Genomic DNA, 280,458 nt, shown 5'->3' with positions numbered 1-280,458 from the left:
GGCATCAAGCTATGACTATAATTGTATTACACGTATAGGTGCTATCTCGAGGGGGTCTCTTTAAGTTGAAAAGCCTAGGATCATTCAAACCTTTAATTCGGCCTTGAATACGAGGCAAACTTTCTGGAATATCACAGAATAGTTTAGAATGAAAAAAAAACAACACCTACCAAATAACTGATTAAAAATCTAGAACCATAAATTAAAGAACATCTTCAGATAAGAAAAGCTGAATGTAATCTAGATAAAATGATAAAAAGTCAAGTATAAGCGGAATTTGAAATGACTTTTTCGGTTATTTTAGTGTATTTCAGTGTTGCATTAAAACTGAATTTTTCACAGTTCAATTCCCTACCCCATATTTTGCGTTATTGAAATACTTTTGTTAAATTATAATTTTGAAGCAATTTTACAATAAGTATGATAGTGTTTCTTGACATGGTCTGTAATAATATTGACAATAATTTGTATTCTTGATTTAGCATTGTGTTAGATATGATTTAATCATTTGTAATTATTTATTCATCATTTTTAATTTAATTCATTTTTTTTTGCATTAGCGTGTACAGAATTATTATTTGACTTTTTATATTATTATTTTAATAAGCTCACAAGCGCTTATAAAATCTTTCCCGCCCGGTTCCTGTGTATCGGAAGTAAGTCTGTAGGCTTATAATGCTAAAAATCGGGTTTATGTATCTGCAGTGGTTAGTGGCCAGATAGTCCGATGTGTAACTTTATTATGTTTAACATAAAAAAAAAACATACATATTGCTGTAGTATCAACATCAAACAATTGGTTCACTGTTTAATACTTAAAATAGTTCCGGTAGAATGTTATAAGATAGTTCAAAAATTTATAGTTGTTAAATTGTGATTCAAAATAGCTTGAAAAATCATATATATTCTAGAAAAAGACCGCAAAACTTGGAAAAAAGTGTTACAAGAAATCTTGTAAAGATAAAATACACGTTTATAACTTTTTAAAAAAAATATTTTATTAGCTATACTTAGGGCATGCGTTCTTCGTTAGGCTTAACTGTTAAAATTGCAGAGTTTACAAACATTTAGAATTTTCGAAAAATATATCCCGATAATAAGGGCTCATGCAAAGAACAAAGTGTGAGGCATGTATGCAAAGTCCTGTATGAGAGAAAGAAAAATATTATTGTATTTACTAGCTTAAGAATTTTCCTTCACTTTTACACGGGTATTTAAATAACTTCTAGATTGGTAAATAAAATGTTCTAAAAATAACAGCTTCTCGTAAAAATCAAGACATTAAAGACTTAATTACAGGTTGAAATTAAGCCACTTTTTGGATATTTTTTATCAAACGAATTTGAAAAAGTTACTTTCTGAACATGAGATTCAGTTACTACATAAAAATTATGTCGTTAAAGTGTTCAATTTTTTTACATAATTACCATCATATATGAGTGGTTAACCTATTTTTGACTTTGCTCTTACAGTGTAATATTTTTCAATGTTTTTTTTTATATAAACATGCAATTTTGTGGTAATTTTAAGATGTCATAAAATAAAACAAGTCGTAAGTAGACTCATATCTATAAGGTTAATCACTTCAATTATGTTTGTAATTTACTTTTAAAATGATACATTTCTTTAAGTAATACAATTGTTGTAAAAGGTATGAATTAAAAATGCTCTTAGAAAACGCATTTAGGTTTAGTTCACGTAAAATCTCGTAGATTAGTTTGGTTTGTTTTAAATTTCGCGCAAAGCTACACGAGGACTACCTGCGCTAGCCGTCCCTAATTTTGCAGTGCAATACTAGAGGGAAACTAGCTAGTCATCACCACCCACCACCAACTCTTGGGCTACTTTTTACCAACGAATAGTGGGATTGATTGTCACATTATAACGCCCCCACATCTGAAAGGGCGAGCATGTTTGGTGCGACGGGGCTTCGAATCCGCGACCCTCGGATTATGTCGAATGCATTAACCACCTGGCCATGGTGAGCCAATCTCATAGATGAAAGCCAGGCTGAAATTTTTAATTTGTCGTCAATTGCATTGATCTGTTCATTTAAAAAGATTTCTGTATGTGTGTGTGTTTTCTAACATCCAAGCTGCATCGGACTATCTGTTCAGTTTACCAAGGAAAATTGAACCCCTGATTTTAACGTTGTAAATCCGTTGACTTACAGCTATCCCAGCGGGAGACAAGAGTACTGCACTTTACTTATTATCATTACTGGGATAAATGACTCTCTGTCAAGACTAACTTGTCAACTATACTTTTGTTATTTTTATATAATCAATTTGTTTGTTTGTTTCAAAATTTCTCACAAAGCTACACGAGTGCTATCTAAGATAGCCATCCATTATTTAGCAGTGTAAGACTAGAGAGAAGGCAACTAGTCATCACCACCCATCGCCAACTCTTGAGCTACTCTTTTACCAACAAATAGTGGGATTGGCCGTATCATTATACACCCATATGGCTAAAAGGGCGAGCATGTTTGATGTGATGGGGATTCGAAATCGCCACCCTCTGATTACGAGTCAAGCACTCTAACCACCTGGCCATGCTGGACCTATATAATCACTTTGACTTACACTTCTCGTACAATCGCCGTGATGAAATAATAATCAGTGATGTCGAGAAAACCCACTTGTAGAGAAATATATATGTAAAAACGGCTCGTTTGGGTTTATAATTTTTTTTACGTAGAGAAGTAAACAAAATTTCGACCTTCTTCGATCATTGTCAGGTTCACAAGGGGGTTGTGTAAGCCACTCATTGCATTGTGGTCAGCTTCCGGTCAGTTATCTCTCTCTTTCTTTGTGACCTTACGATGACCGAAGAAGGTCGAAACGTTGTTCACTCCTCTACGTAAAAAAATTTATCAACCCAAACGAGCCGTTTTTACATATATATTTCTCTACAAGTGGGTTTTCTCGACATCACTGATTATTATTTCATCACAGCGATTGTACGAGAAGTGTAAGTCTTTGTGTTTTCTTTGTGTTTTTTGTACTTACCTGTTACCATTATGTCTAAACTATATAATCACTTTGTTCCTGTTTCCTGACTGTTGGATATCCCTTTATCTTGTGGCTGTTCACTTCCACCATGGTTACTTTCTGTTCGAAAGAAGGTTATTTAGGTGAAAGCTAGGTCAAATACTCTTTCTTTTCAAATATTCCGCCATCATTTTTTCGATTTTGCATCAATAAAATATAAGAAATGCCACTTAGAACTTTATTTTTAGAGACAGCTTTTTGATATTTTATTTCATTTATATGTGCTGTACTCATTGTGAAGATCATTCATGTAACATTCAGTGTTAGCTAAGGAGGTAGACAATATTTATTATTGGCTAATTAAATTGTAACCCTGACGACACGGTGGCTACTTATACCCGACTGTGTATATTGCCCGCAGGTAAAAAGACATTTCATTGTGGTAGTTTGCACTTTGCAAACGTGGTAGAAATATGACTAAAACTTGTTTTAAAAAGAAAATTTCCCGAGTCTGTTTGTTTGTTTTTTGAATTTCGCACAAAGCTACTCGAGGGGTATCTGTGCTAGCTGTCCCTAATTTTGCAGTGTGAGACTAGAGGGAAGGCAGCTAGTCATCACCACCCACCGCCAGCTCTTGGGCTACTCTTTTACCAACGAATAGTGGGATTGACCGTAACATTATAACGCCCCCACGGCTGAAAGGGCGAGCATGTTTGGCGCGACGGGAATGCGAACCCGCGACCCTCAGATTACGAGTCGCACGCCTTAACACGCGTGGCCATGCCGGGCCCTTCCCGAGTCAAAAACGAAAATTAGATAATCGTGGGTGTAATTAAAAAAGAAAAAAGCATTATTAAAAACAAACAAACAAAAGTAGACAACCCGCAAAACCTTTATTAGACAGAAGAAAGCATTCTGTCAGATGCAGTGTACGGCCTTTTATTTATAGCTAAACCTGAAAAGGACGTATTATGAATCAGTGTGTAAAATGATGCACATATATAGATATACGGTATATATATATATATACATGAATATAAAATATTGTCTGTTAATAAAATGTAAGATAACCGTATATATATATATATATATATTTCTTATCAATTTTCAGTTTGAGTAATACCTAAAAACTCCCGTCTGTGATAGAAAGACAACCACGTGCTGGCACCAACGATCCTGGCCTAGACAGACTCGTGGGAAGACGAATTGTTGAAATTGCATATTTCATTACAGAAATGATGTTATCACATTATTCGTTCAGTTACAAAAAAAAACACAGAAAAAAAACAGTACTTTTTACTTCATCGTGAGTTTCATCCAGGACAGAAAAGTATCTCAGTATTCAAATGCGTATGTGGTGAGAATGTAACAATTCAAAGAGACAATGCAAAGGATATCACGTTGTCAATGTTTGGGGTTTCGCTGCCAGAAGCGCTAGACATTCACATCTGGAAGAAGTGTGAAGAAAAAGTCGGTAAGTTGAATATTCAGCATGTGAAAGCGTGCATATGTTTCACTGTAATTTAATACAAATGTACCTCAGTTCCAGTTATATGTTAGGATATTAATTAGTATAGGTATAAAGGTGTTCCTTTATCATGGTTTATACCAAATTAATTATACTAATTAATAACCTAACATCGAATTGCAACGCCCCCTACAATCTCGTCTCTAAGACATCTGCCCTGCAACGGTCAGTTGCAAACTCTTTGTTAACCTGAAGATGACCTATTAAGGTCGAAGCGTTGTTTCTGCTTTGATAGTAAAAGTGTTTATACCTGTACCAGCCGTCCTGAGATACATTTTTACTTTAAGCGGGTTTCTCGTCATCAGGAATTTAATAAAGTGTCACACCATAGAAATTATATTTCAATATTTATAGCTTTATTTATCCATAAGCCAAAGAGTGTAATTTCTATGCTGATTTAGTGAAGTTGGTTGAAGCCTTAATAAATTACCAGGCATCTGATAAGGTCCATTTAATCCAACCAGTTATATGTAGCAGCAGAAAATTAAAGAAATAACTAAAAATGTAGAAAACTAGAAAGAAAATGACCTATCGATAATAGCAAAAGCCCAGACAATTAAACAGTTAATCTACCCTAAATTAATATGTTTAGGTAGAACATTACCTCCTACCGATGTGTAATGTAAAATTAGAAAAACTTTTTATTTATTTGTATATATTAAAAATTTAGTGAATAATTTAATACAGTTAGGACAGAGAACTAACTGACATTCATTCAAATAAATTTCGAAAATATCTTAACTTTTCAAAAATCGAACCAAGCTATGATATTCATACTCGTCATTTATTGTAATTAAGTACCTAAAACTGAGAAAAATATTTGTAACGATCAAATAACAAAAATATATCTAAAGTAAATCTGAGGATTACCAGATCAACAAATAAAAGAGAAGAATGTTATCTAGCGACATAAACTGGATCATCCCATCCTGAAAGCTGTGTTAAGCTACAATATAATGACACACAGGCTTCAAATTAAAGTAGAATGGAAACAGCGAAAGCTGTGAAACTTGATAACCTCAGAGCTAGTTGGACATTAAGTTTGTTTTTTATCTTATTGCTTCATCACACAATTAATTGAAGTCTCAGTAAGCGGAGTAACGTTTCATAATTAAATCCTAACTAGTAATGTAACATGATAACTGTGCAATTAGGGACTTAAAATAACATTTGAGTTTAAAAAGATATCTAAGTGTTTATTAATTTTTTTTATTAAATATATGACCATATGACATGGTAATTACTCAGGCGTTAAAAAGTGATTAAATTATCAGATCTGATCGATACTGTGCATGTAAACACGCCAAATTGATCTTTTAACACGTTCAAAGCCACATCTTGTAAAATACATAATAAGATAGTATCTCAGACTGCTGATATATTTGGGAACATTCTCAGTATGTTTATTGAAGTTGATGGTCAGAAGCCTGTAAAGTGGAATATATAGTGAATAGATCAGTTATATTTTTGGCATGTAATGTGAAAATAGAATGAATGGATCAGTGATATTTTGGTATGTAACATTAATATATAGTGAATGGATCAGTAATATCTTGATGTATAACATGTATTTAGAGTGAATGCGTGATACTTCATGTATAACAATTAATTATAATTGACCAATAATATTTTGAAGTATTATTTGTAATTAAAATGAATCAATAATATGTAGGCGTTTAACTCATACTTTGTTTGAATTGCTAGCTCAAAAAGACTGGACGATGTTTTTGGGTTGACATTAACGATGAACTGAAATTATTTTAAATTTAGTTAATAATTTTGCTCACATTCGTTTGTTCAAAAGAAAAAAATATAAAATATTTAAATTATAGCCCCCCAGTGGCTCAGCGGTATGTCTGCGGACTTACACGCTAAAATCCGGGTTTCGATACCCGTGGTGGGCAGAGCACAGATAGCCCATTGTGTAGCTTTGTGCTAAATTCAAAAAACAACAACAATTTAAATTATACGTTAATTATCTAGCAGGCGTCCAAAATATACTAAACAGATAAAGTTAACATCCTATTTCATTTAAAAGAAAACGTATTTCAATCGTATCTTTATCTGCATACTGGTGTGTGTTGGTTTGAAGAGCTGCACGAGGGCTATCTACGCTAGGCGTCCCTAATTTAACAGTGTAAGACTAGAGGGAAGGCAGCTGGTCATCACCACCAACTCTTGGGTTACTCTTTAACCAACAAATAGTAGGATTGACCGCCACATTATAACGCCCCCATGGCTGAAAGGGCAAGCATGTTTGGTGTGATGGGGACTCGAACCCGCGATTTTCGAATTACGAGTCTAGCGCCCTACATGCCCCCTGTATCTCAGCGATCAGGCTCAGGATTTATGACGTTAAAATTCAGCTTTCGATACCGGTGGTTGAAGAGCGTAGATAGCTCATTGTGTAGCTTTGCGCTTTACAAAAAACAAATCCAATCATTACTACGTATTACTTTATCATATAATAATTCTTTATTTGGGATATTCATATTTTTGCAGACATAATTTAGGTATCAAACTTTCATATATAATAAAAGAAAAATATTTTTCTTGATGACGAGGAATCCGTTTAAAGTAAATAATAGAGATGGCTGATATGGGTATCAAAAACTTTTATTTAAATCACAACATATTTTAAGGTACGTACTAACAATAAATAATCTTAAGATTTGTATAAACCGTAATTATTTTTAAAGTAAATACAAACAGTAAGTTATATTAAGATTCATGTAAATTGTAACTGTTTTAAAGTAAGTAGCGACAATAAGTAATCGTAAGATTCATACAAACTTTAACTTTTTAAAGATACATATAAACAATAAACAAACTTGAGCTTCTTATAAACCGTAACTGACATTAAGTTACAAGCCTACCAATATTACCAGCTTCGGGAGAAACCAGCTCAAACTTGAGACTGTCATAATTTCATAATTTTTCCCCAACATTATGGAGTTCTGTTGTATACAATATAGACACTATCTATCTACAGTTTTTTATTAAATTGTATTTGTTTGTTTTCAATTGTGTAAAGCTGCACGAAGGCTTTATGCGCTAATAAACTTTAAATCGAAATGTATATTCTATATCGTCGACGCCGGTAAAGTAATTACATACCTATCGATATTGGAGGTTCGTATTCTAATTACTCATACTTAAAGAACAAATGATGTTTTAACCACACAACAAACAAAAATAACATGAGAAAATTTAGGCTAAAATAAACCACTTTTGGGGCCAGGTTAATTGTTAGTCTTATGTGAAGACGTCCGCTACCTTTACCCCTGAAAAATACAGATCTACCTGTCGAAAGCAATAATGTTTCATTTTCCATATGTCATATGGTTTACTAAACTTTTATTATCCTGTTTGTAACTATAGCGAGAAGATCTAGTCAATACATTACATATTTCGTATCGATTTTCTCATTTCGCAACAATTTGTTGAATGAAACTGAGAATTATTAATCCAGAGAATCATCTAACTTATACCAGAAGTTTATCACGCTAGACAAAACAAGTCATTCAACAATGACTTACAATACATATATCCTAAATACCACCAATAAAGCTAATAAATAAATATCTTTCTTCACTACTCTAGTAACGATTCATCATCACTTGATTCCTCCTACCCTCACCTGGTGGCGTTGCCGTAAGGATAAAACTCATAACGTTACATATGAGGTTTCGTTACCCGCAGATAGCTCATTTTATAGTTTTTCCTTAACAAACAAGCAGCTCTTCCATACTTTGCGTGTCCTACATCAAATAAAGAAATGAGATAACAGCTTCCCATCTTGACGATCATAAATATAAGTATTATAAGTCGTAGCATATATCTGATATGTGTCATTTAAAAGGAGCTTTGTTCCAATGAGACTATCTGCGTAATATACAGAAAAATACTTTTAAAAACTGCAGACTTCCCAACAGTCTCATTCCTTGCTTCTCTTAACTGTGGGGAGGAGAGAGGGGTAGTAATTGAATTAATGGGAGGCATTAGCTTGGGAGTTGGTTCAACGAAACTTCACCCGCTAATCGATACAATAAAAATATTTTAATTTTAAAATAATTTAATTTTTGAATCTCCCTACCGTTGGCAGTTAAGTGAAGTAATCGCAGGTTTTTCATTGGCTCTTCTTACATTTTTGTTAGATTATAAAACGTTTTGACAGCGATGTGCTCATTGTCAAGTACAAAAGCTGAGTAATCAAGATGCCATACAAATAAAAATTTAAGAAATTAAAGGTACTTAAAAGCTGTGATTTTTTTCAAACATATTTTATTTATTTAGACACTAAATCTAAGAATAGTCTGTTTCTTTTCTCAGAGTATTCAACTAGTAAGCTAAAACAATATGTTACAAACCTATAATTGTTTGTTTGTTTGGAAATTTCGCACAAAGCTACTCGAGGGCTATCTGTGCTAGCCGTCCCTAATTTAGCAGTGTAAGACTAGAGGGAAGGCAGCTAGTCATCACCACCCACCGCCAACTCTTAGGCTACTCTTTACCAACGAAACAGCGGTAAATTTTTGGATTTATCAACGCTAAAATCAGAGATTCGATTCTCCTCAGTGGACACAGCAGGTAATCTGATGTGGCTTTGCCCTAAGAAAAACACACACATGTGAATAAATCAAAACTTAAAAAGTAAAAATACAACTATAACTTCTTTTAGAAATAAATAAATCGAATACCTCAACAAATCTATTTTCCTTGTATCACGGTTTAAAACTGCCTGACGAAGGGAAAGGTTTCTACCCGAAACCTTACAAATTAATATACTTTGAACCCCTTTTGACATACCCACCGTTTTGGTTTATTTCGAATTTCGTGTAAAACTGCATGAGGGCTATCTGCGTAAGCCGTCCCTAATTTAGTAGTGTAAAACTAGAGGGAAGACAGCTAGTCATCACTATCCACTGCTATCTATTGGGCTGTATTTTTACTAACAAGTAGTGGGATTGGCCGTCACACTATCTAATCCCCATAGTTGAAATGGCGAGCATGTGTTGTGTGATGGGGATTAGAACCTGCAACATTTAGATTACGAGACTAGTGTCCTAACTGTATGACCATAACGGGCTCCATGCCCTTGGTATAAGTATATGTGAATTCTAAAGAATGGTGTGCATCCATTCATTTGTCAACAGGGATTAATGAAACATTGCAATAATGTTGAAATTTACATTCTGTGATGTTTTGGAAGATATATCCTGATAAAATGAAAGAATGACAAAATATTCTCTGTTCCTAATACTTTTGCAAATAAAGAAGGAATACCATGTCAATAACAAAGCAAATTTTATTAATTGTCTACCCAAAACCTTTTACAAGATATTCATTTATTTTTGGTTACAATTTCATTAAAATCCTTTTGTAAAAAAATCGATGTGTTCAAAGGAAAGAATGTGAAAATGAAAGAGGTTACGAAACTTATAACGAACAACATTGGTTATTTATTTAAAATGAAACACGCAAATGTTTTGGAGTTCTACAGATTCCTTATTTTAGTATTTTGAGCAAAATGTACAAAAAAATTAATAATCTTCTTTCCTCTTCAGAGAGAATGTTGAAACTTTGCAGTGTCAAAGAAGTAACTATTCTTACCGATAAAATAAATGATGAAATCAACCAAATAAAGCAACACTTCATCAACACCAACAAATATCATTCAAAACACTGTTGAAAAAATTATGCACAAGCACTTAGACCACCATACAGTTAAAAGAAACAATAATTACAATTACCTATAAAACTTTATACTGTTGTAAACCTTATATTCTTATAAGAAACCACAACACTACATTAAACACTAAATTCATTCAAAAACCAGGTACAAAACTAAAATTCCTACTGTGTAAAAACTACACTGACAAACATAACACCATCGTTATTTATGAAATGGAATGCAACAGCTACCACGACTTCTACATCGGAAAGGACCCGGCATGGCCAGGTGTTTAAGGCCCTCGACTCGTAATCTGAGGGTCGCGAGTTCGAATCCTCGTCACCCCAAACATGCTCGCCCTTTCAGTCATGGGGCGCTATAATGTGACGGTCAATCCCACTATTCGTTGGTAAAAGAGCATCCCAAGAATTGGCAGTGGGCGGTGATGACTAGCTGCCTTCCCTCTAGACTTACACTGCAAAATTAGGGACGGCTAGTGCAGATAATCCTCGTGTAGCTTTGCGCGAAATTCAAAACAAACCAAAGCAAAAACGTCGGAAAAACAAGAAGTAAAATATAAACAAGATTCAAAGAACAAAAAGAAACACCTTCGTACATTTTTTATTACTGCAATCAAATAAGTACAACATAATCATAGTAAACACCAACATGCTAAGGAGGAAAACAAATAAAAACAAAAGTAAAATAGAAGAAGCCTTACTTATACAAGAGCTCATATTAAAATTAAACCAGAATAAAGGAATATCTATACACTTATATTAATAAATAAATTAACAGATAAGTGCATCGCCCTCTACAATCTCGTACCCGTTTATATTTTCGCTTCGAAGACTTGTACCCTGCAACGGTCAGTGGCAAACTCACTTTATTACTCTCAAGAAGTTCGAAACTTTGTTCTCATTTTACTTTAACTAAAAATGTCCTAACAGCACTATCCGTTTTTTATAATACATTCAAACCAATATAATAATAACAATGTGCGCGAATCGGCTTTGAAAACTTGGTTTCCTGTTTACGTTAAGATGTTGTTGTTTGTTTGTTTTTTGCAAAATTCGAAGTAATCACAACGCGCTAAGAATTAGCGAAAACGTTTGTTCCAACAGCAGAATGTGTAATTTATTGACTTATATATGTGTGCTCTTATGTTCACGACAATACATTTTCAATGTAAAAATACTGTATTTTTATCTTGTAAAACTATTATTATGAGGTTTGATTCCCATACAATAAACACTACAATTCTTTGAATACTGGTAATCGTATTAGGGTGTTTATAAAATCCTACTTCCCTTTTCAGCACTTGTTTGTCAAACAATAAAAACTCTGGTTTCAGTGTCACCTATCACACTTGTTTTGTTTCACAAGCCTTATAAAATCCTTTTAAACGTAGTCTTTGGAAAACATTTTTACCTTGCTGCTAAAGTGTTGTTCGGAAGTTCCTTTACAGTAGTGTAATACCTCAAGTTGTTATTGACTCTTCCTTGAAGTATGTAAGCGTGATTTATAATATATACACAGAATCTTTGTTCAGTAAGATCGGATATATAGTTGTTGACCTAAGTTTAGCGTAGCTGTTTCTCTGTTTTAACATACCATGAACTGCTTCTGGAATGTACGAAACACATCACACTCCCACTGAATCACAGACTATATTGTAACATACATGTATTTTTTCTAGTAATCTCATTTGTTGTGAGCTCTTCTTTCTTGAAGGTGAAACACCTTGTTACTGACTTGAAGTAATTAACCATCATTTATAATTTATACACAGAATCATTGTTCAGTATATATATGTTGATCTAATTTCAGTGTAGTTGTTTCTGTATGTTAGTATATAATGTACTGCTCATGAAATTTATGAAACAAATCACAGAATATATATATATACACACGCAATGCAAATATACACACACAGAATATATGTATATAATTTATATGCAATGTGCTTTCCTCTTTAAGAAATGGATAAAGAATCAATTAATAAAAAATTGGACAAACTGAAAAATCTCTTTCAGAGGAAGAGATTCAGTTTCTTTTAAATATTTTTTTTATGACAGAAGAAGAAGAAACAGTTAATTCAGAGGAATCTCATCTTGAAGTACCTGATGCTTTAGTTTCAATGCTTCTGACTGAATGTCATTATAAACAGAAATAGCCAAGAAATATTGAACCAACTCTTCTTGACTCTTGCGTATAAACACATCAAAATGTTGCTGATGAAACTATTTTCAACGATGATCTGGACTCCCTAAATGAAATCGATTTTGTCCCATACTTTTGGGAGCAAACCTATTTTTGTATAATTTGCCTTTACTCCAATAAAGTGAAAATTTTGGACATTGTATAAACGTTACTATCTCCAGAAATGTCCTGATTTATGCAACATCACTCTTCTTCTACTCTTTCGCACGAGATCTTCGACAAACTTAGTTATTCAGAAGCCATTTCTCAGCTTTGGCATTTGTCTGATAAACAAGTAAACCATATACACCTTCCGTAACCATCAGACTGAACGCATCTATTGGCCTAAGGGATTGTTGTCGAAAGGCATTCTTGGCCTGCCAATGAAAGGAAGCTTTCATTGGCGATCTGTTCTATCTACTTTGTGCCAAGCACTAGTTGGATGTGCGGCATCAACACTTTTGTTGTCAGTATTGTCACTTTGACCAGGAGATTCCACTTGACTTTGATCATTTCACATAGTGGATTTATTATAGTCAGGGTTAGATACACGTAACTATCTGTATCAGAAAAAGAACTAAATGGCTCATCAATATCTGAACCTTGTTCAGATGATAATCCATAAAACGATTCAGATATAAATGAGATTCTTCGTGTATTCAATTAGATGTTGCAATATACAAAGAAAAGAACAATGAGTTAGTGAAAATACAAAATATATGATGAATTTTAGCGTAACCTGCTGGAGGGCCACGGTATAAATATGTATACTGATAATCTAGGATAATCAAATATTATTATACAAGACCACGATAGAAAATTAGGTAAGCCTAATTACTTTACAATGATGATGGCACAGCTATAATAACAAATAAAAAATAAAATAAAAATAATAATTTGCCAAAAAGTAATTATGTTCACGAAACTCCTTGGGCATTACAAAACAAATTAATAGTCCACCAGTTTTGAGAGTACAGTTGCAGTGGAGAAAAAAAAAATACAGTCGTTTTTGGAGACATCAAATGCTATGACGTACACCGAGTTAAGGAAATCATGTAGTTATATATAAGAATGAATAATAATAATTGACTAAAATAAGCTATCACAACTATACATCACTATCGATCCGCAACTACCTATTGCAATGATGTTAAAATGCAGTGAAATACTAACACCAGTGTTCTGTGAAATATGGTGAAGCTATAATACATTCTATCAGTAACAGAATTATAGCACAATTATATGTTCATACTTTCTGCTATAGTGAAATGATGTATAATATAGTATTTTAATACAATGAAATAGAAGAGAACAAAGAAACACTACCTCATTACTTCCAAATCATCTTATTATCAGTTCCCTAATAGCTAATGTAAATCACTGATCCCCTTAGTGGCAGAGTTGTATGCATGCGAATTTATCTCAACTTTCGTCAAATTCCCTTTAGCCCTGTATAGCCAGGTGGCTAAAGCACTCGACTCGAAATTTGAGCGTCGCGGGTTCGAATTCTCGTTACACCAAACATGTTCCCCCTTTCAGTCGTGGGGGCGTTATAATGTGACGATCAACCCCACTATTCGTTGATAAAAGAGTAAGTAGCAGAAGAGTTGGCGGTGGGTGGTGATGACTAACTGCCTTCCTCTAGTCATACACTGCAAAATTATGGACGACGAGCGCAGATAGCCCTCTTACAGCTTTGCGCGAAATTCAAAATAAACCAAACTAAGTAAATTCTGTTTAATCTTCAGGCTTACAGAATTTTAGTTTAACAACCGAAATTGTAGTTTTTCAAGAAATGTTATGCTTTTACACAAACAATATGTATTTATTATTATACCAATTAATCTCTCTTAGTTTTTATACATTTTTTTCAAAAATAAACCTCAAAATTACCATAACCTGATGTAGAAGGTAAAGTAAGTTTTACTAAAATGTTAGCACTTTTGTTTTCGTAAAAGAATAATTAATATTTATAAACAAGGAAGACATAAAAAATGGGACAGAAATCTATAAACAGCACATTTATTGTATTTCTTCTGAAGAACTAGTCAAATGTTAAAACCAAATATTAAACAAACAGCGACAAATCATTGTTAAATCAGGGATATCAGAACAAATACATTTTTGTTGTCAAAACGTTGCAGTTGTTACCGTTATATTGTTATATACATCAAATAATTACTTCACTGTCTTAACCCTAAAATATAAGCTGGCTTTGATAATATTCCTTCACCTGTTTTGTTCAATATAGTTCCTTTACTGTGTATTGTAATGAGAGATAACTGGCTAAATATGTCTTATAGAATTTGCATCTCTTCATGACTACTTCTTATTAAGACAAACTGTTTTCAATGATTGTTTTGCGGTTCTTTCTGTTCGACAAAACGGGTTATTAGAGACGAATTCTTGTTAAAAAATGACAATTATGGTATGTAGTGCAAGAGGTATGATAAAATATATACTACGTATTAGAAGAAATGTCTTTCCCCTTAGTAGTACATAGAAATAAGTCTGAAGGCCTATAGCACTAAATAGGGAGCATTGACACCTCCAATGAGCATGGCATAGATATCTTATTGTATAACTTTGTGCTTAACTACAAGTTTTTAATCTTATATTTATTGATAATAAAAGTAAAATCTAATTGGAAAAGGAAATCTTGTATAGTACTTTACTAATGAATAAACAAATGTTTTAATAAAAAAGATTGGCATTGTAGTATCAAATACATTAAGTAACAAACACGAGTTGGTCCGTGATGACGAGAAAACCCCCTTGTAGAGAAAATTATATATGTATAAAACAGCTGGTATTAGTAGCGAAAGCACTACGTAAAGGAGTAAATAACTTTTCAACCTTCTTCGGTGATCGTCAGGTTCACAAAGAAAGAAAGAGGTAACTAACCGGAAGTTGACCACATGTTTGAAAGGGGTTGAATAACTGAGTGTCGGAATGTAGAGGACAGTGTTAGATGTTTGAATATATTTATAAATATAGGAATAAAGGTGTTCCAATACATTTTGGGCTTGAGTTGTTGTATAAGTAAGACTTCTCTAATTTTACGTTTGTTTATTTACTTATTATTTGGATGTTTTCTATGGTTATGTTGTGTTTATTTACTTATTATTTGGATGTTTTCTATGGTTATGTTGTGTTTATTTACTTATTATTTGGATGTTTTCTATGGTTATGTTGTGTTTATTTGACTTGCAGTGTTTAAAAACGTGTGAAGATGACTTTTTGTGTTCAGTGAATCTGGTTTCCATTTTTCTACTTGTTTCTCCAATATAGAAGTCGTGGCAGTTATCACATTGTATTTCATAAATAATGTTGGTGTGGTGTTTGTCAGTGTAGTTCTTACATAGTATAGACCTTAGTTTTGTGCCTGGTTTTTGAATAAATTTGGTATTAACAAGAATGTCATATTTTGTTACTAGTTTTTGCCAAATGTTAGTTATTTTTCTGCCGATGTCGGGAATATATGATATGCAGCAGTATATGGTTTCGTGATTTTTTAATTCGTAGGATATATTTACTTTTGTTAGTTGATTTTGCTTTTTGTCTAGGTGTGTGCGTATAATGTTTTCTACGGTTTGTGGAGGAAATTTATTGATGTTGATGAAGTATTGTTTTATTTAGTCTAATTCGTCGTTAGTTTTATCTGGTGAGCATAGTTTTATGGCTTTGTTTATTTGGTTTCTTAGTAAGTTGAGTTTTTGTTTTGTTTTATGTGCTGAGTCCCAAGGAATGTATAGTCCAGTATGGGTGATTTTTCGGTGAATTTCTGTTTTAAATAATATATCGGTTCTTGTAATTTTGAGGTTAAGAAATTATATTTGATTGCTTTCTTCATGTTCACATGTGAAGTTAATGTTGGGATGTATAGAGTTGATGTGATTGAAAAAATGATATGTGTGTTCTGTAGATGTGAATCCCGCAATCGTGTCGTCTACATATCTGTACTAGTATAGTGGTAGATGTAATTATGTTTCAACTTGTGTAATAAAAATATTGGCTAGAACTGGTGATACTGTATTGTCCATGTGTAAGCCATTTGTTTGTATATAGTTGTGGTTGTTGAACATGAAGTTTGTCTTCATCGTGGTGAATTCTATGAGGGTTGCTAACTGGTTGCTGGATTGGTGATACTGGATTGTCCATGTGAAAGCCATTTGTTTGTATATAGTTGTGGTTGTTGAACATGAAGTTTATCTTCATCGTGGTGAATTCTATGAGGGTTGCTAATTGGTTGCTGGGAATGTCTATAGTTGGGTTAGGGTCTCGGATATAGAGCTTTAAGGCTATCTTGCAGGCTTCAGTGTTGCTACTTTTGTAAAGAGGAATATGACATAGAAACTGACCATTAATGCTTTATAATTAAGTTGATTAAGGTTAGATTTGAAGTTAAAAGAGCCTTTTCATGAATGAGTTGGTTGATGTCACATATTTGGAGAGTTCTCATGCTATGTATTTACCAAGATTGTAAGTAAACGATTCATATGTAGTTTTGTTTGTTTTTTGAATTTCGCACAAAGCTACTCGAAGGCTATCTGTGCTAGCCGTCCCTCATTTAGCAGTGTAAGACTAGACGGAAGACAGCTAGTCATCACCACCCACCGCCAACTCTTTTACCAACGAGTAGTGAGATTTACCGTCACGTTATAACGCCCCCACGGCTGAAAGGGCGAACATGCTTGACGCGAACCCGCGACCCTCAGATTACGAGTCGCACGCCTTAACACGCTTGGCCATGCCGGGCCCTCATAGGTAGTCATTATTGGTCATAGTGGACAATCTGGCTTATGAGGTTTAGGGATGCCGCATATTTGTGGTGTTCATGAGTGGCTCTTGCGTAGGTAGGAATAAAGTATTTTTGAAATTATGTTAGCTTTTTTCATTTTTAGTAGTATTTTGTGTAGTTGCATTTCGTTTGTCTTTGTTGATTTGTGTGTATTGGTTTAAATTTGTTTGTGTCCGATAAAATGTTCTTCCTTTTTTGGATGTATTAATTCGTATTCATTATGACTGTAACGTTTTCTTTATCTACTTTTAGAATTTTAATGTGTTTTTTTTTTGTTTTAGGTTTTTAATGGAATTAATCTCTTCTTGTGAGGTTGTTTTTTTAGTTTTCTGTTTTGTGAAATTATGTTGATGGTTTTGTGAGAAAATTCTCTGAGAAAATCGTTTAAGATGTTTTTAAGTGTTTCTGGAAAATATAAATTCTTAATTTTCCTCGGATATTTGGCTGTTTGTTAGATCTCAATAGAATTGTCGAAATTGTCTTCTTTCTGTTGGTTGTTTTCAGTTGTTTTTGTTTTCTGTGGAAAGTATCACAAGTCTTCTGGCTATGTGTTTTAAACATGCTTTAATTTCTAAGGTTGGGATGTACCTTGGTGCTATTGGGAAGTTGTGTCCTTTGCTAAGTATATGTATCTCGTCTGTGTTTAATTGTCGGTCGGATCCGTTAATTATGAGGTTAGTCAATGGTTTGTCATGTTGGTGTTTTTTCTGTTGTTTGCATCTTAGTTTCTCTAATTTTTTGTTGTAGCAGATCTTTTTGTTTCTGTCATTCCTAGTGTTGATTTTGTTTATGTTTCGTTGTACAAGTCTGTAAATCTCCGATTTAATACAACATGCCAGTTGATGGTCTAGGTTCATTTTATGTTTATGTTCAACATGGCTTTAAGTAGTTTTTTTTTCTGTAAATGTTGGATAATGTTTGTGCGTTTATTAAAATTTTGATAGTTTTACCTTTACAAAGTTAGGGATTAGTTGTTCCTTTCTACATTGTTGAATGAAATAGATGTCATTCCCTCTGGTGATATCAACAACCAACAGAAAGATAACAGTCTTAGTAAATACATAGCATGGGAACTCTCCAAATATATAACATCGGCCAGCTCATTCATCAAAAGACTCTTTTAATTTCAAGTCCAATCTTAATCAACTTAATCATAAAACCTTAATGGCCAGTTTCAAAGTAATACCCCTCTTTACAGAAGTATCAACCACTTAAGCCTGTAAAATAGCTTTAGAACTATATCCGAGACCCTAACCCATCAATAAGACATTCACAGCAACCCTCATAGAATTAACCACGATAAAGGACAAACTTCATGTTCAACAACCACAACTATATACAAACAAATGGCCTGAGCTTGGGCAATCCAATATCACCAGTTCTAGCCAATATTTTTATGACACAAGTTGAAACACAAGCAATTAACACAGCATTACATCCGCTACTACACTGGTAGAGATACGTAGACGACACGATTACGGGATTCACATCTACGAAACACACTTCATTTTTCAATCACATTAACTCTATACATCCCTACATTAACCTCACATGTGAACAGGAAGAAAGCAATCATATCATTTCTTAACCTTAAAATGACAAGAACCGATACACAATTTAAAACAGTGATCCACCGAAAAATCACCCATACTGGACTGTACATTCCTTGGGACTCAGCACATGACACAAAACAAAAACTCAACATACCAAGAAACCAATTAAACACAGCCATAAAACTATGCTCACCAGATAAAATTAACGACGAATTAGACAAAATAAAACAATACTTCATCAACATCAACAAGTTTCCTCCACAAAGTGTAGAAAACATTATACGCACACATCTAGACAAAAAGCAAAATCAACTAAAAGTAAACATACCCCACGATTTAAAAAAATCACAAAACCATATACTGCTGCATATAGTATACTTCTAACATCAGCAGAAAAATAACCAACATTTGGCAAAAACTAGTAACAAAATATGACATTCAATTTATTCAAAAACCAGGCACAAAACTAAGGTCTATACTATGTAAGAACTACACTGACAAACACCACACCAACATTATTTATGAAATACAATGTGATAACTGCCACGACTTCTATACTGGAGAAACAAGTAGAAAAATGGAAGCCAGATTCACTGAACACAAAAAGTCATCTTCAAACGTTTTTAAACACTGCAAATCAAATAAACACAACATAATCCTAGAAAACATCCAAATACTAAATAAAGAAACAAAAATAAACAAACGCAAAATTAAAGAAGCCTTAATCATACAACTCAAGCCCAAAATAAACCAATACAAAGGAACACCTTTGTACTATACTATATTAATAAATATAATCAAACATCTAAGCACGCCCTCTACACTTAATTCCACAACCGCCTTCAAACGTGTGGTCAACTATTGGTCAATTACCTTTCTTTTTCTTTGTGAACCCGACAATCACCGAAGAAAGTCGAAACTTTGTTCGCTCCTCTACATAGTGTTTTCTCTACCAATACCAGCCGTTTTTACATATATAAACACGAGTTAAATCTTGTTTAAAGCATGAGATCATACTTAATAACAAAAATAACTGAAAAAATGCAGTAAATGTTCCAGCAGTTTATTATATCGTCCAAGTTTCTAGGTTTTCCCAGTATTCAATAAGCACAACCATATCAAAGTACTAAATAAATATATTGGATGACAAGCACTCGTAATTAATCAAAAAATTATGTTAATTCATCCAAATTGTAACTTATTAAAAGTGAATATTCATGATTCATAATTTAAACAAAATTTTCCTTAATAAAATCCAACATTATATAATCTACTTGAATTGGTAAATTACCGAGATGAAATGTTAAACAAAGAGAGATTAAAACCATTAAAAATGAGTTTAAAGTATTATGGTGGTATTATCTCTCTATTATTTCAGTTTTCTGAAATTCCACTGGAAAAACAATTATTTTATAGGATATCTCAGCATATTGCATCTAACAACTATAGGAAGTACCTATGAAAAAAAGGGTGATAAACAATGCATCAAAAATCACCTTCAGCAATTTAAACCATACAACGTTCCTGTCAAATAAATCTAATGTAAATTTATGTCGCATACCACATTTCAATGCAAGTCACCCTTAATGTTGTTAAAACAAATATAAGTTTACAGCAAGATATACAAAGTTTTAGTTCCATTTAGAAACTTTTACTGCCACCAGTTACACAGTACTCTTGTTGCCTTAGTTGAATTTCTAAACACTCTCCTATCAATCTTAAAGGATAATCTATGTAACGTGAAGAGACACGAAATATTGTTGGTCAGCTACAGTTAGTATACTATGAATCTCAGCAGCTGCGACTGTGATTAATGCTTATTAATAGAGAAGTTAAATATATCTGGATTTATAGATTTCGAACTTTACAAACCGTTTGACTTCAGCGGATTAGCTTTGGTTGTTAGTGTTTCTATGAAAACATTGTATACGTTAAGCTGAAAAAGCTCACGTCTGCTCATCGAAGAGGTAGCCAGTTCTTTGTTACATGAATCGTACTTATATCAACTCGAAATGAATTCGTACATCGTGAACTGTCAATAAATTACACTATTCCAGACCATATAAAAGACTCAATATTGATTACAAGTTCCAGAACTTTTGTAAATAAATCATTATTCGTAATAACCGTTTTTCTAAATTGTATTATTGTTTGCACATTAATATACATTTGTATGAAGGAATAATTTTGTGTATATCAATCTTGTTGGCAAATATCACAAATTTGATACATATATCATCATTTAATTAACTTCTAAATTAAATCAAACTCAGGTTCAAGTTACTTCAAGTCATAATATGTAACGTCTCGTCGGAGATAAATTATAATACGGTGAAAAACCATACCTCAATGCTAACTCTTTTCAACATAGTTAAGACACTGCACGTCGTACCGCAACAATTACCTCAGACTAACTTTGATCAGTATGAACATTTAGACAGAACCCTTATGACGGGCTCTTGGTTGTCGTTTATTTAGATTTCGCGTAAAGCTAGACGAAGCGTATCTGCACTAGCCGTCCCTAATTTAACAGCATAGACAAGAATGAAAACAGCTAGTCATCACTACCTACCGCCAACGTCTGGGCTACACTTTTAACGACGATTATCCATTACATAACAACCCCACGGCTGAAAGGGCGAGCTTGTTCGGTTTTATTTGAATTCCCCACAAAGCTACACGAGGGCTATCTGCGCTAGCCGTCCCTAATTTAGCAGTATAAGACTTGAGGGAAGACAGCTCGTCATCACCATCGACCGCAAACTCTTGTACCAACGTATAGTGGGATTGACCGTTACATAATAACACCCACACAGCTGAAAGGGGCGAGCATGTTTGGTGTGACGGGTGTTTTTGGGGCAATGGGGATTCTAATCTGTGATACCGAGATTACGAGTCGAGCACCCTCTCCAATACGGTTTTACCAGGCCCCATGCCTTTGGTACAAGTATATGGGAATTCTAAAGAATGTGTATTTTCTCCCTGTTCACAACTGTGTGAGCTAGGGTTCAGTGAAACACTATTATAGTGCTGAAACTTGCATAAAATAGAAAGAAGGGCAACATATTATCTGTACCAAATACTTTGGAACTGGTGCGCGAGCGTGTGCATAACAGAAAAAAAAAAAAAAAAAAAAACCTCTCAAACATAGTAAATATTTATTGTTTAGCCAGAAATTAAAGAAATTCAGTTTTTAGGTACATTTTCAGAAAACTCGTTTACAAAAAAATCATTGTGTTCGACGAAACAATGTTTACTTTTAATGGTATAACAATTATATTTATCAATTATTGTGGTACGATATTTTGTAAAAAAAATTCGAAATCGTTTTATATAATTTTTCTTTAGCATTATTTTTGGTAACCGTTTGACTTGTTCTGAATATATTTAAAAATAATTGAATTGTATGCTGTCAGTTTGTTGTTAGAATTTATTGCCAACAAGTCACTGCTGCAGCACAACTGTAGAAACAAGTTTGTCACTATCAAATGTCTCCCACTGGTACAGCAGCAAAGCTACGTATTTACAATGCTAAAATCAGATGTTCGATTCTCCTCGGTGGATTCAGCAGATAGACCGATGTGGTTTTGCAATAAGAAAACACACACCTCATGCAGAAGGATCCAAACCGACTCACAATTAAAGACCTGACACTTTCAGTGCAAATTTAAGTTTTAAATATTCATAATTAAATAAGCTAATGACAAATTCTTAAAGTTTACTGAAAAAAATATTTGAAATAACGAACATAAAATTTCCATTTTTATATGCTTACAATTCAAGAATAAAATAGACACTACCATTGTAATACTAAAATGATAATTGTACTATAAAAAATGCAAGTCGCTAATATTTAAAGTTCAGTGAATCAATTAGTGTTAGATAAGTAATTAAGATAAGGGAAAAGGCAAAGAAATATAAACAATGTATATAACTTCAGTACTAAATGAATGTAGTATTGTTTGCAACCTTGGATTTGACATTTTTATACCTAAATACAAGTTCCACAACAGCATTTTCTGTTAAAGCTTTGTGGGCAGGTTATGAAGTGTAGTAAAGTGTTTGTCTGAGAAGTAGTGGATAATTATTTTCTCTACTTATTACTGAGATAAGGTATTGCAATGGGCAAAATATTTTAATTTATGTAGTTTTATAAAGAAAGTTGTCCATAGTATATTTCATTAACATTACAAAGATGTCAATAGGCCAGAAAATAACTTTTCTCAGCCTGACCTCAGTTGGCAGAATGTGTTCCAATAACAATTACGAAAATTAGTTTTCAAACTGTGTTTAGCAAATTAGACAACCCATCAGATACTCTACAAAGAAATAAGATTGTACCTATATAATTGTTTCACTGGATTTGATTACAATGGCAATGTTTTTTTGAAATGAGTTATGTAACAGCTTTTGGAAACTGCACACCACTCTGTACATGTTTTAAGGTTTTATTGTGGAACCCTTTGTTTGATCTGTAGGCCTGAAAGGAAATGTCATGTAAAACGCATTATACTTAATTGTTTAAAGTGGAATACAAATAAAGTTGCATCTTCCAAAGTATGTGGCATCAGTCTGTTCAACCCTGTATTCTAGAAGGAATGTTTAATATTAAGTAACAGCATCTCCCCAAAATGGTGTACACTTTTAGTAAAATATACAAGTCTGTGGAATTACAAAAATATTTTTACTAGCTATATATCTGGGAAATGACAGTCAGTCTGACTCAGACAAGTCATAATGGATGGTGATATTTACCTGAAGAATAAAAACACTTGTTTTCTGTAGATTTCACAATTTACTTTACCTCTGCAATATTCCAAATGCACATTTAACACTATTTTTGACTATTTTCTCTCGATTAAAATGAACTGTAGTGAGATCACCAACGTGAGGTAACAATGAAAATTGATGACAAATTCACATGTTGAATGGCACTCTGTAATGAACCACACACTCTTACCTACATACAGACATATGGAAATAAGCTTATTGCTGTACCAAACCTGCAAATTTTGAGCAGCTGGAAGGAACATCTGTAAAATCATTGGTGCATGAATATTTTTTTTTTTTTATTAAGTATTCTTACAAAATAGTTAAATGTATCTGTGGCCCAATTTTATAGCTAAATATGCTATAGTAAAACTACATGTTAAACTCTTAACATGTAACAGTACTAAACCAAATTTCCCAATATTTTCACAAGTTAAATTTAAATTACAGCCATAGAAAAGTTAACAGATATTTTGTTAAACAAGTATTCAAACACTAATGTTTGAAGCATTATGTTCTGAGTAAATACCAGTTACTGATTACTCGGACAACTTTGTTGAATAAACAGTTTTACAAACATTGAAACTTAGATTAATTTAACTTGCTTTATACCAAAATTTACTCACAGATTAGTTGGGATTCATCTTCATTGATCAAAACATTCATCAATAATGAAATAAAGTTTAAGTACTCCATTAATAAACCTTTAAAGGTTTGATATACAAGAGTAATAACAATTTTACAGATAAGTAAATTCCAGATTATGTTAACCTTTAGTAATTAAATATACTTTAATATTGCTGGTTCAAAAGATACAAACACCTGTACACCTGAAATATTTGATGCAATGTGGCCTAGAATAAAAATAAATTGCCAAAACTACTGATAAAAATTAAACCTGAAAATACTATTTTCAAAGAAGCTTCTAAATTAACTGAACATTTATCATTATTTTCTACAAGTTAAATAGAAGAATGTCTGCATTGAAGGCATATATCTTTATACAACAAAACCTCATGATTACTTTAGGTAGCTGCTGTCATTACTGTATCAAAATAGCTATGTTCAAGATCTTGTAGAAAATGGACAACACTAACTAGAAAAATATATTAAGAATGAACTTTGGAAATGTAATAACTTTAAAAAAAAATTCTGCTAAAAGTTAATACAGCTGCTGGTAAACAGGGAAATGTTAATTGAATACAGTTCATATTAACTCTTAGCAGTAACAGAAAACAATGAGCACAAAGGCAGATTTTTAAGACTTCTGTTGAAATGTATTTAATCAGCTGCTAAGACAAAACACTGTTCGATTTTTTTTTATGGAGGTAACTAGTTATTGCAAGAGCTCCTCCCTGGACAAACCTAACAAAATTGTCTCCAACAAGAGGTCCCATGGCAAAAATTCCTGGGTAGCTAACAGTCTCATGTGTGTATGGATAAATTTCAATTTGGTTTGTCTTACAGTTAACTGGTTCATTTGATAAAACTCCCATACTTTTACCAGAATTTGGCATAAAAGACAAGTCAGGATGCATTCCAACTAGAACCAAAACATATGCTGCATGCAATACACACTTATTACCACAGTTTATAGATTCAAGAACTACTTCATGACTTGGAAGGATAGATGTAATTTTGTGAGCTGGATAAGGCTTGTAACCCCTATAACTTTTTGAATGATCTGCCATCATTTGATTCACTTTATGATATTCAGGGTACATGTTCGGAGGGAGTTTGTTGAATACAAGCTCAGGATCGCCCACATCTCTACGGAAAACATGAACAACAGAAATACCATGAAAACGAGCTGCTATAATAGCATCAGCTGCACTCAGACCAGCACCAACAATCAGTAAAGTTCCAGATTCAGGTGTTAATTGGCCATTCAGCAGAAGTCTTTCCAAGTCAGATAGAAAGTGGAGAACAAATGGCTGATCCTCTCCTGGCACATCAATGGTGTTTGGTTGATCTGAATTACCTGTTGCTAATACAACATGTGGTGTGACAAAAGAGAAATCTGTATTTTTCACTTCCCCAGTATCTTGGCACTGTTCAACACTTTGACCTTTTACTTTCCATAATGGATACAGGTGACAAATTCTTGGGTTTGGTTTATCTACATCACAGTTGATTTCAACCAGATGCACAGATGTTACTGTTGTTTGATTAACAAAAAATTTTCTAAGGCCCATAATATCCACATAATCTTCATAATAGCAAGCTACGTTTTCAACATTAACTCTCTTCTGTCGTATTCCAGGAAGACAGGTTCTCCCTCTAATTAAGAAACAAACATAGAAGTAAATACAATCTTATGCTGTATAATATTAAATAAATTTCAAACACTGAAAATGAATTAACTGCTTTGAGGTGCACTTAAGGTACCTTTAATTATTTTGATTTTATTTTCAACTCGTATGATTTGTTAAAACTTATCTGGAGATGAAATATTCTGCACATATATAAGCCATTGCACATTTCTTCAATACTCTGGTAACAGCAGTAGTCTTAGGATTTATAATATTAAAAATGAAATTTTGATACATGTGGTTGGCAAGGAACGGATAACCCACTGTGTAACTTTGTAATCAACGAGAACAAAATTTTTAATATCATAATAAAATTCTTTGTGTAATTGGAGTAATTATGAGAAATCAGGATTCAAACTAAATTGGACTTAAGTAGTTTTAAAGAGTGCAGAGTTATGTTCCAAGCAAAAAAAACTTGTTTTGATACTTGAATGTAAAACAAACATGTAGTTTGAAATTTGCATGTTAAACCTATGCTATGTGAAGTTTATTAGGAACATGATTAAAATGACTATATTGCTATACATGAACAAAGAAACAAATATTTATGTAGTTATTAATGGACATATTCACCTGTGTTGTAATGAATTCCAGTCTCTGAAAGGTAGGTTTGGTAGTTCCATCCACGATCCAAGACTGATAGTCAACGTTCCTCCTTCCATTTTCTTTTAGTATTAAAGATAAACATTTAACCACCATTGCAAATAACTTAGCTATATCAAAACTCTTCAGTGTTCACAATATTCATAAAGATCTGTATTTTTGATGAAAGAAAAACAAAACCATGCAAGTTTATGGAAATATGCTAACCAGATACACTTCAAGGATATTTCCTTCATTTAGACTTACCTGTAACTTAAAGCTTACTTAAAATAAGTAGCATACAAGATCAAGGGGAAAAAGTTTATTTAATGTATTATGGCATCTGCTGAATACTAAGCCAGTGGTATAGCTACCAACACCTGATACACTCGAAAGGCTACATTATTTTCACAGTATTATATATCACTACTTATTATGACCTCCCCAGATACTGCTTTATCATTTATATAGGTATTACATACTAGTGAAAGAAGGCGTGATCCAGTCCGTTTAGGTTTCCACAATTATAATTCGTTTTTACTTACCTAAGAAGTTCATTTAGTGCATAATATATTAATCAATGGAAAGTAATTATAAGTAAGAAAAAAAAAAAACATTTCTTTACAATCCCCACCAAAAACAAAGGATACAGAACTCACCACCAGTAATGGAAACAAGTTACTCTCACTGTGAAAGAAAATTAGCAAACCATCATACACTGACCTCGCTGAATGTGGTTTGAATGATGTGAAAAGATTGATCATCAGAGGATGTGCATCTTGTTCAAAACTATTTCATGTTTGTTAATTGTTTTTGTTTAATGACATTTCAAAAGCAATGAAGTCAACCTGAAATTAGTCTGAATCACCTTGAGTCATCAATGAGTTGAATAAAACTATTAATACTTAAATAAAATTCTAAGTAAACAACTAAATTATGCAGATGTAGTTTTGAATGTTCTGAATGGAGAATTTTGAATGACAGATCTGCATTTTAAGATACTGTAATTGTTAAAACAGGTTGGAAATAAAACAGGTCAGTGTAATGGTGAAGGCATTCTAATAGTCATCCATGTTCAAGCTACACTTCAAACTTAAATGAAGTTTATGTCTATTTTGATTTGCATTATTTCTAGTACCAATTAGTAAGGATTGCTTTTATCATAAAAAAATCTTTTTGCAGTTTAGGCCAGATTGTAGCTTTCACTAGGAGATACATGGTATCATCCTGCACCATTAAACTTGTGTAAAATGAACTGAATATTTCAAATCAAATTACCTCAATTTTTGATAAAAGATCTTGGGAAGTACACAGAAATTATGTGATCAGTCTTGTCCTGACTTATCTATTTTGTCTTACATAAATCTCTACTGAGCAGCTTAGAGACAGACGTAAAATTGAATTTATGGGTAATTAAAATGTACTCAAACAGAATGAAATAAAGAATTTAGCTTTCCCATGAGTAAAAAAACTATTTCTGAAGTGTTTTAAGAAAAACTTTTAATGTGAGATGTTAAAACTGACATAAGTGGTAATTTTTTTCATTTTACATGACAATTTACAACAATAATCAAAAGTTCACTGCAAAATGATTTTAAAACATTCATGGCTGTGATATCAAATAAATAGATCACTTTATTGTAGATAGTTATCTTTTGGATTAAGGTTGCCAAAGTTAAACTCTTCATAAACCCTGTGACTGATTGGATTAGAGTGTCTTAAGTATGTATTTAGGCATAAACAAACAGAATCCCCCCCCATGAAGATCAAATTACTCAAAACTGACATACTAGACAGAATTATGCCAGTGATAATTTTATGTGGAAAGATTTGTAACAATAAGACAGTATACAGAGAATAAAAGTAATTTCATGGCATTACTTTGTGATGTTGTACAATCTAGTCCTCACTGAACATTTATCTAATGTCAATCAATGCTGTATAAAACTTCACTGAATATTCAAAATGAACTTTTCTTAATGCACAAAACATATTTCAACAAAATTGTGCAGGATTACAACACAGCTATATATCACTTGTAGATAATGTACAAATAAATCAACAAAGAACAGTTGTCGATTTGTCTTAATTTTGTGGAGTTTGGGAAAAAGAACACATTTGTAAGGAAGGAATTTATGTGCTTTGTAGAAGCTATGAAAAGTAAGGGAAAGACAACAGTAAGGATTCTGCTGGACAATCCAGAGAAGCTGGGAGTGAATGCTGACAAGATTCAGTGTCAAGGTAATGTAAAAATATGAAACACTCCTGGAATTACAGTGTTTAGGCAAGAGTATGACAACACCATGTTCCCAATACAAATTATATGCAGTGTAAAGCCCATCAACTGAATCAACTGATTCATTATTCTAATTTGCCATGCATTTGATTATTTAATGTTTTTTCAGATGAGTTAGCAATGGTGATGTGTAAAACAAACTCAATGTTAAACAAAATAGAATAGAAAATTATCCACTCTATGTTCAAGAATGCATTTTCCAATAATTATTAATTTTAGGGAAGTTTAAAAGACAATGAAGATAACAAGGCCCACTAGTGTCTTTGCTATCTTGAGTGTTGAATACTAATTATAATTTTTGTTGCTAAACATTCTTAGCTGAACAGTTTTTACAATTCATAATTTCTTACAGGTGATAAATGAATATAAAATAGTTGGCCAGTGGTTGCATAAAGAATGCAATGAACCAGATGTTTGGAACATTAAGTAATAGCAGCTGAAACAGCTGTACAGAATGAAATATTACCATGTGTGCCTCAACACGAATCTTAATTTTGACTAATCACTGAAGCCAACGACTTATATTAAACATTGTTATGCACAGTCAGTACTAAATTCTGTACTGCACCCAATTTAAATCATTTTGAGTTAAACATTTCTTGTATTTGTAAGTCCACCTAAGGTTATGACATTGTAAATACTGACCAGCATCAGGTTTTGGGAGATTTCTTAAAATGTTCTTGTACTTAAAGAAAGCTTGGATGTCCAGTCTTAAATACTTAAGTAAATTTGTATCTTAATGTAACAAACATTCTAAGGCTAATGGGCTTGTTATTTCAAAAGGTGTATCATTAGGCATCTGCAACCTACAAACTGGAGGAAAGGATAAGAGTCGACAACAACGACAAACAAAACATCAATTGTTGAAATTGTAGCTTCATTCAATTCTAATTAGACAAATTTGAAACTGCTTTGTTCTATATCAGTAACCTGTTATAATACAGGTGTCCACAGAAAGAACAATATTTATTTGAAAAGTATTTATACAATCAAATGATTGTAGTTGTTAGCAAGTATATACCAACTGCCATTTCATTATATAAACTACTTTGTAGTTCTACATAAAACTACACCATTATGAAAGTGCTAAGTTACCCATTATACATGGACACTATAAAAAGAAATTAAGATGAATGCAGGATGTAAGAATTTTTTTTTTTCTTCAGGTGCAGTATGTCCAAATATTTGTTGTATAAAACAGTGTTATAACAAATGTACAAAGCATTGAAATTTCTTAGTTGCTGAAATTATATTGGTGAATCATGGCTATTCTAATGAGGACAATTCTTTTGATAAATCAATTAGAAATACCTTTTGTTTAGTACAATTTTAATTTTGTTAAGAAAACACCATAATTCTATGACATTGCATGATAAACTTTCAATAATTTAAAAAGCTTTACTATTTTCCAAAACTTTAGAAATAGTTAAAAAGGTAGTTACGCCTTTAATAAAATAATAATAAACAAAGTTCTTAGTCTGTAGCAAACTGATACCATTTCCTCCAAAATGAAATCTGTTACTTTAACAGGAGAAGTTGGAGCATGTAAAAAAAACACTTCAAGCACACATTTCATTTTTAGATTTAATTATTTTTCCAAACTTAACCTGACAGGGTGTGTTCGTTGTCCCAAAACATTTACATTTTTCAGAATAGCCTGAACCTTTTTACAATGTAAAACGTAAACAAATTATTTATGCAATTTTTGAAGATGCTGATGCTTTGAAACAGATTTTAATGCGCTGTTTCTTGACAATGTAAATAAAACAATTTTTGATGAATAAAGAAACATGTTAAATGTTGCTTAGAAGTGACATGTGAGCCTCTGTCTTCAAGTAGAAGAAATACAGAAGAATTGTAGCAGAAATTAAATGTGTGTAGTTTAACTACACAATTTTCATCTGTATTGAGTAGTTTTGGGCTAAAACTACTATTAACTCTTGGAAAATGTATGATATACTAATGTATTTATCAAATTTTCACATATGAGGGAGTTTATGGTGTTATTATAAAACTCACAATAAAACAAAGGCAGCTACTGTCATTCTCTAATATGTTACGCCTTCTACAATCTAATACCTAAAATAGTTTACCTGCCATGCTCCACCAGGTGGCCCTTTCCCCAACACCACATGATCAATCTGACGACTGGGTTGATGATGCCACCTTAATACAGAGGGTTGCTCTACACCAAGGTCTGCATTAGGATGGCTGAGAGCATCAAAGAGAAGAGACACAGGATTGTGGGATCGGCCTTCTAATCCTTCACTCAGCCATTGCAAGTCCTACATAAAACAAATAAACAGATGTAGAAAACCAACTTTGGAACAAATTATGTAAAGGCTTCAACAACAATTATTACAATATTCAAAGATATTGTATTGTTAACACATGTTCTTCATTCCTCGTAACATAAGGGAACAGCTTAAATATAGACAAGAATTTCCTAATTATTCAGAAACAGTATCTGTGTAGCAAATGTTTTAATATTTTCCAAGTGTAAATAAAATAATTTTTGGATATTTACCTTGATACTGAAATAAAATTAATTACTTAACTAACAAATACATTTTAATTTGTTACACTTTCCAATTACACACAATCACAGAGAAAAGAACAATGAGCAGTTTAATTAATATTTCATTTTTAATTGTTCTATTGAAAAAGATGAATTAAAGTAGACATTCAGGTTTGTAATAAAACGATATATTTAAAAGCATGCCAAAATTAATTTCAAACTTGGGCAAAAGTGTCTGGTGTTCTTTTCTTTGGTATTTTTATGTTGCCATCTTTAGTTTCTGTTACACCTTTAACACGTGCATTTCGAAATCCGTTACAGCACCTTTCCAAATATATTTTAATCTTTCTTCAACATGCTACTATGGACACTGCAACTAACTGTGGCTTCCTTTCTAATATGGCAGCCTTCAAGTCAATCTATAGTGTCTCCATGAAACTCAAACCTGTAGACAGATGGTAAAATCAAACTAATCTTTTTCTTCCAAGAAATCCTTATGTAGACTTCCCATAATGACTAGAATCAGTATTCTTTCCAATCAGCTTTCTAGTACAGGGCAACAATTTAAACTACAAAATTTCTTAACATTTTATAACATTCAATGACTTCTACAATACAAAAACCATCAAATCCTTAGAAAGGAAAACAAGTTCATACCATCACACACCTCACCATGTTTATCAACACAAACTTCTTTAAAATTATTCTACTTTTCCAAATATATATTATTGCTTCCATGGTGAAATTATAATTTGGATTTGTCTGTTCAAAAGATTTGATTGAAGAAATGGGTCTTCTTTAAGTATTCAGTGAAAAACTATCAATTTCTTTTGTGTAGTTCTTAAGTTTCATTCTGGTTCTCTCCCATGCAAGTTCATCTTTGAATTGTTTACCTTAATTTTTGACCACCTTCAGAATTCTAGTGTTGAGTGTCTTCCAATAATCCAAGAACTTTATTAGTTGCTTGAATAAATTCTTTCACTGCTGGCGTAAACCTTGCTTTGTTTCCAATATGTAAAGCTATTCTCAGTAATTAGAGCTTGTCAATAACCCATAGTGATTTTTGATAAAATCTTTCCAAATTTTTATCCGTTGCGTTATTGCCACTAACATTGTAGTTGTACTCTTTGGTATTAGCCACTGATGTAATTTCCTTGACTACTCAAATGATCAGTTGTACATGCTTTTATCTTTTATACACATGTAATAATTTATTTTACTGCAACACTGAATTAATAGTTTGACTTAAATTGCATGACTGACTACTCAAAGAGAGTACAGTTGCAATAACTGAAATTATCAAGAATTATATTGCAATAACAGTAGAAAACAAAAATTGTCACATCAGTTAGATTCTACAGTAATTGAGCTGGTTTGTGTGGAGTTTGATAAATAACTTAAAGCTCTGGATACAATTGTGATAACTAATAGTAACAAACATTTGTATAGACATTTGATCTTGGTTGGTTGATTTGGTGTTTTATGGCACAAAGCAACTAGGCTATTTGTACTAAACATCTAGTAAAATGTTAAAGTAAATTCAGAAAAATAAATTTAAAACAAATAGTATAAAACCAATGTTTACATCTACTCTGCAGCATTAAGAAAAAATGTCAGTAATACAAGTTGTAGAGGACTTGCAGAAGCATAACTAATTACCATAACTCACCAGGTATGTACAAACACCACCGTAAATCACCTGAAGTTGGCCTTTCCAGTCCTGGTTTTGAGTTTTGATGTTATGGCCATTTCCTAACTTCAAATCAAACTAGGTGGACTGTGATGCTTGAAAGGGAATCACATTAAAAAGATAAAATTTATAAATTAAAAAACTTAAATGGCATTAAGAATTTATGTTGCTCACTCCAAGTCTATTGGCAGGTGGCCTGGAGCTGAGCCATGAATACAGGACTATAGTCCATGTATGGAATAGGCACAGCAGTAATAGAGCCAGGGCAGACAGATTTAGCTTTTGTATCAACAAGCTCCTTCCTGCAAATACCAATGTGGCCCGGTATCCAGAAAAACTGGTTACAAATAGATGTTAAAGAGAAATGGGCCAGTCAGTTTTGAATATCTGCAAGAACAGGATGTGAACTAACATGAAGCTATTTCAGGACCAATAGAGAACTAAGCAAGTTACTATAAATAGCACAGTTTGAGTACTGCTTAGTTTGTATGTGATCCAGGGCAAGAAATGGCATACATTTTAGCAATAAACACAGAAGATGTAGAGGGGGATTCTATGCTCAATCACCGAATCACAACAAACAATGGCAGAGCCCACACAATCACTTGATTTCAAATCATCTGTATAAATAGGAATAGAAGGATGGTTCAAAAGATGTTCAGCAAATGACAGACAGTATTTCCAATTGGGAGTGTGCTTTTCTCAACTGACTTAAAGATAGATCACATGGGGGAACTAATGAGCAATGATGGGATGGGCTGAGCAGTGGATACAGCAATGTTATCCAAAGACAGACCCACTTTATCCAACAGCACCTGCATAAGAAGGCCAAAAGGAGCAATGGTAGTTTGTCTGTTCTGAAAAAGTACAGCCCACTGAGGAAAGAAAACACAACCCCAGGTGTGATGCTTTGGTTAGGAAGTTTTTTAGCATATAGTAAAGACAGTTGCAAATGGCAGAGGTGCAAAAGAGATTAATGAGACCATGTATAAGCTCTGAACTGGGAAAGTGCAGAAAGCCCCACTGCAGAGCCGAAATTCTTGATGATGAATGGGGTCCAGCATCTTTAAGGCCAAGGTTCTGACAGCCATAGACCAGTGATCCATAGCTGAGTTTTGATCGAGTAAGAGCACAATATATCTTAAGCATAGAACATTGATCTGCTCCTCAAGTGGTGGAAGAGAGGACCTGGAGAATTTTCAGTGCTCTTGTACATTTGACCCCTAGCTGCTTGATGTGTGGTGTAAAGGTCAGATTATGGTCAAAGATAAGCCCCAAGAACTTTGTTTCATGGACTACAGGTGGCACAACTTTGTCAATACAGAGTTCAGGATCAGGGTGAATACCCTGTTGGTAGACAAAGTGCATTCAAACAGTTTTAGAGAGAAGTTAAAATCATTTGCTGTTGTCCACTTCAACAAATGATTGAGGGCAGTCTGTAGTTGCTATTCAATATACCTCATGTTCGAGGACTGACATAAGATGTGAAAGTCATTGACAAAGAGCACATTTGCAACAGTGAGAGGGTGTTGTTCAGTGATGGCATTAATTTTTTTATACAGAAAAGTGTAACACTCAAAACACTACCCTGAGAGACTGCAAGTTCCTGTAGAAAAGAATGGGAAAGTGAAACAAACTTAGAACCTCCTGCTCATTAAAAAAAAAAAAAAAATTGGCAAATGGCCACGTAAGCCACATATATGGAGGTCTTATAAAATGCCATACTTCCATTTTGTATCATAAGCCTTCTCAATGTCAAAGAATGCTGATGCAAGGCGTTATCTAAGAAAGGCTTCTCTGACTGACGTTAAGTCGAATCAGATGATCCAAGGTGAGGTGCTGTTGTCAGAACCCACACTGGGTGGGCGAGATGAGGTTGTGTAATTCGAGGAACCAAAGAAAATGAGCATTAACTATCCTCTCCAAGGTCTTACAGAGACAGCTTGTCAAAGCAATTGTATGGTCATTTGAAGGAATCGTGGGATCCTTCCCAGGTTTACAGAAAGAACAAGACAATAGTCTGGCACCCAGCATCAGGAAAATATTCTCCTACCAGATCTGGTTAAAAACAATCAAGAATAGCAAGAAAAGCAGGAGATATATGGCACAGCATTTGATAGTGTGCATCATCAGGTTCAACTTATGTATTGCCCGACTGATGAAGGGCCAGTTTGAGTTCCACCAGTGTAAAGGGACAATTATAGTCATGGAGACAATCAGCTTGAATGGAAAAAGGTGATTGCTCTGCCCAAGTCTTGATGGCTAAGAAGGTGCAGTAAGAAGCAGAAGTGCTAGATACCTGGCAAAAGCTTTCACCAAGAGTATTGGCAATACTCCCGGTATTAGCTACTCAATGGCCACCAGAGAGCAAGATCGAGATGGACAGAATTATAGTGCCCACTGACCTATCAAATTTTGTCCCATATGACTTTGGAACTGGCGGTAGAAGATATGCTGGTTGTGTACTTAATCCAAGATTCATTCTGACTAACATCTCACCCACCAAGCATGTGCATGGGCCTCCTGGAAAGCAATGGGGTGGGAGTGTGGGATATCTATGGAAGGCATCTCAGGCCTGTTTCTGAGCCTTCCGTGCCATGTGGCAGGCAGGATTCCATCATGGACAATGATATCATGGAAAACATGTTGAGGTTTTAGGAATACATTGAGCAGCTGCTTGTATAATACAGTCAGTTACTGCTGCCACATAGTCATCTATTGATGGCTTACACAATGGCAGAATCAATTCTGTGAGAGCAGTGAAAGAGGGCCAGTTTGCTTGATCCAGCTTCCACCAGGGCACGTGAGTCAGGTGCCATTGTCACAGCCAGTCTCTCTCAAAATTATAGGGAAAGGGTCACTGCCTCATGAATTATTGTCAACCCTCTAAGAAAAATGGGAAAATAGTGAAGGGGATCAAATTGAGAGATAAACAGCAGTAAAGGACTGACTAGGTGTGTGAAAATATGTAGAAGAACCAGTACTAAAAAGAGAAAGGTTGTGATCAGAGCATACTCTATGGAGCAACCCCTCATATCAATATCAGCACTTCCCCAGAGTGGATGGTGGCCATTAAAGTCCCCCAGGATTAAAAATGGAGACAGCAACTGTTCAATGAGAGCATCAAGATCTGATTGATCATAAGTCTCTCCAGGTGACAGGTAGTGAGAACAAACAGTGATGGTGTGACCCAAGGAAACACGGATGACTACTGCCTCCAAGGGTGTGTCGAGCAGCAAAGACAGGGTAAGCACATGCTGATCAACCAACAGTGCAACCCCACCATGCAATGATCCATCACATAGCCTGTCATTTCTGTACAAAGAAAACTGCCAAAAAGTGACTGCATCAGCAGGATTCTGAAATGTTTCCTGTGAGGAAAGATACAGGATGGTAGGAAGCAATCAGTGTTTTAATGTCATCCACATTAGAATGTAAACCTCAATAGTTCCATTGTATCAAGATGGTCATTTTTATTTATGTGTAGGTGAATTGGGTGGAGAACCCTTCTGTTTACGACCACGTCTTTTATCTTTACTGTCATTATTCAAGGAAGGTCGATTGGACAGAACTTTGTTGTTCAAAGAGGATTCCAGTGACTGAGGATGTGAACAATCCTTTCGCATCTTGGGGGTGGGAGAAGATGTATACAAGGGAATGCCCATACCTGGAACCAAAGGAAGTGGATCTTGGGATTTGTTGGAATGTATGTAAGGGACAGAAATGGATGATGAAGTTTATTCATAACCTTTTATGACCATGGAAATCAAAAGACTTCATTTGTTTTGAGAACAATTCTCTTGGAGGCACAGAGAGATCTGTCTACACTCCCACAATAGTTGTGGAAGGAAGTGCAGCAGCATATGTCCAAGATGTAGTGGTAGACAGCAACTTTCAAGCCTCAGGATGAATAATGTTATGAACCATTTTCAAATACTGCACATCTTTTTATTCCAACCATTTAGGGCAAGAACAAAATTAGGATGGGTGAGAGCCATTGCAATTGATGCAATGAGGGTCCATTTCACGCTTGTAGACATCATGGTCCTTGCCACTGCAAGGAGCACATGTCAAGGAACCATGACATGATGTCTTCAAGTGACTAAACCACTGACACTGGATACATCAGAGAGGGTTTGGAATGTATGGCCATACTCTGCAATTAAAATAACCTGCCTTGATGGTGGCAGGCAGATGTGGTGATGTAAATGTCAGAATGAGGATACTGGTCAGCATCATAATTCCATCTTTGCAATTGGAGATGCGCCTCACTGCAGAAACTCCTTTGGTAGAGAAACCAGCAAGAATCTCTGACTCGGGGATGTTCAAGTCCTTCTCAACAATAACTTATTGTGATGAATTCAAAGTAACATGAGATGTAACCTTAATATTTATATCCCCAATCGCCTTTCAATGCAAGAGGAGTTCACTGTGTTGAGATGTGGATGTTCACCACCAATGTCACCAGAGAGGAGCTTCTTTACCAAATTTAGAGAGCCAGCACGTCCCTCTAGTCCCTTCTGAATGAAAAAGAGAGACATTTGCCCTAAAGGTTTGTCTAAAAGAGAATGCAATACAAGAAAATGAGGTACAAAAGGTGTTACAGACATTGAAGATTGATGTTTAGAATCTTCAAGATGTGGTCGTTTACCTATTGAGTGTTTTTTCACTATTTAACATTTTTAATTGGAGTATCCATGATAAACAAAGGAAAATTTCAGTGCCCACTGACCCCACCTACCATGGAACCCTACAGGGAAACACTACAATGTCAAACAAGGACAATGCCGAGATTTTGCGAGCACTATAACTAAACACCAGAGTCAGATACAATGTCCACAACACCTGATGAGAATATCCAACACTGGTACTTGGTTGACCCTAACCCCAGTGGACCAGCCAACTGACCCAAGAGGGACCACCCCAAGGTTGGCCATCTACAGGAATTTAATGCCAAAGTGGAGTGTTAGGGTTGGACCCTTTAACCACCAAGATCCTCTGCTCCCCTTCACAAGTTGTTATGCACAACAAGCATGTGGGTGGATATCTAGATTCCAGAGGAGGTGAACTGAAAGAACAGAACCTCCTCTCGAAGGTCCCCTCACCACGTACAGGAATCCACACCGAGGGGGACATCTGATCTAACATTTCTTTGAAACAATTGGACTGTTCTGTTTGTTTTTTCTTTTATTGTTGAGATATATCAAAAATGTCACAGGTACCTGCTATAAAGAATCCAACCCACATGTAAAACCTGAGAGTGGCAAGCCAGCAAGATCGACAGTGGTAAATAGCAGTAGAATTAGGCCACAAAGTTGTAATAGCCCATACAACTTCCCCAACCAAACAGGAAGTCAAAGCATTCCTGGGTTTAGCAGGATACTATAGGTAGTTCATCCCAAACTATACTAAAGTCACTACATCACTAACAGACCTGACCATAAAAGGCCAACCCAACAATGAGAAATGGAAACCACAGCAAATGGCATTCCATAAATTGAAAAAACCATTAGGAAGGTCAGCATTTCTTGGAATACCAGACTTCCAAAAACTTCATTGTTCAGGCCAGCTCTCAAGAAGATAGAACTGGAGCAGTAGATATATTTTTGCAAAAACATTTAAACTAACTGTTTCCAGTAATGTTTTAGTGACAAGTTGCATAACGGTGAAAAGAACACTGGTTGAATGAGTAGCTAGTTGGTCAAGATATGTGCCAGAACTGCTACTATGAAAAGAAATTCATAATCCAAATAGACAATCAACCTCTTGCATAATTCAGGGGTGAAAAAAAAAATCAACACTGCAAGGATTGTGAGGATTGTGTACTTCCAGAAATACATGCATTAAAGCCATCAAAAGGATTGAAAATGTTTATGCAGACTTCAAGTAGATTTTTCACATGAACAAAAACATTGTTTGTATACAGTATAAAAAAGCATAAGTATATAGGAAGGTGGGCTTATTTTGGGATATACACGACTGTTTGATTAATTACCAACAAGTCAGACACCTACTGTAATAAATTTGACCCACACAAAATCTAAATGACAATGAACATTGTATTATGTACTTAGTGTGGAAATTAAAGTATTCATTTTATCTTTCACTGATGATTTCATGAAAGTTTCTGGAAGAAGGGTAAATGACAGATGCAACATATATTAGTTTGTTTTTCAATTTCACATAATGCTATGCAAGGGCTATCTAATTTTGCAATATAAGACTAGAGAGAAGGCAGCTAGTCATTGCTACCCATTGCCAATTCTTTTACCTTTAAATAGTTGAATCAACTGTCACATTTTAATGCTCCCACAACAGGAAGGGAAGATATTTTAGTGTTGGGAATTAAAACAAAACTCAGATTACAAGTTGAGCACCTTAACCACCTGGCCATGCCTATAAAACCCTGTAAGTATACACTTAGGACATTCTATAGACTACACAAACTATACAATGAACAGAACAACTTTTAATTACATGAACATTGCCTAGCACCTTCAACTTACCAGTCTGAATCATGCTGATACTTAATTCAAACACATTTTGATTACAAGTACTTGTGTAACTCATCTTGGTTTTTGTGTAGAATAGACTTAAACACTAAACTGGCTACATTTCATGAAGACACACATAATAAATTAATTATAGTCAATGTTTCTTCTCCAATATGGGATCAGTTCAAAATGTTTGAATTGTTTTTAAAAGACTATCTGGATCACATTTAAGTATACCTCAACTAGGAAGTTACTACCCATTTTAAATGTTTACTTCTGATGAAAACTGCCTAAACTGTTTAAAAGAAAAATATTAGTTTATAACAAGTCAGGAGAAACAAGAACATTGACTTTAAATAAGATTTGTTAAAGAGGAAGATTTGAAAAGTCTTTTGATGCTGAAATTACGCTTAATGTTGATTTTAATAAAAGCTACTCAACAGTAAACGTTTACCCTCAAATAAGGAATAAAGTTATAAACACTGGTTTTCTGAAATAACTAAAATGTATCAACTTCACAAATAAATGTAATGATATTAATTTAAAGTCAAGATTACCAGCTTTTTTCAGTTTCTTAAATCTGAAGACGCATGATTAAAATCCACAACTTATACATGTGGGTGTGATAAACAAGCGAGAAAACTTTCTAAAACAAAAATTTACAGTAATAACTAGATACATCATAAAATTATATACCAAATCTACAATGGGAACTTTCTGTAAACCTTCCAAACGATAATGTAAGAAGTCAACAGGATGGCCTGATGCTGAGTAGAAAGGCACATTTCCAGCCAAAAAATATGATAAAGTGATAGCTGATGGTCCATTGCCTGAAATAAAAATAATCATAACCTTGAAACAGAAGTATTGTGTGTTTCACATCTATACATATACAAATACTGAACGTTTCTTGTGAATAATCTAGCACAAAGAAGAAACTAGTTTTTACTTTGGAACAAATTTAGCAACTAGCAAAGCTACTGAAACTCTTAGGGTTACACAGTCTTTGTAAGTTAAGAATTATACCATATAACAAGTTATGCCAGCAAAGTAACCTGCTGGTTAAAAGTTTGGAATAACAATCAACTGATAGTTTAGAACATTTATTTTCTGGTTCTATATTTGTGTGTGACATCACAATTCATTGAAACCCAGAGTTCACCAAATCAGTTTAGTACACAAAACATGAGAATTTCATTGAAATGACATTCACAGTCATTTACAGTATATCAATTACTGTGGTGTTAATCACCTTATTCTGGTGAAACATGTGTCACTAGATCAACATAAGACTGATACAAACTGGACAATTATTTCTGTCAGCCCTACAGTGATTCAGACAAAAAAATATTACACCTCAACAACATACTTTGTGGTATGCTGCCATTGAAGAGACCTCTTGCTCAGTACTAGAGTTTAAGTTGGCTAGGAAAATACCATAGAAAACCTTGTGTAAAAGGTTGTTTTTTGTAATAGACAATATAAGGAATTACTATATGAACACAATGTATTTATGTAAAGTGTGAGCTTACTGATACAAACTCTGAAATATCACAAATGACAAAATAATAGGTTTGAACAAATCTTTCTTTAGAGACACTACATGGGTTTCTGAAAAGATTATCATTTCTATCACACCCAAATACAGATGTACAGAATTTAAATTGGTAACTAAGGCAACAAGTGAAAGGCTTCATCATGTGATGTATGACATAACTCCATGGTAATGTCACACAAGCTAATTTTCATTATAAGGAATGTTGAAAAAACTTAAGTTGAACAGGGATCTGCTCATCTGATATCCTCACAAAAAATATTTTACATTTAGAGAAACGATCTCACGTGCAAGTCAAAAAAATATGGAATAAAATATTTTTATAATCCCTGTCTACAAAACCTGTTTAGATGTGTTCAATGAACTTGATTACAAATGTAATAATCAACTTGTGCCTACAGATGTGACAGGCATGTGTTGGATGACTAGCAAAGACATACCACCATAGTGCTTCCCTAATGGTGGAGAGTTGACACTTATTGATTTGCACTATAGACATGTTGGAATCCTAGATTCCAATACAGGGTGCAGAAAGCTTGTGGTACATTATAAAAATTTGCATATAGATGGCAGCACAAAACAGGAAGAGCTAATATTGTGAATGGAGGGAGGTACATATCAGAATTATCCATTTTACATACTTGGGAAATATAACAAGAACATTGGGTTGCTGAACCCTAGCTAAACTTAAATCTGCTGTGATTTGTTCTTCACTTCATAAATGCAACTATCCATTATTTATTAAGGAACATTATAAATATATGTTTAAAATAAGTCAACCATATATTTCCAAGTTATAAAATCACATCCAATAATAATCTCTTACACTGCTGTAAAATTCAATACTACCCTCCATACCTAAGTAAGTTTGATGTTTCACACTTAGTGTGAATCTATAATTAGATCACAACTCAGTATTTGAAAATACATGTTTAACTAGTTAAAAAATAAAAGTACTGGTATGTCTTTAAGAAGTAGCAATGTTGATGGTTAATGGTAAATTGATTTATACTGAATTCTATTAGTAAAAACCTAAGGACATATATCATGCCACCAGTTTCATTTTTCACTATCACTAGCATATATACTGCCCTACATCTACTGTAAATAGACAGCCTTCAGAAAACTGTTAAAGAAATAAGAATAAATCAAACTCAATTATAGACCAAACTGCTTTATGAAAAGTTTCATTTATATCTGGACCTAGTAGATCAAATGATATAGTGAAGGAATTTTATTACAATTCAGACTTCGAAATACAGTAAAAGTACTGGTCCACCAAATTTATGATTTCACAACTTGAAAGTGCATACAAGCTACAAATAAAGACTAAAACATATGATTAATGTAAAAACTTGTTTCACCAGTTAAAAAAAAAAAAAAAAACTTCAAAGTGCAGTAGCTCCTATAAAACAGACTAACTGTAATACAAGGGAAAAGTTTTATCACAGTAAAAAATAATTATTGTGAGTATATATAAAAAATTAACTTTTAAAGTAACAAAAGTAACTTTATACAACAAACAAAAACTGAATAGAAATATTTAAATGTCTGTCAATAAATTGGAAAACAAATTAATAATTAGAACCAGTTGATTAACCAACTGAATATCCTCACTATGTTGATATTTTTATCTATTCCGATAATGTCACAAGATTCATTCAGTTTGAATTTACATTATTTCCAAATCCATACACAGTTAAAAGTACAAAAGTAATCTTAACATAAAAATTGATATCAATAAGAATTATATTGAGCATTAAAACAATAATATTAATGAAACTGAAAATAAAATAACCGTGTCATTCCTCGGATTCACCTACCAATTATAACAACATCTTTATAAGTAGCCATTTTTTCTCTCTAATTCTGAATATGGTGTTACTCAATAAACCTGTAATAAATAACATGACTTCTTAGTACCATACATGTAGATGAGATCTGTATACTTCCAAGACATTATGAAGTGTTAAAACAAACAAGTTCCAAAATTACATGACTGATTCATAAATATGTGCATAAGAAATACACTGCATTACAACTTATTACTAATATCTTCTAAATACTGTTAAGTGAGACATTCAATATCTACTTACTTCCTTATACTCACCAATATCAACAAACATATCTCCTCATTGTTTTCACAATGTGAAAATTCAGCATTTCCTTTTGTTTGAATTATTACAGTCAGTGATTTGCAAAGACAGCAATTTTTCTACTGCTCACAGTAGAATTGATATATGTCTGTGGACTAGCATAGCTAGAAGGAGGGTTTCAATAACTGCAGTGAGCAAAGCACAAATGGCCCATTGTGTGGTTTTGTGCTAAACTTCAAACAGTATTTATTATTTTGTCATGTATGCAATAGAGACTATAGTTGTTATTCCCATTTTATTAACAGTCCCAGTACCTAAATATAAGCCAGTGTTCAGAGTTTTTGATTTTTTGTGTAAAGAATAATATTTTTAATTAGTGACTAAGTCCTTATTATCATCTAAAGAAACAGCTACGATCCATAAAACAACTTTGTTCCTGAAGAAGAAAGGTGGTCCATCTTTCAAAAGCTCTTGGGCTTTCAACTTCTTGAACCCACGTTTTTCTAACATCATAAACATAAAACAACTGTCTTTGGCTTTTAATTTCAAATCTGCTCTTGCTGTTATCTTCTTCAGAAGTAGCTACTATGTTACTGACTTTGAGCAATATCAAATGTTACCGTTTTGTTTCTTTTCTTGTAAAACAGAAACGTTTTTCATGTGACAACAGGTTAATATATTACAGTAGTTTTGACTTTGCTGTTCTGTTTTTCAGAAATGTCATTGTCATACAACAGTGTTCACAAGCGTCACTGTCCTATTGCGTTTTAGCTGGAACAAAGTTCACAAAATGTTATCTTTTTTTTCATGTCGCTTTGCGAAATCCAGAAAAATAAGGCATCTGCCAACGGTAGTAACATTCTACGATGTTTAAATAAATGAACATTACTAAACGTTATATTTTGTGCATAGCAAACAAAAGCTGTGTCCCAGTTAAACGATACTTTACATCATACCGTTGTGTAAATATTACATACTTTATTTCTGCTTAACTGAATATTTATTGTTATATTTTAAATAGGTAACGAGGTAGATCTAACCCTTTAAAGTTTATTTACCGAGATCCTGATGATTGTTCGAAAGCAACGAAAATATTCAAGAATTAATATAAATATACGTACTTTTATACACAAAAGATTTGATAGAGGTATACAGAATTAAAAGACCGGAGTTGTAAAATTAAGTGTTATATTCAGTATAAACCTAACATTGTCATACAATTTAGAAGGTAATACATCCGGTCATAGTGTCAAGATTGTTACCGACAACCAGTAACAGCTTATAGATGGGCTTAATAAGAAAACAAAATGAAAAAAATAATTAACAATATTATCAACAGTCCTCTATAGAAACAGCAATGTTTTCATACTCTTCTCTAACAGTATTAATTATTACTTTTTCAGTCAAAAATTTATGACTTAGCACGTTACCTTTTGTCTGTTACAATATCTGAAAAATTAATTTGTGCAAGTTACTTAGTTATTCCAACCCACTTACTAAATTAAACATTTCTACCCACTTGATACGAGGCAGTAAGTTAAAACCCCTGATATCTCTTACCCCACTATCGGAATAAACGTGGACGAATCCAATTCAGTACCTCTCCTTCGCCACAAATGAAATGCTGAGCTTTCGTCGAGGAGCAAATACCAATATCGTTTCGTGAAGTTACGTCATTCTAGCGTGAACAATTTATTTCACGTGATTAAATTGGAAATTCGCTCCGCCCATTGAAAATACGATCCAATAGTAACTACAAATTAAAACTTAAAACTTACCATACTTGGTTTAATTTTTTTTGCACAATATTTAAAATAGCAGTAATCAAACACCACTTCTTGCAATTATTTAAACGTTTGATTGAACATTACTACCTAGTTATAAGTCTAAAACAAATTGGCATTTATCAATATATATAATAATAAAAGCGCAAATTGTAATATATATGTAAATAAATAAAGACAAATACAAGATAAATGTCGTCAAGGCGTTTATGAGCTTTATAACAACTACATCACTCTTATTTATCTTATCAACAATAATTAATTGTCAAACCATGACTCAGCATTTAACATTAAACATAGCATAAGAAAAGGAGCTAATGATATTTTTATGAGCCCCATTTCCATTGGTAACTAAAAATATTCTGTTCTTTTTACATTTATTATTTTTATTTTCTCTTTCTTTTTATTTAACTTTTTACTTTTTATATAAAGTACTACATTAATTAGACCAACGTGGAGGGCTATGCATTTGAGCCCAAAGCTATGCAATGGGTCATCTGTCCTGGGTATCAAAACTTTATTTTCGTTGTTAGAAGCCCGTGGACATTCCGCTGACACTTTAAAGGTACAAATTGTTTTTGTTGTTGTTGTTTTTTTATCAAGCACTATGTTAATTAGATTGCTAAAGATGATTAGTTTATATTGTTATTAATTATTTCCTGCAAAAACCAGCGACGGAATTTATCCAGTTTTAGCAACTATTTTCTTACGTATATTATGTTTACAAGGTGATGGCCTTGAACTTCAAAAAATTGTTATATTTTTGGATGATGCTAAATGCAACCGACATTTCTCCGCTTACGTGTTTAACGCAATGACCAGTGTGTACATCTTCTAGACACAGCGGTGAAACTCAGTGTAACTTTAGCTATCTTTGTGCACGTGATCTCTTTTTCACCATAATAAATCGTGAACAAATTCTTTATAGGGTCTAATTGACACTGAATGTCAGAAAAGGTCACGCATTGGCAACCTCTCCATTACTTAAGTTACTCGTTACTGAAATAATAACTGATTTTTTTGGTGGAAATGCGTTGGGTTTTATTGGGAGTGATAATGTTACGGTTAATTTTCACAAATAAATGCAGTGAGTTCATCTTGCTACTTTCTTTCTGTTATACACCTACATTTGTATTACATTTATCCATTTCAAAGACAAAGTAATTTTCAGTTTCAAAACTCAAAACGATGTGTTAAATTTTACTTTCCTCTGATTAACTTCCAACGCCAATTTCAGAAATCAGGTCATTAAATGGCTTTCTTATAAGATTACTTGTGTTTATATCTGGCTAATAATGCGGGTGTACAATGAAATTATATGAAATTTACAAACAATTAATAACGTAATTTCCAGTCGTATAGTTAAAAGTTTGGTTTGTTTTGAATTTCGCGTGAAGATACACAAAGGTTATCTACACTAGCCGTCCCTAATTTAGCACTGTAAAACTAGAGGGAAGGCAGCTCGTCATCACCACCCACCGTCAACTCTTGGTATACTCTTTTACCAACGAATAGTAGGATTGACCGTAACATTATAATGCCCCACGACTGAAAGGGCGAGCATGTTTGGTGCAACGGGGATTCGAACTCGCAACTCTCACATTACAATTTAAGTGCTTTAACCATTTGGCCATCCCAGGTTGTAGTTAAAAGAATGAAGAAATAATTACAATAATTATTTTGCAGGATAAGACAAGAGAGAAAAATAGAGTTTATGTTTTTAAGCAATTACTACTTCAAATATTTTACAAGGCGGTGCCACCAGAGATTTCTGTAAATCTTCATTTTGATAAAGTATGTTTATGTTTAAGAGGTCAAAAGCCAATGTCACTTTCTTCACTGGTAATAAAAAACGTGGGTTAAATAACCTCTATCCAACGTTGATGTCAGTAATGAGAGTTACTTTGATAAAAATAAAATAGAATAATGACATGGGGCTCAGATTAAATTAAGAATTTGGAAAAATGATGAAACAGGTGGGGAAGAGAGCAAGCTAAAAAGATATACCATTAAATGAAGACCATAAAGAAATAATAGGAAAAATGGAAGAAGAAAAAAATAGGAAAAATGTGCAGAAAATTAAAAGAAGACTGAACACATTTGTTTTTATGTCAAAGCTATTGAAGTTATCTGCTACCATCCCTAATTGTTAACTGTTAACTACAGGGAATGTAATCGACTAAGAGCACCTACTACCAATTCTTGGGCTACTCTTTACTTACAAATAATGGGATCTACCATAAATTATAACACCCCCTAGCTGTAAGTGCATGTCCTACGCCGTCTTTCCATCCCACGACCCACAGATTACGAGTTGAGTGCTTCGTCAGATAAAGAAGGAAATTATACAATAATTAAATGCAATCAAGAAGCAAGAAACAGGAATTCGAGAGATGAAATAAGAAACACAATATTTAAAGATGACTTGAATAGTGACCAAGTGTTTGACATTACGTTTTGACTTTCTTGAGCATTAAAGGAAAACAACGTATTAAATCAACAGGAATTTTGATAATGGGCCTGGCATGGTAAGGTAGTTTACTAGTATTACTCGACTCGTAATCTGAGGATCGCGAGTTCGAATCCCTATTGCCCCAAACATGCTCGCCCTGTGAGGGTTGGGTGCTTTATAATGTAACGGTCAATCCCACTATTCGTTGGTAAAAGAGTAGCCGAAGAGTTGGCGGTGGGTGGTGATTACCAGCTGCCTTTCCTCTAGTCTTACACTGATAAATTGGGGACGGCTAGCGCAGATAGTATTCGTTTAGCTTTGCGCGAAATTCAAAAACAAACAACCAAAACTTTTGTTAATCTATCAAGCTGTTAGTTAGTAAGTTAATAAGTCTGATAGTATTTTTTAGCTTGTGCCGAAGATACGAGAGAAAAACTTAGCATATGACCGTTAAGTTTTATTTGAGATAGGTCTACCGCTTAGTTTTCGTTAGTTCGTGAAATTGGGCAAGCTATAGAACTCTCAGATGAAGAAATGAAACGCTTTCTCTTTGCATTATTTTTGCAGAATAATTAAAGACAACCCACTCATTAATAGAAATCCTTGCTACAATGTTACATTACAGAGTAGCAGGAACTAGCAATATACTTCTGAATTCGTGACGAGCATTTTCACTAATGGTCTTACTCTTGTAAATACCTGATTTACAAACGTTTTTTGTATCACTTTGAAAATAAAGCTTATGCCATAAATCTGCTTATCTGTCTTCGTATGAAACGGTCCCCCGCTGATACAACGGTAACTTTTCGGATTTATAAATCTAAAATGAGGGGTTCGATTCCCCTCGGTGGATTCAGCAGATAGCCCAATGTGGTTTTGTTATAAGAAAATACACGCATGAAATGCTTTTGCCCTTGTTGTCGGGATGTTTAATAAATTTAAACAAAACAGAATGCTGTTAAGTAACGCCTTCTTTCTTCTTTTAATACTAAAACAAAGGTAACTGTTGTTTTATATCAGTGGTTCTTAACCTGGGTTAAATCGAACCCCAGAGGTTCGATGAGTCAGTCTCAGGATTTTCGGCGGAGGTCAAGACACACACACTGTGTGTGTGTCCGTTACGTTCACCCCACTCGTATTATTCGTGACGTCATGCTCCACTTGGCCGTCGTTGGCTGCGACTGATCACGTCACATCACTTGGCCTTAATATCTGTGCTGCAGGGAACTTCATGCGCTTAGCAGTTGACTTGTGACTGTAGTAATCGTGCATCATTTGTAATTTTTTTCCTTATCTTTCAATCCCTTCACTCTAACTATGTCGAGCAAAAACAGAAAGTGGTCGGACGAATACGTACAATATGGATTTACGTGTATAACGGAACATGATTGGAGTCAGCGTCCTCAATGCATGATTTGCAATGCCAAGTTGAGCAATTCTAGTCTAGCACCGACTAAACTAAGATAACACTCCCTAAAGCTGCATGGATATGCGAAATATAAGAACACAACGCTTGCTGAATTCAAGGTAAATAGAGCCAGGTTTGATGAAAAGGCTACTTTGCTTGTTCTCGGTTTTGTACCCATCGACGAACCGATCCTCACAGCATCGTACGAAGCTGCGTACTTCATCGCAAAGTAAAACCAGCTGCATTGAAGATGGCGAATATCATGCTGGGAAAAGTTGCTGAAAATAAGTTATCCCAAACTCCTCTTTCAAATCACACCATCAGCAGCAGAATAGATGACATGAGGGATGACATCTTGGTTCAAGTAGTTGCAGATATGATTTTAAGCCCAGCAAAATTCAGCCTTCAACTCGACGAGACAACCGACGTTTCAATCTAAGCCAGCTTGTTGTATTCGTGCGCTATGTGAAGAACGACGAGATAAAAGAAGATTTTTTATTTTGTAAGCCTCTTACAACAACAACTAAGACAGCCGACGTGAAGAAACTTGTAAATGACTTCTTCAGATACAACGATCTTTTATGGGATATGGTTTCTGCAGTTTGTTCGACGGAGCTCCAGTCATGCTGGGACGAAACTCTGGTTTTGATGCGCTTGTGAAAGCCGATGCACCACACAACATTGTAACGCACTGTGTTCTGCACAGACATGCATTGGCAACAAAACCCTTGCCTTCAAAACTGGCAAAAATATTAAAAATTGTAGTGGAATGTGTGAACTTTGTGCAAAATAGTGCCCTGAAGCACTGCATTTTCAAATAGCTGTGTAATGAAATGGGCTCTGAATTCGAGGTACTTCTGTACCATTCTAACGTTTGGTGGTTATCCCGGGGAAAGGTACTGAATTGTGTTTTTGCAATGCGTGTGGAATTAGCCCTGTTTTTGCGAGAGCACCAACATTGTCATGCAGATTGCTTCGAAAAATCTGAGTTCATTCTCATTTTGGCGTACATGGCTGATATCTTCAATGCTCTCAATCAACAGATGCAGGGCAGTGGAGTCAACATCATCGAAGCGGAAGAAAACCTGAAGGCTTTTCTAAAAAAAGTTACCGTTATGGAATTGACGAACAGAGAATGATAACTTCGCAAACCTTCCCCTGCTGGACGATAAGTAGTTACAAAGATGTGGCTGAAATCGGAGACATTTCTGTACCCGGGGAACTGAAGCAAGCAATTGCCATGCACTTAGATGAGTTTGCAAACTCGCTCAATGGATACTTCCCCACAAGAGAGTCATATCCAGCATGGGTGAGACAGCCGTTCACGTTTAGTGTTGCGATAGCAGATGTCAATGATGAATACCTCGACGAAATCGTTGAACTTCATCAGAGCCAGGTTCAAGAAAACTTTTCAGAACAACAACGCTCTCAAAGTATTTGGTGTCATCAAATCGTAGCGCACCCTTTTATTGCTAAGAAAGCCCTTGAAATACTCATACCGTTTGTTACAACGTATTTTTGCGAGCAATCCTTTTCGAGGATGGTAGACATAAAAACGAAGAACAGGAACAGACTTTGTTGCGAAAATGATATGAGAGTGGCACTTGCCAAGGTGAAGCCGGGCATTTCTGAACATGTCTCTGAAAGGCAACAGCAAAAGTCACATTGATTTGCAGTAAATATTTATTGAGTCATATTTTTGTGTGAAATTTATGTTTTGTTGGTTTTGTTCTTTGAACACAGTGATATTGTGTGCAACTGATGCATGGTTCATTTTGTGCACTAACAAAATATCTACTTATGTTTTAAATTTGAAAAAATCATATTTTATTTATTTTTCCAATTACGAAGGGCTCCGTGAATGCAAGTACGAAACTTCCGGGGTTCAGTACCTCCAACAAGGTTAAGAACCATTGTTTTATATAAACAAATAAATGTGTGTGTGTGTATCGTACTTATCACTTAAAACAAGAGAGAATCCTCAATAGCCGCGACACTTGAAATTCTTTTAGTTATGATTAAAGCAAATTAATCTACGATACCTTTTTATACACCCTTTTTATTAGTTATATTTCTGTGCACCAGCATGAGGGTGGGGGGTATACCCGATTTGACGTTTTATTATTATTATTATTCAGGATCTCTGCCAGCTTAGCCTCAAATTGAAATTTTGTAATGCAAGATTACAGTGAACTAATGTGTGAAACATTGTGCATGGTCAAATACATCACTCGAAACAGTTCTACCTCCTGAGTTCAAAACTATAATTGTATCTCAAACCCATCAAGAAACAACGGAACTATGAGCTAAAAGTTTGTACTTGAAAACTCAGAGCCATTCTACGAGCCGCTATGTTGCGGCTAAGTATTATTATCATAAATTATGTTGTAATTAAAAGGTTATCTCAAAGACATCAGACCTTTTTAACAGTACATTCCTGATATAATGATCACAAATATATGAAATAATTTTAAACAAGTTCTTTCTATGCATAGCAGAGGTTCCATTTCATGAAAGTCTTAAAGGTCAGTTTTAAATTATATTGACTATTTTATGTTTCGTTTTTTTCTCTTTGCGAAACTTATTGTAAAGAAGTGGACAAAAATTTGGTGAAATAATCCATTTTCTTTTTATAACAAATTTGGTAATTCGGCAGTAGTCAGTAGACTTAACTGCAGTATTAACTGTATTTTTAATTACACAGTTTATTATAATTAATACATCATTACGGATACTGAACGAGCAGATTATGGGCTCACAAATATTTTTTGCAAATATTTTACAAATAGTTTAGACAAACTGTTCAACAAACCGGATGGGGTTACTTTATTAGTAATTGTAGGGTTGAATGGACTGACTGTACACATTCTGTTGGTTGTTTATCAACAACGTACAGTACGGTGTAAAATTGTCAGGACAATTTGAAAAATTAGATTTCAGGCTACTTTCAACGAACAATGAAAGGTAAATCACATGTGAAACGTCAAAAGTGTATTAATTTTTATATTTAGGATACAAGAAACTCGGTGAAAGTGATTGAGTTCAGCAAACAGTTAATATTTTGCGTGTCCTTCCTGCTGCTTTAATAACTGCAAGTAGATTTTCAGGCGTTGTTAAAACATATTTAATCAAAGTGTCCTTTGGAATTTCACTCCAAATACTTCTAATACGTTCCGATAAAGTTCCTTTGGAATAAACGTTTGATTTGTCAAGTTTTTGATCTATCAAATCCCAGATCTGCTCAGTTGGGTTGATATCGGGACTCTGTGGGGCCACTGCACCATTCTTTCTCAGCTAAGTGTTTAGAGTAATTATCTTCTTGATAGTGGAATCCTTTACGAATAATATGCAAATCACTGGGTACACTATAACGGATCAGTATCTTACGGTACTGACCCTGATCCATTATTTCATGAATTTTTGCCAAAATGTCCTGTCGCCTCAGGAGCAGAACACCATACTGGCTTCCCTATACTTCATGGTTGGTGCTGTGCATTGAAGAAAATATCTTTCACCTTTCTTTTGCCAGATGCACAACCTACGCTTGGAACTAAATATTTTCAAATTTGGACTCATCTGTCAATAATACATTTTTTTCAATGAACAACAGTTCAGTTTTATATTTTTAAACAAATTTCAGTCTCTTGGCAATAGTTGAAGATCGAAGTGTAAATTTTTAACTGCTCCATGACCACATATTCTATTATCGTTGAGTATTCTTGATACTGCAGATCTGGATACTTTTTTGTCATTTGATACATGGTTGTTTATCTTACGCTTGAGATCAGTACCAGTCTTCCTTCTGTTATGAAGGCTACATAAACTAAAATACTTAACACCAGTATCATTGAGTTTAGGTGTTCTGCCTCTTCTTTTCCTATTTTCAAATCTACCTGTCTTGGTCTAACAGTCCAGGGTGTACTTGACGGTGTTTGGTGACCATTTCTAGTCTGAAGCAATTAGTTGGAGATTCCAACCAGCATTGGCCCGGCATGGCCAAGCGTGTCAAGGCGTGCGACTCGTAATCTGAGGGTCGCGGGTTCGTATCCCCGTCGCGCCAAACGTGCTCGCCCTTTCAGCCATGAGAGCGTTATAATGTGACGGTCAATCCCACTATTCGTTGGTAAAAGAGTAGTCCAAGAGTTGGCGGTGGGTGGTGATGACAACTGCCTTCCCTCTAGTCTTACACTGCTAAATTAGGGACGGCTAGCACAGATAGCCCTCGAGTAGCTTTGTGCGAAATTCAAAAAAACAAACAAACAAACCAGCATCATGTAAAGCGTTTATGTGGACTACTTGCTATATTGACAACTCTCTATGCTTTGCAGGCTGTGGCATCACAAAAAAACGTAATATATAATGTAAACATTATTTTCTATCAAGGTTTAGTTGTAGAGTGCTATTAAATTGATTTCTTTTGGCATATACTGGTCACATATACTAACTCCTTACTAGCTTTTTTTATATAGTTAACACACTGCATGTGGTGCCATTACATTTATTTTAGACCCTAAATTTGGTCAGTATATTCATTCAATCATAACCCTTATCATATGCATATGCTCTTGGTACAAGTACATAGTAATTATAAAGAATGATAAGTGTTCTCACCTTGATTTATTCAGTTGTCAACAAGGATCATTGAAGTATTGTCGTAGTGTTAAAATTTACATTCTGTAATGGCATTGAAATGTTATCCCAGTAAAATGGAAAGAATGACAAAATATACCCTTGTCTGAACACTTTTGCACAACATTGTAGTCGTAGTAATTTTAGCCTGATCTCTGAAATTAAACATTCATATGCTCGCTGGCTGATAAGCACCACTAACGGGTTTATTTTCATAATTACTTCAAAGCAGAAGAGACCAAATATAAGTCTGGTGGTGGTGCGTGCTTTAGCCAGTACCACTACCCATTTGTCAGAAAACACCTTGCTCTTCTCAAAAAAATAAGTGGAATTTGAAATATGCTAGCATAATGTCTTTATAAATTCATGTGAAGGACTAATGCCAGTTCCCACTGTTATGAAACTTAGGCATTCGATGATCAGTCTTGCGACTGGAAATTAAATTCTTGGTAACTTAGTCTATAAATTTATAGTGAAGTGAATCTCAGGATCCAAAACAACCCAGATTACTGATGTACCATGAATAGAACTCAGATGAGAATAACACGCTTTGATGTCTCAGTTCATGTAAAAAATCATTGAACAAGTGGAAGCCTGTCAATCACAGAAAGTTGTTGCAAATTGACTCCAAGTGTCTCAACATGTCTTTAACAGAACACGATATAGTTATCCAAATAATGGTATGGTTATTAAAACATCTAGACAAAGCAGACCATCATCCACAACACACAAGAATTACCATTCTCTATTGTTTATGGTTCAAAGAATACAAACTGTCAGATTCAATCAGATGATAACAACAATTATATGCCCTGTCAGTGTATAAGTATTTCAAAATAAATATTACAAGGCTGATCAGGTACCAAATAAAATGGATTTCACTCACAGCAAGGTGTGAAACAATTTACCTACACTATTTGGTTAGAATGTGTAACTATCAATTCATTTTCGTACAGGAAGGGTTGCATATGATAGTTGCGAAAGAATGATGTGAATATGGATAAGCATTAATTATCTTACCTGTCTTTACACCCTTCAGAATGGTATAACTACTACCACATCCTGTAACCCTTAGTGTTATGATATCCTAATACATGATAACATACACTCTATCATGTTGAACTGTCGACATATTCCTTGGAAAAAAATAAGTTGACCAAATATGTAAGAAAAAACAACAATTTTGGTCATATCAATCTAGACACTAAAATGCCCTGTTATTGGGAGATATCACATTTGGCCACTTCAGTTCAAACACAAAAGATGCCCTGATATTGGGTAGTACATTATATACGGTGAAGTCAATCCATACATTAAAATGTTTTGTTATTAGGAAGCACAAAATATTCGGTCAAGTGACTCCAGACACCTAAAATGTCGTGGTGTTGGGAAACACATCATATTCAGCCAAGTTGATCCATACACAAAAGATGCCCTGGTATTAAAAGAAAAGTTGAGTACACCTTGTAATATTATAAACTCTGATTTTAAACATTCTACTTCGTGTTATGATTCCCTTGCTATTTATTGTGACCCTGCTAAGTAGTCATAAGCTTTAAACATGTAAAGCTGAATGATCTATTGTTTGCATTTCATGTCCTATGACTGACCACCAGATCCTCTATTTACATAGAAATTATCTGAGTGCAGTAATTTATTTTACAACAGAGGTTTTATCTGAAAAAGATACGAATGTATATTGTCTTTTAATTGTTGGGAGCAATGTTTGACATAGAGTCTGTAGACTCAAAAAGTAGGGATGGCCATAATACGCAGTAGGCACAGCACAAATATGTACATTAAAAATCGATAACGGTATAATGTTTTGCTTTAAAAGATTACTGTTACTCCCTTTCATGTGTTTCTTAACAAGCCAAAGAAAACAAGACAAGAATCTATCGCATAACAAACCAGAAAATGACCAACCTACTAAACCTTTCACCTTGTCTCAATCGAGACAACTCTCCAACTACTTTATCACTAACGTCAGTTTAAACTTAAAACTACTTTATGTGGTTCTGGGCAGTGCAGGATGTAATCATTTAGTCGTAATAACTAGTATTAACAATAAACAAAATCGTAATACTTGTGTAAACAATGTGATATTACCCCTTGACATTAGTTTTCTTTCAGAAATTTGTTGTTCCTTTGAAACGCTTAAGTACACGGTGAAAGAGGAATTACCTGCTAGTAACATGTGAGCATTAGATGACTACAACATGTAGAATACTCAATGCTTTGTACACAATACAATCAGTGAATTTCGGGAGTCCACCTCTATATTATGCATGAAGTGAAGAAGTAAAGATAAAAATAAAACAAGATATGTGCACATAATATTAAATTTTGTTACACACATTCACTACGGGGAAAAGACCGTCGCAAAACAAGTAATAAAAACATTTAAATGTAAAACGTTGTAGGGAAGACAATGAATACAAATAAGAATATACGGATGATACAACTATACATATATCATCCTTACGTGACTTCAATCTTAAAATTTAATGTTATACTGTAAAGTACATACTTTGCTTTAATATTACTATGGGTAGAAGTTATGTGTTCCTGACTATTGGTATGTAGTGTGTTTATCATAATATCGAGGTCATTTCATGGTTGACATAAATATAGCGTAACTAAGACCCTAGGCGTTACGTATGAGGAAAACGAAATTGAGTCAAATATGTCTGGATTAATAAAAACTCTCTACGAGGCTGGTCGAAGTGGGATTAACTGATCATTATAACACCATCACGACTGAAAGGTCTAGTATATTTGGTATCACGAGGATTGCGAGTCGAGCGCCCTCACCAAATAATTCTTATTTCCTATATCAAAAACACAAGGAATCTCAACATTAAATTATTGATATCATATTTTTGTATTTTTTTGTGACTTATATGTTGTTAGGATTCCAGTATCAGCAAAATCATGAACCAATCTGATGCATAACTAGTCTAGAAAAATGCTTTAAAATCCAATTGGCCATCAACAATATTGAAGTTAAGATAGTTAAGCAAATCTCCGGATTTCAAAATATAAATAAATATTTGATCCATAACTCTTGCAAAATATCTAAACTCAGAACTTCTGGAAGGTTCGTTTACTGACCTAGCAGGTCTGTCAAATTTTATTTTATTAACAGAAATTGACAGCGCCTTACCAAAGTCCAAGTACTTTCTTATTGAATATCTCACTCCTTGCGCCCCTGGTGTTTGAAACAATGATTTGGTATCGCGCGCAACTGTTTTGTGTTGTTTGCATTCAATAGTGTGTAATTAGATAAAATTATTTTTATTTCATCTAATCACACAAACATCTGTGCTAATTTCATATAATTCATGGCAACAAAATTGCCAAGAAATACTCGACATGTAAATGTTATTTTATATTGTTCAAAATTTATATAACGTATACAGACTTTATATAAATTCAGCCTTGGTCATAGTGATCCTGTTTGACTAGTAAAGGAAAGTGACCTCTAGATGTCGTTAGTCCAACTTTCCCTTGAACATACAGTGGTCATTTTGCAATTTTGTGTATGATTGGTTAAAGTCAGAGAAGCATAATTTCTTTGTTCTGCAACTGGTTATTTGTGTTATTGAACCTTTGTACTTGTCCTGGCCGTCACACAATTTTTATTCGTACATAAAAGCTCAGATTATACACTGTTGACAAAATATTTATTAAAATAAACATTATTGTTTGAAGTTCAGCTATACTGGTGTGTACATTTTTCTTCTTTCTTGTACTGGACTACTAACCCCCTTTATTCGTACTTATATTAATGTCCAATACGGGTCAATTCATACACTGAAGCGATTCAGTCTTCATTTCTCAAATATAAATTACTCTATTTCAGCTAGATCTTAATGTTCCGCTGGTCATTGCAAAAGTGATTTTTTGTATCAGAATACTTCCACATCAGTTCTGCACATTTTCTGATACTGCGTTCTCTGTTCGTCTATCTGTTGTGTTAACCTTGGGTTGCCTTTCTTATCTTTACCATGGCAGTTATCAATGAGTGACGAAACGAGCAGTTGCTGTTTAAAGTACCTTTTGCTTAGATGCGTTACTTAAGAGTGTTTTTGGTGTTATAATATTGCATGTGCACTTGATGTAAAATGATTTAATGAGCTAGAACTAGCAAACACTTATCGTCTGTGCATAAAAACACTCTCCCCTTTCTCTGCATGTGACTTTATTTCAAAAAAACTTCTACATTCGAATAGTCACCAGAAAGACATAAACTGGATGGTGATACTTATAGTAGTTAAAACTATACAGTACGCTGTCAGTCAGAGACGAGTAGTCATTTGATATACACCATGGGCAAGCAAGAAAAACTGGTTTAATAGTACAGTAGGCTGAATGCTCACAGAGACGCCCTGATTTCAAGAACGGCATATAGAAAATTACAAGAGAAAAAAAAAGACACCAGATTTACCAAGGACTCTAGGTGAGTGGCCCACAGTCCTTCGGATAGAAAGTTTCAGAATGACGAAATGAATCACGTGACCTAGATATTTTTCTCTTACTATCTGCTATATTGGACAGCAGCAAACGTATATTCAATGTAATGAAGAAGAGAAAAACAACTTGAAAATGCCTTTTAATTGTTGCACTTTTGGCTGCACCAATGGACAAGGTCCAGAATCAGGTATATTTTTTTCTATAATATTGAAACCACTCTGTACAAAATAAAAATCATTGTATCGTTAATTTCTACATTAGGTAAATATGAAACAATCTAATTATTAACTTCAAACATAAATCAAGCACATGGTTATTTCTAAGTTAAAAAAAATGCATTAGAAGCCATCGATTGTGAATGAGGTCATTATTCAACAATACGAGACATAACACATTATTATGTAATGAAAGTAATAAGTAAGTAGATAAACTGTGTTGTGCTAACCGTTAGAAATAAGTCAAGTTACCTTTCCTCTCAAACACGCAAGTTTTCAAGACCGTTTAGAATAGATTTAAAAATCTTACCAAATTCTCTTCTTTCGAAACCAATGAAACCGAGGCATTCGAGACAGCTCACACTACTCGAAAAGAGCTCTCTTACCCAGGACGTAGAGACACAGATGTAAGAATATAAATACTTTTAAAAATTGACAATATTAAATACTGATTAATATAACAAAGCAATATCTCGCTACAACCAAAGCTGTTTTTTTAATACAGTATTATTCAGTAGATGGCAGCACAATGGTGATTTAACAATAAAACTAGAAATTAAGAGACAGTTCAAAACTTTCGATATCAGACGATTTTAGAGAGTAACAAAGAAAGAAATATGAAAAGTTTTTTACATAGGTGCATCAAATCTCATAATTTGTGTATTTATTTGTTGTAACAGCAAATCAGATATTCACGATAGAAGGAGTTGCAACCAGAACATTTGTTTAAATATTCTTTAGAAACCATTTAATAAAAATACATTTCGTTATTGTTTCTCAAACTATATTGTTATAACATATTCTTAATATATTAAGTTATATGTTTGATTGATAGAGTGCGCATGATGCAATATATAGAAAGTTGGTGATGGTTAAAACTCTTGTGTAATCTAGAAAGTTCATGTAATATGTTTCTTTAAATTGGTTGTTGTTAAGCTCAATGGAACATCTGTGTTCTGCACACCAGGAGTACCAAATCCGATATTTAGCGTAGTAAACTTACAGAATTACCACTGAGCCAGTGGAGGAAGGGAGAGGACATAATATGTCAAAACAGGAGTAATGTGTTTTGACTTGTTTGGAATTTTGCGCAAAGTTACACGACGGTTATTTGCACTAGCCGTCCCTAATTTAGCAGTAAAAGACAAGAGGGAAGACAACTAGTTATCACCATCATCCGTCAATTATTTTCAAGTCGTTTTGAAAATGTGATAATTTACTTGGATTAGTTTGCTTAATGTGTGCAATCACATACCATGTTGTTGATTTTAAGCTGAATTTGTATTTGTTTGCCACTTGGAAAAAATATGAATACTATGTGTATTTAGAAAGCACTCGACGACATGTGTCCAAATATTATCTCAAATCCTAATTTTAACACTGGCTTTCGTAAATGTCTGAACGTTTCATGATTTTAGGCACACATTCTCATACAAAGTGTTGTGCAGCTGCTGTAGTTTTTTAGATCTTCCTATTCCAAATATCTGCAATAATGGAGCGTAAAAAAAGAAACTAAAGAAAAACACAAACTAGTTACACAAGTTAATATTTAGTCGGTATTCCCTTGAATTTCAGCACTGCTTCCCATCCACGTGTCATGCTTTCAGTGATTGGTGATGATGAGAAACCCACTTGAAGTAAAAATGTATCTCAGGACTGGTATGGGTATTAACACTTTTACTAATAAAGAAGAGAACAAAGTTTCAACTTTCTTAGATCATTTGCTTGTTAACCCATATCAGCCATCCTGAGATAGATGTATTCAGTGAGTTTGTACAAATATACCTGAGTGACTGACTTCCATTCTTCTTTGGGTACTTCAAAAAGATCATCTTCCGTGTTTGGCTTGTGATCTTTCGTTAATCGGTTTAACTGAGCCCATAAATTGACATCAGGTGACTGACCTGGCCATTCCACAACGTCAATTCTCTTATTTCTAAGATATATTTTAACGACTTCACAACACATGTGCAGATTAAAGCATGAAAATAGTGTTTAAATTTCATCCGATATATTTAAGTTATGTTGACTTCAGAAAAATCTAACAAGTTACGAAATTACAAATTATATAGACTTTCATGTGCATATATACAGTAGTAAGTTTTAAATAGCTCAACTTTATGGGTATATACTTGAATAATTACAAACAAATGAGATGTGTCACTTTGTATTACTATTTCATTAGTCTGGCGTTGCCTAATCTGCATATCATAATATATGTCCAATATTTGCTCTATATACCTGTGCCTCTTACTCTATTTTGCACATATCCAAGTTTTTATGACCAGTACATTTTTCCATCATGGACACTTTTATCCAATACATAATGGTTCTTTTTTCGATGTGTGTAAATTTACAACAATGTTTACCAACACTTATAACAGGAAATCAAAAGATTAAATCATAAATGCAGTTTTTCCTCAATACCTAAAATAATTTCTTCTTTCATATTAAAAGATGTCAAACTGTCATGTGGTTTTGTGTTTGTGAAATGCCTTTCAAAAAAAAAAAAAAAAAGACTCGCATATACACCTGGAAACTAGATGGAAACATCCACACTAGTTCGATGTCGCCATTATGTCCACGGCAATGTTGCCCACTGTAACTTAATATATTATAGAAAAGTAATTAACACACTCCACCTTCAACTCTTAGTTATGGAATGTGTAACAGTTAGTGGCACGACACTGTGTTCCCTCCGTTCTTCCGGATCTTGATCTTCACGGACAATTGTCACTCACAGACATTTTACATTGTCTGCCAGTTCGAAATTCAAAACAAAGCAATGGCGGTCACATGCGCACATGTCCCTTCATGATAAAAAATAGTAACTGACCAGTTTACTGTTATTCATATCTATGGGCTTAATTTTAGTCCTAAAACAAGTGAACTTACGGATTTTGGCGTCTACGATTAGAACTATATTGTATTATTTTAAAAATCCTGTGTTTATAAAAAATGTTGTTGTAATGAAAATATTTATGCAATTGCAACTTTTTTTGCAAATCTCTTCGAGTATTTTATTAATTATAAATAATGATTCTAATGAGACTTAAAGAAACTTACTAAAACTACCTACACTACAAATACATTTGTCTCCAGCGTTTTACAGATGTAATGCAATCATTTTAAAGTGTTTGTAAGTTGGCGTGTTTTTGTTTGTTTTTCGAATTTCGTGCAAAGCTACACAAGAACTATCTGCGCTAGCCGTCCCTAATTTAGCAGTGTAAGACTAGAGGGAAGGCAGCTAGTCAGCATAACCCATAGCCAACTCTTGGGCTACTCTTTTACTAACGAATAGTGGGATTGACCGTCACATTATAACGCCCCCACGTCTGAAAGGACAAGCATGTTTGGTGTGAAAGGGATTCGAACCTGCGACCCTCAGATTGACGTGGAAATGATAATGGTTGGTTGGTTGATTAGGTGTTTTATGTCACGGTAAAAAGTTAAAATTAAAGTAAATTTAGTAAAATTCATAAAAGAACATTGAGGTAAAACAAAACAAAATTTAAAACAAATAACATAAATCCAATGTTTAATCTAGTCTACAATGTTAAGAAAAAACTTCAGTAATACAGGTTGTAGAGGACTTTATGTAAAATAATTGTAATTATCATAACTCACCAGGAAGACTAATATGTAAGTTTTAAAACCACTGTTTGTCACCTGAAGTTGTTGCCCTTTCCAGTCCTGCTTTCAAGTTATTTGACATAACAGCTATTTTCTAATTTCAAATCGAACTAGATGTACCTTGATTCTTAAAAGAGAATCACATTAAAAAGGTCTAATATATAAATTAAAAAACTTAAATAGCATTAAAAATATTAATGGCCTTTAAAACACAAAAAAACATTTCCAAGGTGGACAGTGTCATCATTGCTAATAACACTGTCTAACGTTACGGATAAACTTTTGAACAGAACATGTTTAAAGTGATGCCGCTTCTGAGAGTCATAATGACAGCAACACAGTAAAATCAGGTTTATTATGACCTGAGTGTTACGCAGACTACACACTGGTGCATCAGTTCCAAATAAAAGAAAACTATGAGTTACAAAACTGTGACCAATGCGTAGTCTAGTTAGAACAACTTCCTCTTTCCCATCCCTTCGGAAACAAAACGACCAAAGTCAATATAGGGTTTTATTTGAAAAAGTTTATTTTCGCGTTCCCCGCTCCAAGTTGACTGTCATCTGGCACGAAGCCGAGCTTTAAATACAGAACCATAGTCCACGTATGGAACAGGCACAGCAGTGACAGTGCCAGAGCAAATAGATTTAGCTGCGTTGTCGGTGAGCTCGTTCCTGTAAATACCAATGTGGCCTGGTATCCAGAGAAACTGGATAGAAGCAGATGTTAAAGAGAAATGGGCCAGTCGGTTTTGAATATCGGAAAGAACAGAGTGTAAACTAACGTAAAACTATTCCAGAACCAGTAGAGAACTAAGCGAGTCAGTATAAATAGTGCAGTTTGAGTACTGCTTAGCTTCTATGTGATCCAGGGCAAGAAATGGCATACACTTCAGCAATGAACACAGAAGCTGTAGAGGGGATTCTATGCGCAATCACCGAATCACAACAAACCATGGCAGAGCCCACACAGTCACTTGATTTCAAATCATCTGTATAAATAGGAATAGAAGGATGGTTCGAAAGGTGTTCAGCAAATGACAGACAGTATTTCCAATCGGGAGTGTCTGCTTTTCTCAGGTGACTTAAAGATAGGTCACATTTTGGGACTAATGAGCAATGATGGGATGGGATGACCAGTGGATACAGCAATGTTATCCAAAGACAGACCCCTTTTATCCAACAGCACCTGGATAAGAAGGCCAGAAGGAGCAATGGCAGTTCGTCTGTTCTGAAAAAGTACGGCCCACTGAGGAAGGAAAACACAACCCCAGGTGTGATGCTTTGGTAAGGAAAGAAGTTTCGAAGCATATAGCAAAGAGAGTTGCAAACAGCAAAGGTGCAAAGGAGGTTCATGAGACTACGTATAAGCTCTGAACTGGGAAAGTGCAGAAAGCCCCAGTGCAGAGCCAATGTTCTTCATGATGAATGGGGTCCAGCATCTTTAAGGCCGAGGTTCTGGCAGAGCCATAGACCAGTGATCCATAGTCGAGTTTCGATCGGATAAGAGCACGATATATGTTTAGCACAGAACATCGATTCGCTCCCCAAGTGGTGGAAGAGAGGACACGGAGGATGTTCAGTGCTCTTGTACATTTTATCCGTAGCTGCTTGATGTGTGGTATAAAGGTCAGCTTACAGTCAAAAATAATCCCAAAGAACTTTGTCTCAGGGAACACAGGCAGCACAACTTCACCGATACGGAGTTCAGGATCAGAATGAATACCTCGTTGGCGGCAAAAGTGCATGCAAACGGTTTTAGAGAGAAAGAAGTTAAACCCGTTTGCTGTGGTCCACTTCAGCAAACGATTGAGGTCAGTCTGTAGCTGCCGCTCAATAGATCTCATGTTCGACAACTGACATAAGATATGAAAGTTGTCGACATAGAACCCATTTGCAACAGTAAGAGGGAGTTGTTCAGTGGTGACATTAATCTTTATACTGAAAAGTGTGACACTAAAAACACAGCCCTGAGGAACTCCAAGTTCCTGTAGAAAAGAACTGGGAAGTGTCGAACCCACAGAAACTTGGAATCTTCTGTCCATTAAAATTTTTTTAATAAAAATGGGCAAATGGCCACGTAATCCATATATATGGAGGTCTCGCAACATGTCATACCTCCATGTTGTATCATAAGCTTTCTCAATGTCAAAGAATATTGATACAAGATGTTGTCGTTTGAGAAAGACTTCTCTGATTGACGTTGCAAGTAGAATCAGGTGGTCCACGGTGGAGCACTGTCTTTGGAACCCACACTGGGTGGGCAAGTGGAGATTGTGTGATTCGAGGAACCAAAGAAGACGAGCATTAACCATTCTCTCCAAGGTCTTACAGAGACAGCTCTTCAAAGCAATTGGACAGTAGTTTGAAGGAATTTTGGGATCCTTCCCAGACTTAGAGAAAGGTAGGACAGTAGCCCAGAACCAGGCATCAGGAAAATATTCTCCTGCCAGATTCGATTAAAAACAATCAGAAGAATAGCAAGAGAAGCATGAGATAGGTGGCACAGCATTTCATAGCGTACATCATCAGGTCCAACCGATGTACTGCCAGACCGATGAAGGGCCAGTTTGAGTTCCGCCAGTGTAAAGGGAACATTATGGTCATAGAGACAATCAGCTCGAAAGGAAAGGTGTGATCGCTCTGCCAGAGTCTTAATGGCTAAGAAGGTGGAGGAAGAAACAGAAGTGCTAGATACCCAGCAAAAGCTTTCACCTAGAGTATCGGCGATGCTCCGGGTATCAGGTACTTCCTGGCCATCAAAGAGCAAGATCGACAGGGGACAGAATTATATTGCCTACTGACCTTTTGAATCTTGTTCCATATGACTTTGGAACTGGTGGTTGAAGATATGCTGGTTGTAAACTTAATGACAACTCTTAATTACCACGGTTTTTGGTACATGTTGATGTTGTAGAATCGAAGGATTTTACCAACGAGTTTGACATCATTTGGTAGCCTCTCGTCATAATTTTATTTGTATTTATGCATACGTATTCTCGTCCTTTTATATAACGTTGAATATTTTGTTTATTTTTTATGCTTTCAGATGGACACGAGTAGAGCACTGAATCTTGGAGCTGGGTGAGTGAAGTTCGAATTGTACGACACCAAATTATTCACTTTAAACACAAATGCTCTATAAGAATGACATTTAATTATTCCCTTAGCGTGTATGGTAGGTGGTACAGGGTGCTGCTTACTGGCTAACTGCTGTCTGGTTGATAAATCAAAATTAGAGACGACTGCAGATAGTCTCAGTGCCTTTACCATAAATACAAATAATTTATGCATTCTGAAAATAAATTCTAGGAATCTATTCTTAGTCTGTGTGGTTTACTGATTAGGTTAAAGATGTCAGTGAATCCTGTGTTTGCCAAGATCAAGGTGTGATGTGATTTGAATACTATACATGTGAATAATGCCATATTTCTTCATCTGTATCTAAAATGCTACTATTAAAATTCGTTTGAAGTTTCGTATTGAGTATTCCGGTTCACTAATAAATTGTATTACAGTTCATAAATAAAAAATCATTTTTTTACTATATTTCTTTAAGTCATTTCTTTCAATGTTGGTTTCTGTTATCAAGGATTATGTTATTTTTAACTTTTGATACTGAATTTGAAATTTCTTTGTTAGTATCATAATATGACACTCACAAATCACACATTTCGGCAGAAGCCATTAAAACATTTTTCAGGAGTTGTTATCTTGTTGGCGACTAAAGTATTCCTAAAGATACGTTCATATCTTGGAGGTAGATATTATTGATAACTCAATAAGCTCAACCACACAGCTGAAAACATATATACTCCATGAATCGCTGAAAGTATCTCCGTTGCTATTGGTCTTTTTTCTTTTTTTTTTAGGAAGCCTATGACTTTTTATTTCTGATGTATATTTTGATTGAGGTACTGGTTCTGGTAAGAATTTTTCGCAAAACCACACGAGGACTATCTGCGCTAGCTGTTCCTGACCTTGCAGCGAAAGAGTAAAGAGAAGGCAGCGAGTCATCATCACCCACCGTGAACTCTTAGACTACTCTTTAGTTAACAAGTAGTGGGACTGACCGTTATTTTATAACACCCTCACAACTGAAAGGGTGAGCATTTTTGGTTGGACGGAAATTCGGACCAGCGACCCCAAATTGCGAATTAGGCGCTTTAACCACGTGATCATGCCAGGTAAAGTAAAGTGTATAGAACAAACACTTTTATTAAAAGCATTAATTTACTACCAACACGTCACAATGGCCGACTAACTTCCGAAATTACTTACCAACTAACTGCTCAAACACTTTACAACTAGTTTTATTCTCTTTGTTTTCCTTTGAGGACATTGTCCTTTCTGTTAATTTTTCACTGGGTTATTCTGCATCTTTCATATTTTAAAATGTATTATGTTACAAAAATTGCACATTACATAACTTTCGAACAGATAGCAATTTATGTTATTTGCCCAACTGTGCTATTTAAGTGCAGAATTTGACCAGGAACGTTTATAGATTTCGAACATTACGAACTGTTTAACTTCAGATAATTAACTTCAGATGATAGTATTTTTGCAAGGGCATTGAATATTTATCTTCTTCTGAGCAAAGTATGCTTGTAAACTGCGTTAGGTCAAACAAAAATAGAACTAGCATTCCCCTCAAGTAAAGCGTGTCTGTGTATTAACATAAAAGTAATATACGCCTCGTTGACCTTGACCGTCGAACAAAGTATGAAGTTTCAGACCGGATAGAAGACTCAGTATAGTTTGTAAGTTTGTAAAAGTCTTGTATATAAATCATTATGTTTGTAATAGCCTTTATTATAAATTGTATTGTTATTTATATTTTAACATATATTCGTGTTATGAATAAAACTGTGTATCATTCTTGTTGGCAAATAAAATAAACTTGATACAAATCGAAATTAAATTAACTTTTAAATTAAAATTAAGATTCCAGGCTATTTGAAATTGTAATACGTAACATATGTAATATAGTAACTTGTAATACATAACATATGTAATATAGTAAATTGTAATACGTAATATATGTAATATAGTAAATCGTAATACGTAACATATGTAATATAGTAAATTGGAGACTCGTCCGAGAATAATTATAATATGTAACAAACTTCACTTAATTCTTGTTAAACTATTCTACTGTATTAAAATAAATGAAGACGGATATCTACTTACCTCAAAGTTTAGTTCCTTATGAACAGGCCCAGCATGGCCAGGTGGTTAAGGCACTTGGCTCACACCAAATATACTCACTCTTTCAGCCGTGGGGGCGCTCTAAGTAACAGTCAATTCCACTATTCGTTGTGAAAGAGTAGCCCAAGAGTTGGCGGTGGGCGATGATGACTAACTGCCTTCCCTCTAGTCTTACACTGCTAAATTAGGGATGGCTAGCGCAGATAGCCCTCGAGTAGCTTTGCGCGAAATTCAAAACAAATACATCTTTAACTTTTTAGTGGTGACTACCATACTCACAACTAGCCGTACATGGTGAATGGCAGCAGGTTTTAGAAAGTTAGGGTTAAAAAGGCTAACATCAAATCACGTTATTGATATTCTGTGACGACTGTCTCGTTTTTCATTTCTGGTATTGTTGTGTCTGGTAGAGGTACACGGAATATCTTTAGAATTATTTTTGAGCCATCGAGAATCCAAACGGTATGTCTTTTCAGTGAACTATATTTTTTTAAGCTTGACATATATCGAGATTAACTCGTGCATACAATAAAAATGCTCTTTTTTTAACTTATGATCCGAATCGATTTAATAATGAAAGCATATGTGTTTTCACTCACCTGGTTGGTTCTCATCTTGTTTATTTATATACTGATGTGTTGTTTGTAGCTAAAGGTTCAGATTTTATCCAACTCGATAACTACTGCACTGAATGAATAGACACGCATGGGTAGATCCATAACTTCTACTTCTAGATATACGTTTGTGATATAATCAGAACAAGTATTTCTAGCGTGTCCACCAAGGTAGCATTATATGTGTTTGTTTGTTTTTTTAATTTTGCGCAAAGCTGCACGATAGTTGTTTTCGCTAACCGTCCCAAATTTAACAGTATAAAACTGGAGGGAAAACAGCTAGTCGTCACCACCCGCCACCAACTCTTGGGCTGATCTTTTACCAACGAATAATACAATTAACCATCACATTATAACGCTCCCAGGGTTAAAAGGGCGAGCATGTTTGATGTGACAGGGATTCGAACCTGTGACCATCAGATTAATTACGAGTTGAGGCCTGGTAGCATTATGCGTGTAAAAAATAATTTACAAATTAATTTAGACTAATAAAAACGCTGCCAAACTAAAGCATACATTATTCGCTCTTTAGCTATATGAAGCAAACAATTATCTTAAATGTCACAAACATAATGTTTACGACCCTCATCTCTGACCTAGTGACCTTAAAGACAGCTATTTCTGGAGAAATATAGAAAGCATTTGACACACCATATTTCATAATTTGACTGTCTTTTCTTGGTAGAAAATCAGCACCGTGACCGTCACTTTATAATTTGGAATGTTAATGAAAGTAAAAGGCATTTTATATAGTAAGTTGTGTGATTCAATATTTAACCATTCTGCAAGATAAATAAGCAGACAACGCCGACGCCTTATGATGTGTTTGTTCACCTGAACAACACCATAGGCACACAATGTTAGAACAGCTGTGGTTTAAGCATAGCCGTCTCTGTTTTTGACATGCAAACCAGGGGAAGAACAACCAATGTATGTAGAACCCGCTGGCTGAAGTGTATACTTTTAACAGACAAACGGGATTGGCTGTTATTCTTATATCGCACTCACAGTGTGAAGTGCAAAGCACGTTTGGTAACACCACGTCTCGAACCCGAGACATTCAGATCTTCAGTCCCCGTCCACAAACTACTAGGCTACGATGCAGTCCAAAACCTTATTAATTATAATTAACAAATATAAGTATAGAAAGTTATCTTTGCTTGTTCAACCTCCAACACAAACAAATAAATGTTTTTGTTACTCTTGAGGAAGTGAACCAATCTCCACAGTCAAACCAGTTAGACGTCCTAAACATAGAATTGCATACATTCATCTAAACATCCTATCACGTGCAACAAATCATATACCGCGGCTACAAAGAATATCTCATTCTATTCACAACTCTTATGATGATCTAGCACGGCCTGGTAATTAGAGCTTTCGACTCCAAGTCTGTAGGTCGCGGGTTCGAATTCCGTCATCTAACATCTCGAGCAATTATAATGTCAATCGTACTTTTCATCAGTAAAAATGTAGTCCAAGAGTTTCTGATGGTTGGTGTTGACTAACTGCCTTTTTTTTAGTCTATCACCTCCAAATTACGGATGACTAGCGCTGTTAGTTCTATAGTAGCTTTGTGCAAAATTCAGCAAAACAAACAAACAACTCTCATCATTCGAAACTCACTTTTTAGTTCCTCTGATTTCAGCTATAAATTAAATATCAGCATGTTATCTGACAATTAGTAGTAACAGATCCTGAAAACAAAGGTCTTCACACGGACCTGTACTATAGAAATACTATATAGACCCGTAGTTACCAAATTGTGCGCCGCGGCGAACTTACCGGGACGAAGAGGGATATTTCAAATTTTTAAAGGAAACACAGCGATATCGACATCTGTCGGACACTACGCGAACTACTAGCTCGAGGTAGTTCACAGTTTTAACATTAGATCGAGCTACATTCCTTTCGTTGACGTTCTCGAAAGTTTGATATATTTTTTGTTTACTTGTACTTTTGGCTACGCCAGTAACTTCTCGTTTCTTAAATTTTGTATATAACTACCTGTCCACTCTCCGAGCCCGTCAGTAATCTAAATAATTGAAGCGTGTTGTGATCAAGTGTCTGCGAGGTCTAGCGAAGTTCAGTGAATTATTTTGTTGATTATTTTACCAGAAAGTTAAAAGAATTGAAAGAACAAAAAGGTACATTTTTGAAACAAGCATCAATACCGAGTAATGCTTTGATAGCATTCTACAATGTGGGATATAGAGTAGAGAAATGTAAAAAACCTTACACCATCGCAGAAGAACTGATTTTACTGGTTGCAGTAGACATGGTAAACATTATTGTTGGTGAATCTGCGGGAAGACTGCTTTCAAAGGTGCCTTTATCCAACACATGGCCGAAGACCTCAACGATCAGCTAGTTGAAAAAATGAAAGGGAAGGAATTTGGGTTACAGCTAGATGAGGTGATGGATAGTAACAAGGATGTTCATTTGATTTGCTACACACGGTTTGTGAATGGTGACAAAACTGTGGAAGACTTTCTCTTTTGTAAAAGTATCATTGCAGGTACTTGTTTGAGATCCTTGACACTTTTATGTGTGAAAACAACCTAGACTGGGCTAAGTGCTTTGGCGTCTGTACCGATAGTGGTTTATCTATGTCCAGTTGTTGTGAAGGATTGCAGGCACTCATACAAAGGAAAGCTCTTAATACACTGTGGACCCACTACATAATCCACATGGAAGCCCTTGCATCAAAGCACCTGAGTCCTCCACTGAACCTAGTCCTGAAAAGTATGTTGAAAGTGGTGAACGGCCACAGAAGGCGAGTTTTTTTCTTTTTTAAACTGTGAGGATATGGGATCCGAGCGCATGTTTTTGTTGCACTATTGTAGTTTTCGATGGCTCTCCCGTGGGGATGTACTGTCCCGTGTGTTCGAATTACGACAGGAATTATCTCGAAGAAGAAGAACAGGAACGTGCTAAAAACTTCATGGATACTGACTTTTGTCAAAATTAGCATACCTGTGCGATCTTTTCCAAAAACTGAATGCGTTGAATCTCTCTCTGCAGGGAAGCAACATGCACATTCTGAAACTCGCACAAGTTTCAGCCTTAAGAAAAAAGTTACTACTATGGAGAAGAAAAATGAATGAAGATGGTGGCAAAGACTGTGTGTGAGTGTGTTTTCGAATAGCAAAGCCACATCGGGCTATCTGCTGAGCCCACCGAGAGGAATCGAAACCCTGATTTTAGCGTTGTAAATCCGGAAACATAACGCTGTACTAGCGGGGGTTCGGCAGAAACTGTTTCCCCCTGTTGCAGCAGTTTGTTATATCCAATAAAGTTGATTTGGCCCACGAACTAAAATATGTTTTTGAGGAACACCTAACACAACTCAGTGATTGGTCTGAAAAATACTTTCCAGAATATTTAGAGAAGTTTGTATCGATCCAAGACACATTCAAAGCTAAGGCCTCATCTGAATTTACCTTTGCAGAAAGAGAAAATCTTATTGAGCTGTCTTGTAACAAGATTTTAAAAACAAAATTTGGTAGCATGGAACTGAATATCAGTAAAAGATGAATGTCCGCTGCTAAGTGCTAAAGCTCAGCGAACCATACTTCCATTTGCAATGTCATATCTCTGCGAAGCTGAATTTTCGTCGGTTGCTGCGATAAACAGTACCGCGCGAAAATCAATGTAGGACAAGAAATAAGGGTGGTGGTGTCTAATCTGATTTCAAGGTTTTAGAAACTGTGTGTGCCCAACAAGCACACACATCACATTAGTATTTGTGGTTATTTAAAAATGAAATACAAATATTGTTTTTACTTTCAATTTACGTGTAGTATTCTTTCAAATGGTTACTAAGTTGTTAGGTAGTAAATACTTATTAAGAAATAAGTTGTTTGAACCTAACTACTTAATAAACGGAACTGTTAGGGTATTCTTTTTTGCCTGTGGGCGCCGTGAACCGAGAAAATTTGGGATACGCTGATCTAGACCATTCGTGATGACGAGAAACCCACTTGAAAAATATATATCTCAGAGCGGCTGGTATGGGTCCTGAAATATATCTTTACTATCTAGACCAGCGTTTTTCAACCTTTTCGATACCATGGACCGACTCGCTACGTCCCCAAACTGTCTTGGACTGATAAAATACAGTTACAACAAAAAACTATTACAATTTATATTTGAATATATTTTCTTTTTCTTTTCTTTCCTTGAAATCCTACCGACTGGCAAAGTTGTTGTGATTAACCAGTGATCGAGAAATACTGATCTAGATGATAAAGCTATTATCATAATAAGCGAAAGTGCTACGCTCTCAACCGAAACATTGCTAAACATATTTAGGCCTAACTAACTCGAAGTTCATTGCTCCCTCACATCAACTGTTGAATGGTTTTATTACAAAAAAAAAGTCAAAACGAAACTGTTGAATAGTTTTGTTGCTTCATTAAAGACATAACTGCCGCAAACACACGGTTGATTTCAAATCAGCTTAATTTGTTCTTTAATAGACGAATAAAAGTAGCGTTGGTAAGGAACGTAATATTTATTCATAAACTTCCATAAGCTTCGACGTGCATCAATTAGCAATGCATTCTTATCTTTCGTATTTCAACTTTTTTTTAACACCCGTGTAATAATCACAGCGCAAATCCTCTTAGTAACAGCGTGCAAGTAGAATGGAACCACAATCTCAGGAACCATCCCATAATCACGGTAAAACATATACTCTCTCCTAATCACCCATTGGTTATATGGTAAGTTTGACAGCTAAAACCCACGGTAAACAGAATGCAAATAGTCAGCTGAGCAACTGACTAGTCACCACTAAGAAAAGAAGTGTCCCCAAAACAGTGTTAACTGTCTTTATAAAATTCATCTTGACCAGTATAAAAATAGGAAAGTATAAAGTACCTTATTTAAGACTTAACATCACACTCGTCATCAACAGAGTTATTCAAGAACATGAATATACTAGGGATCATTGGACAAGCAACATGCGATCACCATTATTATCCTGACTTCATTTGTTACAGTAATTACGACGGAATGTGGCCTGGCATGGTTAAGGCACTCGACTCACAATCCGAGGGTCACGGATTCGAATCCCCTCACACTAAACATGCTCGCCGTTTCAGCCGTGGGAGTATTATAATGTGACAGTCATTCCTACTATTCTTTGGTAAAAGAGTAGCCCAAGAGTTGGCGGTGGGTAGTGATGACTAGCTGCCTTCCCTCTAGTCTTACTCTGCAAAATTAGGGACGGCTAGCGCATATAACCCTCGTGTACCTATGCGCGAAATTCAAAACAAACAAAATGACGGAATATTCATCAATGATGACGAAACACTGATACAGAAATAAGACGAGTATTTCATCAAGTTAATATGCAGGGAGAACAGTACGCAGGCTAATCTAGGGCCAGTTTGATAAGACAAATTACATTTCTGTCGTTTTTTATTGTTGTTATTGGCAACAAACGGATTTTCCCATGCTCGCACTTGAGACACGTAACGAAGTCCTAATTGACGCAAAAAGTAATTAAAACTTTTAACCGTTAAGTTAAAGAAATTGAATAATTTCCCCCTATAAGCACACATTTGAACTAATTCAGAATGTGTGGACAAAAACTTTACTGGTTGTACTGAAAAGACTTAAAGTCTGTTTGTTTGTTTTTAATTTCACGGAAAGCCACACAAGGGCTATCTACACTAGCCGTCTCTAATTTAGCAGCAAATAACCAGAAGGAAGGCAGCAGCTAGTCATCACCACCCACTGCCAACTATTGGGCTATTCTTTTACCAACGAATAGTGGGATTGACCGTAACATTATAATGCCCCCACAGCTGAAAGGGCGAGCATGTTTGGTACGACAGGTATTCGAACTCGCGACCCTCAGATTATGAGTCGAACGCTTTAACCCACCTGGCCATGCTGGGCCGCGTACATTCTTCTCTCACTTAGGAAGAAACAATTTATGGAGAGTGGATAATCAACAGCACCGTCAACTTTTGAGAAACATTAAATCCTCAAAGTCACAGTCAAAAAACACTAACTGCTGGACCACAACCGGTTGATTCCAAAAACATATCAAAACTTCACAATGAAAATTTATAGCAAAGTCTGTATTCTGACCTCCCAAATTATCATGCATATAGGCATAATTAAAAGCAGAAAACAGGAATTGGTTATTTATCTATTTGGTCTAATATTACTTTTTCAAGGAAATTAAGTTATAATCACATGCATATATTTTAAATCAAAGCATTCCTAACTGATATTCAATTCCAAAAATGTTATTTTATGATGATAATGCTTTCAGTTGTGGTTGTATACTTTATAATGTGTTCATGTTTTCCAGAATAAAAATGCATTAATATTGGAGTTACAATATAATATCAAGTTTTGGAAAATAAATGAACTTACTAAACGTTTCTGTTAATTCACAAAATTATCAACCTACTAAATCAGTATTTAAACATATAGAAACCAGTTCCTTATTTGCTTAAATAATGGCTAGATGTTTATGAACAAAAATTAGAAATCACACAACTGTGTTGATTCTAACAGGGAACATTGTATTTACAGGTTTCATATAAAAGAACAGGAGTATTGGCTTCTTCAAACAAGTTGTAAACATGTTCAAATTCACAAGAGCAATTACACTATTTTATTAATATGGTGCTTTAATAGTATATTTAAACATTTTGAATGGGTATATCAAGTGAGATACCTTTTTTGTGTGTTTGTTTGTATGCGTTTTTTCTTTGCAGTTGCAGTCAAGCATTTGTGATTTTATGTCAGAAATTCAGTAACAGGATTTTTAATCTGGCCACTACTAAGTAGCACTAACACAACACTGGGTAAATTTCATGTTTATTTTCATAGTGTATAATACACACCACTTTATCTTATACTCTAAAAACAACTTTGCACTTCTACCATTGTCCAATGCCCTTCACACCAAAGATATTCCATAAAAAAATTAATTCATTCAGACTTTGTTCATTATATGGTTACCCCTCCCCATATAATTATAACTAGCAAAACCACATTAAACGTTTTTTTTAAAAAAAATCATACCTTGAATACCTGCCAATATACTCTTATATGATTGAGTATTTGTCAAGTTTTACAGATTTTCCCATTATTCAACTCTCAACTACAAAGTCACTACACAAATACACTAGTTTAACCAGTAAATGTTGTTAAAATTCTTCAAAACTGAAAAACTAATTTCAAATATACAAACATATATATAAACACCTCTTAATATTTTTTATAACATGAACCAAGCTGATAATAACTTTGGCATTTATACCAGTTGTAGGCATAACTGCTTCTAGTCTTCTAGCATTACAGTAAGAAAAAAAGACATTAAATATTTAAAAGGTAAAGGGTTAAACTGTATTTTGTTAGGTAGTTCTACAAATATTAAATGTGAAAAACTGATTTATCAGTTTCATATAATCTAAAACATTATTAGAAAATATAACTATGCGAATATTTCCTATACTAACAGAGACAATCACATCTTGCTTTTTCAAAAAAGTTATGTACAATAATTTTACCTTATTCAAAATCAGAAACAAAAAAATAAAATTTATTCTACATCTACTGTCAAAAAAAAGGTTCAGCTGGCATTTATGTCAACTTGGAGATTTGTGAGAAACTACACAGAGACTAGTTTGTAGTTCAGGTACTGAAGTGTTAGTCTTTCATGATAAACTATATGTTGCTTAATCCACAATTAGATAACATTTTTCTGTACTTGAATATTAGAAACTGAACAGGATCATTATTAAAATGTTACAGCCAGTTAGTTGCCCACCAGACCATTATTTGTTTTGCTTATACAAAATCACTATATAAAATTTCCATTTAAACACTTCATAAACAGTCCTGTACATACAGTCTCATAACACAATGTTTAATTATTAAGTTTACTTGTCCTTCAAAATATCTCTATCACTCCTACTTTAAAAGAAACCACCATAAGAACGATTCTATTTCTGATTCCCATTACAACAAGTTTTAATATCTTAATTCCTCGAACCTATAATTTGCATGAGCATCCAACAGTAACTTGGTGAATTGTTTAATTTACAAAAATAAAATGCTTAATAATCAATGAGATCATACCTTCCCTCTCCACCAGAAAAAAATACATTCATATAATCCTACTTTACTCGTATGTTTGAGTTTGTTCAAAGAATTTAAATATTCTACAGATTTGTTAAGTGTTCAGATTTTTTTATAAATATAAAAATACATTTTACGGTAGACCACAGTCCTCTCTAAATAAAAAATTACATTAGTCATACATACTTGTTACAAATATAACTTCACTAAAGTTTAACTACAGTCACTGTATCTAATCTTTAAATAGCAAAAGATGACATTCTATAAATAACACTAAGTTTTTATTAGTGAAACTTGGGGACCATGTAATCTGACAAATGTTCAAAAAAGTAGTTTAAGATAGAGAAATCAAAATAGTGAAATTTAAATGAACAATATTTCAGTGTTAATTATATATTAATAAATTTAAAGGCAAAATAACTCAAACCAGTAATTCCTAAATTGCATTTTACCAGTAAAATACAAATTAATTTTCCATTCTTTGGATTTTTTATGCACCAAATATATCAAAGTGTTTGTGAGAAGTACTGTTCAGGTTACATTATGTTCATGTGGTACTTATGTTAGAAACTTTTTAAGAACTATTATCTTATAATACTCATCTTTCACTGATCTTCTAATAGTGTTAGTTTTCTATGTTAAGTGTTCTGTAAGAATACTATTTCTTGCATGTTTAGTATTAACTACAATATTATGCATCAATTTCTATGTTCAGAATTATGTAAAAATTATACTTCCCACAAACACTTATGTGCTAACATTTATTAACTTTTGCAATTCCTATATACTTGCAATACCTTATTTGGATTTGGTGGGTGAGGAACGATCTCGAAAAGTCAGGTTGCTTTGTGCACTATGCTCTCTAATTATTTTCAATTTCAGCTTCCTGTACGAATTATTGTTATAAAAGATCTAGTATATAATTTTACACAGAATTAGTTACCAAACACAATGAAGACCCACTGATATTTTTTTTTACCATTCTTTCTTAAAAATTCAATGAAATTATGTGCACTGTGACATTACCATCTACACATAAAGGCTTCAATAACCAGTGAATAACTTGTCAACAATCAACTTATTTAATATCTCACATTTCTGAAGTTAATATATCTAAGATCACAATTCCAAAATCTTCTGTATGATCCTTTATAAAACAATTAAACAAACTTTAGTTTTCTTAAATTTATTCATTTTCTTGAGAACTGTTATAAGTCCTCAAAAGAATAAATACAAAGTTTTATATACCATTAAAATAGCTTTACTATACATATTCATAAGACTTTAGGCTTTCATAATTTTGTTTTTTAAAGCTATTCATCTGTTTCCTATAAAATTAGAAACATATTTATAAAAATTGTTCTTGTTTGCTGGACTAGCACATGCATGACTCCTGAATTTCATCTTGAGAAGTCAACCTAAAGGAATCTTTTGCCACTTCTTCAATGTCTGCTGTCTTGGAAGTAGAAACTAGTTGGCGAGCAATATCAGCAAACATTTCTTCAACACCTTCTCCAGTCTTGCATGATGTCTTGAAGACACCACTGATTAAGTTATGACATTGCTCACAAAATGCATCAATGTCAACATCTGTAACATACATCTGATGCTTCAAGTCAATCTTATTTCCACATAAAAAAATTTTGGCACTCTCTGCATAAGTTACAATGTCCAGCAAGTGTTGGGACAAGATATTAAAAGTGTCAGGATTGTCAAAACTAAACACCAAGATAGCAGCTTCTGCAAACTTGTAGTAGCTGCTGGTGACAGAAGCCACCCGCTCCATCCCCCCAGTGTCCCACAACTGGAGCTGAAAGGCAACAAATACCACACCTAAACAAATCTTAATTACACACCAGTTTAAATCTAACTTGTTATAGCTATTAATGTGAAGACCAAACCTTACAAAAAGTAAGAACTTACTGCCACTTGTAAATAATAATAATAATTACAGTTAAAGTTTAAATAATATTAAAATTGTACTGATTTTAATTAACTAATCTAATTCACACCCTAACAGTTGTTGAACACACTATATACAGTGTCTGTTGTATCCCAGCTGGCCTGATGAATCATGGTATTGAGCAAAAGGCAATAATAAGGCAGGTGTAGTGTGGTTGACATTTAATATATTACCCTTTGCTCTCAACTTGTGTATTTTATTAGAATTTATGATATATAAAAACAGATTTAGCTTAGTACAAGTAAACATGTTTTAGAAAATTATCCTAATCCCTGGCAGTAATGAAAATATACTACACAACAATACTTAGCAATTTACAATGTAGTTTTTTGTTACAGGCACACTTCTGATATCACTACAATTAATTATATAAAGGAATAAAAATAAATTAGATTGAAAGATTGCTGAATACTTTTTTCACCTATTATTTAATTCATATTTCTCCTATGTATAAACTTTAAATAACACGCTGCAAATGTTTGGACTGGCATTTGTTTACAAAATCCAAGGCATTATACTTCTTAAAAGGTGTCAAGATAAATCGACAGACTCAAATTTCATGCAGTTTTAAAAGAAATTTTACATCTGACACTTTTTGAACAATTGATAAAAGTCAGAGGTAGCTTTTAAAATGTCTTCAGACAAACCAAGTGCCTTTATCATGTACATACAAACTCTGTGTAATTATGAAAGTATTTCCTCCCAACTTAAGTCAAAAACTGTCCCCTGGGTCAAGTTCCAGCCCCAAAAGTTGGAAGTAGCTTTTAAAATGTCTTCAGACAAAATAAATGTCTTTTTAAAACCTGCCTTTGTATCTTTGGGGAAGCCCAAACTTGATCCAGAGGTCAATTTTGAAAAAAATTGCCAAAAATACTTGCACTGATACACAGAGAATCTGTAGGTACATGAAAGAGGAATTTTGTTTGTCTGAAGACAAAGCTACCTCATTTTACATTATTCAAGATAACTAAAAATTACTCCTTTTATATATTTGAAAAATTAGTTAGTGAACTTTTTCATAGAAGCTATCCATTATTAATCAACATAATTTTTAATATTCAAACCAGAAACATAACTCTCATTAATGATTACATTCTAAAAATCTCATTTTTTAAGACTTATTTTCGCATTTTAAATGTTGATGATATTAAAGTTCCATAAAATAAAAGATTAAAGATGTGTAATCATCTTTTATATCCTAAACAATCAATTCAGGTCATTTTATATTAGTTTCTCAGAATATACAACTGGAAAACTTAGTACACCAAACAAACGAATGTTACTCTTATAGCAAGCAGTTCAATTAATGCAAAGAATGCAAAATTGAAACAGGAATGTATAATATTATGTAACAAGTACAATACTTGATGCAATATATTTACATAAAGTATCTAGATATAAATGTATTCTCAAGGTGACTAGTGTGGGTATTAAAACTTTAATTAAAATACAGCACAGAACAATGTTTTGACCTTCTTTGGTCAACTTAAGATATTAACCTGAAGATGACCTAAGGAGGTCGAAACATTGCTCTGTACTTTATTTAAATAAAGTTTTAATACTAATACCAGCTGTCTTGAGAATACATTTTACTTCAACTGGATTTCTCATCATCACCTATTTGGATATAGTTCATAAAAACTAAACTTACCTTAACATCTCTCCCACAGACCCTATAAATTTTATAGAAATGGTCAAGCCCTAAAGTAGAGCTTCGATCAATACTGGAGACAAATGTATTGGTTGCAAATCTTCTGAATAGAGAGCTTTTACCTACTCCAAATTCTCCACAAAGGATGACCTTCTGTTCAGGGATTTTGGTGGAGGCCATGGACCATCACTGTTGAAAATTGATTTTTATCTTGGCAGTTTATATAACTCTGTTTTGATATCTTTTCCTATTATAGATACAAAAACAAAATGGTGATGTTTGTATGTTTCTGTACATAGAACTAAGACTCTGTATCACTTATTTCTCAGTTTCCTGTTATGAAAGACAATTATATTTCAGTGCTTATAGCTAATAATAGAAATACTGAACATTAACAAATTAACTGTACTATCAATATTCAAGATAACCACATACAGGGCACACTGGGCATGAATGATGGTCTCTAGGCAATATTCCTGATAACATAAATTCTATGCTTTATTTTTTCATGTAGATAAAAAATTAAAAAGTAAAAAAAATATCCTTTTAGATCATCAATAACAATATTAATAAATAATAAATCACCTGAAAAAAACTAGCATTTAAACTAACATAGCAATTACAAAAAAATTTTAATTTATAATTTTCATTTGAAACACAAAAACAGCCCCAGAGAAACTGTTTGTGTACAGTGAAAATATTAAACATTAAATTACCTGGCCTAGTAGGCCTATTATATTATGACCAGACTTTCAAACTATATACAGAGTATACTCAGATTTTAAAATCTTAAAACTGGGACCTATCTCTTTCTTGTTGGGAAAGTTACAAACAATTGATTATACACATAATAATACTGTAAAATTAAAATCTGATTTTAATTATATCAAAAGAATTAATGTTTTCAATTAGATTCACAGTGCACAAGGATTTGTCATAAAAGCGCACAATTATCATTCATGTTTATGCTTGATTTATTTTAAAGACATTTGAAAATAGAGCAATTTTATAAACACCATGGGCTTTTTAATTTTCAAATGTCTTTCTTTTCCTTGTGGATATGTCTAAAACCGCATACTCAGTGACATGTTGACTGCTGCTGAATGCTTTATAACAAAGTTCAAGGTAACAGAAAATGTTATGCTGTGTCTTACTAATAAATTCTCTAATTAGTTTTTAAAAACGTACTTTTTTATTTATGGGTATCAGAAGATCTAAAGATTAAATACAAGTTTTAAAAAGTTACAAATTACTGATAATAATGAAAACTAGGAAATTTACGCATTGCAATACAATATCAAGTCGTGGAACAGCATTCCAAAAAAACAAAAAAATGTCTCAACAAAACTGGGATGTGTAATTATTCTGCACAGTTGGCGTAGCTTTAATTTTCAATATTTTATACGAATAAGTACACTTCCTTGTTAGAAACATATCACGACCACAATTATGACTTGTCAAACATAAATAGGTCATACTTAGTTCCATTTGTTTTTGAGGAAATTCATCGGATTTTAGTTATTACCCGATCTTTTCACGAACTCAAATCACTACTATAAACAGTTAGGCCTAATAGGACTGTACACAACACAACAAGCCACTACCAATATTAGTAGTACTTATTGGAAGCACGAAATTTAGCATTTCATTAAACAAGCTTACTTTCACCATTAAAATATGGAATTGTTTGTTCACTCCTTAATCTTATATACAAATCAGAACTTGATATCCTGGCACTTACTTGACACAATTCACCATACTTAAAAAGTTTAAAAAGCACTAACACTTCTGTGCACATTCCAATATAATTTTGCTCCGATTTTAAAAATAACTTACTGAGTCAGAGCAGATAAACTGTAAAGTGTGTAATAACTACTGTTAATGTATACTACTATCATTAACAAGTATCTTACTGACACAACTAGTGATATTGTATATCATCCTTACCTTACAATTAGAAATTACTATTACTAGTTCTGGTTTTACTTACTTAGTTTACTATTAAAATGTAAGTGATACTTGAAATTAACATTTACTTCAGATTGGGTTTGCAAATTCCCTATGACTTAAATCTTCTCACTTTTCAAGGAAAAAAATACAAACTTAAATTATAGAACGCGAAATATTAAAGACCTGCGTCAGCAACTAATCACATGAGCGACAGACCTTATTTATAAATTTACATTCTGTATGCGTAACATCGTAATCTAATATTCTTCTGCAAAAGCATGGTTTTACACATAAATACAACAGAGGACGCCTCCGACACAAGTTCGAGAATATTAGACAGTTCTATAGACATAAATTTAACAGGCTATTTTAGTATTAATACTAAAGGGTGTTCGGAAAGTCACTGTGCACTTATATATTTATTAACAGGCATGTTTCAATATTGAATACAGGAGGTAAATATGAATGGCAATTATAATTATATATATATATATATATTTAATTATATATATATAAATTATGTTGAAAGTGACCCCCGTTGGCATCAATACAGGCCTGGATCCTTCTTATTTTGTTTCTAAACACCACTATCAGTTGCTGGCTTGAAATAGACTGAATAAAATATTATTACAAAACTGCACAGTGACTTTCCGAACACCCTGTATATCCTATTTCCTTTTGAATACTAAAATCTTTATTCAATTCTTTAGAATTTTTCAGGAAGAAAAGTGTTGTTATTTTTTTTAAACTGTATCCTGTCCACCATATCATCGGCGACGACGTATTTCGCACAATCAACTGGCTAGTTAGGGCAGAGCAAACAAAAAGCCGGGATCGGAATCATAATTATAATAATTTATAATAACAGTTATTATGGTGTGAGTGTTTTTTAAACTGGCGAAGCTCGATTATTATAAATGAAGTTTGTCATTAAACACAAGTATCAGGCTATTTTTTAACCTTGCATTCGTTATTCAGTCCATATGAGTATATAATACTGTTGGAATGTTGTTCTTTAGTTGCTGGGTTCTTTTCAAATTATTAAAGAAAGTGCACATGTTGTCAGATTTTTTGAAGAGGTACATTACATTTATAACTTACGCAGTGCACCATCAGTGATCTGTACAGCCCTACGAAGACACAACATAAATGGTTCACTGTATTGACTGAAAACATCTTTATTATCTCAGCTATCTTTTGTCTAATTTTAGTGGAAATTCTGTTGTCAAATATTTTACGGCTTTCTAGGTCTCATTCATTAATCCTTTTGATCTTGTAATCTCTAGTTCCCTCTACTTAACATCTCAATTTCAACATTAAAAGTATACCTTATAACAATAATATGTCAGCCGCACCATGTCCTTCATATTCCGGCCTGGCATGGCCAAGCCTGTTAAAGCGTGCGACTCGTAATCTGAGGGTTGCGGGTTCAAATCCCCGTCACACGAAACATGCTTGTCTTTTCAACCGTGGGGGCGTTATAAATTCACGGTCATTCTCACTATTCTTTGATAAAAGAGTAGCCCAAGAGTTGGCGGTGGGTGGTGATGACTAGCTACCTTCCCTCTAGTCTTACACTGCTAAATTAGGGACGAGTAGCGCAGATAGCCCTCGTGTCGCTTTGCGCAAAATTCAAAACAAACAAGCATTAATTTAGAGACCTGACGTCATAAATGAACTTTTCTTGTATATAATTTCCTTGCAAAGTTGACCAATTGATAAAAACGGTTAATTCAATGAGTAAGTGAATAGACGCAATAACTTTCACTTTTTATACTACATGTATTTAACTTTTCTGACACTGAATTAGTTGATTCATTACTGATTACTCACACTGTTGTTGTTACTTTGTTTTTAAATATTGCTAGAACCAAAGCTCAAAAAAGTGTAGGGAACTGTCAGTAGGGCAGAGAGTTTGCATAAAAGCTTTACGTAATGCTGGTTTGCCTCTCTAACAAATTGCTGCAGACTTCAAATGCTCCTTAAGCATTGTCAAGTACACCTTAGATTGTAAGATTAAGATGGGGAAATTTGAAAATAGGAGAGGAAGAAACACGACACCTGAGATCAATGATACTGATGTTAAGTTTCTTCGTTTATGCAGCCTCAAGGATAGAAGGAAGACTATCACTGAACTGAAGCAAGAGATAAACCACCACGTACAAAATGACAGAATATGTCCAAATCTACAGTTTTAAGAAGACACAACGAGTGTGAAATATTTGGTCGCATAGCAGTTAAAAACCTTTGCTTCATTCTCCTAATATTGACAAGAGACTGAAATTTGCTAAAAAGTACATAAGTTGGACTGTTGATGATTGGAAAATTGCATTATGGACAGATGAGTCCAAGTTTGAAATACCTGGTTCAAAGCGAAGGTTGTATGTCCAGCAAAAGAAGGGAGAAAGATACATATCATATACTGTGAAGCAAGAGGGAGGCATTGTGATGGTTTTTGGGGTATTGTTTTTCTTCTGATGCGACAGGAGATATTTGCAAAACAGGTGGAATAATGAACTATCATAAATACCATCAGAAACTGATCCATCATGGTATACCCAGTGGTTTGCATATTATTGGTAAAATATTCCACTGCCAAGAAGATAATGACTCCAAACTATCATTCAACCTATGAATAAATTACTTAGCTAAGAAAGAAGATGATGGATTTATTTGAATGACACAATAGCCCTAACAGAACCTCAATCTCAACCTAATTGAGCAGATCTAGGATTTCATTAACCAAAAACTTGACTAATTAAAAGTCGCTTTCAAAGAAACTTTATAGTGTAATAGAGACATTTCGAGTAAAATTCCAAAGGAAATGTTGATTAAATATGTTGCGACAATGCCTAAAAGACTGTCTGCAAAAGAGGGGCACAAAATACTATTTGTTTGCTAAACTCAAGCACTTCCACTGAGTTTTTGTTGTACTAAATATGAATTTTATTTAAATATTAATGTTTCACCTGTTATGTACCTTTCATTGTTCTTAAAAAGTAATAAAATCTAATTTTGACTTTATCCTAATACTTTTCTACATTACTGTATAGTAAGGATTTGTCTCTGAAAGAGACATAAAGTATAAATTGGAAAGACGTTAAGTAGGAGGCATGATCTTTATTTTTGGAAGAATGGATATAATTGTTTAGTAATTTCAAAAATACATCGATACAGTGAATCATTCAGGTAATGACGAAAATTTAGTGTGAACTTCAGTTAAGTGTAAGGCAATATGTAGGTAATGAACGAGAGTATAAAGAACCTTGGTGGGACTAGGTAATTATTTGGAAAGGTTAACTAAAATGCATATCGCTATGCAATCTATAGCTGGTCACAACAGAATGAGGAAACAAAAATTCAAGGTATATATGCTCATATGCAGATAAGGTCATACAAAAACTATAATTGTAGAGAAGCAATGAAGTAGTCAATCCATGTGAAACATTGGAAAAGTTAAAGATATCGGTGTCAATGAATATTCCGCCAGACACTTAATATTTGAGACCACAGTATGAGTTGCTTAAGAAAAATTGCATAAATATGTGAAAATGTCAGATAATTGAATGGGATAACATTGAAAAGGGACAGATTGTGACAAAGATAATACTTATGAGATTTGGGACCAAAAATAATGCAAATGCTTTGGCAGAACTAAGAGTGATATGCATCTTATAATGCCAAGCAAGAGATTTATTGACTGCAGTCTGAATAACTTTTTGTAAGATTAACCATTGTTAAATAAGTAGCCACTAAAACAGTATCATCAGCATAGTGAAAAAAGGAGAACAGAGAACTGAGGTTGGGACATGTCTATTACACAGACAATGAATAAAGAGGTTAGAGTACTGATCTTTAAAGTACTACACAATGTTAAGTGAAATATCAGGAAAGAGAACCACTGATGTGGAGGAGCTGCATGATGACCATCAAAGAATAACGAATAAATTGATATGTTAGTGATAAAGGCATACTTTGTAGTTTACACATCAAACTAATCAGTTCCAATTTTTTTAAAGAGGTAATTTATACAGAAGAGGGTCGAGGCATGTATCAGGTGTATCTAGATTTTTAGAGTTCTTAACAAGGTGCTATGCAAAATATCTGTTAAAACAATGTTTAAATAGGTTTGTGTGACAGGTTGACCGACTGAACTGAAAAATGATTAGCAACTCAAACTTTACTGATGTTATAAAAGAAATATCTCATGACCCAATGTTAGAATATTTATTCTTATTAGTTTACATCAATGGCATAGGTAAATAAATAGTCACTAAACTGCTTAAACTTTCTAATGATATTAAGATATTGGATATTGTTGGCTGTGATTAAGATACAGGTGATTTATAAAAGGATTTTGATTATTTAGTGAGCTGGACAAATAAATGATAGATGGGTTTTAATTATAACAAATGCAAGATAATACAAATGAGATATAATTTGAATTGTGAGTATAATCTTGATGGAAATAACCTGAACAGAGTTATGGAAGAAAACGGTCTTGGTGTTTTGTAAAGCAAAAAACGTTTGATTGCAATTACAGAAATATGGATGTAAGTCTAAAGAGGTTATAAGTTTGTTGTATAGGTTACTGGTAAGACCTTATTTAAAGTATCGTGTTACATCTTCGGCTTTTTACACAGATAAGACATTGAATTGTTGGAAAGGGTTCTCAGAAGGACAACATGAATGATAACTGAAAAGGAAATTTGTCATACGATAACAGATTAAGATCTTTGAAATGGTTTTCTCTTGAAGAAAGAAGAGTTAGAGTGGTCTAATCAAGGTGGATAAGATTGTTCAGGGAACTGATAGTGTTAATTCATTATTTTTTTCTACACTTAATGGTGGGACAACAAATATCATAAATTCTAGCAGGATAAAAGTAATTTTCAACTAAGACAATGCAACTTTACCAACAGGATGGTTAATGTTTGGAACGTGTTATTTTCAAATGTGGTGGATGCAGTAAATTTAACAGAAGTCTTTATAGGTATTTAAATAACAAAGGCTAACTGTTAGTGTGTTTTTATGACTAAAATATGTAAAAAGGTAACGTTTAGTATATTATATGAAATGTAAATGAAAATGTCATGCTAAGATAATACAAATATACATATGGCAAAGTTGTTGAAAGCGTAAGTATATTAAAATGATAAAATATACATTTATAGAAGAACATGTTGCCAATAAAGTGGTTGGAAATCGTGCGAAACAATGCGAAAACTTTGACCAGTATAGAAAGAAGTGGATGAAAACTGACTAGAGTCCCCAATAGGAGGTAACACTCGAAAATAAAGACACGGATGCTTCGTACGATTATGTGTTCGAGGGTCTTTCTTGTAATGCTAGTATGAAATAAAAACAGTAAGTGTCTTATCAGTTTCAAAAATAAAAAGAATTGAGAAAGTATTTCTGGAGACACGGTGAAAGGTGGTCCACAGCAGGAAAATGAAGAACGTAGTACTACTATAAACAACAGGGACTTCATTAAGGTGACACAAACAAGACTTGGGACTGCATTAAAAATGTCCTCTAATATAAGTCGTACACCCCAAACAATTACTGACTTATTTAAATAACGTTACTAAAATAAATGTGCTGTCAGTGAAAGTAATTCTGGGAGAAAGAGATGTGAAAAAGAGAATGCCCTCGGAGATTAATCTGAGTTTATGGTTATATAAAATATGCATGAACTTAAGTGCATGTATCTGAAAAAATTTCTAATTTAGTTCCTCCTCTAATAGAAGGAAGTTTACCCTAACAACGATTTTAATATGGGATAGTTTATTTTAAGAAAACGACAGACGCCTTAAGTGCGTGTTTTATAAGGCTGTGATGAGAGCTATTTCGTATTTGCAGCACAATGACAACTAAAACAAATGTAATTAAACAAGCATTAAAGGAAGCTTAATGCAAGAAGTGTTACGATCGAGAAAGAGTCGCTACAAAATTATTTTTCGTCTGATTGTTTTAGCTCAAGGCCACACAATAGGCATGTGTATGATGCGAACACTGCAAAAATGTGAATTCTGAATTTCAGCTTGTAAGCTGATGATCTACTTACAGAATGCTGTATAATAAAAGAGACTGGGTGTATACCTTTTATTTCACGGGTTCAACTTCTCGTCGCACAAAATATGCCAGCCATTTCAGCCATGGGAACGTTATAATGTTAGGTCAATCCCACTATTCATTGGTGAAAGACTAGCCCAAAACTTGTTGGTGGGTGGTAATGATTAGTTGCCTTCCCTGTGGTCTTAAACTGTCAAATTAGGAACGGCTAACGCAGGTAGCCCTCGTGTAGCTTTGTGCGAAATTAAAAAAAAACCTTTTATTTTTTATTTCATAGCAAAGCAAGCTTAACTTACAAAAAACAAAACAAAAAAGGATTATGTTAGTATTCCCACAAACAATGTTTTCCTCAGTTATATGACAGCTGGTATAATGATAAGTCTTTTGAAAGTGCATCGAACTTTGCATACTTAAGCTAATTCTGCTGATGTATGCGCATAACCAACCCCAAGTGCGGATAGCCCTTGAGTAGCTTTGCGCGAAATTCAAAAACAAACAAACATAACCAACCCTAATTTTCGAATTTGTAATAGATTAGAGGGAAAGCCTAATCAAAAGAATCAACAACCAACTCTTGTCTGACCAATTAAATGAATTTTAACACTAATTATTACAATGTACCTACCATCCCGAGGTGCATAGCACGATTTTGCAATAATGGACCGCGACCCATGAAATCTCACATTCACGATTCTAGAATGTTAACCACAAAGCAGATCATAATAAAAGTATTAGTTTGGTAAACTGAAAATAATTCTTAAATTTAATAGATATTGTTCAAATTTGAGTATCATTTTATAAATTATATAACCAGCTGAAAATGTTATATTTCAAAAATGATGACTGGAAAATGACGTCTTTTATAAGTTAATACAGTAAAGGTATTTATTTTATACTGCATTTTTGAATAGGCTAAAATTTGCATTGAGAGCTTGATTTGTTTTGAATTTTTCGCAAAGTTACATGAAGACTGTCTGCTCTAGCTGTCCCTAATTTAGCAGTGAAAGACTAGAGGGAAGGCAACTAAGTCATTACCACCCACAACCAACTCTTGGGCTACTCTTTTACCAACAAATAGTGAGATTGACCGTAAAATTATAACGCTCCCATGGTCGAAACGACAATCATGTTTGGTGTGACGGGGATTCAACCCATGACCCTCGGTTTACAAGTCGAGTGCCTTAACCACCTAACCATACCTGGCCGTATTGAGAGCTTCTGTTTATATAGACTGTAGTGGTATCAGAGCATTTGTTTCTCAAATCATGCTTGGTGTCATTTGAAAGCAGTATTTTTACTGACTTTTTATACACCTATTTTCAATTCAAAATTATCAAAGAAAATTAGTACTTTATAATATATTTTCGATTAGGAGTCGAGTCCCTTACCCACCTAGCCATGCCTTGCCAAATATTAAGTGAATACAACAGTTTGTTTGTTTGTTTGTTTGTTTTGGAATTTCGCACAAAGCTACTCGAGGGCTATCTCTGCTAGCCGTCCCAAATTTAGCAGTGTAAGACTAGAGGGAAGGCAGCTAGTCATCACCACCCACCGCCAACTCTTTTACCAACGAATAGTGGGATTGACCGTCACATTATACGCCCCCACGGCTGGGAGGGCGAGCATGTTTACCGCGACGCGGGCGCGAACCCGCGACCCTCGGATTACGAGTCGCACGCCTTACGCGCTTGGCCATGCCAGGCCGAATACAACAGCTCTCTATATTTCGTCGAATTCGACACCTTGTATTAATATATTACTAAAACAATGGATTTATGAAATTTATATATTTTTAAAGCCCTTGGTTTTATGGTGCCACCTTACACGTGAGTTTTGTCAAAAAGAGGGGAGGTAAAATAATAGTATAAGGGAGAACTGGCGAGGAAAGGATGCAAGATAATTTTTCTGCCCCCCCCCCACGTATGTTATTTATAAAAAAAAAAAATGATGGGCTCAAATACACTATCCAGGTTAGTCATTTTAAACCTCTCCTTAGAAAAAGTCGTCAAAGACCCACTGTGACGTTTTTGTGCGTGTTCAGAAATCTAATGAGCGTTTCATTTTGGTAAGTAGAGCTGTAAATATGACTCATAGCATGTTCGGGAAATAATATGCGACTATATTTCATTGTTTAGTACTAAACATAAAATATACCTTTCTATACTTATAAATATGTTTAGCCTGATGTGCAACCTTAACATAAGTTAATTTTTCCAACAGTATTAGGTTATGCAGAGACATGAGAGAAAAGTGTTATTTTTTATTTTACTTGGTTTTATTGTTATATTAATAATAGATAAAAATCCCTTTTCTATAGAATCGAAATAATTTTCAGATTCTCTGGAAGTTTTTCACTCAGAGACTTGAGATTATTTATAAGATATATTTTATAAACAAACAAAACAAATGATTAATAGTGCAGCTCTAAGGTAAAAATCGCGTGATTAAATTAAATTATACTAGAACTGTGATATGGTGTTTTATCAATTTGATGTTAATATTTTCATTTGTAAAAGTACAACATTGTTTAAAAGCTTAAATAATATTGTAATTAGTTCGCAGAATGATCAAACTTACCAGATTTAGAAATTAGTGGTTTTCAGATATGGGCTCTTCAGCGAGTTTTAAAAATCACCTATACTATTTAACTCACCGAACTGATCTCCCGGTTCATTAATTCCACAAGTCACGTAAGTAAATTTTCAGGGTCAATATCTAATAATTTTACTTAAATCCCTTTTTAAATTGGTCTTTCTATTCAAATCATTCACTTTATCATGCTTATTTTCCTCCGATTGAAAATAAAAAGTTGTACTGTCTACGTGCATTGCTTCACTGAAAGTGCAATTTCTCGAGACCGAACAGACAGGAAAATTTTATATGACGAAACCGTTCCACCTCCTTGCCCTGAACATGTACTGCTTGTTCAACAGTTCAGTCTGCTTGCTAAACTGTTCCAACATAGCATGTATTGCATATTCTCGACATTAATTTAAATGGCAAACTGTACTTGCAGTACTGGAAAATTTAACGAACGCAATCTCGACTAAGAGCGTTACAAAAATTTTGTTTGACGTGGTAAGGATTGGTGTGTTTATTTTAAGAATTTTGCGCAAACCTAAACGAGGGTTATCTGCGCTAGACGTCCCTAACTTAGCAGTGTTAAGACTAGAGGTAAGGTAGATAGTCTTCATCACTCACTGCCAACTCTTAAGCCACTCTTTTACCAACGAATAATGGGACTGACCGTCGCATTATAAAGCCCCCACGGCTGAAAGGGCAAGCATGTTTGGTGTGACGGGGATTCGAACCCTCGAATTACGAGTTGAGTGCCTTAACCACCTGGCCATGCCGGGCCAACGTGATAAAGATTGTCACCAGTACCATTAATAATTAATTATGAAGCATATTTTCACAATAATTTGACCGATATAAATATTATCTTAAACTTTCTGATTCATCGGGAGGCACAATCAATAGCACCCCCAAATTACTACCAGTTATGATGCTGGAAAAGAAATCGAACAAACTTGGTCTTCATGAAAGAAAAAAAACAACAAAAAATACAACCTGTCTACATCGCAGAAGCGTTATATTGTACGTTGATGAATTATACGTGGTAGTGTGGTGTAATCTATTTAATTTTACAAACTTCGTGTCTACTGGTGGGACAACAGTAGCTTTTCAGATATACAACGCTAAAATCCGGGGTTCGATTCCTTACAGCAGACAGCCAATGTAGCGTTGTTCTAAAACAAGCAACAATAAAATCCGTATTTAGTTTAACAGAAAGTAACAAAGGGGCATAATATGAAATATTTCTCTATAATCTCCCAGGAGAGGTGATTTTTGTGCAATATGGAGACATCTTTTGGACTTCAGCAGGTCATTTACAACGTCGAGTTGTGATCAATAAATCTGATACAAATATGTATATATCTAAAATGGTATAGATAGTAAGTCTTCATAATATTGTTGTTCAATGGCGAAAGTAACAGCTCAATACAACAATTATTTGTGTGACTATTCCTACATTTTGGAATGAACTAAACTTGCTAACGCTGAAACCACATTTTGAAAGTGATCATAAAATGGTGATTGTTCATGTGAACCGAAAACATTTGGTCATGTCTAAACCACACTTGATGACAGTAAAAAGAACTGAAACTAGTAATACAACTCCCCTGAAAAAAAACAAAAAAAAACATGAGTAGTTCGTCAAAATGTGGTCTAAAATATTATACATTTTCTGCAAGTTAATGGTAACTCTTTATGCACCATTGAAATTATACTTACTTTCTGGGCATAATGATAATAAAATCTGTCACTTAAGAATAACGTAACAATTATCTGATAAAACAAACCCATTATGAATCACTTCAAAACAAGGGTTTCATAAGATGGAAATAAAAACTGCTTTATTTAATATTAAGTCAAAATATTTAACTTTCTATTGTGGTAGAGTGAGGTTATAACTTTAAAAATATGATGGAATAATAAGTTGTGATCTATTTACAAACTAATGGTTTTTTATGGAATAAACTTTTGTGATGTTTTTCCATTGGATACACATTTACATTTGTATCTGAGTCTTCTGTATGAAGTTCATCACTTTCTGGCCCAAGTGTGACATAACCTGTTTGTAATTTGCATTTCCTGTTTATTTGAGTTCTTTCTGGAAAATTTTGGGTCTGATCATTTGGCAATCCCAATTTAGACTGGATGACAGCAACACAAACAGCTTTAAATCTGGATATTCTGTTCCTAAATTCCTGTACAAATATTAAACTTTGGTGGTAGAAAATATTCAACTAACACAATTACAACAACACTTTATCAAGTTTAAGTTTCATATGTATATACACAAGAAGAGGAAATAACTTAAATAAAAATTAAAATGAATATCATAACAAGCTATATTACTTAAAATACACATAAGTAAAGAACAAAGCATGTCTATACAGACTGAAATACTGTATTTTATAAGGTACATGGATTATGAAATTAGGCTTACAAGGCCACTGAAAAATATTTACATAGTGAATTAGTAGAAATTACTTAAAATGGAAGGGGAAGTTCCACCTCATATACTATCCAGTATATCTGTAACATGAATAAACTACATAAAAGTGTAAGACTACAACATATATTTACCTCCTGGAACACATTCATGAGAAACCCTTGAAACTAACTCTTTGTTCACACTTATTACATTGTCAAGCCACAGAATAAACTTCAATTTTTATATATGTGTGTGTGTATACAACCATAATTATAGACAATACAAAAGTGTTATCAACTGATGAACATAATATTAGTGTTACTTACTTCTGTGCCAAGTTTTATGTTTATTTTAGTGTCAAATTTTCACCTGTTTTTTTGCTGCTGTTTAGTTTTTAGATTGTTTTCCTTTTACTTTTTATAGTATTTTACTTATTTTTGACATTTTAATAGTTGTTTGGTGCAGATAATCACTCTGCTTTGTACTAAACAACAAAAACCAAACAACTTAAACAATCACTGACTTTCTAATGTTTTGAAACTAAATGAACAACTTTCATTTATACACATATGCATATAAACAATAAAATAAGCTATGAACCAAACCCACATAATATCACAGATAAAATTAATGTTCAAACTAATGAAAGTAATTCCAATCAATATTCAAGTGCAAGTGTTCTTTGGAAAAAAATTAACATATTTATACCATAGTGTAATCCACACTATAAAATAAGTCAAATAGAATTAATTATCATTAAAATTTATTGTTTAAGTTTTACTACAAGTATTAGTTCTGTAGTAATAGATAAAAATACTTGAATGTGAAAGGGCCTTTCAAACTTGCATTTTCTAGTTTAGTATCTGAAATCTTACAAAATTTCAATAAATTAGTATAAAAACTCCAGTATGAAATAATATCTTAGGCCCTTAACCAAATCAAGAAATAAAAGCATGCAAATATTAATAATGTATAAATAAGTAATTATTTTTAAGGAAATCATCCATTGCCTTCTTGTAACAACAAATTAAAAAAAACTTTCTCAAATAAAGTCTGTTATTTAAAACAAAAATTGTAAAGAAGAAGCCACACAAAAAAATGTTGTTGGTTTGAAACAACAAAATAATGTTAATCTGGAAGGTGATTTACTCAACAATGTTTTGAGCCTTTCATTTGGTGATATTTAAGTAGTTACAAACAGCAATACATTAGAATGATTTTTAAAAAATAACTATGACATACAAATCTATCTAACATGGTTATAGCATGCTGTGATAACCTAAGTGGTATTATAGAAAATGAAATAAAGTATGTTATAAGTATAAAGATAATGTCTCATTTAAAAATACATAAAGATATTAAATATCATTTTCAATTATAAATAACATGTTAGTTACAATAAAAATTAAAAAACAAGGTAGAATCTATAAGGATAGAAAATGCATAACAATGAAGAATCACTACAAAAATTAAAAAATTCTTTTAATCCAGATAAAGAAAGGATCCCTAAGTTGTATATCCAGATATAGAAAGAATCCCTAAGTGGAATATCCAGATAGAGAAAGGATCCTTAAGTTGTATATCCAGATAGAAAAAAGATCTCTAAGTTGAATATTAAACACTGTTCTATGTAATCCACTTAAGCATTAACAAACAGTACAGATCTCTTCAAGGTGTGACAAATCATGTTCTCATCAAAATAATGTTTTGGGATTGATAGATTAAACATATTTTCTGCATTCATAAAATCGAATGTCAATTTTGGAACTGGTCTCATCAAAGTATATTGGTTATAAATACTGCAAATAACATTGTACATGATAGGTTCTGATACACAGATGAAACACTGATTAATGTGAAAATGACTCTTGTGACCAAAAACTAAGGCTGGAATGTTAAACTGCATGGAAGGAAGGAAGTTAAGCTAAAATCTAGTCCATCTCATCAAAGTCTTGAGCTTGTATTCTCAACCTACTGTCTTTAGGATATAGCACAAAGAAATCAGAGGCCTTTATTCTATCAACCCCTTGAATAATCTTATAAAAAAGCTTCAATAACAACATTTCTTATGCTTCTTTTCTTTAAAGAAAACAAGTTAATAGATCTTAACCTATTTCAACAAGGTAAAATTTCAATCCCTGGAATCTTTCTAGTAATCCTGCTCTGAACCCTATCCAATAAGTCCATGTTTCTTCTCAGATAAGGAGATCAAAACTGTACACAATATTCCAAGTAAGTCCAAATTATGACTATTGATTTACATAGAGAACACTTACCTCTCTTGTGATTTGTCAATAAATTAATCCTAAAAGTAACTTATTTTATCAGCATGCTAAGAACGTTTTCTTCAATAATACTATTGAATGCATAACATTCTATATAAAATATGTGTGGTCCAAATCATGATAACCTGAATGTATAATTTATCACTTACAACAGTTAAAAATGATCTATCAAATTAACTGTACAACTTATCAACTGATTCAAGTTATTCTGTAGAACCTCAATATCCAAAGTTAAAAATAATTAAGAGTTAAATGACCTCTTAAATTAATGGTCCTTTCCACTCATTTTTTTATATCCATGTAAGCCAGTTAGGTTTGATCTTCTGTTACTCTTTTTATGAAAATACTTTAAATTAAAAGGATTTATTTATAAACTTCCTAAATCTATCATTCAACTTATTATTTAATGTCACAAGTGTAATTTCTCAAACATCAAAATTGGTTTTGTGAAATTAAGTGCTAATATCTTAACATATAGCAAAAATTTAACCTAATTTTGCAATAAACACTATTCACTAAAGGTTTCCCACCAGGTCAAGTCCTGCAATCATGTCCTCCTTAGTTAATTACTTTAAATCTAAAAAGTTGTCTTTTTGATCATCTGCTATAGTAAATCATCGGGCATCACTCTGAAAATCCATTCTCTCCCTCTTTATTTGACTCTATACAATCCCAGAAAATTTTACTAAAATTAAAATTTGCCATAGTTATTACATCATTATTTTTATTAGCAGTTAAAATGTTTTCACAGTTGAACCCTCTTAACAGTACATTCCTCAGAAAGACACTTTTTTTTTCTCACCTCAAGATCTTGTTTTTCATCTATTTCTTGAAGAAAACCATAAGCTCTCATGAGAATTTTCAAAGCCTTGGCATGGAAAATTAGTTCAATATTTACAAATTCAGTGAACATTATCTGTAAAATCAATTAAACAGAAACATCTATTTAAATATTTCAAAACAAATCAAAAGATTTTACAAAATCTTTAGAAGCCTAAACCCTCATCCATGAAAGTTGTAAGTTCAATGTCTTTATCCTATAGAGTGCAAAACTGTAATTTTTAATGCAGTGGAAAATGTTTTAAAATATTCATTAGATTATAATTTTGTAAATGAAACTAAATCTTTTTTATCTAAAACAAAACAGATAAACCAATATGTCAGTTAATACAAGAAAATAAGCACAAATACTGATTAATATCTGTATTTTCCTTAATCAAAATACACATAAATCTAATGTAATGAAACATTAAAAACTGTTTCTATAAAATATTCCAAATTTTTTAACCTTAAAATATTTTTCCTGCTGTTTAAAACTTTTACTATGAGTGACTGTTTGAGAAATTACTAATCCTGGCAGAGTGGGAGGTTAAACTGATTTATTAATCATAACAAATATTATGCTGTGGTGTTCTAATTAAACAATACGACACTTTTTTTTTTATATATAAATCCTTTCAAATATACAACCATTGAAAAATGCATAAAAGATCTTATTACTAAAGTGCTCTGAAAGTGGTTTGATAAACGTGCTGGTACAGCCACTTTAAAACACTTTTGTTCACTAAGAAAGAAATTCATATTATCAAAACAGATTACATAATTACTATTTTTTGTTATATAAATTTTAATGTACTTCATTACAAGTTTACAGATGAAAGTAAAAACAGTTCAAATCTATAAGATCAATTCCTGAAGTGGCATAAATTTAACAATCAAATCTTAAACTTGTACTATGCAAAGAATTTGCATAACATTGCCTAAAACACGTTTTATATCATTAAACATCTGTGACACATATCTATCTTAAATCACTTAATCAAATTCTTAACAAGCCACAAGATAAATCAAGTTCTAATATTACTGAAAGGGTTCCAACTGTACATATAAATAAACTATCTAATGGGCAAATATAGTTTTAACTTTACCTAAATTTTTACTGTCTTATTTACAATATCCTTACCATACACAATCCTATAAAGCAAGTGTGTCAAGAAAAGAGAATATATATATAAACATATATGTGTACAAGAAAAATTATTAATACCAAGTGAAAATTTTGATAAAATTATAATTCTAGCTGCTTGTCTGTTTAAGATAAAAAAACAACAAAACAAAACTAACTACAAAAACTGATACAAATTACCTTCATATCAGAAATTTTTCTTTGTTCAAAGTCAATTACTTGTTCTTCCAGAACTTTGTCTAACCAGTTACAATCAAAAGTTCCTCTCCAATGTTCATTTTCTACCTTTAAAAATTAACATTAATAACAACGAGTAATCCATAATGCAATACTTTACAGTGGTAGTAACTTCTCATAGCAAAAGAATGTTAAGATTTAATTGCATAATTTTAATTTTTTATGTTAATTATTTTAAAAATTGTTTATCAGATTTTAGTTTTTAAAAAAATGGCGTTTTGGTATTTCACACTGAAACTTATCTAAACATTTATTTTTTCCTAATTGTTTCATCTTAAAAATTTATTGATTTTCTTTTAAGACAAGAGTAAAATATTTCTTGAAATCTCTGCTCTGAATATGAAAAATATTTATCTAAATATAGAGAAATAAGACACTATATACATAGTGTTCCAGCATGTCATTTGTCTTAATTAAGCAACTATACTTAAAAGTCAACACAATGTATTCTGAAACAGAATTTTTGTAAATTAATTTAAACTACCCAAATGCTTATTATCATTTACCTTCTATCCTATACTAGCAAACTTATGAGTCTATGACTCAAATTTATAGGGCTTCTATAATGCAAATGTAATGCTTGAACTACTATTTTGACTTTTTATAGTACCATGATCATTGCTACTATAATGAAAATTACTATTTTCCTAAACTGAAAATGCATTTCCAATAGACACAAGAAAAGGTACTTGTAAACGAACCTTTTATAAAATAGTATTCCAACCTAAAAAATCCCAAAAGCATATCAGCCATGGCCAAAGAGAATAGGTGTTCCATAGTAAGACCGTTTGGGATGGATGGGTAGGTTAGAGGGACAGCTGCCCAAGACCCAGTAGTATTATATTCCAAAGATTACTAGAAATGCATACTACTTAATAAGTCAAAATGGCTACTGCTTTTTCATGTATTCATGAAAAAATTTATTACCAAAACTTCTATTATGAAAAATTAGCAAAAGTTAATAACTAGAATGAAAGAGGGGGATGATATCACTGACCCTGAAAATCATCAGAAAATCTCTCAAACACAAGATAAAGGATAAAGCACAAGAATAGTGGATCTCATAAGAAACCAAAGCATCAAGGTCCAACTCCCACAAAGAAATAGGAGATTTCAAATGTTGTGAATCTAAATATGGTTGTCCACACTGGACAACACTTGCCACAGAGTGAGATCCTGTGAATAAGAGGTAAGGGTATTAACACTTTTATTATAAAGCAGAGAACAACATTTTGACCTTTTAAGTCATCTTCAGGTTAGAAGGTCGAAATGTTGTTTTCTGCTTTATTAATAAAAGTGTTAATACCAGTCATCCTGAGATACATTTTTACTTCAAGTGGGTTTCTTGTCATCATGAATCACTAAATATGGTTAGTTTGCATGATGAAAAACAAAATAATGTGAACAAGGTAATTCCACTTGTTCCTGGAATTATGGGAAGAACGTGAAACAAACAGTAATCAATAAAGGACCCAGGATGAGACAACTCTGCACTTGGAAATATTAGGAGACAATATATCCTCTTCCATGAACAATGCACTGAACCAATATTTCTCAAAAAGAAGTACCACACTCAACCCAACCAAACATTTGAGCATCAAATCTGAACTAGTATTATGAGTTAACTTCTGCATAGACTGGTGCCACTAGTACCAACATTTGGAAAAAAACATCCAGAATCCTAGGTATGAGGGTCCTGGTTTTGCTCTATTTTCCAAAAGTGGAGGAAAGTCACTCAAACACTTTGGAGGAAAAGCCTCTGTTCACCACTCCAGTGACTGGAAACTGGGTGTGGTAAGAACTCCCTAGTTCCAAAGGTAGAATACAGTGGGAGGTGAGGAGTATGTATGTATGTTTTCTTATAGCAAAACCACATCAGGCTATCTGCTGAGTCCATTAAAGGAAATCAAACCCCTGATTTTAGCATTGTAAATCTGTAGATTTACTGTTGCAGCAGCAGGGAATGAGGAGAGAGTAATGCACATTGAGCAGTCTCAAGGAACAATGTTTTCAACATAGTACAATAGGTGAACTAAGTCCCCTAAATTTTTGAAAGCAAACCAAACCCAATTTATTCAATCCACTGATTAGTAGGGATGGGGAGGATCCCCTTATGCTTTACTCAGGATAACCAAGAGTGGCAGCTCAGCATAGTACAATAATACCACACAGTCTACCTCTAGTTGATCTTATGGAACACCTCATTGCTACAGAGCCTGTTGCAACCTAGACAAAGTATATCATGTTATTGGTTGCTAGTACAAATGTGGTTTGATAAAACCAACCACACTGGACAACACTTGCTACAGAGTGAGATCCTATGAATAAGACGTAAGAATGTTTTCTTACAGCAAAGCTACATCAGGCTATCTGTTGAGCCCACCGAGAGGAATCAAACCCCTGATTTTAGCATTGTAAATCCAAAGACATACTGCTGTACTAGCAGGGGCAAAAGGTAAGGAATTCCAAAGAGAGCCAAAAATAAACAACATTAATCAATTTTTTACCCACCCCATCAAAGTAATTGGAAATAAATCATGGGAAGCTGAATGATCACAATAAATAAAAAGACATTGTCTAGCACTGCTAAAAGTTTTAGTGTTAGCAACATAACACTACAAGGCCCCCACTGGCCACAACAAATGATTGGTATTCAATTGGTCATGGAGGTGTGGAATAGTGGTCAGATGAATTAGTGAAGATAGTTTATCCCCATCTCTGGCTGCCAATGTCTTAGGTAAAATGTACCTGTCTGGGTATATAAGGGCACAGGTAGAATGACAAAGCATCCTGTGCCATGCAGCACAAACTCCAGCAACATACTCAGGTCAGCAGCAACAAAAAATATAAATTAAGAGAAATGTGATACATGGTGCCTGAGGCTAAGAGATAAAATGAATGTTAAGTCATAGCACATAACATCACCTTCATAACCCAGGTAGCTAAATGAAATGGTGATTTGTGATGAAGGACCCAAAGCAACCTGAGGAGGTCAGAGAGCATTGGGAACTCTAATATTTTCCATCTCTTCAAGTATCAAAAGGTAGCCAATGAAGTCACTTTATATTGAGTGATTCTAGAAGATGCAAAACCCTTGTCAAAGAGTCAGGACAAAAACTCAGCTATGAATGGGGCATCTGGATGAAATGGCTTCAACCTTCACACAACATACCATTATTGATATGTGTGTCATTTCTGTTGGCAAAATGCAAGAACTCTGGAGAACAGGTAGGTAGTAATATAAGAACAATTCATTCCAGTCTTGACAAAATACATCTCTTGCCAATGCAAATAGTTTAGTATTCTGAACTGGGAGTAAATCCAACTGAAAACTCCTCGATGAAGCACCCATTCTACTGGGAGAATTCAAGAGGATCGAAAAGATCAATCTGCCATGAAATTCACAAACGTTTAGTAGAATGATATGATAGGAATGGGCCGATATAGAAGACTTGAGGTTCAAAAACAAATATACCTGGATGGAATGCACCATTGATGGGAAATGTAAGATACCATCATAGAATTGTCAGAGTTTGAAGCATGAAGAGTTTGCTCTTCAAGAGTTCCAGATCTTGAGACATCTTGAACAGAATGAAGTTCTAAAACACTGAAGGGGGGAAGCCTCATCATTCTGACTGTTGAGATATCCACTCCATCCCTGAAATAAGACATCCATGATAATATGGATCTCTGAATGAGGTAGCTGCAGAGGAATACCTAGTATTACTCTTATCTAACTACCACTCAGGATCAAAGACGTTGATCCTAAATAAGGAAACTGGGGAATCCAATGGTCTGTTTCTTTGTTTTTAAAATTTTGAGCAAAGATAAATGAGTGCTACCTGCACTAGCTGTCCTTAATTTAACAGTGTAAGACTAGAGGGAAGGCAACTAGTCATCATCATCCACCACCAACTCTTGGGCTACTCGTTTACTAATGAACAGTGGGATTGACCGTCACATGTAACACCCCCAAGGCTGAAAGGGTGAACATGTTTGGTGTGATGGGGATTCAAACCCAAATGTGGTGGACAAGGCATAGCTGCCACTTCATATAACTGAGTAATAAACTTCTGTACATGAACTGCAATATCAGGGCACAGAGGGAGAACTAAGTTCTTGCCCTCCAATGTTTCTGCCATCAAAAGTGTGGAATCAAAAGTAACTAGGGAAAGACCTAAAACATCATATGCTCAAAGTGCCTACAAAGGAAAAGGAGTCAAAGAGGTTGATCCAAATTGGCTTCATGAGAAGCCAACAGAGTAAACGAAGTCACCAGTAAAAACAAATTTAAGTTCTCTCTAAGTGCAACCTCAGAACCTGCAGAGAAACACCACCAGACTGAATGTATGCCTCCACCTCACTACAGATTAGGTCATGGTACAAACAGTCTCACCAGAGAGAACTAACCCCATTTCTGAGCAATTTGAGATATCAGAAGTGGAATAAAAAGACCTGAATTGCTTCCATACTGGATAAATTCATTTGAGGATGTCATAAATAAGTTAGTCAAATGGTTATTTTATTTATTTTTAGCTTTTCAAAAATAAAATAGGTAACATGAAGAACACTGATAGAGAAAAAGCGACAGTGATATCTGAAAGAGATGCTTATATACAGCACCAAGAAATCCTGTTAAGGAACAAAACTGGCATAATCAAGAGGATACATTGATATAGATGGAGAATGTCACAAGACAGATATCACCAAGGGCAATTTAGTGGGGAATAAAAGACTGGGGCAAGAGAGAGACAAAATGGATCAATGCTTATATGGACAGAGGTAAAGAAACCCTAGCAGTTAAGTAATAGACATTGTGTGAGATATTTAAGTGTAGTAGAGACATTTGACAATAAACTATTTTAAATAAAATAAATAAATATTGCATATCACATATCTGGTAAGTGTTTTAACAGAAAAAAACACAGCAATACACATGTTAGCAAGCTGTGAAACTGAAATTAATTTGCAACTCTAACTCCAGAGCAGTAAACAGTATACCAACCAAAGACTGAAATCCTGTCAAGGAACAAAACTGACATGATCAAGAAGGGTAGATTAATGATACAAAGAGCTTTGTTATCTGATAAAACAAATTTTAAATTGTATACATGTGCACAATAATAGAGCATCAAATGATGTTTTCAATTTTGTATAAATTACACAAAGCTATTTGTTTATTTGGGAAATAAAAGGGATATTCTTTCATTTTCACAAGTGTTTTTAACAGTTCAATATGTTCTGATAAACAACCTGCTATTTCTATGCAATACAATGTAAAAGAACAATTTACTCAATTTCTCATCAGAGCTACTATATTTGAGCAATAACAATTTTATCACTTCTTGGCATTTATAACTTTGACAACTCCACTCAGACATCACTTTGATACATATAAATGTATTTATCTATTTGGCTATAATGCACAAGACAAATATTTCTAACCAGGCATAATCTTTATTTAAAAAAAGATACAGTTCCATACAAGATGGTTGGCAAGTGTTTCTAAATTTTCTCCAACTGATGTTTTTGATTAACTTCTTTATTTTTACAGATACATTAGTCCTAATATTATCCTGAAAATGAAGTGTATTGATAAATACATTGCAGAATTGTAGAAAAGATTTACTAGCCTCAAAGTTTTATAAGTTCATAGATACAGTTGCAGTGTAAAGTAATTTTCTTGCCTTATGGTAAATTACAAGTGCATGTTTTCAGCTCAGATATTCTTTAACAGAAATTGGTTTGGTTTTGAATTTCACACAAAGCCACATGAGGGCTATCTGCACTAGCTGTCCCTAATTTAGCAGTGTAAGACTAGAGGGAAGGCAGCAAGACATCACCATCCATCATCAACTCTTGGGCTACTCTTTCACAATAAATAGTGGGATTACCCATCATATTATAATGCCCTCACAGCTGAAAGGGCAAGCATGTTTGGTGTGATAAGTATTCGAACCCACAACCCTTAGATTACAAGTCAAGTGCTTTAACCACTTGGCAATGCAGAGCATTTAGCATAAATATTTAAATCATACATATTTTCAATAGCTATTTCTTGTAAAGATATATGTATTTTTTTGATTTTCAAGTTTACAAAATATTCATACAAGTAGAAAAAAATATTTTAAAAGTTGACTTCTGCTTCCTGTAATATGATGAATGCTAAAATCTGTATCTTATGTGTATACATATAATCACATTGAAAACATCAAACTTTGGTTTAACCATGCATAAAAATGCTAAGAAATGGGATATATCGATACCTTTAAATGACAAAACTAGTAAAACACCTTAATACACGTGCTTTCATTTTTCAAACAAACACTGAATCAAAGTGATATGTCTTGTTTAATTTGAAAAGATTTGTTTGCAACTGATGAAAATTTAACTTTTGAATTAAACCTAAAATTATACTGAAATTTGCTTTGTTTCACCTATCCACTTACTCTAGCATTTTTACAAATTATTCCACATGATAATAGATGTTTAATGACCTTGGCTTCAAGACGTTTCACCTAAATACGGTAAAAACCAGTTACTAAAGTGACCACTTTTATAAATTGAAAACATATTTCAGATAGATATTTTATGTTTCTCCTGTAATATATTTCCTTTGTGTGCAAGTTTTACTCACCACTAGCCTTGAAGTTTACATCTTAGATCATGTGTGTGTTTATATGTGATACACCTGCATTGTAGCATGCAGATAAGCATGTAGCAAACTTCAACCAATGGAAGTGTCACACACCCTCTAAATGCAGCTGACACCCTCTTCTATACTGTCTAGCCCAATCATCATTTTGAGATTAGGTAAAAAAAGATACATCGTAATCTGGAATGATGGGTAGGGAGCACGAGCAGCAGTAATTATCCATTTGGAACACCTTTTTAGTACTGGAAAATAATAACTTCCAATATGATACCTTACATCACCTTGGAAGGCACTCAAAGAGAACCAATGAAATGTGATATCATAACTATTGGATCACAATCATTGGAGACAACAAAACATTTGCAGCAAGTACACTCTTTACCTTCTATGAAGATATCTGTCAATAATTCAGGAAAAAAGGATGTCCAACAGTGCCATGTGCCAGATGGTGTAGAGAGGCTAAGACATGTCAGATCATATTTAGTGGGTCGACTCCAGTCCAACAGGGTCCCTACTAACCACATGTGTGAGGACTTATGTTAGCTGATTGTATATTAATCCAACACCAGATTGCCAAGCACCCAACATCTAGGTGGCAGTAGAATGGGAAAAGCCAGCTAGAGGGGAGAACTGCATGTGGTAGATTCATCCTGTCTGAAACAAGGCAGCATCATACACTTGTCTTCCAGTCTGCAATAGGAGAAGAGTACGTGCCATTTACACAAAAAAAGAACACCGTTACCCTACTCTTGACTAAGTGGAAGTTTTCACGCTTAAGAAAAATCCTCCACAGCCCACCACCCCAGCAACTAGAAACTAGCAAGTGGCAAATGGGGGTTCTGGAGGAATGCAACACCTTAAGACAGTACAATGAGTGAACATGAAACCCTATTCTGAAAAACAGGCCAATACCAACAAGGCCTGGTATTTTGGAATACTGTTTCCTTTCCCCGCTGATTTTTCCAAGCCCATTCCATTGGCTGTGGTTTCGCTAGATAGTAGATAGGGACAGTGTGAATCTCGTTAATCCCTTCATGCGCATCACTAATTAGATGACGAGGCATTTGGCTACCTTAAGAGAGTCATAGTTTGAAGCTTGGGATTAGGAGGGGGAAGTGAAATAAGGTGTTCAATGCAACACCTTAAGACAGTACAATGAGTGAACATGAAACCCTATTCTGAAAAACAGGCCAATACCAACAAGGCCTGGTATTTTGGAATACTGTTTCCTTTCCCCGCTGATTTCTCCAAGCCCATTCCATTGGCTGTGGTTTCGCTAGATAGTAGATAGGGACAGTGTGTTAATCCCTTCATGCCACTAATTAGATGCAGGCATTTGGCTACCTTAAGAGAGTCATAGTTTGAAGCTTGGGATTAGGAGGGGAAGTGAAATAAGGTGTTCAATGCAACACCTTAAGACAGTACAATGGGTGAACATGAAACCCTATTCTGAAAAACAGGCCAATACCAACAAGGACCACAGGGATATGCAGTGATCCCAATACTGCTTTACTCATGATAATCCATGAATTGGTACTGTCTGGAACAGATCTTATTTATGAAGCAATATACCACAACATCCCACCTCACCAGTGAGCATTATATACCTGTAAAAGACACATGGTGTGGATTTAAAGTTAAGTGTACCCAGACAGACATCATTTGCCACAGAGTGGGATTAAGGAATGTAGAAAAAGGCCACTATAACAGTATGAGATAAAAATCTAGAACTTACCCTTTCATCACCTATATGGATTGACAGAGAGTGGAAAGTGATATCCAGTTAAGAGAGAAATGGCCAAATGATGCACGTAAAGTGTGACAAAGGTATAAGGTGTAGTCCACATACTAGACTATATGATTTCCTCTACTGAAAAACAGAAGCAAGCAGCCAGAAAGGGGGTGATAAGATGGATCTTAGATCCGATGAGAAGAAATTTGGAAGATATAATGAGAATTTTCAGTCAAATAAGCTTAAACCAGAAAAATTAATATTACAAACTGCTTAGGGTCACAAGAGAGAAATCAGAGTTAGATAAGAAATTCCAGGGAATAAAATATCAGGAAAGGGTGACACAATGAAGAAGAGTTTGCAAGGAACAAACAAGATAATCAGGATCAGAATGATAAAAAAGATGAGTTATACATGAAAAGGAAGTGACGTGAATGTGCTGTTTACTTCATGTGCAGCAGATGTTTTTGGAAAAGCACAATCAGAGTAAAGAAGGACACATGAATGTTGATAAAGAATGTAGGAAACACCAATAGCAAAAGCATCTGACCTATTGCATTCACATGCAAAAAGGAGTAAAAATACATCTTGAGGAAGAGATGGCACAAAGAACAAGAGATTAAGAACTCAAGGGGAGGAAGAGTATTAACATAAAGGACAATATACAGATTCCAATATGGTAGGGTAACTGAAAGGAGAGGATGAAGAAGGGGAAATAATCAAAGCAAGAGAGGGAAATATATGGTAGAAATGGTAAAAAGTATTCAATAATGCTGCTCTATAACCTTCAATGGTATAAATGAAAAAAAAAACACTATTAGAAAGCCAAGTAAAAAAGTAAGGAAGGTGGGGAACATTTAGTTAAAAAGAAAAGTGCTGTGATGCAAAGACCAGCAATGGAAAATGTGCTTTTCAAACTGATAAATAAACAAAGAAAAACAAACAGAAGGAGAAATATGGAAGGATACCATGCAAAGTCCAGAGCATCTCACAAGATACTGGGCAAAACCTATAAATAAAAATGGAGTGTAGATATGACTGGATGATGGATGGATGAATGAGGTTGTTCAAGAAGGGATTACTAATGAGGAAATCACTGAAGAAAGTTCAAGAGTGACTGTTCTAGTCAAATGGAGAAATGAAAATAGCCTAATATACAGAGAGGATGAGAAAGATAAGCACACAATCCTGAGTTAATGCATCCACAGCAAGAGCTAAATGATGCAGATTAGAGGTAGTTTGATATTGGAGTGGGTGGTAAAGGCATCCAGATGGGGGTACCCAGCTGGAAGCACAACCACTGGAACACCTGATGAACAAAAGACTACTCCATCAGTAGAATCTTGTCAAAGCAAGAAAGCCAATCCACAACAAGATTCAGAGTATGTGGAATGTGACAAACAATAAGCCAAACATATTGAAATTAGGCTCAGAATAGAAGATCAACTGTTTGAAAGCAAAGCTAATGAAACTGGATACCCCTTAATGGTTAATAAAAGACTGAGTTATCATGATCCATTGTAACAAGATGCTTCATACCCCAGGAAAAAAATGATCCAACAATCAATAAACAGACAGAAGCTCCAAAGACTGATGTGCAGAGTCAATTCAACCACAAACCAATGACCAACAATCTCCTGAGAATCTAAATATTCCCCCAACCTGGAAGGTATGAAGCTTGGGATTAGGAGGAGGAAGTGAAATTCCAACCAAGATGTTGTCTCTATCAAACCACCTGGCAAAGTTGACTTATGGAATGTAGAAAGAAAAATGGAGGAGTACAAAGGATCTTTAGCAAAGTACCAATGATCCTGCAACATCCACTGAAAACAATGTATGTGTGCATGATCCTAACAGGCAAGGGATTTCATGGAAGTCCAGCTCCCCAAAAGAGAGAGAACCTCACATGCACAGAGAGTTAAGTGCTGGCTTTGAATATCAACTGCTCCATATCCTTCAAACACAGAGAAGAAGGTTGGGCTCTGCTTAGGTAACAGTTGAAAACAACCCCAAATAAATAAGTTACTACATGGGGTGAAATGTGACTTCTCCAATATGACAAGCCCTCCAAACTGAGCTGCCTTCTAAAGAAGGAGATAGCTATGGTTGCAAGAGGCTTACAGCAAATAAATCACTTGTCCATGTAATGGTGAGAGCATCATCCCAATGATTACACAACAGAAGAAGTATGGAAACAAGAGCAGACTGAATGGTAATGCATGTTATTGAAATGCCTGAATCCCATCAATAAACCAAAGGTAGCACCTGGATGCAGGAGAAATAGGGATATAAAAGTAAGCATCCAAGACATTGGCCTTGGTCATCCAAAAGGCCTGAAATGAATAACCATTTGAGGATAAGAAAAAGATTTCATGGTGAAACAAGAGAGGTTAATGCAGCAATTAAAGTTTGAAATATATCAATAACGAGATACCAATCCTGTTTTCTTGTGATAAACAAATGGGAATAACATCCCAGTTAAGGGATAAATGACTATTCAGTAGTGTCCTTCTACAAGAGATCCAAGATTACTAGCAAAAAAATATGAATCCCATGGAGGATAAAAAGAAATGAGAATAGGAGATAATGAATGAAAAGTGGAAAAATGATGAATTAGACCTTCTTTTCACACCTGAGTAACCTAACAATCTGCAACAATAAGATGTCACAAATGAGTAAATCTTGCCAACAACATTCCCCATTAAGCCAGAATCCAAGGGATAGTCACCAATGATACTGACATCTGAAACATGGGAAGTTTATATCAGGAGAGTAAGACATTGAGAAAGACAACAAAAAAAACAGAGAAGAAATAGAGGAATATTGGCATGTTGCTTCTACATGAAAATCTAAAGTATCAGGAAGATCAAAAACTGACTGGTGCAGAAAATCATGCAGGTAAGAAGCAAGCAAACACACATCACATAAGGGCATCCCTAGTAAGGAAATCCCAATAAAAAGTAACCAAGTACTGAGGAACAAAACTGAAAAAGTTAATCATACCAACATGAAGAAAAGAAGGGAATGCATATCTGTACAAAAACCTTTAAAGAGAACTGTGAAAGCTTCAGAAAGAAGATAAACAGACAAAGCATAACATGGAGAGATGTTAAGGTAAGACAAAGACAGGAGAACTGGGCAGAGAGAATGAATGAAGGATAGCAAAATGACTAGAGCCCCATGTCTGAAGCAGTTATTCCAAGGTCTGTGAATCAAGAAAAGGAAACTCAGACCTATGGTAAGCAAAAGCATGCACGTCCACCAAATGTGGAGGCTTAGGCATACTGGCATCAGTACACAGTTGGGAAAGGAATTTATCAACATGGACCCATGTATCTAAAAATGGGAGAAAAACTAAATAATCAGACCAGAATGGAGAAGGGAGGGGAAGAATCATACATCAACACAAATAAGATTTAAAGATCATCGAGTTTCTACAACTACACTTGTTATTTCCAAATCAGGAAGTGATGACTAGACCCTACAGTATATGAGTCAGGTGGGCTAGAAGAATGTGTCACACTCCTATTAGTTGAGGGTTTCCACATGTTCATTTACATAATACAGTACAGCTATACCACATACAAATATCTAATATTAAGCAAGAGTCTCAAGACTAGTGGTGTGTGAAAAATGTGCATATAGAGGGCAGCACATATCAATGAAAGCTGTAACATGAGCAGAAAGTTCTTTTATGACCTGTTATTATATTTCTGTCCAAAATATACTTCATAAATAAATTATACACATCTGGATTTACACTTGATATATAAATATTTCAAGACAAACAAATATTTTTTGAAACATGAAAAACACCCAAGTTATCTTAGGCAAATCATAGAAGGGATTAAACAAACAGGCATACATACATTTCAGAACAACTGTGGAATCAGCCTTCATCTCAAATGTATACAGTCAGTTTTAAAATTCAATACTGCTTCACTGCAAAACAACTTGTCACCCATGCTTCAATAATAACAAAAAAAACAAAAAAACGGTGCAGGTTAAAGCAATAAATTAATTAAATTGAGGGCTTTATGAAGAACAACAAGGAAAAGTGCACCAAACTACCAAATAATGATTTTTCCCTAAAATTGGAAGTAGTTAATGCAATTATACTAAAAAAGTGTATTTTGATCTTTACAGGGTAAAACAATTATTACTTAACAAAAAAGTAAACAGACTATTTTAATGTTGTGTGCCAAACTAATTACAAACAGTATTTATTTAATATATACGTAAAAACGGGTGTTATGGGTTGAGAAAATTTTTTTATCTAGAGGAGTGAAAAACGTTTCGACTTTCTTTGGTCATCGTCAGGTTCACAAAGAAAGAAAGAGGTAACTGACCGATAGCTGACCACATGTTTAAAGGGGGTTGTGTACTTGAATGTAGAAATGTAGAGGGTGTTTTTTTATGGTTATATTGTGTTTATTTGATTTGTAGTGTTTGAAAACATGTGAAGGTGACTTTTTGTGTTCTTTTCTCAACCCATACCAGCCATTGTTACATATATATTTTTCTCTACAAGTGGGTTTTCTCCTCATCACAGATTAGTATTTATTTAATACACCAGAAAGATGTTGTCCTTAATTTGTACACACAGGCTGCAAATACTGGTAAGATTACACAAGAAACAAGAAAATACAGAATACTACCTCTATTTTCTTTAATTCTTCAAAGCCAATAATAATTTTTAAAAAGTAATTGAGTAGCTTCAAAAAATACACAACACTAACAAAAATTATATTTTATGATTTAATGTACCATGTTTTATTCATTCCAGTCACTTATTTTATTTTAGCATCTTCACATCTTACTAATTGTGTAAAAATGTTACTAGCAAATTAATTTCATCACATGGTTTCTCTAATTACATTAATACTTTACTTGGTTCAATCTTTACATCTTGAGATAAATTATAGAAAAAATGAACTTTGACTAATGGCAGGCATTGACTGTTCTTCATACTGAGTAACAGACTGTAAGCATGGAGTTTAGTTCTGGTTTCTGCAGGCTAACTAACCATCTGGGCTTAGTGATAACTTTTACATTATTTCTTTCTAATGTAAGTATGACTGGTTATCATATGACAAGTTCTTATTCTACCAGATTAAATAGATTCTTCTTGCTGTGAAGTGATCTGGCTAGTAAATCCACAGAATTTTCCATAAGAACTGGTTAAACAGTTGTTTATACAATAACATTTGAAGTAGAATATATGTATAAGATTTTGATTGTTTAGCCTCTTATAGTCTTTACCAATCATCATCTCAGTAATTAATATACAACTTATTTCAGTTTCTCTTTTCCTGGTAAACTTTCTCAGTGTTTACTGTGTGAATATGTCTTCTGTTACATGGACATCATTTATGGTGCTGACTTTTTCAACTCATAAGTGTACTATAGTAACTTTTCCACTACATAACAAATCATCAAGAACTGATCTTAAAGTTAACATTTTCCTTATCTAAATACATGTTTCAGGTAAATACTCACCTCTCCACAGGACAGATAACTTAAACCTTGTACCATTACCAAACATTTTTGTGCATGCATCAAGCCTTTCAACCATACTCTCACATCTTAATATGTACTACACCAATCTGCATTACACTCTAGCCCTCCACCTACAGGAGGGAGACACATCGTACATGCACAGTACTTCTCCCTTGAAAACAGTGTATACATCAAAAGTCCATTCTTTATGAGGCAAAGCAGACACACTGGAAATGTGGAGGAAGAATGGATGATTCTGTGGAGAGGTAAGTAGCATTTACAAAGAACAGATAGATAGAATCCCATATTGATAAGGTGAAAGATGAAATACTTTAGATAAAGAAAAATAAAAGTTGAACTCCTTCCTAAAAACATCACGACAGAAAGGAAAAATTCATGAAATGCATCATTTATTAACAGTAGAGAGAAGACCTAGATGAAGCATCATTCAGTGAAATACCATATCATTCTCAAACAAGAAATACTCTTTGCTTAATGCAAATGATAATGGAGAAATCTGGTGTCTAATGAGCCTTTTGCATGCACTGAAATGTCACAAATGTAGAATGAATGTAGAAAATACTTAACTATTCCATGAAGTTGACAGACCACATATGTATAGTGCAGCTAGGAAAGTAAGTCAAGCCATACAGAGATAAATAGAAGAAACAAGAAATACTCTTTGCTTAATGCAAATGATAATGGAGAAATATGGTGTCTAATGAAACTTTTGCATGCACTGAAATGTCACAAATGTAGAATAAATGTAGAAAATACTTAACTATTCCATGAAGTTGACAGACCACATATGTATAGTGCAGCTAGGAAAGTAAGTCAAGCCATACAGAGATAAATACATAATAAACTTAAAAGAATATCCAGGTACAGGGGTGAATTATCTGTATTGAACTATAGCAGCGCAACAGTTTGCAAATTGCATTGGATGATTTTAACTAGCTGTTTCCTCTCGTTATGGAAGACTAGAGCTGATAAATTCAAAGTCGCTTTATATGAAATTCAAAAAACAAACATGTTACTGATAGATTATCCATAGACCTGACCTTATATTATATTTTTCTTACTTTAGTTTATGTTAATTTACTATTAGTAGTATAAACTATCAGTACTACTTTGCACTATACTAAAACTATCCCTCAAATAACAGTATAAATGGGTACAAGTACCATAACACAAAAAATATTCCCTCAAGTTCCATTTTATTCCAATTTCCAGTACTTTATTGCACAATTAGCTTGATAATCTGTCCCCTGGGAGGAAGTTATGTAAATTCAAGATTAATGGAAGATTATGTTAAAGCATAAAAGTTGCTCTCTTATATGTAACTGCAAAAATAGCTATAAAAACTCTAAAACAAAATGTGAAACTGAAAAGTTTGCATATATCTTCATATGGTCCCAACAAACTTTCATACCAAATTTCCTAAAGATCCATCAACAAGTAACTAAGCATTGGTAAAAATGCCCATAAAAACCACAAAATTCAAAACTGACAATTTGTGCATACCTCCCCATGAACCTCCATACTAAATTAATTGAAGATCATTCCACAGGGCAGGTGGTGATAAAAAAACACACCCACAAAAACTACAAAATTAAAAATTTGTATCTCCCCACGTACCTCTTTATCAACTTTGGTGAAGATTTATCTACAGGGGCTGAATAGTGGTAATAAACACAAAAACACTCATAAAAACCAGAAAAATTAAAATTTGTATCTACTCATGGACCCAATTCTGCCAAATTTGTGAAGATCCATCTACAGGTGGCAAAGTAGTGGTAAAAAAAAACACCTATAAAACCGGAAAACTGAAATATTTTATTTCCTCCCATGAAACTAATGAGCTTTCATACCAATTTTGGTGAAGATCCATCAACACCTTGCAAAGTATTTACTTGGGCATGCAACAACCAAGAAACAGTATTCTAATATTTATTGATATTTCATACCTTTAACAATTTTAATAAATTTAAAATCCTTTGTATATTCAAATATTGAGCTTTTTTTATAGCGCATAGCAACATATTTGGCTATTCACTCTCTGTACACTGCAGAGATTCAAACGCTGCATTTTAGCATTGAAAAGTGCAAATCTGTAATCCAATTGCTAGTTCACTGTATCACTTAAATATTAAAAATTTAAAATAAAAGTAAAAAAAAACTCAAGAATTGCAATTTCTTTCACTTTCAGCCTCCCTTTCTAATCGCCTTTTCTCGGAAGCCTTCTAAAAGGTCAGTACTTATTAGTAGAATAGTACTTGCAGATCGCAAAAGCCTAACGACGTTACATTTAAGACTCGACAAAAACTTCATAAGCCTAATGTATAATAACAATGAATACTTCAATAAAAATAAAATAATAAAACATTAATATATTTTACATCAATCAGTTTCCGCAAAATCACTTTAAATATAAACCAAATAGAATTTTGGATATATTGTTATCTAATTGTATTTATTAAGCAATAAACGAGTTCAGTGAATTAAAGCGAAAAATATATCTTCCTCTCACACAATGTCACTACTGTGAGAAGCAGCCAATGACGACACTGATATTTTCTATAGAGATTAATCAAATTCTGTTTTGTTTTGGAATTTCGCGCAAAGCTACTCGAGGGCTATCTGTGCTAGCCAACGAATAGTGGGATTAATCGTCACATTATAACGCTACTCTTTTACCCAGTGGGATTAACCGTACCATTATAACGGGCGACGCATGGGAGGGCGACTCGGGCGCGAACCCGCGACCCTCAGATTACGAAGCGCACGTCTTAACGCGCTATGCCATGCCAGGCCCTAATCAAATTCTAGCGCTATGTATAAAAATGTTGAAATAATCCTAAAATAAGTCTTGAAGCTTCTGTGATTGATAAAAACATCTTTTTTCAAGGCATTTTGAATGATTTTTAGGTTAAATTTTATCATCAAATACGAAAACATTTGAATTTGAAACATGAAAATTATAAAGTAGCATAATTAAAATAAAATAACAGAATCTCAAATACTGCATTTAACTGCACTGGTAATCTTGAAATGAGTCTTGAAGAAACTAGTTTATTCCAGTGAACTGTTTTGTTGATAGAAAATCCAATTTGGATAACTTTTATTGTTAGAAGCTGTAACTTTAATGTTGTAACAGAATTTGTAACGTTAAGGTCGAAAAATTTAATAATGTTTGTCTCGAAAGTTCTACGTAAATTATTGTCAACTTCTCTAGCAAATTCAAATAGTTCATAACTCACGAGAAGCAGTAAAGCACAGAGTTCTTTCTGTTCAGTAGAGTACATCAGTCAAAAATGTTTTTGTTTCAACTAACGATAATTACAAATCAACCTGTGTTTTATTTTTAGACATTTTATCGGTCAGTTGGACCAGTTATTAAAACGTTAAGACAAAATAAACTTATATTTACTTGTTACACAGACTATAATCTGGATTATTTTCACCAGATATTTTTTTAAAAAACCTGCCAAAAAATAAAAAACACAAAAAACAATGTTAAATATCACAATCAAATATTAAAAATGATACTTTAATGAACTCATACAAATTACAAAGCAATAAATACTATCTGTACCGAGAACTGACAAACATGTAACAGGAATTAATAGCTATTGGAAGAAGAACCTGTGTTTTATTTGGTTTGTGCTAAAACTCCTCATACATGTAATCATTGTCATAAATTACAAAGTATCCTTTTTTTTTACCACAAGTATTATCTGATATGCCCCAAACCTCATCATTTACTTTGAGTTAAAACAAATAAATTCCTATCTTTAGAAAAAAATCCTTAAAGAAAAAGAAATATGAAACATTTGGTTAATATTTATTCTTATGAACTATGTTGTTAACGTTGTAATTTATATACTAACGAGAGGGCACATGATGTTAAGATCGAAAATCTTAATAATGTAGGCAAATAGATGTCAAGTTTATTTGCAAATTCGAGGAGTAGTTTATAAATACCGTAAACTGGTTGAATCCAGGTCACACTAAGCATGCTCGCCCTCTTAGCCGTGAGTGCGTTATAAAGTAACGATCAATCCAACTATTCGTTGGTAAAAGAGTAGCCCAGGGGGTACAACCTGGTTGGCCAGGTAGTTAAGGCGTTCGACTCATAATCCGAGGGTCGCGTGTTCGAATTCTTGTCGCACCAAACATGCTCTCCCTTTCGGGTGTGGGGGCGTTATAATGTGACGGTCAATCCCGCTATTCTTTGGTAAAAGAGTTGCTCAAGAGTTGGCGATAGGTGATGATGACTAGCTGGTTTCCCTCTAGTGTTACACTGCTAAATTAGGGACGGCTAGCGCAGATAGTTCCCGAGTAGCTTTGGGCGAAATTCAACAAATAAATAAAACAAACAAGCCCAGGGGTTGATGGTGGGTGGTGACGACTAGCTGCCTTCCCTCTGGTCTTGCATTGCTGAATTACGAATGACGAGTGCAGATAGCTCTCGTGTAGCTCTGCGCAAAAATTCAAAACAAAGAGTTGTGTGCAAAATTCAAGCTAAACGATTTACACAATTTATAATAACATTTATTAACTGATTGACTAATTACTTGTTTTATGAAATTTCACTCTCAAACTTTAGGATCTTCACTTGTAAAATTGTAAATTCTTTACAACACCTGTTCACCCATGAATACTATTAGGTTGAGGAATAATTCGTGAGAGTTTTTAAATAATTTCATTCAAGCATTACATGCAAGACTATACAATACTTCAATGCATGAACACATTACACCCAAAACATTTATTATGATACTTTATTTCATGTAATACCTAGGTATATAGTATGCATTGTTTTAAACGAAATTGCAAGAAATTAAATGCGAAAAGCAGATGGTGTCGAAAATGCTCAATTTTGTCCACTTGACATTCCATTTAATGAGCTGAAAATAGAAGCAAAAATTAAAGACATATGAAAATCAAACACACCATCTATTAGAGCAAAAAATGATCTACCAAATGACATGAAATATTTTGCGAAAGCGTTTCATTTATGAATATATTTTTTTAACTTGAAAAAACGCTCACGAATTATTCCTCAACCCAATATAATAAGCCCGGCATGGCCAGGTATTTAAAGCACTCGACTCGTAACCTGAGGGCTTCTGGTTCGAATCATTGTCATATCAAACATGCTCGCCCTTTCAACAATGGGGCGTTATAAGTGACGATCAATCCCGCTATTCGTTGGTAAAAGAACAGTCCAAGAGTTGGCGGTGGGTGGTGATGACTAGCCGTTTTCCTTCTAGTCTTACACTGCTAAATTAGAGATAGCTAGCGCAGATAGTCCTCATGTAGCTTTGCGCGAAATTTAAAACAAACAGTATAATAAAACACCAGTGGTGACATCGTAGTGTTTGTTTGTTTTTGAATTTCGTGCAAAGCTACTCGAGGGCTATCTGCTCTAGCCGTCCATAATTTAAAAGTGTAAGGCTAGAAGGAAGGCAGCTGGTCATCATTACCCATCGTTAACTCTTGGGCTACTCTTTTATCATCGAATAGTGCGATTGACCGTAACATTATAACGCCCCCACGGCTGAAAAGGTGAGCATGTTTGGTGCGACAGGGATACAAACCCGCGACTCTCAGATTAAGAGGGATTAACCCACCTTGTCATGCCGGGCCGACATAGTAGGTGACTTTAAATATTTCGTTACTTTGTTTAAAATATGTGCCACACTACTGCTACAATTTTTACAAGCTTCGTATTGTATTTCATTCAAATATATCTTGTAACCTTTTAAAAATAGATACAAATCATTTAAATACATCAGCAACTAAAATATGTAATTGAGAGAATTAAAACTCATGAATTTATAACTATTACAGGCACTGCAAAATCAACTATTAGGCCTAAAATCAACACTTAATTTTTGTCGTACATAATGGTGTATAAAAGACATTTTAATGTTAATAATAAATACTCTGATGTTTTGTTAATTGAATCCAGGTTTTCGCTCTACAGTTTCTTCATGAACGTATGTTCCGCTAAAACAGAAACGGCCTTTGATTTCCAAGAAAGTACATTTTATTTTAACTAACAGGTTAAAAAATCGCATATGGTTTTATTTTTGATTTAACTTATCGTTTTTATCATTTAATTTTAATTTGTTTCTTTTTTCTCACATGGAGTCAATTTTTTGTTTGTAGTTTAAGCAAAAACTATACAATAGACTATCTATACTCTGCCCACCATGTGTATCGAATCTCAGTTTGTAGGAAATCAAATTTAACTCGTACGAGTAAGGGTTTTCACACATCTCATGCCATTTCTATATATCCACGAAACACTTGTCCTTCTGTAGCATTTCATTATGTGTTGTATTTTTGTATTCAGTAAAGACTTTTGAATTTGAGTGCATGTATACTGTCAGCTTTTTGTATTACGAACTAAGTAGAATGCAGGGAAAGTAGGTAAGTCAGCTACTTGAGCCTCCACTTATAGCGCCCAAACTATTTACTCTGAAGTATATCTGGGAGTTTGAAAAATATCGTATTGGTATATCGCGACCAGTGTTTCTTGACAATGATACTCACCAGGAAATTTATTCCACTCTTTGCGACCTCTACAGGTAATTGCACGAAATAATAAAATTCTCGCGTACAGACGAGACCCGACGCCATTATCGCGAAATCGTGAAGGTACGTGACCTCCAAAAATTAATGATTTTAGGCGCCTAACACGAATCATTGAATGGGAAGACTTCAGTTTTGTTGATCTAAATGACATAATAATGGTTTGTTAATTAAGATATGTTAATTTCAGGAAATATTCGAATTTCTTCTTTTGTTTTATGTTGAGCCTTCTTGCACATTTTTCTTTCTTTGGTAAATGCTTTTGAATTAGCCATACAGCAAACATAATTTGCAATGAACTTTGAAGATGTAACATTGTAATTTGTTTTGCTAACTTTAGACTGAGTAAGAGTGTCAATGCTACCTTGCCTAATATTTTCATAGTAATAATACCGTAAGTAGTAATGAAGTTATATTAATAGTAAGACTGTAAATAAACTGATAATAATAATAATAATGACACGTAAAAATGAGTACTAGTAGTATACTAAATAACGTTGTGTTAATAAACTAAGTGTTGATATTACCATTACTGTACTGCCATTTTCAACTTAAAAGTTAAACTGTTATTTTTGTAATTTAGGCTGTGTTGACCCTACAAACTATAACTGAGTTCTGTTTACTATATTAATTTTTTTGATTCGCTGTAATTATGAAGTGTAACAAAAATACAATATTGGCATCTCCCTTGCTTATGTTACAAACCATAATAAAAATTTTGAACAAAATTTGTATGTTTTGACTATATAATTACAATGTTATAAGAAGGGCTCAAGCATTTCTTGGTTTGAAAAATTATTAAACTACCTTTCATTATGAAATTAAATATTTCATTCTTAGGCATAACTATGTTAGATATCACTATAATTAAACTTAAGCTTGAAGAATTTTGAGATGTTTTGCATATAATTTTTAATTTAAAAGGAAATTATTTAAAAACTTTTTAGCAAAAAATGCTTTAATCTTTCATGTAATTATAAGGTTGACATTGTTTGGAAATCTTGAATTATACAGCTCATGTTATTGTTAGTGCTATGAATAATCGATAAATAATGTGCATCTCAGAATGGCTGGTATGGGTATTAACACTTATTGATAAGGAGAGAACAATGTTTTGATCTTACTAGTTCAACTTCAGGTTAAGTAAAAGTAACATAGTGAACAGTAAAGCACCAGTGTTAATGCTTGTACTACTTATAGAATTATTAGTATTATAAATGATACTGTTGTAGAACTTTGATCATAAGTACTTAACTATTATCAATACTAATTATTAAATATTACTACATGCACAGTTTTTGAGTTGATGTTTTTTATTGGTTAACATATTTTAGAGCATTCTTCAAGAAATGCATTCATTTTCGTTCATCGTGAGACATTTAAAGTATATTTTCATGGCTATGAACAAGCAGTAAAAGCTGGTTCTGTGATTATTTTTTAATTTGTATTAGTTGTTAGGAACAGGATACATAAAATATATCCATAATTAACTGTTGCCTGGCTTGGTTCACCTTTCTCCAAGGAAACAAATTACCATATTGAATATAAAAGCATTTAGTTTTATTCATTTAATTCTGTGAATTAATTTTGGGTTTTTGCTTAATTGCAACACATTCTGATCCAAATCATCAGGGCTGGTGGATTTTCTGGATATCTAGCTGCATCATAGTGGCTTGTAGTGTGGTTCAGAGTTTTTCAAGTCTGGACTTTTAGCTCATAATCCATCATCTCATGACTGATTCAAGATCTAATTACAGTTTAGACCCAGAAGATCAAATGCTTTCAATTGATGTATCTGACCACTCTTCAAGGACTCTTAATTACTTTATTCTAATTCTGTGTAAAATAATTTCAGTTTCAGATTAGGCTGGTAGAGATCTTAATGAGTAATAAAATCAAATAGGGTATACATATGCACCACTCTTGTTATGGTTGGTGCAAAAAATATAAAGAAAAGCTTCATAGATTAATTTAATCTTAAAGAATTTCAAGTGATATTGAGGATTCTTGTTTTATAACACTTTTAGGAGGAACGTTTAAATAGCTTTGGACAAAATATCACTAGTGCAAATCTTATAACTTCAATATAAGTGTAACTCTGTTGATTTTAACTAGTTTTTCAGTTTTGGTTATCATAGTGTGGTATAATGGCATATATCACATCACTGAAAAATACTTGGCTATTGAACTAAATGGGTGATGAAAAATCCTTTTTTTCTCTCTCTCTCTGTTACTTGTACAAGTCAATATTTATAGTTCAGTAAAGATTATATGGAGATTGGAACAAAGTAATAGAAACTGTGATTAGTGGTATGTTGCTGGAAAAACAATTATAAACAATTGCTGTTGGAATTACAGTCACGATATTTTTACAGCATGCTTGATCATTTTATTCTCCATCTTAATATATAGCAGTATGACAGAAAAAGGAATTTTTCATGGAAAATTGAGATAGACTTAATTGGATCATTTTATACAGGACTTTGTTTTGTTCCTTAGACAAGGCTACTGTTTGTTACTATGTTTACATGAGGCCTAATCAGCCTGAGCGTGTGCTTGAATAAAAATAAGAAAATAAATGCAAAAAAAAAGGGAGAAGTGTGTGTGTGTGTGTGTGTGTAAATAAGAAAAAGTGGTTAAAACGTACTATTTTTATTCAATTGGTAACTTAAAATAATGATGTCATCATTCTTCCTGTTCATTGTTGGTATGTATATTTTGGTGGTGTTGTCTCTGTTCCTATTACCATGCATGATGAATGGCGTGGTAATTGGTTAGGGTTCTATTTTAATGTTCATGATGCTAAAAATTTGTATTCTTTTACAGTGGAACTTTAATCAGACTAGAATTTTCCTGCTACAGAATAACTGATTGGCCCAAGGAGATTTTTATTACCTCCTTCAAAAATAAGAATTATAGAAGGAAGTTTCCAATCTGTAGGTACCCACATACCATAGATTAACATACAAAAAATAAAAGATAGTACTTGCCCATCTTCTTTGGTCTTCTTTGAAACCCTGGTAAATAAACCTTATCTACTGCTTGTGTCTTATTTATAATATGTTTTACTATTTATGATTCAGGTCAGTTCTAGTGTTTCCATTATAATACTTAAGGTAAAGAAAGTATTAGTACTGTCTTGACTTGTGGAAGAAAAAACTTTTTAGAAACTTGACCCACTTATGATATTCAACAAATATTTATCAATATCCTTTAACTGTCCAATCTTTGTTGTTAGTTTTAACATTATCGGTCAACAGTTTCTCATCAACCTTTTTTTGGCTTCATTTCTTTTTCAACCAGATCTTCAGCTTTCCAGTAGATCTGTAAATCTTTCCAAGCTCTATCATTTTAAACTTATGGCATTTACTTTTTCCTTTATGGTTTTAGTAAGCCAGTCAGGTTTTGATCATTCCTGTTTTCTTTTTTGCCTTATATCACTTTTCTTGTTTCATGGACTCTGATCTGGCTTTCGGAAAACTAGGAACTGGTGCAACAAAAAAATCAACTGTAATTTTGAAATTATCATTCTTCCCCAAGTGTTCCCACAGTCCAACTCCTGCAGACATATTCTTCTTTTTAGTCCATGTTTTAACATAAAATTGCATCTTCTCTGGTTGACTGTCTTTGTGTAAATATCATTACATCAAAAAACCTATTCCTTGCTATATGACTTCATACAGTCTTAACAAATGAGTATAAAATTAAAGTCTCTTATCATTATTGCATGAGTATTTTTAGTAACAACCCTGATTTCATTATACAGTTTGTAAGTGGCATTGTCTCTATCAGGTGTCCTGTAACTATTATTAGTTAAGAACTTTCTTCCATTGAAACCCCTTGCTGTTACACTGTAGGTTAACACGTGTAAAGAATTGTCCAACTACCTCTTTTAAGAAGCTTATCACTTATAACCTAAAACTTCATAAGAAACAAGACATTAAAAGATTACTGAACTCCGTCTAGATAATCCTAAGTCTTATTCTTTAAAATATCAAAATTGATTGAAACATCTCTTTAAAAAAAAACATCAGCTGTTTACATTCACTTCACTTACCAATAAAAAAGATTTTCAAATTTCACAAACTATGCATTTAGCAAACCATTCCATATGTTTGCACAGGTATTGAACCTTAATGTTAACTATAAATTTCAAGTTTGTACTTCTAACAATTCCATTTTAACATTTGTGAAAAGGCTGTCTTTTTTCTTGTAGTTTTCAGTGCTTAAATTAAGTTACTTTTAATTCTTTTTTCAATAAAATTTCGTATCTTTAAGCCTTCTTCTAAGTTTAAGCTACTGAAACCTTTATCATCCTAGTTGTATGTGCAATTTTTCCAAAATGTTTGTATCAACTGTAATATTAGAGACTTTGATGTCCAATATAGGTTCATATGTTTTGATAGGTGAAGTTCTACATTTTATTAAACCATATTTTCATTTATATTAACTTTAAGTTTTGTTTTTCTTGGTTGTTTTAGAATGTCTGGTGAACAGGATGTAATTGTCAGAGAGTGTAAGAGTGTAGAGTCTTATAGTGGTAAGTGTTCACATTTTGTGAATTTCATACTGATGTTCAATTTCATAGTTTTTATTCTGTGGAGATAAGTTCTTTACATTTTCGTAATTACTGGTTAATAGTTGTTACTAATAGAAATGCTGTATGTTACAAACTTTGATATGAAGTGTTATGATGAAACAAAAAATTTTTTTTCTAGTGTGTGTAGTAGGTTAGTTGTATTGTAACTTTTTTTTAACAAATGGTTAACATGCATACTTGTCCCTTCAACAGCATTATTGGTTCCACACTTTTATATCTTGATCACACTATTGTCCCCACTGGAACAGCAGTAAGCCTTTAGATTTACAATGCTAAAATTGGGTTCAGTTCCTCTCAATGGACATAGCAGATAGCTTGATGTGTTTGGTATAATAAAACACATACACACTGTTACTATGAAGAATTGTATGTGACTGAAATTTATGTCTACTGTCAATTTACCTGAATTTTAATTTTTCTAAACAAACTTACTGGACAATATTTGATAAGCTGCATTCACAATTTCATCAGAAGTTTAGGAAGGGAAATATGAATTAATAATAAGCATAATGTTATATGGTATGATTTAAATGCCTTTCTTGATTTAAAATATGTTAACTATACACACAGGGTATGGGCAGGATCAAGAAAAATTACATAAATATCCAGTGTTTAGAGTTAGGCCAATATATCAGTGCAATATCCCACAATCCTCAAATAACATATCAATAATTCTATGTAAATTTATTCAAGGGAAAGAAACTATTACTCATTAAGTTTTTTTTTACCACCTTTATCATAGGTGTAAGTGTTTTCCAGAAGGCTGGCAAAGAAATGGGAAAAAGAGGGTAAAGTAAGCATTGTAGTATGTAACCTTTGTCTGAATTAGAGGATTAATACATGTTTATGACCTACATTCCTCTGATTCACAAAATTAATGACAAAATTTTGTAAGACATATCTGAATAATTATACTGTTTATGAATAGAGCTCACATAGGAAAATCTTTGGAAGTTACGGAAATTTATAATAAAAAACAAAGTCAGTACAAGAAATTTTGAAAAAATTAATGTTTTTTTTATCAGGAGGTCCTGATAGTGTCATTGTAAGTCTTGCCATGATTCTTCCCCTGCTTTATATATATAAATATATAACTGTTTACAAACAAATTAATGTCAAGTGACTGTTGTTGAAGTGATGGTGTTCATAAAATAAAGAACCTGGATGTCTTGTTGTTTTCCTGAATTTATTTTCAACATGAATGCTTCATAAATAATTAATATTTCTTTCCTAAGCTTTTTATCACATGAGAGAAAGATAAAAAATTTAAGTCCAAACAGCAACAATGGAATGAGTATCATAAACCCAACCACAGTATTTCAATTACTTGTCCAGTTGTAATAATCAGAAATTATAATTGCAAACCTTTGTTTCAATTAATCATTTAGTTTACCTGACAAAGATTTATATAATTGATTAGATTCATTGAATCATCCAGTTCTGTTACATATTTTTTATTATATGGTTTAGGTATTATTGTTATCAGTATGATACTTAGTACAGCCATCACTGCATTCTGTATAAAATATAATAAAGCATGTTTTAATTCTGATGGAGTTCATGTTCCTTTAAAATTTGTAAGTTAGGTCCTTGAAAATTTATTTTCCCTTTGATTATGTGAACCAAGTATGAAAACCATTTTTTTTTTCAATTTTGGTGTGTAGTGTATTTCAGTATAAAATATTCTCTGATCTGACATTTTATGATTAGCATTATATCAATGTTCGTAGCATAGTCAAAGGGTCATTCCATGTCAAATCATTCAGATATTGGAAAATTTTCCAGGTAATCCCCTCAGAATGCCTTGAAAAAATTTACATGTGCTAATGAAAAATTGCCAAAGATTAGATAAATATCTCTAATAGTTTCTGATTTACAGCCCTGTAAAATTTAATTAATGTCTTGTTATTTTTGGCAAATTCATTTTTGGGCAACTTTGGCTACTTAAGGCTGCAAGAGTAATGGTGGTAGAAGGCTGAAATTTGCTACACTGACTGAATTAATCTAACAGATTTCAAAAATGGTCTCAAACCAAGTTTATCTCTCTTAGGATTTGCATAGTGAGGCAGTAAATACACCTGAAAACCCAAAATTGAAAAAAACATTGGTTTATGTAATAAACCATAGTTCTAAGAGTTAATATATAGTACAAAGCTGAATTTTATTTTCAAATTTCCTATAACATATCAGTTGATAAATCAGCAATTGTTGTAATTAAAAGTATGTTAGATCTCCTGTAAAAAAATTTAGTTGCATGCAACTTTTTATGACTTAGCTAAAAATAGCCCTACTTCAGGCCACAGTTTGACCATGTCACGAGTAATTCAGCCTTTTCAGATTTTTACCATATATTCTTACATCTCTGAGTATGATCTACAAAAAAAAATCAGGATAGTGTTCAATCTACTTTGAGTTATAATTTTTTAAAGTATCCTCTGACCATACGTTGTTTACTTGAAAAACTTCAATTCAGGTGTGTTACTGTGTGCAAATATATCCATACAATTTTGAAATAATTCTTGTAAAATCACTTCAAAGTCCTGGAATTTTATTATTTGTTAAGTGTATAAATCTTATTTTTAAGGCTAAAATTTGGCACCATTCTCAATACCTACTGAGAGTAGTTTTTCCTAATTTTAGAATGTACATTTTGCAGTTTGGATAGTAAATTGTTATTTTAACACTTTATGGGCATCTTCTTTTTTCATGCATGCCACAAGGTTTTAGTGAGTTACATTAAAATTTAATAAAACTATTTCCTTATCATGATATACTAATAAATTTGGCATAAAATGTAGCTAACAATCCAACTTTTATTGTGTGTAAGTTTTTAGTTATATAAGGCAATTTTTAAAACTTTTCTTCCCTAGTATGAGAATTGACATCTCTCTAGGCATCCCTTTAATTTATTTCCCACCCTTCCAAGAAGTACATACTTGAATGTAGATTACTTATAACATTCTCATTATTTAAAAGCTTAATTTGTATAAACTGCAATCTTATTTAGTTACAAACCCATTTAGAAAATTAGACTCTCCCCTCTTGCCAAACCTAGCTGTTACTTCCTATCTTTCAGAAATTTCCCATAGCTGTCTTTGACATTTAATACAAATATTATTTAAAACAAATAGAAAACTAGGTTTTCAGTCTATCTTATTATACTATGTTGTTTTCTGTTCAAATAACTGTTTATTTTGCTTCGAATTTACACTCTATTCCCGCAGGAAACACATTGATGAGCTTAGCTGAATTTTTAATACATAGCTAAAAAAGTGTAACAGCCATAGGACATTGTCTCCTTTTTATTTTATTTTTTATTCTGTATTCTTTAGTGCATTATATAATTAAATTTTAAGTTTAGTACATCAACACCATTAATGTAAAAAGTAGGGTTATGTGTTATCATTGACAATCAACAGCAAATGAAAAAAAAGATGACCAGGATAAGTATTTTATTTCTTTTTTAATACATATTCTTTATTGTTATAAAAGTAACTAAAATTAAAAATTTGGAAACTTTTAGCTTATATTAGGTAAAATAAATAATGAACAAATATATCACAAAGTGTGCTCATGCATTATGTAATGTGAGTTTCATGTTTGCAAACTGATTTGTAACTTATATGGTGTAAATATTAATAAGACATGGTCCAAATGACACTAAAACAATAAAATTTAAGTATAATCAGATGTATAAATGTTACAAGTTTAAAGCTGTATGATATAAACAATTGTAATTTGTAGTTACAATTTAATGTCGTTGTGGAAAGAAAAAAGGAAACTTTAAATATTCTCATTGTTTTTGTGAGATTGGTTAAAGTGAATAACCTTGTGTAGAGTTAGGTTAGAGAAATAATGTACTCTTCAAAACAAGAAATGCAAAAGGGATATTTTTGTTATTTTAAAGAGAAATATATGTAATAATGTTACAAGCTCAGAGTATGTGATGTTACATGTGTTAAGGCACTGATTGTCAGACCAAAATTACAATAAAAGTTGTGCACTTTGAAAACGGAGGAAAACATCGGATTTTTCGCCAAAACGCATGCATGTCCAATAAATTTGTTTTAGAGATCTGCAAGTGCAACATGTGCAAAATCCCTATAAAAGTAACAGGTTCTCGGTTTCTATAGCTCAGTGTTAAGCCACCGACACGCAATACAGTTATGCCAAGACTGACTGAAGCACAACGCAACAACGCCATTGGTCGCTTGGAAGCAGGCAAATCTCGATCAGATGTTACCAGAGCTGTGAATGTCCACCCAAGCACCATCACAAGGCTATGGAATCGTCACCAACAACATGGATCAACTTGTGACCGTCCACGATCTGGCAGACCTCATGTGACCACGCCTGCACAAGATCGCTACATCCAGTTACGTCACCTTCGGGATAGGACCACCACTGCAACGTTTACTGCCTCAACTATACCAGGGCTGCGTAGGATTTTCAATCAGACCGTATGCAACCGTTTACGAGATTCTTAGGCCCCATGTGCAACCCATCATGGTGAACGTCAACAACGTTTTTCAACATGACAACGCCCGTCTTCACACGGCCCGACTCACCACTGTCTTTTTAAGACACCACAATATCAATGTTCTTTCTTGGCCCTCCAGATCACCAGATTTAAACCCAATCGAACATCTTTGGGACGAGTTGGACCGACGTCTGTGACGGCGACAACCTCAACCTCAGACTCTACCTCAGCTTGTAGCAGCTTTGCAGGCTGAGTGGACAGCCATTCTACAGGATGTGATTTGTCATCTCATCATTTCCATGGGCAGGAGATGCCAAGCTCCTGTTTGGCCCCCCATTGATGCTCATGGGGGGGCATACTCGTTATTGACGTTGAGTGACGTTAAACTTCACCTAGTGAGCGTGGACTTCGCCTTTGCAGACTTTGGATGTTCAGCAGTGAATGTGCAAAGTTTCACACATGTCATACAGAATTACCCAGAATAAACTTGTTAACAATTTGTCTCATATTTTGCCTTTTGCGTTTCTTTTTTGAAGAGTATAGATAAAATATAAAGTTTATAGAAAAAAACAACATGAAATTAATTTAGCAGGTTTTAGAGACCACAAATGAAATGAGATTTTGTTCAGGCATAGAAAGCATTTTTAATTTTAACATAATTAATTTTACATGTAAAACAGTTAACAATTTGACTCCTTGTGTTCATGGAGAAATTTTCAGTGAAAATAGTTCATTAAACATTTGATTTTTATGTCTACAGATGATGCTTAATGATTATTAAAAGCTTGTAAAATTTCATGAAGATGTACAAAACATATATGAAGTCATAGTATGGAAACAAGAAAGATCAATTTGAGGTCCTGAACTCAGACAATGCAACCAAGTGTATAGGAAGAGAGTTATCTAAGTGTAAAAAGGATTTTTTTCTGGTCACACACACTACATCTCATCAGGTGTCAGGAACAATAATACTGAGTTTCTTACCCTTTATATGATACATTATATTAAATTATTACAAAATCAGATTAAGATATACTAAATATGAACTACACTGAATGCCTCACTAGGTGGTAGCATTGTTGTTCGTTCCTGCTGACTGTTCATTTAGCAGATAGTTTTTAATCATAGTTTTAGTGCTCATCACAATTTGTACTTCATTTGTTTACATTACAGTTTAGCAAAATAACTACATTTTTAAAATTGTGTATTTCAAAATTATACCTCCCTTCCATTACACAGAATAACTTTATTCCTTATGTGTCTAACTATGAGATTTGCATGCCAATAGCTTTGAGTTACCTCTTCTAAAATCATGTTTTAACATGAACTGCAGTTGTGCTTGAAACTTCTTTCTTTTTCCTTTACATTATTTAATTAGCTGAGATGGGACAAAGCAAAAATTACCATTACTTTTATCTTCCATATAACTACATACCATATTTAAGAATGATACATAAATATTTTTCTTTTGTGCCATTTTCAACTTTATTGGATTCTACCAGGTTGCTAGTGTTGCTTCCCAGAGTATGCTTTTCCTCTAATTCTTCATCAGGCCTGGGAAAGCTCTTAACCCATTCATCCTGATTCTACCAATAACAACTGTTGAGATGGAGTGTTCCACAAAAAACAGCAACAGGAAAGTGTTTGCACACTTATCTGTCTTGTACTTGCCAGCTTTTAAAAACAAGGTTTTACAATTACCCATTGCACTTGCTCTAGTAAAAAGACCTTTTAGTCAAATATTTGATAAAGATCTGGCCATTACTCCAGGTCTTTTTAGTGTGAATTCTGTGAATCCCACCCTATCTTTCTTCAGTGTTTTCCTGTGAAGCCTCTGCCACTTATTTCAAACTCGATAAGCATTCCCTTTGGGCACTTTCTGAAGAAAGCTCACATAAGTTTTTTTTTTTACACTAGCATCTCCACCACTGTAGTATGAGAATCTGGCTATTCTGTATGAAAAGATAAGGTATCATCTCAGAAGTTAGCATTTTCCTCACCTGAAACTGTATTTCTGACAGATACTCCCCCTCACATGCTATCCCACTTATTCTCCTAATTTCAGGAGCATTTTGTTGATTGAAAGAGAGTTAAGTACAAGGAGGTTGCATTGCTTTCCTATTAGTGGAGGACTGCCAGTGCATGTTGATATCATCCTACACTAGCACAATTCACATTAAACATGATTTTTAAGTAGGAGTTAGCTTAGGGCTTGTAGCATACAAATCTCACTTGTTATATGTATAAAAAAGCAAGGGGAAAACTTCAGTAGTCTTGCATTTGAGGCTCTTTTACGAGGTTTAGAGCAAATTAATCAATGAGACTTTTTTCTTTTTTATTAGCTATACTTATGTGCACTAGCAATACCAAGTGTGTGTGGGAGTTAAGCATACCCAATTTGACCTTGTCACTTATCAGAACCTCTACTATCCTGCCATCAAATTGAAATTCTTTTAAGCAGGATTAGAATAGCTTAATCTATGAGACTTTGGGCCAAGTCAAACACATGAAAGTGTTTGACCTTCCGAGTCCAAAACTGTGTTTAAATCTCAAATTGGTGAAGAGATGAAAGAACTGTTAACCAAAAATTTGTACTTGAAAAACTCAGTTCCATTCTAAAAGCATATATGCAACATCTAAAAATCTTACAGCCATTCCAGACGTTGTTATGCCATTAGTGAAAAACCTATAATGTGTGAAGAGGTGAGTGTTTATGAAAATACATTTTCAGATAAGGGAAATGATAACTTCAGCAATTATGCCAACAATTCTCTTTTGAAAGATTTATCATGAGTTAAAAATGAATAAAGATGGTGCTTAATACACTTTTCAGTCATCTGTGGTACTCTAGTGTATGCATAGACACACACACACACATTATTTTGGAATTGTATAATTTCTCAAATTAATGTTTGCCACAATTCTTATCCAAAGAAAAGAGTCCCTGCTGTCATTCCTTGAAAGCTGAATAACTTGTTAGTGAAGTTATGAAATTCCTCAAAAGAAATAATTTTAGTACTAAATAAAGCTTGTTTTGAATATGTAAGGTAAAGATTTGCCTTTTCTCTGTTTATTTTTTTAGCAAACTGTACTGAAGAATCAGTTACTTCATCCAGTGTATTATTTACAAACCAACAAGAAACCACTTCTAGTACCCATCAAGCCCTTCAAGTCTTTACCATTGATAAGAATTTCCTTGTGTCTCAGTTGGAAAATGGAGAACTTTGTGCAGCTGATGGAACAATTTTGAGACTTCATGGCCCTCTACAAATTGATGAAGCAATTGCCATTGATCAAGACCACTTGGAAAGTCATGAACCTAGTCACATTCAGCAGGCCAGGTTTGTACTGGACACAGAGACAACGGACTCCATACAGGTACATGTCTTATCTAATTAGATAAGATGAGGAGAAAAATATTTCATCTGATTGTCAGTAGAAACTTTAAGAGTAAAATTTTTTGCTTGTTTTTAATGTGTTATTTAGCTTTGAAATATAGGTAGTATTCATTTCTTTGTTCAGACAAAACATCAATACAAAAAGGTAAGAATTAAATGTTGAAGTTTAGAAAAATGACAGAAAACCAGGAGGGTTGAAAATTGTAATAACAGATTAACTGGATTTTTTTTTTAATTGCATTCCTCTTAACTTGTCCATTATGGCACTGCGATGTGTAATATAACATTTAACATCTGTCTTTTGTCTCCCACATATTACTGAACTTATTTGGTTTGGATGATGATACACAAAAGATTATTTGAAATGGTATTTATATATACAGTGTAATACCTTCAATGTTATGATTTAATTGCTGAATGTAGCTGAAATATTAGAAAATCAGTAGGTCTTAAGATTGTTATAAAAACAGCTAATTGTAGATATTTTTTGTTATTCAACTCTTCTCTTAATTTGTACATTGTGGTTTAAAATATCAATTACCAGCATAAATTTAAAACCTTTACTTCTATCTATTAAGATTAATTTTTGTCTTGTCTAATGTATTAAGAATTAGGTAGTCACTATTCATCTGTTCAGATAAGAAGCATTGACAAAAATGTTCCTTGTTAAGAGAAGGTTTTACATTTTCTTCATACAGAGGTGACAACTATTCCTAGTTTGGTGGAATTATTTTAATTGTTAGCTTCAGGCTATGTTACTACAACCATATCTTTTACATTCAACTTTAGTCACACACTAGTGTCTGTGTGTGGCATATCACAATCTACTCAATGCAAAACACCACCATTGAGACTAGTCATTTAAGTGTTTGCATTTCTTCATCTGTATTTAAACCAGACTTTTAGGTTTTCATAATACTGCATAAAATATCAGCTAATAAAAAAACATAGATAGTTAATCCAATCAAAATTGGAATAACTGTAAAAATTTCATTAGAATTATGCTAAAATGGAAGCCATTTAACCAAAATTGTATATCTGAAAAAAACATGGGAAGGAGTTTTGTATTTGAATACCACCATCTCAACAAACAAATAAAAGAATCTTGGATAATTTTGCTATTTAAGTGATAAAGTAAAGTGAAGGTCAAAATAAGAAAAAAAAAAGTTACGTTATATAAGAACAAATTGTGACTTTGTGCCGAACATCAAAATATCATAAAAGCAAAAAATAAAATTATCAAAGAACAAATGTCAGGGATTCTTAACTCCTAAGCAGTACTCATAAAATAAGCTAAATTCAAGCAAATAAAAATCATATGTATTATAGATGAAGTTCCAGTGCAGAATATTGTTTTCTAAAAATTAAATGTGAATATATTACAGAATGTTCATGCATTAGTTATCCAAAATAAGTGGAGTTTAGCATCACTTATAGCAGTAAAGCAATTCCAGATATTAATTTAATTCTATTTTTCTACTTAAGTTCTGATGATTTTTTTTAGGCTCTCACTCCTATGTTACCTGAATTAGTGATGGCATCTCTATCTACTTCATAGGTGGAACAACCAAAAGTGTTTAAGACCCAATGTTGTGTGTAGTAGGCAAACTTTTAACCACCAGTTTTTGTGTATTTATTTCGTTGTGAGTGTCAGTGTGATATCCAGTTAAATTAAAAAAATAATTTCTGTCACACAGGCAGTATTGGCTTCTGTGCAGCAAGCAATACTACATCGTTTGGATCAGATAGAAAAGAAAGTTAATGATGTTGATGTTTGGTGTGAATCACTTTCAAGAAGAGTGGACAGTGTTGTTGCTTCTGTAAAGGTGTCTGGACCATTAAACAGGGTGGCTATAGCACGCAAGAACAAGTAAACCTTTTGATATGTTTCTGAAATGTCTTCCTTTTTGGATCAGAATTTTAAAAATTTTAAGTTTTACTTGTATGTGTAATTATTCAGAAGTCAATATGTTGAAAATAATTACATTTAAACATAAATCCACATTTTCGAGTTGATGTAGGTGATTGTGGAAAATCATTGATTTACAATAAACAAATAAACTTGGCTTTAATTTCTAGAATAAACAAAATTTGAATGGAACATGTAAGTACGTATATGCATGATGAGGTTGGAGATCGCATGCCTTGCTTCATGCTAAAAAAATAGTTTTGTTTTAGCTTTGTTATAAATACCAATTCTGTATTCCAAATGTAAATAAAATAAATGAAACATTAACTTTTGTACAGATGCTGGAGCTTTGTGAACCAAATTAGTTTTGCCTAAAATAATTACTCTGTTAGAGAAAAGTAGTAGTAGTGACAATGATGTTTTTTTGTATAATAATGGTGTGGGCTAGTGGTTTGTGTGTGTGTTTTAGTATCCATGGTCTGATTACTTCTTTGGTATGATAACTGGAAACTGTCCAACAGTGTACCTGGCTACTTTATTTTAGGATTTTTGCCTGAGCAGGGAGAGAGAGAGAGAGAGACTCCAAAATAAGGCACTTTTTTTTTAATAAAGTTTTGTCTTGCATCACCCAGAGTTGGTTGGCTCAGTTACCATAATTTTTTGTATGATAGGTGGAAGTTGATCAATGGTGTACATGGGCTATTTTATTTTATGATTTTTGCCTTAGAAGGGATGGAGAATTAAAACACACACTTAAGTGTGGCACATTTTGATTCTGTATACACATTTATTTAGTTAAATTAGTTACAACTTTCCACACAGCAGGGTATACAATCAGCATATAATAAGACTTCATAAACATATAAAACTACTTATAAGATTTTATATCTTGAAACATTTTTAATTTCTATAGGTATAATATAGTAGTTTTAACTGTTTTTAACCCTTTTGCTGCAAGCTTGGCATAATGTACATGTAATTGTCTACACATTTCCACATGTTAAGTATTTGGACTATAACTTTTGATACAGCATGCATATATTCACAAAATTTAGTAGACTGTTGGTAAAGATTACAAGTATTTTGTGCAAAAAAAATAAGTTTTTAATGAAATATTTTTACTGAAGATTTGTTTGTGAAATTAAGTCTTTTTCATTATTATTTTGAGTGCAAAGTTATTTCATGTTGTGAGTAAGAAAACTATTCTTAGTCCCAAAAATTTCAAATATTTGTTTTCAGTAAGACTATATTTTATTTTATTTTCTATACTCTATGTGGGGTCTGTCACTTATCCAACCTTCTGAAAGTCAAAAATGTTAGGAAACAAATATAAATTATGTTTTTGTGCTAGAATGACTACATATCACAACATGAAAATAGATATTTAGTCTTAGTAGCTTAAGTCTCATAACATTATAAGTTTACATATATATTTATTATTTTTTATTATAATGACCTTCCACTTATGTCTAGCTAACATTACATAACTTGCATTGATGAGGTGCACGTGCACTCATGTTACGTATCCTGTAATATAAAACTGACCTTTTAATCTTCCATGTCATGATTGTGTTTTAGTGGACTGGTATTTTGTAATATACAGTCACATTTAAATTAGTATATATTTTTATATATATATATGTATGTATGTATGCATATTTTTACTGTTTATAAGTAAATTATGAAACTTGTTTCTCTTAAAATATAGAACAATAAATCGAGAAGTAAAGCAAACAATTATCTCTTCTTGTTGCATTCTTTGTACTCAGTTGCTGCTGGACATAGGTTGCTAAGACTTAAAATTTCACACATGGAAAATATCAAACAAATTTTTTTTAGGTTTTATATATACAGTTGAATAAATAAAATCATAACTACACTGATAACATAGAATTTGACTATAATTTATTAAGTTTAGTAACTAAGATGTATTTAAATTTAAAAATATATTAAACTTTGAGCGGACTTAAAACACAACCTATCTCCTTGAAATCTTGGTCCGAAAGAATGTGGTAGCCTTCTTACAGATTAAAATGGCTGAGAAAACTATTGAGGACATTCTAAGTTGTTGATTGGTTATTCACATGTCATGTATTGAAGTGTCTTTAAGGGACCATTTCCAAAAATGAAAAGAGATTAATGGAGCCACTGTGTTTGATTTAGTACATAAGACATATCTAAGCAAAATGAGAAGATATGAGAATCTAGTTTTCTAGTTTAGCCTGATAATATTAGTAATTTGAGTTTGTAATTTGTACGAAATAACAGACTTAGATTTTGATGTCGCAAACATCTACTTTTAAACTGCTGCATTCAGCATACCACATGACTTACTAAAAAATCTATATATATGTTTCTTTAATATTTCCTTTTAACTTAAGAATTAACTCGTATATAATATTAAAGTTTGAATTATGTACAAGTTGATTCTAAACTTGTTGACGTAAAGTAGTAATTCAATACAAATTTTGAATGCAAGTCAAGAAACTCAATAACATGGCCTTTGACCCATGACTAGTCACAAAAGGGTTAATTTATTCAATCTTAATAAAGTAAAATAAACAATAATATTTGGATATGCCATAAAGTAATGCCTGAGACAACCTGTAAGAAAGAAATATATAACTTATCATATTTGTTAAGTTAGTTTTTTTGTTTTTTCCCTAGAGTTAATATTTGAAGTCATTTTCTTCATTGTACCTTGCAGTATTTTATGATTTTTTTTTTCCTTTTGTCCCTTTCATAAATATACCAGTCTGAATATTACAAGAGTAATTTAATTGACCAATAGAAATGACATAAATTTAAACACATCAATGTTGATTAACAGATAAAGCTCACATTTGTATTGTGGATATTTTATGTGAACATGTGTATAATAAACATAGGTTTTTAAATAAGAGTTAGTTATTCAGTTTTAGGTTTTTATAAGAGTAATTGGGGTATGAGTAATTTTATTGTAGTTATAAAGGTATTAAGTAGTGCTATTTATAAGAATTGAGGTGAAAAATAGGTTTTTAATACACAATAGACAAGTATCTGTTGAGAATTAAGAGGCCACAAATATTAGTGTTATATATGGGATTTGAATTTAATTTAAATATTATTAAATATTTTTCTTCCCATACATTATCTCGGAATTTATGGTATAATGAATTATATGGGTGTGTGTTTAGGCCAAAGAAAGAAATGTTTATTAATACATTTAGATTAAAATTAAGGTAAAGAGATATGGAATTGTTTTGGATGTTAGTGTGATATTTTCCTTATAGTTCAATTCTTAGAGATGACACTTTGTCATTACTTCTTACATTGTATTTTAGTACATCATTTTATACCTCAAATTCTGCATGTTTTTTTAACAGTTCAACTAATACAATACAAAAAATCTGAAACAAAAATAGGTTAGTAATATGGCTACCACTTATAGAACATTAACTAAAGTGTATGTATACCTACTACATTATATTTACAAATTTTATTATCGTCTATTGATTCTCAAAACTTTGATTAGAATAGTTTTGAGAAATTTTGTAACATACATTAGAAATGGATAGTATCCTTTATATTCACAGGAGGAAAATACTATGAAAAAGTATTTTTGGTCATTTAGTAATACAGCCTTAGGCTTAACAGAGCTGACGCTAGCCTATTTCTTGCTACATTTTTTAAGTGGCTAGTGGTTTAGATCAAGTGAAAAGGAGTTGAGTATTTAATACACATACCCTTCATATTGCATGTTTTAATAGTATCACAAGTGGTAGAAAATAAACAAGGTAGACACAAGTCTGTTAGAATTCAGTTGTTCTACTTATCTTTTCTTTATTGGAAATGTGTGTGTGTTCTTTTTTTGTGAATGAAATATTAAATTTTAGGAATATTTTCAATAATTTTATAGGTTTTATTGAATTTAAGAGATTTCACAGCTCCCAAAAGTCAATGAAATTCCTAAAGTTTTCAAGGGCCCTGAGAAAATTTATTTTTACAACCACAACAGCTGATAATCCATGATATTAAATTAACCAAAACCTTGTTTATTTTAATGCCTACATTCCATACTATGTCACTTTGATTTTGAAACAAGCATATTAGAATAATTTTAATTGTTTTTTTTACAGATAGCAGTAGATGCTTTTGTCTGTCTGTCTGTGATATTTTGATGTGTTTATAATGTTTGTAACACGCATTTGCCAGTGTAACCATATTTTCTTTTTTGAACTTTAACACAAACAGACTGATCTTCCATCCAGAGTTGTAAAAAATGTTTCTGGTTCTAAACATTCAGAGAAATGGTGCTGTTTGTAAAAAGGAATGAATGATTTGATTGAAAAAGTCAATAATTGCAGATGAACTGTATTACTTCTCACTGTGCCATAAAAGTACCGAGGTTTGGACCTCTTCAAACTTGGCTTTGTGATTTATCTCTATTTATATGGAACATAACTTCTATGAGCAACTTTTGTGAATTAAATGTTGAATAAAATAAACTTCATAATTATGTTAACTGTTTCTTTTTAACTTTAGAGCTGGCACTATTATTGTTGGACTTCCTTCTAAACAGTCAGGTATGGTTTTGTATTTTCCATAAAACTTAGTATGCTAATAAAATTAATATTTCAGACAAATCTCTTAAGAAATAGTTGCAACATTTTGATCTGTAAGTTAATCATATTGTAAGAAATACAGCTTCAGTGTGCAAAATGTATTCAGTTGGTGTAAGAAAAATACTCTGAAAATTGCATCTGTTTAATGACTTTTACCTTATTAGCTTTTAAACTATTAATTATGTAAAGTTAGGTTTCTGTGGGTTTGTTTTGTTTTGCTGTTAATGTTTTTGATTTTGGCTAAACTTTTACATAGCTATATTGATGTTTGAAAAATACAATTTCTCTGCATGTACTTGAAGAGAGGAACAAGCTGTGCTACTGTAACAATTTGTAGTTGAACTGTGTGTTTTAACAAATTGTGCTGGATTACACTATAATTTATATTTTTATTATATTTATGACTTTGTGCTGGGAGAAAAGAGACAATGTAACCAACATATCTAGGTTTAATAAGAGTTGTTAACAATATTAAACACTAGTTCTGTTGTAATGACTATGTATGATGTTTTTGAAAATTCACTTTTAGGATATTTTATTAACAAAAGATGAACAGGGATTTTTTTTCCTGTGAATTACTCATTACACACTATTAGCTTTATTTCTTTTGGCATTGATGTTCAGTATACCAAGTTTACATAATAACAGTTGTAAGAAGTAAAACCTGTCTTCTCTATGTTGTTTATTTACATTCATTTTAAATCAGCCTGTAATTCATGTAGAGTATAATGAGCCATTTTCACATAATAAAATTTGGAGTGATGGTTCAAAGCAAATGAAGTTATAACTGATGTAGTTGGCTGTTAAGTTTAGATCTGAAACTTTGTGCAAAATACAAATGAGAAAGTACAGAATTTAACTTGACAAGAGTGCTGGGGGTTTGGCTCCTGTTATAACAGAAAATGATCATCCAGGTGTTGCTGACATTCAGTAACTCAATCTATACTGAATGTTGGTTCTTTGGGTTGTATTGTAAAGGTTTCTTTTATTTTCCAAGGTTTTTAATAAAAAATTGGTGAATTCCAGTTATTCTGTTGACCTGCATAAATTATATCTGCTATAGTCTAACTATCTTATTATTTCTGGTCAGTAAATATCTACCTGTTTTACCAAATAAGATATCTTTGCTTCTAAAATGAGTTTTTCTCCAAAGGCTTTAAGGGTGGTCTGAGGTTACCGAGTCTCTGAGATTAGAAGTGTGTATTCAAAGGGAACTTGGTCTATTTTTACAACAGAATAGTGTAATCCATCTAATTTTGTAATTAGCAAGAGTCTTTGCCATGTCACTTAAATGTTAGGTAGTACTTTGTTTAATATTCAGAAATAGTCTTCAATAGAACATGTACAATAAATGTAAGGGAAGAATATGCCAAAAATAACACTCATAGTGTGTCAATTGTTATGAATTTGGATACCCTTTATCATTTCTTAAGACTTTTCAAAATTTTAACAACAAACTGAATCATGATTGGTTTCAACTGCAATTAAAGATTACTTAGTGCTTCTATTTGTTTTGTTGCAAACTAAATTAAAAATAGTATATGATAGTAAGCAATACTGTATTTGTTATTTTAGATCGTAGAGTGTTTTCATATTTTAACATTTAGGGTCAAAGTGAGATGTATTATATCTGTCAGTGATAAAACAAGTCAAATTGATGGGGTAGCAGTTGAAACATAGAGGTGTTTATTAAAACTTCACATCCCTGAAATCCTAGCTGAAACTTTAGTTATGATTAAAGTCTATCATGTCAATGACAAAAGTTTTTCTAAGTATAATAGGAATGCATAGAAGATATTTGAAAATTTCCATCTGATATTTATATAAGTGTGCCAAAATCTCAGTTAGCTATATAATAGTACAAAATTTAAAAAACAAGGCTTTGCTTTTCTGCCTTTCCTGTAGCTGTTGGTGTGTAGTTGAGAAAAGATTAATTTTATTTATCAAACTATGTGGAAAGGTTCAGTGTATACAAGATGTTAATAAACATGGAATTATGAAACTATAAAATACATAATTGATGATGCATGTTTTAAGACATTTCCCCAACCACCTTCTGCTTCATATTTTAATGCAAAACAAAAACAAATAATTAAGGGCTTTAAAATAAATGAACAGTTCTCGAGAATGGAATCGTGATATTGAGTTAAACCAGTTATCACTTGGGAATAAAGACAGAGTCATGTTAAATATAAGCAATTAATGACCTGAGTTTATGTTCTGAGAACTTGTTATTCAGCCTTAGTCACAGTCTCACCTGGTACTTTTCAAAATGTATTTTTTTTCAGATGCCTGTTCTTCTGAAAGCTCTACAGTTAGAAACAGTCTCCAACTAATAAACCTAAATTCAGAGAGTAAGTGGCTTAGTAATTTAAGATACACTTATTAAAATTGTATTATAAGTTTAACTGATCTTATTAAGGTATAGATTATGTCATCATCAGCATTAAAAGAATTTTCACATGTAGAAGAATATGTGTATTTTGAATAACACCTTCAGGGACCAGGCATGGTCAGGTGGTTAGGTAGCCCAACTTGCAGTCTGCCATCTTGGGTTTGGATCCCCTTCCCACCAAACACACCTTTTTGCAGCACTATAAAGTGATGGGCAATCTTACTATTCATTGATAAAACAGTAGCCAAAGATTTGATGGTGGGTACTAGTTACTCATGTAGCTTTGCACAAAATTAAAAAAAAAAGAAGAAAAAACTCCTTTAGAACACTGTATTAAATATGTTTGATAATTCATATGAAACTTGAATTTTTGTAAAGTGACAAATAGAACAGCTTATATGCTGTTGCTTTTCATTTTACTGAAGTTTATTTATTGTTCTCATACTGTTTGTTTCTAATCTGTTTTATAGTTTAAAAAAAACTAACAGCTGCTAATTATTAAACAGATACCTTTAAGGAATATCTTCTGGAAGTAAATATAGCTTAAAGCAATGATTTAATTTTTCTGGCAAAATAGTTTGTTAGTGGTGGCTTAATTATGGAGTGGAGCATCAAAATGCTAAATTCTTGTTCACTTTGAATAAGAGCTAGTGTTTTGAAAACAATTTAAATAATGAAGTAAAAGTTTGAAAGGTGTATTTATTTCTTTGGATAATATGAGTAACTACAGATCAAACTCTGTACTAACTTGATCCAAGTGTAAGTGTTAAGAGTAAATAATAGCATACCTGTAATTTCTATAATATTGAGAGCAGTTGGAAACCCCTGAAGTGGATTAATTCTTGATAACACTTAAATATCAACTATCATTTTGTTAAAGCTAGTAATCAGTTTCATTCTTTACCATACTGGCTATTCAGTTGTACCAAAATATTTTTAACTGGAGCAAGTTGAATTTAGGAACTTTGGGAACATGGATGAGAAAGGTATTGTTTATTTGAGGTATTATGGAATACATTTGAAACTGTTCTTTCAATTTTTAATTATTTTCTGGTGTGAGGGTATTTTATGTAGGTAAGTGTCGAGAACAAGATAATAGGGGAGCATTGAATCAGTTTGTAATTGTTTAATTACTTCGGTAGGCTTGCACTCCTGGCTTTAATGTACCAGTTATTTGTTCAGAACTCCACTACTCTTTACAAAAAAAAGTATTTTTTTTAAAACATGATCATTTTCATTCCTTAAATTTTGCTTCTTCATAACTTTAAAATCTCAATATATTAGTAAAAAGCTGCTTACTTTTTTGATAATATTCAGTCCAACTTTTCCTTTGAAAAAAGACATTTCAGAATAGCTTCTGTTGGACTTGACATGTATTAACCAACTTTGGTAACCTTCATCAATAGCTCATAGTTTTAATGAGTAAATAAGTATAATTTTTTGTATGTGTTTGACTTTCAGTGTGAACTTGCAAAAAGTAGTAGATTATGTGACAAGTGCCATGATTAGCATATCTTGGTACTTAATTGCTATGGCAGTAATGAATATTTAACTTCAAACACTTTTAATGCTTAAAATATAAACTACACCAGTCTTTCATTATAAATTATTCCTTATGTATTCCTTTTTGTGGCAAGTGTTTTTCTTCATACCTAAAAGTGATACATCTGGTACATCTACAAAGTTTGATATGGGTTGGTGTGTTTGTTTTTGAAATATTATACTAAGTGTTGTGGGAAAAGAAATTATATAATAATAGTGAAAAACTTTCCAAGAAATGCAAATTTTTGTTTACATATCAGCTTTTTGTGTTCTGTTTATTGCACTTTTAACATCAGCTTTCTAAATGGTTTGAGAATTATGAAACTCCAAATTAATAGTTTGGCTTTTTTTTTCCCCTCTCAAAATTTGCATACTGCTGTATTAAATGTTACTCTATGTTAAACTTCTAGAACTTTTTAAATCTACAGTCTTTTGAGCTTTCAGATTTTTCCTTAATCAAACATGTTTTCCACTACAGATGATTATCCAAATGGTTCTTGGTTGGGCAACCCAGAAGATTCAGAGTTGAGAGTACGGTGTCACATACTTCCCAGGTATTGCAACTTTGTGTATACAGAATACATGAAGTTTTGTGTAATTATAAGCAATAAAAATTTTAAAAATCTCATTTTGAGTACAAGGCCATTGTTGCAAGCATAATATTTCAAATTTTCAAGTGTGATTTATAATTGAGAACAAGTCAACTGAGGACACTGCATGCACAGTACATGTAATAAAATGAATAAACAATGTTTAAAACCAAAAAACTTCTTAACCCCTTCACAACTGGCTATGTCCCAAGAACTGGCTTTGTAACAATTTTGTGTTTATGGTTTTCATACAATAACTGTTAATACAGTATGCATTTCTTCATAACATTTGGAAGATTATCACTAAGCTTAAGAAGGTTTTCATACACAAAATATCAGATTTTTATTAATATTTTAATTTAAGATTTGCTTATTCATTTTTTGTTTTTGAAGTTTAACAATCCCACATGCAAAATAATTTTGATTTTATGACTAAAAATACCTTTATGGATCAGAAAATTGTCAAATTTCCTTTGCAAAATCTATAACTTTTAAATAAAATTCGGATAAATGTCTTTTTTTTTAAGAAAACCGTTATATTTTGTATGTTATTTTTTCTGTCTCATCTCTGTAAAGTTTTATTTGATTGATCAACCTCCTAACCACCATAAAGAAAAGAAAAAGTTTAAGGTGTGTTTTTTGTTCTAGAATGGCTATATATTGTAACATGAGACCATAAATGTTTAGTCTAAATAGCTTAAATCCAGTAACGTTATACATTTATTTATATATATATGTGTGTGTGTGTGTGTACATATTTTTTTATTATTTGACCTTTCAGCTATAACTGTCACATTAGTGAAGTTTCAATTGTAGCACACATGCATCCCATGTTACAACATCCAATATCATAATACTGGCATTTACAAAGTGATCTGTCTTGGCTTTTTTCTGTTGGATCAGTATTTTGTAAAATAGTCATATTTCGGTTATAATATATTGCATGTGTATATATATTATTGCTATTTACAAAAAAATTCTTAAATGTCAGCTAGTTTTCTTGAAACTTAGAGCAGTAAATACAGAAATATAAAAAAAGGAAAAGTGATCTGTACTATTACAGTTGTGAAGAAGTTTGTACTTGCTTGTCATATCATTCATGCTAAGCCTTGCCAACTTTTGTACATGGAGAGTTAGAAGAAAAATAATTTTTTTAGGCTTTACATATGAATTCAGAAGTAACAAAAAAACATTTTTAATTACTCTACCAGTACTGCAGAATTTGACTAGAATGTATTATGCTTTCTAACTAAGATTGTTTTGGATCTAAAAACACAGCTTTTCAAATCCAATTTTCTCTTTTCACTTCCTGCTCAGTTTAGAAATATCTCTAAACTTGGGCAATACATACCTTGAATAGGCTGAGAAAACTATGTAGGAGAAATCCTGAGCTTTTATTTGGTTATAAATGCATGGTGGAATGAAGTGAGTGTGCATAAGCAAGTTTTTCCAAAAATGGGACAAATGGACCAGGTCACTGTGCTTGATTTGATATATATAGTCATATCTCGGTAAATATAAGAGATAGAAGCTTTTTGTTTCATAGTCTATCTTGTCAGTACCAATAATTTGAGTTTCTAATTCATAAGATACCATAGACTGTATTTGGATGTCACAAACATCTAATTTAAACCAAAGCTGCTTTTAGCATACCACAATTCACAAAAATCAAAATTTAGAAATTTTGTTTCATTTTTTACTTTCAAATTAACTAATGTATAATACTAAAATTTGAATTATAATCTGTAACTGTATACCAAATATAGTGAGATACATTCATAAAATTGTAGTTTGATAAAGTTTTGAATGTAAATCTACAAACATGATGACATGCCCTTTGACATCTGACCATAAGCAAACCTGTAGCAGTAGGGTTAAGAGAACCTTCTTTACATATGAGTTTGGCACTAGGGGTAAAAATTATTTCATTATAAAAGCAAAGAAGTCAACTTGGTTCAAGCATGCTAGGCCTGGCTATATTTTTCACCAAACACACTTCTTGTCTGTATGTAATTTTATTAATACTACTGCAATTCTGAAACATGACTACAAGTTGTTTTTTTTCTTAATTAAATAGTGTTTTATTTTTGAGATGAATTGCACCAATTGTTCAATTCACTGAAATTTATTATAACATTGAGAGGTACATTGTATATAATAATAAAGTGGATGTATTGGTAAATTACTGTTTAATTTGGTAATTATGTAAAAGAAAGGTACAACTTGGATGTAAGAAGTACATATAGTAATATACAAACTCCTACAGGTTTTTCAACATGAAGCTGCTGCAATTCCTTTATCATGTCTATATGAGCAACTGATGCTACAGATGTTTTATATAATGACTGATCTGGTGATCTACTGTAAACATTGTGGCAGTTACTCACACTACAGAAATTTTTCTTCTTCCTCCTCAAGGAAAGTTTATAATCATCATATATATGTAAAAATGGCTGGTTTGGGTTGAGAAAATTTTTATGTGGAGGAGCAAACAACATTTCGACCTTCTTCAGTCATCATCAGGTTCACAAAGGTGAAAAATTCTCAACCCAAATCAGCCGTTTTACATACATATTTTTTCTTTCCAAGTGGGTTTTCTCGTCATTACTGATTATTTATAATCATCAATATACTTATTTCAGTTCTCTGGCATTACATTCATCTTATTGGAAGTGTATAATATCATGCACATATGATATATTTGACCCACTATCTTTATTTGCTATGTAATTACAATGTTTGATCTGTCTTTAACATTTTTCCATTTGGGCACTGCAATGATTGCATAAAGCTTTAAGTAGAAAGAAGAGAAAGAAAAAAAAGGCATTAGATAAGCAGTGATAAAAATTTTTTTCCAATGTTACGACAAAATCATAGGTTGACAAACACTAGCAACAAAATTTTGCAGTGTTACTGGAATGTAATGGATACCAGATTTATGTCACTTTTATTATTACAGATGTCTACTTTCATTTGATTAGCTTGTTTTGATAAAGGCTCTGACAAATTAAGAGGCCAACATATGTGGGCAAATGCAACATGTCTCTGCCACACAATCCCAACATGGTCAAGTTTTGACACCAACAAAATGGTTAAAATTAAAAATTATTTCACTGTTTGGGACCAGCAAGAAGGTACTTTTGTATCAAACCCATACAAGTTGTCTGACGTTATACATGAATAATTCATTAAAATCATCATTTGTGCTTTCCTTACTTAAAGTTGAGCAAATGTAAAAAACTTAGTTTTATATGTTTGTTTGAGACCTATAAAAAGAATCTTTGTACCAAATCCCATGTAAGTTGACTAAAATAGAGTGAAATAATTGTAATAAATAAGTTTATTATTATTCTCTGATCCCCATAAAATCATAACAAAGGCCTAAATTGATAAAAAACAGTGTTTGTTTGTATTCAACTCAGTTCACCAAGAAATAAAGGAATGACAGTTAACTTAAAAGTGTTGGAATGAAGAAAAAGAAATGATAAAAAACAATTTGTGTTTCTGTGGGGATGTTATTAGAAATGTAATCCAATCATGATTAGGCTATGAGTAAAATTATCAGAAAACAGTATATAAGAAGAATAAGATAATTGGTTACTGCTATTTTATTGGACATATGACGTAACATTGAATAAAATAATTTGTGCCATAAAATTAGACTTAATATTAAGAATTACAAAAAGAAGGTTTGTATTTAGAGTTCTAATAGAATGATAAAAATGTGTTATGATTATGTAAGGAATGCAGCCAAGAAATGTTTCTTCTATGTTATATTTTCTTTGTTGTCACTTTACATTAATATAATTACCTTACACTAGTCTGTCTGTGTATTCATTGTACAAAACTGTTTGCTTTAACCTTGTCATGACAAGATGTGGGTCAAAGATCATGCATAATGTTTGTTGACTTCTATTCAAAATTTTATTGAACTACTATTTTATGAATTAGTACCAGTAAGTTTGGTATCAGCTTGTAGAAAATAATTCATATTTTACTGTTATCATTAGTTCTTTCTTGGTATAAAAGTAAGCATTAAAAAAACACATCAGTTTGTGAATTGAATGCAGTACTAGTTCAAGTCATGTTTGTGATGTCAGAGTACTAAGTTTATAGTTTCATATAAATTAGGAACTCAAATCACCAATATTGACAAGCTAGAATATAAAGTAAGAACCTTGTATCTTTTCATTTTGCTGAGATATGGTCTAAGTACTGAATCAAACACAGTGGCTCTGTTCACTTCTTTCCATCTTTGGAAATGATCTCTTGTATACCCTTACTTAGGTATATAACATGAATAACTAATCAACAGCTTAGAATGTCTCCCTAGTGGTTTTTCAGCCATTTTAATGTTTTAGAAAGCCACCTTGGTCTTTCAAACTAAGATTTCAAGGAGGTAGGTTGTGTCTTCATCCTGCTAGACGTTTCTTCGTTTTCTTTAATCTAAAATACAGCTTATTTACTGAGCTTGATAAATTATAGTGGAATTCTATGGTATTGATATAGTAATTTGGGATTTTTTTGGTTATTCAATTGTATATGTAACACATCCTCCATGTGCAAAATTTTAAAAGGCTTAGCAACCTAGTACATAGGTCAGAGCTTTAAAAGATAATTGTTTTCTTTACTTTATTTATTGTTCTATATTTTAACAAAAGTTTAATAACGAATTTCTAAATATTAATAACCTATATACATATATAATGTATAATACTTGAAATGTGACTGAATTGTACCAAATACTGGTCCACTAAAATACAGTTAAGACAGAGTCACTTTGTAAATACTAAACGTCAGTTTTATATTATTAAATATGGTAATATGAGTTCATGTACACTGTGACAATGCAAGTTCTTTAATGTTAATCAGGCATGAATGGGAGGTCAGCACTGTAAAAATAGTAAATATATTATGTTATGAGACTTGCGCTGTTTAGGCTAAACACTTGTATTTTTGTATTATAGTCTGTATTCATTTTAGAATGAAATAGGCGTAACTTATTTTCTACATTTTTTATGGTGGTTGTGATGCTGGTCGACCTTACACACTCCACATAATTATTGTAGAGAAAATAACAGACAAAATATAGTGTTACACTAAAAACAAATGTTAAATGTATTTAGAATGTTTTTTGAGATCTCACAAATATTTGAGATTTTGGATGAAGAATAGTTTTTAATCATAACAAATAATTCATACTCAGACTGTTAACAAAACAGACTTGATAATTTTACAAACAAATTGTTAGAAAAACCTGAATTTTTGTGTACAAAAAATTTGCAATCTTTACTAAAAGTTTACCAAATTTTGTGAAGATACACAAACTGCACAAAAAATTATAGTATAAATACTTGGTGTATGCAAATGTGTTTTCGTTCTCTTGTATATTATGCTTAGCCCATTGTAAAATGGTTAAAATAAAGGATTATTTTTTTCATTCCTAAACATGGATAGATATGCAATTTATAACTTATGTTTTAAGCAATCCAAGGTTAGACAATTAAAATACCTGAATTCACTTCTTAGAGTTGATATGTAATGTTCACACAATATTGTGCAGTCTTTACATTTTCATTTAAGGAAAATTCTTTGTTTTCTTGTAGTGATTTTATAAAGTACCTTTTTCTCTCCTCTTCTCATGGTTTCTACTAGTTTCAGAACAACACTTTCTTTAAATTTGCTTTATTTTCAATCTGAAACTTTTACAGTTCATGTGTGTAATAACAGTGTAGGTTTTTCATTTTGCTAGTGATCTAGAAGCAGTTAACCAGAGTTGTGCCACACCAGAGAAGATGGCTCTTACTCTATTAGATTATCTGTTTGATCGGGACACTCAGGCTTGTTCTAACATCTCAGGTACAGGAAGGCATGGCAAAAAACAGCTAGATCCCTTAAAAATATATGGCATTAAATGTAAGCAACTGTTCTCAATATTTTCTTCAGTTGAAACAGATTTTCACTCTTGTTAACAAGTTTTCTCATTTGTTAATATTGTATTTCTTTCTTTCTTAAATCCTTTTTTGTACAGTATATAAGATATGTTGTGCCTGAAAATGTTACCTAACTTGTTAAGTGATTTATGATTTTAAGTATGCAGATTTCTGTTTTTTGAATGTATAGATTTTTTGTTTTAATGCAATGTGATGGTCTTGTTTGGGTGTACGAGAACAGCGCGTTTTTCTAATATAGTTTATAACCTTTGTCATACGTATAGCTTGATTATTCACTTATATCTGAATTTTATATGGTTCTGATATCTTTGAGTTTTAGATGTATTTTATATGTATGGTACTTTTATTATGAAGGTTAATAAGTTTGGACATATTTCCACATTGTGATTTTTAAAAAATACTTTCATACATTTTCATTCCATACTTGGATCTCCCAATAAGTCAGTGGTAAGTTTGTGAACACCTAATGCTAAAATCTGAGATTTGAGTCTCCATGGTGGACAGTGTTGAGATGTAAGAATACTTCTCTAGAACAATTAAATTTTAACTTTGTTTTGATTAAAATTAAGATACACCAAGTTTTCCAAATAATGTTTCTTAGAATGAATAAAGGGTTGCTTTTTTTTTCCAGGCCACCTTATGTATAAGTTTCATATATCTGCAAAAGACTGGCATAGAATTCAGCAAAATCTTGATTCCAAATGCCGAACAGCTTTCCGTAGAAAGCAGAGGGGAATGCCACTAACTGTGAAAGCTTTTCGGAACAGGTGAAAAATTGTGTCTTTTCAAAGCAATGGAGACTTATTTTTGTTATTAATATCAAAAACAGTAATAGAGTACTAAAAAATAACTTTGAAGTTTTGTGGAAATTGTATTTTTCCAACTGACTGGAAAATTATTGACGAGATGCTTACAAGTTGTTGAATAGAACTTGCAGCCAAACACATACATACATATATCAGTATTTCCTAGGAGTTGCTTCTGTTATTGGTAGAACTTCTCTTCTTAGCAATAATTTAGAAATGCCTCATATTAATAAGTAACAGTATAACCTGGTGCCAGAAAGCTACGTGTACTTTCTATGGTATTAACAACTCCTTAAGTATTATTCGTGTTGACAAATGAATACGTAGGTAACAGTGAAACTATGAATGCTTCAATCAGATCTTTCATTTCCAATCTTTTGACCAAGAAATTTCACAAATTGAGTTCCTTGACATTTCCCACACCTTGATTGATCCACTGTCAACCACCACCTGACCAATCAGAATTCTTTTCTCATTTTACCAGGCTTGCAGTCACTTCCATTCAGTTGTAGCTCCAGCTATAATACTTAAGTTATTTTCTAGTAAAATGTTAGCAGCCTCCATTTCTTTTCTTGAGAATTTTGGATTCCTTCCATTTGTCCAGGTGTCCTGTTCCCCTATGTGTGCTACTGTTGTATTGTGCTTTCTGACATCCACCTCTGAATGTAATATACTATGCTGTTTTCCATTCTGTTATTGTTCTATACCACAACAAATAACCAGAGGTGATAAAGAAAATGAATAAAATTAGAGAGATGGTAAAGGACAGTAACACACAATAGACAGCAGTATAGTGTACTATATTCATTGTGGGGGATGCAATAAAGTCGATGGATGAAACTGGCAGGGTCCTAACTACAAGACTAAATGAACACAAGGCAGATGTCAGAAAGCACAATACAACCATTACAACAGCAGCATATACAGGGGCAACAAGACACATGTACAAATGGAAGAAATCCAAAATTCTCAAAAAAGGAATGGAAATACAACAGAAAAAAGAAATGGATACTGCTAACATTTTACTAGAAAATAACTTAAGTATCATAGAAGGATTCTACAACTGGAAGTAACTGGAAACATGGTAAAATGAGAAAAGAATTCTGATTGGTCAAATGGTGTTTGACAGACAGTGATGGTGGACCAACCAAGGTGCAGCAAGCAACCAGGAACTCAGTTGAAGAAATTTGTATAAATGCCTTACGTAAGATATCGAGGTATGATTCTGAAGATGACTTGTAATCAAAACATTGAGAATAAAAGATCCAGTTATAGTATTCATGGTGTCATTGCTACTTTAGTAACTCTAGACATAACATAGTGCTGAAAATTGAACTGTCAAAAAACATGAGTAGTATCAGTTTCTCCATCTAGTAAACATTAACTGACTGATATTTTGCAAGAGTATTTTGGTGAAAATAAAATGCAGCTTAGCTGATACTTAATGATACAGTGATTAAAATTTTAACAAGTCTGCATGAGGGTCTTATCTTGTTCATTGATGCTCATTTTATTTAAATTTGAAATTAGTTTTTAAACCATCATGAACAAAAAGTAAATCATGAATAATTCTTCCCTCAATTACAATTTATAGACAATATATAAAATAAAAATGTAAATAAAATTTAAATTCAAGATTCAAAATCTTGTTTCAAACAACCCCAACTACTCAGGAATTAAAATAGTGTAAACATTTTTACCTAATATAAATTAGCTTTTAGTTTCATTCTAAGAGCTAAACACAAAAATGTTTTAGCTATAATTCTATTGATAGTGTTTGCAACAAGCAGAAATGGCTTGAATTTTGGTATTGTTTAGGTTTTAACTTGTGTTGTTTTTAGTTTTTATGAGTTTTACTTCTCTTTACCTTTTTAATGGTTGTTTGGTGGGAATAGGTTAGCTGTTTTGTGCCACTGAATTCCAACCACCCAACCAGAGATTGTTAGGGCTAAGGTCATGAATAAGAATAAACCATTGTTCTTATAAATAGCATAGATGAACCTTCAGTTACAACTAAAAATACAAATTATATATTGAGGAGAATGAGGTAATATTGACTGTTGTGTGTTTATTTACATAACTAGGGTTCCACAAACATACGTTCATGTGGCATCATCCAGTGGTGAACTGATTGGACCAGAATCACCTTCTGGAGTTCAGCACGAACTTGAGTTTGAGCCTAAAATTAAAACAGAAAATCATATCTTTTTGGGGAAAAGCATTCCGGTAGGACAAACTGTACCTGTTTCTATTCAACAAGCCAGTGAGATTGGAGTCTCTGTACCTCTTCAGTGTGCATCGCAGGTTAGAACTTTAAAGTCATTATGCCTTAACTCTAAACAGAATGACACTAAATCATGTTAAATGTTTAGTACAGGCCAAAAAAAAATTTATGGGTTGGATATATTTCTTACATTTACCATTACATACTTAATGGACAACACCCACCTCAACAGGTCATTCTTTACTGTTAGGTTACTCTTCTGCTATTTTTCTCACAGTTGCAAAAACATAGCCCATTAAATTTTGTTTTCTTATTGTTATTTAAACACGAATGTTTCTTGAGTGAAAATGTCCCATTGTATTTCAACCATTATGACTCTGATCCTTAAATAGTTTTCATCATTCATTTCTGACATTGAGTAATAAACAAAACTTAAGGAGTTGCCTGTCAGCTAAATTTATCAGAATGGGATCCAGTGATGACTTTTTTTGTGTGTATCTTCTCTTCTGAGCTGCTAGCTTCTGTTTAATTATCATACATTTCAATTTTTCTTTATCATAATTCTAATTTATGAAAAAGTTATACATAATCAGCATCATCAGAAAATTGGATTATGCCTGGTAAAGTTACTTCTGTGTTGGTATTTCTTTCAATAAGCCAGCTATGTCAGTTTACTGTGTGAACAGTAAAAAATTATTTAGTTAAAATTCTGAACAATGTAGACCAACATGAAAGTTTAAAGGAATAGTACTCTTCTTTTATGATAATGTATATGGTATTCTTTATCAGATGTGGTATCTGTTATGATTTCAAATACTGTTTTTGTATGCTACTGTCCAAAATAATTTTTCAGTGCCTGTATGATTGTATAAAAGTTATCAGAAGGGTTGAACAAATCTATTAGTTAATTTCTGTAGTGCATGTTGGTGTATAGAAGACGTATTAATAGTAGAAATAAATAACCGTATAACATCAAATTGCAATAATTATTTTTTTAATTAGACACACAGCATTTCACTAAATTTCTTCAGGAGCATTCACTAAAATGAAACCAATACTGACAGTGCAGATCTTCAAAAAAGTGAAAAGTTGAGTGTCTGATTAAATAAGAGAACTTCATTTTGGTGTTATAAAGCTGTTTATTTCTAGTCACAAACATAGGAAGAACTATGTAAGATTTATATATATAGCGGTTAGTAAGCAAAGCTGTTTGGAATATTCTTTTATTTGAATGGAAAAAAATCCTAACAGTTGTACAACTGAATGTTTTATTAGATGATCAGTACAGAGCATGGAGATGTACAAGTGATCCATGCTACACCAGAGCAGCTGGCTCAGATTCATCAAAACCACCAGATCCACATTCTTACTGGAGCAGAGATATTGAGAGAGATAGAAAATGAAGGTGCTGCAGAATCCATTAGTATTGTAAAATCTTCGTAACACAGTTTTTGCACCTGTAGGCCTTAATTGTTTCTGTGAAATGTTTTCTAATGCTCCTTTCAACTGAAATGGAAAGTTCATGAAAATGTTTTTATACAAATGTATGTAAATAAATAGTCTGATCTATGCAGCTTTGAATTTTTGTCATGGTCCTGTGGCCATCTGTATTTGTTCTTATTATTTATTAGCAGGATTTAATTTCAGTGTTTACATAGTCGTTTTAAAAGCTTGTTTGTTTGTTTTTTAAAGCATGAGCTCACTTCATGTTGAACATAGGGAATGAAAATTTAACTAAGCCCTTAGAGATTTTGTCAATAAAACACATTCCTTAAAAGTTAATCACACTTTTATTTAACATAACCCTTGATGATGTAATTCGTGGCTCAAAGGAAAAGTGAGGTTTTTCAGCCAAACTGGTAAATCTCCAATTTAAAAACATGTTCAAAAAATTGTAAATTTTTGAATTTTTAGGTATCGTGTTATTATCTTTTTTAACTCTTTCCCTGCTATCTTTGTAAATAAACCATTCTTCTAGTGCCAGATTTATTTTTAGATACACAAAGAAACATTTGTGGGGTTGGACTGTTAGTTTTATCTCACTTATATTTTTTTCACCGTATTAATATGAATTTGTTTTGCTAGTAATGTAGGGAAATGTTTCACAAATGAATATATTTTGAAAGTGCTAAGTAAGATAATAATTTGCGTATTTTCCTCCAATGTTTGCATGTTAATATGCGACATTTATGACTTTTTAGTTTAGTATAAAATACGCTTACCTATTTCCGTGAACATTTACTTGGTGTCAAATTTTTCAAAGCTAAAACACTATTTATATGATGGTGCTACAATACGCGAGGGGAGGTAGGTATTATGTACTTAAGGGAATAAAAGAATTTAAGCAGTGTCATATTCGTGTATTTCACAAGAAGGCTTGAAGACAATCTTCTAGTGTATTAAATTTTTAGTTTCTGTTTCTGAAGTTAATTTTGAAGCTACAAAAATACGTGGCTTTATTTTCTACAAGGCTGAAGTTAGATTGTGGCCAAATTTCACTAACCTGTAAATACGTGAAGTCTTAGTTGTTATTGTGTATTATGTACGGCCGAAGTACAAAATATGCAGAAGAATTTATCAGAGCGATATTACTTCTGAGAAGGATTTTAAAATTTGTGGTCAGTGACATAGAGTGTGTTGAAAAATACAAGTTCGCTTAATGACGTTAAATGTGTTAAACCAAGTCTGATAACTTAAGATATGGTAGTAATTGGTTCAAAGTGAGGCGAGTTACGAACTGTAGTGAAAGTGTGGCGTATGAAATGCAAATGAAACATGAAATTAAGATGAACCTAACTGTAGTAATACCTAGGCAAATTGAGATTATTATATGACACTAATTTGAGCTAAAGGTAGGACGACAAACTACAGGTATAACTGTTCAGACAAGATGGTAGGCCTTGTAAAATTCGTGAGATTTAGATTAACCTGGGTATAAGGACAAAACACGGCTTTTTTTTTTTTAACATGAATTATCTAATATTCTTTCGTAGGTTTTACTTACGCCATAAAGTCTGATTGTGAATTCAGTGAGAATACTGACCAAACTTTCTCAGCTGACATTGTGTTTGTACTGATAGCATGAAGAAAGATTTGTTGGTTTAGCGAAATGTTTTTTTAGACCAGTGGTTCCCAACCTTTTTTATGCCCCGCACCCCTAAAAAAATTTAATATGTTCTCGCACACCTCACAGTAATTATTTATTTAAGAATAAAGGTGAAGATGGTCAAAACAAATGTTATCTCGCACCCCTGGTTGGGAGCCACTGCTTTAGACAGATAACGATGTGTACGTTATCAGTTTCGAAGCACGTATGTTTACCATGTAAGTGTTGTAACGTATGAAGAAATTGGCTGTTCCAATCTCTTAAAACAATGTCATCAAATATTACCAAAGCCTTATAGGTGAACCAGCAAAACGCACAGTGAAAGAATAGATTGAATGGCTGTTGGGTTTGTACGTTTCTCTTGATGTTACTGAAGCATCACATGGAACTACGATGATTGATCTATTTCATTAAAACTGTTATTACAGTCACTCACATTTCAATAAATGAAACTATCGTAAGCTAGAGTAAGATGTTGGTTTCAGTCCATTTTTTCAAAGATCAGTGGGCCAGGTGGGTTAAGGCGTTCGACTCGTAATTTAGATACTAACTGGAGGGCACATGATGTTAAGATCGAAAATTTTAATAATGTAGGCAAATAGATGTCAAGTTTCTTAATAAATTTGAGAAGTTATTTATAAATACCAGAAATGGGTTGAACCCCGTCACACCAAACATGCTCGCCCTCTTAGCCGTGAGTGCGTTATAAAGTAACGATTAATCCAACTATTCATTGGTAAAAGAGCAGTCCAAGAGTTGACGATGGGTGGTGATGACTAGTCTTACACTGCTAAATTAGGAACGGCTAGCGCAGATAGTCCTCGTGTAGCTTTGCGCGAAATTAAAAAAACAACAACAAAGATCAGTGATTGTTAAAACTTGTGTGAGAAGAACAATGTACAAGCATAGACTTTTCCATTTATACACTTAAAATAAGGAGGATGCAAAAGTAATTTTTAGCGGATTAATGGATATGCTTATTTGTTTAGAATTAAGCACAAAGCTACACAATGGGCTATCTGTGCTCTGCCCACCACGGGTATCGAAACCCGGTTTTTAGTGTGCAAGTCCGCAGACATACCATTGTGCCACTGGGGGCCTATGGATATGCTAAAGATGCATGTAACTAGCTTTATACCAAATTTCTGCATTAATTTCATCGATAAACATCGGTAGCCCAAAGCGTTAAATAACGTTTAGTAATTATTATTTTAACACACGAGACAGAAATTTGGTGCTTTTTCGCACATGTGTATTTAGGTGGGGAGGGAGTGAAAATACTTGTCTATGATAATTTGTGTGTGTAGACGAATGATGAATATCGTCTATTTTTAATCGACATGACAAAACATAGATGTTATGGTTGTCGTTCGTCATTTTTTTCAGAAGCAAGTTGGACATAACAAGCAGAAGGTTTTTATTTATGAAAGAATGTATAAAAAGTGAATTTCCGTCAACTATTCGGCATTTCTCACATAAAGTTTGTTGCGAGATTATGTCGATAAAGATGAGTATGAAAAGCACTGGCCTTTGAAATCAGTAGATATTTCCTTAATCATATATTTTCTGGTCAAAAGCGATAGTAGTTTCTACCATGAAGTATTTATCGCTTAACATTTATGGAAAACAGTTGAAAGGTTTGAAACATTAACCGCTATATTTAGTTTTCCTACAAAAGAATCATATCTTATTAGTTAAAAGGCATTAACTATATATTTAGAAAACTAAAAGCTTGTTATATTTTACTTTGTTTTCGTAACAGTAATAGTCGTTATAAAACAACCGATAAAATGATACTTATATTATGCAAATACCATCAAATTATCAGAAAATGAAAAGAAACTTCCTTATCGACCACACTATGGAGAAATATCAAAACTGTCACTGTAATACAAAAGTTATAACTTGCGTTAAGAATTTCAAGTTTATCGGCAGAATGCCAAAATTTAAAGCAATACCAAAATGCAAATCAAAGAAGATTAATATTTAGTATATTATTCAGGATCTCCACAAAATTGAAGTTTACTGCTGGAAGAAACCTGCAAAAACGGTGAACTTGTTGAAACAAGTGATAGAATCTGGAAAAGTGAAGCTGGTAACATGCTGTTTGAATTTTTATAACTGAAATTAGGTGTCCTTCCATTAATATGTTTCGCTTTATTTTGCAACTTTCCCTAAATGTTTGAAGATTTTTCTTGTTTTATTGTATAAAAATAAAAGTAGTTTACCAGTATCTCTATTTCTCATAAACTTACTTGTGAAAAATTTTAGGCTAAACAGTTTTAAGTTTCATTATGTTGAGCAAATGTAAAAACTTTTACGAAATCTATTCTAAAGTAAATACTTAACACGTGTGCGTGCTTAGTTTTAATATTCACTTTTTTCAACATATGGAGGCAGCGGTGTAAAACGACTAAGCTGGCAAAATAATCCTTTTTAGGCTTAGCTGAATGACCGAAATATAGTGGATTGCTGTATACATATATTTCACTTTCAATGAATTACTACTTACTGAATTTTTAATCAGACATGTGTAAAAATAGCATTTCAAACGTATCGTTTGTTTGTCACAAATCACTAACCATTATTTCACGACAGGTTTTTCATTCAATATTACGAATATTGAGTGGGAGGCACAATGATCACGAAATCATTGATTACGCCGGACTTTAAGTTTTAAGTGTCATTCATATATTTGAAATGAATGTAGAATTGGCATATATTTTGTTTTAATTGAGTGTTTGATTTGAAAATAACATAATTCTATTTAGTATACAAAATGTGTTTGTAAACAAAAAAATGCTTAAACATGTTGATCAAGAGTGTTAACCACTTTTATTAAGGATTTTATAAGCAAATGATAACAATTCTGAACAAATATAATTACTTATTAAATTAATTCACTTAAAGACAATAATGGGCAACAAGAAAGCTTGTTTTTAGTCAACCTTTTTCTTTGCACATAACATCATTGGTTAAAAAGTAAACCACACATTGAGCTCACCAAATGAACATATAACCCTAACTTTTCACATATTCTAAACTAATATTACATATACTTTTAGCTTAACCTTTATTTCTTTTCAATTACAAATAATACAGCATTGCCTTGTGTACAGTTCTTCAATCTTTTTAATGTTTTTTTATCTGAACAGTACAATATAACTTTTTCTGTACTCTTAACCTGTAAGGTTTTTTTGTTACATAATACAACTAATTTGTTTTTGTCTTTTTACCAAAAATTGAAGCTTCTGCATCATTTAAATTACAATTCTGACCATTATATCAATATGATGTCCAAAGCATTCAAGTAGCTTAATTATATTCAGAAAAAAATAAACATTGTACATGAAGCTACAGTGATGTTCTGTGTTGCAAAAAGTTAGTGAGTTTACACGTTGGATTATTTAAAAATGTGTAGTCCAGTAAATTAAGCTAAAAGTGTTGTTATTTTTTATCACTAATATTGTAGAAACTACCAATGTATTAATTAAACAATTTGGTTAGAGTGTAATATAACCATCAGGATATTAAGTAATATAACAGTGATCACAGAAATGTAAAGTGAGATATTAGTTAAGTTATATAGCTGAACAGTAACAGGATAGTGATACAATTAATACTCATCAGATGTGCCCTGTAGTCATATAATCAGATAACTACAAATTTACTGTGTAGTTAAATTTACTTACAACGTGTACAACATTCATGGTTAGTTAGAGAAACGTAACCTAGTCATTTATGAGGTTAAGTGATATGTACTTGATCCACTGAGGCATGGTTTATATGTTACATGAAGCAAACTAGTTAGTTACAGCAGGTATTTGTGCCTGCTTATATACAAAAGTACAACATTGTTAAACTTATGCTTTTAAGTTTGGAAAGATAATTAGTTAACAAGTCAATTGATGTAGCACCTTCAGTCCTGAGGTAACAGTATCAGAAACAGTTTCACTATGTTTAAAAGATTGAATATTCACATATTATCTTTATAAAACTCAGTCGAGGTTTTTAAACAGTGTATTCCATGTGTAATACTACATGCAGAGAGGCATTAGTAGTTGTATTTACTAACATGTCAAAGAAAAGTGTTTCTTTTACAGAAGCTGTACAGCTACAAAACAACATTTATTTAAATAACTCTATATACACACACACACACACACACACATATATCAGTATATAATATATGCAAGTATTTCAGCTACAATAAGGGTAACAAATGGTAAACTCTTAACAATTCCTCATTTGAAATAAAACAAGCAATATAGCCTTTAAACAATTTCTCCATGTTTCTCTTGTCACAGGTGGCCAATTCAAATGATCATTTCTTCTTTCTGTTTTAATAGCTTGCTAGTTACATCTTTATTACAAACTGAAGACATCACAGTTCTTTAACTCTTCTAGTTCACATCCTATACAGGATGTGTGTATGTCTTCTAATAGAGTTAATAATGTTTTTTTAAAACATAGAAACTGTTTCCAAGATCTAATTTAGCAAGTCAAAAAGGAAAAGAAACAGTCACCATTAGAAAAAAATATTTGACCAAAACATCTTGAAAGTTTGAAAAAATGTAGTTTGTTTTGTTTCTCAGCCTCTACCTATTTTGTCAATCAGACTGGGTTAAAGGCCACACTGGTTAACTTCAGACCTAATATCTGGCGCAGACCAACGACGTTTCCGTTGTGGTTGAAGAGTCATAGAAGTTGTAGCCACTAGAGGGCTATGCCTTGAAAATGTAACTGTAGTTGTTTCACATGGTGGTTCCTTAGATGATACTGAAGAAATTCTACAGTTAAGAGATGAAAGCTCCTCCTTAATAGAGACACTTGCAGATGTTTTTACAGAATTGCAAGCAACTGAATTTGGCACAGTACAAGTAGCACTGGTGGATGAAGAGGAAAGCTCATTAGTGGATAATAATAAGTCTGGGCTAGACTTCTGTGTTAGAGAAATACAGACATCACCAATTTTCAGTTGCTGACAGACAAGCCCATACCTGTGAAGAGACTGCTCTGGGAAACAAGATGACCAACCCTGTTGAAAAACAAAGAAAGGATGCTCCATTGGGGCCTCTACACTTACCTGTGAAAAAAACAAAACTCAGAAGATTTATTTTAAAAAAAGCTATATAGCACTTTTAAATAAAGTTATTTACTTTTCTTCATGTCCATAAGTTATAACTTCTGATTTTCATTTTTTAAATAAATTAATATTAATTTTCAAATCAGAACAAGCTGCTTATGTCAAAACTAAGAATCAACCTTATATAATAACTAATTATATTTACTTTTCTTTCTTATAAGTATTATAGAATGCATTGTTTCATGATTGGAGTCCCCTTGCTATTAACAGTATTTTCAAAAAATATTTCAACACATTTTTTTTTTGAAAAATACCATTAGATATCAAAATAACATGAATGTTTTTTGCCCAGAAATAATTATAATTAGGTAATACCATGTTTTGTAGCTCTAAGAGGTTTAACAAACAAACAAAAATATTGGATAAAAGAAAACATACAAAATTAAACATTTTACTTGCCAAAGTAGATATAATGAAAGAAAAAAAAAAGACAAGCTGTTATTTATGATAGTCATAACTATGCAGTTTAATGCTCAAAGCAGCCAATCGTATTTACATCCTGCTTTAATTACAGTTCTGCTTTAAACTGATGAACAGCAGTTATATTCACATCAAGCTACACAGATTTGGATAACTGATAAAATAAAAAACAATGGAAAATGTGAAACTACAAATATTTATGATGAAACTTAGTAGAATGGATGGCAACTGAAGACGAAAGGTGGAAAACTTTCGAAAGGTCCTATATACTTGTGTCTCCACAACAGGCAGTTGCCATCCATTCTACAAAGTTTCATCATGAATACTCTGTCTAAACAATCTATGAAAGAATATAAATATTTAAGATAAAAAAGATAAAGCACTTTGATTGACCCCACTTAAAGTCCTTCTGGTTGATACATGCTTGTGATAATTAACTTTCTCTAAACCTAAGTAAAAAACAATGATAGATTTTATTAATCTTTTTTTTTCTTCTTCTTCTCTTACAAAAGCTCAGTTGAAACTGATTGGAACAATCCATTTCTTTATGACTGTCACTGAGGTGTTTACACAGATCAATATAGCATATTTCATGACAAAATTAGTTTGAAGCACTACAAGTGCTAATTAATTGAGCAAAGTCATACACTATTCAATCAAGGCATGTATGTTTGTAAGTAGAAGGGATGTTGTGCAAGATTTGGTACAGTACTACTTTTAATAATGCATCCAAAAGAGGATCACATTAGGTGTGATGCATATACTGTGCAATGCCTGGTTAAGAAGGCCAACAGCATTTATTCCTGTGTTGTTGGTGATTAATATATATTTCTGTTTAATGATTAAAGCAATAGCATCTTTTAACAACTTCATTTCTTACTTGTACATAATATTGAGTAGAAGAGACATTCAACTCACCTGTACCTGGCTGTTTCCTACACAGAACCCTAATATGACTGAACCTGAGCTAATCACTTCTTCAATCTTGACCACAGTGCTACTATCTATACGAAGGTCTGCACTACGACTTGCACTTTCTATGAAATCCTCAGTTGTCAATTTTTCTACTTGTTTTAGCTGTCCATCTGCAAGTTGTATGATAGCTCCTTTTCTAAAATAAACAGGATAGTGAAGTTTTGAAGTAGACGAGTTTGCTGGTTGATGTATTGGATCACAAGAAGGGTTAGAAATATTAGAAGTTACATGAGGTTTTGGCGGAACTAACTGATGAGCTGCACGTGGTGACAAAGATGATAAACTACTTCGAGGCACGGGTGTTCCTAAACGAGGCTGTTTTGGTGATGGGAGTTCATCTCGTGGTCCATGTGTTGGAGGAGCAGACAGAGGTGCATCATGCAGTGCTGATGCTGGTGGTTCAATTATATTTATATTTGGGGGCCTTAGGATACGATGTTTTAGACTGCCTTCCTTACCTGTAGGGACCTTGTAACTGGTTCCTAAGGGTAAACCTCTGGTTGAATCGTGATCAAATGGCACATGTTTAGTGCCAAACTCAGTTAATGGGCACCCAGGTAATTGGGACTGAACCTCCTGACCTGAATTTGCCTTTAAAGGAATATGTTCATCTTCCCTCCTCAAAACTGGAGAGCTTTGAGATGACAACCTATCCCTAAAATGCTTCATTTCAGGAGACTGACTTGGTTCTGTAAGATAATGAGATCTTGCTTGTACTATAGAACCATGCTGCTCAGGAGGGCTTCCTGTTGGCACATAACTATGTCGAGCTTGTGTTAAATGACTAGGTACAGAAACTGAGTGACTAAGAGCAAGAGTTGTGTGAGACTGTACAACAGGATGTTCTGGCCTGCTTGGAACATGGCTACCACTTATTGGAAGAACCACAGGGTATGATTCTGATGAAAAGAAATGTTGAGAAACTAGACTAGGAGCACTGTTGGGGTAGGTAGGATAGAGATTGCCAAAAGATGTAAGCTGTGAACCTTGATTATACATGCTGGTCCCAGAAAGTGAGGGTGAATGTAAAGAAGTGTGATGTGCTGGGAATGGGAATTGTGAACTGTACAGTCTTTGACTGTTCAAATCACTTTCAAGTGAAACTGGTGGGCGGAACAGACTACCAGAGCTTGAGTGAATCAGTGAAGTTGGCAGACCAGGAGGCTCAGGCAGAAGTACTACGGATGGCTGAGAAGGTGATGATGGGTGATTCTGACAACCTGTAGCCACATTTGTCAGCCAGTTTAAATCATCTGTTCCTGGATTACCACTGCCAGTCATGGCAACCCTGTCTGGTCCATTCATCTGTGGTGTCCACCAACCACATGGAATGGTGCTGTCCGAGTAGCTGCGAGCTTTAGATAATCTGTTTGGTTCTAGTGTGGAGGATGACTTATTTGTCTCTCTGTTTTTGTTTTGGTTATCACCTGGAGTAATTTCTTCTTTTTTTTCCCTTGACACTATTATTAAGCTCCCATCTTTCTCTTCTTGACATGTGGGCCTGTCATTACAGTAACCAGTTTTTATACCAGGTGAAGTTGAGATAATTTTATCATCAGTAGGTGCTAATGACAGTGTTGGTTCTGACACCAGTACTGGACGGGAAGCAACTTGAGAGTACAGAGCTAATGATGGAAGAAAGTATGGCCTGACTGGGAAATATGCATCTCGCAATAGTTCAGTAGGTCCCTGAGAAATGGGTCTGCACAATCTGGTTGGATAAATAGGTTGACTTGGTGAGAACACACAATTTAGAGTGTTTGATGGACCTACAAAAAAAATTTGTGTTTACTACCACAGAAAATAATTTTTTTGTAAACAAGATTTCTCTTTATATACTAACCTTAATTACACTTTATAAGAACTGTATTCAAGGTCTCATTTTGCCCTTGGAACTACTTGAAACTTACTCAGTATAATGTAAAATGCTGCTTTATAGGACAGCAAGGTCAATCTTAGATCATATATCTTGACCAACTCCCACAGACTCCCTACTATACAAATATTTTTCAAGAACATCTTGAAACAAACCAATGCACAGAACTATGTTTTAGTTGTATCAGAAGATTTGTGATACAGATAATTAAATTTGATTATTGCTATCACAGTCCCTCCCTTTTCTTTTCTAATGAAAGCAGCCATCAATTTAAAAATGTGACTAGAATCGTGTGGTCATTCACCAACTTTAATTCATTGTTTATCTTATTAATGGAATTGGAAGATATACACACATCCATTGTAATGACTTTTTAGAGGCAATGGCCTTTATATCATCGAATAAGATGTTGTTTTAGATTTGTAGTATTTGATCCCACTGCTACCTTAAATGCTCTTCTGTGGGGGGTTTTCTCCCTCCATAAGCATTGAAATATCTCTTCTTCAAAATGTCTCTCTTGGCTCCTATTAGCTTGGCAATTTTTGTGTGAATTTTTCTTCATAAATGAAATGTTTTTAAAATCTCTACAATCATAAAGAGCTATCCATTGAACTGCTAAATGGACAAATTTCCCATGGATCAAAATACATCAGTGCTTAATGTGTCACTCATAGCTTGCATCTTTTGGAATACACTACTGCAGTAACATTTATAAATAGTTCAGGTACAGTGCAGTTAACCCTTATAATAAATATCCAACAGTATATCAGAAACACTAAAAAATAAAAAGAATAGCTTAAGCTCTTAGGGATCAGGAAAAAGAAAAAAAAACAAGCTATTATCATGTGAAAGTTTTTGTTGTTGTTTTGTATGTGTGTATTAGATTCTTTCTTTTATTAATAATATCAAGGATTGAGTTCAAGTAAAGGAACACAAATTTCATATCTTACTCACTTTATCAGTATGAAAGTTAACAAAGATAATATTAATCATCATGATTCCAATAATTTATAAGCACTTGTATTTTAGCTTACAAAGTAGGATTTGCTTACATTTAGCAATTTTTGATACCTAATGAATTCTTTACCTCAAAATCCACAGATGGTGTTCAAGTGGAGAAAAATTACAACTTTTGGTGAATTAATAACAAATTATAATAATTTTCTTTTATACACTTTTATATGCAGTTTTCTCTCGTAAACTAAAAGAATATATGGTTTGAGGGATATTTATTGTAAAAGTGGTGAAAAAATGAAATGATTCATAATTAGCTAAACTTCTATATTTATGTTTCTTCATAAGCTTAATGTAAGTGCTTCTCTATCATTACTTATGTATGTTACTAAAGTTTTTAACAGTCTGTAGCCTAAAAATAAAATTGTCTCCAGAATTGTTATGTGTTTACACAGAGAAATTAAACAGTTTTGGTTAAAAATAATAAAACATGTTTTTTAAGATCATAAGAAAATAATAAATATACAGACTGATCGAGAAGTGACAACTAAAGAGTTGGAAGGGTAGTAAGGCTAATTATGTATCTTTATGAAGGTAGGTAGTGTATGTGTGCTCTAAGACAAATATACAATTCATGTTTAGTTATTTGAAAGACGTATGAATGAATCTGAAAACTGAACTTCTGCCAAGTAATGCATCCTCAGTGGTTCTAAAAAAAAAGTAGAGATAACTTTACAGAATCAACCATTAAACAAATACAGTATCAAACCTATCCCAATTTCTCTTATAAATAGAATATCAGAATCAAAGTTTTTCACAGTAGCAAGACTTTGTACAGTATTTTTAAGATTTCCCCATTAATGATATGCAAAGAAACATTTGGCTATTAAAATAAGCAACAAATCATTATACTTTTTTCCTTGTATTTAATGCAAAAGCTAAATATAAAATATAACAGTACATGCTATTCATTACAAAATGGTGAAACTAGCAAAGCAAAAAGAACCACCAAAACACAATTAGAATGCTACAAGTTAAAAATGAACTAGAAGGCTTATCAATATGCTTTACATTTTCCAGCCTAGTCCTTTAGAAGTTAAAAGTCAAGATTTATTTATTCTTTAATATTGCAAGTAATCAGTGTTTATGAGTTGTTAACTTTTCACTGTAAACCATCTGGTTACTGATGATGATATTCATAAATGAAGAATATTGCAGTTTGTGTGTGTGTAAATTATCATCATAAAATGTGTGTTTTAGTATGTTTGTGGCAATATTGTTCCACATTGTGGATCTCCATGTAAACATTACTACCATCCATTGCAGAATATTTTCATAACATGCATTAACTTCATTATTATAGTTTGAACATCATTCTTAATACACAAAAACTTGCTATTTTAAACTAAATTTCATTTTGTATGTGATAATGTCATGAGACTGTTGTAGATTGTTTGTTATTACGTACATTTTGAAATGCTCATTTTTTTATATGCAAGATAATATCACAATAGGCAATATTTGAAAGGGAGCAAGTCACAGTATTTGCTATGTTACCTTTAACCACTCAATTCAAATACAAAAAAGTAAGTATTCCTGATAACTATGCACAAGTCTCCTATCCTCATTCAAAGGATCACTTCACTATCAGCTTGAAATTTAGGAACACATTCCACCAGTGCCCCTGGGTGAAAGGTTATCATCACCTCTGTTTATTACTGTACACTTTATATCACTCAGAATGTATGTAGGTGTTATCAATAGTGTTATTTTGTTTTATCAAAATCTACATATCATTTTGCCCAAGCATACTTTGGTTTTGTTATAAAAAGTTCACAGTAATAAACTTCCTCTTGACATTATACAGTACAGTTCGGACCAATCTTCTGTAATATATAGATGGATTGATCTTTGATTTACAGTGCACACTAGCTGAGAAAGTCACCAATACTATTCCTATGCAGGCCCAGCTAGAGGGAAGGGTGGAGGTTCAAGAGGGCTATTTGGCCTAAGTCTCAAACTCAAAGAGGGCATCAAATGTAAACACTTATCTTTTTCTATGCACAAAAAAGGCTAGAAAAGCATTTATTAAATGTTATTAATTATATGTTAAATTAAAAATATTCAAATTATATTTTGCTTTTCTTTTAAGCTAACTGTTGTCTTTTTTTTTTTACATCATCATTTCTTTTTATTACGGATAGGGGCCCCAAAAGTGAAAAACTGTCTAGGCCTCTTTTGAACTTCTGAGAGGGGCTTTTTCTATATGCTGCTTTCCAAGATTGTTATAATATTTGGCTATAAGATATGATCAGGTAGAGTGATCAAATACAGTATCAATTTGTGATTATAACATGTTTTAAATGTTATTTATTTATTTCAGATTCCACACTTAATGACTTACAATCAGAGTAAGCTAAGTACTTCAAGCAAAATTAAAACTCAACCTGGCCAAAGGTACAGCTCATTAACAGAGAATTTGCTCCCAATAATTATGTACCTACATGTCACTTAATGTGTCAAAGGCTTCAGTTTTTAATGACATTCACTAATAAAATTTTTCTTTATGATTTCAAGTTAGTAAAACATTAGTTATCTTTTGTAAACTCATTAGTCCTTATAACACGAGAAAGTACGTAACTGCACTGTTTAAAATTACGTATTGATAGTCTTTTATTCTCACAGTTTAATAACTATTAGCCAAAATTTCTCAGCCATCCTGTACTTGCTTAACCAGTGAATTGTTTTTTCTTACATTTTGATATTATTATTAAAACTTTCAGGCAAATACCAAGCACAAATTTTCTTTACTTATGCCCAGTTTCATTTACAATAATACTTTCAAGATGAACAGCAAATATTTTGTAATTAGTTTTCTTTTAATATCATGTGCTTTGCCTTGATTTAGAAGATTGTTTGCATAAGCACTTGAAGAAAGATCATATATTCATAACATGGTTTGTAAGTCAATAGATCTTGGTAAAAGCTCATCCTTGGTGTTACTAAATTTATTTTGGAGACAAGTTAACATTCGTAAGCATACTCTACAAAGACGTTTAGCAGCTCCAACAAGGGCTTGGGGGTACATTGTGAAATACTATGATACAAAGTTAAAAGTCTATTACAAGTAATTCTGTCAGTCCTTCTACAACATACTCTCCTTTATAACAATGCTTTAACCGAAAAGCAGCAGTTTCCATTCAGAAACCCCAGCTCAGTTTCTATATTAACATTTATAAGTTCCTAAGGCCCAGGGGCCCATCTTATCATTGTCAACTTGCCCCATCCGCTAATTTACCATGCTTATTTAAATTGAACATTATACAACTACAGTAAATTTAGTCGCATAAGAAATTACTGTATTGAATGTTTCTAAAAACTCTGCGAAATATTTATTCCTAACATAGTGAAAAACACACATTATTATTCATTTATTTTTAAACTCTATTTCCTTCGCACATTCCTTTAGTTCCTGAGTGTAGCAGACAATGGAGGAGTATCTAAGGTCACGCGCTTACAGTCCCGGGATCTATCTCTGGTCACATTGAACGTTAGTAGATACTTACCACGTCACACTAAAACACGCAAACAAGCCCGCACAACTTTGGCTGGGGACAAGGTCGTCTAGTGAGCTGAGGTCGTTAGCCGGCACGTGTTTGTTGTCTGGGGTAGAGACGTGGCTCCGCGGCTTGTTACGATTCAGAGGACCTCTAACGCCATTCGGGAAGGAAAGAAAACGTAGCGAAAGGGAATGCACTTAATGGGGTAGGCGTTGCTCCGTGTAAGTTTGTTTTGAATGTTCACTTCCCACCGTTTCGTCAGACCTAAAACAACTGTACACGTCAGATATAGAGCTGTTTGCTGCAGTCATGCTATATTTGAATACAATACCAAGAAGTTTATTATATGAAAGCGACATTATAGCTAACATTCTGCTGTTATCCCCAGGAGCCATCTCTGTTTTTGTGCACTAGACCATGTCCGAACACGCCGGGTCAGTTAACCATACAGAGAACCAAGGAGCACGTGCTTGGGCCTCACCTGCTGTACCAGGAATCTAACCCATACATGGAAAGAGCTATGTTGAGTGTCTGGCACGTTTTGTCAGCTCCACCTGTGTCAACTGCTTTCAACGACCACACTTCTTTCTACGAACAAGTTCTGTAGTGCTTTTTTTTTTAACGTAAGACCGGTAAAATACTATTATAAATGCATGAAAAGGTTGTTTTTGTTGTTGTTTTCACACATTCGTTTGCGTAAATTATAATCACAGCATTATTAATACATTCGTATAATATTAGTAAATATAACTGCACTCACGTATACATGTCACTATGGTTGACTTTTTTACTTAAAAAAATGTTAGTCCTGTAAACAAAACTGGATAACAACTTAGTAGTTCTGTTAATAAAACCAGATAACTACTGAGTAATCCTGTGCTATCTTTTAGACATGTGTTACTGAGAAAACGGATAATGACAGGAAATCACCAAATACGTTACTAATAAACTATATTATAAAAGTTTAGTATTACACACACACATCTTTGAGGCACGAAGTATTTTCTTCCGATTACGGTCATGTTGTTCTCTCGCATTTGTTTTTATGTTCGATTGTTAGGGGTAAGCTTAACCGCATGCATTTTGATTTATAAAACAATAATAAATATGTCGTGCTTTTGATAAAACGAACTTTCGCCGCTCTTTCGGGCGAAATTGTAGAGGAAGAACGATAAAAATGTTCGTCTCACTCTCGGGGCAGTAACATATCACGAGCTGGTGCGTTACTTTACCGGGAATGGTTTGGTTTGGTTTTTGGAATTTCGCACAAAGCTACTCGACGGCTATCTGTGCTAGCCGTCCCTAATTTAGCAGTGTAAGACTAGAGGGAAGGCAGCTAGTCATCACCACCCACCGCCAACTCTTGGGCTACTCTTTACCAACAGATTGACCGAAACATTATAACGCCCCCACAGCTGGGAGGGCGAGCATGTTTTGGCGCGACGCGGGCGCGCGACCCTCGGATTACGAGTCGAACGCCTTACGCGCTTGGCCATGCCAGGCCAAATGATAACAAACATTGGTAAATGCCATGGGAAAAGTATCTACTTAAGATTTGAAAAGTCATACACACACACTCACACACACACACACACACACACACATATATATATATATATATATATTTACACACACACACATTTTCTAATAAACAAGGATAAGCCCAAACAAAAATCAAAGACGCTGTACAAATCAAAAGGATCCCCCTGGTTTTGGAGGTCACTAAAAAATAGTCCTCGCATTGCGGTGGGGATACACTGTGTATCAGTCTTAACATCCGCACGACACTCTCTCTTCTATAAACATGCATAGACACAGGGGTGAAATTCTCAAAAAAAAAAAAAAAAAAGTAGAGGTGCTCAGCTGGGTGAAGTAGACCTCTTTTTTTTTTATAGACATCTACATAAAAAGCGTCAGAAAAGCTGGTATTGGTACTGGCAGAATTTCACTCTGGATAGACATACACGAGTTTTCTATAAAAATATATACATAACTAACAATATTATAGATGAAGGGAAGTTCTGGATGTATGTAGCGCATTTTATAGTTTATTTATTTGTTGTACATCCAAACAAGTTTTGCCTTTTTTTAATTATTTCAAGTTCTGATTAGTATTTATCTATATACGATACGTGATGGTTAGTATGAATCAAAGTTTTAAAATAACATAAACGCAAAACATGTATATACACATAATATTTTCATTCATAAAGTTACATATTCATAAATATTTATTTCATATACCGGTACGCGGTATGTATTAACACAGCAGTTTTGCTTGCCCAATCCTCACAGGGTAAGCTAAATTATCTAACATTAATGAAATACAGGGCGAGCTGATAAAAACGTTGTCAGATTCAACACCAATTAGTTTGTTTAGGACGTGATGGTAATTAAGATATCAGATGTCCATAGCTGTCCTTTTCTGGGCAAATATTCGTTAACTGACATTGAGGTACATGATTATTACTAAGATAAACTGTTCATACAGTTAAAAATTTCGTTTGACTCATTCTAGTATTTCTACAATTGTCAAAACTCAGCCACCTCTAGAAAGAGGTATTTTAATTATAGAGAAAATATTAATGTTAAACGTTATTAAAAAGGTTCCAGTTGTTACTTCTGTGTAAATTATAAGCCAACCACGGTTACATCCTTAAACATACATGGGCGCGCATAGAGGGAATTCATCGTTTTAACTTTGTCCTAAAAAACACCGTAAATCTACGCTGATCTGTAATTCAAGCTGTGCACGGGGGAAGGAAAGGTTCACACTAGAAAAAAAAAAAGAGTGGAATGTTTCACGTGCGCCGCGGGCGTAGCGTTGTCTGATGGGCTTTAACAAAAAAAAGTAAAATATGCACTTGAATTACAGTGTTAATTTTTAGCGCCGACTAAATCACAATCAACATCGATACGGCTTGTACTTAGTATAAAATTCATGTTTATTCAGCTCTGGATATGACCAAGCATCAGTTATTACTAAAATCAACTAATGACTATTCACAGACTAATTTTGCTCTCAATAATCGCAACGTATTAAGTTAAAACTGCCTGTCACGGTTGTGGCGTGAATATTCTTATATATCTAACACATGATTATTTCATTATTTGGCGATGTATGTATCTGTTTATCTGGTTTTGTGCAAAGTAGACTAGAAATTGCACTCTGCAACTGTTCATTCACATTGGCCAGTGTCTCTGATCTAGTGTAGAGAATAGTTTAAATTACTACGTTCTTTCTGGTGTCTCAGTTTTGATACAGCACAACTGATACACAAAATAGCGCGCTGTATAAACGTTGTACTACAAAACTAACATACTTACAGTCTCTTTTTGGAAGTCCTGGGTACGGAACCATAACGTTTAAAGTCGAGCCAGCACTCATCGTTGAATCTCTCCCAAGGACCTCGTAAGCTCTCGTCAACAACGACGTGATCTGCTTGCTATAGGCAAAAGTTCCACTTAACTTGTCTGTCTCGTACCTTATACAGGTGTTCTTCACCTGCTTTGGTAACGAGCTTCTTGGGAAGAGAGAAAGTTGACAAGTACATAAAACAATAACACCACACGGCTGTAGTCGCACGCTCTCTGGCCCGGGACAGGACGGCCGTGAAAGAGGCGGTGCTGCCATTGGCCGATTGCTACCCAGGGACCCGGACTTGAGTGGTGGGGTCACCGCCCAGAAGCAGTACTTTGAAACACTTTAAACTCAGATCACTCAATCTGCAAGTTTGGTCACTTCTGGTGAAAAAAATCCAAATAAACCCACGTGGCATGACATATATATCATAACATGTCAAGGCTTCGCAGATTAACTGTCTATCTGCATCGCTGTAATAGCTGCGGGATGCAATGACGTCACTGACCAATTACGAACCAAATAACAGTGTCAGAAACCTATGTATATATTCTTTTCCAGCAAGGTTGCGTGTTTCATTGTTTGGTAAATGCATTAAGTTCTGACTACTGCAGCGTAAGATAAAGGTCAACATTTACACAAGAAGCACCTAAACAGTGCTAAAAAACGGACAGCAGGTGGCGTGAATTTAAAGGCCACGGCCATGTCAACCGCTTTGTGCAAAACTTGTTGTTAGTACGAATAAACCAACGATGACGGAGGTCTGACCTCAATATTTTGTGTCACCAGCAGTGGCGCAAAACATACATTATTTTATAAACACCAACAGTCCACACATAGTAAACAAAACAGTTGTGATCTTATACTGTGCTTGTGACATTTCACGTGAACTGAAAGTGTATGTGAAGAAAATTGTGATTTCCACCTTTAATATATTAATTCCCACAAAATGCGTTTAAATGCCTATATACGCAAAACTAAAGTTTCATGATAACGTGCTTTGTCTTATTCTCGGATAAAATGTTCATGTTAAAGTTATTTTTTATTCATCCCATACATTTTAGTTTCATATTGAGAAAACATTCAGTTTAATAACCCACGTTTCACTTTTGTACGGCCCGGCATGGCCAGGTGGCTAAGGCACTCGACCTGTAATCCGAGGGTCGCGGGTTCGAATCCCCGTCACACCAAACATGCTCGCCCTTTCAGCCGTGGGGACGTTATAATGTGACGATCATTCGAACTATTCGTTGGTAAAAGAGTAGCCCAAGAGTTGGCGGTGGGTGGTGATGACTAGCTGCCTTCCCTCTAGTCTTACACTGCTAAATTCGGGACGCTACGCAGATAGCCCTTGTGTAGCTTTGCACGAAATTCAAAAAACAAACATTTATGTTTTATCTTGATAAAACGTTCAGTTAGTACTCATATTGAGAAAACGTTCTGTTTAATAACCCTTGTTTTATTTTTGTCTCATCTTAACAAAACGTTCATCTTAATAACCCATATATTTTCCTAATCTCATTCTGAGAGAGAATGTTCATTTTATCAACCCACGATTTTATGTCTTACCCTCAGAAAGAACGATCAATTTACCAACTTAGGTGTTGTTTTTTTATGCCTCATCCCGTGAAAATACGTTTAATTTAGCAATCTGCGTATCTTTTTGTCTTCTACGGACAAGCAATATACAGATTACTGAAGTAAATAGAGTACTTTTAAGATTATGAACAAACTTTCTTATTACGTGCAGGGTTACACTCTAACAGTAGAGACTAAATGACTATATAGGATCATTTATCAAACGCGGGCATAAAATTTGTTGTTCTTTGTAATTAAGCACAAAGCTACACAGTGGGCTATCAATGCTCTGCCCGGTATCTAGCACTGTGAGTCCACAGACATCCCACTGTGCCAAAAATTCTAAACTTCCAAAACTATTATTGAAAAGAAATAACGCTGCACAAACGAGTCGGAAAAGGGGGATTTTCCCAAAAATACTGGTTAGACGTACTAGAAGAAGAAGAAAAAAAAAAAAAAGCCTAGCCAAAACTGGTTAAAGTTATTTCTTAATTGAGAATATCAATACTTTGGTTTGTATGTAGTTCAACACGATGGGCTATCGATGCTATGCCCACCAGCTCTACGGACATACACTGTTTGTGTGGGAGATATATTAATACTTCTGAGATCAGTTTTAGTGATCAACATAACAATACAACTTACTCTTGGTATTTCAAATTTGAGTTTTATATTCCAACTTTTGATACAAACTCTAACGATTTTTAATAAGTAACTAAATAAAAACATAACTAATAAAGGTGTGAGCCTGACCCGTCTGTCCGCAGTTAATAGACAACGCTTGAAACCCTAGCGGTGTAACCAAGTAGTTTTTAAGTAATTCTCCTACTGCCAAGGTTGAAGACTAACACATTTCACGAGCTGTAGTGTGGTGCGAAACTGGTATTTCACAAGCGATTATTTGTTTGCTTCAGTTTCACGCAAAGCTAAGTACACGGATAATTGGGAAAATCAGTCCTAAATTTTGAACTTATAGACCAGAATGAAAGCAGCAATCAACAACACCCACTACCAACTTTTGGGCTACTTAGTGGAAATTCAATGGCAATATTATTACTTACCAAGACTGTGGGCACTTCTTTTGATCCACCCGGATTCACAATCCGAGAATATACAAACATTTAGAATGAAGATTTATAAATACCACAGAACCATATATAATTATGCTTATATATCCTATCTTCATGCAAAACTACACAATGAGCTATTCGCACTCTGTCCACCTCGCGGAATCGAACCCAGGACTTTTGCGATGTAAGTCTCTCAATTTACCAATGTCTCACCGAGGGGAAGTAACAACAGTGTGTCAACAAGACATCAAACAAAGAAAATACTCGCGAGTAAATCTAAAATATTCATTAATAGGATCAATGTCACAAAAACTGACTATAAGAGTATGTCACGTTTATCTACGATAGAAGTACTAAATTACTAAAAGTACTTCAATTATACTTCACTACTGATTTATCAAAGTACTGTTGTTACCGAATTATAAGTTAACATTGTGGTACATCACATAAACGTATCCAAATTTACAACAGTACTGGGTTTCAACTACACCTCACAGTGATTGAGAAATTTGGAAAAATTGGTGTTTTATTCTATATTTTTAGTAGTATACGTTGTATTAGAAATACTGTCTCAACTTAACACTGGACAATTTTAAAATTAACCTACTTTGAAGAGAAGAGCAGACCACAGACAAGTTACAATTTAGAGTTGTTAATTTGTCATCATGTGGTGCTGAGAAACTCGACACTTGATTCATCATGATACCTCATAATTCTAAGTGATCAAATGCAGATAACAATTTCAGATTTTTCAAACTAACGAGATATTGAAAACAATTTTTTCGTGACGTTCTAAATAGATCAATTAAGTTCTAAAGAGTTTTGAATGTTACCCAATTGGCAGCATGCATTATTTTCTCAGATACAATTTAGAGTTCGTGAAGTATGGTGTAATCCTGACTTGATTACGATACAATATGTCGTAATTGCTTACAACACAGCAACAGCTTTCAAAACTGTTTGAATATATACTGTGGAAGAATTACGACGCACATCAGTAAATAACATTTTTTTTAAGACTGCAGTTGTACGATGGAATCTGCAAGGTCAGTTTAGTGTTAGTGATTGAAAACTCCTTTATTCTGAAACATTTTTTCAAATTTAAATGTAATACATCACATACAAATATCAGTTAAATGTTTCAATAAAAACAAATGATTCAAGTTACCTTTTCATGAAGTTCATTGCGTTGTGTCGTTTTCTTATTACTGATATATCACATAAACCTAGAGTACTGTTATTACGTAACAATGACTTCAATTTGCTGCGGTAGCATATCTGAAAACAAACAAACGGGGTTATAATTAAATGTCACTTACATGCAAGTGAAACAGGTGAATTATAGCAGGGTCTAAACTTATACAACAACAAGATATTTTATACATCAAGCAGTTTGAACAGAATAAACAATATTCATGAAGTACGATTATATAAGTTGTTTTTTTATACTCAACGAACCAAGAGGAAATCAAAAACAGGAAACCACCTCTACTAAAGGAAAGGTGACAGGAAATATGGCAGGCTTCACACGACATCTCTGAGAAGGGTTTCGATATGAGTGGTACTCCAATCTACGCTAAACTTTTGTCTATACACATAATCATAAAGGATAGCTGTTTACATTGCTCTGAACAAGTGAGATAGGTTCAACTGTACCAACTTTAAGAAAAGATCTGTTGGGACCCCTTTGTTTATGTAGCGAGTAAGATTCCATCCCTGCTGAGACCCCCTTTATGTAACAAGTAGGGCATCAGGAGCGAAAAGAATTCCTTTCCTGAATATTTCTTTTTTTTTTTTTCGAGAAAAGCAATAAGACTTGTCTGCCTGTCATATTTTATTCCATTTGAGTATTTCATCATATTATCTTGAGAAAGAGAAAACTACAGTATCATATACACATGTATTCCGTCTACTTTTCTCGTAAAACATAATGAACCCGTTATTTACAACAAGAAAAAAAAAGATATAAAACACAAAGTAATAACCAACGCCTTGCTGGAAAAAACAAGGTACTAACTAAAGTGACTATCTGTGCGGCATGATAAAATGATAGTTGAGACGTGATGTAAGGCTTAATATCCATCACATCAAAATTTAAACATTAGTTCTAATGAGTTAATAAACTCATAATGAAGGTAGGATTATACATAAAGTAATACGCCTAGACATTTTTCCACACCCTGTTTAAGGGTTTCTTTGACCAACCCTAACAACAACCTAATTAAGCCTATTTTTTGCAAAATTACGCTTGATGAAGACTCCAGCATTGCAGTTGAAAGTTTGCACCAAATAAACACTTAAACAATGTGCAGGAAAAAATGTCTGTGCATTTTACTTCATTTAAAATTAGTTGATTATTACCTTATACTCATTTTTCAAATTTAAAAAAGTTCAAGTTACTATGATATAATAATAATGCAAATAACTAGGTATTTTTCACGAGATAATTTCCACCCGATGATAATGCGATTAAAATCTAACTGAAGTGCAAAGTACGATAATATGGGGAATTAGAAAAATCTTTTTAAGGAAAATGATGTGAATATGGTCAGATCACTTGCAGCCAATCATAAAAAAGGAAACAAGGAGCCTTACAAGGTATATATACACTACTAACTCAAAACGTCATTGCTGTGAGGTAGCTAAAGTTTAACCAATATTGAACTGCACAACACTCAACTATTTATAAAAGTACACAAACTCTGGTAGAATTTCTGTAGAGAAAATGTTTTAATTGGTTATGGAGTATTAAGTTCCATCCAAAAATTTTCGTTTCTTTCGACATAATGGTATTTTTACAGGATGGTATACCTTGAAATGTTCATAGATGAAACATTTAATATCGACATTATCCACCAAAATAAGGAGTAAGCGAAATCCGTCAAATTCCATTCTCATTAGTTACACTTGTAGATTTTTCAAATTATGTACTTCTTAAATAGAATTTGGAGATTCGTCATATTCCGTCCATCATAGCTATATCATGACATTGTTGTGCTCTATCCTCCATAATTACATGGAGTCATCAAATATCGTCCTCCATAATTATATAAAGATACATCATATTTCGTCCTCCGTAATTAGATCACAGGACACCTCATATTCCGTGTTTGATAATCAATCCTACTTCCAATATGTAAGACGGAGACAGTTTACTTTGTTAAAATATTGGCCCCAAAACACAAGTCTCATGTGTGAATCCCTCCTGCTCTCAGAATTCACTTACTAATTTTACACAAAACGGTGTAACACAAACTTTCTGTACTAAATCGAGTAGTCTATTTACAAATTACTACTTATACAGTTTTCTTCAATTTCCTTTATCTGAGCCAAGTCAAATCCGACCCCAAAGGTCGAGTGTCACGTTGAGATTTATGGATGCAATTTTGAAGAAAACAGGTCAAGGTCACAGGAAAAAAAATGTAAAAAAAAACTACAAGCGGTTTCTGTTGGATCATTTACTGAACAAATTATCATTTACAACACGATCTATGTTCAGTTGTTGGATTAAAAGAAGGCAATGGTATCGTAGACAACTTTTGGTAATAGTGACCTTTAACCTACCATCATAAAAATATATCGCACGTTAAAATAATAAAAAAATCAACTATTGTTTTTACAATGATAAATTGATCTTTAAATTAAGACATAACTAATTAATCTTAAGTGGATGAACAAAATCCACTGTGGCTGAAAGGAAAACCGCTCGTTGTGGATTCCTTTCAAGGCCCGTCTTTGATGAGCTTTGGTATTATACGAAAAACATCTTCGACATTAAATGTAACAGATGTTCAGATGTTTGGTAGTTAGCATAAATTACATTTTCTTCCTTGCTTTCACAAATAAGTTTTTAGTACCAGATCTGTAGTTCTTTATTCTGGAGATATGACGTATTATTTTATATTGTATTATAAATACAATTTTTAGGTCTTGTCTCTCGAGTAAATTATAATAATTTATATTTATTTTAAATTGTTATGGCATGGCCAGGTGGTTAAGGCACACATCTCGTAATTCGCTGGTTCGAATCCCCATGATACCAAACCTTCTCGCCATTTCAGCTGTGGGGGCGTTTTTATAAAGTAGCCCAAGAGTTGTCGGTAGGTGGTAATGATTAGCTGATTCCCTTTAGTCCTAAAGCTAAATTAGGGACGGTTAGCTCAGACAGACTGCATGCAGCTTTGCGCGAAATTAAAAAACAAACAAACAAGTTAATTATTTTAATTATAAAAGGACATGTTAATAACTACCATTTAAATATGGTGAAAATACAGTTAATCGTTAACCCATATAAATATAATAGTACTATCCATTTGTTGTCTGTTGTATGTCCAGGTAACTATTTCGCAGGGTATGAATGGATCTTCACTAAAATTTGTATGGAGGTTCATTAGGTCCATGTGGGGTACATATAAATTTTCAGTTTTGCATTTTGCACTTTCTATGGACTTTTTTTTTTTTTACAGTGACATATAAGGGAAGTAACTTTTCATGTCCTAAGATAACTTCTCATTAATCATGAACTTGCATAACTCCAGCTAGTATATATTATATATTATATTATAATGGTGAATACAGTCTTTGTGGCAAGTTTCTTTTGCCTCACTCTTTCTTTCTCTGTACATATATTCAATTTCAAAGCGGAGTATAAAAAATAGATAAATTGTTGTTTTGAATTTCGGGCAAAGCTCCTCGAGGGCTATCTGGGCTAGCCGTCCCTAATTTAACAGTGTAAGACTAGGAGGAAGGGAGCTAGTTATCACCACCCACCGCTAACTCTTGGGCTAATCTTTTACCAACGAATAGTGGGATTGACCGTCACATTATAACGTCCCCACGACTAAAAAGGCGAGCATGTTTGGTGCGACGGGGATACAAATCCGCGACCCTCAGATTACGAGTTGCACGCCTTAACCCACCTGGCCATGTCGGGCAAAATAGATAAATAATAAATGAAATATATATTTGAAAAAATAAAAACACAGCCACAAAACAGGTATCCAACACCAAGCTCAAATCACAGAACGCGTCATTATGTAATGCATTTCATCTGAGATTTTGATATGCTGTGTGAACTTCACGCTGTCCTTATCTTTGATGTAACCTGTTTCATAAATGTATATGTAGCTTTTATATATATTGTTCAGTATAGCATAAATTCTTACGAAGTTCTTACACATCTTCGGGGTTAATCAACACGCTCTGCTAAATTCAGTTAATAATCACATGATTTGTATTCTTTGGCCCATCTTCCTCTTTTTAATTCACCTACCAACGTCTATTGCCCTACCCTTATCAGTTGAATGGTTCTAATTGCTTAATTGAACTTGGTTGTGTTAGGGGCGATTGGAACATCAGCTTTTACTTTTATTATCCCCAAAAAACTGGACATAACGTTCAACCATGGCAGTTGTCAAAGGTTTTTAAAAATTGTAAAAAGCCTTATTATTCAAACATTTAATTCAGTTCTCAAACACAAGTTTTCTTGTTACAACTTATTTTGCTAGATATCTTACATTATATTCGATAGAACGTTATCATGCACACTCATATTAAATGATAAAATTCTAAATTTGAACTTGTTTTGTGCCTTATTGCAAGTTGTTACTTGACGGCTATTATTGTTTACCACAGACCTGCATTTAATGTCGCTCGTTTTCATACAAGTACTACCCAGTAATCTTGTGTTTTATTATAATACGTAATAAAATTTAGTCTCCATGCAATTCTGGATATCACACACAGAGGTCAAGTCACTAACGAAGCGGCCCTACAACAAAAGGAGTAGAGATGATTTCAAGACATTTTGAAAGAGTGCAGAATGAAGCTGGCTGGCATCATACCATCTGGCTTTCAGATAGATCACGTGATAAGAGAGTACTGAACTGGGCACGGCCATATGGCCGTACAAAGACCTGATGTAACAACATTAAAGACTTACAGGAAGTGAGCATAAAGTGATCAGATGTAACAACAAAAAAAAAAAAGACTTATATGAAGTGAACATAAAGTGGCCTGATATAACAACATTAAACACTTGTAGGAAGTGAGCATAAAGTGACCTGATGTAACATCATTAAAGACTTGTATGACGTGAACATAAAGTGACCTGATGTAACATCATTAAAGACTTGTATGACGTGAACATAAAGTGACCTGATATAACATCATTAAAGACTTGTATAACGTGAACATAAAGTGACCTGCTGTCACAACATTAAAGACTTACATGAAGTGAGCATAAAGTGACCCGATGTAACATCATTAAAGACTTATATGAAGTGAGCATAAAGTGAACTGATATAACAACATTAAAGACTCCATGAAGTAAACATAAAGTGACCTGATGTAACAACATTAAAGACATATGAAATGAACATAAACTGACTTGCTGTAAAACATTAAAGACTTATATGAAATGACATAAAGAAAAGTGTCCGCCAGGAACAGAAGGGCCTAAGTAACTAACTGAAAATTAATGTGGAATACTTTCAAACACTGTAATAGCTAACGTTTCTACCGCATCTCCGAATACTCTTTTTTTGGTCTTGTCTAATTCTTGTTGTGGCCAATTTGTCCGCATCCCTATCACACTTGGTCAAACACTATCTCAGACAGATATCATGCTAAGTGTGTCCAATAGAAAAAAAAAGCTCCCTCACACAATATGAAGGAACAACCCATGACTTATAGAACTGTTTAAAACTTCTTTTCCAGGATATGACCAGCTCAATGAAGGACAGAACCTTACAAATTTAATGTACATATTTGTCATGTATTCCTTTACTATTCTGGACTTCCCAACTTTCCACATAACTAATAGTAAATGTCGTAGAGATTTTCCAGACACACGACAGACTGAGGACAGCCGCTGTTTTAATGCAAAGCTATACAATGAATTATCTGCGATATAGCCATAGCAGAGAATCGAATCCCGGATTTTAGCGTTGTAAGTACGTAGATTTACCCTTAAGCAAATCGAGACAACTGAGTTATTCCCTAACTTAAAGCTCGTAACACAAGAACATCAAATTTTGACTTATTTTATGCCCCCCCCCATTCACAATACTCTTCACGTCAAATTCATTTTTTGCCTCGATGTTTTACTCTAAGTTAATTGCTGTAATTTAAAACTAATTTTAACAACCTGTTTGATCTTACATCTTTTTTTTTTTTTCGATGCTAGTTGCATATTTAACGTTAATTTGAAGATAAACGTGTCCAATTAGCCGTAGTTAAAAGTGCGATAAGAATGGTAATCTATAATTAAGAATTTTCTGCTTCTTGAAACATAATGATAAGTACAAATTAGTGAACAAAATACACAAATATTATAACTTAAAAATATAATGATTCACAAAAAATACAATCCAGTTTAATTCATTTCCTAATGCAATCCGTTTCATGAAATGTTTCCTTATAGCAAATCCACATCAGGCTATCTGCTGAGTTCACCGAGGGGAATCGAACTCCTGATTATAGCGTTGTAAACCCGTAGACTTACCGCTGTACTAGCAGGGGGCAAATCCGTTTCAAATGTAAAGTAATTTTACAGGACTAATAATTAGTTAAAACAACCTTTTTTTTTCATTACTTGTTTTTAGTTACCTAGCATTCAAACAGTTGGTTGGTTCCTCAAAAACTTCAAAAAAACATCAATGAGATACAATGAAATAGTTACTTATCATAACATAAGACCTGACTGACCAAGGTTAAGTTAAAATATATCAATAATTGAAATAACTTAAAAGCATAAGTAACGTGGGAGGGTTCAGATTCCGAGAGAAAATAACACCAAATACACAAACAATTTTCTTAAAGTTTTCAGATTCTGAAGATACTTTTCAAGCCCATGATTTTCTAAGTTTGTGGTAAGTTAAATGTAATATTTACACTACTAACATTAAGACAGTCTGTGTTGTTGCTGCCGTTACCAAATTATATCATTTTTATTTTACTGTTGCTACTAAGAACACCATAGCATTAGAATCCAAATTCCGAACAGCTAGTAACGACCCCACAATGCTAGACTCACGATACAAGACAAGACTTGTACGTGTGTTATCTGACGTAGGTTGAAATCGCCTTATTGGAAGTCTACGTAGACATAGTTCAACATTAAAGGTATTAAACGAAATGTTAGTCAGAAGTATTTCTTAAGACTAGCTATAAGCGAGTTGTTGATCACTTATCACTTTAGATGTGTCTTTCTCTAAATATGATGTTTATATCTACTAACGACAGGTATACAAAAACAGAAATCGGAGCAGGGAAATATCCACCGACAAAAACAACTTTGCTATAAGATCTAAACAAGCATCTGATCTAGCGGCAAAGTCATACGCGATTACAATTACAAAGAAAGCGACAGCGGCGGTGAAATATTATACGACTTTGTTATGACGTTTAATTGATTCGTTATTTCAAAATGCCGCCGAAAGTATGTTTTGTTTGTTTTTTAACTTAAAGTGTTGTTATTTATCATTAAGCACAAAGCTACATAAAAGACAATCTGTGCTCTGTCCACCACGGATATCGAAATCAGGCTTATGTGTGTGTTTTTCTTATATCAAAGCCACATCAGGCTATCTGCTGAGCCCACCGAGGGGAATCGAACCCCTGATTTTAGCATTGTAAATCCGTAGACTTACCGCTACACCAATGTAAATCTGAGTGAAAAATTAAGTAACATGGCATGGTTACATAAATAACAATATGAATAGAAATGGTGCTTAATGTATCGAAAATAAGAAATGTTTCGAATAATACTTATGAAAAGACTTTAAAACTATTATTGGGCATTGAGCTCTTCTTTTCCCGCTTAAACAAACATCACATGATCATCGTCTCGCCACCTACTGAGAAGGATAAGAACTAGAATATCAATACAATTTTAAATGAGAACCAGCCTAGACAAGATAATACGAGGTCTGTTCAAAAAATACGCGGACTGTTTGAATTGCGAGGCTCCAGTTGGTTCCAGGGGAATCCGCTTGGTGTCGCTAGGTTTGCACAAATCAGCTGATTACGACGCTATTTCCCGATTGCAGATATCTTTATTTGTGTATTAGCTACGCGGTTTTAAGTGAAGTGCGATTTTTTCGTTTGGCGGATTTCAGAATGAATGACCTGAAGGAGCAACGACTTGCTGTGAAATTTTGTGTTAAACTTGGAAAATCTGCGACTGAAACTTTTGCTATGCTTAATACGGCTTACGGTGATGTTGCTATGAATCGTACGGCATGTTTCAAGTGGCATGAACGTTTTAAGGATGGTCGACAGTCCTTTGAAGATGATGAGCGCCCTGGACGTCCTTCCACGTCAACTGACGACCCACACGTCGACAAAATCAACACCCTGGTGCGGGCAAATCGACGTCTGACTGTCAGGGAGCTTGCTGAAGAGTGTGGGATATCAGTTGGATCTTGTTACGAGATTTTGACCGAAAATTTGAAGATGCACCGCGTTGCTGCGAAATTCAGCCCTCAGAACTCGGGAGTTTTTGGCCAAACACTCGATCACTGTTCTTCCCCACCCACCCTACTCATCTAACCTTGCTCTTTGCGATGTTTTCTTGTTCCCCAAACTCAAAAGACCCTTGAAAGGAAGAAGATTTGAGACGATTCCCGAGATTAAGGCAAATGCGACGAAGGAGCTGGAGGACATTACAAAAGAAGCGTACCAGGACTGTTTCAACAAGTGGAAACACCGTTGGGATAAGTGTGTGCATTGGGAGGAGAGTACTTTGAAGGGGTCCCAGACCTGTAACTTCTAAATAAAGTACATTTTGTTTTATGACGTCAGCCCGCGTATTTTTTGAACAGCCCTCGTACAAACCAATTCAAATATTGACATGGTTAGCAGGTAATATAATCATTTGAGTCTAATTATTAATCACTAATTATTTGTTATCCTAGTCAGTAATTATCAATTAGAATTGAATAAAACTATTAAAATTACAGACTAAAATAAAAATAATTTACAACATATTAATAATTAGGTTAGTTAATCCTACAGTTTACAAATCAGGGCAACCATTGATATCTGATCACCAAAATTTTTTATTGCCCACAGTTAATGTATGTAATATTTTAACTAATCAATGCTTAAAGGCACGGGCATAACTCTACGGAAGTGATTTAACAGTTAATAATTTATTCCAGCGACCCCTATTCTCCAACACTTGACCTTACCTCTGACGGACATGAAATCACCTATGTAACGTTCGTGAAGTCACCTATGTAACGGACATGAAGTCCTCAAAATGCTTTCATCTGCAAGGAATCATTAGAAAATATATCCATAAATGTCTCAAATAAACATCCTTTTCAGCCTTGTGCCCGTGGATTTGAATTTAGGGTGGGGCAGAAGGAACAGTTACACCAGGGACTTGATAATTTGGTGTCCACAACGAAAAGAAATTTTGAATTTTTTTTAATGATTTACAAGCAGTTCTATCTCTCATGGAGGGCCCAAATGTTATTCTGCTGCCCCAAACCCCATCTGACCTAAATTTGCCCCTCATGTCTTACCTTCTTTATCGCTTTTAAAATATTTTAGTAGACCTCCATCTTCTCCTTCCCCAACATTTGTTACTGCAGAATATGCACCTAATTATGACATGAAGATCAGAGGTTGTGGTGTTTGCAAGTACTCTGACTCCTTTCTAGACCACGTCTATAATGTGGTAATCAAACAAATGATCAATATGAAGAAGCCTTTCTCTTCGTTTTTTAATTTGCACGTCGCGAAAGTTTATGTATTTTCACGTTTTACGTCAGTTGAGTTCCTTTGTCTCCCAGTTAGTAAAATAATGGTATGATAGAGTCGTAGTAATAGGTAGCTTTAATGTATTTAATTTCTAAAATAGAAGTTAAATGGTGTGGGATGTTTAGGGCTAATTTCATCGTGTATGCAGAAGTGGTTTAATTCATAAAATAAGTCAATTCTGGGCCAATTTTTCGTGAAGTAATTTGGTGAGCAATGTAGGAGTCTATCAGGCAGTATTTGTAAATTTGGATATTTGTGTCTAGAAGCTAATGTTGCGAATCTCAGCACTTTACAGACTGCTGTTATTTTTATATTAAGGTTTTTATCATTTATTTCACTTGTGTTTGATAGCTGTAGTAATATACATACGGTTGTGCAAAGGTTATATTTAAACGATACTAAATATGCAAATCAATAAATCACAAGACAACCACAGACGACATGAAGTCACGGTGGAATGGTACGTATCAGTACTACAGATGCTGGAAGGCACGGCATGGCCAGGTGGGTTAAGGCGTTCGACGTAATCTAAGGGTCGCGGGTTCGAATCCCCGTTGCACCAAACATGCTCGCCCTTTCAGGCGTGGGGGCGTTATAATATGACGGTCAGCCCCACTATTCGTTGGTAAAAGAGTAGTCCATGAGTTGACGGTGGGTGGTGATGACTAGCTGCCTTCCCTCTTATCTCACACTGTTAAATTAGGGTCGGCTAGCGCCATGTAAGACAATGAGAAATCGCATCACACCATGTTATTTTGTATAGTGCATTTTTCAAGACCACTTCCCATTAATCGATAGTTTTTAAATCTAACGATATAAAAAAGTAACACTTTTATAATTTACTTTCACGTGTGTTATACTACAACGATACTGAATATGCAAATTAATAAATCATAACACAAGCACAGACGACATAAAGTCACCACGAAATGATGTATACCACTACTACGTTTTGACTTTATTCGGGTTGTCCACAGGTAGGGGCATGCTATAGAAATGTATTATTAAGACGGCTGGTATAGGTATTATCACTTTAATTAAAGTCCAGAACAACGTTTCGACTTTCTTAGGTCATCTTCAGGTTAACAAAGAAAGAGTTTGTTAAGGTCGGAACGTTATTCTCTACTTTATTAGTAAAGTTACTAACACCCATACCAATCGTCTTGAGAAAACATTTTTACTTCAAGTGAGTTTCTCGTCATCACGGATATGCTGTAGAAAATTGACCACTTTTGGGAAAGGTACGTAAATGCTTTCTAGAACGCAAAATACTCATATATACACATATGTCATGAAACATTTGTTTGTTTGTTTGTTTTTTAATTTCGCGCAAAGCTATTCTAGGGCTATCTGCGCTAGCCGTCCCTAATCTAGCAGTGTAAGACTAGAGGGAAGGCAGCTAGTCATTACCACCCACCGCCAACTCTTGGACTACTCTTTTATCAACGAATAGTGGAATTGACCGTCATATTATAACGCCCCCACGGCTGAAAGGGCGAGCATGTTTGGTGCAACGGGGATTCGAGCCCGCGACCCTTAGATTACAAGTCGAACGCCTTAACCCACCTGGCCATGCCCGGCCGCGTCATAAAAAAATATGTTTAGATAGGGGATTTAGAAGTTGGATCATCTTGGAGTTCCAGGACCACTCAGAAAAAATACCTGCAACATTTCGTATCCCAGACATGGTAAAGAAAGTGCAGATTTTCGTAACATGTGAGATTACACGAACACAAAGGTCAATGATAAAAAGTCGTCACGTGTAAAAGGCAAACAATATGCTACATAGTCAAGAAGCATCTCCACCTAGAAAAACTACACAAGTCACGTGTATACATATCCAAAGAAGGAAGACCAACTGCAGAAAACTATACGTAAGGAAAAGGCAGTACGGAGTGACATTCGACAAAGCATATGTGAATCGTGATAATTGTTACATGTCTTCTGCCATTTTTACTAATCAATTGGTGAAAAATCTAAAAGACAAAGTACACGGCAAGTCACGAAACGTTTCCAAAGAAATTCATGATTATCGTTGGATGCTGCCCCAAGGGAAAGTTAAGAATCAAAAGAGTGCATACAAAGGCCAAGGTAAATTCTACTAACTATATTAGACCAATGTTCTGAGCTCTTTGTACTACACATAAATATCGGGTTTCTAAGAGAACAAGGCCAACAGGGTATGGGTTTAGTATAATAAGTTATGGCTTCCAATTATACCTTCCGTTCGGCAGTCACATACCTCAAACCAACAGAGAATGAAAGAGGTATTCATGCTCTTCGACTGTTTATTTGTTTTATGGATTTCGCGCAAAGCTACACGAGGGTTATCTGCGCTAGCCGTCCCTAATTTAGCAGCGTAAGACTAGAGGGAAGGCAGCTAGTCATCACCACCCACCATCAACTCTTGGGCTACTCTTTTACCAACGAATAGTGGGATTGACCGTCGCATTATAAATCCCCCACGGCTGAAAGGGCGAGCATGTTTGGCGCGACGGAGATGCGAACCCGCGACCCTCAGATTACGAGTCGCACGCCTTAACACGCTTGGCCATGCCGGGCCCACTGGACAAAAAATCGTTCTCCTACACTAAACGGATTATAGAATGCGTCACGTAGAAGTGGTGTGTTTTGGGCAAGAGCTCTTTATGATAGAGCCTGCTGCAATGGAAACTACACTACAGATTTATTGTCAATCTGCACAGTTTTCAGGAAAAAAAAGATCGGACATGGAGACACGGACCCTAATGTCGTGGTGAGGCTCCAAAATCGTTTTCATATAGTTTTCTCAATCCTATATACGATAAGAGCTCGGTGTTAGTACTGTTTTATAAAATTCGTGACTCGACACCTAAAATGTAAAAAACTATCACAACAATATTCACAGACTTCCATTATCAACGGATCTTGTTAGAATGCGATTAAACAAGAAGCCGCTCACTTCAGCTTGAAACGTGTTGGTATTATTGCACTTATTATTTTCCAATCATTCGATTTAACTGGGGACACGTCACAGTGAAGAATAAAGATGTTAATACTTGTTTGTTTTTGTTTTGGAATTCCGTGCAAAGCTACACGAGGGCTATCTGCGTTAGCCGTCCTTTATTCAGCAGTGGAAGACTTGAGAGAAGGCAGCTAGTTATCACTACCAACCACCAACTTTTGAGCTACTCTTTACGAACGAATAGTGGGATTGACTGTCACGGCTGAAAGTGGAAGCATGTTTGGTGGGACGGAGATGCGGAATCAAAAAATTAAATCGTCTTAGTGGAAGAGGGATGAGTAGAGATAGATCACGCCTGTTGTAAGTTATTTTTCATGTATATGCTAGCCACACTGGCATTTCAAAGTGTTGTTTATTTTGTTAGTTTTTTTTTTTTTATGGGATGTGATGAGCAACTAAAATGGTCCTGCTTTATACCATAAAATAACGCGCTTAAAATATATTACTGGATTGATTGTTTGGAATTAAGCACAAAGCTACACAATGAGCTATATGTGCTCTGCTCACCACCAGTATCAAAACCCGGATTTTAGCAGTCTGAGTCCGCAGACTTATCGTTGTGCCACTGGGGAGCTATATAACTGGAACCTAGAACCATAACAGGGAATAAGACAAGACGACCTACACTCATATTCATTATAATAATTTAATGTACACAATATATTTACTAAAAATAAATAGCATATTCTTATCAACTGTACATAAGTAATTTATTTAATTATTATTATATATAGGTTTAATCGTGCGGCCCGTTGGTTAGGGCGCTCGATTCGCAATATGCGGGTGGTGGGTTCCAATCCTATCACCGAATATGTTTGCCCTTTTAGTTGTGGTGTCGTTATAAAGTTGTGATCAATTTCATTATTCGATAAGAGCAGGTCAAGAGTTGGCGGTGTGTGGCATTGACGAGATGCCTTCCCTATCACTTTTAAAAATTTAGAACAACTAGCGCAAATAGCTCTAGAAGAAATGCAACAAACAAATATTTTATTTTATTTTAAAGTGAAAAACATGCACTCAGTTGAAGATATAGTTTCCCACATAGGTTGAAATCAAACGACATCAATTGACAGAAATGCTTTATTTTTTCAACAACATTATGGAAGAAACAACAACAACAAAAATGTTACGAACTGCAAATAAAGATGGAACAAACCACTTGAGACAGCGAGCAAATGAATGGATACAGTACAGTATGTTTACATTACTGATCGTATTGAAGACACTTGGATGACGCGACTGACAGAGTTGAATGGTTCAAAATATGCTATGCAGCTTTCACCAATATTAATGTCATTAAATGAAATAGAAACACTTTTAATGTAAAAATTTAATTCCAGGAACATCTCGTGACGAAGACAAACACACCCAGAATCCCACAAGCAGTATCAATACTTTCTCCAACAGAGGTTCACTACGTATCTCTTGTAAATTGGTAAATATGTATATTTTGCTAGAATGATAAGCGTGAAGATAACCTTCATAGTATCCAGGTCTTAAACAAACTACAAATATTCTACATCGTACTCTGCAAGAATTTTACCATGAGATACAAACTAACAAGCCAATGATTTAATCGCAGCTATTCTACATTTTACTCAGCAAGAATTTTACCATGAGATATGAACTAACAAGAGTCAATGATTTACTTTGAAAAATTTGTCGAAAATACAGATGCATGTTTTGAAGACGTAAGTCTGAATAACGTGGCTGAGGAGCTGAAAGAGGACCTCGCAAGATGTGAGATATACCCTGTATTAACAACCTCGGATAAACTCTGTGAATTAATCTATGATCTCGTAACAGTACCCAGGGGTATAGAGGAGTCATCATTTCAAGACCAAGTTTGAAACGTTGATTTAAGGTGAACGATGTTTATTCGCCCTCTTAACTCAACCACTTTTAATTTCCTGATGTAACAACCCGTGTGTTTTACTGAATCTCAAGAAAAACAAAGATGTTTGACATGATTAGAACGAATTCCGAAACCATGAGGTAACTGGTGATAGTGGTCTGGTTAATCCTGAAAAGATTGCGCCAGATTAGTGTATGCTTGTTCTGTACTTCGGTGATGAATGTGACACCATCCACTGTGCAAAGAATAAAACTCTCAACATAGCTTGTGATATTCCTGACAGCAGATGGACAAAAGCTTGCTTCACTGTGATTGGTGTAACAATGCATTAAGCAACACGATCAAACAATTTGGTGCAGTTAATTAATACTGTGTGGCAGAACATCAATTAAGAGTCAATACAGACAGCCTCAGAGGTTCAGAGAGGCCCTTGGCCATAATAAACAAAAAGACGAAACGCAAAAAAAAAAAGACCCAGCATTAACTCAAAGAAAAAGTGAAAAATAATTGGAAGAGAGACACATAAATCAACAAGTTGCGAAACTTAACACATGCAAAAAATTAACAAGTGTTTGTATTTTTTGAGGCCCAGACCAAATGATCCTCTTCTTCTTCCCTCTGATTGGCTCTCTGTAGAAATACTCCTATAAAAATACTTGGGTACAGAGTATAAGTTTCTATATTTCTTAGCTTTGTCAACGCAAGACTTCCTGGCTACATAATGTATGCAAATAATAATACTGACTTCAATGATGTGATATTTGAAAGAAAGGGGTCATTCCATGCTTCCTAAACCACTGTATTCAGATGTACTGACCCAATACAGTAGAAACGTAGAATAAATCGCCAAGAAATTCATTGACAAACTGCGTACCTAAGAGATAATGAATAGTTAGGGACAGTATGTTTCTTATTTGTTGTGTAACGTAATTAAACACGCACCCAACATAAGTGATGTTGAATTATTTTGATTCATATCGTTAAATACAGCCTTCACAATTCCAGGTTCGGTTGAAGAACACACTAGCACACAAAAATATAAGTTGATATTTGAATACAACAGAATATGCAAATATCACAATAAGAGACTTCACATCCTGTACCTAACCCGTTTAATCCGTACAAACCACCAAACTCAAATTTAAAAGGGTCAATCACTCTAGTTTATTACTTACAGGGTCCAGTGTATCTGGAAAAATGATTAGTTGTTTGTATCCTATCGCTGGGGAGAATTAAATACATATTTATTGTTACTCTATGTTTTTATTTTATTTCCGTAGTCGGTTGATAGCGGGTGGGGTACTTTCTTGATTACACTCTCCACACGGTAAATTATTCGGTGGTTACAACATACAGAAACTTTTCTTTGGGGTGGTGGGGTGGGGCAAAGTAATGCGTAATTTTGAAGTGAACAGAAAATTCATAAACATAAACTGAATGAATGAAGAAGGAACCATGTTTCTCATTTTCGTAAGTATCCATCTTGCCCCCCCCTCCCATGACACTATATGGCGTATCAAAAAATATAAAATGATAAAGTGCCATCTCTAAAATCCGTTATACTAAAGTCAGAACATCTATGGCAAAAGTATCAAGAAAAAAATATAAAAGCACAACGGTAAAGTGCCATCTCTAAAATCCGTTATACTAAAGTCAGAACATCTATTACGCTTTCAAAAGTTAATATACAAGAAAACCAACTGGTTTGGATATCTGTTTGTTGGGAATTTAGCACAACGGTCAAGAATTGGCTGGTTACCTGTATTCTGCTCACAACGCGTATCGAAACCCAGTTTCTAGAGACTAAGTTCGAAGACATGCTGTTGTGTCACTAGGGGTGGCTAATATATTCGAAACAGGGAGAGACTTACTTTTTTTGCCAAATTTGACAGTAAAATTAGTAAAATTTAAATTAAACATTTGCTTAAGACAAGCAAACTTTAAATAATTTCTGCTTTGGTGTAATTCTCACAATTCCTACAAACTCCATTTCATTTTTTGGTAAACAACCATAACTAGACCGCTCACTTCGCACAACGAAATACAATCTGCGCATGCGCGGTTTGATGCTTCTAAGCTGTCCCAATATTGACTCTTGCGTTATAAATTTTTCCTATCAGTATCAGAAGTTTACACAGCTTGTCCTAAATACTAAGACTGATATATTCTACTTCAGTATTGTTTTGAGAAAATCTGAAAATAAACCATAAAATAAGCCTAAAATCATAACTGACAATTTAATCTGTCTTATCTCATTACGAATGAAGTTCATTCATTTCAGTCTTGCTGATCCAACACATCAACAACGTATGTTCTACTCTACTACCGATATTAACAAGACCATAAGCGTTTTGCTTGTTTATTTGATTCGAATTAAAGCCACATTGTGCTATATGCTGTGTCCACCTCGGGAAAGTCCGTAGTCTTACCGCTGCAGCCCCCCGCTAGTACAGCGGTAAGTCTCCGGTTTTACAACGCTAAAATCAGGGGTTCGATTCCCCTCAGTTGGCTCAGCAGATACGCCGATGTAACTTTGCTAAAGAAAAAAACACATATACTCACGGCTGTAACAAGGTGAAAATGATTCATGTCACGATATGTACCTTTATGTTTTACAGAACGCAATGCCACAAAAAACAAAAACACACAGAGCGTATTCCAGATCTTAAAACATGAAATTTGTTCAGAAGAATAGTCTATTCTACGGTCAAATACAAGTATCGTTCGGTCACACAAAACACAAATCAAAACAGTTTTTAAATATGGTTGTAACTTAACACACAACAAGCTTCATGAAATGCCCTATACTGGTTTCTCACCTCATACATACAAGGTATGTTTTAAAATACGCCATGTAATAGCTTTAATTATTATTAAACTCAATTCCTTTTAACTTAAATTTATGTAGCAAAAACGAAAATTTAGTACTTGAAAATGCACTGTGGATATTATTCGATTGAGTAATAATACAAAAAGTGAAAATGCTATAATTACTACAATACTTTATAGCTCTTATTTTAAAGCATCATCTGTTTCGGTGCGCCCTCCAGTGGTTTAGAGGCAAATCTAAGGGCTTGCAACGTTAAAACTCGGGTCTAGATACCCACGATCGTCAGAGCACAGATAGCCCATTGTTTTAGCCTTATGTTTAACAACAAACAAACACGTTTGTGGGTTATATGTACGTACTTGTGAGTATCTAAAGTTCATAAGAATTTATAAATAAACAATGAATATCATGTACACAGACGGTAATAATTTATCAGTTCACTTCAAGTATACCATTCTTTGGTTTCGTATCGATACATAATGGTTTTTGCAACAAATATTTATTGTATTGCGATTATTTGCTACTTATATCATTTAACAATTTGTATGCAAGTAACTATTTTAAGCGTTAAAGAAACATATAGGATAAAAAAAAATCAATTTTGTAAAGCCAAATTTACGAAACATTTAACCCGGACGATTTTGAAAGGTGATTTTTTTATCATCAGAGGTGGGAATTACAAAAAGAATCTTTAATTATTTATTCCCCCACCTGATGAGAAAAGTCAAATTTTTCTTATTCTTCTTATTTTAATCTCTGGTGTATTAGAGTGGAGGGAGGCGTGTTTTCTACAACATACTATTATTGCCCGTGTATGTTTCGGTAATGTAATACTTTATTTTCTACAGTCGTGCATACTGTTAAAAAATATATCATTCAGTGATTCCTTAGTAAACACTTGCCTATTAACAGATGTTGGTGGCAATTAAATCCAATCCGCTAATTACGAAGTGTAATTTGCCGAAGTTATCAAGTAACAAAGAATTGGTAATTTTTTGAATTAAACATAACCATTTAGCACTTAAAACAGGGTCATTTGTTTAATCAACTTTATACAGTAAGGATGTAATAAAGTACAAGAACGTTTTATGCAAGCTTCATCCAAACCGTAGCAGTTTCTTCATTTCTAGATTTTTAAGACCTGATACACTGATCACTTTCACACCCTTTTCTGTGTGTTTGTGTGTGAGGGGCTACTTTATGTGCTTATTTGTAAAGCGAGAATAATGTTATTAATATTGTACTTTTTATTTAAAAAATGAAGTCAAAGATTTCACTGTCATTGCTTAATATTAGTAGTTATGTTTTTCATAACAAGTTCAATTAAATTTCATTTGAATAACACTAATAAATTGCACACATACACATACATACACACACACACACACAAATATTCAGGGTGTCCGAAAATGAACACACCAAAATCAAAATTGAATAATTTTTTTTTTATATAAGTTATAGGTTTGTAAGTTTTGTTCTGTTGTGTTAATTCTATTTTGTTCTTCTTTCTTTGACGAACGAACTGTTACTAGAAATTCCTATCTACATATGCTACAATAGTTCTTAATCCCACAACTCCAAGAAACTCCTGGTTTCTTACAAGGAGCTGTCTTTCAACAGGAAAGAGCACCATCCCACTTTGCTCGAATTGTTAGTGTTTTTAAACCAAACTTTTCTAGAATGTTAAATTAGCAGGGGAAGTCATATGTGAAGAGATAGAGAAGAAATGATTCTCTAGTTCGTCCGATTTAAACCCTTTAGATTTTCATCTCTGGGACTTTTTAAAAACAGAAATCTATCATAACAAACCAAAAAGACCTTGAAGAAATGAAACACCGGATTCATTATGACATCTTATCCATCCATACTGATGCGTTGTAAAATGTTTTCTCACAATTTTAACGCACAGTTAGATTAATTATAGCGAATGATAAAAAACGTGTAGAAATCCATTAATTATTAAACTAAAACTTTCAGGCCTTCTAGTTGTCTTTATATTTATTTTTTCTTGTTATCTCAAATAACAATAAAGTTATGTTGATTTTGGTACACCCTTTATAGGTACATAAACACACGCGCATACACCTGTATATACGTACAAACACACACATATATATATACGCACACACATACATATATACACATATACATATGCAGAGGTAGAAAATGTGAAGGTGATAAAGAAATTAGAATTATAGAGAAAAATCACTTTTAAAGACAGGCTTGTTTCCGACTTGAATAACATACATAGCACATAACATAAATTAACGTATATAAAAAGAACTAAAACAATAACCATACAGCAGTGAATCATTGGGCACCCTCGATGTAAATAACACTTCTAGGAATAACATCAGTTACCAGCTAACCCTAAACCTTCGTTGCTTAACGTGTAATAATCAATAAATAGCTAAATATACTTGTCTGTCACGCTCTGTATTTCCTAAACAGTTAATCATATAAATATATATAAATCAAAGTACTTCTTTTCAAGAGTACATTATAGGAAAACTATTTATTTTTTGCAATTCCTAAAATTTCACATTGAAATCAAGTATCGATCCGTTCAGTTTTCGTATATGCTAAACGGCCAGTCTGAGAAAAAATAGTAATAATAATAGTGTTTCTTTTTGTGTGGAAATCTCACGACCAAAACGAGACTTCCTTTGTAGACTGAGTGAAATAAACATTTCGAAGATATGAGTATGATCATAAAAGACGTCTCAAGAGAGGAACGTGGTTGAGTATATATTTGTTGTTGTTTAGTTTATTTAATACAAGTTTTTCAGGGTTTTGTTTTTCATGTCTGTATTATATACATGCAGTCCCACGATGGAACAATGATAATTTTACGGACTTACAACCCTCAAATTCGAAGTTCGATTCCCCGTGATGAACACAGTAGGTAGTCAAATGTGGCTTTGCTATACATAAAACAAACAAATAAAATATACGTGCATGCTTTTATTGTACCATGTAAAATAAACGTTTTTGAATTGAATATTTGCCCTTTGGCTCTTTTTATATAAATGACAACTGTCAAAAAGCGCTCACTTTGTTAGCTATCGTCAGCAAAATGACAAGAAACGATAGCATACACTGAGGGAAAAAAATTCCCGCGGGGTACTAAGCGAACCTGAGCGCTCTATGATGCTCGATGCATACATTGCGAAAAAACCAAACATTTTTGTCAATAATGCATTGTAATCAGTCTCCTTTGCTTAAAAACAAACACAATGCAATTTTCCTCATTCAAATAACACATGGAATGACGAAAGACGATTTTCAACAACCCGCTAGACTATCATATTGCAAATACACTCTAATTCAGGGGACTGAGTTGACTGCAAATTCAATATTTATTCATCACTATTTTTAGGAAAATTACTACTGTTAGCAATAATAAATATTTTTCAGTTTAGTGTACGTCTAGGGACTTACACTACTGTATCCACTCTGGGTCTAATTACAGTTATGTTGATTTAGAAATTAACAATGCATCCCCTATATATATATAAATGTACACTGAAAAGATATCAACTTTCTTTGATCTATTTGTCAACGAACTGTATCTCCAGTTTCTTTACCAGGATATTTTTCACCTCGTTTTGATTCAAAAACAAATGAAATTTCTTTCATTTGCTAAGATAAAAGAAAGTCTAAAAACAGCTTACGCAACATAAAAAATAGTACTTATTCGAAAACAATGTCTTATTATAGACGTCGAACGTAACCTTACATTCGACCTTACAAAATATAATCTAATAATATTACAGGATTTTTTTATTTTTTCCATTTATTCATGTGAATTATTGTGTACCACTAGGAATGTTCATGTCACATGAAGGATGAGGCTTATTGACAAGGCCCTTCAAGAAAGTACGGGAACAATTTAAGCACATTAAAACGTGAGTTGATGATTGATTTATCAGGTAGTAAGAAATTTTATTATTATATCTGTTATTACCAGTCTCTAATAAGTTTAGGTTTGTCAACATTGGCTTCGTATTCTAAACAATAAACAGAAAATTAGCAAGTGAAATTGTTGTGTTAGCTTAATTTGGCCTATCAGTTTGCGTTAGTTAACATTTTTGTTTTCATTAAAGTAGAGTGGATTTCGTTTTATTTTCACCGAATAATACATTTGTTTGTTTAAGAGAAAAGCCACACTGAGCTATCTAGTGTGTCTTACGCGGGGAATCGAACCCCGGATTTTAACGTTGCAAGTTCATGAACATACCAACTGTCCCACCTGGGGACCACACTAAGACAACATAATCTGCCAACAATAAAATTATTTAGAACAATTAGTGAGCTAGTAGTATAACAAACACATAGCACGTAACACGTCATCCTCTTACATAGAGGCGTATCAAATTGTTATATCAGTGTATTTCATATAAGTAGTGTCGTCACAAGGATTTTTGGTTGAGGGTAAGATTGGTCTTACATAAATACTGATTTCCCATGTCCTCTCACTTCAGGTAGTGAAGCCATCGGTTCTAAGCACAAGCAGTTATTAAAATATTTGGGGGGATCACTTATTTTATCTGATTTTCCTTAATCCTAGCCTAAATATGGAATAAATATTACATAAGTTCTCCACTTATCCATTGCTCATGATTACACCGATATATTAATCAAATTGATAATTTGTTTATGGAATCTATAATTTACTCCCTCTATTCGGTTCTCAGTATAATGGTTTTTGTGTTTGTAATTGAAAGAATCACACTTGATGTCCATTTGCAGGGGAATATGGGCTACGTTTATACAAATATTGGTAGTGTCCCTAAATACATATATATTGAAGGAGCAAATTCTCCTTTGCTCCTGCAAACTCGGCGCTTAACATTTTAAGCATAGAACACTAAGTTTCAGGATTACCATCGATAAATAGGCCTAGTATTAAATTTTCTGTGCCAATTTGTTACTTGTCTTGAAAAATGACTAAAAAGAGAGAAAAATTCCAAAACCAAATACACCATTTGAATCTCATAAACCACATTCTGAAAATGGGATAGTTTAAGATGAAAATTTTAAAGGTTTAACGAGTATGCATATCATTTTATCAAAATATGCTACAAATAAGAGATCATAAAACTAAGTAAACGTTTCAGAGCAACTAAACATAACAGTATGTATACCAGGTGTGGTATTTTATATGGGTAATAAAACAAAATCTCAGGTTAACGGTCTTTACGCTAAACTTCCAAGTAGTTGGTTATTTTTTTAACCACTGGTTTCAACTTGTCTGTGTAACCATGTATCTGTATACATTCATAATGCTCCAAGATATTTTAGTACAGTACCAGGAAGTCAATTACAGAGGAAATGAAGTCATACAAAAACAAACAACTTCGTAACAGGCTATATTATTGTCTCGCCTTCTTTGATTGTGACAGTAACTTTATAACAATACATTCTTCTAGAAGTAACACAATTATATTAATAAGGACACCATTTTTAAAGGAAACACCAAAACCTATTACATTTTCAATAGTATGTTTATTTTGGCTTTCAACTCTAAAATCTATTTGCACAAAATAAAAGAAAATTTGTATTTAAAAAATCATATATTCAAGATGATTAATTTTACTCATTAAGTGTTGTAACTTGAAACACTATTTTTTAACTATCTACGACGTTGTTATGTCTCTTCACCAATAACGACGCAAGATTGAGAAACATTCTACTTCAACTTACAATGGTGTTGGATTTTCGTAACAAGTATCAACAAGTGTTTCAAAATTCATTAAATATCACTGGAATGTTAATAATAACGAAATTACTGATGTCATTACTAAGTTATCCTGTCTTAAGCCACGTTCTAAATTATTCTCACAAAAGGAACAAAATTATATTATTTAATAGCAGCAATAAGCAAAGCAAACGTATTTCAACAATAAACTTCACATTGTTGTAATTTAAGTGCAATAGCTACCAATTCAATATTCTTCTGACTGAAGAAATTATATTACGTTTAATGATATCAAACGTTTTTCAGGGTTGGAGATACACAGATGTAGCCAAGTCGCTGACGGATTGATGTAGATTAATTTGCTAGGAAACTTTGAAACTATCTGGTTTGATTAATTAGTTTGCATAGTTATTGAGTTATCAACAGATTGGTGAAAAATCGTCCTGTTTATTTTGTGTAATTAGTTTATACAGTAACTCGCTACATTACATGTTTAAAGTTATATCTGACGTGCACAGTAAACGAGTAATATGGGAGAGAACATTAGTGGATCAGAGAATCTGTGACGTAAAGACCAAATGCATTTTGTCATTGGCCATACCCTCTGATGTTGACTGCAGTTTCGCCTATTCAAGGTTCACCAGTAAAGTTTGGGTTGGCAAACCAAAAAAAAATACGATTAGGCCTCTTATAATAGGGATGTGTATAAAATATTTATGGGAGTTTTTTTTTTAATTTACTATAAAAATATTTGTAACAAATATGATATGTATACATATACAGTCATTAAATAATGAACTAGATGCAATGTCGCAGTATTATTCAGACACCTAAATTAACTTAGGCTGTTGTATAATGAATTAAATAGGACTCAAAAGCCCATAAGTATTATGTACCAATTTCCTTCCGCGTTGTCACAATGCCACTGTTAGAAGAAAGTATCAAGTTAAGCTAATTTCAATATGAAATGATCTGTTAAGACATTAAATGAAAAATCTTAGAATTCATACTTATGGATTTGATGACAATATTTATATTCTACACATGTCACACAAACCGCCTAGCGAAGAAAGAATCCCACAAATAACAGCTGGCTTGATAAACTATTATTATATCACTAGTGTAAAAGCCTATAACAAATGACGGAGTAAGTACTACTACCCCACCCCATAATAAACTCTAACCTCACATTTCAAAACTAAAATAAATAATTTTTGCGAAATCAAGCATGACCAACAAAGATGCAGAAAATTCCAATCGAGGTTGTCAAAGGTCAGTGAGTCAAATAAAATTAAGACCCTTCATGAAATTAATTCGTTTCATATTCATAGAATACTTATTGTTAAAAACAAGTTAGGTTAAAATACATTACACGTAGAAAAGCCAGTGCACTGTAGTAACAAGACGTTTCAACAATAAATTTTATCTCATGTTAAGCAACAAAGGTTTGAAATTAAGCACAGAGCTATACAATGGGCTATCTGTGCTCTACCCACGACGGTGTATCTGAACCTGGTTTTTATCGTTGTAAGTCCGCAGGCATAACGCTGTACCACTAGGGGCAGCAACAAAATTATATATATATATATTTGGATGGATTATATATATGGTTTGGATGGATCTTCACCAAACTTGATATGAAGGTCATTAAGTCCATGAAGGGTTACATACAGATTTTCAGTTTTGCATTTTGCGGTTTTGATGGGCGTATTTTATCACTACCTCTTTCTATCTGTTAATGGATCGTCACCAAAGTTGGCATGAAGGTTTGTTGAGTCAGTGCGGAAATACATGCGAAGATGCAGCTTCACATTTTGTATTTTCCAGTTTTTATGCGCATTTTCTACAGTTACACATAAGGGAAGCAATTTTTCGTGTCTAAAATAACCTTTTATTAATCATGAATTTACTAAACTTACGTTCAAGGCACGTGTACTCCAACTAGTAACCTAATATTATTTAGTTTTTCTACTGAAAATATAAAATGAAATGTACAGACAACAAAACTTTTAAAAATATTTGTTGATTTCTTAATTCAGAATCTTCATTGAATAAAGAAGTTTGCGTTTTTATTAAAGACATTGGTGGTATAACAGCAAATAGTTTAATTCAGATTATAAGTTTTAAGTTTAAAATCGATTCTATATTTTGACTTTTATTATAACTTTTACGCACGTGGGTCTAGGCTGATTCCACAGTAGGTCTTTATTTAGGCTTATTATACCAACATTCACTACACTTATAAGGTTTCACTTCACACATACACAGATCCTCAGAGCCGCTTTACGACCCTATCACTAGCTTTTATGACTCCTTCTCTTTCGACTCGTAATCCGAGGGTCGCGGATTCGAATCCCGGTCGCACCAAACATGCTCGCCCTTTCAGCCGTGGGGACGTTATAATATGACGGTCAATCTCACTATTCGTTGGTAAAAAGAGTAGCCCAAGAGTTGGCGGTGGGTAGTGATGACTAGCTGCCTTCCCTCTAGTCTCACACTGCCAAATTATGGACGGCTAGCGCAAATAGCCCTCGAGTAGCTTTGCGCGAAATTCAAAACCAATCAAACCTTCTCTTTCGAGAAATCAAGCATGATGTGACGTGACACACTAGTTTCTATATAGGATACATGAATACTGATCGATCATACAGTAGCATGTACAGAACAAGTGTGAGGCAAACCATCCAACAAATTACTCACAGATGGATATTATTTAATCCTAGACAAGAACAGGTGATTACTTACAAAAAAACTCACAGCTTTGTTCAACAAAATAGACTGCGGAATAGAGCGTCCTCTGTAGACAATACAGAGAGACATTATTGCATAGTTAACACCCCCTTTCCAAATAAGCTGTACGGTAATTCAGACCAACTCTAAGCAACTGCGCATTTCATCCGGGTTACTAAAGTTCTAATATCAGCATAAAATATGAAGAAGAAAATAAATATTTTAAGCTACAATTAGAAGAAAATTAAACTAAGGATCATTTTATTTTCCATGATGTATTTTATCAGTTTTACAACTCGTCGCTTGAAAAGTCACCTGTATTTGTATATAACGAAAATGTAAAACGAAACACTAATTATTAAATAGTACAATTATTTTATGGTAATATTTCGATAACTTTCCTTATATCCTAATCAACATTGAATTCTTCCTTCCTTCACGTAGCGTCTTTCCGTGTATGAATGTTCCTTTGAGAGAGAGAAAGCTGATTTTTCTTTAAAGGGTACCTTATCCTCATAAACCAGTAAACCAATTACAGGATATACTTTTCTTTATTTTTAAACGAAATTTGTATTACGTTTTTAATGGACTCTTAACGCTTATATTTTACAGAAACACATCCTTTCAAAGATAATGAAGTCTGCTAATGACGTCAACGCTTCTACAATGACGTCACGAATACGTAGAATAACAGTAAAATATATTTTTCATTCGAGGAAACTGTGGAATACTTTCTCTCTCTGGAATTGCTACGGTCAATCAATAGATTTTACTTCTTGGAGCTAAGCTTACGATATTGAACCAAAACTGATTACGAAGAACTATTGATTGAAAGAATCAACACTGAAAATGTTTTAAATTTTTACCTCAATTGCTATTTGTTTATTATTACATTTCACACTGCAATTTTGGCAAACATTATTTGTTGTTGTTTACAGCCTCCAACATTAGTGCTTAGCTGATTATTTAAAATATTAATATTATTACTAAATCTACAATATACATTAATAATAATACCAAATAACAGTTATTGAGTGAAAAGCAAACAGATGATTTTTTTACCTTATGACATATATAAATTAATCATCCAATCGAAAAGTTAGAATCCGCCATGTATTAGAAACTTATATTTTTACAATCTCACAAAAAACACATCACTACTTGGCTACTGGAAGAGAAATATAAAAAATTATCGGTAACATATTCGTACACTCTCTTGTACCGCGTGCAAGATTCAACACAGATAGGTGGGACCCGCTGCAATAAAGGATGACGTAGAAACCACTAAGACTTTTCTTCCATACATGATAAATTCGAAACACAGTGAGTCTGTTGATTACAAACGAATAACGATAACCTTGTCATTAAAGGCCAGACATACGTATAAATACATACGTAATCGCTGTTCTAATGTCAGCTTGAATTTAATAATAATAAAAAAAAAGATAAAAATTTCTCCGTAACAAGTTGTACTACAAGCCCTTCAGAGGCTAAGTGTATATAAATACAGTAACAGTTATAACACAAACAAATTAGGAAGCACTAAAAGTATTTACTAATTCAGATTCTTGGAACTTGGTGAAACGAGTCTGACGTAACCGAATGAAACAGTCAACACAAATAGTTACTAAACTGAACGCGGATTTTAATAACCGGCTCCGAGTTCTTGGAAAAGCAGCATTCAATTAAAGAACGTTCTTAAAGTTATGATAAATTTGTACATGTGCAAAAATATACGTGGGTTCGTTTGTGTTAGTCTTAGTCTATGGAGTGCATTTAGTATATGATATATTCATCAGATTCCAAATATGTTTTTTGAAAGAGCGGGCACTCCTGAGGCACGTCTAACACGTCATTCGATGATCAAAGAAAAATAGCAAAGCTTCACGCGCTACCCTTGTGAGCAGCAACTGATGACAATCAAATACTAATCCAATCTTGACTCTAGAACTTGTTTATACGCCAGAAATTTGACACTATGTTTAGTACGTGTATATATTGCAGGCAGGCAGGCAGCCAGGAAAACACTTAAAACAGTTTGGTGATTATAGTTAATTATCAAGGCATCGGTCGTCTCATACCTTTCTATATATTATTTATCATCCATTTAAATGAATGTTTTAACGATCTGAAAGCTATACTAATTTCTTAAGCGATTATCCACAACACAACAAACCCCCTATACCCCGAAGTGCAAACTACTGTTCCTACAACCCATTCCTCTTATTTTTATTCCACCACTGACATCACAACACAACAAACCTCCTATACTACGAAGTGCAAACTACTGTTCCTACAACCCATTCCTCTTATTTTCATTTCACCACTGACATCAAGTAATATTTGCTACACTCATTATCGGCAGTATAAATGCTGTAATTTTCTTGCTTTTACGCTTGGTGTCACTTTTATAACAACTATAAGTGCTGCAAGTCCTGAAAGCAAAGTCATTATACTGAAAACATTTATCAGAGGTTCTAGGAAATCACCACCACTAAAATTATTTAAAGATAATGAAGTAAAAAAACCAAAAAAACAACAACACAATGTGACTTACTCAGAAGCAAAACAAAAATAAAAACTTTTAAGAAGTTTTTACGTAATGATTAGTATAGTTAATGACCAAACAGAATACCTTTAGTGTATTGGGTAATAAAATAAAAAACAACTGACTCTATGAACGTATTGATCTAAGTAGTTGAAACTCTTGGAAAGCAATATAAATTTTAAATTTATGGATGTTATATTAAGATAAGTTAAATACGTTATTCTATGATTGGTCAGCTATGTTGCTTTTTTATTATTTGAACAACGTTATGGTGCTTATTACTAATTCTAAGTCCACGTCCTTCGCCAGAATTATGAAATTTCATAGTTACAACAACCTCAAAATGACTAGCTAACTTTAATCCATGTTTTATATTCTTCAGTAAGCATACAACTTTGGCCACTGGGTACACCACACAGAAAAAACTAGCCAACTTTAACCCATGTTTCACATTTATTGGTACAACAGAAAACTCCGGTCTCTGTGCTCACCGCATGGAATCAAACTCCGGATCTTCGCGTTGTAAGGTCGTACGTTTACTGCTGTCACAGCGAGGGTCATTTTGACATGAAGGTTTAAGTTCTTGAAAATACTACATGATGTCCAGTGGACAAAGTTGCAGGTTATACCAAAGAACCTACAAGTAAGTTGTAAATCTAAAATAACAGGAAGGTGGACATCAACTGCAACACAGTTATATACAAATCGACCACTAAAAAGGAATTACAGTCACCAAACATATAAAGCTGATATTCTAGACACGACGTTTAAAGGACTGTAATACGTAGTTATTTCTCTTTTTGTAGATTGGCTATTACACGTAACTACACTAACTGAAAGCAACGAATCTATAACTTTACAGAAGAAAAAATCAAATCATATTTGTTACATATGCATGAAATGAGCACTGCAGCGACTCTTAAAGTTATCAATATTCATTTCAGACATTTGTAGTGTTAAACATAACACCAACTCCAAATTTAAACTGCAAGTCAACACAAAAAAATTGTAACCAAGAAGGCGGAGGTCTTCCTTGTGTGTAGTTGATCAAAAATTAAGCACCAGTAAAAATATTTGTACAGTTGAAAATTCACCAACGTAAGTAAGTTCAAGCTGTGGAGTTGAAAAAAAAAAATCAGATAAAGCCTGCTAAACGGCACTATATGGAACATGGTATACTATATAAACCTTTCATTCGAGTTAAAACGCGTAAGTAATAAATAATGAAACAATACAGAAGATAAAGCTGCCCTATACATACAGTTATGTATCTTCCAACGAGTCACAGCCCGGCATGACCAGGTGGTTAAGGCACTCGACTCGTAATCCGAGGATCGCGTGTTCGAATCCCCGTTACACCAAACATGCTCGTCCTTTCAGCCGTGGGGCGTTACATAGTTACAATCAATCCCACTTTTCGTTGGTAAAAGAGTAGCCCAAGAGTTGGCGGTGGGTGGTGATGACTAGCTGCCTTCCCTCTAGTCTTACACTGCTAAATTAGGGACGGCTAGCACAGATAGCCCTCGAGTAGCTTTGCGTGAAATTCAAAACAAGCCAAACCAATCCAACGAGTGTACAACAAAGTCACAAACTATACACTAAACAATAAAGAATAATTTACATCAAGTTTCCCAACGAGTATATCTGAGACAAATACAAGACACGTCACAAACTACAAAGACACGATACTAACGAAATATCCATACATGAACTTCTTGAAATAACAAAAAAACACAAAAACAAGTCTCCAGCTGAAGATGAGATACAAGCTATCCTTCTAAAAAAGTGCATTCCGAAACTGTTTGACCACCTAAAAGCACTTTTTAACTTATCTCTATCCTGAGGATACATACCAGTTTCTTGGAAGCTTGCTAATATATTAATGTTCCATAAGGAAAGAAAGCCAACAAATAAACCTAATAGCTACCGACCAATCAGCCTGACCAGCTGTGTAGGCAAAATTCTTGAAAGAATAATCAGTAATAGACTCTCCACATTCTTGAAGATAAAATCAAAATTACCAGAAGAACAAGATGGATTCATGAAATTTAGACAAACAACTGACCACTTAGTCAGACTAACCGAAGAAATAATATAGCTTTAACAAAAAACAATGCACTGTCGCCTGCTTTTTAAAATTAAGAAAGCATTTGACACTGTATGGTACATTGGTCTAAGGTTCCGTATGAATGAACTGGGACCACTGCGTGGAAAATAGAAAATGCAGAGGGAACCTTTTCTGAGTACTTTACTCCAGAAGCTGTCATCAATCAGGTAGGGGTGGTTAGCCCTATACTCTTCATCATGTATGTAAAAAATATGCCATTGAAGGATACTAATCAGAGTTTGCTAATGATGTGGCAGTCTGGAAAATTGCCACTACACCAACAACCACAACTAAATAGAATAAGCGAATACTGTGAAAAATACAGAATAAAAATAACCAGCGCAAAAACACAACTTGTCGTCTTCACAAAACTGACAAAATAAAAAAAAAACACACCTGAAATATATATGAATGGAACACTACTTCAGACTGCCACATCGGCAAAATTTCTTGGTCTAACCTATGATGCAAAATTAACTTGAATTAACCATGTAAACGAAATTAAAAATAAAGTCTGGCGAAGAACCAACTATGCTAGGAGTCTAACTGGCAAGAATAGTGGAGCATCAACAGAGAATATACTAAACATTTACAAAACATACATTAGACCAGTAATAGACTATGCAGCTCCAGCTTGGATAACTGTAAGTAACAAAACAATTAAAACAAAACTATAAACAATCCAAAACAAACTCCTCATAACAGCATATAGAGTTCCCAGAGCAACATCATCTCAATCTATACATAAACAACCAAACATACCAACTATACCAGATAGACTCCTACATAGTACAATAAGTTACTTTGATAAAAATTGGATGTAAAACGAATTACTATGCAAACTAGACAGGTACCTCATACATGATGAAGATAGTCCTAAACACCTCTCCTCAATCAATATATAATTTAAATATAAAAATAAATAATAATAAATAAATAAATGAAAATATATATATAATAATTATATATATAAAGAAATAACAAAAAGTGCCACCAACAAACTAGACATCTTACTGATGGGGCAAAACAATATCTATACATGTATATCAATACATGGACATTGTCCTGAAAAGGGTCGGAGTAAATTCAGCTCACTCTGACCCAAAAAAGCAGTAACTAACACCATCAAACACTGCATGACCACACAAGTACAGGAAGGAGGAAGAGGTCAAAAAGCACCTGACCCTCCAGGGTATGTACATATCATACCGAGAGATAGAGAGAGTCTTTGATATGTAGGAGAAGAAAATACAACTCTCCACTATAATTCACACAAGACAGCTTACATATAACTGTTTACGTTAATAAGTTATACAGTAAACTGTCGACTTTCCAAGAAGGTAAGAAATGTGTATTTCTTCACTTCCATTAGCTGTACTATAATATTTTAAGATTTAACGCAAATGAAAATTAGGGTTTTCGCAACTACTAATTACAAGAAAAGCTTCCGAAAAGTTTTATAAACAGCGTAAACTTCAGAGTAGCAAATTAACTGTACACCAGTTCGGTATATATACACAAATGTTCTCAAGAATAACCTTTACCCTATGTCATTGAAACCACCTTACTGTCTTATTACACGAACATACATACATACATAGAGAGAAGCGAAATAAAGTAGCAGACGTGCTCTTGTGGTGCACGGTGTGAAGTTTACGGAAGTTCTTTTTTTTTTCTTCTGAAATATGCTAGTAGCAGTATAAAGTTTAAAAGTAAATAAACAATAAAAATATTCATAACCACTGGGCTTCAGTATTTAAATAACATTTTATTTTCCACCTCTCTTTTTTCAGTCAAAAAGCAAAAGAAACATGTGTGTGTGTTTTATAGCAAAGGCACATCAGGCTCTTTGCTGAGTCCACCAAGAAGAATAGATCCCCTGATTTTAACATTCTAAATCCGTAGACTTACCACTATACCAGCGGACGACAGGTAAAAGTTGAAAACGAAATGCAATTACAGAATTAACGTTTTACCACTTATTAACGTAAATAACGTTTGTTTTTGTCCTAAGTAGCCAATAATGATTGAGAGTACCAAGACTGTATGTATATTTCATGTTATGATAAATCTCATCAGTATCCCCCAGTGGCCATCCCTACTGAACGATGTACATTTAAGGAACACTAAAGAAATGAAGTATATGCATTTTAAAAGAAAAATAACTTTCTGAATCATTCAATCATTGATTAAACGATATTTGACACGTGCAGATCCAACAGCCAAGAAGGGGTTAGAGGTCAAACACGTATCTCTCAGATTATAATACATTAACACAGCTGTATGGACTAGAGAAATTTCAGAGTGTAGAGCAGATTTTCATTGCAGATAAAGACTTCGTTTACCAGTGGACATCGTCTTTGATGACGATTTTTCCTTCAGAAGGTTCTTCTTCATGCTTGTTAGTAGAATTTTCAACTTACTGATCTCCTTGGCGGTGGCTAAATGGACGTACACAGAAATATTTTCGGAAGGAGATCAGCTGTTACAGTGCAAATCAACAGACTAAAATAATATGTTTTACATGTACTAAAAGATAAAACACCAATTTATAGTTTTAATAAAAATTACTTAAAGTATTTATTTTAACTACAATGCTATGTTTACATCATAAGTGCAATTTGTTGTGAAAGGTAAGGGGGCAAACCCTCCTCTCGTCCCCTCCTACAGACGCCCATGGATAGCGATGCTAGAATTGGGTTTCCACATCGTCTACTACCTGTATTAAATTACTGCATTTGACTTTCTCATGATCACATTTTACGTTTATTTTCTATTATGCTGTGATACCATTGTCAAAAGATCTTTATAAATGTTTTTCATTTAGGACGACTTTCAGATTAGAAACCATTTTCTTTACAATCCAGTTCCTTCTAACAACTTTTAAGAAGATATTTTACACCAGATTATCTCGAGTTTGACAGAAAATTATTACAATATAAAATCTAACTGTTTATTACAACAGTTTGAATATTCAACGATTACTTGCAAGTTGTATGGTTACAGCAACCAAAATAACATAGTTCTACTTCTAAGCATTACATTAAGCACTGCTAATCTACATGATCTAGAACATCCTTCAAGTCTAACTTTGCTCAACTGGAACCATTAAACACTGCTAATCTATATGGTCTAAAACATCTTTCAACCCTAACTATGCTCTGCTGGAATTAAACAGTTCGACTCTTGTGTAAAGTTTACATATATGAGCATTTATAGCATTCTTTCTTTTGAGCATTTGTTTCTTAGTCAGATTCTTTTAGTTGACATTTAAAAAATTCTAACGTAACAACATGCTAGCCTCTAAGCGTAAACAATCCTAATACACAATGGTATGTTCCTAACAACGTGTATATATAATATATACCAAATAGTTTTCGTATAGGCCCAGTGGTTAAAGCGCCCGACTCGTAATCCGAGGGTCACGGGTCTGAATCCCTGTCACTCTAAATATGCTCACCCTTTCAACCGTATTGGTATTATAATGTTACGGTCAATCCCCCCATTCGTTGGTAAAAGAGCAGTCCAAGAGTTGACGGTGGGTGGTGATGACTAGTCTTACACTGCTAAATTAGGAACGGCTAGCGCAGATAGCCCTCGTGTAGTTCTTGATGACGAGATATATTTTTAGTCCTTGTGTAGCTTTGCGTGAAATTCAAAAAACAAACATTTTTTGCACACAAAAACACGAGACAGCTTTTAAAAAGAAGCGGTATTATCGACTTCAGATGGTTTATTGTCGGCTTCACCTTTTCAAGTGTCAAAGTTGCAAAATTTTTCGGTTAGTCTTTATCTTTACAGCAACCAATTATCACAAATTAGTTGGTCTTTGTCATCACGTCGACCAACAATCACGAATAATTGGCCTCCATCCTTACGTCAACCAATCATTACAGTTATCGCTAGTTCCTACGAGCACACACTTCGTTCAAATTCGACGCAATACTTAATGAATTGTCAAGTTTTCCTTAAGGTCTTTAATGAAAATGTTGTCAATTGGTCGAACAGGAGATGCTAGGTAAATGATTGGTATAGATTGTCGAACTGATGATTCAATTACATATACAGTTTTGAGACTTCGCAAGCACAAATATCGTAAAGAAAGTTAAAAATTATACAATTGTATAATTTATCACGAAGTCATCACGAAGATAATATTTAATAACACAATAGAATATTGTGGTCTGAATGAATATATAAAGAAAAACTAGACGTTAAAAGACCTTTAAAATGCTCCCTTGTGCACGTGGCTTTAATTAATTTAATCCTAAGTTTGATTCTCGCTCAACATGGCCAGGTGGTTACGGCGCTCGACTCATAACCTGAAAGTTGCAGGTTCGAATCTCCAAACATGCTCGCCCTTACGGTGGGCGATTTGAATGTCGATAGGTTCTTTACAGCCGTGGAGGCATTATAATGTGACAGTCACTCCCACTCTTCGTTGGTAAAAGAGTAGCCCAAGAGTTGGCGCTGGGTGGTGATGACTAGCTGCCTTCTCTCTAGTCTTATACTGTTACATTAGGGACGGTTAGTGCATTCTCCCGCTGGGACAACGGTAAGTCTTCAGATTTAAAATGCTAAAATCAGGAGTTCAAGTCCCCTCAGTGGACTCAGCAGATAGCCCGATGTGGCTTTGCTGTAAGAGCCCTCCCTCCACACCTCAATAGGTTTCTTTGAAAGCCACATGAAATAGTTTTAATTGAGTAATTAAGTCTAGAAGACAATGTAGACTTGCCGCCTTACAAGTTTCATGCTGCTTGGGAGAGACGGCAAGAACAATGAACATTACTAACATTCGTTCCACGCCAATGCGAAGACTTCATACTGTAAAAAGTAAAAAAGCAGATGAAAAACAACAACTACAGAACACTGAAAAATGTTTATTGATAGGTTCTTTTTTCTTTGTTTTGTTTCTTTGAAGTTGAGCACAATGCTACACGGTCGGTTACCTGTTTTCTTTCCATTACGGGTATCGAAACCAAGTTTCTAGGGTTGTAAGTCTGCAGAAATACCGTTATGCCACTGTAAGCGGTCCCTTTACTTACCATTTTTTCCACACTGAATGTTTATAATATCGAGAAACAGAGAAAGATAGTTGATATTTTTAATAAAACTAGAACCCCTGATTTTCGATTATAGTACACAAATAAAATTAGAAGTAAAACATTAAGAGGTTCATGGGTAATCAGAAGTTCGGTATGTCACAATAAGACAAATTTGGAGCCTTACTACGTAGTTGCGGTCAGTGTCGTTATGTCCGATCGTATTTTATCTACAGGTTGAGTATCTTGATAATAGTCCTGCCCTCTACAGTTTCCATTCCAGAACCTCAGCCGTGAGGCTGTCGTGGTTAAAGGACACAACCACTCCTTATTTCAACAGTCCGATCGCACATGGGTCCTGAGATATATCCAGTATGTCTTTGTATAGAATGTCATAAATACCCATCTTATTTTCCATATGCTTGAGGTTTTGTTTGTTTGTTTGTTTTAAATTTCGCACAAAGCTACTCGAGGGCTATCTGTGCTAGCCGTCCCTAATTTAGTAGTGGAAGACTAGAGGGAAGGCAGCTAGTCATCACCACCCACCGCCAACTCTTGGGCTACTCTTTTACCAACGAATAGTGGGATTGACTGTCACATTATAACGCCCCCACGGCTGGGAGGGCGAGCATGTTTGGTGCGACCGGGATTCGAAGTCGCGACCCTCGGATTACGAGTCGAACGCCTTAACACACTTGGCCATATGCTTGAGGTATGCGAAAGTTGATATAACGTGGAAGCAATCTGTGACAGAGAAAGATCCATCATGATTGTGTGCATATTGGCCCTTATATTTGTCTACTCTCGTGTAACATGACGACGCACATTCGTCACAATGGCTGAGATACAACTCGTTAGAGGTCTCTTTCCAGATAGTCCTTGTTCCTCATCTGTATTCACTTGTTTTTCAAATATGAGGCATCTCCCTCTTGAAAACTCTAACTCCCCTAAATGAACACATCTTTATGATTTAAGAGTACATATATCTGTCGCCGGAGAGAACTATTACGTACCATTCCCAAAGCGGTGTCAGAGGTCAAACAGTGTCAAAAAAGGTAGTTTGGAAGTATTCCTTCCATCGTGACATTATATAAGCTGTGAATGTTTGGCAAATGGCTGTTTTGACTATAAATAAACTGTTTTAAAACTGTAAAATTCACCAAAATAAAAATGAGGGGTACAGAATACCTATATAAGGATGCAATCTTATCTCACAGCAATTACTGCAAAATGTATAATCTTATTTACACAGAAGGTAAGGTACAATTAACATTTTGTGCCATCTTCCGTTTCAGATTTGAAAATGAGAAAAATAGAAAATTAGAATGATTTAAACTACTGTCTGTATTTGTTCCTGTGTCAATTCTCCATGAAAATAGAACCACAAATACTAACTAGAAATATTATTTCTTTTTTTACAGCAAAGTCACACTGGGCTGTTTGCTGTGTCAACTGCAGAGAATCGAACCTTGGAATTTTAGATTGGCAAGCCGTAGACTTACTGTTGTTTCACCGGGGAACAAACTGGGAACTTACTGATACGATGTCAATATTATAACCAGACGATAAAACACACAAGTTTCCTTTCCTGTTTCGGTCGTGTTAAGCACAAAGCTACACGGTAGGCTGTATGTAATGTGTCTACAATAAGTATAAAAATCCAGTTTTTAGCGTTATAGGTAAATAAGTCTCCAACAGTATCCTGTGGTTTATTGAAAGCCCGAGGTTATTCATAAAGTTGTGATAAACAATTGAACACATTTTAAGTTCCTAATTCTACCACCAAGTGACGATGGAAAAAAATGAATTTGTGAACAACTTCCTTTTCTACAACAATTTAAATAAGTCTTAAACCTTTTATCCTGACTATGTTGTATGCTACGAGAAGCATATTCAAACAAACAGGGGTCGATAAAATGAATTCGTAAATGATGTGTATCTTGTATCTCTTATTTACTAACATTTACTCAGGACGAACAACAAAGAATCAGTGCAACGATTGCCCCGACATCTATGGGTGTAACACACCATCCACATGTAAAAATAAATACCTATAATCAAAGTTTAATATAATTCCTCACTATTATAGCAAGTTGCTTTAATTTTAAGAGTGAAACGATATTTATTTAGGATCACTAACTATATTGAAAAAGGTAAACAAAAGTTTTACCAACAGAAAAGTTGATATGGATTAAGAATTTACTCATTTAACGTTCACTTATTCTGAGACTAAGCTCAAAATAGGCGCGTTTTCTAAACGCAACAAGAAATATATGTATTTGTAATAACAAGAAAGGCTAAACCTAACGAATAAATGTAGTAATGAAATTAACTGTAAGTTTCATAAACTTATAGATGCTTACACGGTGAAAAAATGTTTTAGAACAGCAATTTGAAATATAATGATTGATTATTTGTTTGCTTGTTTTAGCCTAAAACATACATATTAGGCTATTTGCACTTTGTTCATTGTGGGAAAACGAAACCTGGAGTTCAGCGTTATAATTCTTTACACTAACAGCTGATCCACTAGGAGGCGAACCTGACAATTTAAAATTTAACGATTGAAAAACACAGGAACCCAGTGCGAATAGCGCACTTAAAAGTTACTAACTAGTTACAGGTTGCATCTAGAAAATCTTGTTATGAGTGAATAAACCAACAACAGCTGCTTTTAAAACTGTTTCTATTATTTTGTGTCCAAGAAGAGGGAGAGTACGAATGTCTCTGAGACCTGTATTTTTAGAATCACTTATCGATAATTAGACTTTTGGGATACCCTAAATATGTTAAATCCTTCATTGACACATGGTTCAACAAAAACAGATATAATGAACATATCTGTAAGGGGCAGTAGTCACTTGATGACCTGCATAATGTGATATGTCTGTTTGTACTGTTAAAACACGACTACTCAGCACCTAGCCACCAATTATTTTACAAATAAGATACAAAAAAGTTTTAACTAACCAATGCTGGCACGAATCACTTTTCTAACAATTCCTTGGGAAAAAAAAAAAAAAAGCTAATTTTTATTGGTTAAACTGCGTACTTCTCCTTCCGTTAGTTTTACTCTCCACATACTAATACATTTCGTGAGTTTGTTTATTTAAAGTGTCTGTCACATGCTTTTAGTTAGCATGAGTGTAGCGTGTAAGGTGCAGAAAACAATTATCATGGTTATAAGAATGTTGAAACTACATATTAATAGTCCATTCAGGAGTAGATTAGAAATCAATGAGTAACTTTGAAAAATGTAAAAAGCATTATTTTCATCAGATCCGCTTCTAGGTTATTGAGTTGAGTTGAAATTTTCGTATTCTGCTAAGTTGGGATAGAATTTTTGCGTGGTCTTGATCATTTTTAAAATTGCCACGAGATTAAAATTTGTTGAGCTCCAGAGGCTTATACGGCCTAAAATAAAACGACCAAACTTTTCTTTATCTGAAGAGCAAGACCAAGCCTTTATAGAAAGTTGCAAGCAGGAGGTCAGTAAAGATGTCAGCCTACTAAATAAATTTAAATGCATTGTTAATTGAAACTTCTAGTTTTGTTTGATAATGCAAAACAAATTCAGGTTCTCGCAACTACCGTGCAATATCTAGGACTGAGGAAATGGTTTATTATTTAAATTAACATCAGATGTTAGGGACCGTTCACAATTGTTGCTATTTAAAATTATCACGGGCCAGGCATGGTCAGGTGATTAGGGCGCTCGACTCGTGATCTGAGGGTCGCAGTTTCGAATCCAAATCACACCAAACATGCTCGCCCTTTCAGCTGTAGCGACGTTATAACGTGACAGTCAATCCCACTATACGTTGGTAAAAAGTAGCCCAAAATCTGGTGGTGGTTGGTGATGACTAGTTGCCTTTCCTTTAGTCTTCCACTTCTAAATTAGGGGCGGCTAAAGCAGATAGCCCTCGTAAAGCTTTGCACGAAATTCAAAAATCAACCAACAAACAAAATTATCTCTAAGTGTGTGTGGATCATTTGAGAAAACAATGGTTGTCGCTTTTAATCTATTACCTTATGATGCTTATAAATAACCGATAAAGTTGATTTGTACACTTATTTGAGCACCTAATTGCTCAACAGTAATGTAATTTTGTTCTTTTACCACACGTACTTCTGTGGAGAAATGATAAAAAAGTAAAACTACTATTTTGTAGCGAGTTCAGCTTACAAGCATATATTATTCCATGTATTATATACAAGTTTCATTTCCCATTCTTGATGGTAGAACAAATCGTTCTTATATAACGACCGTTTGTCACTTTTTCTTGCACAAATATAATATCTGCCAAAACCATTTTAGTTAAAATAAATGAACAAGAAATGATCTTAACGGATGCTCAAAGTATGAAGAAGTACATATACAACTGACAGACACACGTACATGTTACTGATATCTGAGTTTAAAAACATCAGTTTCTTATTTATCAAAACATTTCAAATTTTCAGTGGGGCCAAGCCTAGCTGCTGTGTGTGAAATATCTGGTATCACACTCCATGGGCAGGGATCTGTATCATGTCCTCCCTATTAAATAAGTCTCCCGCTGGGATAACGGTAAGTCTACGGACTTACAGTGCTAAAATTAGGGGTTCGATTCCACTCGGTCAGATAGTCCGATGTGGCTTTGCTATAAGAAAAACACACACAACCTATTAATAAACTTGATCCGTCCATGTGGTAGAATTAGTTATATGCACATGCAATGAGTCGAAGTTGAACTTATAGATTCTGTAAATAGCACCTTAACGTTGGGCCAGCGCTTCCGGATACTTGTACCATCCTGGAAAAATCAGTCCAGTTTCACTAGCCACCAGTGTAATCCGAAATTAGAGAAACTGATATGATATTAATAGTATATATTTCCACTAAATTATAAAAATAAAAAATGTCCATCATCAACCCACCATAATGAAAGTAAAAAAAAAAAAAAAAGTAGTAACAGGTGTAGATTAGACGGATTCTCCTCGTCTATATTGCATAATTAATAGTTTTTCTTGGTTTTGTTTTTAAGCTAGAAATTTTTAGTTCATGTCGAGAGAATTGTGACTGGTTTTGTCTTTGTATGCACCATCAGTTCACTTTAATGATATTTTAGCTAGACGTTACAGTCCTTTTGATTCATTCAGGTCATTTTTACTTCCCTTTTTATTTCAATAATTTCCTTTTGTAGTTCTTTTGTTTTATAATCTTTCCCTATTGTTCATCGAACTTCAATAAGTAAAATTTCTCGTCCTCCATCAAACTTTAATATCAGCAATACTTCTGTGGATCTTATGTCTCATACTAGTTTATTTGTTTTTGAACTTTGCGCAAAGCTACACGAAGACTATCTGCGCTAGCCATTCCTAATTTAACAGTGTAAGACTAGAGGAAAGGCAACTAGTTAGTCATCACCACCCACCGCCGACTGTTGGGCTACTCTTTTTACCAACAAATAGCGGGATTGGCCGACACATTATAACGCCCCCACGGCTGAAAGGGCGAACAAGTTTGGTGTGATGGGGATTCGAACCCGCGACCCTCATATTACGATTTGAGCACCTTAAACGCATGGCCATGGAGAGTATCTCTCACTAGTAGTTCCTCTCTCAACTTACTATTTTCTTCAGTTTTTACTGATGTAATATTAGTTTCATACTCGATCTTCTTCTAATTTACTCATTTTCTTTCTTGATATTCTTGTAATCTTCCATCTCTTTCTCCTTATTTTTCCCAATACCGTCATTTACAACTGATTTTCGATCTCGCTTTGTCACCATCTTTAAATATGTTTGTTTGTAATTTAAGCACACAAAAGTACACAAAAGGCTATCTGTGCTCTGTCCACCACGGATATCAAAATCCTATTTTTAGCTTTTGAAGTCCACAAACTTATCGCTGTACCCGTAGAAGGCTCATCTTTAAGTTTAGTTTTGATTGTGTTTCAACTTTACAAATAATATTTTAACTTCTGAAACCAATTTTGTAACGGTCTCTTTCGTTAGGTGGTTTCCTTCAGATTATTCGGTAAAAATATTGCAAAGTGTAGTTCTTTAATCATAATGAAAGCGTTTTATTACTTCAAGTACAACATACAACTTATTCACGTTACATTCGCTGATAGATCTAATTTCAAAAATATTTTAATAGAAATTCCGAAACTAATGATAGACCTAACACTCATATAAAACTAAGTAGTCACCTGTTTATCTTTGCCACTTTACCGATATACTGATTGAAAACTGCAGTGGCTAATACACTCACTATTTCAGTAACCTATCAACCATACCGTAATACACTCACTATACTGTTACAATATTTTCCAAAGCCTTAATAAACTTTGAACATCACATATTCGTCTAAAATGTGGAACTTTTTGCATAGCAATAACGTCACGCTGAACAACGTTTATTACTTCTTCCCATTATTCTCGACAAGAAGGTGATGTAAAAGGAGTGGTTACAACGTCAAGATGGTACAGGAAACGTACCATAAATGTGCGTAAAATACCGAAAATGTTTTGCAAACAATTTTTTCTTCTTTTATCGCACTGATTGCATAATGACCATTCCAGTCACTTATAAAACAATAATTATCCCTGAAAATAAACCTTTTTACTGCTTTATAATCATCAAGTTCTCTTCTAGTAAGAAAGAAAGGAAGGACTAAAGCAGTCCCCGCCACATTGGAAAAGCTAACTTCCTGTTCCTATTCACTAAATTCATCTATTAGAAAAAATATCCAAAAGATATTATGGATAAGCGATTCGAATATGCCCTGTAACAGTTTCTAGCCAAAACAATTATAAATGTCTAACTTAAAATATCAAAAAGACAGCTCAAAACAATATTCAGTATACGAAAGTTATTTCAAAGAATAAACTTATTTAACATCAATAACCCAGAGTGAATTAGATCACTACATTGAATTAGTAATTTCTGCCCGTGAATTTACCTTTTTGCTTACAGTAGTATAAATATGATTAACTACATACCAGCGATGGACAGAATGATTTGATCTACAAGTGATTTTTTTTCGCGTCTCCTTCGATTTGTGTCGATAGTTTTCACTATTGCTTGTTAGGAGCCTACATAAGTAACTATTTCATTTTAGATCACAAGTTAAAAAAAACAAAACCTCACTGACTTACTGGAAAGGGTTCAAAGGAGAGCCGGTAATGCGACTCTGTGGATGGTTGAGTTATAAAGATAGGTTAAGATCTCTTGTTTTATCTCGGGAAAAGATGGATAAGAAGTGATATTACTGAAATTATAAATACTATACGGAAGACAAACGGAATAAAATTACTCGATTTCTTTGTGTTGAATGCTGAAGGCATGTGAACACGAAATTAAGATTTATGGAAGCTAGGCAAACTCCAGTTTTATTTTTCTGACAATGTGATTAGTTATGGAGTGAGTTGCTTTCAGCAGTAGCGAAGTCTGACATATTACAATAAACTAAAGGAAGGATTAACGATTTTCTGAAAAAATAAGAATAAATGTAATTTTATATTTCTTTTTACTGGAGTTGGGTGAGCAGCAAGAGCGTCGTTTACTATGGGGCTATCCTCTCTTTTAATATTATAATGTTATCACACATAAGGTAACTGAATAACTAAAGAATAAATGAACTACACAAAACTTTAGTATCCCCCTTCACGGATTTTTTTTGAAATGACGTTAGTTGTGTGAAATGACACTATGGAGGGCCACCGACTGCCGTTTTCTTATATTATAATATATATTTTCCTCTTGTACAGTAACTATTAAGTTGAACGTCTGGATACCTAATATATGAAAATTCTAGAATGAAACTTAAATAAATACTTATACTATCTACTAGAAAAATAAATAAATAAATGTATAAATCGTAAATAAAACGAAAATATTACAATTTTAGAAATTACACAAAAAATGTAAAACTTTAATTTGACGTCTCGTTCCACCACCCCCCACTCCTCCTTAGTTACGTCGTTGGCGAATCACGCTCACAAATGATGTCATCGAGCACGTGGCATTCAAACCAAAAGTAGCACGCTTGGGGATTAGTGATAGTTCTGTTTGTGTGTTTTTTTATCACATGGTAAACTAACTGAGATCGATGTACAAAATCATATACGAAGAGTCAAAAATATTAAATTGTTAACCTGTATTATAACATCGTACCAGTATTCAATGTTTATAGAAGTACGAAACCTATCGGTGGTTAAGCTTAGCTACGATAGCTTTGTTTCGTTTTGTTGCAAGCTTTTAGTTTCAATATTTCTAAACGTTTGAAACAGGGCGGAAGTTGTTATAATCTGGAAAATGAAGGAGTGGAAGGCGAAGTATCAACTCGAATAACGCGAAACAGTGAATTGATGAATAATCAGCGACTATTCAAGAAGCGAGTCAGTTTAGTATCACAAATATTTAATGTTAAAAGTGAAAGCTATCGCGTTTATCTCGCTTATTTACATTAATTTTACTGTTAAGTCAATTTAGCATTTAAAATACCCCTTCCCAGTAGTTTGGGGTTAAGTCCGAAGGCTTCTAACTGTAAAAAATGAATTTCGACACCACAATGACAAAACTAATTTTGTAATTTTAATGAACAAATACATAAAATATAAGAAAGCAAATAGTTCAACTTCATTTTCTATTAATATATAATTGAAGTTTCGAAATAAATCTACCCGAAATAATCGTATCTCGTAATCAAATCAAACATTTTTCAACGTAACTGAACACGACATATGCGCTACCTATTGATAGATGTTGGGAAGCTGGCAGTCGCAATTAGATAACGCCGGCAAATGTAACAGTAATGACACTTTAAGTTAAGAATTTACACAATATGAAAATACTCATTTACAGACTGTCCGTCATTATTACACTTTTGATTTATGTTAAATTTACGTGCTATACTGTAAAGTATAGAAATTATATATAATTTATATATAAAGTATCGCGTCTTTATATGCAGACATCTGCACTTTTCAGATTCAAAATACTGTTTTAACGTGGTCTAAATGAAAATTAATTTATTTTTCTGACGAACAAATTTATGACTTCTCATACTGAAATGTTTATTGACGCTCGATCTACTTTTCGAAATTTTAAACAAAATCAACAAATAATTTATGTTCAGGCGGATACTGGTAATGTTACTCTTGTCACAAATCGATGTGACTACGGTAACATAAAAGAAGCAAACATCATTCTGGTTGGTAGCGAATCTTCTTACAAATGTTGACTTCCCACTTACGATAATAGCATTATCGGACGCTTTATACAGTCAGAAACAGAACATAAATTTGAATATCGAACCTATTCGTTATAATAAAGATAAAATTTTGCAACGAAATAAAGAAAATTGTAGGCCTGAGGGGAGGATGAAGGAACACAAGAAATAATGAGAATAAAATCGACAAACTTTGTTACTAGTTTTAAAATCAGTTTCGGGCTTTTGTTGCATCTTTTTTTTTTCTCTTTGGATATTTCGTTGCAAAATTTTATCTTTATTACAACGAATAGGTTCGATATTCATATTTATGTTTTGTTTCTGACTGTAAGCAAGTTTTACAGTACATTTAAAATAATGTTGTCTCACAGCCTAACACTGTCAAAAATATACAAAAATTATTATTTAAATAAATCACATATGTAACAGTTGTAATAACGAGTTACTGACTAACATGCTCCACCGGAGAGTTATTAAATATAATCTATACTCTTTAATATTATAACCATAATAGCTAATGTTTTGGTTTGAATACTAAACATACTTTTTAGTTATGAAAGTTACCAAATTTCTAATAGTTGATGGATGATTTTTTTTTCACAAATATGTATGATATGATGCCATTCTTTAAGTTATGTGTAAGTGTTGGTATTAAATATTGCTGCGTCCTCTGCAGGAGATTACTAATAATCATATTCAACGTAAATGCTTGACAGGTAATTGGACACGTCTGGTAATAGAGAGAAGTTCTGGGACTTTTTGTCTGTTACATTTCAGACGTTACTAGCAGATTTAAACTTACATACTTCTTTAGTTGTTCTCGAAACTTATAATCGTGTTCAGCATGCACACGCCGCAACGTGCAGTTTGAACACCATAATACAAATAACCTGTAAATTTTCAACTATATCGTATCTGTATAAATAACGTTTTCACATTTGAAGCTATTACACATAAATATGATTACAGCAAAAGTCCAAAGCTTTAGGACTTTTTTTTAATAAAAAGCTATATGCCTTAACTCATACAGTTTCTTGGAGTATTAAAATAATCATAATATAATTTTACTTAATTGTATTCAAAGTATAAATGTGACGTTAATTTTATCATGGTCCCTAAAAGCGAGTATCCAAACAAGCAATTGAGCCGTAACACGCGGCTGGGTACGTATATCAAAGTACCGTACACCTACTCTCATATTGCAGAAACTCTTTCAATTACAGTAAACAACTGGAAAATCTATCACTCGTTTATGATATTTGTGATTCTATGACTTCTTTATTATGCATACTGTTATATGTGCGGTATAAAACAATTTATGCAATCCATAATACACACAAATATATTAAGTAAAAATGTACAATTTATTGGTTCCACTTACCCAGCCAATGCACCGTCCCAGACATCCGCGCCCTGCTGTCGATGAGACAACAGTCGTTAGGTGAATTGAGTTGGTATTTTCTATTGGCCGACTTCACCCAATAGTGGAGCGTCACAGTTTATGTTTTAGGCAGACGAAGTATAATCTTGTTATCCCCGCACGTGGCGTTGTATCCATGCTGTTGATAGTTTCTATTTTGCTGTAGACGGGCTTGCGGTTAGCTTGCACGTGGCATGGAATATTTTTTTTCTCTTTTTAATAAATTTAGATTGTTACGAATTTAAACATATATTTCAAACATAATAATTTTGACTTTTCTTTACCTTATGATTGGAATTCAAGTATTTTAACAACATATAAAAAATCATTATACTAAGCACTATGTAATATAACTACGAATTACGTTGCATATCTAGTAATGGTTAAAATAAAACTAACGAGCCACTAGTTATCAAAATAACTTATTTTACGTCAATAACATGTTTAACAGTCATCTAGAGTGAGAAGAAAGTAAACCATACAAACCAACATAAATACCACGTTCAAGTGATTTTCTTTGTCATTCTAGTCAAAAGAACAGTCATCATTCAGAAGGACACTTTATCACCAATGAGCTATAAAACGTGGAAATTATGTTAAATCTGATGTGTAGGCGGATGTCTTAAAATGCATGCACCTTCGAATAACGGAAATAATATCGTACAATATGCAGTAGCAAGAATTATTGTTGTTTGTTTTGAAGTACAAAGCCACACAAGTATCAAAATCCGGTTTCTAACAGTATAAGTCCAAAGACTTGCTACTGAGGGGAGAGCAGCAAGACTTAAATTTCCCCATGTGTAAATGCTAGACTTCAAATATTCTTGCCATAACCGTAAAATTATCAATGGGATATACACTTGTGGGTTAATTACTTTATTTATTTATTACAGGGTCCCGAATAATATATGAATCGCACACACAAATCTAAACAAAAATATCTTTAAAACTACATTCTCTAGCGACTCATTGGTAAATCTGAAGGCTTATAATATTAAAGACCAGATTACAATACCTATGAGGGTTACCTCGCAGATAACCCATTGTGTAGCTTTGTGCTTAACAACAAAACAGTATGTAAATTACACAGGAAAATAGTGATTTTTTTTCTTGTTTGGTAATTTTCTACGTTGGACGTTGTTAGAGGCGTAAAATTAAAGTTATTCAATATGTAGTAACCATTGGTAGTGGTAGTTAACAGTATGAAAACAAGTCGAAAAGTTATCAGTAAAGACTACAGTTTAAGAAACTCTGTATTAGTGATTCACAAACTTTTCTCTTTTTTTCCTCTTGCAGCTTTCCTCAAGTGGGACAACGGTCAGTCTATGGATTTGCAATATTAAATCAAGAGCTCGATTCTTCTCGGTGGACATAGCAGCAAGTGTGGCATTACTACAATTAAAACTCAAATCTCTTGGGTCTATGGTGATCACATACACGTACAGGCTCATTTGTTCTTATAGATTTAGTGAACCACTTTAAGTATACATTTATTTGTACGGTACACAGCCTTTTATAACCCACTTCAAACATAATACTTTCTAAATTACAAAATCTGAGAAACGACCAATTCTGAGTCTATGTTAATGTAAATATAGACTCACTGGAAATAAGTAAATAGAATAATAATAACACTTTCCTACACATCAAAAGTCAAAATTCAGAGCGCTGATTGGCCCGGCATGGCCAGATGGTTAAGGCACTCGACTCGTAATCTGAAGGTTGCAGGTTCGAATACTCGTCGCCCAAACATGCTCGCCCTTTCAGCCATGGAGGCGTTATAATGTTACGGTCAATCCCATAATTCGTTGGTCAAAGAGTAGCCCAAGAGTTGACGGTGGGTAGTGATGACTAGTTGCCTTCCCTCTAGTCTTACACTGCTAAATTAGGGACGGTTAGCGCAGATAGCCCTCGTGTAGCTTTGTGCGAAATTCAAAAAACAAACTAAGCAAATAAACAGAGCGCTAATAATCCCATATCCTGCATACCGTGTAGTATTAAAACTCGACGGTTTCATAAGGACACAGGTGGAGGAGACGCTGCCGCAACCCCACATGCCAGATGAGACCTACGGTTCTGATTAAATTGTTGTTACTAAATTATTATTATTAACGTCACCATGGAATTTCATTAACTTTAGTTTATGACTATTTACATGCAAGAAAGACATAAATCAACTTTCAACGAATAGTATTGCCGTGTGTGTGAAGCGAAGTTTAATGTTTCAACCAAATTCCACTAAATATAGCAATGCGCTTAACAACAACCAAACCATGAGCTAGGAAAGACAAAATACTTTGTAATATTACGATTTTTTTTTTTTTGTAGAATCGCCCGCAAACCACTCGAAGACTGTCTGTGCTAGCTGTCCTTAATTTAGAACCAATTCTTGAGCAACTATTTAACCATCAAAAAGCAGGGTTGACCGTCACATCACGCCTCTGAAGCTGAAAGGATTAGCATGTTCAGTGACTGATTTCGAGACGATGACCCACATATTGCGAGTCCAGCGCCCCAACCAATTCGTTCATGCTTGGCCTTTACCATGAAAGATCTAATAATAGGATGTAAATGAAAAAATTATCTTATGGAACCAATCCAGATAAATACTAGAATAAAAATGTACAAATTTAAAGTGTAAACAATTTTAGTACAAACACCGGACAAAAAGTACATGCAGTAGTTGCTGGCAGACTACTCATCAATACTTTGTGAAAAAGCGTTTCGTAAACTCAAAAAAGTTTAAATGTTCTTGGAAGTATAACACTACGATGGGATATAAATGGATAACAAGTAATTTCTATTAGCTCTATGGTATGGTTATATGTACATTGATAGTAAAAGTGAGATGATGAAGCATAAACTAACTAGAACAAAAATTAAACAATCGTAGGTGCTAATATATACTCTAGATTTATTAATAAATGGTGATAAATCTTTTACAGACGCGCAGAAACTCAATTAAAGTTAAAATATAGATATATATATATTTAAAAATTGAATTTTATATCACTATACATTTTCTACTACATAACTAAAGTTTCACAATAAAAAGGAAACTAGATTTTGATACCCGTAGTGGGCAGAGCACAAATATCCTATTGTGTAACTTTGTGCTTAACTTTAAACAGACACAAATGAGAATAACTCCTTTATCAGTAACTCACTAAATCATTGTTAATTTACAAATACTTAAGAAAAATATGCATACATTTTCACTGTTATGTTTTAACATATTATTTACTAACTAAATATTTTCTGTCTTACAATTATTTAACGAATTTGAATAGTTTAAATTTGTGAACTTTCTTTTCACTGTGCAATTTTCGTTCCATTTTTCATCTTATGAAATGTCCTTTAAAATATTGTAGTACAATTTATTTTTCTGAATTTCGCGCAAGGCTACTCGAGAATTATATGCGCTAGCCGTCCCTAATTTAGTAGTGTAAGACTAGAGGGAAGGTAGCTAGTCATCACCACCCACCGCCAACTCTTGGGCTAATCTTTTACCGACGAATAGTGGGATTGATCATCACATAATAATACCCCACGGCTGAAAGGGCAAGCATGTTTTGGTGCGACGGGATTCGAACCCGCGATCTTCAGATTACGAATCGAATGCCTCAACCACCTGGCCATGCCGGGCCGTTTTAGTACAAAGATAAGGTATTTATTTTGTTCTACAATAGGCTATCTGCATTTTGCCATCACGTCAATGATGTGAACACTTTATACATCAAGCTTGTTCTGTATTTACCTGCGTAATAACATTCATGCTGTTAGAAAAATACGTGGATTAAAAAATCAATTAAAAACAAAAAAATACAAAACTCTATAATACGGAGCTGTCGAAAGACGGACATCTTCATAATTACTCTATGATGTGAAAGCATGTGTTCATGCGTAAACAAGTACCAAGTACTTATACATTAGTTTTTAAGTTTGCACTTCATGTCTGTGATTTTATTTTTTATTTGATTGAAAATACTTTTTGATTTTTTCTTCTCTTTCTCTAAGTTTATCTATACATTGTATAACTTTATATTATTTTTGCAACTAATGTTATTGTATTACTAAAAAAATAAAGCGTCCTCTTGCATCATGAGCTAACAACATACCTTACAACGGTGTTAGAAGACTTTAGAGATTGTCGTGCATTATTTGATACGTTAGATTATATTTGACCATGAAAAGAATGATTCAGAATATAATACTGCTTCTGTTATTAAGTTTTTCAATTTTGTTAATAATGTACGGAAATGGTATGTGTTTCGATTACGTGATAAGTGATAAATGTTCGTGTTTACACTGGATATACAGTATTCACACAAGAAAACCGTGATAAGCCACTGGTCTGTGATCAGTCAGATCAGTTGTAAAGGGTGTTCGGAAAGTCACTGTGCACATATATTTATTAACAGACATGTTTAAATAGAGAATACAGGAGGTAAATATGAATGACAATTATAAACAATGTTGAAAGTGACCCCCGTTGGCATCAATATGGATCCTTCTTATTTTGTTTCTAAACACCGCTATCAGTTGCTGGCGTGAAATAGACTGAATAAAATATAATTACAAAACTGCATAGTGACTTTCCGAACACCCTGTAGTAATGAATTATATTGTTATGTAGCATCGTTATTAATTAAACAGCAACGATAATATTTGATTGTAGTAAATTTCGTTATATACATATGTGTTGGTAGAAATAAAAATTATGATATAAAATGAACTTGTAATAAGTGTATAACTTAGTATTCCACCATACATAAATCATACATTTTCAGGTATGTTAGTTTAGTGTTTCTAAAACTTTTTCACAATTCACTTATCCAAGTTCGAAAAAAAGACAGAATCATATTAAATTAATATGTTAAATTATTATGATGTAAATGTACATCAAACTACAACTAGAATAAATACAGCATAAATGTATTTTTCTTATTACAACTAGAAATAAATAATAGTAAGTAATTACTTCATTGCTCTTGTATTTGTTGAAAAATTGATAATACTCATTTACCCTGATTTTTATTTCATTCACCCAGTTGAGAAGCACTGTGTTAGCTTACCATACAATGATGAAATATGTTAAATAGAAATTTTATTGAATGGAAAATTAAAATATTTATACATATGAAATTATATTTAAATTTTTAAAACTTAAAGTTAGTAATATATGACTATCTAGATATTAGAAATAAAGAGTTTTACTTGGCAGGAAACTTCACTCAATTGTAACATTGTAATGGTTATAAAGGCATAAACCCCCCAAATTTCTAAAGTTTAAATCTTAAATTCTAATTTAAAATATTAAAATTACATGATTACCTGCTGTTGTGCAAAAGAGAAGCAAAAACTTATTGTATGACTGTAAATAATAGTAGCATTATATAATAATTAACTTTGTACCCATGAAACATAGGTTTTTAACTTTATCATTCAGTCATTTTGATCTTTACAGTTCTCTGTTTTCTTGTATAAAACTTAGGGATGCTAGTATATGCTTACTTCCAAATTATGATTGCTTGAAACTCCAAGCATTTTCATTTATTTTTGTTTGATGCACTGTATAGCAGATACACTTGTTATAAAGAAATTAATAATTTATAAACATGAATGATATTTTATTATGTTAAAAATAATAAATTGAATAATTTGTATATTTGTTAATGTAAAGAAATAGTAGTAAAGTTTCTGTTTTTGGTTTTTCTACAATCGTCCATTCTTTACTTAAGTAGTATAACTTACATATGTACATCAGATTGTTTTTGTTTCATGTATGTATTAGTGATGGCATTATGTGATGCATCTTTCTGCTCCTATGAAATGCATTTTAGATTGATTAACCAAAAGGAAAATCTCTGAATAAATATAACCCTTAAGATAATGTAAGATCAACATATGAGTGCTGAAGTGTTATTGTTAATTCACTGGTTTTGAATGAAATGTATAACATTAATAAACAGGTATATTCTGTTTAATAATCTGTTCTTCAACTTATATATATATTTTTGTAATAGGGGATAAAACTGGATGATTAATCAGTATTATTGTGATTACCTATGTATATTGATTAATGACTTATAAAATAATCATATGGTGTTGATTATTATTACTCTCATTCTTTATTATAGTTATCCAGAAAGTTAAGTAATGATTAAATGAATTAATAACAGGGAAATAATCAACTAATGAAAATTGGTATTAATTTAAATTTGTTAAGCCTTATTAATGTAATGAATCATGAAACTAACTTAATGAAATTTGGGTTTCTATTTCTTACCGCTTTTGTTCATTTTGTCTATCCAGAGAATCAGAATATTGATGTTATTTTGTTAAACACAAAGTTACACAATAGGGTGTCAGTGCTATGTCTGTTTTTGTTGTGTAAACCAGACTAGTTTTTTTTAAGTTGTATTTTAGTTATATAATATGAGAATAATTGGCCAATTGAATATAATCAATTAGTGAACACAATGATTAATTAATTAATTCCACTAATTGCCTAGATGTAATAAGGGCTAGTCCAACCTGATAAGGGTTCAAACTAAATATAGGCTTAATGATTATATGAGCTGATTGTAAATTGATGCCACTAGTTGTAAATGATGCTGTTAACATTAATTGTATAATTTTTTCAATGTCATAGTATTAAACTTGTGTTTTTTACTAAATGGGTTAAATGCTATTTGTATGATCTTATTTGATAGGGCTGGCATCAGCAAGCATGGTCAGTGCTCAAGAGGCTGGAGATTCCTTGGAGGGTGAAGATGATGATGTTCAGGTGGAAATGGATGAAGGAAGTCCACTGCCAAATGATGACTCAACCAGTATAACAGAAAATGTAAGTGAAACTAGATCCTGGGTGATATATATGAAATATCTGGACTTTGTACAAAGTAAATAATGGTTTTTCCCTTTAGTGAGAGTTTGACAACAGTGAGTGCATGGTAATTTTCTGTTTACTTAAATGATGTTTAAGGTGTAATTCATGATGGGTAATGAAGGGAAAGATAACATTAACTATGTAAAGTAAGACCTTGTGACTCAATAAATACAATTATTATAAAGACATTTTCAGTATAGGTGCTGTGGAATGTATTGTTGATTTTCTTCCTTTAAGAAATTACAGTTTGGTGAACATTATTCTGTAATGTTCAACCATAGATCCCAGTGATGCTGTAAAAGTCATAATTAAAGGGCACTTCACTGGTATCAGTTTCAAAAGACCATTATCTTGTGTTATATGTTTTAAAAGTCATTGCAATTAGTATCTAAACTTCATAACTCTTGCAGAATAAAGTAATAATAAACTCTGGTTTAGGATATTGAAAATGTTTTAGAATTGTTTGTCGTTGTCCATTGTAATTATTTTAGTGATATTAATCAATTTATTTATAATTTCAGTTGTTTATTTTACCTTACACTAGTGGATGTACTCAGTGCTCATAGGTAGTTGACTTAATCACTTAGTTCTAACTGCCACACATCCTTACAGTGATAATTTATTTTATGTAATGCATATTTTGTGTTTCTTTATCAGTGCTTTCTTGTTCATTATGCTTTTCTATGAACAAAGCTTATAGCTAAAAACATAGAATCATCATAATATTCTGTCATTTTGAGTGTTGTGTTGATTCATTTTGGGTGTATTTCATGTTTTGCTTTGTTACTATTTGTTAACAAGCATCATCAACATTATATTTTAGCTTCACTTCTACATGTGTATTTTTTTATTATGTTTCAAAACCATATGGATATTTAAATTTTTTATATGACCACCTGTTGCTACTCTGCCTTGAATAATATTTAACATGATTCTAAATGGAAATAAAAAAGTTCTGTTAAAATCCACTTTAAGCTTTTTATTTTTCTTAGGCTTGCTGATAAAATGTTTGATGATATATTATATATTTTTCCTTTACATCTTATGGTATCAGTTAAATCTGAAACAATTTTTCCAAGATGTAATCGAAGATAAGCAGAGTATATTCTATTAACAATAGAACAACAATCTTAAATTAGTTTTAAGAAACTTACATGGATATTGAAGAAGAATATTTGGTTGTTTTTTTATTTTCATAATATTTTCCTTTAGCATTTGCAAATAGTGACACTCAAATACTGAGTTTGTGTTTATTGATTGAAAAATTAAACATAACATTTAAGGACCATTTAGGCTGTTCCCATACAAAAAACTAAACTATTAAAGAAATAAAAACTCAGAGCCAGACCTTATCATTGAAATATTTTTAAGCTCTTTCATAAACTTGTTTAAATTTATTGCTTCTACTAATCTGAAATCAACCTATTGTAAGTAGAACATCCCTAACCTTTTGATGCATCTAAATTTTGTAGCAGTATATTTCTTTCTAATAAAGAGACATCAAAAGCCAATTACAATGTATTAATATTTTATCTTATCTTATCCTTGACGAAACATCCTCTACTCTTTTTATCTAAATCATTTTAGTTTTTGTATAAAACTGTAGTGTAGTTGTTTTTAGATTTGGCAATCTGTTTTTGTCAGTGATTTTGATAATTTTATCACTGACTGACTTACTGTAAATTTGATAATTTAATTGCAAAGCACACAGAATTACTCACAAAACTACTAAATAATAAATTAGGTATTTTTTTTATCCATATCTTTCAAAGCAGAAAATGTTCTGGTACTGAAATTTGTAGATGATACTAATATTATTGTAACTTGAAATTGTGGAAGATGCTTTTACATTACAGGAAGATTTACATAATCTTTATGATTTGTCAGATGAGAGGTACATGTTGTACAACACAAATAAATACAAATGTATCCATTTGTCAGATGAGAGGAACATGTTGTATAACACAAATAAATGTTAGTGTATCCATTTTGGTCATGATAATTTCCCCAAAAGAGACTAAAGGCTGTTTGGAGGGGTTACTTGTTTTAACTACTCTCACCACTGATGTTATTGTTTTTTGTGAACACAAGATGTTATTATTATTATGGCAGAAAATATTAACGTTTCACCAATAGTATGCAGATAACCTGTTTCAGCTATCAGTTTTGAAATTTTTGTGAGGCCATAACCAAGTCTTCATTGGAAGATCTTGTGGAAAAAGTGTGTGAAATTACTTGTTTGGAAAAAAAATTTTTTTTTGAAACAATCTTTTGGCTTACTCAAGTATTCTGGATGTCTGGTATCCATGTGGTGTTTCAGTTTCAATGGTTTCATACTCTTATTTGATAATTTGGAACAACAAAGAATATGTAGTAGCAAGTCATTATCACTACCACTGCTTATAAAACCATGCTTCAAATATTCATCACAATACTGTCGAGTCCAAGAGGTATTTGTTTTTTTTATTGAACATTTATAATTAGTCCTATTATTTTCATTAACTTCAGTTTCATCAGAACTAGGCTGCATTTGCACATCACTGAGGTCTTCTTGTGTGATGCATTTCTCTTCAGTCATCTATCCATATTGTTGAGTGGTTTCCTTAAAAATTAACAACTTAAAAAGTCACAAACAATTCTCTCTCTTCTTGGAACAAACTGGCACTTCTAGCACTTGCCACCAGCAATTTTGCTGCCACCTGGCACTATCAGACGTAAGACTCAGGTCTTACATACCTATCAATTTTCATTAACTGAGTAAGCAAATTTAATACATTTGAAATAAAATTCCTAAAACTTTGGTGTCAAAGAACCAGTTAACTTGAATGAACAAATGATTCTTTTATGACAAAATCCCTTCTTTGATCTTACAAGCAGCCAGGGGACGATCGGCTTGGACTCAGCAAGGGGACGTGTCTAGCTAACATGTGGTTTAAATTTACAGCATTTCACAAGAGTCTAAAGGTCATCAACACTGTAAAACTTAATCTTAGATTCTCTAAATTGTATTAAATGAGAACACCTTAATTCCTGAAGAACTGATATTTTATTATCTAGACTTATATGCTATCCTTTTATGTTGTCACAGCATGTGGCCTAAACAACTGCTAACAAAGTTCAGCTTTGAAATTAGTAAATGGTGTGGTTCTTGCAGCAAACAACAATATAGTGTAATTAGAAGTTTAGAAGACTTAAGAACGAACCAAAGATATGGCAATTGTTTTAAGTGGTCTTCTCATTCTTGAAAATGATTTTGTGTTGTATCATTTTTGTTTGAAATTTGCAGAAAGTTTATTCAATAACAAGGCAGCACTAAGATTAAGTGCATAATAAGTGATTGCAAAATCTTCCAATGACAGAAAACCCTTTTTATTAGATATTATTATTAAACTTATCATAAACTTATCATGCAGAAAGTTTATTCAATAACAAGGCAGCACTAAGATTAAGTGCATAATAAGTGATTGCAAAATCTTCCAATGACAGATAACCCTTTTTATTAGATATTATTATTAAACTTATCATAATCAAACAATGCACATAAATAATTTATAATTTATTGAAAAGGTATATTTATTCACCGTAAGTCTGTTGTTACTATTATTATTGTTAACAAAAATATTGTTATTTAGTCTTACCTGATGCATTTTGAAAGTTCTTGTTGTAGGTCAATGATGAATCTTTGTTAGTTTTTGCAAGAGTTTTAAGAATTTATAGTTGGAAATAGTGGCTACTACAATGAACAAAGTATTAAAATAAATGCATCAATAAATATGATTGAAATTTATTCAATCAGGTGTATGAAATGGAATTTTATAATAAACATAAGAGAAATTCTAAAACAAAAGGAAGTATATTTAACATTTTTGTCAAAATAGTGTCTCACAACAAAATTTTGTACTATTTTTTTAAAAACATAATCGAGTCTTATTTAGTAAGGTTGTTCTAAGTTTCATAGGGTTAGGTTAAAATTTTTCCATTGTAAGAGGGAAACAGTCAAGGGATACCAGTGATATCTTTCCAGTCTAGAAAGGGTTAATATTCAGTTTATAAAATGGTCATTGGGTAGCTATTATCTTCCTGTTACTTCAAATCATACTTTCTACTTAAACATTATCTACTTATTGTAGATATCCACACATATGTAACACATAAACCAAATTGTGTGTTCTTTTATTAATGGTGTTTTTTTATACTGCCAGTCATTATTGGGTTATGCTCATTCATTTGAAAGCATTATCACCATCTGTGAGCTTCTGACCAAACTATGGAGATATTACTGTGCCATAACCATGAATTTAGTCAAATATGTAAATCATATTACTTAGAACCTCTTCTTGTTTTGCAATTGTTATATTCTTTTCAGTAGAAGATCTTGACAAAAAATATATTTTTACTTTGTATTATTTCTTATTGATTTGACAATAGCACAGAACATACTGATAGAACAAGAAAACATAAAGGCAGAATTTGAGTTTAGTAACATATTAAAAGGTTAGCATGTATTGGCTCTCTGCTATCTTTTTCATAACTTCAGATTCCACTTAAATTTAATATCAACTAAACATGAAGGTTTATTTTTGTATGAGTGGCTAAAACTTGTACATTTCTAATATTGAAAACATACACAGACATGGATTGTGAATAAACTTTGTGTTCTTTATTCACATGCTTCGTTGTTGTGTATACTTGTCAGTTGTTGTAAGTTGGGAAATACTGTATCGTAAATTACCAAATATATATTTCTCAATCAGTTTGTCAGTAAGTAGAGATGGATTTGATACAAGTTACTTTTTAGCATCAGTTGCATCAACTATTATCACTTAAAGTAACTGATTAGTTAACATTACAGTTAAATACATTGTCAGAAATAATCAACTAGTCAAAATTAATGTTTTAGATTATTCTAACTCTTCAGTAAAATAAATACTGCCATCACAGTTCTTTGTTATTACTTTTGATTAATTCTAGTTTATTTAGAGTAATGTATTAACAGTGAATATAATGAAGTAATCAAAATTAGGGTTACCAATTATTCCAACTATCCAAGTAATCTAAATGCTACCAATTTACTTGTTTGTTGTTAAGCGCAAAAGTTTGTCTACCACAGGTATCGAGATTCGATTTTTAGTATTTAAGTTGTTTTTTAGCCATCTTCTGTGTAATTAATTAGTTGAATTATTCTGTTAATGAGTTTAAGGATTAATCAGTTTGCAATTTCTGCTAATTGCTCAGAAAGTGTACATTCTAGCCATTTGTTGAATATAAAATAATAGAAAAGTACTAAATTAGTTAAAAGATTTTTTTACTGCTTAATCTATGAAAATGTTTTTATATTTGTAATTTTTTGACTGTTTTTTACAGGGCTTGAAATTATAAGTAGCTAGTTGGCAAAAAAATCCAGTGATTTTCAAGAAGCACTGGAATTTTTATGCAGGCTATGGTTATGAATATTCAGACTAGTTATACACATGGTCAAAATTATTTTGAAAATTGTTAGTTGTAGACATGTTTATAATAAAAACCATATTTGATTATTTCAGGATTAAGAACTTTCAGTGTTTGGTTTTGTGGCTTTTTCATGTGTGTATTTACTGATGTATATGTTACATTTGTAATTAATTTGTACTATTAAAACATAACTTTTATTGTTGCTTCAGGATGAAGAAGAAGAAGAAAGGCAGTTGAAACCTTCTCCTGATGTAGATACATATTTCCTCTTTACTAAACCATCAGGAATGTCTATGGGTAAGTTCAGTATACTGTTTTTAGATAAATGTATTCAAAATTCATTTTAAAAGTAATCTGAATTCATTTTAAGTGGGCTTCTTTTGCAATTAAGTATCAAGAAAAATATAACTCCTGGTATTATGTGGCAGAATTGCTTTCATACACTGATGTGTTTCTGAGGTGATGCACACCTCTTAATGCTGAAAGCTATCTTCTCCACGTGTCTGCCTTAGAGGATTGTATGTCATGAGCTTTTAGGCAACTCTCACCTCAACTCCTGATTTGTCAGGAATAGTGCTACTGCATAATGACATTATTATGCAGAAAAACCTTCCACCTATAGGAAGGTGATATAGCTTTCCTGCAGTTTAGCTTCCTTTATGCTTTTGCACTTAAGATTTTTATTCTGTTCCTTGCCACTGAACATGTTGGACATTTTTTGTTTTTTGCTCAATTTAATGAGGTTTGAGATTTTGAGGGAACTTAATTTCCTTTTTTTGCTTCACACTATGAACATTTGTTCATGTAATGCCCTTTGTTACTTACATGAGTGGCTAATTTCCTCACATAGGTTATGAAATTATGATGGCTCATGGAAGTAACTTCCCTGGGAAAGATGTAGTAGTAATTTTAGATTGGATAATGGATTCCCTTATGCAGCCAGGTACTTGCTTCAGCCTCAGTCCCTTCATCAGGTGTTCTTTCACCCCATTTGTGGGGTGAATAAGCAGGACAAATTTGATTGTTCATTCTCCTGCTTAGGTCCTAGAAACGTTTCTCCCTGTTGAAGAAGCACTTCAACTATCGTGCATTTTGGTCATGTTTATCAGATATGTATCATTTTCCCCCTCCTCTTTATATTATTCTTTGTTCCCTACTTCTTAATCCTAACCCTCATTTTTTATACCATTCCTTGATCATTCCATTTCCCTAACATTACACCTCCCTCTTGCAATCTATCTGACCTTTATTTCCTCCAATTTCATCATTCTGCATTGCCTTTCAAGTTTCTCACACTTGGGATTACCACTGGCATTTGGAAGGGTGACAGGCTTTTAGTGTCTATTTTACCATCCAGTACCCTAACATTTCTGTCCTTTTCTACCACACTTCTTTCTCTTTCCCTTTTACATCTCAAGTGTGGGGCTTTTCACTATGCCTCAATGTATTTTTAGGGTGTTTCTCATTTCCTTTCAGCCCAGCATGGCCAGGTGGGTCAAGCTTCTCGACTAGTAATCTGAGGGTCGCAGATTCAAATCCCTGTCATACCAAACATGCGCGCCCTTTCAGCCATGGGGGTGTTATAATGTGACGATCAATCCCACTATTCGTAAGTAAAAGAGTAGTCCAGGAGTATAGTTGCCTTTCCTCTAGTCTTACAATGCTAAATTAGGGATGGCTAGTGCAGATAACCCTCATGTAGCTTTGCATGAAATTCAAAAAGCAAACAGACAAAACAAACATTTCCTTTCTCTTCTCTACTATGGCTGCTCCCTTTTTAGTTTTATTGCTCACTTCGCCTCATCGTTCCTGGAGACTGATGAGTGGGAATACTCTACTATTGCAAGTTGACTTCTTTTTATACTCTTCGGGTACTTTGCTACCTTCTTGCTTTGCCCCGCAGCTTGGTGGTATTCCTAATTTGTTGAGATCACAGGCTGTTCAGGCATACAACTGTGTGGTAAATAGTGAGCATGATACTATTCTTATCCCTCCTTATGGCACACTTAGCTAGGTTCCATTCCAACAATTTGGATTTGCTCAGTTAACTACCATTAAATGATCCATTCCAGAATCCGTCATTTTTGGGTCTATTCTAATTGGGTCAGTTTTCCTGCTTGCCATGAAACTGATACTATGCTCTTATTTGTAGATTGTCTTTCTTGTTGGAAAGTGTTCTGCTTGCAAAATGTCTCTTCTCTCTTAGTTTCCTTCAATGGCTTTACTAAATTTACGTATCCCGCTCTCTCACGTTACCTCTCTTCTGATGACCTGTCCTTCTTCCCTTAGCCTTGGTTGTTGTTGCCTTCCACCAGGTCTGTTTTTTTACTTGTTATAAGGCTCACTCATCTTTCAGGTCTTTCCTTTTAGTTCTGGTTCAGTCTATTGACCCTCTTCCCTTGATGTTACCACCTATCTGTATTATTCTTGATTCTTCTGTGTCATCTGACAATTCAATCCTCTTTCCTTGCCATTTCTACACTATTGTTCCAATACCTCCTGTTTACTTCAATCATAGGATCTTATCCTTCCACTTTTATGTGGGTTTCATTCTGGCAATCATTCTTAAACCTTTCACATCTGGTAATCCTTTCTTTTTCAGACATCTTTCTACATGTTTTTTCTTCCCAAATGGCGAGGGTATGACTTTCAATGTTGGTCCATCAGTTACTACATTTTCCTAACTTTTTTATTGTCAGACATCTCCCTTCCCTTTTCCAGGCTGTTCTGCAGGGTACAACTGTCTCTACTTTGCCAGTTATTAAGTGGCCTTGTTTACTCATATTTGCTGGCTTGTTACTGCAAGGTGTTTCTGTCCTTGTTCTAGTCCTTCCTTATCTATGAACTCTTTGTCCTGCATCTGTACTTGATCAGGATTGTAGTATCATCCTCCACACTTTTACATTGTATCTATTGCTGCCAATAGCAACTTACACCTTTTACTAACTACTTTTTCAGCATATTTCCATTTCTTCTTAGTAATAGTCATTGCTCACAATTTTATGCTGGCAACTCGTCTTTTACCCTATTTATCCTAATGATGTTCTCTTTTGTTTGTGCCTGTTCCTTCCTTTCTTCATCTTCAGCTGCTTGTTGGGGAGATTTCTACCCTACTCTCTCCCATTCTTCTATTACACTCATATTGTCATTGGGACCTGGACAGGCTTTTATGTTCAGTTTGTGCCATTTATTGATACTGCTCTTGTATCTCTCATTTTCAGGGTTTCTGTCACTCACTCTACATTCTCTGGGAATTCTCCTATCTTTGGACTAATCTCCTGCATTTATTGGTACTGTCTGCCACATTCTTGGTTTGATCTCCTTTTACTTTGTGGTTGTTGCTCACTGATGGCCTGTATTTCATGTCATCAACTTCATCTTCTCTTCTGTTATTTTGTTGCTTGCTTCCATCCACTGCAGACAAGATAATTTCAACTGGCAATGTATGGACTATCTTCTATAACTTTGTTACCTACTCTCTTCACCATCTGTCTATGTAGTTTCCCAGTGATCACTGTCTCCCTTTGTTCTCTGACCTACACTCTTTTCACTCTCTTTGGACAGTTGTGCACATTTATCTTTGCTTCTAGTATTTGCTTTCAAGATCCTTCCAGATAGTACCTTTCAGGTTATGCTTGTTTCCAAAAATTCAATTTTGAGCCAGGAACTCTATATGTGGCCACTGTTGATATGAGATGTTCCACAAGACCACTTGAAGTATCATAATGGTATATTCTAATATTTGTCTACTGTTTGATCCATACTGTAGCTATTCCATGACAATCAGTTAGCATCAGAAGGTACTTTGCCTGTTTCCCTAATTTGCATTTGCTAGCTTGTTGAAGTAGGTTTATGTACACATTGCATCATCTCTAGTGAAAGACTTATCCAACTACCATCCAATAGAGTCCAGCATTTCTACAGGTCTTCCAAATGGGAATTCCCCCTCTCAAGTACAAGATGGGAGATCCTTAACACTTATCAGTTAATGGCTGCTGTGACAGTGGAGAACACTCATTGATTGGGACAATATATCCAGATGCTAAGTGAAGGTGCTACTTTCAGTGGAACATGGGATGGTAGTGATACTGTCAGTGTAGCACAGATTACCTCTCATATATCTCTTTTCAAAATATTTCGGTGTTCTTTATCCTACCACTGCCCAGATGTTGGTTCCTGGGTGGTCTGCTACTAGATTTAATGTAGGAGCAGCCAACATGTTCCCCATCCTACAATAGCCTAGATATCAGTTTCTGAGTGATCTGGTTTTGGATCAGGGGATGAATAGCCAATGCATATTCCACTGTCCTAAAGCTACCTAGGTATTGGTGTTGGATCATCAGAGGAGCAATCCACACAAGTTCTCACACGTGATTAGTAAGGATTCTTTTCCTACTATGGATTAGACAACAAATTCCTGCTTTTCCTGATTTTGAACTGGAACTGATCCACCACATTTACATTCCCCCTTTCTACTGTTTCCTGCATGAAGGGTTAGTTGGTGGCCTGGTGTTGGTTGTGTACTTGATCTGTATGCATGTGCCCTACTTTTATTATCAGAATAAAAGTTACTTTTTTCTTTTTCCTGATCAGGAGGTGAAGATTATTGGGACCCTCTTTCTACCTGACACATACCTGATAATCTTCTGTTCAGTTAAGGTGAGTAATTACAAACAAATCATCTCCTCCTCCTGCATATGCAGTTACTTGTCTTGCCCTCCTCCCATAGTTAGTGTTGTTCCAATAGTCTGATGGTAGAGTTACAACTAACATGCACAAATTATTCCTGTGCTCTACTCCCACAGTCAGCATCCAATAAGTTTGATGATAGAAATGAGGTCAGCACCAGGTATGATCTGAACATGCCTCATCCATGCTAGACACGTAGACTATCCAAACTCTTGTGTGCAAGTCCTTAGAATGGCCATGTTCTTATTTCACCTGTACCCATGACACATGGAGCTTGTTTCCCTCTCTCTACTTTCCAATCTGGGTGACAAGTTTCCCATTGGTATGTTGCTATGGAACCCTTGCAACTGAGTGTCACACACCATAGGTTTCCTTCAAGTGTTTTCTAAGAAGGACTCATCTAGATAATTTTTTCACCAATCTCTTCATCATATCAATGTAAGATTCTTCTTTTCTGTGTGAAGAGGTGTGTATCATCTCGGAACTTCAATTCCTAACTTACCCTTTCCCTCTGCTTCTGGTGCAATTTAGTTGTGTGTGTCTTTTCATAGAATGAAGCTAATGAGAACAAAAACATAGAGGGAGCTAATGTGCAGGGAGGCTGTATTGCCCTCCTATTGGTGGAGGACTTGTGCTGCACAATCATATTATTATTATGAGAAATCTTGTGAGTGTATTTGGGAGTTGCCTAAAGGCTAGTGGTAAACACACAGGGAAGGTAACTTTTCATACGAAGAGGTTATTAGTCATCAGAAATACATCGTCAAGTGAAGAAAATTTTAAATTTCCAGTTTTACTAAAATGATTAAAAATAGTAGTTGTCTGAAGATGAATTCACAACAAGAAAATCTTATAGTTGCTTCTAGTACAGTAAACCAGTTTTATGTTGTAATGTCATTGTATGCTATAAAATTACAAGTAGTATGATGTGTGTACTGTTCCTAAATGAAAAGTTTGTTGGTAATAGATGAGATTCTGTCATTTCACACTTCACCATCATAATCCTGAATATATGATGCTTTATAAACAACTAGATGTTGTTGTAACTCAGAGCACCTGATGTAGAGAGAAAGACCCTTATAGTAATAGTATATAAATGAGTACTATACACCCATCTCAGTGTAAGCTTATGGACAGTAAAGAAGAATATAGTTAAAATGATTAGTGGTCTTACTGTGTTCTAATGTCATCTATTGCTAACAGACCACACTTCACCAGCTTGAGCATTACATTAAACCATTACTACTGCATGTAGTAGGTTGGATTTTTGTTTTGATCTAAGCAGTTAGCTTGTTCTGATTGTAATTTAATATTAATGACTAAGATTAGAGTATGGTTTGGTTAATGGAAGTCTTGTACTCAGCTTATACTTAGAATTTCCAGTAATAGATACTTATGTATATATATTTGTGCATGGAGCATAAACTAATTTAGTTTATCACCATAGTATTTTTGGTAAGTATCCATATCAACAAGTTATTAAAGTATAATATTCTGTAAAAAAAGTTAATGCATTAACTATCTTAATGCTTATCTGTAGAAAAGGAGGTTTTCTTTGCATCATATTAATTTCACTTGAACCTTGACAAGATATGAGCATAAACTAATATCATTGGCCATTTTATGAGTTTATTGTACCTTAATTGCTAATTTACTGATTTCAACTCACTGATGAAAACTTAGATTTAAAGAAAAGAATAGAGCTACTATATGAATCATCTCATTTTTTGTATTAAACTCAGATACAGTCAAAAGTTTTTTTCTGCTATTGGAGGCATAGCTTACAAATATTGAAACAACACCTACTTGAGTAAAATTTTCATGCAAGTATAAGAATAAATAATATTCGTTCACATGGTTGATTTGTACAATTGCATAATTATATTTTGATAAACATATTTATAAATCTGAGAAATAGGGAACAAGAACAAAGAAACAGCTTGAGTCTATGAGAGCAAGGTATGATCTGAACATGTAACTACAGTTCAAGAGATGATTGGAAGTTAACTAATTATAAACCATTTTTTTCTTCAGTGTTAATATTGAGTGTATATATATTTTTATGTTTGTTAGTTTTCATCTATTTAGTATAAAAAATTTTTAATGTGTGGATTGTTTTGTTATCATAAAATATGATTTGAGGACACCCTAATCTTTTAAACCGGTTGAACCTTGTAATATATTATTTGCATTACAGGAAAAAATATTAATAACAGTAAGGATGTACAGCTTGTGATTCAGTGCATTTTAGTCTTTTTCAGTTTTCGTGTTATGGCATACGCTAGTTAGACTGGTGTATGAAATTAGTAGCTGAGTATCTTTTAGTTAGAAGTTATTGATAACTCAGCACAAATGAATTAAGTAGGTTAAATGAATTACAACCGTCTGGACACTTGTAAAAACTTACATAAAAGTTATTGGCATTGAGTAAATGTATTATATGACTGTTAAGATAAATTATTCATCACAGTTATAATGTATTACTAGATATTGTATTACTAGCAAAAGTTGGCCTAGTGTAGTCAGATGGTTAGGGCACTTGACTCACAGTCTATGGGTCACGGGTTCAAATTCACCTTCACCAAATGTACTAGTACTTTAATTCATGGGTGGATGCTTTATAATGTGATGGTCAATCCTACTATACAGTGTTAAAAGATTAGTCCAATAGTTGGTCGTGGGTGGTGATGACTAGCTGTCTGTCCTCTAGTCTTTTTTTTGCTAAACTAGGGATAACTACTGCAGATAGTCCTTGTGTAGCTTTGCTTCAAATTAAAAAATTAACAGACTGTAAAATTTAATAACCTTACTAAAATTTGTTGAGATTTTGAAATGTATTTGGGTTTACTGGACCATTTTTGAATGGGGTTTTATTCACATTGTTTTGTTGTCCATGTCATCAAATGCATTATGTAAAGACCATTTTTAGCAACAGTCTCGAACACTAGTTCAAGCAAAATGTTTTGTGATGTTTCTTTTACACGTTTCTAAAAATGTTTTGTTGTAATGTTTATGTATAAAAATATTTGTGTTTCATGAGATAAAGAAAAATTAAACCTTTTAAGAGCAGATTCTGTGATAAGAAGACTAAACTCAGCTTTAATTTACATTAAGTTAAAAAATTTGCATCAGCTTGATTATTGTGCATATTAATATTAGTGGACAGATAATTTATGCTGATTATTCATTACTTTAGAGCTTCATGCTGGAAAGGATGTACAGTTTCTTGTTGGTGTAACAAACAAAGGAAGCAAGGATTTTGTATTAGAAACCATGGATGCTTCTTTCCGCTATCTAATGGACTTCACCTTCTACATTCAAAATGTGACTGAATTTACTCCTTTAATAGTATTTACAAATAAAAAAAATTAAAATATAAAAAGAATAAAACAACTATCACCTTGTAAATAATTATACAATTTATCAGGACATTATTAATAACAGGGGTAAGACTTTTCTGTCTATAGATGATTCTCCGTCTTAGGAATTTTAAAGGGCTATGAAAAATTAAGGAGGGTGTATTTGTTTTCTATTATATACATAAATTGTATAAAACAGTTTTATAATGCACCATTAGATGCTAAATATTATTTTTATTAATTCTTATTTATTGCCCTATTTTTGTTACCACATTGTTGTTGACTGCTTGATGTATATTTTGTCATGCTCATTTTCAAAGCCCTCATTGAAACATTAATAAATGGTGTTTTCCATGGTGCAAAAATGATAATTGGCTTCATGGACAGAGGGTATGGAATACTGGCATTCTTGGGCAATTCTTTTTTGCTTGTAACTATTGTATGAATTATGGAAGCAATAGCAAAAAGGTCCTTTGTAATCATCGTAAGAAAGACAAGTTGAACATTAAGTTATTCTCAACAATTAAATAACCAACCCCTTCTAGGTACTGAGCCACAGTACCTAAGAGGCCAGTCAGAAGGGCTGAACTACGAAACAACAATGCAAAAAAGGAAATTCAGAAAACTGTTCAGAAAACAAGATGGTTGTGCTAAATTCAGTGCCAAAGTAAAAAAAAACAGTGACAGGAACAAGCAAGAGGAAAGCATCTCTGCAGAAGAGTCTATTGCCAGTTTTTCATATACCACTTTGAGAAGTTCATGTGAAAAGTCTGGAAAAATAAGTATTGAGTATGCTGGGTTACCATTACCAAATACTTGGGAGTTACCAGCCAGTTCAGTGAAGTGCAAAAAAAAAACCCAAGGGTAACCTCATTTATCAACTGTATTAAAACTGCCAGATAAGAACATAAGAAAAGTTACAGATAAGATGAGACCACTTGATCCATTTTGCCCATTTGGTTGTTGATCCAAGAATGTTATTAAGCTGAGACTCATCTTCAACAGCATAGCTGGACAGTTTGTTCCAGACAACCATGATTTTATGTAAAGAAATGTTTTCTGTCCCATCCTAAATGTACCTGGGCTTAATTTACAAATGGCCTAGGTAGAGACTTTAGTTTTGGTTGTAAGGCAGTAGAAGAAGAAGGAACTTGTTTATTATCTGTTTTTGATTGGGGAATTTTTTAAACTTGTGTGCATATTTTTAAAATACTTTCTTAGTTATTGTGCGTAATGTGTTTACTTTTGTTGGTTGAATATACATATATGTTTTGGATTTGTAGTGAAACTGCAAAAAGTTTTGACCTGCTTCATTTGGCAATTTACATTTTCAGTTATTACTACTTTTCTATATTATTACCTCTATAATAAGAGTTCTGGAGCATAGGAATAAAGTTTTCTTTTATAGCATATTCACTGATATATTGATAAAAAATATTTCATTATCATAGCTGAAAGGTTTTAAAAATTTCTTAACTGTGATAAAACTAGAAAAATGATCCAATCATGGATATGTGCACAAACATATATTGCTTAAAATCTAAACATCTAATAATGGTGAGTTAGAGTTTTAAGTTATTAAAGCAACTTAAATAAACACCTAATGATAGTGTACTTAGTTAATTAACTAAATGATTGAAATAAACATCTAGTGATGGCCTATTTATTAGTGAAATGTTGAAGTGACTGAAATAAACATTTAAAGTTGACCTACATAGTTATTTGGTGAAGTGAATGATATAAACACCTAATGATGGACCACTTGAAGTTTGGTGAAGTTACTGAAATAAACATCTAAAAATGGCCTATGTAGCAAGTTGGCTGAAATAAACACCTAATGATGGATCACTTGGAGTTTGGTAAGATGATGAAGTGATTGAAATAAATTCTTAATTAATGAAAATTTGCTGTTTGATGGCTTGATGAAGTGGTTGAAATAAAAACCTAGTAATAGACAACTTAGTATGTGATGGATTGATGAAATGGTTGAAATAAACACCTAATGATAGCCTAATTAGTGTGGTGAGTTGATATTATTGAAATAAACAAGTAGTGACAACCTGTTTAATTTTTGGTGAGTTATTGAAGTGATTTAACTAAACACCTAATGATGGACGAATTAGTATGTGATGAGTTGAAGTTAACACCTAGTGGAATGTAATCTGAACTATTTTCAAATAGCTCAAAATATACCATATTGTGAAATAGTTTTCCATTGAATTCTTCTTTAATATTTATTTTTTAGTTTAGTACTGTTGCCTACAATCGAGTGGTGAAGTCAAAACAACAGGCCACACTGTATTACCAGTTTTTTGTGAGCGAATCTTTTGCTGCAAGGTCGTTTGGACTGACAGTGAACCTCTTCTACAAAGATGCAGTATGTTTTGTACCATTCTATCATAATGGTTAACCAAAGCTAAAATTAAATTAACAGTCTTGTATGACTTTTTTTTTTCTTAAGTCAGAAATTTCCAGGTGACAGTAACAACTTAAAGTGAGTTAAAAGGTAATTCAGAATGCTGACTAAAATGTCATTAAACTCTGTTATCCACATGCTACCCCATAAAATGTAATATTTCTCATACACCATCTCTAATAATGTTTCTGATTGTTTTTCTGCTAAGGTAATTTCCAGATATTAACTCTGAATTATCCTTGTGTTTTCCATTGTCACTCTTCTAGGGTCTGAGTATACCCCATCTTAAAAAATTAATTTAAAATATTTAAATTGTAATAAACTATTATTTTGGAAACAAAAAAACAGTAACACTCAAAAATCTTTTCCTTTATTAATCAGTAAAGTAACATTGAATATTATAACTTGTATATTCTTTACCACCTAAACTATGTATAAGAACTAAACACAAAATAGCTGAATAGTGAAGCTGCTGAGAAAGACACATAAGTGTTTCCATCTGTTGGTGTTTACAAAATATTTGGAGTCCATGAAGACCCCGAAAACAAATGTGGGTTTAATGAAGAAAAGTTTGGTTAACATTGTTATTGCCTTAAAAGCCATTAGGTGTTTTCCTTAAATAGTCAGTGTAGCAGAAGGCTCTTTGAGCTATACATGAAGCTTATAGCAGTAATAGTGTGTTGGCTAAAAGCTGAAAATTGTTTAACATTAATGCAGCCTCTGATAAATATTGTGTTTTTACCAGAGTCAAAAGTGTCCTTTGTTCCAGTTCATTAAAACTGGTTTTAAAATTTATTTTTATGGTCGGTGTAATTTCTATTAGTTGGTACAAAGCAGCTAGAAAATCTTTTGGCCTGATCAGGTAAAAATATTTTTGCATGTTAACAGGAATGAACAGATAATTTACAAAATTGAAAAAATCTGAACAGATTAGACTATAATACTTATATAATCTTCAAAAAAAGAAACGTAAAAGGCAAAATATGAGACACATTGTTAACAAGTTTATTCCGGTTAGTTCTGTATGACGTGTGAAACTGCACATTCACTGCTGAACATCCAAGGTCTGCAAAGGCAAAGTCCACGCTCACTAGTTGAAGTTTAACATCACTCAACATCAATAACGAGTATGCCCCGTGAGCATCAATAACTGCTTGGCATCTCCTGCCCATGGAAACGATGAGATGACGAATCACATCCTGTGGAATGGCTGTCCACACAGCCTGCAAAGCTGCTGCAAGCTGAGGTAGTCTGCGGTTGAGGTTGTCGCTGTTGCAGACGTTGGTCCAACTCGTCCCAAAGACGTTCGATGGGGTTTAAATCTGGTGATCTGGAGGGCCAGGGAAGAACGTTGATGTTGTGGTATCTCAAGAAGACAGTGGTGAGTCGGGCTGTGTGAGGACAGGCGTTGTCATGTTGAAAAACATCGTTGACGTTCACCATGATGGGTTGCACATGGGGCCTAAGAATCTCGTTGACGCATTGTTGTGCCGTAAGATTCCCTCGAATGTGCAAAAGGTCTGTTCTGGCATTGTAGGCGATGGCAGCCCACATCATGATGCTGCCACCACCATATCTGTCAACATCCTGCACACAGTTTGCTGCAAAACGTTCATCTTGGCGACAGTAAACATGGGTCCTTCCATCCTGCCTATGAAGCATAAAACGTGATTCATCGCTGAACCAAACATGCCTCCATCGTCGATGAGGCCATACCCGATGTGCTCGAGTCCACTGCAGCCGTGCTTGACGATGTTGCTGGGTGAGGATGACGCCTCTGACTGGACGTCGAGGTTGGATTCCTGCATCTCATAGACAGTTGTGTACAGTCTGATTGGAAATCCTACGCAGCCCTGGTATAGTTGAGGCAGTAGACGTCACAGTGGTGGTCAGTGGTCCTATCCCGAAGGTGACGTAACCGGATGTAGCAATCATGTGCGGGCGTGGTCACACGAGGTCTGCCAGATCGTGGACGGTCACGAGTTGATCCATGTTGTTGGTGACGATTCCATAGCCTTGTAATGGTGCTTGGGTGGACATTCACAGCTCTGGCAACATCTGATCAAGATTCACCTGCTTCCAAGCGACCAATGGCATTGTTGCGTTGTGCTTCAGTCAGTCTTGGCATAACTGTATTGCGTGTCGGTGGCTTAACACTGAGCTATTGAAACCGAGAACCCGTCACTTTTATAGGGATTTTGCACATGTAGCACTTGCAGAACATGCAGATCTCTCAAACAAATTTATTGGACACGCATGCATTTTGGCGAAAAATCCGATGTTTTCCTCCGTTTTCAAAGTGCACAACTTTTATTGTCATTTTGGTCTGACAATCAGTGACTTAACACGTGTAACATCACATACTCTGAGCTTGTAACGTTATTACATATATTTCTCTTTAAAATAAAAAAATATCCCTTTTGCATTTCTTTTTTTGAAGAGCATATTTTACTTTCAAATACATTTTATAACTTATGCAAATTTAAGAATTAAATACAAATAACAGATAAGGTTTAAAATCTCTACTTGCTACTTATCTCCAACTTTAACATGCACTGTATGGAGTAAATAGTAAATAGATGGAATGCTAAACATGTTGAAGTCATTGCACATAATGTAACAAAAAATTCTGTTATTTTGCTAGGATGAAACACAGTATCTAAATTCAGTTTTCAATGAAACTGTAACTATTGTTGAAACTGATGAAGGTTTGGATGGTGAAACGTAAGTAAACATTTTTAACAATATTTTGACATTTTTGCTTCATTTAAAAGAGAAAAGATTCCTGTTCTCTAAACTCTGATTTTTTTTTTGTAGTTTCACTGTAGGAGCCTTAATTATCTTAAAGTGTCAGTTTGGTAACATTTTTCTTTATGTGTCATTTTCTGTAGATAATAAGGTTTAATTCACTGTTTTGTGGTTCTAGATTTCTGAATAACTGTTCATTCAGTAGAGGTAGTTGAGCAAAACAAGAATACACACTTGAGACACAAGATTACTTATGGGACATTTGTTCTCATAATTAATATTTTGTGAATGATTCTTGGGCAAAATATTATTTCCCAATTTTTCATTTTTCTGAGAAAAAATATTTTAAAACTCATTAACCTGAGAGATATACCATAGCTTTTCATGTTTAACAACATGTATACTGTACTAAATGAAATTAGGTCACATTTTTTAGAAAGATTAAATAAATTTGATTTAATGCATAAATTTCTTCCATGGTGCATCCATGTATATCTGACTTGTAACACTGCACAAAATTTAAAGTACTAGGCAGAATAAGATGAAACACAAACATAAATATTACTACAAGATTTGGACTCGCAGAATGAAAAAACGACACTAATTAATAGGTTTATTTAAAACAGCACATAATTTATTCAAAGATGTAGAGCATAGTAAAAACTGATTGTTTTTCACAAGAATGTTCACAAACTATTTTATGAAACATTAACAAATTTATCTCTTTGGTGTGATTAGTATCTCATACAATTATTAAAGTATAGCTAATAAGTCTATACAGTAATTAGTGTCTGATTATAAAAAGTTAATGAGTAATGATCACACTCAGATGATTGTATAAACTATTAACTATGATAATGATTGATATGAAACTGTCACAATGTAACTGTAAATACTTAAAAGTGTGTAGTTATAATAAAGCATTAATGACTGCTATACAAAGAAGGTAATAATTTTCAGAACTATGTTTTAAGTATTGCATGTTGTTATGCTCTTGAAATGTAGTTTAGCATTACAGCTTTAATTGTACTGTAGTTGTTAGGAGGTAGTTTCTTCAACAATAACAAAGCCTGAAAATTAAATTAATGATAAATATCACATTTTGCATGTTATATATTTTAGAAAAAATATTAGAAATAGATAGTGGGAAGGTCCTATAAATACCAAGCAGTAGTTTGCAAATAACTGTGCTAAAGGTATGTATTTTGACTGGCATATAACTTAGCAGTAGGTATCTAGTTATGTATTTTAGTGATATTACATTTGTTGCTTATGAGAATTATGTATAGAAAAAGTTTACAAATTTCTGATTTACAAAACATTTTTTTAAAGGAAGCATCTTTACAACAAAAAATATATACCTATAATATTTTTGCATAATATTTTTAATATTGTTGTATCGTATTTTGTTTGTGAAGGAAGCAAAAACATTATACATAGAAAAAGATAATTTTTCCATTATAGTTTTCACTTTTATTTTATTTTTGGTTCCATAGAATATTTGTTATCTATAAATACCCAAGGTATAACAATATACAAGATGACCAAAAATGCACAACATTGTTGCATCTAGAGGATACAAGAAAAAAGATATGGAAAGAAAAAATGTATAACATGAATACATTTTGATTCACTATATGGTCATGAAAGGGTTGTTCAAGTTTAAAGAAGCTAGAAGGCTCTCACTTTCTCAGTACTCAGAGCAGAATAACACATATTAAAAATGTCAAGTTTGTAGAGTAATTTTGATGTCGTGCAAAAAATGGATTTAACGGTGTTAAAACACATTCTGCTTTTGCCACTAAGCATTTTGACAAAGATACAGTTCAGGATCAGTGGTAACCAGACTAGTGGGTCATTTCCTTCTGAATAATAGTGTAAAGTTAACATTATGGGACAATGCTCTGATGATCAAATAGTGTATATCTGTCATACAAATGTTTCCTTTACAAATTCTCCACATATCCTTAAATTTTCACAATGTTTTGACAGTTTGGTAGTGTATGATTTATGAACACACACATCAACTGATGTTGTACTTGAATTGTGTAGCATTGTTCTTCACACACAATGGTGAATTTATCAGTTCAAAATTTGCTAAAAATACTAAAGAAAAATTTTAATTCCTCTTGATACTATATATTTTTATATTTAAATATTTGTATAACATTTACACTTCTAGATAATTAAAGAATCAATTAATTTTGTTTTATTTAAATTCAGGTTCTTCCTGTATGTGTTTTTGGCAGCCTGTGGTGTACTTTTGTTAGTTGGTGCACAACAGTTATTTACAAACATGGGGGTAAGTGCTATTTGTAAACTATAAAAATAAAATAGTGTGCTTGGAGAATGTTGTTGTTTTTTCTTTCTTTAGAAATGAAAACTAAACAAAAAAGCATTTTTTTAAGTCTCTGAAGATACAGAAAAAAATGGTTACTATGTCAACTATCTGGGCTTATTAGTAATATTAAATGCTAGGGACATAGAAAAGGGTGAAAAAAGAATAATGCTCATATAGAATGCCTTTCTTCATATGACAGCTATATTAATAAAAACATATATCAATAGAAGTAAAAAAATATCTTACAATGTTGCATCAAACCAACATTTTTGTATGGATACAAAACATGAACAAAGGATTTTGGAAGACAACTTGAAGAAGCCAAAATGTGGTTCTTAAAAAGAGTGCTGCAAATAGTATGCAATAAGAAGAAAAGTAATGAACAAGTATTGGTACAGGACAATACGACACACGGTATCCTCAAGATAAGCTGAGTTCATAGGCCACATGTTGAGGAAAGAAAAGATGGAGCACATAGTAACAATCAACAAGATAGAATAAAAGAGAAACAAAGAAAGATAAAGAATAAAGATGCCTGATGGACTCACAAAATGAATATGAACTAAGAGTTGCAAAGAACATTAAGAATGAAATGGAAGGTGAAGACTCAATACCTGTATGAAGGCATGACAGTGGAGAAAAATAAGTTACAAATTAAGTTATCCTCACAGTTTTCATTCTAAACTAGTTTATAGATGAAAATGAGAGATAATCTGATTTTATTATAATATTTGAATTAAAGTATAAAACAAATATTACTGTAATAATTTAACCCCTGCTTTTTTTGTAGAAGAAAAAACCTGCTGCCAAGCCTAAAGTAGAAATGGGAACTCAGAATGTAAACGATGTTGATTATGACTGGCTACCTAAAGAAATGCTCAACGAACTCAGTAAGTATCAGACTTAGTTGTGATTAATGTGTTTGAATGACCAAAATAAAGACTGGCACATCTGCAAAAACCATAACATAGGTTTCAGAAAAGTTAGGTATAGTTAAAGAGAAATAAAAGTTGCAATAATTTTTTTTTTAACTTGACAAAAATAACCTTTTAACTATGGTATGGATTCTTTTACTTTTTCCCAATCCCAGAACCCTTTCCAAAATTTGTATTCTGCTGCAAAATACCAGAAACTAAATCCTACAAACAGTAATAAGGGTTTTCCAGCATATGATTATAGCCAAGTCCTACTAACAACAGTGAGGATTTTCTAGCACAATAACTGATATCTTGCAAACTTCCATAAACTTAGGAATCCACAGACCACAGATTGGACATTAACACTATATCAAGGTTGACTTATTCATTCTCCAAGTCTTATCTATTAAATTGTGTATAACACTGAATCTTCTGATACTGGGTCAGAGATGATAAAATAGATCAGTTTTTTAAAAACATTTACTTATTACCAAATTTTAAGCATAGTAAAGTTTTGTATGCAATTCACTTAATTGTTGTAGATAAATCTCCAAGGAGGTCTCCAAGACAAAGGCGAACCAAGCGAGGCACAGGCTCTGGAGATGAGTAACATCAAGTGTTTAAGATGTTACCTGAACAAATAAAACATTAGTTACTATGATGCAGCACAAGGAGACATAAAGGTGGATTAATAAAAGCTGTGATTTGTAATTCTCAAAAATTGTCTGTAAAGTGTACAGAGCTTCAGACATAAACTTTGTCAAAGCATGAGAAGTTATAACAGGAATAATTTATAGAAAATAATCTTTTACTTGAAACATTTGTTGGCTAAGTAATATTGTAAATTTGTTTAATGATATCATTGCTTAACTTTAAAAAATGTAAGAATATTCTAGTTTTACAGTGTGAACAAAATTTGTGTTTCCTGAGAGCTGAATCTTTATTATCCTTAAGGGGAATTGTAATTTAAATAGAGCTATTTTAGCCATACTAAAAAGTTGTTTAATAATAAAGGGAAACACCAATTTGGTTGTGTGTATGAAATTGTTTTTATCAAATGAAATAATGTGTGATTAACAGAATTTTAAAATGCTAAGTTGTTTAGTTTTATTACAAAAATATTACTTATGAACAGAAATTGATCAGTGGACTGAATGTAAAAATCTCCCAAATATCTAAACTTAACATAGATTATGTATATATGCAAATACACAACTTGAGTCTGATTCTTAAATTACTATTATAAGTTAGCAAATACAAAGGTGTTATTGAAAATATAACTTAAAAGTTGAAGCATGTACATATTACGTTGAAAGTTGTAGTACTTATATACTGTCTAACATTGTTAACCATGTGTAAGTGTTCAAATGAGAGTCTTTTCATAGTTATTTACTCACTGTCTAATAGATAATTTGTGGTCGAAAGTTATGGAATTGGTCAATTAGATTTTGATATATATTTAATATAAAAATTTGTAATTTTCCATTATTAGAATAATATAAAACCTTTTTATGCTTGGATGTATGCGGTAATAAAAGACCAGCGTTTCATCAACACATGCACTTGTACTATTTTCACTTGATTTATAGCTATAAAATGCCACACTTAGTAGTAGAACAACCATCCCTTATGAGTAAAAGTTTTATTAATTAAAAATATCATTTACAACTTTGTTTCTTCAAACTTAAGGTTTAGATTATTAAACAAAATAATTCAATTTTTTTGTTTCCACAAACTACCCAATTAATATTGAACTAATATTTAAAGTAATTATTACTGAAATCAACAGGAACTCACTAGTTACAAATATTTTAATATGGTTACTACTTGCCAATTAAAACCATACTTTGAGCTGAAATGTGAAATTAAGTTATTAGTTTTCATAAACAAGTGTGATGTAATTACTTTTCATGTTACAGGGATTGTAATTTCCTGGAAAACTATATAACCATCCATAAGGAATGCAGATGAAATTCAAAGTTCTGTGAAATAATTTTCTTAAAGCATTGGTATGTGAAATGTATCAGAAATAATTCTTAACAGTCAGCTATATAATCTGTCATGCAAAGAAAATATTGATGTGTTAGTGCAATTTGATTTCTATTCTCTTTATGCTAGACAAGAAAATACTGATAGATTATAATATAAATACACAAGAATGCATGTGTGTTTGCAAAGGGTGGATCAAAAGTGTATTAATTTTGTACTGGCCTTCTACTGTTATTTTAGTATATCTGAGATGAACTTGTATGATTACCTTGTAATGTATAAATTTTGATATTTCTAAAGCAATACAACATGTGCTTAGATAATAATTACTGCTAAAAACGTCACCTTTATCAATTACTTGAAAAATGAAAGTACGTGAAGGTGATAAAGTTCATATCTCATTAATACTTACCCTGCTTGACATGATAGTTCACAACAAATCATTTGGAAATTTCTAACCTTGTACTGGACAAGTGAAGAACATTTCCTGTCATATTGACAGTTCACTATTACTATTTATTTTGTAAACAGAACACATAAGAAATCTGAAAATAATGTACAGTAGTAATAATCTCCAGTTTACTTTAATCCATTTTGTTGTAGCTCTGTTCATCATTTTGGGAACTATGTTTGTAGTGAAATGCATGCTTTGATTGGGATTTAAAAGTACTAACTTTTGATTAAGATATTGTTCTTGCAGTCATGTGGTTATAGTAAGTACTTTTGTTTTCATTTGATTTACTTTATGATTGAGATGTATATTTTGAATAAATGTGTTAAAGATATTGGCTTCTTGTTTGATTTTTTCCCCTTACATGATACAAGTTTTTAAATTTCTTTACTTAGAACAGTTTTCACAAATTTACAAGTTATGTATTACAATAATATGAACAAAAATATGTAACAAGCATCCATTAAACTTAGGCAGGTGAAAAAAATGTCTCTTTGCTTTATAGAACAAATTATTTAGAGTTATCAAGTAATTTATTAATAAAACTCCTCTGTGCTTATTGTAGCTACTAGTTGCTCAGTTAATTTTCATACATACATTTTCCTTTTATGATAATTTACAATCTGTTGGTTATGTAGTAGTTGTAAGTTAATGAAAATAAACTTACAATGTTTACATACATTAAGTAACTAAAGAGTAACACAGCTACAAAACTAGTCTTAGCTTTTGTAGTTAACCCTTAAATAGCAGGAATCACGTAGGTAGCAGAATCAACTGATGATGACCGTCATTTAAGGGTCAAAGCAAATCCACAATAAAAATTGAGATTTGTTACTTCGGTCTCATTACGCACATTGTAAATTACATTTCTTTTATCTTTCATCAGCAGCCAATTTTAATGTTTCCACTTTTGGAAAGTTAATACAAAATTTTTGAATTGGTATGAAAAGTAGAACACGTCACTATACACAAGTCATTTTCATTCATTCTTTATTTTTAAAATGGTGATTTGTTTGCATATAATAAACCAAAGACATTAGGATAAAGTAAACTGTGGGAACTTTGCAAAACACTACATTCACAATGTTTTAACACAGAAATCCTAGAAGCACTGGAGCAGTAAAGTACTGAAAAAAGTTTCAGTGAGTTTATATTCACATTTTTCACATCAATGATAAAAGAAATGTACTGAAGGAAAATAAGTTTTAAAGAATTATATACACCTAGATTGATTCATTCACGTACATTTAACAGCAATCACCTACTATAATTTTTTTATTTAGTATAGCTGTACAGATTTTTCACTTCCAAGCTAGGCATTGTTTAAGTGTATTTACAAAAGACCACCCGAGAAATCATCTGCATTGTTTTCTTGTATGTTGTCACCAGAGGCTTCTTCGGTTAGAACAGTAGAATTAGTTGTTGTGTCATGAGGTTGAGCTACAGCTGCTGCTTGTAGACTCCTGGCAAGTTTGGCATACTGAAAAGTAATGTTTCATTAAAACTGTAGTTCTTTTCTGACAGGAAAGCTGTAACTGCATTTTTGATGCTACAAAAAACTTGCATGGATGAAATGGTCCAGTAAGTCACACCAGTCATCTTCCATCACAACATTCTAAAGCTCAATATCAATTACTTTTAATTTGATGCTTTTCATGACTGTTAAAGAAAATTGCTTCTGTAGGTTTTTTTTTTATTTATGAATTGAGAGAGTTTCGCAATAATAAAAAAATCTACCCAGCTCAATGCTTTTTAACACTGCTCAAGATAAACATATCTCTTGCTGTTTTAGAGTGTAGTAATCAGAAATTTGACAGCTATTCTTTAACTAACTAAAGTATATAAGCTAAAAACTACCATTTTTATAACAGGTTGAATATAAAATGAAAATCAGATTAAAACATTACCTTCCCTGATACAGCTTTCTTATAGATAAAAAAAAAATCAACATTTGTTAAGAAATTTTTCCATTACACATTTGTTGGTCAAATTGCAAAACTAAAATTTTTTTTTTTTTTACTGTAACAACACCAAGCTTAGTGCTGAAAAAAGAAAAATAGCTATTACTGTATTTGGAGACTTTACATTATTATCTGGAGATCCTCACCTGTTTTTTTAAAATTTGGAGCCTGTAGAAGCAACTTTAAGTTATTAAAACTTGATGAATTCAAAGTTTTACCAATTTATTTTTGTAATAGGCTAAGAGATAACATTTCTACCCTTGAACTGTTAAATAAAGTCTATTATGTTTAGGTCTTTTTATATATATATATATATATATATATATGATACATGTTTATGTATGTAAAGTTGAATGTTAAACACTGAAACTAAGAAGATTTAACAATTTGCTTTTCATGAGCTACAATAATGCTGAGGATGACAGTATCTTCATACTTGCTTCAAAAAAACCATATATTATAAATCCTAGAAGTAATAATTACCAGCCAGTAATGAACTGTTTCATGTACTATTTACAAACAGTAGCTGGAAGCTCTAATACACCACACACACCAGTTGCTACAAGCATAGTTAGCCATTTTATTACTTTGTGATAAAAGAATTTCACAGTTCTTTCAAAGCAATTACTTTATATATATTTTTCTTTAAAGATGATGTGACTTTGAAACATCTATAAATTTTTACAGAAAGAACAAGACATTCTTAAATGCAATTTATTATGATGGTATTAATTCCAAGTAAACCTAAGCCTTGAATGTATTAAAGAATTTAGACTTGAGATTATGCAAGTTATTGAAACACCATCAAAATGTGTATGATAACATCTCAATATGTACACAGTTAAAAAAGAAAGCATCACACACCTCCACATCCATATGTTTAATAAATGGATGGTTCAATCCTTCACGAAGTAATTCAGGATCTCCTTCATCATAGCCTTCCAAAATCTTTTCCAGTGTAATATGTTCTTCTTGTTCAAGGTAACTACAATTAAGAAAAAGATGTAGGGTTTTAGCCAATAGAGCATAATACAAATGCTATTAAAAAAATCATACATTAAGTACCAATATGGAAGGTTACATAACAATGTTATGAATATGATAACATAGTCTTGGAGATATTTTAAATACAGTCCACAATAAACAGAAATACAAGGTTGACTTATGCATCCTATAGAGTAGAAACCAGGCACTGGCAATGTTCTAACTATGCCCAGGTCATATAATTGAGGTGATTTAAATACCAAAGCTAATAAACCAACCACTGGACATGATCTAAATATTCACAGATTACATATCAGTGTTGGTGATACTCTAATTAACCACAGTAAATAGGACACAATTTAAACATCCACACATATCAGGTATTGAAGATACTAAAACTAACCACAGCTTACATAACAGCAGAGGTGTTCTAACTAACCATCGTTAACAGAAGTAGTACTGGAAATATTATAGCAAACAACAGATCAAGTACTAGACATATTATATCTAACCACAAATAACATATTAGTACAGAAAATATTACAGCTAACCATAAAAAATAAGCTAAGTACAAGACATATATTAACTGACAACACCAAATATACTGGGTACTGGGATATTCTAACTGATAACAGTAAACAGACCAGGTGTTGGAGACATTCTAACTAACAATATTACACAGGCCAGGTACTGAATATATTTTAACTAATAATAGTTAATGGACAAGAAATGACTACTTTACGTGAAAAAGTGTAGCCTAGGACAACAATGAGCAATAGGTGATGTTCTACATGTTTGTAAGTGCAAACAAACATACTCTAGAGTTTTTTGTACAAGCTCATAATTTACTAATCAGTGGTTTCTAACACAAATTAAAAATAATCAAATGAAAACTTACAGTACAAGTTACTTATTATTGAAGCTGTGAATTTCTTAAATCAATGAATGTGTAACAAATGTGTTCATTAAGTCAGTTAATAACATTTATTATTTTGATGATAAATCAGTTTTCTCCTTAGGCTAGTTACAAGACTTGTACTTCTAAATATGCAGTGAAATAACCAAGTTACTTGGGAGTTACAATCTTTTATCAAACCATCAGAATATACCTTACAGAAAAAAATAATAATAATATTTTAAGCTACTGATTTTCTAAATTTCTCTATTTGTTTTACTTTCTGGGTACACAGTAGTAACAAGTACAAGCCTTGGATTAACTCAGCTACCTCCAGCATACTGGACAGACGTACATGGCCAACATAATTTATGGTCGCCCTCTTCCACTGTTTGCATAACACACCCATGCTGTGTGGAAAGAAAGAAATTATTCTTTTTTTATCAATCACCACATGGCAGGGGACCAAATTATACCAACAGCAGTGCTCAAATGCACTATAATATTTTAGCAACAGCTTAAAATTAAATAATCTCCCTTTACCCATACTTTTATAGTTAATAAAAAACTAAAATGAAAACAGCCAAAAAAAAATTTAAAACAACGATAATAGCAAAGGAACTAAAACTAGAAAAATGTTTAAAACTAGTGACATTAAAAAATTACTATTTCTGTCCCAAGGATGTTTTCAATAGTTTGTACACTCTTACTACTGCAAAACTAATCAACTCATACTTGTAAGCTACAAGTGGAAAGATAATAAAAATGTAATGCACCTTATATGTAAAAAAAGTAAACACTGTGGATTTACTCAACAAAACTGTGTAGTAGTCCATTTAAAAGAATAGGATTGTTTATTTATTTATGCATTTCCCACTTCTACATCATGCATTTATAAAACCTAAAGAAAAACAAACTCTTTAATTAGTTGGTTGCTGTTTTATGGTGCAAAGCAACAGGGCCGTCTGAGCCAAACAGTTAGTAGAGTTCAAAAGCAAAAAGATCATAAAATGTAAAACAAAATCAAGTTAAAAAATAAACAAAAGGTCAAAAATCAGGTAAAAAACATTTAAATAAAATTAAAAAAGCCTAAAACTTGCAAAAACTAACAGCAGGGATAAACCCGTAGAAAGTACATGTCAAAAATGGTGCTGCTGCTCACAGCTGTAACAACAGCACAACAGTAAACTGTGGGCAATTGTGACTTTAGTGCCACAAAGGCTACACATTGGTGGGTTAATACAAGATGAAAGAAAATAATGGGTTAAAAAACTGTAAACGAGACATAGCCTAGCCAAAACAAATTCCTCTTTTTGGTCCAACAGTTGCTTTGATCTGGAAAACCTTGTTATGATGTTCACCCCCAAGCCTATGCAAACTGGCTCAAAGCTGAGCCATGAATATAGGATTGTAGTCCATTTATGGGATGAGCACCAGAAAAGATGAACTAAGTTGAGGAGTCAGCACGCTTGTTCCCTCGAATACTTATGTGGTCAGGTATCTAGGAAAAACTAGATGGAATTAGAAGATAGAGAAAAATGGGTCAGTTATTGTTGAATATCAAAGAGAATGGGGTAAGAGCTAAAAGAGTCAGTGTAAATAGTACAATCAGTGTAATGCATAACTTTTATGTGATTTAGGGCAAGGGAAATAGCATACAACTCAGTAGCAAACACAGAAATTGTAGCAGGGATCCTGTGAGTAACAAGCTACCCACAAAAAGCCATGGCAAAACTCACTTGATTTCAAACCATTCATAATAAAAGAATGGTTTGAAAGATGTTTGGCAAAGAGAAGATAGTACTTCTAATCAGAAGTAGCCTCCTTCTTCAGATGGCTCAAGGAAAGGTCATATTTGGGGATGGTAATAAGCCATGGTGGAACGGGCTGATCACTGGGGACAGCAACATTGTCCAATGCCAGACCTACTTTAGTGATTGGTGCCCAGATAAAAAGGCCAAAGGTAGGAACTGCAGATTTTGTTTGAAAGAACATAGCCCACTGAGGAAGAAAGACACAATCCTAGATGGGATTCTGTAGTAAGGATCTAAGCTTGGTAAAAAAGTGTGGAGGTGAAAAGAAGGTTCATAAGACTCAGTGTACAAATTCTGAACTGAGAAGTGCAAAAAGCCCTCACACAGAGCCAAAGCCCCAGAGAGTGAATGGGTCCAGCATCTTCAAGGCTGCAGACCTTGCTCAACCACAGACCATAAAACCAAAGTTCAGCTTGGACTGAATGAGAGCATGATAAATCTTAAATGACACTGAGAATGTTCAGTACCCTTGTACACTTGACAAATAGCTGCTTTATATGAGGAATGAAAGTAAAGCTTACAGTCAAAGATAAGCTTCAAAAACTTTGCCTCAGAGACCACGAAAAGAACAATACCAAGAATAAACTCATGATCGAGGAGATGACTCCGTTGGTGGCAAAAATGCATGCAAATGATTTTGGAAAAATAAAACCATTTGATGTTGTCCACCTGAACAAGCAATTGAGGGCAGTCTAAAGCCGTCACTCAATAAACTTCATGTGTGATGACCAACATGAGATATGGAAGTCATCAACATAGAATCTGTTTGAAACAGTAGGAAGAAGTTTTGTAGTGTTAACAATGATCTTGATACTGAAAAGTGTGACACTCATGGCACAGCCCTGAGCGAGACTAACTTCCTGTGTAAAAGAATGGGAAAGTGTCGAACACACACAAACTTGAAACTTCCTACTAAGTAAAAAGTTCTTAATAAAACAGGTAGGTGGTTATGCGACTCATACGAGATGAAGTGATGCAAAATGCTGTACATCCACATAGTATCATACGTCTTCTCAAGATCAAAGAAAACAGAAACAGGATGGTCCCTTTTAAGAAAGGCTTCCCCATTCAAGGTTTAGAGTTAAATCATGTAGTCTAGAGTAGAGCTCTGTCAATGGAACCCACACAGGATGAGAGAGGAGGTCGTTTGATTCAAGAATCTAAATAAGATGAGCATTAAACAAACATTCTTTCTAAGACCATACAGATACAGCTAATCAAAGTAATTAGAAGTTAATCTTGGGATCCTTCCCAGGGTTAAAAAAAAGTAGAACCATAACTTGGCACTAAACATCAGGAAAAAATGTTTTCCTGCCAGATCTGGCTAGAGTATGGGAAGAAGGAGAGAAATAGCACAGCAAATCATAGTGAACATCACGAAGTGTGACTAATGTACTGCCAGAACAATGATAAACATATTCGAGTTCCACCAATATAAGGGGACAATTATAGGCAGAGATGATCAGCCTCACAGGAAACAGGTAATCACTCTGCTCAAGATTTGATGGTCAAGAAGGCTAGGGAAGAAAGAGAAGTGCTAGATGCATAATAAAAGCTCCCACTGCGAGTCTCAGTAATGTTCTGCACATCAGCAACTTCCTGGCCAATGGAGAGTAAGATGGAAAGGGAATGGGAAGCATACCTCCCACTGACCTTCTGAATCTTGTCCCATATGACTTTGGGAACTGATGGTAGAAGAAATGCTAGTTATGAACTTTGACCAAGACTCCTTTTGGTTTTGACGTCTGAACTACCAAGCATAGGCACAGGTCTACTATAAAGCAATGCAAATGGAAAGGTTGCAATACCCGTGGAAGGTAACCCGGACCCGTTACTGAGTCTTCGGAGCCTGGTGGCAAGCTGGACACCATGAATAGGGATGTGGTGGGAAATATATTGAGGATAAGGGAATACAATGAACAACTACTTGAAGGATGCAGTCAGCTACAGAGTGTATGCAATCATTAGTAGATGGAAAACTACAACAGCAGGATCAAGTTCCAAGAGAGAGAGAGAGGTGAAATTTGGACCAGTTGGTCTCATTCAATTTCCTCCATGGCACTTAGCTCATTTGCCATTCATCACATTGAATCTCCCTCAAAAATAAAGGGGAATGATCACTGCCCTGTGAGTCACTGTGAACCCTCCAATAAATAATGAGAGAAAAGTGTGGAGAAACAGACAGACAAATCACTAGCAGTAAAAGATTAACTATGTGCACGAGATCTTTTGTGGTTCAAGATCACATGCACTATGTAATGACGCCTCCAATTAATATAAGTACCACTGCAAGTGTGTGTGTGTGTGTGTGTGTGTGTGTGTGTGTGTGTGTGTGTGTGTGTGTGTGTGTGTGTGTGTGTTCATTAATTCTCCCAGGACTAAAAAGGGAGATGCAACTGTTCTATGACAACATCAAGGTCTGACTGATCATAAGTCTCTCCAGGAGACAGGTAGAGAGATGAAACATTGATTGTATGGCCCAAAGAAACACAGATAGCTACAGCCTGCAAAGGTAAGTAATATAATTTCTTCTTTATGAATAGAAATACATCACACTGAAGAAACCCCTTGGCAGGAGAAACCAGTGAGGATTTCCAATTCGGGGATGTTCTTCATATCTTTCTCTGCAATAACTCCTTGTGAGGAATTCAAAGTAGCTTGGGGAGTAACATCAATTGGTAGATCCACAATGGTTTTTGAATTAAGAAGGAGTCTGCTGTGTTTTGGTGTAGATGTTTCCACTATGATATCCCCAGAACATAGCTTCTTAACTGACTTAGGAAAGCCAGCAAGCCTCTTTAATCCCTTCTGAATAAAAACATTCTGAATCTGTCCTAAAAATCTGTCTGACCAAAAATGTGGTATTAGAAAATGTGAAACACGTGTAAAGAAAGTGAAGACTGCTCTTCAGATCCCAAAGATGGAAAACTAAAGATACAGAACCTTTCCTAGGAGGTCTCCTCACCATGTGCAGAAATCCATGTTGAGGGGAAGATAAACTGAACCACAGCTGTGGAAAATGTTGCACACATACAATAAATCATCAAAATATCTAATGTTTTATTCTATATTAACATGGATTTTCTGACTTTTTTTTTTACTACACTTTTATAAGTGTTTACTTATTTTTACAACAGTTTGTTCTAAAAACACTGCAAGCACATAACGTATTTATGCTATTAATTAAAAGATTAGAAACTAGTTTTATTCTGTGTAGCTGCAATTGATTTTTGTTGTTTTTTTAAAACCACACATTTAATACTACATTTTTAAAGGATAGAGTTTTAAATATTTCAAATCTACATCAGTTATAAGAAGCAGATAAACAGTTACCCATTCCAATCTTTAAAGACTTTCTGAGCAGCCACATAATCATCCCTAGTTAAGTGAACAAGAACAAGAGCCACAACAAGGCGTCCAGCACCAGGTCGATTATCTCCTTCTAAATGAAACTGAAGTTCCTTTTTCATCATCTCAGCTGCTTCATCATACCTGTAATATATTATTACATGAGTAACATGAAATACTATTTGACAAAAATGATAAATCCTTCAAAAATAGTTAATTTCTAGCACTTATAACAGATTTATAAATTACAACTTAAATGTTCTTGTGCACTGAATAATAAAAAAAATAAGATTGACGAAAATTATTAAAAACATCATTCTGTAAACCTCATGTTAATTTTACAGTTGTGATATGAAAAGCATATTTAGTAGTATTTCATATTTTCTTTAGTCAATCAGATTAACAAGAAATATTCACAAAGTATTTCAAGAGGTTGTTCTACACACATTTAACCACTGTGTGTGTAGTTTTGGGAATAGAATGTTGGTCAAGGAATGTGGCTAATTTCCTTTTACTCCAGATACCTATGGTATCACAAACATTTTCTCACGGAAAAGACTGACTGCTGTGAAGTAGAAGACAATATGTAAAGGTCAACAATGAACCTTTTCATCAGTGACTCATGGTATCTTGGTATGTGTTTAGCATATGCAAAATAAGAGGGAAAACATTATAAAAGTTTGAAGATAATGTGTACTTTAGTCTCAAACAAAATAAGAGAATGTCTGGAGAATATCAACACAATACCTTCAGATCTTCATTAAATCCATTGTACATTCAACTACTTGCACATTATCTCTATTTTGTAAAATAAATGTTGCTTTACACTTTATCACACAGTCATTTCTCATCAGTTCAAAATCAGAATCAAGTTCAACACCACGAAATATTTCCTGATCATTCTTTCAGCCATTGGTAGTTACCAGTCAAACGGTAAATCAGCATACTTAAGAATAACTTACAGTCTAAGTGAGCTGTAAGGATGGTATCATACAGAGCTTACAGTTTGTGTATTCACTATGTCCAACTACAATAAAAATTAATTAGCCCCTTTAAAGCAAAAAAAATTCCAAAGCACAATTAGCTAGAATCCTATATTACACTAAACAATGGAAGGGCCCAGAGTAAAGAAAGCAAGCAAAAAGGTGAGCTCCTTTATGAGACTGTAATAATAAATCTGTTTGCAGTTAAGCACAAAACTACACAGTGGGCTATCTGTGCTGTGTCCAATAATTGGTATTGAAACATGACTGTAGTTATAGAAAAGAAAATAATCATGGAGTATATTCCCCACTGAAAGGGGAGGAAACTAGAGGGAGTAGCATTCAGTTGCGCACCACATACACCTTAAGCAGGAAATACTCAGTCCATTATATGTGGTGGTGCAAAAAGTTCAATCAAAAGAACTACTTTTTGCTGAAATGTTGCATACATCCCAGGGTAACAAACCACTGAAGGAAAGTGTGGAAAAGGCAATATATCAAACTGCAGAGTAGTTGAGAAATGTGCACATGAAATATCTACAGTAATGTTCAGTTCAGCAATAATCACCTAAATACAGAGTTCTGAGAGAACTTAAGACCCATCCACTTAGTCACAAACAGCAGGAATCACTCAGTTTCAAACCAATAGCATTATACTGACTCAGGGGAGAACTCTCAATCTTAATTTCCCACTGGGGAAACAATAGTTCTCACACTGCACTAAAACAAATTAGATGGGAGGAACTCATGTAGGAGAGAACATCTGAAAGATGCTTGGTATGAACAGTAATAATAAGGTCCTTCACTAACAATCTGTGTAATATATGTTATTACAAATACAAATAGCAGAAGCTATTTTACTGAATGATTGTTAGTTTTTCAGTATGGCTTGAAAAGCAATAAAAAACATATATACACATTTCCAAAGCACTATAACAGAAAACCCAATTTCCACAGTGGGCAGAGTTACAGCCGAAGAGCTAAATAGTTTCTGTTAACCTATGGTGAATGCAGGTCTTGTGATAGAGAAGTATTCTCTATGAGGCAACACAGATGTGTCTTTTGTTTTCTTTTCTTTACTGAATGTGTAAAAATCGAAGGTGTAGTGAAAAAGTATTATGAACAACTCATCTCCCTAAAGCCTCTGGCAATGGGGGTGGAAAGAGTCAGAAGCTGATAAAACCACAGGATTTCAACCAGAGGAATTTTATTAATTTGATGAGAGGTGATATAAAAACCAAAAGAAGTATCACATCCCTCAAAGGAATAGGCAAAATACAAAATGTTTATTCCATCTGGCTAAAATGGAAGACAAAGGAGACAATCAGTGTCTAAACAATAACAATAAAAAGAAACAGAAAGGAAGGTGAATAGAGAAATTGTTATCAAGTACCCAAACTCTTGGAAGTGAAGGACGAGTCTAGAAATGAAATCACCCTATCCCTGTGAAGAAAAAGAGTGCAGGAGGCATCTACAACAAAAACTTATACATGATATATCTTGCTGCTTAGAAGAGTGACAGATAGATCAAAATTGGTAAACTGCAAGCACAGATGTGCTACAAAAGTGAGTAGGAAAATAGACTACTCTGAAAAAACAAATTTAACTGTTTTACAACAGACCAAACACAAACCACTTGTGAAGATGAAGGTATGGCATGTTGTGATGGAAGATGGACATCCAAAGCTGAAATAAGAGGAACTTCCAAGGTGGAAGAGGTAGTGGCTCCTGGACTGCCAGGAGATAAAGAAGAAACAATGACTGAGTAGAACAATAAGGGGCAATCAGAGAAAGTTGGCATGAGTAGCTGTAAAATTTAAAAAATACTTTGGGAAAAAATCAAATTGGAGGATAATGTATAAAAAAAGAGGTTGGAACAATCCTGATTCTGAATGACTACTGTTATGACAACATTATAAGAACAACATTCAAACTCAGTGTTTAGAAAAGTTGTAAAGATATTGATAAGGACTCCCAGTATAAACACAGAAATACTAAATGATGTAAGGAACACTTTCATGGAATGATCTGGTCCAGATGAGACAACTGATCTACGTTCTTAAGACATGGAAAACTATCAACTACTTGTCACAGGCTTTACAGTATAAGAGTGAGTATCCTTTATGAGTTGATGCATGAAATGACAGTGACACTGTCTTAATAGATCATGTGAAAATGTAAAGGCACATGTAACAGAAGATGATGTTAGGCTTTTGAATTTAATATTTAAAGGATGTGTGTAGAGACTAGAAATAATGGTGTCTAGAACACACCACAGTTGGTTAAAGAGATATCTGTGAAAAAAATGCAAGTTTGGCAAGATTGGAGAGAAATGCCCAGGGCCATGTGGGAATTATCAAGCCACAAAAAAAAAAAAAAGATGGCGAAGAGATAAAGGGAGAGAAAAATGTGAAAAGTGTACACAAACAGGTACGTATAAAGGAGTTTTTCTGAAAGCAACAAAACTTACGTCACAGAAAAAGTAAGAAATATAATAGTAGTTTTGAAATTCAGAAATTCCATGTTTCAGAAAAATAAGAAGCTCAGCCAACTCAACACGAGTTGATAGATAAATCTCTAAATATGGCATCGGTCAGTTTGACTCATCGTATGACCTCTCTGTATTTATTTAAAGTCTTTATAAATGCAATGGTTCTAACTTTCAATATAGTATACATATATATCTTTACAAAGTTTGGCAGTCTTTCAGTTTAAATTACAAGTTTTTCACATAAAAAAATGTTTTTAGTGAATTATTTTTAATAAACTAAAATAAATATTTCTCCATGAATACAATGAGTATTTGTTTTCAATAATCTTGTGTCAAAACGAATTTTCACATTAAGGTTAAAAATACTTTACCTCAGCTCAAATTTTCTTTCTGTAATCCCTAAAATCTTCTAAATACATTTGAAACGTTTTTTGTTTTGTTTTTCTGTAAAACTCTATATGTTATCTGTTATTTCTTCTACCCTATCTCAAAATATTTGTCAATTTGATGAACTTGACATTCATCAAATAAAAACAAACAAAATAAATCTAAGTTACCTTCATGCATAACTGATGAAACATGAGCAATGACAGTTTTATTTTGAATCATTTATATTTAATTTCATATTTTTTGAAGAAACCGTGGATAAAACAGAGAAGAGACAACTGTTGACAATTAATGAACCAGTGTGAGAAAACAATTCCCATATACTTCTTCCAAGGATGTCCCATAAAGGTTCTGCTTGAATGAATATGCTTATCAAATTTAGGGTGTGAAATTACTGTGAAAATAACCCATGTAGTATCTTAACTATATAGAAAGAAGATAGCAAAGAGCTAGCATATTTTATAAGCATATGCTATAATAAATTTAACAGCATTTCACAAATAAACCTTTATAAAAACAGTGATTAATACTGTACATTAAGTTTTGTTGTTATGCCATAGACCAACAAGTGTAGAGAATACGTCACTAGAGCAGAGTATTCACATAAAAGCTTTACTTGATACTGGTTGGATTCTCTGACAAATTGATGCAGACTTGAAAATTTGAAATGCTCCCCAAACACTTTCAAGTACACCCTAAATCATGAGATTGAGACAGGTAGATTTAAGAATAGGAAAGGAAGAGACAGAACACCCAAAGTCAATGATACTGATGTTAAGTAACTTCATTTGTGCAGCCTTTGGACAGAATAGACTGTCATTTGTCTCAAGCATGATATAAATGACCATGTACCAAATGATAGAAAAGTGTCCAAATCTACAGTATCAAGAAGACTCAACAAGAATGTAATATTTGATCATAGCAGTTAAAAAAACCTTTACTCTGATCTCTAAATATTGTCAAGAGACTGAAATTTGCAAAAAGCACAAAACTGGCTGTTGGTGATTGAGAAAAAGGTGTTATGAATGGATGAGTCCAAGTTTGAAATATTTAGTTCGTATCGTAGGTTGTATGTCTGGCAGAAAGAAGGTGGAAGATACTTACTTAAGTGCACAGCACCTATCATAAAGCACGAGGGAGACAGTGTGAAGGTTTTGGGGTGTTTTTTCTGCTGAGGCAATGAGATATATTTGTAAAATAGATGGAATAATGGACCAGTGCAAATACCATCAGATACTGATCCATTATGGCATACCCAGTGGTTTGTGTATTATTGGTAAAGGAGGCAAAGGATTATACTACCTAGAAGATAATGACCTCAAACAACCATCTAACCTATGCATAAATTATTTAGCTAAAAAAGAAGCTATTGGAGTCATTTAAATGATACAATGACCTCCACAGAGCTCTGACCTCAATCAGATTGAGCAGATCTGAGATTTGTATATCAAAAACTCAACAAATCAAAAGTTACTTCCAAAGAACCTTTATGGAAGTGTATAAAAACATTTGTAATAAAATCCAAAAGGAAATTTTGATTAAATATGTTGCAACAATGCCTTAAAAGACTGTCTACAAAAATGGGACACAAAATATTAACTGTTTGCTGAACTTAAGTGCTAACACTAAGTTTCTGTTCTAAATATGAAGATTAGTAAAATTTTGATGTTTCACCTGTAATTTACTTTCCATTGTTCCTTGAAAGTAGCCTGAAATCTAACTTTTGACTTTGTCCTGACACTTTTGACAGTGCTACAAGTCTACACACTCTCATTAGAATTTCATCACTAACAAATTCATCAATGTTATTGCCACTATACTGCAATTCTTCTCAGTAACAGAGCCAAAAGATTTTCAAGATCTAATGGATTCTCAGTATATCTTACCTGGTCAGAGGCATCTGCCCATGATACTGATCAACAGCAGGATTGATGAAAAATCATCTGTCTTCTCCAACTTGTACCTAACATAAATGTCATTGTGGTTACCTAGAGTAATGGACATATGCATGTTGTTCTTGGAGTCACTAATAATTTTATACTTGAGTGCAAAATGTAAACAATCGTGTTGGTACATCTGCATTTCAAGGGGCATCACATATCTGATAACACTGCAGCTCAATATGATGAAATAATAAATCTCTTTAACATCAACAACAAAGTGTCATACAAAACATTTGATAACACATCCAACACGAACAAGGCTTTCTGTTTGCCTAAATTTGAACTGCAAACATTGCCTAGTGTGAGATGATGATGATAGCTCATCTACAGACAGTGACTTAGAATATGAACTTTTGGATGGATATAAATCAGCAGACAATTTACCAGAATTTCTTCCTGAACATGACACCACTGCTAAAAGTAATTCCTAAAGCATCAGCTTCATATAATATATTCAAAAATCAATACAAACTGATCAACTTGAGTGAGAGACCAGAGTTCAGTTGGTAACACCAACACTATGTAACTCAGAAATTAGGATGATTAAGTTTATTGAAGATTCCCCAGGAGAAGTTGAATAATCCAGACACTGGAACATTGAAATTTATTTTTCATTACTGAAGTGTTCTTGCAAAATTGGTGAGAGTACTGACACTTTCTGAACAAGCAACAGAGTTGACCAAAGTATCAAAACATTGTTACCTCCAACTATGTTGTGCTATGTGTTTATAGGCTGATGACCAAGACTGACAGCATGCAGTCCAGATATAATTTCAATCTTGTCTCTACACAGAAAAAATTTGTTCACACCCAGATTGACTCAGTACAAGTAACAGCATTTTCTGGTTCACTACAGTAATGGATCCCAGATTTAAACTTGACTGATGTTTCATTAGACCTGTAGAATACAAATCCAATTTAATGTTCCTGCAGTAAGAAGTCACGAAACTTTCCTCAACAAATAATCCTACAGCCATGGAACCAAAAGAGGACTGTAAATATCCTACTGATACTAAGGAACTAAGCTCTTTAGTTTCTTTGCTGCTTCTAAGAAACCAGCTACCTCATCTACAGACGATAGAGAAATCAACACTTACTTCCATGGTTCTTGTATTCCTGAAGAAAGCAATCCTCTAGATTACTGGAAGATCCATGAAAAAGTTCCTAGCTTATCTTTACTATCTTAATGTTACCCGAGTGTCCCAGCACCTTCTGCTCCTGTTGAGCATTTGTTTAGTATCCGAGGCAAAACACTCAGACCTGATTGCTGCTGTCTCACTGATAAGACATTTGAAACTGATGTTCATAAAGAACATTGTACAGTTACACTAAATCCCTTTTAAAAATAGTTTTTTCTAAAGCTTTGAAACTTTTAAAAAATAAAAGTATTGAAATGTTACTGTCTGTCCAAATTTTGTTTCATATTATCTGCCATTTTATCATTATTTCATTTACCTGTAAAGTATTCTTAAAACATATACCTATGTATCTGTATTTCAATATTTTGCATTATTCCTGTGTTTGTTTTCATATCTGTATTTGATTGCTATCTCCAATATTCACCTCATCCCTGGCTAAGGCTCTGGTTATAAATATATTTCAGGATGGGTGATATGGGTATTAACACTTTTACTAATAAAGCAGAGAGAAAGGTTTCAACCTTCTTAGGGTCATCTTCAGGTTAACAAAGAGTTTGCAACTGACTGTTGCTGGGCAACGTTTCAACCTTCACCTCATCCCTGGCTAAGGCTCTGGTTATAAATATATCTCAGGATGGGTGGTATGGGTATTAACACTTTTATTAATAAAGCAGAGAGCAACGTTTCAACCTTCTTTGGGTCATCTTCAGGTTAACAAAGAGTTTGCAACTGACTGTTGCTGGGCATGTCTCCAGGATGAGAGTGCAACTTCAAGTGGGTTTCTCACCATCATGAAGGCACTGGTTAATTGTTCTGTAGAAAAGAGAGAACTGCAGTGTGACAGAAGTTGTAACATGATGTGTATATATAAAATAAAAGCCTAAGATATATAAATCTGACAGTAGAAAGAGAGCTACTTCCCCTAAACACATTTACAGATTGTAACTTACAGCACATGATAAGACATTTTTCATAACAGTTCTTAAAATACCATACCTCTTAAGCTTCAAAAGAAGTCTCACTGCCTTTCCAGCATATTCTGCAGCTTGTTTAGGTCGTTCTTCAAGCTATAATATAAATATACATGTCCAAGTAATCCAGAAAAAAGTTTTAACACATCTAGTTGCACAAAACAAAGCATTACAATTTAATAAACAACCATGTTAACTGTAAGAAGGTTAAGCAGGGAGAAAAAAAAACAACAAGAGATATTTACTGTATGCTCATGTAAATTTTGTAAATTAATGTATCACACAGTACATTTGGATACAACACACTACCTGTGATTTGCAAATTACAATGTTTTCCACAATGTAATCAGTCTGCATGACCATATTGTGCTTGTAGCAAAATAAGTATCTAAAAACTGAAAAAAACTAATAAAAATAGATTACATGGATTTAAGTAAAATATCTCTCCCCCTTCCTTTTAAAACAACTACTACAAAACATCCAATTCACATGCTGTTTTAAATAAAAATCTTCCCATTCCTCAAACTACCACATACTAAAAACTAGAATAAAACATAATGAAAAATTAAATTTCTTCCTACTTTCAGGAACTGAACAACAGATACATATTCTAAAAAAAATGCTTCTCCTTTTACCCAAAACAACTACCAGCAATTAAAACTGGCATACAAACAATCTTCCCTCACTCCTAAAGCAGAAACTTTCTTTGTCCAGAATGTCAGTCTGACAATGAACACGATCATAGTTACACACACACACACAGAGCCATCCTTCCTTGGTTATACAGATCTAGTGATTTATTTCTTTTATTGGCATTGTTTTTTTTTTTCAGTGACTTGTACATGCACATTTTTCAAATAAAGATACTTGGTCAAAACAATAAATACATCAAGAGAAAGAATATTTATATTTGTTGACTTTCAATATACAACCAGTTAGACTGTAGGTTTTCAATAAATAACCAATCAGAATTTTACAATTAACTCCAGTTGATGAGCACTGTTTAAAAGAATTTATAATCATATATTCTTTTCCATAGTAGCCTTAATATCAACTAATTTGTGGTCAGGCAGCTTTTTGTAAGCCAAGAATTATTATGCCTAGGTTGATGGCCCAGATGGGAACCATGAGCATGTTCAGCGATGGAGATTTGAACTCATGACCCTCATATTATAAGTTGAACACCCTAATCACCAGGCCCAAATATTCATAACTGGTAATGATAAAACAAAAAAGTAAAGGGAATTTAAGTTTTACCAATTGTACTTCAATATTCTTTGAATGTTTACCTTGTAGAAAAATTCATTAATAAACACACTGACAAATCAAATTTAATAAAACCTACAAACAATATTACAGGGGTTTACATTGCAAGCATTACATGAATCTTGGAGTTATCTCAGATATCCATGAAGATGAAATGCAATGTAGGTTTACAATAAAAATCTGGTCTTAACAGTTTTCTTTACTTATTGCTAACAACAGATTCTAAATAATGGAGAGGTGGGTTTAAATTCTTTACGTTTTGTAGTTTTTACCTTATTTCACTTAGCCTGGGTACAAACCACATCCTGAAAAAGGGATAGCAAAGCCCTACATCTACCAGTGACAGACTTGATATATCACATTTAATAAACCACAATAAAGTCAAGATGATTTTAAAACTTTCTATGTAATTCCTTTACTATTTTATGGGAACAAAGAATTAAATGTCAATCTTTTCTCTTTTTTTTTTTTGACAAATAGACTTAAAGTACTCACAAATACTAATTTTCAATGCTATTGGTAGAATCAGGTTTGAAAATGACTATGTTTAAACAAAGTCTACTACAATAATATAGGCTTAAACATTTCTTACTTCTGTCTGGTACATGAGCTGACTAAGTCACTGTGTAACATTAGAACAAGCTTTGAAAACCACATTTTATTAATAATGTTATTCAGATTACAGTCATGTTTTCAGTCCCACTGTTTACACTAGTCTGATCAGAAAGTTAATGAATATGATGTTTTAAAATCACATAGGGATATAATGATATAAAAACTTTATCTCGAGTTACTAGCCCTAACTTACTTTAATCTAGTATATAAGTATGTTTTCATAGAAATATAAAAACTCTGAGTCAATGTTTACATAAAATAATCAAATGCAATAACTTTCATGAAAAACTAACTAAATTCATGAGTTTCTAGAATTACCTTTCAAAACTACCATGCTTAAAAATTGTTAACCAGGATACACACCTAATTTTTCAGTACTTTTCATAATAAGGTTTAGAAAGACTAAAATTGGTTGTTGTAAGTTATCTTTTCAATGTTTAATTCAGTTGTTAGCTACAGGGTGCACAATGTTATGATCAAGTACTTCTCAACTGGGTGAATGGTTCACCCAGGGGTTAATGAAAGATCAGAATCAGGGTGAACAAGAATGATAGAATGAATGAATATTATCAATTATGCAATAAATTCAAGAGAAAAAAAAGTTGTTATTTTATTAATCATTCCTATCAGTCACCTTGGGTTAATTTTGTCCATGGATAAAGTTTGTAGAATGTGACAACTAAACCTATTTGTACTGAATTTTAAAAATTTTTGTTTGTAATTTAAGCACAAAGCTACACAATGAGTTAATTGTGCTCTGCCTTCAACAGGCATCAGAACCAAGTTTACAGTATTTTAAGTCTGCAGACTGTGCCAATGAGGGTGCATTTTAAAATTCAAAATAAAATTAGCTCTCATAACATCTGTAAATACTGACAGTTAATTTCATACTTGGTTGGTATACAAGCACAATAACTCGTGACAACCAATGGGAACTAGGCATAAGTGCAAAAACTTAAGCTTTAGCCCACTAGTTCAGTTTAAGCCAACTAAAATGTACATTATGGAGCTAATAATACAATAGACAAAATATTTAATTTACAGATTATCAGAATGACTAATCAATGAAATAATTGCAACATCTTGTCAACAACCTGAGGACTTGGCTTAAATGGAGAGGAATATAAGTATACTTAATACACCAAAAGTTGGAAAATGGAAGTTCAAGAATCAGTAAAAATCTAATAAAGCTTAAACAGATAGAACAGCATGGGTCAAGGTGAACTGAATTAAAAATAAAAGCTATTTACAAAGTCTTTCTATAAAGATGATTGAATATACAATTATCTAGACACTAGAAATTCTAAAAACTGATAATGTTAATTGTATATAGAAAAATGACAGCACAATTAAGATATTTTATAGGCCAATAAACAAAAACCAAGAATTATATTGCTTAACATTTGACAGGTGAATTTTGCAGTCTAGTAAATAAAAGATCATTAAAGGCAAAGGATAAAACAATCCCTCCTCATAACATAATGATGTTAGAAAAATGACAGTGCTTTAATTGTGTGTGTGTGTGTGTGTGTGTGTGTGTGTGTGTGTGTGTGTGTGTGTGTGTGTAATAAATTTCATATTTGTCAAATTATCATCATCACTATATTTCCATTTTACTTTGATTTCTGATTGAGCAATCAGTAAGATTTTGCTTTAAGTAGGATTTAAAAATCAAGAATAAAAAGTCATTAGTGACTGAAGATGCAATGCAAATATACAAAATTTTTACATAATGAGTATAAATTCATTAAAAACAAAACATTTTTCACACAAAAAAACACTAAATCTAGAAGCATCAACAAGTTACAAACCATCACAACTTCAGATGCCTTTGCAAACATCTCGATAGCCTTTTCTGGATGATAGCTTTCTATAATTCTGCATAAATAAGATAATAATAATTTACTATGATATTTAAAATAATTTAGAATAAGATTAGGTTTAGATTTAAGAAACTATCAGTTTATTACATGAATTTGAAAAGATGCATATTGAACATCATAATAATAAAAATAAAGCACAATGAATGGATAAGACAGGCTTGCAATGGTTTTATTATCTTGAAAGCTTAACATGTTCTACAGTAATTCCTGTATGCTGAATCCAAAAATTATATGTACTGTTTTCCATAAAATGTCACATACATTTTTACATAAGTGAATCATTTTCATTAAAATCAGATCACATTTTATTCTAGAAAACACTGTTGACAACTACTGACTATAGACTTCCCTAGACCAATCAAGATGTGACAGTCTTATCAATTGTTCTAGAACCCACGAGAAACACACCACAAGTGTATAAACAGGTAACAGGCCACATGATGCATCATTTTTGGATAATATTTGTTTGTACATGCACTTCAACATTATGTTTTTTAAGTTTCAATATAATTTATTCATCGCTTTGACAACTACAAATTGTATAAATGACCCAAACATATTCTATTACATTTGTGGTGAATTTGTTGTAAAAAAGCAAAGGCAAAACATTACAGAATTTGTTAAAAAGTGTATTGTACATATTTTGGAATGAAATATGGAGATGAAGATAAATCATAAGCTGCACATCAAATTTATGTGCAATGGACTAAAGGTAAGAAAAAAGTCTTTGCCTTTTGAAATTCCAATGGTCTGTTATGAGCCTAAAAACCATGGAAATTACTTCTATTATTGCTCATGTAACGTGCGAGGCTACAACACTCAAAATAAAAAGGAAATTTCTTATCTGAACCATCAATCATCCATAAGACCTGTTGCTCATAGACCTGATGTACCTGTAACTACTCCACTGGAGATTTTACATAGTTTATTCTGCTTCTGAATCTGATGTCAGTAGAAATGATGATAGGGATTGTTTTCAACCTGAAACATCTAGTGAACACAATGTTTCATGCAAGGTGAACTTAATGATTTGGTGAGAGATTTGGGGCTTCCAAAGGAATCAGAGATTCTGGGGTCCAGACTTTGTGTTAAGAACTTACCTTCTCTACAGACATCACTTACAGATAGATATTATGAGAAAGAATAAAATACTTTTCACAAGACAATTCACTAGCTTATTACAACAATATTGCTGAATTAATACCAATGCTAGGAGCTGCAGTCTAAGAACCAAGTGAGAGATAATTGTTCACCGATTACTCCAAATAAGGTCTGAAAGGTGTTCTCCTTCAATATGGAAACATATATGCATCTCTTGCTATTGCTTATTTGGTTCACTTTGGCTACTTTGTGAACACTTAAAATTCCTTTGTACGTTGTTGAGTCAACAATCCAGTTATCAAAAAGTTTGTTTTTTGTATGAATGAGACAACAAATTACAAAATCAGCACTGAATAAAGAAATAACACTCACGCACAGTTAGCCTGATATCAGAACTGAAAAAATTAAACATGAAAGTTTGGTTAACACAAAGAAAGTCCTACTACCTCCACTTCACATAAAACTAGACATGATGAAGCAGTTTGTACCTTAGACAAAAACACTGACTTTGTCAATATTTGTATGGGCAATTTCCAGCTCTTTCAAAACTTAGGAGATTAAGAAATGAACTTCAGATGAACAGTTTATAAGGACAAATGAGGAAAGTTTAAAGTTGCAGGTCTATGCAATTATTTTTGTAAATCAGAGAACAAATTAATTATAAAAGTATTGCAAAACCATATTCAGACATCAATTATTCAACATAAAGATGAAAAACTTTAAACACCAACATTCTTGTACTTTCTCTGACCCCTTCACAGTTTTCTGACAAGACAAATATATTATCAATAATCTTCTAAGTCCAAATCTAACAACATCTCAAAGTTAAGCAAATTTACATACAGAGTTGAAGGGGAATGAGTGCTACTGAACACCACCATTAGGAAGAACCCAAAACGTTTTTTCCTTGAAACAAAATTCCTGCCATGATAAGTTTTGTATTTCTCATATTTAGTCACATTGTTATACGCTTTCTTTTCTGGTCAATCTCAGTACTAGAAGGAAACTTTTCACCACAATATTCATCCATCATTAGTCCAGCAGCAACACTCCAAGTTCTGCCTGGCAATTCTAACAAAACTGATTTATGTTTGTAACTTCTCTTTAAGCCATATTTTAAATTAACTGTATCATGTAAGTAATCACAGCAATGAAGCTGACTTGTTAATATGGTGAACTTCAATATGAAAAAGAACTTAGAATAAAGTTTGATCAATTTATTTTGAATGAAAACAATGAAGCAGCCAGTGGATTGTAACTATAGCTTACACGAACAACCATGTGGAATAAGGATATATAATAAAGGTTCCTGATTCTATAACAGGTTTTACCTGTAGTATAAATTAAAATTTCCCTTACCAGGTTAGAGCAGAAGATAAGAAACCTTGAAGATTAAAAACATACTCTACACAGTAAACTGAAGTGGTACAGTGAATTACTAGAATTCACCAGCTAATTATTATCAAATAATATAAGCTTCTGATTCTGTATACTATAGAAGTTTGCTCACATTTTTTCCTAGAACTGTGAAAGCACATTTCTGGCAAAAATATAAATTCATCTCTAGATATTATTTAACAAAATTTAAACTCTCCAAATGCATATAGCTATACCACAACATATTAAACATTTGCTATTTGTAAATAATGCTCAATAACCTCAAAACATGTCCCATAATGATATTATAGTATGTGATCCAGATTTTTTATTATCATAATACACTAGAGACACATGCTAAGTTCTCTCTATGTCACTAGCAATAAGGTACCACCAGTTTAAGATTAGCTGTACATTTTACTTCTGGTACATGATCACCTCAAAATCATATTCTATCTTTTCACTTTAGATCCCATCAGTACAGATAGATATTATCAGAATGCCTTTGAATAAAAATGATATTGTAATATGTACAGAATATTATTATTATTAAACAGACTTGCATAACTATTTGTAATTCCACTTACTTGGCTCCTCTCTCCATTGATAAAGCTGCTGTATCTGGAGTTCCATACTCTCTGAACATCTGGCATGCTTTGTCTGTAAGTGTGACAACTTCTGCATAATCTTTCATCTCTTTTGCCATTAAGGCAGCTTGTTCATAGCACCTGAAATACAGTAAATTCAAACTCATGCTACCTTGGAAGATGATCTTCAATGTTTTGTCACATTAATTTCAAAAGTTGTTTAGGTTTCTTAGGTTCACACTGAATTTATTTGTTCCCTACCAACTACACACTGTGCTGTTAATTCAGCATTTTACAACAGAGACCACAAACACAAACCTAAAAAATTATTAAAACAATGTATCCAATATATCCTCAGCTTAACACACTTATTTTTCTCATACTGTGAAAGTTACTAATATAGTAATAGTAAACTAAAAATAATTTACTATAAACATATTTCTTTGATGGTGTGTAAGGTTTGTCTAATAACAATGCTTCATAACACTGTAGTTATTCTTAATCCTTATTTATTTGTTCAGATTAATAGTAATATAAAACATATTACTTTATGAAATAACATGATTATACACTTACTTTGCAGCTGAGAAAAAACTGAAAAAGTCAAGGAAATAAAAGGTTTTTATTTTTCAGTTGCTGAATATCATACAAGTAGGGATTATCACTTTTATAACATCAGATCAATACAGTTTGATTAGATAACAAATACTGAACATTGCTTAAGTAAAGCAAAATATTTAAAAACATTATGTTACGTTACATTATATATTTCACATATTTTGTGCAATATTAAGCAAGTTTAGCACTAGGCCAGAAAATATCCTACTAACTTATACAAACTATTATAAAAAACAAATTATGAACTAGCTTTTATTATTATCATCTGAAAAACACATTGAGACTCTTGAAAACTTTAAGGATACGAATTGTTCTTGATATAACAATCTGCTGCTCTTAGATGAGCATCTTTACATTTTGAAAGAGCCCGTGCACCTTTAAAGCATGTTGCTGAAACAAATATTACCAAACATAAATACACACACATTACATTGAATAAAACCTCTGAATGATCATATATGAAAACTGATAGAAATAGAAGTAAAATTAAAACCTTCAGAATATATGTTTGATTCAGGCAGAGTAGCAGTGCAAGCAAATGCAGATCTGTTGGAAGATATTTAAAAATAAAAATATAAAACCCTTTTTTACATTTTTTAAACTTCCAAATGTTAGATTTAAAAAAATCCAAAGAAAGAAGAAAGAAATAATTTGTTATTAATATTTATAATTACAATAAATAAAGCACTATTATATTACTTCATTTCTGGTGAAAAAAAAATCTCCAACATACACACACAATAATTAATTTATTTTGAAACACATTAAAAAAGCTTTATTACACAAAGATTATATCAGTCATCATAAAATTATGTGTCATATTTCTCAAAATAAGTGACCCCTGTATCATTAAAACGACCTTATATATCTTCATTATAGAAAATGAAAATACAATACTCATAAAGTCAGGATAATTTTTACATCAGTTCACAACATTGAAAGCAAAGAAAAATTAGTATGCGGTGCTCAGTAATTTCCTTTTGAAATGTTGCTATTTGTTAACAGTGCTTTATTTATTGTAATTATACCATTCTAGAATTTTGTCATGTGTTAAGAATAGAGAAAGAAACATACAATTAAGATATGTATTAATAAAGAAGTAATATATTGTCATTCTGAACAATAATTTTTTTCAGGTGAATAATGGCGACACATTTCTCTGTGTAAAAATAAATGCAAACAAATTCTATATTTACTTTACTTTCAAACATTTACTGGCAAATATCTTTTTTCCCCATTTATTAATACATTACTTACCTGCTTTGGAATATTCATTAGCTGCAGAATCATAGTCTGGTTTCCATTTGAAGAAAGAAGTTTTCAAACTAGAAAACAAATGCTTTTATTTTTTGATATTAAATAAATTGTACTGTGTCTGTATGTATAATAAATTGCAATACTGCATAAATTTACAATGTGTAAAAAAGCAAATGCAGTTAATGAGCATTATTCAATACTGTTTGGTTTATATTCAAGAAAGGCAAAACTAGCATTTCCAGCATCACATAAGATGTCATATGATTAATTTTTACATAAAATGCTGAAAAAAAAAAAAATTGTCATTTAAATGTTTATCAGGCCATTAAACACTGTTAAATTTACTGCATCTACCACACTTAAAAATATCTTGTTCTAAAGGCCAACCACCCTGTTAGAAAAGTAAAACTTTCTAAGCTTAAGATAAACTCCTGTCCTGTTAAAATGTATACGTGTTCTCCAGTCCCACCATTAAATACAACAAATATGATGCATCAACATTATCAATTCCCTTAACATACAACAAAAAAATTCAATTACCTCTTCTTCTTTACAAGAGAAACCAATTTCAAGGATCTTAAGTTGTCCACATATGACATTCTATTCATTATAAAAATCCTCTAATAAACTCTTTCCAACAATTCAATGTCCTTAAGGTAAGAAGGCCAGGACTGACCACAATACTAAGGTTTATCCAAGAATGATGTAATGAAATTATAATATCTTTCTACTTCAATATTTGTGAAAATACAACCTCAAATCCAAATTTGCACTACCACATCATGGTGTTTGGATGGCCTGAAACATTGATCAACTGATACTTGTCATGGGTTATCCCCATCAAAATTATATTTATAACTTAATTATGATAACCCACACGTATTACCTTGTATTTATTATAATTACCCAAATATGTGCACAGGATCAGTTTATTGGATCAACCCCATGTTGAAGAAGGAATGTTAATTATAAAACTCTAAATTTATTACATGTGTATAAATGACATCTGGTAAGATTTTTTGTAAAACATACAATTCTATTTTACAACTAGTAAAACCCCAATCTTTAATATAATTAGCACACTTAAGCAATTTTATGACCATTCCTTTACATGTCAATTATTTATACAATCAAATATTTTCCAGAATTTAGAATATAGACAATTAATACTTAGAGATACAAGGCTGGAATATGCCTAACGTTTTACACATCAGCTTTCACACCAAATTTATATGTAGATGCCCAATAATGGAAATAATCAACATGAATGATATGGACTACTGATGTAAGTTTTTGCATCATATCATATTATATAAGAATATAGCCTGTACAGAAAAATAAGGTAATAAAGGCCATCATAACTTAGCACACTGAAGTCACCTTCTGTGTTTCTGTAATAAGTTTGTCATGCTTTATGTATATATAGACTTTGAGCTATCTTTTTAATCATTCTAACTCTGTTTACACCTTTCCATTTCTGTAAATACGTGCCTATATCAATAAGAAAAATATGGTAGGTTCATCAGCACTCAAAATCATGCATGTCCAGTGCAAGTTCAAGCTTTGTTCACCTAAATATACTTTATTTTCAAACAGCAATAAAATAAGTCTTACATTAGTGTACAAGGTTACATACGATGCACTGAAAACCAATGTATACTCTTTGTTCTTGAGAAGTTTCAAATACCTATGAAGTTATTGTAATGAGATACGCGCAATTATGCATTTCTGCTATTTCCATATGCAAACATTTCAGCCACCATATTGTTAAGTCTTTAAAAATGAAAAAGATTAATTACTTACATATTATGAAATATGCAGTTTGTGTCAACAAAAGCAATAAAAAAAATAATGACCACATAGAGAAAACTGTCTGCCCTATTAAGTGTTCTTCAAGCTTCCTTGATCAAGACTGAACAACAAAATAGGTTAACATGAATCAATCAGTTGCTAAAGATGTCATGATTTCTTTTCTAACTGACATATAGCCACAGTTCATATATATCTGGAATGAGCTTTTAGTGCTTTAGTTTCTGCACATGTTCTACTCACTTTGATATGTTAGACCTTCAAAATTTTATACAAATTAAAATATAGTTGTTCACTTGCATATATTTATCCAACAAAGTTGTAACTAGAATAATACTGACAGTGAAAAAGTTACAGTTTAAAAACCATATTCGAATACTAACACAGTTGCGCCAATTATCATATAAATATTAACACTACTGGTGGGTACCAGTAGTAGTAACTGTAGTAGTATTACAGTTATTCAATTTACAGTGTATCAGTGTCACTGTTCACATAGTGAGTCTAGATTAACCATTTTACTTCTCAAATTCACAATTTACCACTATATAAAATGAAAAAACAAAGAAAAACATGTACATATTATTATTACACATTTTTATTCACAAAAACAATTAAAAATTTAAAAACATACTATTTTTCTGCTTGACGAATGCATTCTTCCCCTTCTGAAACTTTCCTTTCAGTAGCCATGGTTTTGACAGTAGTGTATCGACCTCTATAGCAATTTAAAGCTGATCTATTTAATTAATTTGAGTTTGTTGTAATAAAGCGCTACTGCACCCTCTGATTAATACAAACCAATGTGCATTTTATAACAATTTTTCAATTTATTTATACGCGCAAGCAAATGCATAAAAGTATAGATGTATCTACAATGTATTCTACATAAATTATAGAATAGTCGGATGTACAAAATTGCTCACTGCTAATTCAAATTCCTTCAAAACAATGTACTTTACAATATAAAATACATCAAGGCAAGAGGGGTTATTTATTTAATTTCACGCAAATCTATTTTGTTTTATTTGTTTTTTTTATTTTCGCGCAAAACTACACGAGGGCTATTTGCGCTAGCCGTCCCTAAATTAGCAATGTAAGACTAGAGGGAAAGCAGCTAGTCATCTCCACCCATCGCCAACTCTTGGGCTACTCTTTCACCAACAAATAGTGGGATTGACCGTCACATTATAACGCCCCCACGGCTTAAAGGGCGAACATGTTTGGTGCGGCGGAGATTCAAACCTGTGACCCTCAGATTGCGAGTCGAACGCCTTAACCCACCTGGCCATGCCAGGCCCCTTACATAAATCTACAAGAGGACTATTTACCTTTCTTTTAGGGCAATTTTCTGTAAAGAATGCAGCTACTCAATACTACCCACTCTTGATGACGAGGAACCTATTTGAAATAAAAATGTATTTCAGAACAGCTGGTATGGGTATTAATACTTTTATTGATAAGCAGATTAACCTGAAGATGACCAAGGAAGGTCGAAACATTGTTCTCTGCTTATCAATAAAAGTGTTAATACCCATACCAGCCGTTCTGAGATACACAATACCACCCACTGTTTGCTGGTGTAAGTAATGCATCCTCTGCATTACAGTTTTCGCCAGTCAACCGTGTCCTCACTTTTTCTGCAGAGTACCCTTCGGCAAAACATGTTACACCTTTTTCCACTAGCAAGAAATCTCAAAATGACCTTCAACCTACATCTTATACTTCAGAGAACGTATGAAGGGATGCTCACATTTTTGAGCAACGAGTTCGTTACTCTTGTAAGACCAAATAGCAAGATGTAGCCGTCACTCTTACAACTCACTCGTTGTTCAAAAATGTGAGTGTATATTATTTTGTCTTTTGAAGCGCGTAACAGTATACAAACCGCGGAACCTCAATACCACAATCTGCATGTTACCCATTGAACCGTGCTTAGCCAAAGCAAGAGTGATAATTTTATTAACGTTATTCTTTATTGCCTGTTAGAATATAGATTTCCAGCAAAAAAAACATATTTCATGTTATTTTTATCAATTAGTTTTTACATTTTTGCTGAGGGAGTTTTTCTTGTCTTTATAGAGATTATTGAACATGTTTATTGAAATTATTTATAGTATACAAATCAACAAGTCATGTGACAAAAACAGACGATGTATCTCAGAACGGCTGGCATGGGCATTAACACTTTTATTGATAAGGAAAGAACAACGTTTCAGGTGAAAATGACCTAGGAAGGTCGAAACTTTGTTCTTTCCTCATCAATAAAAATGTTTATACCCATACCAGCCGTCCTGAAAAATATTTCTATCTCAAGTTGATTTCTGGTCATCAAGAATAACAGACGACATAAAGTTGATTTTAAAAGGCTTGTATAAAAATTACATTTTGACATTACTTTGACGTTGTGTAGGAAGTGTGAAAACACTGAAAACTGATCACTTTTGAAAAAGGTATGTAACAGCTCTTTCCAATACAAAATGTTCATACAATCAGATCTTAAAAATGCATTCAGGTCAGAGATTTAGAATTTCAAGACCAGGATATCGCTTGTACTTAACTCCATTAGAAAACAAAGATATATGGATCAGCTTGGGAAACCAGGACTATTCAATGTAATAAGTAATATTCCAGTCGTGGTAAACAAAGTTCGGCATTTTGAAACACGTGGAGTCCATGAACCCCAACCTCAGTGGAAAAAGTCGTCAATATCTTCCAGAGAACTGTATACAATATAATCGAGAAATATCTCTGTATGGAAAAGCAACAGTCACATGTACACGATC

At 33.4% G+C, this 280,458-nt stretch overlaps 6 protein-coding genes and 2 long non-coding RNA genes across 26 annotated transcripts; 4 read left to right on the top strand and 4 right to left on the bottom strand.

Moving 5' to 3' along the window:
* Nucleotides 1–21,895: 21,895 nt before the first annotated feature.
* On the bottom strand, nt 21,896–44,747 carry LOC143237273 (oxidative stress-induced growth inhibitor 1-like). Of its 2 annotated transcripts, none has more exons than XM_076476340.1 (6): nt 44,625–44,747; nt 42,792–42,862; nt 40,110–40,243; nt 30,805–30,996; nt 26,407–26,498; nt 21,896–25,801 (listed from the first exon to the last, which is right to left on the bottom strand). In XM_076476340.1, exons 2-6 carry the CDS (start codon nt 42,820–42,822, stop codon nt 24,814–24,816), a joined length of 1,437 nt encoding a protein of 478 aa, XP_076332455.1. In that variant the 5' UTR covers nt 42,823–42,862; nt 44,625–44,747; the 3' UTR covers nt 21,896–24,813. The 2 variants fall into 2 exon arrangements, with proteins under 2 accessions (XP_076332455.1, XP_076332456.1); XM_076476341.1 differs by lacking the exon at nt 44,625–44,747 and adding an exon at nt 44,495–44,562.
* A 12,597-nt stretch (nt 44,748–57,344) lies between these two features.
* LOC143240584 (uncharacterized) lies at nt 57,345–65,209 on the top strand. The gene is made up of 2 exons (XR_013021829.1): nt 57,345–58,000; nt 64,710–65,209. It is a non-coding gene; the product is annotated as an uncharacterized LOC143240584 (long non-coding RNA).
* A 9,105-nt stretch (nt 65,210–74,314) lies between these two features.
* RabX6 (RAS oncogene family member RabX6) lies at nt 74,315–113,026 on the bottom strand. Of its 15 annotated transcripts, none has more exons than XM_076483252.1 (6): nt 113,012–113,026; nt 108,983–109,079; nt 96,670–96,774; nt 95,326–95,439; nt 79,212–79,458; nt 74,315–77,407 (listed from the first exon to the last, which is right to left on the bottom strand). In XM_076483252.1, the coding sequence occupies exons 5-6, from the start codon at nt 79,389–79,391 to the stop codon at nt 76,973–76,975; spliced, it is 615 nt and encodes a 204-aa protein (XP_076339367.1). In that variant the 5' UTR covers nt 79,392–79,458; nt 95,326–95,439; nt 96,670–96,774; nt 108,983–109,079; nt 113,012–113,026; the 3' UTR covers nt 74,315–76,972. The 15 variants fall into 15 exon arrangements, with proteins under 15 accessions (XP_076339367.1, XP_076339365.1, XP_076339368.1 ...); XM_076483250.1 differs by lacking the exon at nt 113,012–113,026 and adding an exon at nt 112,580–112,933; XM_076483253.1 differs by lacking the exon at nt 113,012–113,026 and adding an exon at nt 112,251–112,549.
* A 4,560-nt stretch (nt 113,027–117,586) lies between these two features.
* LOC143239164 (protein BANP-like) lies at nt 117,587–151,288 on the top strand. Its single transcript, XM_076480020.1, has 11 exons — nt 117,587–117,609; nt 121,697–121,755; nt 129,378–129,673; nt 131,391–131,563; nt 136,127–136,167; nt 138,495–138,560; nt 140,622–140,697; nt 146,486–146,649; nt 147,319–147,454; nt 149,578–149,797; nt 150,993–151,288. The coding sequence occupies exons 2-11, from the start codon at nt 121,698–121,700 to the stop codon at nt 151,158–151,160; spliced, it is 1,398 nt and encodes a 465-aa protein (XP_076336135.1). The 5' UTR covers nt 117,587–117,609; nt 121,697; the 3' UTR covers nt 151,161–151,288.
* A 4,351-nt stretch (nt 151,289–155,639) lies between these two features.
* LOC143239162 (uncharacterized) lies at nt 155,640–218,991 on the bottom strand. Of its 2 annotated transcripts, none has more exons than XM_076480019.1 (3): nt 218,952–218,991; nt 159,308–161,133; nt 155,640–157,909 (listed from the first exon to the last, which is right to left on the bottom strand). In XM_076480019.1, exons 1-3 carry the CDS (start codon nt 218,974–218,976, stop codon nt 157,448–157,450), a joined length of 2,313 nt encoding a protein of 770 aa, XP_076336134.1. In that variant the 5' UTR covers nt 218,977–218,991; the 3' UTR covers nt 155,640–157,447. The 2 variants fall into 2 exon arrangements, with proteins under 2 accessions (XP_076336134.1, XP_076336133.1); XM_076480018.1 differs by lacking the exon at nt 218,952–218,991 and adding an exon at nt 169,082–169,498.
* LOC143239163 (uncharacterized) lies at nt 192,139–197,500 on the top strand. 2 transcript variants are annotated; one of them, XR_013021036.1, is made up of 3 exons: nt 192,139–192,961; nt 194,049–194,130; nt 196,230–197,500. It is a non-coding gene; the product is annotated as an uncharacterized LOC143239163 (long non-coding RNA). The 2 variants fall into 2 exon arrangements; XR_013021037.1 differs by having other exon boundaries at nt 192,139–193,123.
* Nucleotides 218,992–223,091: 4,100 nt separating the features above from the next.
* LOC143240300 (translocon-associated protein subunit alpha-like) lies at nt 223,092–250,577 on the top strand. Of its 2 annotated transcripts, none has more exons than XM_076482521.1 (9): nt 223,092–223,252; nt 225,707–225,840; nt 231,543–231,630; nt 239,219–239,346; nt 241,627–241,758; nt 244,442–244,521; nt 246,769–246,847; nt 247,677–247,776; nt 248,346–250,577. In XM_076482521.1, exons 1-9 carry the CDS (start codon nt 223,177–223,179, stop codon nt 248,411–248,413), a joined length of 885 nt encoding a protein of 294 aa, XP_076338636.1. In that variant the 5' UTR covers nt 223,092–223,176; the 3' UTR covers nt 248,414–250,577. The 2 variants fall into 2 exon arrangements, with proteins under 2 accessions (XP_076338636.1, XP_076338637.1); XM_076482522.1 differs by lacking the exon at nt 223,092–223,252 and adding an exon at nt 223,669–223,780.
* Nucleotides 250,578–251,216: 639 nt separating this feature from the next.
* Nucleotides 251,217–278,461, bottom strand: LOC143240299 (gamma-soluble NSF attachment protein-like). The gene is made up of 10 exons (XM_076482520.1): nt 278,307–278,461; nt 275,864–275,931; nt 274,912–274,996; nt 274,565–274,582; nt 273,989–274,129; nt 270,852–270,918; nt 267,185–267,255; nt 259,231–259,389; nt 253,069–253,189; nt 251,217–251,723 (listed from the first exon to the last, which is right to left on the bottom strand). Exons 1-10 carry the CDS (start codon nt 278,363–278,365, stop codon nt 251,577–251,579), a joined length of 936 nt encoding a protein of 311 aa, XP_076338635.1. The 5' UTR covers nt 278,366–278,461; the 3' UTR covers nt 251,217–251,576.
* Nucleotides 278,462–280,458: the final 1,997 nt, after the last annotated feature.

This window comes from Tachypleus tridentatus, chromosome 13 (assembly GCF_004210375.1).
Source record: "Tachypleus tridentatus isolate NWPU-2018 chromosome 13, ASM421037v1, whole genome shotgun sequence".
Taxonomy (NCBI): Eukaryota; Metazoa; Arthropoda; class Merostomata; order Xiphosura; family Limulidae; genus Tachypleus; species Tachypleus tridentatus.
This window is presented reverse-complemented; position numbering and strand designations above follow the sequence as displayed.

Excerpts from the sequence above, each read along its gene's own strand:
- LOC143237273 (XM_076476340.1), bottom strand. The coding sequence starts at position 42,822 with ATGGCTACTTATAAAGATGTTGTTATAATTG. Across the intron at positions 40,244-42,791 it reads TAAAGATGTTGTTATAATTG|GCAATGGACCATCAGCTATC; the intron begins GTAGGTGAATCC and ends TTTTTATTTCAG. Across the intron at positions 26,499-30,804 it reads CACCTGGTGGAGCATGGCAG|AAAATGGAAGGAGGAACGTT; the intron begins GTAAACTATTTT and ends TAATACTAAAAG.
- RabX6 (XM_076483252.1), bottom strand. The coding sequence starts at position 79,391 with ATGGCCTCCACCAAAATCCCTGAACAGAAGGTCATCCTTTGTGGAGAA. Across the intron at positions 77,408-79,211 it reads TCTGTGGGAGAGATGTTAAG|CTCCAGTTGTGGGACACTGG; the intron begins GTAAGTTTAGTT and ends GTTGCCTTTCAG.
- LOC143239164 (XM_076480020.1), top strand. The coding sequence starts at position 121,698 with ATGTCTGGTGAACAGGATGTAATTGTCAGAGAGTGTAAGAGTGTAGAG. Across the intron at positions 147,455-149,577 it reads GTGAAAGCTTTTCGGAACAG|GGTTCCACAAACATACGTTC; the intron begins GTGAAAAATTGT and ends TTACATAACTAG. Across the intron at positions 149,798-150,992 it reads CTCTTCAGTGTGCATCGCAG|ATGATCAGTACAGAGCATGG; the intron begins GTTAGAACTTTA and ends ATGTTTTATTAG.
- LOC143239162 (XM_076480018.1), bottom strand. The coding sequence starts at position 169,388 with ATGGCAGCACCGCCTCTTTCACGGCCGTCCTGTCCCGGGCCAGAGAGC. Across the intron at positions 161,134-169,081 it reads AGGACTTCCAAAAAGAGACT|GTCCATCAAACACTCTAAAT; the intron begins GTAAGTATGTTA and ends TTTTTTTTGTAG. Across the intron at positions 157,910-159,307 it reads TAGGAAACAGCCAGGTACAG|GTAAGTGTAGAGGCCCCAAT; the intron begins GTGAGTTGAATG and ends TTTTTTTCACAG.
- LOC143240300 (XM_076482521.1), top strand. The coding sequence starts at position 223,177 with ATGAAAAGAATGATTCAGAATATAATACTGCTTCTGTTATTAAGTTTT. Across the intron at positions 239,347-241,626 it reads TCACCTTCTACATTCAAAAT|TTTAGTACTGTTGCCTACAA; the intron begins GTGACTGAATTT and ends TTTATTTTTTAG. Across the intron at positions 246,848-247,676 it reads AGTTATTTACAAACATGGGG|AAGAAAAAACCTGCTGCCAA; the intron begins GTAAGTGCTATT and ends CTTTTTTTGTAG.
- LOC143240299 (XM_076482520.1), bottom strand. The coding sequence starts at position 278,365 with ATGGCTACTGAAAGGAAAGTTTCAGAAGGGGAAGAATGCATTCGTCAA. Across the intron at positions 274,997-275,863 it reads TAATGAATATTCCAAAGCAG|CAACATGCTTTAAAGGTGCA; the intron begins GTAAGTAATGTA and ends TATTTGTTTCAG. Across the intron at positions 259,390-267,184 it reads CTTCTTTTGAAGCTTAAGAG|GTATGATGAAGCAGCTGAGA; the intron begins GTATGGTATTTT and ends AATATATTACAG.